Source organism: Heterocephalus glaber, unplaced genomic scaffold, assembly GCF_053883595.1.
Source record: "Heterocephalus glaber isolate CG9 unplaced genomic scaffold, H.glaber_assembly_v1.0 deba00000546, whole genome shotgun sequence".
In the NCBI taxonomy this organism is placed as follows: domain Eukaryota; kingdom Metazoa; phylum Chordata; class Mammalia; order Rodentia; family Bathyergidae; genus Heterocephalus; species Heterocephalus glaber.
Window position 1 is genome coordinate 18972017 of NW_028258147.1, and position 255416 is coordinate 19227432.

At 38.5% G+C, this 255416-nt stretch overlaps 2 protein-coding genes and 1 pseudogene across 4 annotated transcripts; 1 reads left to right on the top strand and 2 right to left on the bottom strand.

Moving 5' to 3' along the window:
* Window positions 1-1249: 1249 nt before the first annotated feature.
* Window positions 1250-135402, bottom strand: Met (MET proto-oncogene, receptor tyrosine kinase). 2 transcript variants are annotated; one of them, XM_004865263.3, is made up of 21 exons: window positions 135259-135402; window positions 86713-87929; window positions 60355-60546; window positions 48518-48652; window positions 47577-47750; window positions 42736-42896; window positions 40639-40741; window positions 40392-40528; window positions 38953-39114; window positions 38082-38181; window positions 34389-34607; window positions 27462-27608; window positions 25670-25826; window positions 25333-25473; window positions 21963-22193; window positions 19863-19943; window positions 15881-16062; window positions 12976-13085; window positions 11650-11815; window positions 3582-3718; window positions 1250-3478 (listed from the first exon to the last, which is right to left on the bottom strand). In XM_004865263.3, exons 2-21 carry the CDS (start codon window positions 87913-87915, stop codon window positions 3268-3270), a joined length of 4149 nt encoding a protein of 1382 aa, XP_004865320.1. In that variant the 5' UTR covers window positions 87916-87929; window positions 135259-135402; the 3' UTR covers window positions 1250-3267. The 2 variants fall into 2 exon arrangements, with proteins under 2 accessions (XP_004865320.1, XP_021100437.1); XM_021244778.2 differs by lacking the exons at window positions 60355-60546; window positions 135259-135402 and adding an exon at window positions 92056-92077.
* On the top strand, window positions 118832-121066 carry LOC110345902 (uncharacterized). 2 transcript variants are annotated; one of them, XM_087204611.1, is made up of 3 exons: window positions 118832-118956; window positions 119134-120226; window positions 120644-121066. In XM_087204611.1, the coding sequence occupies exons 2-3, from the start codon at window positions 119174-119176 to the stop codon at window positions 120950-120952; spliced, it is 1362 nt and encodes a 453-aa protein (XP_087060737.1). In that variant the 5' UTR covers window positions 118832-118956; window positions 119134-119173; the 3' UTR covers window positions 120953-121066. The 2 variants fall into 2 exon arrangements, with proteins under 2 accessions (XP_087060737.1, XP_087060738.1); XM_087204612.1 differs by having other exon boundaries at window positions 120647-121066.
* Window positions 135403-224297: 88895 nt separating the features above from the next.
* On the bottom strand, window positions 224298-241029 carry LOC147829636 (inhibitor of nuclear factor kappa-B kinase-interacting protein pseudogene; annotated as a pseudogene).
* Window positions 241030-255416: the final 14387 nt, after the last annotated feature.

Genomic DNA, 255416 nt, shown 5'->3' on the forward strand with positions numbered 1-255416 from the left:
CAATAAGTGTTTCTTCCTTTGAGAGTAATACTTGCATATCTTTCAATGTCCTGAGATTGTCCCAAGAATGAATTGTGTCTGTATAACTACTTGTGTGTCATCAGGATGGATGAGAATGTATACACAGCATGATCAACAATGCAAGATTTCAGCATTCAAACATGTATTTTTATAAGTTTTATATCATGTCTCTTATTTCTTTAAGATGAAATCTGTCCCGTAGACCAGAAAGTAAAAATATGTCTGCATCAGAAAGTGAAAAATTAATTTCCACAGGCAATTAAAAATTCAAAACATCAAGCAAAATTTTGCAGAAGAATATCTTTTTATTCCTCTTTTCCCAGGAGGTTCCCAATTCCCTGCCCTGGGTCAGTGCCTGCTATTATATTGGCAATAACCTTTTCCATGGCGGTTTAAAATGATTGAGGGTTTGAGACTGCTAATGAAGTTTTGCAATTATTTGAGAACTTGCCACATGTTAGATACTAGGGATATAAAGATGGCAGGTTCTTATCTTTATGAGGCACAGAGTGATTGAACTTTCTATGTAAATGCATCTGTTATCTGGGAAGGAGTGTGGTTGGGTACAGAGATAGAACTACCAGTATATCAGCCCCTACTGTATTTTTGTAGGCATCATTTAAAAATCAGATTTCCCCACAGTGCTATATAATTCTTAGATGGCTCAAATATCACCTTTATTTTCTTTACCATTTAAATGTAGAGATAACCTGAAAGTTGTTCCTCTGGTATCTGAGGGCTCAGAAGGGTGAACATGAGTGTTGATGGAAACGACAGCTTTGAGGAGGCAAGAAAGCCACCTCTTTCCATCCCCCGCTCCCAGTATCCACCTCTGTGGCCACAGTGGGCTTACAACACCATTGTCATATCTTTTGCTGCAAGCATCACTGTCCTATCTTCTGCACCACTCTCATCTTTTGCTTCTGTCACATCTTACTGGAGAACAGCACTATGCTAAAATAGGAACCAGGTGCTGTAGCAGTTGAAATATTGTCAGAACATTGCAGGTAATTCTGCAACTCAGTGAAACCACTCTTAGAAAGACAGAGACTCTGAAGAATTCAGGGAGCCAAGTTCCTTTAGCTGCAGTCCATGCATTAGCTTGACTAAGCCTCTCATCTATGGATGAGCTCAATGCAGCCAGGTGAAATCAATCTCCAGGCTTCCTTTGTCATTATGTAAATGAAGTAGGTAATCAAGCATGACTAGTAATAAACCGCTCTCGGTATACAAGATGTTACATCACTTTATTTTAACTGTATGATTTATCAGAACAACAACTATGAACATACAAAGTACCATTCAGCTGAACTGCAAGTATAGGCAGTGACAAGTATCTAATTTTCAGAAGAATCACTTATTCCCACAATGTTTTCAGGCACATTAACCTAAGGACAATTTCATAAATAGCAAACACGATTTTCACATTGCAGCTTTCTCAAGCATGTATATACAGGTGTGCAGTCCTGTTGGTGGGTTGTTTCCACAAGCTCTTTGTCTTGCTAACATTCATTGTCTTGACCTTATACAGAGTGTTACCTCTCTGCACAGCAGATTGTTTTTGGTCATTCATCACTTACAGTACTTTGTGAATTACTATTACTCTTCACATTAATGAAGTAGTACTGTCTGAATCAAAGTATCTTCATAGCACAATTCCTCTTGTCTTCTGGCAAGTCTTACCATTGTCAAAGGGCTTTCAGTTGCAATTATTTTCCTGAAACTGCAGCCAAACTCAACTATTGGGTTTCAGTGTAACACACCCTTGTTGTAGCTTGCTCTATGAACCTTTGGCTTCAAGTCCTGCTGATGTAATGAGGGTGGGGTGTACTGGCAATCAGTATGCTTCCTTATCACTATTTACAGCCATTTACAATCATGCTGTTATGAATCCGAGTCTGACATACCTTTTCTGAAATGTTCACAGTGCAGTATTTTTGTGGCCTAACAAAATTTTTCGTGTATCATTAAAAATAAACATTTTTATAAAAATATAATACTTTCAATGTTCACATCGACAAAACCAGCTAGAGTAACCTATGCCAATGCACTATACAGTAGTCAGCACAAATTCTATAGCACAAAACATCACAAAAGTCCTGCCCACAATAACTATTCATCCAAGTGAAATAGCCAGGATTTTCAATTGCCTTGTTTATTTTTTTACTGGTTTCTAGAATGTATTTTGCTGAACAGAAAACAAGTCATAACGTGAAACTGGACTCCCCAGAAGTCCTTTTTCCCAATAGTTTGTGAAGTGGGAAGCTGTCACCTGAGAAAGAGGTTAATATTTCCAGTCCATTAATCTCTTTGTTCTACATACTAGCCATGATTGGAACCAATGAACTTCTTAGTCAATTGTATTCTGCTTTAAAAACATACCGACTTATCTTTAAAAAATTTGTCATCACAAATTACTTGTCTATCTTCAGAACTATCATAAAAATACAGATAAAATTTCTAAATGTCCACATTCATAACATCAGAACAGTATCATTCTCAAACAGTTGGTTTTTCAATGACAACTAAATATTTCATTGTTACTAAGCTATTTTATGAAAATTTCTTAACATCCTCTACCTACAACATATAAATATCCCGGTTAATTTGTAAACACATCTTGTGTGCATGCTATTTTGAAACTTGACTGCATCACCTATGGATACTTTCCAACCAAAGGAATGTGTATATGACAATTTAAAAGGGAATGTTTGCCTATGGGCAAATGACGACATCAGTAATGAAAAATGTTTGTGACCAACATAGCACATAAAAGCTCTCTGAAAACACTGAAATTCTGAATGAGTGGCCTGGGCCTGGGGCTGCCATGCCTGTCCTGGACAAGACCATCTCTTTGGAATTTTCTGTGATTAAGGAGCCGTCAAAATTCACTGCATCAGTTCCTCATATGAAGTCAAGCGGGACTCTGATTTTTAAAACTTTCAACCCAGAATTCTGGTTTTGGACTCCAATGTTACAGGAGTGTTGTCATGGCTGCAGGGTTGTCCATGGTCACTGGCCTGTGGAAACAAGCCTCTGGTTCTCATGTTTTGTCAGAGGACAAATTCCTTAGAATCCAGCAATTTAAATAACAGTACAAAGTCCAGTACTGGTGTAATTTTGACAACCAAAAGGTATCTAATGGCCTTTTGGAAGCCAGGCAGTGAAAACTTTTGTAGAAAGGTGGATTGTTGTTTGGGCTAGTACTACGATGTTTCTCAGAAAGGACAGGTGGGGTTCCCATCATCACGTGTCCATGTTACCATCAATGTTTTCTTGTGAGGACAACAGAGAAGGATACGGAGCAACACATTTTACATTGACGTAAGTAGCATTTACATGGACGTAGTGCTCCCCAATGAAAGTGGAAAAGATGGCTGATATCCTGGAGACGAGCTCAGAAAAGGATGGGCGCATTTCAGCTTTGGGGTGCCAGCATTTTAGCATCACTTCGTACCTGTTTCAGAAAGAAATGGTATGAGAGGTTCCCTGAATGCAAATACTTCTGACAAAGAAATGAACATGAAAGACCAGAAGATCCTGTGGGGATTCCTACTTACAAGGGATCTGGGCAGTATTCTGGTTGTAAGAGCCTTCTGCCTTGCAACAAGTAAACTGTGATATCAAAAGTGTTCACATCAGGATAAGGGGGGGCTCCTCTTGTCATCAGCTCCCACAGAAGCACACCAAAGGACCACTAGTAAACAAGAAAAAGGAGAACCACGGTGAGAGAAGTGTGACCACACACATGTGAGAGGAAATCAGTAGGTCCTGGTAATTAAATTTGGCTTAACATATTCAATACTATTGCTGTTTGGGTGAAAATTTTCTTAAAGGTGATTATTAAGCTATACATTTCATGACCTATTTAAAACAGAATCAGATATTGTTTAGATTACAAGTAAATGTAGTTTTCAAGAAGAATATCTGAGGTTACACGATGATTAAAACTTCATCTGCAGTTTGCAGAGTATATTTTCTAAGCTCTCTCTTGAAGGATCAAAGCCCCAATATGTTTCTATCCCTCTCTCTTTCAGTATCTTCCCTATAATTTTAACTATTAGTAAAAGAGCAAGATAAAGCCTTCCAGAGTTTAAATTTTTGGGATTTCAAAATGAATGTAAACACTTTTAAAGAAACATAACCACATCTAAATGTTTATGTCAGTAGGGAAATTTTATATTAAATATCAGAAATAATAAAACTGCTGGGGAGCAAAGTTCCACAGTGAAAAGTCATTTCAATTAAACTGTAATTTGAAAATGTTAAATTATTAGACTAATATAAAACAGCTGTGTCAGTACTTTAACAGAGGATCACAAAGATGTAGAGGTTAAGTGACTTGCTAAAATTCCTCAGTATATCTGAATTCACATTGGAATAAATATTTAAGAATTCTTGACCCTTGGGTCTTGCTGGTTCTACTGAACTTCACTAAATATGCAGTCTCCTGATTTAAAGCATTGCTTAGAATAGATCAGATCATACATATCATCTCCCCCTGAACATATGCCAAAGACAGCAGGACGCAAGGAGAGTTAGCATGTACAAGTCACCCAGGCAGAGAACATGGGAAGTCAATTCTTGCTGGGTGACACCTTCCCAGTCACTCTCAGGCTAAGAAGCATATGGGGGAAGACATGAACCTCTGAAAATAATGAAACTTGGAGAGGAAAGAGAGTCCAGATCAGATAGGTGGACTAGGAAAACATAAAACGAGATGCAAATGTAACTTAAAATACTCAGCAAGAAGGAGAATAATGCATGCCTTTGAACACTGAGATGGAAAGAAAGAACGAGGTAAATATGGTTGTTGCTGACACATTATTGGCTCTTTCCCTTTGCCCAAGTGCATGAGCCCTTTAAGGCCACTGAATGTCTTGACCCAAATGACTATCTAATTTGGCCTTTCAAAATGGAATTTTTCATAGCCTAAAAGTCTTACAGGCCATTCTGTTAACTTTATTGTGTTAACTTTCAAGTTCCAGAATTTGCATTAAAATTTAAATCAACTTAACAGGTATCTATTTATCTTTGATCATGTATAATAAGTTACTATCCAAATTACCAGACAGGTCCCAGGGATGATTAAACAAGGTTAAGAGAATTGTGTAGATAACTTTCACACAGAACAATAAGATAATAACTACAATATAGATCAATAAAATAAAAGAGGTGGAAATGTGAAAAGTCAGAGATAACAGTGGCTTACTAAGAAAGGGTTCAGGAAGAATGACAGGAAAGCAGGTCCCGAGGAACAGGGAAAATTTGTTTTATAGGTATGTGAAGCATGAGGACAGAAAGCATTCCAGATGGAGGAAGTGGGCCTAGGGCACATATGTATTTTCCTTGAACCACAAGTACCGGAGGTCTGCTGCTCACGTGTGGAATATGTGAGGGATCTACAGGTAAGTAAGGTTGAAATGGAACCTCTTGGTGGAGTTTTCCAAACGTTGAAACTGGGCTAAACTGAAATTGATGGGACATGACAGAATTGTGCTGCTGGAGACTGCATCTGTGAACATCATGCTTAAGACAAAAAGGAAAAACTGGTTCACATTATGGAGACGAATTAGGGTATTTTTGAATTACAGGCAGAGAGTGTGACAGCGTACTGGCAACATGGAAGCCTGTGGAGCTTTACTGCTAAATTAGGGAGGTGGAAGAAAGTATTTGTCATGTGTTGAAGGATATGAGGACATCATATCCTTTATAAACCGTTATCTTATTTAATCCTTATCACGGATTTCAATCGGTTGGTTACACCCTTGTAACATAACTTCTTTTGCGGATGACAGGTTGAACAGCACTGTGATCAAGGCCCACCCCCTAACAGACAGCCTTAGGATATGTATAGGTTTGTCTAGGACAAATTTACTAAAAAGGGGAGCAGAGTTGGGTAAATCCCTGAGGAATTAGGACTGGGGCAATAATTGAGTATCAGTGGAGAGAGTTGGAAGACTCATGAATAGGAGCTGCTAGAGGGAGGAAGCTTCCAGGAAAAACATTGTGATGGGCTAGATTGATATATTTGCAAAACTCGTCTGACAAGACAGAACTGTATCTAGATAGTTAATTAATTGCTCATAATTTAAGAAAATACTAGCAAAACCATCCATTAAAATTAATTGTAAAATTTAACAACAAAAGAAGGCAAATGGTCTTAGTACACACTTCACAAAGAAGATATAAGGATGGCAAATAAGCACATAAAAAGGTGCTTAACATCATTAGTCTTTAGGGAAATAAAAATTAAAAAGAAAGTGAGATACCACCACAATCTATTAGCACAGCTAAAACCACCAAAAGCTGACAATGCCAAGAGCTGATGAGGATGTCAAATGACTGAGGCTCTAGCGTATTACTATAGGGACATTAAGATGATACAGCCACTTTGAAAACTTGCCAGTTTCTCATAAAGTTGAACATACACTTATTTTACAACCTCAAAATCTTAAGTATTTACCCAAAGGAATAAAAAACATGTTTACACAAAACTTTTAAGCAAATGTCTCAGCAGTTATAATTATGAGAAGTAGTTGCTTAAAAATGGAAAGAACCCAGTTATCCTTCAACTGGTGAATGAATAAAGTAAATGTAGTATATTTATACAATGGAATACTCAAAAAAAAAAAAAGGAAATGAATTAATCCATTAAGGAAAACAGTATTGCAGTTCCTCCAAAAAGCTGAAAATAGAACTACCATGGCATCCAGCAATCTCTTTTCTGAGTAGATATACAAAAAAATTGAAAACAGAATATCTCAAAGAATGTGCACATCCATGTTCAGTGCAGTACTACTCACAATAGATAACAGGTGGAAGAAACCTAAATGCCCATTATCAGAAGAGTGGATAAAGAAAATTTGGTTTATACATACAATACAATATTAGCCTTTAATAACAAGGAAATTTTGTCATGTGCTATAGCATGGGTAAACCTTGGCAACATTATGCTAAGAGAAACAAGTCAGCCACAAAAGAAATACTCCATTATGCACCTTATATGAGGTATCTACCATTCAACTCAGACAGAATGTAGAATGGTGACTGCCAGAGGGTGGAGGAAGAGGAAGAGGAGAATTGCTGGTCATTGTATATTGAGTTTCAGTTTTGCAAGAAGAAAAGAAAAAAGTTCTAGAGATCTATCGCATAAGATGCACACAGCTAATAACTGTACTGTAGACTTAAAATGCATACTACTGACATGGCAAGATGGGTGGCTCTCAAATCCATTATGGGAAGTGAAAGGAAAAAGATGTAAAAGGCTAGTATTGTATGACTCCATTTATATGACATTCTGAAAAAAAACTATAGAGACAAAACAAACCAGTGATTTCCAGGTTGTGAGCACAGGGTAGAGGTGGACTATGAAAGGACACAAGCAAGTGTTTTGGATAATAGAACTGCTTTACATCTGGATTGTGGTGGTGACATAATTGCATGCATTTGTAGAAACCTTAAGAACTGTACACTAAACGGGGTGACAGCTAGGTAAAATGCACAATGATGATGGCATTAAATAACTTGTAAAAATCAGGAGCTAAGGAGTTTCCAATTTAGTGGAAAAGACTTTGATTTTGAACATAGCAAATCTGTGATGCTGATGATGACTTCCAGAGAGAGAGGTCAAAGGTGACTTCTTGATGCCAATGGTTCTAATTGTTGAGGGAGTTTGACCCCTGAAGACAAACATCCTAGAGGATAGCCTCAGTTAGCAGGTAAGAGAATGAAGAGAACTGTCAGGATAAAGAAAACAACTGGGAAGCAGGAGGAAAATCAGATGGTACAGTGCCCAGAAACCCAAAAGAAGAGCAAATTTCAAGAAAGAAAGGATGGTCAACAATGTTAATGCTTCAGAGAGCTGAGGTAGCATGAATGCTGACAAAAGCCATCTGGATTGAACAACTGAAGTCAATATAGACTTCTGAGAAGTCACGTACTGAACGTGAAACACCACACAATGTTGGGTATTAGTAACTTCCAGTTTGGTTTGAATGTACCCGAAGAGTATCGAGCTTAGCTAAATGTCACTGGGCATTTGCTAGAAAAAAAACCTATCTAGAAGCAGGCACATTTTTGCTTGTAAGTCTCAATGTACATACGGTTCATTATATGCTTTTGAAAATGTTCCATGCTAACATTCAAAAGACTGTGCTGCCTTTGAAGTGAAACTTTGTGCAAAGTTATCCATGCAGTCAGTAATCACTTGCCAAAGCAGCACTGTACATGATTACTCAGGTCCAGCCAGTACAGTGTCTTGCAGTGAGAGGGAGAGAGAAACAGCACTGTCATATCTACAGTCAATTATCTGAGTATTGCATTGCTCCCCAGAGTGTGTGCATATGTGTGTGTTGAGGAGGTACTGGACGTGGTGTGTGTGAGTGTGTGTGTGTGTGTGTGTGTGTATCTACCTGTCTGTTAAGAATCCCAATTCCGGCCTTAAACACCCAAAATTTCATTAGGCTCTGTTTTTAAAACAGCTTTGCTACTGTACAACTTACAGAATATAAAATTTACCACTTAAAAGTGTATACATTTATGCTTAGTAAATATATATAGTTTGCATGTATCATTGCAATTTAGTTTTAGATTGATATTCCAGAAAGTTCTTTGATGCCCCTTTGTAGTAAATCCTCACTTCCATTCTTAGCCCCAGGCAATCACTGATTTGTTTTCTGTGTCTGTAGTTCTACTGCTTTCTAGAAATTTCATGTAAATGGAATCATTCAACATGTAATCACTTGAGTCTGACTTTTTTCACGTTTGTGAGGTTTATCCATGCTATAGCATGTGTCAGTAGTTCCTTTATGTTGTGGGATGGCATCATTCTATCTTACAGATACACCAAATTTTGATTGTCCATTCACCAGTTTATGGACATTAGGACTGTTCCTGTTTTTGGCTATTATGACTAACACTACTATGATTGCTCACATGCAAGTCTTCCTGTGGGCATGTTTTCATTTCACATGCTTATTAGCTGGCTATTCAAACATCTCTGTAAAATATCTATTCAAATCTCCTTTTGTTTTTAGTATTACTGGGAATTGAACCCAGGGCCTCCACACTGAGCTCATGCTCAGCCCTTTTTAATTCTGAGAAAGGGTCTCACTAAGCTGTGCAAGCTGGTCCCAAACTTGTAGTCCTCCTGTCTCAATGTGCAAAGTGTTGGGATTAAGGCATGTGTCACCAGGCCCAGCCGACTTCGAAATTAAGGACAGACTGGGAATCAGGAATCATGTCTGAATGAACAGGATTCCTTCTACCTTCTGCCTTTACCTGCCACCAGAGCTAACACATCCCCTTCTTCCTTCTGTAGTACTCACTTCCATCATCTCTTTCAGAATCTTTCTGTACCAAAATCCCAGGGACTAAACTCTACCACAGACTGCAACTTTTTTCATCAAATACATTTGGAAGTGCCATTCTTCTATGATGACCTGTGACGTGCTTGTTTATTGAAAAAAAAATCTGCCAGTCACCTCCATTTACTCTCTGATGTTTCCTCCACCTCCTTACAGGATCTGAAACTGTCTCACTAGAAGATCACAGTGTATTTGACTTACTGGTAGGGCCACTCCTCTTCCCCTGGCTGACTCAGCAGGAGGGGAGTGATGACTTCTCACTTCCCAATACCGCACTCAACTATCTGTCATCTCTCATTAGCTGTCACCCTTTCACTTTTGAAGTTCTTTTCTCTCCAAACATTATTAACTTACTTCCTGATATCATGGGTTTGCACTTTTTTATTTCTCAGTTGTCATCTTCAATGACTCAAACATCGAATGTTTCTGTACCTGCAGACCAAGTATAGTCTCCATTCCATCCAACACGCTTGATACGAAGACCTTCAAGTCACTGAAGTTCCTCAGCTTCCAAGACCCTGCACCAGAAGTGCAATGAGAGCAGTGGGCCTGCTGACCATCCTATTTCTTCCTGAAATTTTTTTTCCTCTGGCTTTCATGGCAGTCTCTTCTCCTGGGTCTGCTACAACTCTGCAATTCTCCCTCATTTTATATAGCAGATTCTTCCGAGTAATTATTTTGGGACCCTTAAGAGCACATCCCAGACTTGACTTCTGCTATGTCATTTAGTTTGGAGCTAAAGACCTTCGAAAGGTAATTAGGTTTAGATGAGGTCATGAGGGTGAAGCTCTCGTGATGGGTAAGTACCTTCATAAGAAGAGATATGGGAAAGTTTGTCTGTATTCTCTCTTGACCACATGGGGACATGGTGAGAAGGTGGCCATCTATAAACCAGGAAGAGGGCCTCAACAGAACTTGACCGTGCTGGCACCCCAATCTTGGATTCCTAGCCTCCAGAACTGTTAGAAATAAATTTCTGTTGTTGAGGCTACCCAGTTTTTTGTTTTGTTTTGTTTTGTTATGCCAGCATGGCATTCCATATCACAAGTGTTAGTCACATTAGCTGACTAATGCAATCTTTTTGAAAACAAAATAAAAAAAGTTGCATATCCTCTCTTCCAAGTGCCTGATAAATTTGGCAGGCTTACTCCCAACTCAAACTCATTGTGTTCAGAGCTCAACTTGTTTTTATTCTGACTCCAGGTTTTGCTTCTTTTTCACATATCTGTTGCTGCACCAGCTTATAACTTTGCTCATCTTTGACTTCTACTAATTCTTGCCAAATACTGTTGATTCTACCTCTGAAATGCCTTTCCTTCCACCTCTTCCTTTCCATTGTCATTGGTTCTCTATTATTTCACATTATATTTCTCATGTCATCTTCCTGCCTCCACATCTCTCAAGCCGTCTTACAGAATGAATAAAGACTACAATCTAATTTGATTACGTTTGTGTTTTCACATGGACAGACCCTCTGCTTTGGTTTTTAAGAAACTTCATGATCTAGTATGAAGACATTTTTCTCAATTTATTCTCATGGCTTCCCCATGTGGTCTCCATTCTCTCCAAATCTCTAATTAAGAACTATTTCCTTAGAATTTTTTTTTTTTCAGTACTGGGGATCAAACTCAGGACCTTGCACTTGCAAGGCAGGTGCTGTGTCACTGAGCTAAATCCCCAGCCCTAGAATTTTAAAGATATTTATACTTCCCTGTACTTTTGCCTCATCTGGACCCATATTTCCATTCACCCAGCTGCCCAGTTCCAAACCTGTTGTCCTTTAGGGCCCATTCTAGGTCCCACCACCTCCATTAGGTGTGAGGGGGATGTAGCAAAGCTGGGTGCCAGCTAAGCATCTTGTGCATGCTCAACACTCAGCGGCATGCCTTTTTAAGCTTGTTCTCTGACAGGTACATGGCCTCTGCACATAAAGAAGGGCATCTTTCAAGCCAGGTGCAAGGACCATGTCCTCAGTTCCAGCTTCAAGATGCCTCTAGGTGGAATTCTTAGCACCAAAGGGCTATGAGAGGCAGTGGTAATCCCAGACAACACTTCCTCATAAGGTGCCAGCATCATGTTCCATACTACAAGTGTTTCTGACTAGACAAGCGGATTTATAAAAATATACTATAGGACTAATGTCAGTCTTATATATAAAGATAACTGAATGAGTGGTGTTGAATCCTCTTACAAATCAAAATGCCATGAAATTATAGGTATGAATAAAAAAGAGAAATTCAAGAAATAATCAATATATTACCACATCTGATTTGGTGGTAAACTTCTGAGTTTGTAGACTTTCTAAAGCCATCCACTTCACTGGCAGCTTTGCACCTGTTTTGTTGTGTACACTGTAGTATTCTTTATCATACATGTCTCTGGCAAGACCAAAGTCAGCAACCTTGACAGTGAATTTTTCATCCAACCTACAGAAAGAACACAAATTATTACTGGTGACTGGAATAGAATAATTTACAATGGTGTTGTATATCTATAGATCAGAACAAGTGGCACCGATATTTGAAATCCCTAACTTCTGAAGGGAGTGTTTCCTCTGGCCTATTGACTAACACTAAATTACCACAGAATTCTTGAGTAAAAGTGCTTGACATTTACATTACTAATTCAACAGGCTAAGGAGTGAGATCTGAGTGATATGGCATACAAACGTCATTTTTGCTTTAATGTAGATCTGGAGAAGAAGTAAAGCTGGCTCCCTCTCAGCTTTCCTTGGTTGCTAAATACAGCATGTCAACCGACTACCCACTGCAGTCACCAGTATTTACTTGTCAATATGCAGTTTCATGGGAGAGACATGACACGGGACTATTGTTTTAGTTTTTATTTTCAAACAGGGTAGGTCAGGACATAAAACCCATATCCCACCACTGAGGTAACAGAGAAACAGGTTACACAGCAAAGCATCTCAGAAAACAATGAGGTTCTGTTACCTGGGCTATGTATTCTGTGCTTAAGTGGCTTTTATGGTGTTACACCGACCAAAACCAAGGTAGAAAATTAATAGCACAGTTCTTCCATTCACACATGTCATAAATCATGAATCTGTGTTGGTCAGGGAAAGCTCTGAATTACAAACTGTTGACTGTTGTGTTATACAGCCAAGGAGCCAGACACAAATAAAAGTTCTTTGTATATTCATTCCCAGATAACCATGTTTGGTAGGGCTTCTGCAGGCTGACTTCAAATGGACTCTTGGGAAGTTACATTATATTGGTATCTGTGTTACCAGCCCTCTCCTTTCCACTATAAAATGCTGAAGATCAAATTCTTCCTTCCAAACACTAATGCAGTGTGAAACCACAACACTGGGGGCTGCTGGTGGGAAGGACCAAGAAACACAAAAGTACACAACAGCTGTTTAAGACCCCCTAAAGAGCAACCTTTTAAATTCTGTTTGATAAAGGCTAAAAGCCAGCCTACATGCCCAGGGCTTACACATCCATTTAAAACAGTAAAGGAAATAAAGGATTTTTGCATAAGAAAAGAAAACATCCTGGCTTCAGCAGTGGGAAACAAACGCTTGTCAATTAATGTGAGTTGTGGGCACACAGATTCTCATACTTACATACAGTTTCTTGCAGCCAAGTCTCTGTGGACAAACTTTTTGCTTGCAAGATATTTCATGCCCTTGGCTACTTGAAGACCAAAGCCTATAAGATCTTTTACAGTCGGGTTCTGCAAACAAAGAGAGTTGGAAAAGTATAAACTAAGCTGCTTAAAACCCACTGTTCTAACTCTGATCTCAGAACCCCGAAATGTTTAAAAAAATCATCTCGTCTCAAATAATAACTAGTCCCCCGCTGATAGCAATAACTACTTGTTAAATATCCATTGTAAGTAAAGGACTAGGCTAGATGATTTTATGAACGATGGCTAATTCTTACATATGTGTCTATAAAGCAGGTGTTACAGCCTCCATATTCCATCTGAAAAATGGAAGTGTTTTAAAAATGTAGATTTTCATGCCCCCTACCCTGCAGAACCTAGGGCCTCATGCAAGTTAGGCAAGTGGTCTACCACTGAGCTACACCCCAGCTCCAAGGTCTTATTATTCTTTGGATATGATGAGGCCAACAGATCAGGAAACAACTGCCACTGAAGACGGTTAGGTACTCACAGTTTCCAAGAGGAGGGGGAATGCCATGTCATGCAGGGTCACATGGGAAAGCACAGGAGACAGTCAGAAGGCAGAGGGAACAGGAGAGGCAGGAGGGAGGAAGCCATTGGAATTTCCATAGGAAGGAAAGGTGAGGCAGGGCAAACAGGTTTAGGTTTGGCTACTTTGGCTACTTTCTGTGAGCTGTGGGGTGTAGGGCTCTCCCTGTTGCCTGGCTGTGGAATGATTAAGGTGGGTGCACAGTGGCCAGGGGAGTGTGGGTGCTAAGGTGGTTGGTTTGCATATGAAAGGTGCATTCTGAAGGCAAGCTGTTTAGGATCTCTAGGAATTAGCCCTGGGAGCAGCAGACCCTTCAGGGTTAGCAGACTCCAGATGTCAAAGCATCAGAAACACACACAGGAGACTCAGAGAGAAGTAAATCACTCCAAACCACTCAGGTGTAAATGGTACAGTTAGGATTTTATCCCAATCTGTTGACCAGGAAAGCTGTACTGTAGTGAAATCAATCAAGGAGAAGTCCTCCTCCTGGAACTCTGCTCATGAACAGCTCATGACTCCTGAAGTTCTGGGCTAGCACAGAGACTAGGACAGCCCAATAACTATAAACCCCATCCATAGAATTGGATGGACACTTTCAATAAAGATGACGTTGTGGCTGACAGCCCTAAGGCCTGACCATCAGGAAGAGGGTATCTTTTCCTCAACAACCACTGTGGAGTTGGTGAGCAGAAGGTGCTGCCAGAGGGGACTCAGCACTAGGGGCTGCAGCCCTCCTAATGCACAGTGTGCTGAGAGGCCAGCATCTTTGTGTTTCCAGCTTTTGAAGACATATCCGTGTTAGTGGATGTCATTAGTATGGACTCCTCGGGTTATAAAAGGCCAGAGTACTATTTTCTACTGGACAATAGAGCATCTCTCGTGCTTTAACCCTGGGGAACAATACTTTAGAGAAGATAGCACATCTGAGCAGATCAACTCATCAGGGTAATGACTTAAAGCGGGGTCCATCAGAGCCGCTGTGCACTGTGCAAGGTAATGTACATTATCTGTGAAAATTCATGGTGAGGGACTTGTTTTATTCTTTTGGTTGAACATAACTTATTTTTTTAATATCCTTGAGCTTATTTTCTCTGAGAACTTGACATCATGTTTATAAAGGTGCTTTGATCAAGACTAATGCTATTCCATTGACTTCCACAGTGATCTGGACTAAGGGAACCAAGAAGGAACCTGAAACCATCGGTGAATTCAGTTCTGGGGACTCCTCCTTCCCTTCACCTTCCCTGGCCCTGGCCTGGCCAACATTTGTTCACCCTTTTGGTCCTGGCATAAATGTCACAAAGGGAAGTCCCACTTGGAAGAGCTTATAATCCTCTTTTGTAACCCTGAGTTCATTTATTTAACAAATATTTACTGAGAGCCTATGTGTTAAAAACCATTTTAAGTGGTGGAGCTACAGGAATGAACAAAATACACAAAGATCCCCACTCTCGTGAGCATTCTAATGGTATGTGTGGATACATAGATGCAGGCACATACACTGTACAGTAAAAAAGGGTATATTTGATTTATTTATCAACCCAACATATCCAAAATATTATTTCAACCTGTAACCAATATAAACCATTACTAATGAGCTATTTTACTTTGTTATACTAAATATTCAACATGTGTGATATACTCCATACTTACAGCACATTTTAATTTGAACTCATCACAGTTCACATGTGGCTTTTTGTCATAGTACCGGACAGCCCAGGCCCAGTGCATCAGATGATGATAAGTGTGATGGAGAAAAATAAAACCAAGAGCAGGAGACAGACTGAAGGCAAGAGAATGGGGGTTGGTCAGTTGCAGTTTTAAACAGATTAGGGAAGCCTCATTTTGAAGGTGACATTAGGGCAAATTGCTGAGGGAGGCGAAAGAGTGAAATGTGTGGCTATCTGGAGGGAAGAGAGGTCCAGGCAGAAGAGCAGCAAATGAAAAGGTCCTGAGGTAGGAGAGTGATTGTCATTTGTGATTAACTCTTTATTGTCTCCTGGAGTTAAAACTCCATGTGGCTGTTCTTTTCTCTGCCTCACTATCCCTAGTTTCTTGCACATAGTAAAACAATCAAAGATGATTTCAATGGACCAGTTGGGATGGTACAGCAAGGCTATTTGCTGAGCAAGTGAGAGTTATTGTCCCAGGATACCCTTCCTTCCAGGCATCACATCATCCCACCAGGACAAAAGTTTTCAAGGTACATTTGAATGGTGCCAACATTTTACACAAATGTCTCTTGCTAATAGCTTTGTAAAAGACTCAACACAGGCATCTTTTGAAGGTATGTCTGACTCGAGAATGTACTTACATGAGTCTCATTTCGAATGAAATTGCGAAGGTCTCCATGCTTCATGTATGGAAGGACCACCAGTGGAGACCCTTCACTCCGAAGGCAGATGCCCAAGAGAGAGAGAACATTGGAATGGCTGAAGTCTTTCATAATGATTCCCTCGGTCAGAAACTGGGAAACTTCTCCTATGTCAGTGATTCCTGAAAAATCCAATGGGGGAGACATTAACTTCATTATGGAACAGGGACTGCTTTGTCCAATTTGCAAAAGAAAAGCAATGAAATGTAAAATCACAGGCCTCCACCTCAGAGTGCTCTTCCTGCAATATCATCTGAGCAATGGTGCCCTACGGGTGGAAAGGTGTGAGCGCTTTTCCTCACCTATTGCAAAGGTCACAGCCGAAACTTCTGTAACTGAAGACAGGTAAACAACAGAAAAGCCTAACAGATTTATTTAATCAGTTTTTTTATTAGTACATACATGTTTGCAGTACATACTGATTACATTTATCTTAGAAGTTGGCACAAGTACATAATATCTCTTAATTCTTTTTTTGTTCCCTACTCCTCCCATTCCTTCCTGCTCCTCCATCTCTTGGTGGCATTCCCAGTCACAAAAGCTCTATTTCCATTTTTTCTTTCAATTTTTTTGTTCATTCTCTTTTCCTCCTCTCCTTGCCACATCCTCCTTCTCTTGTCTCTGTTCCCATTTGAAAAAGATCTCCTTACTTCCTATTATATATCTTTTATTTTAATCTTTATTTATATGAGTTTCTCATTTAAGCAAAACCATGTTATATTTAAGCTTGTGTGTCTGATGTATTTCACTTAATATATGGTGTCAAGGTGCATCCATTTACCTCTGAATGCCTTAAGATTATCCTTCTTTATAGCTAAGTAGTATGTGATGGTGTCTAAATACCACATTTTCTTTATCCATTCATCTGTTGATGGGGATATGGGTTCTTTCCAAGATTTAGCTATTATAAATTGTGCTGCTATAGACATGGGTATGCATGTTATCACTGTAATATAATGACTTTAACTCTTTTGGGAAGATACCTGGAAGGGGAATAGCTGGGTCAAAAAAAAATCAAGACCTGGAAGCCTTCAGAAACAGAGATCTAATCATGCAGGGACATGATCCTTTTATGCTTGGATGTGATGAAGAATAGACAGGTATGTAGAAAGGTGACATGTGATCTAATGAAAACAGACTGAGAGGGAAACCCAGCAAGGCCCTGTGTTCTGATTCTTCTTGGCCTTCTGTGCAACATTCCTTCTTCCTGGATATTGGACAAGACTCCTTTTGCAGGAAGGGTCTTCTGAGTTACTGTCAGACAAGGTAGTTCAGAGAATTTCTTTTTGGCCAGCTCCAAAACAGAAAGACAGAGGATAGTTAGAGAAATATTTTTAGATGTTATGGCTGGCTTTTTGGGGGGAAGTGGCTATAGTTTCTATGACCTACCTGCCTTGGGGAAGAGGAATTCTAGTGGGGGGAAAAGGAGAGAAGGACAGGAAATGCAGGACAAGGTCAGGAAGTGATTTGTTTCTGAGGCCTCTGCACTGTCCTTTAGAGTTCAGAGTATATGGTATGCCCAAGCACTATACTTTGAGGCAGTGTTCTCTGGGCCCCAACAATGTCACCCTGCACTGTGCCTTCAAGTCACTACCTGCACTGTTTTTGTAAGACAGAGCTCAGTAACCAGTTTATCGAACAGACCCTCAGTCTGTCTCAAACAGAAATTCTATGGTAATTGTTTAAGACACAGGCAAGCAAATTTTCTACAATGGGTTAGATAGTAAATGTTTTGGCTTTGTAGGTCACATGGTCTCTGTGAAAATATTTAACTCTGTTACTGAATCATAACTCTGTTACTGTGAAAGAAGCTATACACAGACAATAAGAGGCTGTGACTCAATAAACTTTAAAGAAACAGATGGTGGGACATAGCTGACTGGTTCATGGGCTAGGAGAATTGGAAGACCAATCATCTTATGGTACGTGAGTAGCAATTTTTTGGTGCAGTAGTTTCTAATCACTTCCAGAGAGACGTACTGAGGGCTTGATACTCGTTAGCATTAATGAAGAGTTAACAACATTAATTTATTAATTTTACTAGAATCTGTTTGGTGTTCATGATGGTGTTGGTATTCTTTTACAAATGTGATACATTCTGAGACCTGGCAAAGATACCCAAAGTCACTATGGACTGAATAGGAATCAACATACACCAACAACAGAGAAAGACTTCTTGATATTAGGACTGTTTGGAGTACAACTGTCACGTGAGGCAAATTTATTGACAATCATATTTAGTCCATCACAGTTTGCTGTTATGTTTCATATACACTGTCCTTTAATTATTTTGTGACCAGACTTCCAACAAAACTAACCATATAGAATGGTGCTCAGCATGGAGATTTATATCAAAAGAGAATGAAATAGTTCTGGCAGTAGAGCATATCTTTTAGACAAACCTTCCACTGTACATTTAAAGCTCATTAATTCTAACATAAATCTGTACTATGGCTGGCTAACATTTTTCAGGCTGCTAAAAATATAGGCACAAACATTATTGATAGGAATGCAACCTAGTACAAGTACTATGAAAATCAATATGGAGATTCCTCAAAAAACAAAAACTAAAAATTCCACTGGACCCAGTTACTCTCCTGAGTATCTTCCTGAAATAGTTAAAGGCATCATATTACAGTTATCCATGTTTGTTACAGAACAACTCAAAATAGCTAAATCTTGAAAGTAACCTATATTCTCATCACCTGATGAATCATAAAGAAAATGTTGTATAAACATAATGGAGTACTAGTCAGCCATAAAGAAGCCATGAATGTGAGTTATTGGTAAGAAAATGGATGCATCTTTAGACTATAAGGCTAGTGAAATAAATTAGACACAGAAGGCTAACTATTGCATGGTTTCTCTTGTATGAGAAACTCAAAGTGTAAATAATTGAAAGAGCAAAATAAAAGATGATGGGAAACTGGGAGATCAACTTTGTGGAAATGAGAAAGGAATCTGGGGAAGGGAGGGATGACATGGGAGAGAGGAAAGGGGAAGTAAAAAGGATTAAAATGAGATGTGTATGTGTACTAATCCTCTGCAATGAATGTGTTTATCATGTATCACAAATACATATTAATAAAGAAAAACAAAATTAGATATGAGAATAGAAAAAGGAAACTTGGGAGTTCTGTAATCAAAGGTGGAGCCAGGAATACCTCACTACGTGGAATACATTGAGTTGTATGATCTAGTAATTTATGGCTATAATTATGCTTCCGGGTTATTAATCAAGATTTAGTTTATATGCAGAAACATTCTCTGTTTCTTAGAGTATGGGTTTCATCTTGAAAAGATTTTCTAAATAATAGCCAAAAATGTAAGAAATGTTCCAGAAGTAAAAGAGGGCAAGTTTCACTCCTTTAGGAAGTTCAATTATATGGACTAACTCATTCCCCAAACATGTGGATAAATGAGGTATTACCAGACTTACAATATTTCAATTTTCTGCCAGCATATTTCTCTCCTGTTTGAATTATTTCATTTTTTAATCTTTTTTAATGGAAGTTGTGGTTGAAAAATAATTACAATAATGCCTCTGGGTAAAATGAGTCATTACTATTGTATGTGCCAACATGCTTCCAATAGTTTCCATAAATGTCATTTGTAAAACAAATATTATAAGCCCAATATAGCTAAATGATACTCAGTTCATCCAAGAACTTCATTTCTCCTACATCCTTACTAAAGAGGGCTCCGAGGGATAATTTCAGAGGGAATACTTTGATAAGAATCTAGACCAATAAGAGTTTCTTTAGATCAAACAAATTTCAGATTTAGATCCATAATTTGAACAGTAGCTGATTTTTTTCCACAAGGGACAGTGTAAATCAACATTTTGTTAAAAGCTTTTTATTAGTTTGCAAACCACAAAATTATCCTCCACTGTGAAGCAACATAATAGTAAGTAACTTACTATTCAAGGATTTCACAGCACAGTGGATTTTCTTGCTATCACTGTCCAACAAAGTCCCATGATATACACAACCAAAATGTCCTATATGAAAGAGAAAACTGGGTTAGAACTATATAATATTTAATTATGCAGTAGTTACTTATTAAGGCCTTCCTGATCTCCATGTCTTTTTTTCCATATGGCAAAAAGTACACTGTTTTAGTGCTTGCTTCGGCAGCACATATACTAAAAAATGTACACTGTTTTGATACTGTGACAATACCATTATATGTACAGTATGTGTGTTTGTGTACATATGTAAATGTAATATATTTCTCTCTAGGATATAGGCAATATTATTATTTATATATGGTAAAAACCATAGGTGATATGACTGTTATTACGCTTGATCTTAGCCAAAAGGCTGAGAAGAAATTGATATGACTGTTATTAAAGGTTAATACAATAAAATATTCAATGATAGCTGAACCACTGAAAACAGGAATTAATCTGCATAAAAGAAATTTATTATTTTTAAGGATCAAATTTGAAAATGTAGTTTTGTCCACATGAAGAAGTATAATAAAGTAAGCTTCCTATATTCCAGTAAACGAAAATGAATAATAATGTTACCATTAATAAGAAGAGTAGTATTATAGAATAAGGATTTCCCCCATTAGTCACTGGTTAACATGTAAGCCAGATTGGCAGAAATTGAAAGGCAGTTGCCCAAATGAAGCAAATTCACTGTGACTCATTGCATGCATTTCCTTCTAGCTTTAACCACATCATTTCCCCAATGGCAGCCTTTCATCCAGGGGCAGTAATTTTTCTCTGAGGTGACAAAAGTCTGCTAGCTGTGTAAGTCACTCATTAATTAATTCATCTATCCAGCCAAGATGTCCTGAGTGTCTAGTCTGTGAGTGTCAGGCATTAGGGTCCCCCCTTATAACACACAGAGGAATAAAGTAAAATCAAGGCTCATGAGTTGATTATATTTTCCTAGAGAAAAACATGTAAACAAATAGCAGTTAATATTTATAGACTGTTGATAATTATTTCTTCAACAGAGAAATAATTGCCACTTTAGTACCTTTCATAATTAAAAACCCTCTAATTTTACAATGGGTAGAAATAGAGCCTAATTAGTGAGGCTACACACTCTAAAACTGGTGCAATTACTCAGATTTATAGGCTGATAACGGAACTATTTACTACTGTGATGTAAGACATGGAAACATATTTGTGAACAATGACCCGCTCTCAGGGAGTGGCAGCATACTCAGAATTAAACTCTGGTGTGTGTGATGCAGAAATGTATGGATACTACCATAGGAGAATGAGAAGGCCTCGTGTTCACGTAAGGCAAACAATCCCATTAGTTTTTCCTGCATTACAGTGGCAGATGCCTGTACAACCTCTTGTAGTACATACAGAATGAAAGAGATCTTAGGTCATTCAGTATTAAAAGTAAAAGCATTTCAGAATAAAAAGATTGGAGTTCACTTCCTGGCTTCTGGTTGTTTTCTTTTCCTGCTAAATATTTCTTTGGATACTGTTTATATTACTGTTACTGCTCCTCTGGCTAGCTTAGTACAAATACTCATTCCTCTCTCTATAAAGACATTGGAGTGTGTTGTGGAGATGATGTATGTTGCTTCAGATTGAGGTGAATGCTATAAATTTCTTGTCTTCTGATGGTGTCCAGCAGTGTATAAGCTGCTATAAACCAGGACGTCATGGAGTTTGTCACTGTTCTCAAGGTAAAGAATGGCTGGAGAGAGATATAAGTGAAAATTTTGGAACTCAAAGGAATGATTTTATAAAGGAAGTCAATGGCATGGTCCAAGAAACTACAGTTGCTAGTCTGAGAAAGATGAAGAAGTGTTCTTATTCCTAATATATATTTGGGAAGTTATCCAATTTCCTGCCTGCACAGGGACAGGTTCCCTGGATCTGATCTTCAGGGTTGCAGTTTTGCAGACCAGAAATCAAGTACATTCATTCTTAGTGCTCTGTCAGTTGCTCTCACCATTGTCTAAATTCCTAATCTGCAAAGGCAGAAGATAAAATGCTTACTGGAAAACCGTATTTAACACAAAGCTGAGTGGAAATACTTACCTCTTCCTATGACTTCATTGAAATGCACAATCAGGCTGCTGGGCCCAATCACTACATGCTGGACCGCTTGGACCAGCTCTGGATTTAGAGCACTGAGGTCAATGTGGACCATATTTTGCAGTAATGGACTAGATATATCAGAGTCTCCACTATTTAGGATGGGGGACAGATCTGTCAGAGGATACTGTACTTGTCTGCATGATCCATTCTGAGACGAGTTAGGAAACTGGTCTGCAAGATAAAGCAAAATTACAAGAACACAATGGTGAAACCTCACTTACTGGAGACTGCAACAGGGCAGCAAACTGAATTATCAGTGAAGCTAGGATTTTAAAATTAAAGAAATGGTGATTATAACATTCAATAAAGCTAAGGATCACCTTTCACAAAAATGGTATAGTAAGTCGGGAAGAAATACCGGCATATTTTATAAAATGTTTACGATTTTCTTTTATGTAGACTGTGTTAACTTTGAAGGCTGTTTACCTTCATTTCCATACATATTTTTCTTCTTGCTAATAGCAAAATGTCATGTTGAAGTTTATTTTTGATTATGTTATATCTTTAAGAATGGGAAGCTGCAAGTTGGTCTAAAAAAGTCCAGGTCAAATGTAAGAAAGTGAAAAAGGTTCCTTTTGAAAGACTAGTATTTATTAATGGCAATAATTAGTATTATACAAATTTATATGAATTCTCAACCAAGGAAAAATATATATTGAAATATATATAATTACACACAGATTGAGTGCCTTTATCTAAAATGCTTGGAATGAGAAGTACTGTATTTCAGATTTTCTTAGATTTTGGGATAGCTGCTGGGAATTTACCCGTTGAACATCCCTGATCGGAAATGTTCAAAAGGCCAAAACTTTTTGAGAATCATACCAGCGATCATAAGTTTTGTATTTTGGAGCGTTTGGGATTTCAGGTTTTCAGGTCAGTAATGCTCAATCCATATATATAATTATATATACATAATTAGAAATACTTAGTGGTGACATTTTCAGAAATGAAAGTTTTTCACATTAGTGATAAATTCTCCATCTTATGGTGATGGCTGCGAATTTAGTGTTACTGTCATTGAGAGCAAGCAGCTTGGACCTGGGTTAGTGTACCATCCCACTGCTTAGTTGAGGGCACTTGGACAGGAGCTCCTCGTAAGCTGATCTTTACAACAAAACTCTGGGAGAGCTTCAGGCAAGATGCTTTTTTTGCTAGGAGAAGCGATTTTCCATTTCAAGGCTAAGGAACTATGGTGCTGAGAAGCTGCTTTGGCTAATGACCTGGAATCCATACGTATCAGAGGGGCATCATAATCAGGCAGCGACCGAAGAGAAACCAAGCAGGCTACTGCAGCACAGTGTGTGACATGAAAGGGGGAAGTGTATGGGAGTGTCTACTGGCACCAATAGAGGATGCTGTCTGTATGCAAATAAACAAGAGAATCTGAATTTGGAAGAAAGTTCATGGTGCCTTGATTATTTTTAACCTCATTTAAATATTTTTAGAGTTTTCCATGGTGGATGTTTGGTTAATAATAAATACTTGGCCAGAGCAGTGAATCTCAAAAGAGGTTCCAGAAAAGTCTATGGGCCATATACAATCATAGTAATCACTAACTGGAAATGAGACAGATGCAACCTTAAAGGAAGGATGCTGAATGTTAGGGGAGCACCTGAAATGTTGGGTTGGTAAAGGAAGGAAGGAAGCTTACTTAGATGCCTGATCTTCAATCCCAAGGAGTCAGGTTCTCCAAGCCTTCCGCACGGGATTGGAAATGCAAATAAGCCTCTCTAAACTCCTACCTTCACCTTTACTTTCTAAACTTTTGCTCCTGGAGATCAGAGTTAAAAATCTTTGGGGCTGGAGGGACTGAGGGAAATCTGTAGTGAGATGTGGGACAAAAGTCCTCTGGCAGAGAAATTCTACTGACCCTTTAGCTAAGTTCAAATGTGTAGAAACCAATATAGACCATTAATATGTGACCACAGAGAATTCTGGGTCATCATAAATCTTGGGGTATCCCCACTAATTATAGGGAAAAGCTCTGTAGCTCTGTAGTTGCTGGCTGTGCATTTTCCTCAGTCTTCTCTATGGAAGGCTCTGTTTGCCAACGTTTACCTTTCCCTGTTTCCAAGGAAGGTTCAAAGTGGACAGGGAAAAGAAGCTCCTTGTTCTTAGCAATGGTGATGGAAGTTTGCTGAGGAAGGAGTTTGGAAGGCTAGGAAAGCTTTTATCTTTTTTTTTGGTACCGGGGATCGAACTCGGGTCCTTGTGCTTGTGCAGCAGGCTGCGAAACCATTAAGCTAAATCCCTGGGCTGGAAAGCTTTTATCTTATGTTATTGTGAGTTCTAAGTATTTCAGGTTAGTTATTAAATATCAACATAAAATACTAACTTGATCTAAATTTCTAAACTATAAACTAGGGTTTGATTTGTCCATATTGTTAAAGAATGGATTTCTAAAGGTGGGCAGTCACATGGGCAAAGACAATGTTTATAATGTGTATCTCTACAGAGATAACAAACTGCAAAAAATAAGAGGCAGCAAGTAGTAAAAAAGTTAACATGTTAAACTTCATTGCTCTTGTACTTGTTTGGATGAGCACCTTTTAACTTTCCAGTATCTGCCACTGTCTGTGACTCACTTTATTTGTCCAGTGGTAAATATTAAGCCAGGGAAATACTGGCCCTTGACTCACGTCCTGTAACTTCTAAAGATAATGAAGCTGATACAATACAGACATTTTGCTTTGACCAGGATATTTTTAAATAAAACAACGTGAAATGTTCTGGCTATCCTGATCATTATTATTAGGCTTAATGTTTTGCAAAGCAGATGATGTTGACCCTTCCTTGCTTAATAGCATAACTGAAGGTAATTCTTGGAAAAGGCTCAAAATATATTCAATTCCTACAACATAGTAGGTAAATAGCTGTGTTTATTGAGAATGCTTCAAAAGAGCACTAATGGTATAATTCAAATGTTTGGGATTCAACAAATGTAGCAGTTCCAACTTATGCTTAAATAAAAATATGTTTTGTAGCTTAACTGTTGGAGTTGTTAAAGAGTTCATAATTTCTAAGCATCATGCTCTGGTGATAAATAAGTTACCATTGCTCAAATTACTTTAAAATTAGCTTTTTTGTGAGATGAGAGCTCACAGACTCTAAAATTATAATATATACATGAATTCATTTAAAAGTAAGAGCCATGTAATTTTGTGTCAGGTTACATACTCATTTGGCAGAGGTGGTTCTTTTTTATTTTTATAAAAATATAAAAGCAAAAGCACAACAACAACAACAACAATGTCACAACCCACAGAGTTATATGTGTAGATTTCTAGAACAATAAACTGAAGTATACCTTCTGGAAAAGTAGCTCGGTAGTCTACAGATTCATTTGAAACCATTTCTGTAGTTGGACTTACACTCCGGGCACTTACAAGCCTATCCAAATGAGGAGTGTGTACTCTTGCATCATAGCGAACTAAGTCACTGCCCAGATCTTAAACAGAGAGAAAGAAAGACCTTGTTAAAGACTTGGCTATTATGGCTCCCTTTAGTACTTTGACTGAGTGCTAAGAACTCATGAATTTTATGGATTACATGTAAGACAGCACACAAGCTCTACAACAGTGTTAAGCTATTATGACTGCATTCTTAGGATAACTTCTTAAAACAAATAATAATGAAAAATGCACCTTTAATTTGTTTTCTCTTTTTCAGCCACAGGAAAAGCCCAAGTAATACTAAAAGTAGTATTGATATCGAGACAATGCCAACAATCAGTCCTGTGAAATTCTGATCTGGTTGAACTATTACTTTTCCAAGAACAGTTGAAGAGACTGCTTGCTTCCACTGAAAGTGATAAAGAAGAGTTAGAGTGTGGCCCTGATCGATACAAAATATTCTATACAGGCAGAATTACAATTTCTCTGTGTGCCAAACACCACCTGGCTGTTAACATTATGGAAGTGGCAAAGTTGCCTTCAGCATAATAAGAGATTCTTTAATTCTGTTTCCATGCTCAAATACTTAGGGAATATTGATTCCCCAAATACTTCTATAATATTTAGTGGTTTGTATTTGTGACTAGGTATTAGGGATAAAAAGATAAAAAAGTCTCTGATCTTGTGGAACTGGTGTATATTAGGGGAGATGTACATAAATAGTTATAGTATAATATGAAATGTACCATATAAGTAAGTAGCAAGAAATCAATTCTGTCCCATTACAGAGAATGGAGTGGATGGCAGAGAAGGCTTACCATAAGAGGGAAATAATCATATTATTATGGGACAATGAAGTCTCAGAATATATTTTATTTGTTTTGATATATAGAAGAAATCTTTGAGGCCCTTTTCAGCTCTATTTTAGCATTTTATGATTTTTAGGCTTTATGATCATTCTGAAATTCCAACTCTGATTTCATGATTTAGTCTTAGATTTTCTAATTCTTTTGTATGTTTTAATTTCATAAATTTTATTTTCCATAGCTTTTTAGAAGATTTCAGGAACCCTTAAAACCATTTATTCTTAGATAAACAAGTTGTGGAATATGCATAATGAAATATTATTCAGCCACAAAAAGGAACAAAGGAATAACACATGGCCACATATAGATGAACCCTGAAAACATTGGACAAAAGGACAAATGTTGCATGATTCCTCTTCCATGAAATATCTAGAACAGAAAGTAGCTTAGAGGTAACTAGGGGCTGATGGAGAGGGGGAATGTGAAATTACTGCTTAATGGGCACAGAGCTTCTGTTCTGGGTGATGAAAAAGTTTTGGAATTAGATACTGGATGGTTATACAACATCATGAATGCAATGCATGCTACTGAACTGTGTATTTAAAATGACAAGTTTTATGTTGTACATACTTTACCACAATTTAAAGAAGTGAGCGATGTAATACACCAAACTCACTGAATTGTATACTTTAAATGGGTAAACTGTATGACAGGTGAGTTACATTGTAATAATGCTGTTAAAAATAATAAAAAAAACCATTCTGGTTATCTGACTGAGCTGTCCACAGGAAAGAAGTTACTGTGAACAGTTTCATCCTTACTTTACTCTATCCAGGGCATACCTCTTCTTTTATTTATGGGGCCCTGTGCACTTGTGGTCACTGTGGTGGGCAATGGGACCTGGCTCTGGCCTCCTGGGGTGTGAGAGGTGGGGAAGGACACTCTTAGACCTGTCCTCATTTTTTCTGAGAATTACAGTAAAGTTTGGCAAGCGCGTGACATGATGGAGAGGCTTTGTGGGTAGAAAGAACTTTTGAGACCGACCCTCCAGAGCCTGGGGAAGGAGCCAGTGTGACAAAAAAACTTACTGTTTCTAAAATAACAACTAGGAATTGAGGTTGAGTTGATGAGCCACAGCCAACACACAAATGAGCTTTAATGATTTATTTTAAGCCTACGAGTGACATAATTACACTGGCATCCTTATTTACATCATGAGAGGAATGTAGGAACCCCACCTCTATATTTAGCTCACTGTTCAATTTCAGTAGGTCAATGGGGACCCTACATAAAACAGCTTCAGCATGTGGCTCTACATTCTCACAGCTCTTATTTCCAACTTTTAACACGTCACCTTTAACTGCTTCAGGGTCAATATCATTTCCCTGGAAGAAAAAAAAAAGAGAGAGGTTGTTAACACTTCCATTTTGCAGGAATGCTTACAATTGTGAAGGAGCACAAATACACTGCAAGCACAGGCCATGTTATTTGCCGAGGCACGTGATTTTATGGCGCTCATTTTCATGGAAACTGGGATGGCTGAAGGGAAGCACGACCATTTCAGGGCACTAATTAAGAATTACAGAATAGAGCTTTTTCATCAAATTGAATTTTAGAGAAAAGGAAAGGGAATCTTGTTTTATATCTTACATTGAATGGTGTCTTCACCATAATCACCTTATTAACGTCTTCAGAGGGTATTAGTGTTTGGCAGAAAGGAAGCGGTTTAGAGATTCAGTTGTTCTGCCTAACACTGCCTAATGCAATGATGTTCAACCCTGGCTTTGTTTTTAGAATCATATTGAGAGCTTTAAAAACACTCATGCTTGGGTCCCATACTTCCAGAGATCTGATGTAATTTCTCTATGCCAATACATTCCTTTTGTTTGAGTTGGGCAGTTTTTTCTCATCCTTCTTGCACACTTAAATCCTACACCTAAATAAATTCATTTTTCAAGAAATTCCCATAAAATATTAGATGTTCTTCATTAAGATTTAAGAGTATAATTATATTACAGTATTTCAAATAACTATATAGTTACAGGGAGATTTTAAAAAACTTACTCAACCGGACATATTTACTTAACTGAAGTTATCAGGAATTTAAAAAATAACAGCATTTTGTTGAAGAAACCAATCATTAACCTTGGGAAAGAACTACAAATATGAGTATAATTTCCCGTATCTACTCTTAATGAGTATAGTTATTTATTTAACAAGCCATTACTTTGAGGAATGATCTATCAAAACCTGTAACTATATTTCTTATGAAGAAAGAACAGCTAGTAATAACCACAGCCCTGATACTTTATTTTACATAATCTTTAATACTTGGCAAACTGCTTTCCCATACAATGCCTCAAATGAATCTCAAAAGATTTGTATGTCAGATGTTATTCTAGGAAAAGGAGCTGAAAGAAGATGCTTCTTATAGCATGAAGTTGGACTTTGAGATAAAATGACCATAGACAAAAATCCTTATGGTATTTCTAGAGGCAGTGTGAGCAATCCATTGATCCAGGTCAGCCACACAGGGCAATTCAGCATAGAAACACATAAATCTAATAGGGGGCTTGGGGCTTCAAATGACAACTTGTTGGTTAGGTCTGAGGAGGGCTAGGGATCTTACTAACATATTGGAGAGAATTCAGAGAATGACAGAGAAAAGAGATTAAAGAGCAGGAGGATTTGATTTATGAGGGAAGGACTACAATATGTCCTGCTTGCTAAGATAATAACCACAGTTGGGGGAAGGGATGCATTTACATTTTCAGTACTCCTTCTTTTAGGTTTAGGATATCCTAGGATGTTACATAAAAGGAAAACAAAAGCAGATCACATAGCTGAACAACTGCACGCTTTTTTACACAATCGTACCAAGAAACACATAATGAGCAATGCTGGATATAAGAAATTACTCTCAGCTTTGTACATGTAATTGTTTTAAAAGCTGAAAAGCCTAGATGTCACAGAAGTGACACCGGCAGCCATGCCTATATGAAAGCTGAGTTCAAATCAGGAAAATAAAAATACCTGTAGGGTTCTACAGTCATTTAAAATAAATAGCTACATTAAACTAATGAAAAATGTATACATTTAGAACTTTTTTATTATTGATTATTAACTATTACTAAATAGAACACATTTAGAAAATCATTTTAGTTCTTCATCACTAAAATGATAAAATATGGGCTTTTAAATAAAGCAACATTAGAAGCATTCTGATATTTAATCCCCTACACATGTAGAATAATTTAGAATAATAATTATCTCATTTTGTCCTGCAAAGACATCAGCATCTCCAGGTAGGTATTATTATCATTCCTGCTTTAAATATGGAGAACTAAGGTTTGAGGAAGGACTAGGTAATTGAAGCAAATCAAATTCTATTTGATGCAGAATCTACTAATCATCTACTTACTGTGTGTTGTACATAGGTTTAGTCACCGAGAATATGAAGATGAGCGAGAGTCTCTCCTCTCCCTGTAACGTTGAAATGGACACATTTCTAAAATAAACACTAGTGACTCCCAAGATATGTTACATCAGATGTACCTTGTCTGTTTCCTCTGTAACTCTGGTCAGACATGACATAATGTTTCTCCTCAGCATTCAGGCCTGGGGATGCTGCGAATTTGTGAAGGCTATAGAAAGGAGTGGAAGTGGTAGTACAATATTTGAAAAGTAGCTTTGTAATAGGAGGGATCTGGCACGTTTCCACACTTGGGTGGTCACAGGCAGGTCTAAGAGATTGGGCAACAGCAGAGAGGTGCAGGTTAGCAGCAGGGTCCATCGGGCAATGGTTCAGACCAAGGAGGTGAGCAGTTGAAAATCAGTGTTGTTCGTGGGGGTGACATTTATACTTCACCTAGAGGGTGTAAGTCCCTCAGCTCTGAAGCCAGGCCAAAGAACTGTCACAGCAAGCTTCAAAACTGTGTTTCACAGTATGTTAAAAGGCAACTGAGGGACAAATTCCCTGGACATTTGAGAAAAGTAGGGCAAACTAAAATTAAGTTGGTATCGTCACTGGCTACTTGAGAGGCCTTCACCATTTACTCACTTGAAGAACCTTTCCATGTAGAGCCGCAATGCTGTCAATGTGTCCTGAAATATATATATATATATATATATATTCACAGAATTCCTATTAATGTTTGCAGCAGAGGGAAATACTGTTAGAGAGTAAGGTATGCATGCTGTCAAATGAGAATAAATCTTGATGCTAGGTCAAATGATCTTGCAGAAAAGAATTCTTCCCTTCTGTCCTGCCTAGAGTTAGAACCGGCTGTGTGATAGTTGTGATCGGGATTAGGTCTATAATTCCAGGTAAGTGGTCGGAGGAAGGAAGAGATAACTTCTGGCTGCTTTTGGCCAGCAGATGGATTGGGCTGGCTCAGAATGATGTTCCTGTTTAGATCTTTTTGATGCTCAGTCATTGACGCCTAACCTTCATCTGAGCTTTCAACATTTGGTCTGGTGTTTTTTGTACCCGAATCCCTGATCTCTGCTTTAGTTCATCTTCCTGCCTACTTTCCTGCTTGAACTGAGTTTTCCAGACTGAAATTTTTAAGCATGTCTGTTACCAAATATTCCTATATGCTTCAGAATAAGAAGAACCCCCAGGGAAGTGTCAGAGAGTCAGCACTAAATATTCAACTTCTATACTTTCCATAAAATACATTCATGCACAGAAAGTCAGATAATAAGATAATTGGGGAAAATATCAGGTTTCTTTAAACAAAGTAAAAGTTTAGATATTTGTAGAAAGTTTAGCACTATTTCACTTAAAGAACTGTGTTCATATGTACATACCATAGCTTTTTTATTATGAAAAGCTTTTCTATTGTGAAAGCTATTTTTTAAAATATATATATTTATTGGTACATTTTAGGTATAAAATACATTTACATTTATCATTGGGTGTTTGTACCAGAACATGATGCATCTTAGTTTTTATTTTTCCTCCCATTACCTGTGCACCCTTCACCCCCTCCACCCTTCCCTATCTACACAGAGTTTGATTCCATTTTTTTTCTCATAATTTTTTTCTTTCCCTTCTTCCCTTTCACCATCCCCAAACCCTTGGACCTTTTCTTATTTCAAATTATCAATTATTCATTTTAATCATTTTCATCCTTATTTACACTTTCAATTTCTCACACTAGAGAAACTATTCGTGTCCTATTATGTGTCCTATTTATTTCACTTAAGAGCATGGCCTCAATATGCATCCATTTAGCTATAAATGTCTCTAGTTTCTCATTCGTTATGGCTGAGTAGTACTCCATTTTATAAAAAGACCACATCTTCTTTATCCAGTCTCCAGTTGATGGGCACTTGGGCTGTTTCCAAGCTTTAGCTATTACAAACTGTGCGACTATAAACATAGCTGTGCATATATCGCCGTGGTATGATTCTTTTAATTCTTTGGAGGAGATTCCCAGTAGGGGAATAGCTGGGTCAATATGAAAGCTATTGTGATACAGATTAAATGAAAGTTAATATGAGAAACATTATAATTTAGTAGAATTTGGACTCAAGAAGCTTGAACGGAAGTTCTAGTTTGCTCCCTGGGTAACCCTAAGACAAGTAAGCCATCTTTTTGTTAATTTACCTATAAATGCAGATAATCTTTACTGACCTCTCAACCTCATGGGTCCATGTAAGAGCCAAGTGAAATAATCTATGTAAGAGTACTCTATGAATTGTAAAATTCCTCATAATTGTAGACTGTTCTGATAGGAGCATTGTGTCCTGCTGTGTACTTCCAAAGAGATGTCTACATCAGATGCCCACTGTCCACAGCTGGTCCTGGTGGACTTGATGCCTTGACCATAATTACCTCCTACGTCTGTAGGGGTTCTGATTCGTGCTGAGGAATGACTGATCTTTGGGCCCTGTTGTGCTCTCTTGCCTCAAACTTGGCTGGCCCTTTTACTCATGGTTTAGTCACTGGGCCACCTGTTCATAGCCAACTCTCAAAACGGGGGGCTGGAGATTATTACCATCCCTTCTTGGCCAATGAATCTCCACCAGTGTGGCTGGGTGAGAAGCATGAACTCTTCCTGGGAGTAAAGAGTAAACCTCACTCTAAACACATGATTGCCTTCACAGCACTTTCACTAATGAAAGATAAACACACTTTACGGGCGGGCTTTGAATGGTACTTGAACAAGTGTCATTTTAATAAAAACACTCTACTGCTTGTGCAGAAGAGATCTTTTCTTTCTCTTTTCCTGTTTCATTTTCTTCTCTAATAGAAGCAGAGGTTTCAATGTGATCAACCCTAAAAACCCTAAAAATTGATAAAGGATTAAATTTCTGTCACAACAGCCCACCTGTAATCTCAGCACTCTGGTTGGTTGAGGCAGGAAGATTGCAAGTTAGAGCCCAGGCTGGGAAATTTAGCAATACCCTGTCTCAAAAGGCTGGGAACATAGCTCAGTATGAGGCTAGGGTTCAATCCCTAGAACTGAAAAAAAAATTCTTTTGTTTAAAAAAACTCTCATACACCTTAGATTTCCACTTATACTTAAGGAAAACGGAGTATGAGCAAATATTGAATCATCCTAAAACAACTACCCTAAACAGTCCCTTCTCCCATGAGATACTACTGTGTATTATGGCAGGTGCTATATACTTGTTAGAGAAAAAGGGTAAATCTTTATACCATCATGAAAAGGAAGGCTTTTGTGCCTGTCTCCAGAGACGCCCTTGGGCCATGTTAGAATAACAGTAATAGGCTGAGGATGATGTCTAATCACATTTTTCTTGGTCCAACAATTTTGTAGGATGTTGAATAATGGGTATTTAATTTAGGAAAAAGGAAGCTTTCTCTTCTGTACAATACTCTGTGTAGAAGGGCACTTATCTGTAATATGTCTATCATAGATATAGGAGCAGAAAAATGGAATTTCTCTGGGCATAAAATTATTTGCACATAAACCTTTGTTTTCAACATGAAAAACCAAATGGAGTCTTTCAAATGGCAAACATAGTAATTGTTGAAAGCAAAGGTCACATTAGATTAATTTTATTGAAATAAAGTGATAAAAGCTCTTTCTCCTTTTCTAAAACTAATTAAAGAGGCAGATGAAAGAACTTTGCTGTGGTAAACATGCTGCTCGTTGAAGCAGGCTTCTTTTTAATTTCATGCAGGGTTTGCTTAATTGCACAAAACACAACGGTGAGGTTAGTAAACTTATATGATTGTAAGTGTATGCGTGGGGGTAAGCTGTGGATAAAATCTTGTTAATAAAGCAGAAAAATTTCAGTAGATACATATTACATAGATGGAAATGACCCATGACAACCTCTATTACATCAAAATAAGGACTAGCCTATTGCTTTGTGTTTGAATTTGCATTCAGAGGACCTTTCAGGAAAACATTCTGAATGTCTAAAACAGTATATTGAAGGATAAATATTTTGCTCTTTTTAATGACTGATAACTAATGTCTTGATAATTTTGCCTGTTCTATTATCATTTGAAGTAAAAATGACTAAAGTTACATAAGAGAGCTGTGTTCTAGTCGGCTCTGTCACTATTTCATCACTTGTCAAGCTGTTTAACCTCTGTGGGTCTTATGGTTCTTCATTTGCAACAGGCTGGCTTAGAAAAGATGATCTATTGCTTTCTATTAAATTATATTTAGAGGCTAAAATATTTCTATGGTAGTGGGAATACAGTTCCATTTATAAATCAGTTTAGAAATGACCACACCCAGATATAAAATTCCAAATATCATGAAGAAGTAAAGAACTACGATTGACGCAATTGCTTTCATGGTCCTTACCTTTTACCTTATAATAAGAACATTTAGGTGAAATCTTCAAGGGGACTGTGTAACATCACCAGGATAAGGGATCACAGGGAGCCTTTTTAATAGATTTGTGTCCTGTATTTGCTACTTTTACATATGTACACAAGAAAGTGTTTTTAAATGTTTCATTAAAAAGCAATCCACAACTAAACTTACCTTTCAGTCTTATGCCAAAGAAATTTGTTTTTCAGACTTTAGTTATTTGCTGATGTAGCATAAGATATAATGGCCAAGAACAAGGATTCTATTCACATAGCTATGAATAAAGTTCACCCTTTTTTATAAAAAAAAAAAATTAAGTTCACCCTGATTACTTAAGGGAGCATTTTAAGCAATTCTTACCCTAATTTCCAGTACATTTTCATTGCCCATTGAGATCATCACTGGCTTTTCAAAATGTTTAAAGACTGGATTATGTACATAAACGAGATCAAAGTATTTGGAAAGGATCCCATCCAACATGAAAAAGGCTTTGGTCTTCAGGGGGAGTTGCAGATTCAGCTGTTGCAATGAAGGCGTGGTACAGCAGATTATCTCTGAATTAGAGCGATGCTGGCATGCCTATAGGAAGACAATTATCCACTGTCAACAGGATGTAGCCTGACAACACCCATAGCAACTTTCATATTTCACAACTTCAGACCATCAACTGAAAACACAGGATTGTCAAAAAAAATCTGCATTTAACTTCCTACTGTTGAAGAAAACATTTTTGGAAACATGAGAGATGCAATATTTTTCAAACAACCCAGTCTTCAAAGGACCACAGGGCTTCACTTTCCCAGAGTATGCTCTGTTGACCTATCTGCAGGTCGTCCTTACTCCACCATTTTATTTTCCTTAAGACAAAACAGTCATGTGGAGGGACTGCCTTCTAGGCTTGTGAAGCAGCTATGGCTGAATTGGATCTGCACTTGGTGGGGTTAGACGTCCTTGGGTCAGATCCTAGCTTTAACTCAACCTGTGAGAACTGAGTCAAAGCTCTTACTCAGTTTACCCATTTGGAAGTTAAGATTAAAATTTTTTTGTGTGTGTGTGTGCCGGGGATCGAACTCTGGACCTTACGCTTGCGAGGCAGGCACCAGAACCACTGAGCTAAATCCCCGGCCCCATTAAGATTAAAATTTTATTCATAACGTGGGATACTACCTAGTAAATTGCTTTGTCTATTGCCAGGCTCCATGTGGTTACCATTGTAACTAACTACGTAGTCAGAGAATCTTCTTATTGTGCTTTAAGGTTTAATTATTATCAGTTCTGTGCTAAATACTTCACAAAGTTGGTCTCATGATAATCCTACAGGCAGATGCCATGCTTATCCTGTTTACAGATGAAGAAACTGGAGCTTTTCAAATGTAGGTCACACATCTCTGAGAGGCAGAACAGGGTCCATATGTCCTAGGCCATTAACATCAACACTCACACCCCAGTGATCTACCTTGTGTTCATTATGTCGCCTATATGGGTAAAGCTTTTCCTGTGCTCTTTATTTTACAAAGGTTCTGCTATTGTTATTTCATGCCCTTTCATCTTTCATTTTAAACCTTCCCCTTTGAAATTCTGATTTATGGAATTTTGGAAAATGTGGTTTCCTCTTGATTATACTTAGGGTAAAACTAGCAACACAAAGTGATGTTTAAGGTTAAATGGTTGCTTTCCTCCAAGGAAAAGATAAACAAGCAACAACATCCCTTAGATTTCCTTTTCTTTAACAAGTTTAGTTGGAGATAAAACAATTACTTATGCTCACAATAGAAAAAGCCTCAGGATGTACATAAAAAGCACAAACAATTTGGTGTTTGATATTTTCTCTTAAAAGTAATTTATAAAATTATTCTACATTAAAATGTGTATGCTGTAAGCAGGTAAAAATAACAAGACAGAATGTGAGTAAAATTTATTATTTAGTTTTACATCAAATTAATATTATATGCTAAAAGTGATTTTCTTTCAGTGCTTGAGATCTACTCCAAGTCTTAAGCATGTTAGGCAAATGCTACCACTGAGCTATATCCTCAGCCCTATTCCAATCATCTTGAAAAATGGAAATGAACAATTTTACTGCCTGTTATCACAATACTTCCTTACATAACATCAACTTTGAAACTATACAATAAACTGTGGGCATCTGGATCATAATGTGCATGAACAAATTAATATACATTTTGTTAAGAAGTTAATTATTTGTATTCTAAAATATTTAAGTTTATTGGAATTAAAGTCATTGAGGTTGGATTTATATATCTAAATCAGGCCCAATCATGAGTTTTCATTTGTTAAGTAATAAATGAGTTCAATTTTTTATGGTTATCTTTAAATTCTGTAGTGTCAGGGAACATGGAACACATTTTTTATGAGTTTCCACAAACAACAGTAAAATACAACCACTGAATTTTCAATTCCATTCAACTCTAATGCATAGTTCTATTGTATCAACACGTTTGTGGCTAAAAACAATAGAAGTTTACTTGTCCAGATATGTAAATTATTAAAATTTTTATCTTCCACCATTGGTTGACTCTTTTTGGAAACATTCATCTCTTATGTCTGACACCTAGAAGGTGTTTTAAAAAAATATTTGATCATAAATAAATGAATGAAGCTGAGCTGTTCTTTGTGTCATCTTAATGCTGACAAAGGAGAAGAAAGTAAATTTAGTTACCGTTTTAATTACGTAGAGTTGATATTAATTAGATAAACTAATAATTCCTTAGATTTCTACTTTAAAAAGTCACATGCCAACACCAAAGAAGGTTACTGTTATTCTGGTTTGGTTAATGAAAAATTGCTAGGCTTGCTTGTGGAGAATTGACATCCTCTAAATTAATAGCAGTGGTATTTTAACTTTGTTTGTGGCCACGTGTGGGGACTGGCTTCAAAGCCCTTTACTTCATGCTGTGACTCCCTAGAGTATAATCTCTTAGGAATATGATAAAAATCTAATAGTACTCTTTAGAGGTGATGCAATGTGGCTGATTGAGAAGGTCAAGAAAAATCTCATTTGAGATGACCTTAGTGTTTGGTGATTTAGTTTGACATTTTTAGCCTCAGATTGGTTTTTGTAATTAAAGAACACAGTGGCTTTAGTCTTCAAGAAATACTGGATAGGGAATCTCAAAGAAAGTGCTGTAATTCAATCAATCACCTACACAGTCAAGACCACATTTGAGCTGGAGCACTCAGAACTTTCATTCTGAGTTGAGTGAACAAGTCCAACTAGATTATAGCATCTTATAATAGTCATCAACAAAAGGTATGCAATCTTTGGAAATAACTCCAACCTTCTTGAGTTTTAGACTTAAAACTGCCATTTGAATATGACCTGTTGAAATTGTTAGTGCATAAAATGGATTAATCATGTTTAAGGATGTATTTAGTCAAAGTCAAAATGACTTTGCAAATAAAATAAGGAAAGGTAGCGAAATGACAAAAGCAATATCCACATCCTAGGATATGTCATAGTCTAATGCTCTTTCTTAGCATTTGATAATGTGCTAACAAAGGGACAAGACTGATAAAAGAGTAGGGGGAAATGTAAGAAAACACTGGATATCTTTTGCTTAGAAAGACAAGGATGCTGCTGTAAGGCCATAGGGCTTATCTAAGAGTTTTCTTTTTTTTGGTATCAGGGATCGAACTCAGGACCGTGAGCTTGCGAGGCAGGAGCAGCATCACTGAGCTAAATCTCTGGCCCATCTAAGAGTTTTCTTAGAACAAGAGGGTCGATATTCCATGTGGAATTCCACAAAGATGCACGGAAGAATGTGATTTCTATTTATACAGACTGTCTTTAAAAAGTGTCTCCAGTTGGCAGTCTTCACTTGTGTCTATACATTGTATGTGTATGTTTATGTCGGCCCAAGATGATAGACAATCTTAGTTATTGAATAAAAACAACATGATTTGACCCATGCTGCAAAGATAATAAATAACAAACATTAAAGACAAAATCAAAATTTCCCATGTGCCCTGAAAGCCAGGTGGCAGAGACAGAGATGCAGAGCTCTGAGTAAAATTGTCACTCAAAGGACTCACCACCGTGTAGTTCTTTCCTGCTTCATGCACATTTATTACCAGCCTTGGGATGCTGATTGAATTCAGGTTTTTTCCAACACCTGTTATTGTGCTCCCACCACTGGCAAAATCAAATAGAAAAATGGTAAAATTAAGAGGTTCTTTCCACCAACTATTTTAAGAGAGAGGATCAATTTTATCACATGCAAAAGATTACATGAGGAACAAGCCAAAGTCAAATGGAAGCTAAGGGGTACTTCTTCTTTGGAAACAACTTATTGAACTTGAAAATATTTTTAAAAATTTGTATTTCATAAGCTAAAGAAAAGCCTTTGCATTTTTGTTCACCAAATATACAATAAAAATATTTCTTCTCTCTAAAAAAACAAAGAAAAAATGTACGCTAACTATTGTTGCTAGAATGATAGAATTAACGGAAACAGGGCAGATTGAACTGGCTCCAATGAGATACTGATTCAGAGAGTCTGTGATAGGGAAAAGCTGCATAGAAAACAGACTGGAAAAAAACATACATTGAATAATGGAAGAAAAAAAGTGATTCTACTTTGGCGTATTGTGGCTAGTGCAGAATTAACATGTCCATAAACGTAAGAGCATGCATGCAATCAGTGGTGGCACAATGAACTAGTTTATTGCAATCTATTTAAAATATAGCTTAATTCAAAATGCTTCATGGCATGAACTAGTATGGGTAAAGTCAAACTGTACCCAGAATCTGAACGTGATTTTCTCCACTGAACTGGGAAGAAAGCCTTCAAAAGAAATGCAATGGGGTCCAAGCCAGGAATAAAAATGCACTTCTTCTTGACTGTTCTAGTCAAATCACCCTTATGCCCATTACTTTGCATACCTACCAGAAATGGTTACTTACCTAATAAAAGATTTGGTAGGGTGAATTTCATAGACAATGGGGTCATCCTGATAACTGAAGCTGCCGGTCTCGCGGTTGGCTAAGTCAATTTGCAACTTAACAGGAAACTCAGCTGAAATGGTTTGGGAAGGTGTATAACATTCAAGAATACTATTTGATACACTGAAAAAAATAAGATAAATTTAGAAAGCTTTTCAAGGTACACATCATTTAGAATTACATCTATAAATCAAAGGATATAACTCAATGGTGCCTAAATGGGAATTTCCTGAGGTGGTGGAGAAAAAAAGCCCTTTATAGTGTAGGCTGTTTACATTTGACTTGATCCCAAGCTATGTTGTTGAAAGGTCATCCTTAACTTCAAAACATCTGGCATTTAAAGCACTGGCATTTAAAGTACTGTTGGTCCTTGAGTAAACTGATCTGTTTCGACTCTAAGAAGCAGAAACATAACCTCTTTCCAAGCCTAGTCTCTCTCATTTCTGCCCTCCCCAAAGTGACTTATAATTTTAAATCTTTTTTTATTCATTAAGTTTATTGGTACATTTTAGGTATACAATATGATGACATTCAACATTGGGAATTTGTACCTTGACATGATGTATCTTGGTTCTTATTTTTTCCCCTTCCCCTGCTCTCCCTTCAACCCCTCTATCCCTCCCTATTTACAAAGGCTTTGTTTCCCTTTTTTCCTTTTCTCATATTTTTTTCTGTCCGTTCTTTCCTTTCCCCTACTCCTCCCACTTCCCCTTTAGACCTTTTCTTCCTGTTTCACATTATCTATTATACATTTTGATCCTTATTTACACGTTCAGTTTCTCACACCAGAGAAACTATTCGGTATTTACACATGTCTGTCCTATTTATTTCACTTAAGAGTATGGCCTCAATGTGCATCCATTTAGCTATAAATGACACTAGTTTCTCATTCTTTATGGCTGAGTAGAACTCCATTTTATAAAAAACCCACATCTCCTTTATCCAGGCTCCAGTTGATGGACAATTGGGCTGTTTCCAGGTTTTAGCTATTGCAAACTGTGCTGCTATAAACATGGGTACGCATATATTGCTGTGGTGTGATATTTTAAATTCTTTTGGGAAGATACCCAGTAATTTTAAATCTTGATGGAAATGTTCATTTTAAGTTACTGTCAATTACCAGAACCTCAAGTTCATCATATAACTAGAATATTGAGAAATAACAATGCAGAGCATGGATGGAAAGACAAAACTCAAAAGTGGGATTAACAAATAAGAAGGAAAAGGTAGAAAACTGAGCAAAAGGGGAATAGGTGGATCTCTGAGTCTTGTAAGCAGGAAAGTAAACAATAAATAAACATCTTGACTTTTTTCACTTTAGAAAGAACAAACGAGTTGATTTCTTATGTACAAGAATTAATCCAACTTGGCAGATGCAACAAAAAATAAATTTATACCACCTTTTTAAAGTGCATGTTTTTCCACCAATTGAAATGTGTCTAGAATTTCCACTGTCCAGGTACTTTCCAGTTAAAGTAAGTAAAGTGCCACCAGCCTTAGGACCATGACTTGGAGAAATACTTGTTATTATAGGATCCTGAATGGGAGATAAAAATAAAACAACATAACTTGTTAATTGTATAAATCTAAAAAAATTAAGTAAAAACCAAACATTTTAGTTGTGAGAAAAGTAATACTTAGACTTACTACATAGGAAAAAGTACTGTATTGTGTTGTTCCACGACTGTTTGAAATAATTATGGACATATTGAAATGTTCACTCATGGCAGGACCAACTGTGCATTTCAACCTGGAAAAAAGCAGTTTGATATATTACAAATCCATAGGTATTCTCTGGGTTGGTTGATTTTTTATGATGAGACATTAACTTCAGATCGTGAGCTGACTGGGCTAAATAGCAAGCAGAGTTTTCTGTGGAATTAAGGCTGAAAATTATATAATTCTACTTCTTCAGTATTATGCTAAATTTTATATTGACTGTAGAACAGTGGTTATACAGACAACACAGGAAATGTTAGGTCTCATCAATGCAGATTTCACCAATTGAAAAGTGTATAATAAAAAAGTGCATAATAATTTAAGCCTATACAATTATAATGTTTAGTATATTTAAAATAAAGTAATGATATTTCAATAACCTATAAAAAACCAGATAGCCATAAATAGGCCAAATTTCTCTATCACAATATATCAACAGATGCATTTCTAATGGTTTTACTTGTCACACGTTTAAATCACTTAAAGAATAATAAAATTGTGATGGGCTTTATATGGAATAATTTTTTAATCAACAATATTAAATTCTGAAAAGTTTAAATATAATTTATTATATTAAATAGATTTTAAAAGAAGAGAACAGATTGTTTCATTTTTACAGATACTGATTTATAATGGAGTATTTAAGAGTTTTGGAGAACTTACAGGGGATTTCTAGAATTGATTTGTTTTGCCATTGAGCTAACAAGTATGACATTACTTGATATTTTTGTCTTAGTAAAATGAATAGATGAGATTTTTTATAACCCTTTATAAATTCTATTAGATATAAAATAGTCACTTAATAGAATAGGCTCAGACATAAAGATTAAACCAATAAAACTTTGTTTGATGTTGTTAGTATATAATAACTAATGATTTCAGGATTCTCTGTTCATTATGGAATTCAGAGTTTGTAGAGGGTGCATGTAGAACAAGGTAGAATAGGCAAAGGTTCTGGATCAGAAGATCTGCATTTGAAGGCCCATTGGGCTCTTACTGTCTGGATCACTTCTGCTTAAGCACACTCTATTTGTGGAATATCACGTATTTCCTTTGTAAAATAGGAATGGTATCACCACCTCCCAGGACTTTGGAGAGACCAAGTGAGTTACATGTCATACAGTACACTGCCAATATATATTAGTTGAATGTAAACTTAAGCGCATTCAAAATCAGTCTGAAAAATGTGATTGAGTGGTTTTATTATACTTTTAAGATTCAGCAGATGAATTTACAAGAGGATGTCTGTATTGAGCTGTTTATTGATTTTATAGAAATAGCTTATTGAGACTATATTTGAAGACTTAAAGACTACTTTTCTTTCAAATCTACCTAGAAACTTTCTGAAGGGTTGTGACAGTAATGGTTGAAAAACTCCCTACATGCTAGATTCTTCTTTTCTTCAGCTAGGCCATACCACCTTTCCCTTTCCCTAATCCTTGTAACAGGATTAAAAGAACAAAGCAAATCCACAAGTGTGGAGCTCCTTGTGACACCCAATGGGTTGATGTCTGCTTGAGTTGCCTCGGAAGGCAGAAGACTGCTAACTCCGAGGAGTCCAAATGTCTTGAAGACAGGGTGTTTTGCCGGCTCTGGCAGAGATGGACCTGGGTGGGAAAGACAAGGAAGCTCCCTAGGGGACAATTACATAAAATTAATTATTCAGCCAAACTGTCACCATGCCTTGCTTGCCTGCCTTGCTACCTAAAACAAACATCTGTGCTCAGCAGAACTCTTTGCCTTTGTTGTTCCTTGATAAATCTGGGGGTTTGAGTCAGTTCAGGGCTTTACTCCACTTCGGTGAAGACCCCTGGCCCCTCATCAAAGATATTTTCTGTCTCTGATGTCTTCATTTCTCTCTCTAACAGGTTTGCTGGACCGAACCTGGCAAACAAGGAATGTGACAGGCCGAAGACACTTTTTAATTCAAGAAATGAGCTTTTTGAGAAAATTTTAACAAGCATTTATTCAAAAACAAAACCTGTCTTCCAAGCACACCCCTGCAAAGCGTCTTAAGATCCTTACGTATTCATCGTGCTCTCATTTAAGGTCAAAGTGCAGTTCTCATTTCCAAGGAGAACTTTGGTTTTCTTTAAATCAAATTTATTATTCTTTCTGAATCCAAAGTCCCAGCCACATATGGTCAACGTTGTCCCTCCTTCAATGGGTGCACTAGTTGGGAAAACCTACAAGGAAAACATAGAACTAAAAAAAAATCCAATGTTATTTTTTTCATATGTGGGTAAAGCAAACAAAAACAAACTATGTACCCTAACAGTCTGAAGTTATCCCACATTCTAGTAAAACTTCAATTTTCACTAAAGGAGAAGGGCCACAAATTCAACAGCATCTGGAATAAACATTAAAATTATTTTACATGCTGATGAAACAAGCTCTTTTTGGATCCAGAAATGGGAACAAGAGTGAGTCAGCCTGGGTGGAATGAGGGGTCTTTTGGGGCACTTTGAAGTGGACTCATTTGGGGAGCAGTAAACACTTTGGGCCCAGACTCTTTCTTGCTTGTAACTGATTATACCACCTTCATGGGCCTCCAGTCAAATTCCCCATCCAAACTCCTTTCATGGACCCTGTCAGCCAACGTCGGTATTAACACCTTGCTCAGTGAATGAGCTTTGTGTGTGCCACATTCTTGTTTCTATGGCATTCCCCAGCCACAGAAGAAATTCACACGGTAAAAGTACATCTTTTGGTACCTTGCATTTACACAGTTGTATTCAGCAGCTATCATAATACCAAACACATAGATGGTATTCATTACATATGTGCCAACCATTCATCCATCATTTATTTATAAAGCATCTTCTATCTGCCAAATACCAATAAATAAATAAGTGAATCTACTTTTTTATTCTTATAAGTTGATCTATTTCTTTATACCTATTAATTCACATTTATTATTGACAGGATTTTTCATTGTTCTTTACATAGTCACTGTTTGATGTACAGCATGTACACGATGTAAAATCAAATACTGCATAACATTTAATACATACAATATGCTATTTCTATTAGAGATATAAAAAGAAACGTAGCTGGAGAGCACCCAAAATCAGTACTGTAGCAATCTTTCTAGTTATCTCCATTGGCATTATTTTACATCTCATTTTTAAGATTGATTTTTTCATCTCATGCTCAATGTTTAATAAAAGGTTCATTATATTGCAAGCTAACTTTTGGTGTGTTAAATGAGAAATGTGGGATTCTTAATACAGCTTTGGTAACCATGATATAAAGGTAGCATTAAGTATTTATGAAGTCTGTAAGACAACTGTTCTTAGGCTAAAACTATTTAAAAAAAACACATTTCCAAGTTAAAAATAAGCTTCTCTGGGCAGCTCTGTGACAATTGAGAAAGGAAATGTTCTTTTTTGGGGGGGTATATTGTAAATTGTGCTATAAAGTACAATGGTGGGAAAATAGCACTAAGACAGAGGCAACTCAAAAGCCAGCAAAGGTATTTGCTACAGCTCAGTTTGTGCAACTCTTACAATTAAGAAGGCTTTTTAGCAAAATTCAAATTTGCAAACATTCCGATCCTTCCTAAGTAAATAATCGCAAACTGAAGTCTTAACTTACCCTTGTTACCAAACCCGTTTAAAGTCTTAGCTTAATGCTTTTATGATAGCTATTTTACCCATAAAAATCCATTACACAGTTATGCCTTTCACGAAAATTTACCTCTTCCATGTCTAGCCAAATGAGAACTACTAGAAAAAATTTTATTTATTATTATGTTAGAAATCCAGCAGGAGAGAACAAGACATCCAACCCTCCCAGGTCTCTTCTCAGCCTGGGGCTCTCACACAGCTGCTGTTCCCTCTTCTAATGAGGAGCCTTCTCCATCGAAAACAGCTGCCCAATGCTGACATGGGCCTGTTCCCACTGCCTACATCCCACTTCCTATGTAAAAAATTAAAGTCTGTCACTCGATATACATCATCACTTTCTACAAAAGGCAAAGGGACTGGATGATGATTTGAGAGAAGACAATGAGTTGCTGAACTGGTGTTCTGGCCATAGGAATGAGTATTAGAAAACCTCTACTGTACACAGGATTCAAAAGGCCATATCCGGTCAGCTTTTCTCTCTGGGTCGAACATTTTTCTCTTAGATTAAGGGGTAACTTCCACTCTTCCAGGGGAAAAAGAAGGACATGGTCAAGCATCACACCATCTTCCCAGCTTTGGGAAGGCAAACTTCGTTATCCTGGAGTGTAGAGATATTTGTGGACAGAAAATGAGTCCAGCATGAAGCCATGGAGGCTGCTTCTCCTACTTGTCTGGATAGGGGAGATGTGTCCACACAAGTAGCTCTTATCCTTTCACAGGTGAAAGACTGTGCTCATGATGGGCCCATTCCACCAGTTTTTTATGCTTTTTTTGGTACTGGGGATAGAACTCAGGACCTTGCGCTTGCAAGGCAGGCGGTGGAACCACTGAGCTGAATCTTTGGCCCCTTCCACCAGTATTTTAAATGATCATGTTTTTTAAACCCTTCAGATAAAACATGAGAAAGCTGAAAGAAAAAATCCCTGAACGTTGAAATTTGCAATGGAAGCCTCCTTTCTGGTTTGGCAGGAAAAAGGTTGCAAATATATCCTGGCAATGTATTGCCTATAGCCCTTCTACCCCCTACAAGATATTGCTGTTGCTTCTTATCTGTCTTCTGATTAACTAAAAAATAGTTTATTGTCTCACTGGGATTGACTTCAATCCTATATGATATGACCATGTTATCCTGATAAATTCAGAATATATTAGGAAAGTCCTCTTCCTTTTCTGAAGCATTTTTCATTCCCCTTTAAGTATGAGATCAGATGACACTTATGAAACAAAATAATGGGCTTATAATCCTGCTATCTCTCCTATCTGAAGTTGTAAAGAATTTTATGCCCTGAACATGTTGTACCTTGAAAAGCAGGTTAACGCGCATGTATTGGTGAGTGAAACTATGCATTTGCTGGATTTTGTGCATGTAGAGTTTAAGACAGATAAGAAAAAGATGAATAATCTGTCTTACTCTTTGCAGTAAGAATGCTAAATGTCACGGTCTAGCACAGCATGAAATCTTCCTAACAACTATGAACCGAGAGGGATTTATGGACTCAGCTGCACTACTTTCCTTGTAACTGTACAGCCCATGCCTGAAAGACTTGTTCATGATACAATGCAACCTTTTAAAAATTGCCAAACGTAGAGTGCTGGAGTTAGAGGATGTGTGAGAGGAGGCAGATTCAAACTATGAGTTCCTCTGCTTCCAGAAAATTCTAAAATATTGTTCAGTTTCTGAGCATCTTAACATGACTTTCATGATTAGTAACAGGGAGCACAATGATCAAAATTAAATGTTTCTATAATGGTTATCAACTTTGCTCTTTACTTAAAATACCAACTTGGCTATTTTTGAAATAAAATTGTTGATTTAATTGTGTGTGAGTGCATTTACACACACTCTCTCTCATCTCTTTCATAGACTATGAAGAGTTCAAATTTCTGGTGTCTTAAATTGCCAAGTCTGTATGTTTATAAAAGTGTAAAAGTGCACGGAGATTTTAAAAGTATTGTGTTGGTTTTAAGTATTGTTTGGACAACAAAAATGTGCATAAATACTATAGAATAGACTTAAGTTTGTTTTATTCTCCCTCAGTTTATTTTCTGCCTGATTAAGCCAAAACTTGGTAATTGTCACACCTAACAGAAAATGATTTGGTTTAAAATCCAGTCACCCACTGCAAATCTTGCCTGAAACCATAACTAAATGAAAACAGACATGTGCTTGGGGGCAGTTCTTGTTCTGACTTGCACACTTTGTTTACCTGAGCATGAACCAGGTGACTAAGACCTTTAACTTACATCTTTCACAAGAACTGTTTACTAAAGTCCAACAGTTCTACATGCGTGCAGAGAAAAATACATACCGGGTCCTCAACGAGGAAGTATTTTAAAGCAAAATGTACAGCACTTGGACCAAGAAATTATGCAATAATTGCCAGGGAGACTTTCATAGTACCAGATATATGCTTAAACAAATAAGGCAATAGATTAGAGAGTGCGGTTGCAATGTTGTGGTCAATGTCCACTTCCGGAAACTAATTTCTTTAAGAGCAGGAGGCACGCTTGTCTTCTTTTGGACTACGTGTCCCAGTATTTAAAAGGTCTGCCATGTGGTGTGCTCTCAGTAAATGTTTTTGCAGGGAATTAAAGGATGAAAGGGCTTATAGCACTGCAGATGCCAGTATAGTCATCAGTTGAGCCTTTACTTCTCTTTTAGGTACATTGAGGTGAAACTCAGTCACCTATGAGTGTTGACCCTCAATTTGCCTCCCACATCTCCTGGGAAACAACCTCCAATCTATGTATGATGATACAGGGTTGCCTTCTGTGTCTCAGATAGGAAGAAACCTTTTGTCCTGTCTGCCCTAGTATGGCTGGAACTGTGGGCTTGCATGGTTCACCTTAGGGGTCCTGGTTATGCAATGAGAAGGTCTGTCTCAGTGGTGGAGACTCATGTCTGGGCAGCTGGCATAAAGTAAGTGATGAGGAATCAGAGAATGGTGAGTCAGGAGGGAACACGCTCCAGTATGAAGAAATGGGGAGCATTATCACTCATGAACCATACACATGGCACTAAGGGAAGGCAGCTGCCCAAAGAGAGTGAACAGGAAGCAAGCCCTTCAGCCGCAGAACTCAGAGGTGCCCTAAGGACACTCAGGGATAAATCCAGGAGTGACCCAATGCTTCCCCTGATGTCTTACAGCTAAATGAGAAAAAATAATTTCTGAATTGTTTTTTCAATAGTGAGGTTTGTGTTTACTGCAAATCATGCATGATAGCAGACATTCCTACCTTGTAGATTGCAGGCAGGCAGCTCTCTTGCGTCCATGTCCCACTGAGGCACTCATCTGACTGCACACACTGATTGTGGCACCAGCCACACTGCACAAAAGGTGGGGCAGAGAGACATTGACTACAGGACTGGAAATGTCCACAACCCAAGCCATTCAACGGGATCTTTGTAATCTGTGGAGAAAAGTGATATAAAGGGCTTCCAGAAGGGGTTTTGTTTGGTTTGGTGAGTAAAAACTGAATACACAGAAGCTACATATAAATATCAGCTTATGGAGTCTCTCAGAGAGAGCACCTATGAGCAAATCACGTAATAATGGTTAAGTGATTAAAATAAAAAAAATCAAATTTCTTCCTTCCCTCTATTGTTGGCATCTATGTGATAAAAACTGACATTACTGTTCAGGAATTTATAAGCATTGTCATGCAAAAGGTAGAGGGTATATACAGAAGGGACACTTGGCCCTGCCCAAGATGATCTTGAAATTACCAGAGAGTACAATTTAAGGAAGACACATTTGAATTCCTGGAAAATTTTAAGTGAGGTCTGATACTAAGATGCACATCTTTCTCTCAGAGAAAAGGGACTAATGGCTGAAGTCAGATTTCAACACACATTTCCAGGATTTATCTGCCTGCACTAGAGTTCTACCATAAGGACTATAATTCTCATTCTCTGTGTTTGCTTTTCTCACTGAAAAATATAGGACTAAAGGAAAAGTGTACATTAAGAAGAAAACCTCCCTTAAGCCTAATCATGCATGAATAAAAAGTTACATTAGTTTGGAACATTTCTGGAATACTGAGAAAAAACTTGGTGGAGGAGATGCCAAATGTAAGATGAAGAGAGAAGTTATAAGAAAAACCAAATGATACTGGCTGTAAATATCCATTTAGGAAGAACCATAACTATGGAAACTCCCTGTGAGAACAAGGCTTACCTTCTTCCCAGTGATAACCAGAGTGTAGCCATTTTGGTTTAATGGGTGCTCCACAATCACTTCTGGAGACACAGGATGGGAATCCAAGGGAAAATTCACATGAGGGGTAGATGATACTGTTCGAGAAACCACAACCTGAGAAATAAAAAAGGATACACCCTGTTCCAACAAGCTTTGTTTAAATGTAAGCAGAATATGTGGATAATAATGAAAATAACAGGTTAGAAGAGTTGGCGGGTGTTTGAACTACAGGCCCAACAGTTCATCTAGTTGTAAGTCAATACATCTTTTAGTCTCCTTCCTTGAAGCCAATTTATTTGAACCCCCAAGACAGACTTTTGCCTGATTTTTTTAATGGTTTCTAGGGAAGGAGATCTTCCAATTAATCAGCCAGCACATGCAGACAAATCCTCACAATTGTACTGGGAACTGGAGGAGCCAAAACTCTAGCCAGAAAGAAGATACCATGTATGCTACAAGAATTCTAGATTATTTTTAATCTATCCTCTTGACCCTCCCTATGGAGCAGTTTCCCTTGACTTAATGGTAAGAGTGTTGGATTGGGAATCTCGAAACCTGTAGCTAGTTCCAACTTCTTTACTCTTAAGCCATATTTATAGATCTTTTGAGGTCAAAATAGGCCCTTTGTTACTTTGAATTGATGTACTGTATTTTTTTATTTACTGCTGTCTCATGATATGTTTTTCCTTGCATTATAAATAAAGTTCTACTTCTTGTCCCAGTTTTAAAATAAACCCTGATGGTTTTAACAATGCCTGGGAAATGATGTTTTATGACTGGTGTTATTCTTGCTTTCAGGAATTTCTATTTTGGGATGTTTCCCACCTATATAATTTCTACTTGCCCTGTTCCTAGAACCCAGTGATAATGAAATTCAGACACTTTTATCAACAACTGAGATAAGATCAGTGTGATTATCTTAGATGAACACAGATTTTAAGAGGGTTTAGGAATTCTCAGGAGAGTCTGTCATTCTTGAGTAGGCCATCAGTTTGCATATACATGAGAGTGTAGGAGGCTGAGCACAGCTCTGTGTTTGAAATCTATCTGCTCTTTGAAATTGCCTGACATCTCCAATAATCTTTTACACTGCACTGAAAATGCATTTGCTTGCCATGAGTGTGAACTTGTGGGGCAAACATGGGCATCTGTGAGATTAGGATTAAAAAAACACTCTCTAGGGCTGGGGATTTAGCTCAGTGGTTCTGCTGCCTGCCTTGCAAGCACAAGGTCCTGAGTTCCATCCCTGGTACCAAAAAAAAAAAATCATAAAAAAAACACTCTCCTACAAATTTGTTAATCATAAAGTGGGAAAGAAAATAAGATTAATTAACTGCTTTGTACTGTAACGAATACATACAACATGGAAATGTTCTGGGGAACAGCAGTAAGTTTTTCTTTTTCCTTCTGCACAATGAAGGAGCCAAGTAACCGGAAACAATTCAGGAAGATCTCCAAAGTACCTGGTACGTTCCCAGAGAGCAGCCTGTTGACAGATGAACTAACCAAGCTTACACAGGGCCATGAAAGTTAAATATCACACAGTTTTGTTCTAACATTTGTTCTACCCCAAACACTCAGCACTGACAAAACATCTCCAGTAAGCAGGATGGCTGTATTTGCTCAGAAGTAAATCACGGCTCAAAGCTCACTTGGTCAAGATAAAAACTACTGTTATTTCCTAAATTAGGGCCTAATAGATATTTGTCACCCTTGCTGGCAAAGTGTAAAAAAGTTCAACTACCAGTCTCACCTTCCTCTGGGTTCTGATTACAAGCAGAATGTCAGATGTCAGACTTACCAAACCTTTCCCCCCAATTATCTAAATTTTGGTTTATCTGAATTTGCAATCCAGTGCTCACTGCTTCTCATTTTTTTCTACTCCCTTTCATTTCCCCACTCCACATTTATTTATTACTTCAGACTGGAAAGGTAAAAAAGAAAATCTCCTTTTCTCACACACAAGTCATAAACAATAACAACAACAACAAAAACACCAGCCTATTCTAATACCCTGCCTCTATTCTCCATTTCATTGTGTGCTTTCCACTTCACTGCAGATTATTCATTACTATGAAACTTCCTATAGATATTATCATTTTGTGTTTGCCTCCCCGGGTTTTTCCATACTACACAGAACTGCTATATAACAATCATCTCTAAGAATGCTTTGAAATGATATGCTGTAGTTTTTTGCCACTGTTAGAAGTGAAATTGTTGAGCTGTATGGTAACACAATATCTAACACTTTTGCTCCTGTACTCTTGCTCTTTTAAAAATAATTTCCCATATCGGTAATAAGCAATCTCTTCTTAATTACTGGGTCATCATATCTGACTTTATCAAATACCTGAAGCTCATCCAAATTCTCATTTTCCAGAAAGGATTAACCATTCTCTTTCTCTTCATAAAGAGGCTCTTTGCACCTTTGGACTCGGACTGACCGATTTGTTTTTACCCTGTCAAGACTTTGTCCGGAGAGCCCTGTACATTGCACTTTCATAATACATAATTGAGTCAGGCCCTATGCTAAGTGCTTTAAATAGAGATTTCACTGACTATTATCCCGTAAGGTAGGCATTATTATTCGCATTAAGGAAAACACAAGAGAGAATTCTAGCCAGAAAGTAAGAGTCAGGTTTCCAAGGAGCAGCTGTATCTAATGCCAGAATCTGTGTGCTTGAGCTCTTATTAAACACTCAACTGCCAGACTCTTGGAGCACCAGATTAAATACTAATAAAAAAAAAATTCAACTTGGGCTCCCAAGAACCCTGGTGAATCAAAGCACTAAAACAGCTTTCTCAATATGCTTGCCTTGCAGGTTTGTAATCCTGGTCGCACAAGTTGTGTGCTTAAGGAGAAAAGTCTTCTCATCTAAATAGTTTTCCATGGCACAGAGAAAATGAATGTTACCAGCTCAGCTAGCAGAGATCCACTCTTAATCATGATCTAGGATAAGCACTGCTTGGTGTGGAAAATGGGGTGAATAAGAGAAGGTGGGAAGGCCCTGTGGAAAACTGGGATGACTCTCAGAAAGGTTGAGCAGAGGTTGTTCCACAGATGCAAATACCTTGTTAGTTGATCATGAACCCATTCTCTCCAGTGACATCTATTACTGCAAAATGCCAAGAATGCTTTTCTATCATTGAGTCCTCATTTTCTCTTATTGCCAGAACTCTAAATCATTGAGTAACCACCTTGACTGTCAAAACACTGTGAAGCAAAGCTTACAAGAATTAGAGGAGTTCCTTGTTGTTGTCATGGAGATATTTTTAAGAAAAGAAAAGAATCTGGCATATAAATTTAATTCTTATGATAAATAGAAATTTAGAACAATATTTAGAGCAATCTTAGAACAATTAGTATGAAACAGAAGACCAGTAATTCTTTTTTAAAAAGTTTCTACTGAATGAATGACTAATCAACAGATTGCAGAATATTTTTCTTTAATGCTCTTGAAAATACAGGGCTAATACATTTTTTGGAGGAAGGGAGGAATCTGAATTTTCTTGATGGTTGTGGTAAGTTGTGGTGGTTGCTTGATTGAGTCAACCTGAGTAAGAACAGCTCAATTAAACTGGCTCAGCAATTCCACACCCTAGGGTGGGGAAGACCCACCCCAGGGAGGCTTGTCACCTGGATGGTACAAAGGGGAAATGAAGAAGACTGCTTCTGTTTCTTTGAAGGAGCTCCAGTCTTCGCCTTCACCTCGGATGTCATCTCCTGGCTTCCAGTGCAGACTCTTCAGCCTTCCATCACAGACCCATTGGCTTCCTGATACACCCGTGCATAGGACACTGCAGTGAGCTCCAGACCTTCAACCGGATCTTTCGGTCCCCAGTGTGCAGACAGACGTTCTCATCCCGCTCTGTGGGTGGCCTTTGTAAAACAATCTTGAAAATTCTTATGTATCTGTATATTTCGTGTTATATCTGTTTCTCTAGGAAACACTGATACATAAGTTATCTGGGAGGGGGTAGAAATATATGTACAGATAAAGAAAACTGTCGTGACAAGGCCCCCATATTTGTAAACCTTAACAAAATAATTTTGTGTGAATATATAAAGGGCAAATCTCTTTATCATATGCAGAATTAAAATGCTTTAGAATGTTCTTTAAGAATGATGAACACAATTTAACATAACACACGTGTTTGTATGTGGTGGACAATTCAATGTTTTTTAAGATAGTCCCATATTTGTGCAAGCATCACTGTAACCAACTTTGGAATACTTTCAGTACCTCAAAAAGAAATCACGCAGACCCCTTAGCCAGCATTCCTCAATCTCCCCTGACCCTGCAGCCCTGCACAACTCTAATCTATCTTCTATCTCTATAGATTTTCCAGTTCTAGGTATTTCACATAAATGGAACCCTACAATATGTGGTCTTTTGTGTCTGGCATCTTCCATCTTCCACTTAGCACAATGCTCCATGCTCCTTTTTATTGCCAAATAATATTTTATGGACATACCACATTTGATGTATCTATTCACCACTTGGTAGACATCTGGGTTATTTCTACTTTTTGGCTGTGTAAATAATGTGGCTAGGAACATTCATGTATGCCTTTTCCTGTGAACATATATTTCCATTTCTCTTGGATACGTACTTCTAGGAGTAGAACCGTTGAGCCTTGTAGTAATTCTATATTTGACCTTTAAGGCATTGCCAAACTAGTTCCCACAGAGGCTGCACTATTCTACTATTTTGTCAGCAGTGTTGTAAGGTTCCAATTCTCTATCCTCACTAACACTTGTAGTTTTCTATTTTGATTCTAACTTCCTAGTGGGTGTGAAGTGCTACTTCATTGTTGTATTGATTTATATTTCTCTGCCAAATGTTTTCTTAAATTAAGTAAGAGGAAGGTTTACTTCTGGAGGTTCACAGTCTCCTGCCTGAGACTGAGGCCCTTGGGCATCCCCTGCTCAGCACCTCAGTCGGTGTTCTGAGGAACCTGCCCTCATGGCCACACTGGACCTCTGTAAAACAGGGTTCCAGAGAGGTGGGAGATGGAGGAGAGGTGAAAGGAAACAAAAGTGGATTCTCACTGGGAACCACAGAGTGGGAGAAGAGGCCCACTCCCTGGGTTCTTATGCTTGGCAGAAGTGGTGATGGGTTGGAGGTACAGCCGGACATAGGGTGTGGTTCGTGGAGCTGGAGCTGGAGGTGGCAGCACAGATGTGATAAAGTGTGGATAGGGGGGGATCCCCTGAAGAAGAAGGAGGGGCCCCTGGAGGTTAGCAGAGGAAAACCAGACAGAGCTTTTTTGGGGGGTGCTTTAAACAAGTTATTTAACTGAAAGGCCATATACTGACTTCCATTTATTTTGATACATCTTGTCCCCAAGGTGATTTAGAAGATCTTCAGGCCAATATAAATATTTCATAAATATTTGGCCATTTGGGTATACATCTGCACAATAACTCACATCTTTCAGCAAGAAAAACACTGAAGAGTAAAGACCTGACACAATTAACTGGCTATAGTGAGAATCTGCTCCAAATATTTGTTTCTCTAATGTAAAGACATCACACACCTGTTCAATTAAGAAAACCATCCTTACAACACAGGATGATTTTTTATTTTGAAGTAGGGCTTAGGGCATTCAGCCACTAATTAGGTGCTGCATGGCAGAGCTACATCCTCAGCTTATGCCATGAATTCATAGGGAATAGGTTCCAACAACTCAGGCTCCTTCCCATTGGTTCTCACAAAGTGCTTCTCTGGGCGGGGCAGGCTGGTGCTTCAGTTGCACCCAGGTACCTTTCTCTTTGGCTTCCTTCTTTTTCTGATCATTTTCTTTGACATGTTTCAGGAAGCTATCTCGACTCTTTGGGTGTTTAATATGCTCAATTTGCACATTAATCCTCTTGGCAAGAATCTTGGCCTTAACTTGCTTGTTTACAACAATACCCATACTAGGTATTGGTAATATAGGTAACATTGTAGACTCAGTTTTGCCACGGTAACATTTGTGTGGCATTCCTTTTTGAACAGTACCTATTCCCTTGATGTCTACAATATCACCCCTTTTGCAGATTTGCATGTATGTGGACAAAGGAACAACCCCATATTTTCTAAAAGGCCTAGAGAACATATCCCAGGTTCCCCTCCTCTTTCCCTTTGTGTTCATCATTTTGACAAATTACTGGAAGATGGCAGTTCCGGCTGAAAGGCCAGAGCTTTAATCAGTTGCTGTGGACTAAGAATATTTTATACCCTTAAGTATTCTTGGAGAGATCTGAGTAATGATGGGAATTCCTATTGGCATTGCATTTCCAGAACGAGACACTGATCTGGGATTCAACTCTCTAGGTGTCAGTGGCATGTTGTCCCTCTTAGGAGGGTAGACTTTTGGAGAGGACTACTCGGCCCTTCACATGGTTCTCCTGGGACAGAGTAACCGCAGACCTTGTGGTAGATGCTTCAGTCTTATAGAAATGTAGATTAAAATGCAATCAAGATGTGTGCATAAAAGATCATAGTGAATTTTCCTTTTATAAGAACAAAAAATACACAGATCAATTTCAAGGCAAGTAAAAACTGAACAGGAGCTTTGATTCCATCTAAACTGATTTCTCATTTAAAAGTTAAGAAAAATAGTTTTCTGTTAAGGAATAAGGAAAATTTCATTCTTCATGAAGGATGATATAAATTATTCGAATTTGAGATGCAAAAAGAAAGAATGTGAATGAAGATGATGACATTATTAATAAATAGGCCAGGTTATGCCTGGATGTAATGGTATAGGTCCAGGGAGTGTGTCTGCTACCCTGTATTCCCCGTCTAGACCAGACTCTGGGACACAATAGGTCCTCAAGGCATAGCTATTACTTTATGAATATACTGCAATTAGAAGCCCACTTAATCTTTGATGAGGAAATGGGGTTTTCACATGTTTCTGAATTTAGCTAGCCTTCAAGAGTTCAACGTGTATTTTCAGGGTATGGCTTCCTGCATCTCACACTTCTGGCCTGCTTGAGGCTTATTCTCTTCTTCAGTATGTGATAGAAATTGCTGTGTATTTAGAAAAAATTAGAATTAAGAAGAGTAATTTGTTTCAATCAGATAAACATTTAGTTTTATTGTTGGCATTGTTAGCTCAGAACTAAAAGTGATAAAGTAAATTGCCAGGTGGCAAAAGTTGAATTAAATAAAGCTTTACTCTGTTCTTTCCTTTACTTTCTTTGATAGTGAACAACGCTTCTATACCAGACTGCCACTACAAAGGCCAGGTATATCCAAAAAGCAAAGTGCTTTTCCTCTATTACAAACTGATTTGTATATACGTTTCAGTTTTTTGAAATGAGTGAAAAGTGAGTCAAAACAAATTAATACCAGATTAAGACCTCATAAAAAATTCAAACACCTAAAAATGAAACAAGCTAGAAATGTGTAAAAATTTTAAAATAACCAATACTTTCAAATCAGTATTCCAAATATATTGTTTGGAGGATTAGCTACTCTACACACAGAATACATATTTCTGAAATTTAAAAGTGATCAAAGTTAAAAAACTATGGGTATACATATCTCATGTCTTACAGTATTTCTCTGTTCTTTCCAAAAAGTATCCATGCAAGAAATTCCAGTTACTCCCTGCTACCCCAAACCAAAACAAACAAAAGCTTTGCATTTTCCCATGGTTTCAAATATTTATGATGTCTCAAATTTCTATGTATATGATAGTATATGAAATAAATGTCCTTCAATAGCATGCATTAACTCATTTTAGAAGACTAAATAACCGGGCTTAATTTTTAGTTACGGATATAACCCTAAAATTATTATTTATGGAATAATTTTTTTTCTTTTGCAGTACTGAACCTAAGGCCTTCATACTTTTAAAAATTTTTAAATTTTGAGATAGAGTCTTGTTAAATTGCTAAATTGCCCATGCTGGGCTCAAACTTTCTATCTTCCTATCTTAGCCTTCCAGAGTGCTAGGATCTCAGATGTGTGCCACCATACCCGGCTAATAAGTTTCTTTTATAAATGAAGTTTTACTGGCATATTTTCTTCTAAAGCAATAAACTGAGGATCAATTAAGGTATATAACATTTTTTAAAAAGGTTGATGATATTTTTATCTGAGCATTTTATAAATGAAGTGGGTAAATTAATTCTTAAAGAAGAAATAGCATTTGAGTTTAGTTTTATTTGGCTGTGTCTCTGCATAATGCCCACGGCATTGCTGACTTAATGATCTTTGTCTACATATTCTAAAATAACAATTCCAAATGTGATGTATTCCACGGGCTTCCAGTGAAAGCACTGATATTCTATGATGGTGGTTCAGGAATCTGAAGTCAGGTGAACAGATGAATTGATTCTTCTCATTGGGTGTGAGTAATTATTCTCAAATTCACCAATTACTAGCATAACTCTTTGAGTAACGGCCACAAATAATGAGCATAAGTAAGGGACGTCTTTTTAGGTGATCCTTGCCTCTTTAAATTTCCTGTTTAAGACCCAACCAGTCTAGTTATGACCAGAGATAAAAAGGGTTAATGAGTGGTAACAGTAACGGGGGCAACAAAATTGGGGAGAAAGGAAAAGGGTGATGGAGGAAGAAAGAGCCAGGATGGTAGCAAAGTGCCTAATGGCAGCTGTGATGGAATCCTGGCAAGGGTCACTGTTAGCAGGCATGGTGCAGTTGCCCAGTGAAAGTTTGTGGAGCTGAACTTGAAAAAAATCTTGAAAGGGCCTCTCCACTCAACCCCGTCCTTGATCCACTCACTCTCCCTGGCCTGACAGTCATGCACAAATATTTTAATAGGAATGGTTTGCATTTAGAGATTAAAGGCCTTATACAAGTGCTGTAAAAAAAAATATCAAACAAGCATTGTTTTGGATGTAGATTAGATGAGGAGCTCAGAAGGGGAGACGTGGGCAATCCCTGTGATTAGTCCTATGATCTTCATGAGAATCCTTCTTCCCTCTCCCACACAGCCATGGACATTGTGCTAAGGTTCCTGTCTTGTTATTTTCTACATCTTCTCCCCCCGCCCAATTTATAAGAATGCATATTCTCACTGTTAACTTACACTATCTCAAACATCATTTTGTTCATCATATTATTTTATTTCAAAGCATCCCTAGAGAGTGATCATACAAATAAACACTGTTTTTGAAATCTATACTGACATGGCTCTACAGATATAGAGACTCAAATATTTGTGTACATCAAGGTACTTAGACACAGCTGCACCTGTATGAGATAAATTACACATGTTTAAATGTTAGGGACATGTAAAAACGGTCCTCGCTGCCATACACATACTATTGTTAACTAAACAATATAATTCTTTCTAATCAAATAACCACTGTGAAATACCTGATTCACTTTGCACCCAACAGCTGGGGATGTAGCTTGTGTTCCCAGCCAGAGCTGAACACAAGCACAATAGTAAGGGCAGAAACAGCTGCAAACCCTTGCTAGAAAAAATGTGCAAAGCAACTATGCCATCAGGCTGGGTAGGAAGGAAGTAAAATCATTTTTCTGTTTCTCTTCTTGTGTGGCAGCTGTCTTTGGAGAAAAAATATGTCTATTTTATTTTGTAACAGAAACTCCATAGTATTTATTAAAAATGTGAATTGTCGAAACAGGCTGGCTACAGAGTTAGCATTTTAGCTCAGTCAAAATGTTTACAGAACTTGGTAGGAGGTCACTGCTGGGACAGATCTAGCTGGATGGTCTCTAATCTTTGCTCCATGCCCAGTCCCTCCGACAACCATTATTTGTTATAAACAAACTGGATTTCAGAGATGTTGACTATCTGATTCTTCTAATGCTGTAGGTTTATTTACATAAAATTTAATGGAATTCTTTAGGCAAGTGTCAGAGAAATCAATCTGTGGGTCTCGAGAGCCCTTTGTCTGTACACACTATTGTTAAGTGTCTGCTTTTTTTCTTCTCCTAAAATTATAGCTCATAAAGGCAAGTTCTGCATCACTGTTTCCTTTGTGTCACTTATTTGCCTACTAAAGCAAATTTAGTAGGTTCTCAATACACATTTTATAAATTAAAAGTCACCTGGACTAGTACTTTCATGAAGTAAGTATCTATTTTCACCTTTTGTTTTGGATGCACAGTTAATGGTATAAGATAGCTTTTTTATACACATGCTAGGAGACAAGAATAAAATATCTGCTATAGCATTTCTATTATAATTAGATTGATACATTATATATCACGCAGATAGTGAGGACTTTGTTATTAAAGCAACCTATTTAAAAATGGGATTTTATTAAAACTTTTAACATCTGGAAATAGACCAGGAAATCTTTGATGTTAAAAGAAAACTGTCAGACTTAAAGTGGCCATAAAAGCTTATTAACATGAACCTGAATTGGCAAGATAATGGACAATTTAGAAAATAAAAAGAAAAGCAGAAATGAAGATAAAGGGATGTAAGCCATATCATGCATACATTAGGAATGCAATAGATGCAAGCTTCTCTCATGTTCCTTTGGAATTTTATAGAATATAATCAATGTACATTAAAAAGATATGAGCCCAAATTAATATTACAAGGAGAACAGATACAACCATACTCAAATACATTAGAGAGCTTGTCTCTGTGGGAGGACTGGGCTACTCTCCTTCAGCTTTTGAGAAGCTAAGGATGCTAATAAATGGTCAGGCTGGGTGAGGTGGGTAAATAAACATAATGAACTGGAAAGAAAAAGGAAGGGGAGAACTAGTGTAGTTGGCTGTGAGGCAACAGGAGCAGGGGATACTAGTACGGGAACATTTAGACCACAGGATCTGTATCATTAGTTTTGAGCTAGGAAGATTTTATTTTGCTTTATGACTTTAAAAAATTCCACCATGTCCACTAGTACAAGACAAACATGCTTTATAGTTCTCAAAATATGGCAATGACCAAAGTCTATACTACTATAAAGATAGTGGACATACAAATGGGCAAGTCATAGGAAAACATCATCATCCTCAATTGGTTTACTAGAAGCTGTTGTTTGATCAGGATGTTAACTGAATCAGACAATTATGAAATAGACATCTCACTTTACAAGAAATTTCTAGTGTTCATAGAAATTTAACATTTCCATGTATGTCCTTGTCATTCTGCAGTGATCAAGAATCTACTAATGAATTCATATTGAAAGCAGCAATAACTACTAAAGCAGTAAAACAAATCCAACACTAGAGCATGTTAGTTTCTGCAATGATTCCTGTAGCTAGGAAACATAGTAACTTCAGTCAAGTTTAAAATATGAATATTTATTTTATGGATATACTGCTGCTAGCCATTAAAGCACTTCTTGATACCCCTTCCCATGAGTATTTGAACTTCTTTGTGTCTGACCCCACCATTTTGTGGAAGAGCCCGAGTTACAGTGGGATTCTGACAGTAATGTCCCTTCCTAACTCCTGCCAATACTTCTCAATGATGTGAATGTTTCTTCTCATGGAGACACATGGTTCACACAATAGCTTTCCTTTGATCCCTAGCTTCCCTTGGAATAGGAAAACATCGCCTGGAAGTGCTTTAATTGTTTCATTTTTACTTTCCAGTCACGTGATAAAAGTTATGAATGGAAAAAAACCCCAAACCATTCCAAAAAAGAAAATTAAAGCAACCACTTCAAAAACTTAACAAAAATAGGCCCTACACTTCATAAAAAGTGGGGCAACCGTCACTGTTTGGCTTTTAGTCTGTGTCTCCAGCTTCTGCTGTCATTTATACATTACAGTGTTTATAGCAAATATTTTCCTGCAAAAACAAAACCATATTAACTACATAATACCAGACAGGACGGACACAGACACTCAGAAAGCAATTACCTGCATGAAACGACCCCCTGACGTCCCAAGATTAGCAATGGTGAGATCTCCTTTAATGAAGGTAGATATAGATGTTAGGAGCACTTGTTTGAATTGGCCTAAGAATAAGTCAACACGCTGCAAAGCCGTGGTAAATTCTGTTCGATACTCATCACTGCGTACTTCACAGCCTGATGAATTTCTCAGAAATGTCTGGAATAAAACATGACCATAGAGTTAATGTGAGTTCTGATGCAAAGAAGCTGCTAAGAAACTTTTCAGTGTATCTTTTCTGAGCTTGGCAGGGAATGGCCAGGACAACTGTGCAGTAAGACAGCCCCAAATAGGTATGGATAGTTCAAGTGACAGAAAAGACTCCTGTTTTATATGCATAGATTCAAAAACTGGAGGCAAACATTATTATCATAATTCACAGCACAGTTCAATATGTGTGTACATAAAGATGGAACTTAGCAGGTGATAGTAAAAGAAAAACAAAACCTTAAATATCTCAGCTCTTGACATAAAAGTTGTGCTTCTAGCAGGCAAGGCTATGAGATGAATTTCAGCTGGAATAACAAATGCTGGAGTCATATATTAATGTGTGCATTTTTGTGCACAGAAGTGGTGGGGAGTGGTGGTTAGTAGATAACTCATGGGGAGGAAGGAGAGAATAGGTGCAAGTGCCTACATCAAACCTGGTTTCCAATGCTTACTTGAAATCTTTCTATGTTCAGAAATTCACATGATCTGTGTTTCATTCCCCTCACCTATAAAATGGAGTATAGAAAATAGTACCTATTTTATAGAATTATTGCAAAGATTAAATGAACTAGTTTATATAAATCTCTTACAGTAGAACCCAACATATAAAGAATACCACTTCAGTGTCATTTCTGGATGAAAGGCTCAGAAAGTGAAAATCTGTACCTCAAATGTCTCAGTAACCAGCTTACCGAGAGGTCATTACCACTCAGTCTTGTAACTATCCTTTAGGTTCAACCTCAAATGGAAGGACTTCAAAAAATATTGTTCAGAAATATAGACAACTAAGCACTGAATATTCCTCCCTTCTACTGGACAGTTCAGTCTCCTGGTCTTCTCAGACAGCAGCATTTGTGTCTTCTTTGTACATTCATTCATGCATGACTGTCAGTGTTGGGGTTTCTCAAGTCTCTATCCATTTACCTTCACACTCTCTGCTGGTGACCTTGGCTTCTCCTGGGATGTCTACTGTTTAGTTGACACATGCATTTGTATCTCCACTCACATGTCTCAGAGATCCCAGACTCAATATGGCCAATCTTCTCCCTGTCTTATGATATTACCCACCCCAGAGAATGGCTGTACCATCCCTCCAGGTGCACTACTCAGAAACCTAGGTGTCATGTGTCATCCCTGATTGTCCTGCTCTCCCAATGCCCTGATACAGGTCTAGCTGCAATTCCTATCAGTTTCATGTTCTAAGTATCGCCTGGATCTACCTGATCCATTTCTGTCTCCATCACCATGAGCTTCATCCTACGAGCCCATCCCTTTCCTGGACTGCAACAGTGACTTCCTAACTAGACCCCCAAATCCACCATCACCCTTGTCAGGTGATCTGTTCCTCACACTCCAACAGGACTTTTATTTCAAGGCACAAATCCAATTGCTTCTCTCTTTATTTGAGTCATTTAATGCTTCCTCATTGCTCTTTGAATAAAGGAAAACATTTTTAACCTGGCCTGTTGGACTTCACATCATCTGGCCTCTACCCGACTTCTCCAAGTGTCTGTGCACCCATGAACAGAACTTTCAGCTCTCCAAATATGTCAGGTGTCCCCCCCCCCATTAAGAGCTGTGATACAGAGCTCCCCCACCGCCATCCCAGGCTCCTAGGGCAGTGAAGCTCAGCTGGTCCCAGCACCCGGAAGGAAGCTCCCCCACCGCCATCCCAAGCTCCTAGGGCAGAGAAGGTGAGCCACGTGGGCTCCAGAAGCACGCCCCCCCCCCCCCGTGGAAATGAGAAGACACATAAACAAGCCTCAAAAACAGACTTCCGGGTCACCTACAGCAATCCCAAAGGGAAATGAGATGGAACACTCTGATACTCAACCACCTGGACTCTGAACTGGCAACAAAAGAGGATCTGGGAAAAATGAAATCAGAAGTAATTACTCAGATAACAGCAAAGATTTTGCTCATGGTGCAAGACATGATTAATAAATATAGAGAGGACACAGATAAAAAAATAGAGGATCTGAGGAATATGATGGAATCCCAACATAGGAAACAAATGGAATCCATAAAACAGATACAAACAGATTTCCAAGAGATTAAAAACTCCATCAAAAGTCTGTGCAGCAGAATGAACCAATGTGAGGATAGAATTTCACATATAGAAGATAAGATTGCAATTAGTGACCAGGAAAAGAAAAATTGCTTTAAAATTGTAAAGGAACACGAGAAATCAATCCAGCAGCTGCTAGATGATGCAAAGAAGAATAACATAAGACTGATTGGAGTCCATGAAGAAAGAGGAGAGAGTGAAGATGACATAAAAAAAACTCTTCACAGAAGTGATGGCAGAAAACTTCCCAAAGAGGGGAAAAGAACTTGACATACAGATAAGTGAGGCATATAGGACTCCAGCTAGCCTGGATCAAAAAAAATCTACACATAGGCATATAACAGTTAGGATTCCAGAAATCCAACAGAAGAATAAAATTCTACAAGCAGTGAGAGAAAAAAAACAAATCACATACAAAGGAAAGCCCATCAGAATCACAGCAGACTTCTCAATGCAAACCCTCAAGGCAAGAAGAGCTTGGAGTGATGTATGTCAAGTACTAAAGAAAAACAGCCTCCAACTCAGATTGATGTACCCTGCAAAACTATCTTTCAAAATTGATGGAGAAATAAGATACTTTGATGATAAAGAGCACCTCAGGAACTTCATGAATACCAAACTGGCACCAAAAAATTTTAGACAATACCCTGGGAAAAGACAATGAGGATCACAACCCCAGGAAATCCAGCAGAATGAATCCATTGGGAGTGACAAATTAAATGCAAAGGGGGAGAATCCAACAAAAAGAAAAAGTCATGGCAAGGCTTTTAAAACTTTTGACTTCATCTCCCTAGTGAGTGTATAATTCAATCTTATTATTGTACTGATTAGTATTTTTCTGATTCTAGAGTTGCACACCATTCCTTGTGCTATACTGGCTATTTATCATCTTATGTCTACATTTTAATTGGGTTGTCTATTAATGAGCTCTAAGAATTCTTTATATATTCTGGTCATAGGTTATATGCATTGTAAATATGGTCTGTTTAAGGACTACTTTTCATTTTAATGATGTCATTTAAAGTTCTAAATTTTGATGGAATCTCATTTATCAATTTTTTTCTTTTATACATCATGTTTTTTGTATCCTAGGTAGTTCTTGCCTACCCTGAATTCATAAATATTTTCCCTTACAATTTCTTCTTAAAGTTTTATACTTTTAGGCTTTCTTATTTAGGTTCATAGATCCCTTCAAGTTATTTTCATGTGTGGAAAAAAAGGGTTGAGGTTAATTTTTTATATACGGATACCAGGTGTTCTAGTGCCATTTGCTGAAGACACTATCTCTTAATCGGCTCTTGAATTGAGTTTATATTCTATAAAATGCTAATGTTGAGTAATCTTTCAAAACTCAGTGGACCATATATGTGTGGTTCTATTTCTAGATTCTCTGTTTTATTCAAATGATCTATATGTCTTTCCTTACACCAACACTGCCTTGATTACTGTAGCTTTAGAGAAGTCTTAAAATTGGGTGCTAAACGTCTTCCAACACTGTTTTTGTTTTTGGCTTTTCTGGGTCCTTTGTACTCCTACATAACTTTTAAAATTCAATATCCAATTCTTCATTTATAGCAAGTATACACAGATCTGAATTTTTATATATACCTTGTGTTTTCTAATCCTGCTAAATTCAAGTACAAGTTCTAGGGGCTCCTAGAGATTTCGTAGTATTTTCTCTGTAGATGATCATTTCATCTACATATAAAGATTTTGCTTTTGCCATGCCAATCCTATCCTAGTTGTGTCATTTTATTGCCAGACTATTTTGGTGGGGACTAGGTTTCAAAGTTTAATGGACAGATAAAGAGTAAGCATATCTGCCCTTGTTCCCCACCTTAAGTTTGAGAAAGCATTGTATCTTCTCCATTCATACAAGGCGTTCTCGCTGGAAATATGGAATACATGTCTTTAATGTGTTGAGAAGATTCTGTTCTATTTCTAGTCTCCTGATAGCTTTTACCATGAACAGCTGTAGAATTTGGTGCAATACTTTTTCTCCCACTAGTAACAGGATCATATGGCTTTTTCCTTTCCTCTGTTAAAATGATGACTTTTGGGGGTGGATCTTCCAATGCTGAACCGATACTGCCATCCCTATAACAAAACCACTTTCTACATCCTGCCAGATCTGACTTCCAATAGTTTGTTTTGTTAAACAAATTTCTATCTATGTTCATACTTTTTTCTTCCATTATCTTTATCCAATTTTAGGATTAGCACACTGTTGAGTTCCTAAAATGAGGGGAGAAGTGTTGCTTCTTTTTTCTGCTTTAATTGTCTGATATAATTTATCAGTTAAAATGTTTATGAGCCTGCTGTTGTCATATAGGTAGGTTTTCAAGCTAGTAATGTACGTTCTTTAATAGGTGCTATTCAAATTTTATATTTCCTCCAGAGTTAGTTTCATTAATTTGTCTTCTAAGTTACTTCTTAGAAGTTGTCAAATTTATTTCAAAAAAGATTTTTGTAATATGCGTTCTATATCCTTTTAAATTCTGTAAAATCTGTGGTAATGTCTCCTAGAGCTTAATATTGCAATTTAAAAAATGTATAACTGATATTGTATAACAGGAAGAAAAGGTCTAAAAGAGCAGGGGAATCGGGAGGGGTAGGGGAAGGGAAAAAAGGGAAAGGAAAAAATATGAGAAGAGGAAAAAAATGGAAACAAGGTCTTTCCAAATAGGGAAAAGTGGAGGGGGTGAAGGGAGGGCAAGGGAAGGGGGAAAAAAAATAAGAACCAAGAGACTCATGTAATGGTACAAGATCCCAATGATGAATGTAACTGTATTGTATACCTAAAATGTACCAATAAAGTTAATGGGGGAAAAAAGCTGTGATACATGCTGTTTCCTCTGTCTGGAATGCTCCTTCCACATCTATTCACCTTGTTAACCACTTTCAGGCCTTAGCTCATCACCATTTCATCAGGAGGCCTGTCCTGATGCCAATGCTAAGGGCAAACACTTCTAGTATAGATTTTCATGGTTCCTTTTACCTACACATCATAAGATAGCACAGAATAGTTATAACACAGTCATACCTGCAACTTCACATTTGCCCATCAACTGTAATATATAACTTCTCCTGCATGGATCTGGGTAGTCAGGGACCCTGCTCTTTCACCACTATAATGCAAATAGTAAACTAAATATCAGACATAGAAGATAACTAATAAAAACAAGTAAGTTATAGGTAAACAATAAGTGTGGAGATATGAACCAATGTTATTTGAATTATTCTGGGGGTCAGGAGTGGATAAAGCATTTGTGGGGAACTGAGAAACTGCGAATTTGTAAGTTGGGGCAGATGACAGGGACAGGAGGATGTATTAAGGAAAATTAAGTCTATCTTGGAAGAAAAGGAGAGGAAAAAGTTCATTCTTACACATCTATGTAGCTACAAGTCCAGGAAAGATTGGGAAGTTATCAATTCTCTATTACTGTCCTATTATATTATAATAATCACAAGACTGTCATAGTATGTATCAAACCGTTACCTTTAAATTTTATAAATAAAAATGTTTACCCTTCTGTATAGTGATCTTAATCCTTAAGGTCAACTGTCTATCACACGGAATGCAAAGTTCTTACAACTTAACTTCATGACTGAAAGTCACCTAAAAAATGTTCTAAAGTCACCTAAAATGTTCTAATTCTATATATCAAAGAGTATTTCTTCATTGAAATGGCAATAGGTTAGCAAACTGAGAGTCTCAGAGATGCTAAACTCACTCTTGCAATTAGTAAAATGTTAATAAAATAAAATAGGATAAATTATTAAAATGTTAGTTCTAGACATTTATTTTGATGTATTAATGAATGCTATTTCACTATTTAATTAGAAGCTTTTCTTCTATAGATTACTCTGAGTAGTAGCAGAAAACTGGGATGTACCTGCAACTCAATAGTAATTGATTAATTGATAATTCAGTTTCTATTGGTGATCAATCATCCATTTTGCAGAGATATCCAGAGTCAAGGGAAGCTTACTTAAAGGATCAAAGACTTAATTTTAAATTGGAAGCCACCTCAAGTGTTCTATTACAGAGGTGGCTACTCTTCAGGGCCAGAGTTCTGTGGTTGTTTTGTTCTTTCTCTTGCTAGTGCTTATGCTTTTTCCCTGTTTAAGTATTATCCTGGGAACTCGAAAGCCTCAGACTTGCCCTGGGGTACATACAGTGCCACTTGAAAGATGCTGGGTTCCCTGGGATATAAAAACATTTTGCTGTGTGTGTGTGTAAAGTAGTCTTTGATCACGAACTACTAGCAGCCTATTATCAACAAGAGGACAGGAACTGTCTTACATCTTTTATACTCAGGGCCCTGTAGCGTGCCTTGTATACAGTAGGTACTTAATAACACTTGCTGAAAAACTAATGCATCTGCAAAGCCATCAGAAACCCATGTCCTCCTTGTCTTGTTGTGTGGTCTTCCCTGCTGAATGGGGCAGGGCAGGGGAATGTAGGAGAGATGGCCTTTAAGTGCTCCTCTGTGTCTGCCAACCTGCAGGAACCAGTGGAGCTTCTTTAAATGGTGAGAAAGCAATGCAAACAGGGTTTTTGCCTCTGTGCACCTGCTTCCACACATGGAAAGCATTAAATGTAGAACTCTGCATCCAAATTAGCATAATATTTACACTGTACACTTTAAGGCCTTTCCTTCAGGAAATAACGAGGTCCCTAAATAGTACCTCTTCAAGGACTAATTGGGTTGAGGTATGTCTCTCTTAACCTCCCCCCTCAAAATTCCCCAGAATAGATACATTGCACAATGTTGGAATAGGACCTTGATCTTGAAAAGTTGTGCAATTTGGAGCTAAAAAACAAATACCACATTAGGTTCAAGTGACATTCAAATTTCATGAGCCAGGGGAACCCATGGGAGATATCTGCAGGAGGGATGTGAAGGAACACTGGCTTCCAGGAAACAGGAATATTCCAACATTTGCTGCAGGAAAGGGGTTTCTCCTTGTCTTTGTCTGCTAAAAATCCTGATCAACTCAGCCACTGGGGTCAAGGGGCAGGAACTGGGTTACTGAGTTACATGCCGTCTTTGAGTGTTATTAGTAGAAATTTAGGGCCAGGGATTTAGCTCAGTGGTTCTGCAGCCTGCCTCACAAGCGCAAGGACCTGAGTTTGATCCCTGGTACCAAAACAAAAAAAAAAATAGTAGAACTTTAATAGAGAGCACTCTAAAAGCAAAGCAGTGTGCAAATAAGAGTCTGATCTTTTGTGTCTCTTAAAGACATGAAGGAGAAGTGTCTGCTGCTGATTTGTGCAGGGAAAATGGGATGGCTTAGTTTCAGCACTTTACCATCACTCCTGGGGCCCAGCCGGAAGAACCAATCACTTGTTGCCAGGGGTCTCCCTATTACTTGTGGTTTCTTCAGAGTCATTGTGCCTTAAATTACAACTGAGCATAGCTGGTAGAAAGCAGTTCTGTAGGGCAGTAGCTACCTTGGAAGTCTACAGAGAAGGTTTCACATCAGCAGCAGGAGAGAGCCAGAATAAACCTCTCCCTACAGTAACAAAGGGAAGAATCAAGGAAGAACAAAGGAAAGGAAGGAGGGAGGGCTGGAGGAAATCAGTTTTTATCCTGTACCCACAATGTGTCAGGCACTGAGTTGGGCATTTTTGTATAAATGACTCACAGCAGCCCTGAGAGGTTTTTATCACGGTTAGGGCAGCCAAAGGCTGGGTCACTGGGCCCAGTTCACATTTTCAAGTTCATGAACTTTTGTTACTATTTACTATTCTGGGCAATGTTCTAAGATTGAACAACTATAAAAATAGAAAAGGCTTTTAAGACAGTCTTATACTAGTGGCTAGGGGTGTAGCTCAGTGGCAGAATGCTTGCCTAGTATGCCTAAGGCCCTGAGTTCAGCTCCCAGCACTGCTATGAAAGAAAAACAAAACAACAATAAAGCCAACATCATCTCATATTGGTCCCTTGTGTTAAGGCTGATGCAGAGGATTGAAAGTTTGGGGCCAGCTTAGGCAATTTTGTGATACCCTGTCTCAAAATAAAAAATAAAAACCTTTCCCTACCTCAATTTCTTGACATCCTAGGCAGTTCTGAAACATTCTCAATGGTTTTGTTAGCTCAAAATAATGTTAAATGCCTTTGCATAGTAGATTATGGTTTTCAAAGTAGATGATCACATTTGATTCTCTGAACAAGTCTGTGATTTGGGTTTGTTAGGATCATGGTAATTGTAGAGATGAGGAAACTGAGGTTCGGAATGGTTAGTCAGTAAATATTAAAGTTTCAATCCTAGCTGTTCATTTCAGGTCCTACCTTCTCACACTGCATCATACGTCTCATTTACAGGCTTCTACAGTACAATGGGGCAAACTCACATTCTAGGAATGATATAGGGACCTGATAGAAAAGAATAATCAAGCCTATAGGACAGGATTGTATCTCCCCAGGCAAAGTTGTGATGTGCTGCATGACCTTAGGCAAGTCACTTGATTTCTCTGGGTCTATTTTAATTTACTGATTTAACAACTGATTTGCTCCTAGTGTTTACGATATGTCAGACGCAGTTCTAAGTACTTTACAACTAAAGTAATCACCTAATCTCATAAGAACAAACCTAAAACAAGGGACCCAGTGGTCCCATGGCTGTGGTATAGGGTCACAAATAAACCTAGGCAATCAGACCCCAGGGTCCTCCACCAAACTAGGTCACACATTCCTTATCTGCAAAGAGAGGTGCTGAGCAAACTGATTTCAAAGTTCTCTTCCAACTCTATTGGCTTCCCAAAGCTTCTCCTTTGGAATCACCAAAGGCCAGTCATTCTTTCGATGTTGAGGTTACCAAATGAGTAAACAATCACTGTCCTCCAGTCAGCATGGGCTGCTCCAAGGTCTAAGCAGATTTTGATTCGATTTTGAGTTTTTAAAAAGTATGAGGTTTTCAAGGTCTAGCCTCTTCAAAAATAATTATATGACTCTGAAAACCAGTAGTAAACACCATTTTTTTTTTTTTTTTTTTTTACAAAAAGCATAATATAAACTTGCTTCCTTAACCCAAAGACTTACATATTGTCAGAGTTAATAATAGGAATTACTTTACAATTTTCAAGCCATGATGCAATTAACTTGTATTTAGTTTTTACCTCTTCTTTTTTTTTTTCAGTACTGGGATTGAACCCAAGTCCTTCACACTGAGTTACATTCTGAGCCCTTTATTTTATTTTTTATTTTGGGTCAGCTTCTCACTATGTCACTAAATTGACCAAGTTGGACTCAAACTTTAGATCCTCTGGGCTCAGCCTCCCAGAGTGCTGGAATTACAGGCATATGCCACCATGCTGGGTCTGATATTTTTTGTCTGACTCAGACATACAGCTTTTTTTTTTATAAAAGAAAAAAAGTGCTATATACCTAATATATTTGATTCAAAATGTTTCCCCTAATTAACACTATGATGTATGCAGTGAATATGCAATTACATTTAATTCAGTATAATTAAGAATGTGATATATTTAAAATAGTGATTCTTTTAATTGATCTATAGGACAGATTTAGCTCATTTACAGATAATTAAATCAGTCTTACAGATATATTTTTTAGAAATCCTATCTTGCAAAATTATTGCCAGGTCACTCAGACCAGCTCTCTTCCTTTTTTGATCATGACTAAATTATCAGAGGTATTTTAATACAAATTTTATTCATAATCATACTTCATACAAATCTAGATACATATGGTAATGGTTTTCTTGGGAATGCATATTTCCAAATAGAAAGGCTCTCTCAGCCTAGTGCTATGACACAGCTGACTAAAACTCAACTGTTTTAATTTCAGGAATTTCACTTTATTTCCCTTCATGTCATTTATGTGCTCTCTTTAGGGAGGAGAATGGTGTGGAGCTGACTGTCAGCAGAGGGTAGAGTGCTAAACATCATGTCCAGCTATGTTTCTAGCAGGTATACTTTACCTCCTCTTCGCCCACTTGAACACTGTCAACATAGAAGCCTGGATTCTCTGTACAATGCAGAAGAGTCAGCTTTCAGGAAGAGCAGGCCATTCTCCTTGGAATCTTTAATGCAAGCCCAGGCTATTAATGTGTGATGAGATCCAGCCCTAAGAATCTGACTGCGCTGTTCTGTGCTATGAAGAAGACTTAATCTGATGGGCTCTGTGCAGTTCAAAGGAAGCCACTTTCTGAATTCTGCTTCCATTGACTCCCCTTGGTGATGTAACCCTGCCTATGGCTTCACCTGGAGTTCCTGCAGGACCGCAAAATTGGGGAGCAAGGAGGGAAGGTTGGTTAGTCTTAGGCAGGAACAAAGGGCATCCTCTCTGGCAGCGTGCACAGCCCGGGACAGCCACCAACACAGCAGAACCAGGCATCTGGTCAGCACAGGTGATTCATGAGATGGTGGAAACCATAGTGCTCTGCACTTGCAGCCTTGTGATGATGACTTAATTTCACACTCTTTGGCAGGGGCTGTCCTGAGGACCAGCCCCATCTCCATAACTGCCTGCAGGCTGTCTTTGACTATGCCACTGCTGATATTCAAACTCATTTTTCTTTCCAAATGGATTTCTTTTTCCAGCTTCTTCTTTCGATATGGCATCAACAGACACCTTCTCTCCAAGTTTGAGAGTTCATCCATCTTTGACTCTTCCTTTGCTTTATTGTTCATACGCATACATTGATTATTACACATTTTACTATCAAGTGAAAAGGGAATCTCATCCTTGGTCTCCCACAGCCCAATTTCCTTGATTCCAGAATCTTCTTCCCCAAGCCTACTTTTATAATTTCTTAGGGTAATGGTCCCCACATATCTTTCAGTAGAGCCAATGGTGATCATACTGGGCCAGCAGAGAACAGCAAGGGCTCAGGAATGGCCCTACCTCTGCTGGATGTGTGAAGTCAGAATCTTTAGATCTCTAAAGCTCAGCTCTTCACTTAAGAGTGGAAAGTGGAAAACATATACCTATATAATAGAATTGTTTTGAGGCTCAAGTTAAATGAATCTAGTTCCAGGAACATATTAAATGGTCACTTCATTCATTTAGTCATTCAAAGATATTTATGGAGACCCATAATACGCTGAACAGTGTTCACCTCAAATATACATCTACACTGAACACAGAATGTGACTGAAATGGGCTCTTTGAAAATCAGTTAAGGAGTTTCAAATGAAATCACTCTGGATGTGGTATGGTGCCTCAGTCTAATGACTGTTGACTGTTGTCCTTATTAGAAGAGAGGACACATGAAAAGACACATATGTCTCATGTCCTCATGTTCACGTGAGGATGACAATGGGAATGACACTGCCATTATCTAAGGACATGGCCCAAGATCCCCGAACTGCAAGAGACAAGGAAGGATTCTTCCTCAGAGCCTCTGGAGGGAGCAGGGCCCAGCTGACACCTTGCCTTTGGACTTCTGGCTTCCAGAACTGTCTGAGAATAAACCTCTACTGTCTGAAGCCACTGAATTTTGGTAATTTGCTATGATTTTTTTCTGGGAAACGAATACAGACTCATACCATGTGACAGACTATTCTAGGTGCTAGAAGGAAATGGTCCCAAGCAAACGAACAAAAAAGTAAATTCCTGCTCTTGGCTACTTAAACAGTTATATTGCTATTATTACTGCTGCTGATCTAATGACTCTTCATAATGCCTACAAGGATAAGGTCCAACTTTCTGATTACGTGTCAATAAACTTCAGTTTCTTCATCTGTAAAATGGAAACACTTATACCTATGGAATAGAATTAGGGCCTTTAAGTAATGTCATCTGTGGCTCTCCATAATGTGTGGGCCTGTTATCTACTATTCTTTTCCTATCTTCCTCCCTCCTTCCTTTCTTCCTTTCCTTCCTCCCTCCACCCTTCCTTCCTTCCTTCCCATGCTGGGGATTGAACCTAGGGCCTTGCACACACTAAGCATGTGCTCCAACAGTGAGCTACACCTCAAACCCTACTTTTCATTATTCTCAAAAGCAGGGGTTAGCACATTTAAAAAATTTTTTTAAATTTTTATTAGTACATATTTGTAGTACATAATGATCACATTGATCCTGGGGAGTTAGTACATATACATAACACATCTTAATTCTTTTTCTTCCCCTTCCTCCACCTCTCTTTTTAAAAAGATAGCAAATATATTAATCTTTGAGGGCCACTGGTCCTTGTAGCATATTTTAGTTTGTCTGTACATTAACACATTCCGGCTGGCTTGAACCACTGATGGTACATGCATGACTGTCTCATTGGGTGGCATGGGACAGTCATGCATGCACCATTGGTGGTACAAGCTGCCTCATGGGACAGTCATGCATGTATGGCTCCATCATAAATGTGTTAACCCTCTAAAAATGTAAAAACAGTCCATACTTTACCAAGCTTACTAAATCCTTCTACTATGGCTCATCCTGAAGGTGCTACCAACATAAAAAGACAAGAGACTGACACAAAAATTGCTCATAATGCAAAGTTCAAAGAAACCAGCTTAGAGGTCAGTTCTGTAAACACTGCCCAGGCAGTAAATGCTGTAAGAGGAGGAGAAGGGTAAGATCAATGCGGGCCTCAATAGGTGGAGAAGCCTCATGGCAGGGGTCTTTAGAGAAGCTGGGTTAGTGAAGAGGAAAGGGAAAAACACTTGGAGCAGAATACATTTTATGTGTATATAGGTTTATATACTCATGTGTACAAATACATTTATACATAAATATATAATCACTCTCTTCTCAAGGCAGCACTGGGATTAAAAGACTCAGGATTCTCAAGTGATATGGGATTTGAAGTGTTAAAACTTTTACTTCTTTATCATCATTTCCTAAGGTGAATCAGATGTAAAACAGACCGAGCTCATCTGGTTTCAGTTAGCAACTTTCATACTGTACTTCAATCACAGCCAGGAGTGACAGTGATTCATAAAGAAAATTGTTCCAAGTGAGGCAGATTTTAATGCTGAGTGCAAAGAGGTTTTCTGCCTTTCTCTATTTAGTTAACAGAAACCAAACTTTAATGGACTTACTCATAGAAATATAAGTTCTTCCTGAAGATGGTAAGAGACACGACCTGTTTATATGTTTAACAGTGTCACACCCAATAGAACCAAGCTGATGGAAGTCTTTAAGAGACGGCCAGGAGGGTAAAAGGTGAAACAAGAGCCCTTCAATTGTGTTCAATTGTTTAAGCCTTGACTGTATTCTACCTCACCATTAAACCAACTGCCATTAGCTCTTATCCCTTCTTTCCATCAAATCATTGTGGAGAGACTCTCTTTTTCTTTCTAAACATACTCCCCTTGTCTCTGACCACAACTGCTTATCAGAAACCTCTATCTGTGGGCAAGGTGTTCAAGGTCAAGGCCCTGAGATCTGTACCCAGTCTTCAATTCACGTCACTAACTAGACAAAGCTCAGGAAAGTTTGTGTACCACGCATGTCCTTGAGTGCCATTGTGAGTACAATCCTGAAGCTACTAAAGATAAAGATATTTGCTCCTAACTTCTTTCCTTGGTCTGTATGTCAACTTGAAACCACAGATTGGTGGCTAGTAGTGACATCTGTGGGTTCCAAATGCAAACTTCAAGGGAGGTCATCTCGGTTGGTATTTTGCTTGAGCAATGTCTGAAATAAAGTGTTGCTGTCTGAAGTCTTTCCTATGGAGAGTACCACCCACTCAAAAAGTCTGTGAAAAAGTTTGAGAAAGGCTTGAGGATCAGAGAAGTATTCTTTCTAAAGGCTTTAATTCTGTTTTTTCAATTTCAGCCAAGTACAAAACCCTAGGATTCCTATCTACCTATCCTCCCTACATTTTTTTCTTGTCCTTTCATTTTTCTCCTTCTTTGTTCTTTGATCCATCTTTGTTCCAAAGTGGTGGGTGGAGGACAGTGTGTGTGTGTATGTGTGTGTGTGTGTGTGAGTGTGTAAGGAAGAGGCATAGGTCATAGTAAATGGAATTTCCTACTTTTTAATTCAGTGTAAATTTAAATGTCAGAAACTCAATTCCAGAAATTAGTTTTTAGAGATTTGAGGGAGAGAATGGAAAACATTTATCTAAAATATTTTTGCTAATCAGTATTCTATAACACTATTTGAAATATGAGGCTCTGTTGTAATTATTTACTCATTTGATGAACATATATTTTGTTGAAGCTATTGTATTATATACTGGAGATATGGAGCTACAACCCATGATCTGTATCTTTAAAGGGCTAAGAATGGGAGTGGTGAACATATCACCACTGAGTGTGGTATGGGAAGTGAGTATAGAATGTCCCAGGAATACTCAGCAATGTGCAGAATGTGTGGGTGGGGGAGAAGGGATGAGGGAGAAGCTAGAGAATATTTCCTGTGGAAGGAAATGAGTAGAGTTTTAAAGAATAAGTAGAAAGTGTGAACTTGACAAAATGAGTGTTACAGGGAAGACCTGTAATGAGCACATCAAGGAGTAAGCTCTAGAAGTCAGGGCTGTGAGGGAGACTGATAGGTTCTGGGAGGTACAAGAGTGACAGGATGAGGGTGGGGCAGGTGGCAGCGGTGTCCATGAGCCTCCTTGTACTTGCCGATAGAAACATTTATGTACATCTCTTCCTGGTTTTTGTTCAGTGAGAAAACCTGCTTCACTGATAACTGGGCACTGGCTTGGTGGGATACCTTACACCCTAGAAACTGGGAACACTATAAATCAGGGACTTCTACCCTCTCCCAGAGTTAAACATTTACCAGCATACCACTGGGTTTGAGGGAGGACAGGGACCAGCAGGGCCAAGGTAAGAAAGACTACACCACACTAAGGAAAGTGGAGTTTATTCTGGGGAGGCCTCAAACTATTTTAAGGGATGCAGTTCTGCAAATGGGTTCGCTTTTAGAAAGTTTACTTATTCCAGCAGCACTTTGGAGACAAAGAGATTGGGTGGAGATGAGGCCAGAGGCATAGTGCTTTAAGCTTATCTTCTTGGCATCATTTTTAATGCACTAAAAAAAAACCCCGGTCAGGAATAATAATATCCAATTTTCTGTTTCTGCTTTGTGTTAATGTAGAAGGAAAGAAAAAGTGAAGATTTAAAAACTTTGTATTTACTGTGCATGAAACCAGATTTTATTCTGAAGAAGGAATAACAGAATGAGACTGTGCTAATGAAGAAGGCTGAGACAAACTAAATGATTTCTTGGAAATATTAAACTTCTTGATTAAATAGGTGTAGCTGGTTGCACTAACACCAGCATCTAGATAAGGTGCTTGGGAAAGTCTTAACTAAGGCTGGGGCACAGAATGTCAACATCAGTTAATGAATGAGAGGGGTTGTGTAAACTATTACTTAATCCCAACTGAGGGTTTCCTGAGCCACTGGGGAACTGGCTTGGGACTGATAGACATGAGTAGGTTAGAAGGAAACAGAGCGTTAAACAAACAATAGTTCAGTGTAATTTCTGATTTGCCCATAGTTCAGAGTATAAAATGAAAGCCTGGCTAATAGCAAGAAAGGTAAAACGAAGCTATGCTATCACTGTTAAAATAATTGCCCATCCAGTGCTGGAACAAAGATTTTATTACATACTGGCAGAAAAAAATATAAAAATCTACTGTTTGTTAACTACTTCTTGAAAGTCCAATATAAAGATCATTAAGCAAGGCTCTAGGAATTGTTGTAACAGCTGGTTTCAAGGGTTAAGAGAATGCAAGGAAAGCTGTAATACTCTAATACCGAAATAAGATTTATTTATAAAAATTTAGGTGTTCATTTTCCAAACAGTAAATAATCCTTCTTTTTTCATGAGTTCATCTGAATGCAACTAGATTGTTATCACAAGGGTCATAAGATACCTCATAGTATGTAGTTTATACCATGATCATAGTAGACCCCCATGATAAGTTGGGGGTTTTTGTTCGTTTTTATTTTTATTTTACTTATGTATTTATTTATTTTCATTTTGGTACAGGGGATCGAACTGAGGACCTTGCGCTTGTGAGGCAGGTGGCAGCACCACTGAGCTAAAACTCTGGCCCTTGTTTGTTTGTTTTTAAATGAACTTTGTTTTGTTAGGTGTGGTGAAGCCCTGATATACATTTTTTTCTGTGATCTATAACTGCACTTTACACAATGATCTCTAAATTTTCAATACTGAGGCAGACATGTTTTCCTGTGCAGAATTTATAAAACATAAGTGGGGTTAGGAGAAAACGCATGGGGACAATTATAGTACCATCATGTCATATACCCGGCCTAAAAGTATGTAAGAGATGCTCAGATTTTCAAAAGCATTTGATTCTAAAAAATGTAAAGGTAAAACATATCAAAATTATTGTTACAATTTATCATAATTTTGTAAAGCACACATATATTTTATTTCTCTTTGTACATTTTGACCTTGCAACAATAATTACAAATTTTACATAGTATTGTTAAACTACCAGTTATATCCTCATTTTGTGAATACTAACTAGTATTCTCAGTATTGGGTGAGTAACAGAATTGATTTTGCGTGTTATGTTTCCAGCTCTTCTTGGAGTCAGACTTCTCAAGTAACTCTTCTGAAAATGAGGGTGAGTTTAGTTGACAGTAAAAAATACGGTACTGCTCGTTTTTTTCCACATTTGCTCTAAATAAGCTCAATTTAATTGGTGTTTTTCCAACTAGAAATATTTCTCAATTACTTTTACTAATACATTTAGTGATTCTTGTTTACCATGATGTTGGAGCCACAATAAATTCAAATTTAATGAATCATCAGGTATCTTATATCTTATTATACATTTCTCTTCATTTAATTCAATTCGTTAAGCTTAGGATCAGCTAATTTGACCTCATATTCACCTCTATTATTGCACTTTAGAATATTTTCAGAGTTTTGGACCTTCTTATATAATTGAAAGTATGTAGAAAAAGTCTCAAGTTCCTATTGTCTTTCCTAAGGTTTTGAACACCTCCTACACACACTGTACTCTTATAAACAATGGTTTTGCTCAGGATTCTGGTCACTTTACTGGAAAATAAATAGTCCTTTGCCTGTAATTATAGCCCTTAGGAAGGGGCAAGCCAGTGACCTCTCCTACTTGTAGGCACAGGAGTAAGCTCTGAAGATTAAATGCCTCCTTTTCCTTTGCCAAACACTACTTTTTCCTTGGCCAAATGAAAGTGAATGAAATGAACACGAAAAGGTGAATGTTTCTTTTGATTCATCATATTTTTATCCCTACGTCTCAAATCTTCATGGTCTGTGGAGATAAAAATGTTCTTAATGATCCATTTATAAGAATATTCTCAAATTTTACCAAGACGTTTTATTCTCAGTGATTTAGACAATTTATTTTCTATGTAAATATGCAGATTTCTTTTGAAGGGCAAATTTTTTTTATCAAATAAAATCAACACTATTTTTTGTCTATGATCTACAAAGTATGTGCTTATGTACTAAGAAACATGACAAAAATGTCTGACCATGAGACCTTACTTACATATTTGCATGACTGAAAAAATATATATGTTATATAGATAGATATGAACATGCCTAACATGAAAGAGAAAGGCAAAATGCTTGGCAGCTACAGATGAAGGAACCTGTCTATAAATTACGGCAATATGAAGGTGGCACTTTGTTGGGAGCACACGCCTTGTACATTTGGTAGTGCTTATGAGACCCTCACGAGTCCCTGGAACACCTATCCCTCATCTGACCTCTGAGCCACATGACTCTCATGAGAAAGGAATGGACTAAAACCAGATGCGACTGTGCAGAGTACACCATGCAGATGAGGAGAGACAATGTGACTTGAGAGCACCTCAGCATTACACTCACTTGAATTCTATTAGTCTTTTTACTTTGTATAGATTCAAAAGGGCTTATTTTATGTGTTCTCAGATTTGTGTGATTTTTTTTGTCATAGGATTTACGGGTAATGGGACAATCCCCTCCATATCCAAGAGAAACATAGTCTGACAAATAGAGTCGCCGGTGTTGATACAGGAGAAAAGAAAGGGAGACAAGAATTAACTTGGCCTAACAGAAGAAATATCTATTTTCACAGGACCTGATCAAGGTGATAGGCTATCAGAGGTAGTAGGTGTGAGCATGACCTAAACTATGTTCTTAGTTTCTAGAAACTACACATTATCTTCTTAATAATAGCAATCAATTAAAAGTAGTTTAATAAAGTTAGAAATTGAAGACAAGCAATGTGTAGACACATTGACAACCTTTTTAAAACAGAAAATGTAAAAATTAAATCCTCCAGCATAATACTACTTCTTGTGATTTTTTAAAAAGTGTAAAATAGTATGTTTTAATGGGCATGATCCACTTAAAAAAGCAAAAGTTAAATGAAGCAGTTATTAGACGTAAGTTATGAAATTGGTAAAGCTTTTGGTGTATTAAATATTTGGTATGCATTTACCCATGTACTAAATCCATACTTCTTTTTCTAGAACTTTAAGCTTCATTTAAAAGTTATTTTTCATCTCCTTAACGTGCCCTTTTGTGACTAAACTACCAAATTTAGATATTCCTTCCATTTGTATCCATAGATGTTTCTTTCTTTCACAACATATTTCATAAATTATCATGATGTTTTGTTATTGGTGTGACTGATATATTGTCACCTCCACTAGTCTACCTGCTATATACAGATAGTTGGTTCATCATTGTAATACCAGCAGGGTGAAGCACTCAATAAATAGCTGCTCAATTTCTTGTTGAATCTTTGTTGCATAAATAAATCCTTTCCTCTGTTTCTTGCTGAAAACAATGATTATAAGTATTTAGCCATTTTACGCACAAAATAAGATGGCTAGGCTTCCAGCACTTAGCTTAAACTAATAAGAGGGAAGAACAAGCTCATAAATGTGATTAGCTTAAAATAAATGGAAAATATTGCACATTTTATTGTCAAGATAATTTTTAGAGATATTCATTTTTGCTATTGACTGCCACTGCATTAGTGCTTGTAATCTGCTTAGTGCATTAGCACTAAATACTATTGATTTACTCAGAGCTAACAGAGCAATTTAATCTTTACATTTTCCCCATTTCCTGAGCACCATTTTACCTATAGTTTAGTCAGTAGGCTATTGGCTAGATGACAAGTGTTAATCGCATATTTTAAATTTTAAAATGTCATTAGGAAATTTAATATACAGATATACACTTTTTTGGTAGACACACATTCTAGCTAATCAGTAATAATAATCTACATATTTAGAGATGACATCTCAGCAAATTTAGTTTTCATAAAATTGGCTCTAGAAGAGAGTATTTTACAAATTAAAACAGACATTAATTCACCCCTTTTACCTAGGGCACAGTTTGAAGCATCAACTACCATTTTATTTTATTTTAATTTTTTTGGTACCGGGGATCGAACTTGGGTCCTTGGGTTGCAAGGCAGGTGGCAGAACTACTGAGCTAAATTCCTGGCTCTTCAACTATCGTTTTAATATCTTCTGAATGAGGAACATTTTGGTGATTTACCCAAATAAGACACCTGAAATTGGACATTAGTCTGAATTCACAGTGTACCATTTGGATTTATAGTTATATTATTTATAAGCCATTTTCTCCCATATGTGAACATCAAGAATGGTTAAAACACTCTCTTATCCTATATTATCATGGATTTTTAGACATTTTTCTTTCCTTTTGTTGAAGGACTTGATAATGTTTTTGAAGTATCTATGCACTCTTCACCTGCTCCAACGTTACATTACCCTGGGTCGGGGCTGAAGTATCATAAGCTGAGTCTCTGAGGCAGAGCCTGGTTTTTCGAACAGGAAACCAACATTGCTTAGTCAGTAATTCATATGCAAACGAACATGCCTGGAACATTTTAGTTAGAAAAAATATATAATTAGCAGACTGGAATGAATCCAGGATCCTAGAATTACCACATTCACTATTTAAAAAATAAAAGCAAAGGAGTTTTAATGACTTCAAGAGTAGCTGAGCCTTCGGGTCCACTTCCCTGACAAAGGAGCATTTCATAGGTCTCTTTGAACATTGGCAATATGAGTTATGGCACACATCTGGGCACTTAGTCATCCTGGGCTTTGAGTTAGCACTGCATCAGTATCTGTGCCAATCCATGAACAAGCAACAGCTGAAATTCCTAGTGGGCCTTCTATCCAAATTCTGACAGATCCCCATTTTTCTCCATAGTGTGAGGAGATAAGAATACAGGGTGGATGGGTGCTGATAAGATAGAAGTCTGAAGTAAGGGTGTAGCACCCAAAGTCTGTAATATGCTGAGTAAAAACTACATTATTACTCAAGCAGGTTAATATCCTTATCAAAGAATTGTACATGCTTCCAGAAATCTGTAATGATGTAGCAGGACAAAGAAAATATGTATCAGTCCCATAGCTCAAATTTTTATTAATATTTGGGCTTTTCAAGAGTAGACTTTAGGATTTATTTCTTCTTGCAAGAACCTCTTTATTGTTTGCTCCATCAGTTTCACCAAATGATGAAATCATTTACCAAATGTAGAAATCAATAGCTTAAATAAAACACAGGTTGTAGCACCTACTTTAAAAAACACTAAGAAGAATAAAGATTCTAAAGTACAACTGGCACGTTAACTCTTAATTATCCACACAAGTGAGAGACACTATCAATAACATCATGAATCAGTATAATCCACAGGTCAAGCCTACCTATATTTTTGGAAAGAATTTTGGCTTAACTCTGTTCTCTTGCTTTTAGTTTATAAAAACATTGTGTCTTTTCCTTATCACCTTTCCTGGGGCGAATCTGTGAATGAATCATGTCATAATTTAAGGAGGGTGTTAGCAGAAGGAAGGGAAAAAGGTAAGAGGTACTAATGGCTCATTGTGTAATGTGTTTCCCAATACTCCTAGGGTGTGCTGGGTGATCTCAATGAGTGTTACAAAATCCTGGAAATAAACTACTGTGATCTTAAATTTCTCTTAATTAAGTAATGCAATATGCCACTGTTCATGAGATTCAAATAAATAAGTTAGGAAGCAGAGACTCCCTGATCCTGCAAGAGAATACAGTCTACAGAAGGAAAAGGAACCAAGTGAGAATAAATTTCTTAGATTTACTTTGTAAAGTATATTGTATCCTTATACCTCAAAGACTTTCTTGCAAAATTTTTCTTTGGTAGCAGTTACATTTGGCATATAGCCAAGATGTTTAGTGTTTACATTTGGAAGACTGTCTAGGATCAAGAATGAAGAATCCTCAATAACACTTTTCACATAGGATAACATTCTCTCATTTCTGAGCACAGAAAGCAAAAAAAGAAAACCAACCCTTTGTAATTTGATTTCACATTTTTCATCCTTAATATAAAATACATTCTCTTGAGAGTGCTAGATTGTTTAAATAAGGGATGCCAAACCAGTATGATTACATGGATGCTATGTGTAACACTGACTCCATATTCACAGTTCAAATGGTGCGGGGGATTATAGATATATGGTCTATAAAGAGTTATAAATCTTTGTTTATTTTATTAAATATTATGAGACATGCCCTGAAGATGACAGATCAATAATGGTTCTGTGGTTTCCTGATGGAAGGCTGCAATTATTTTCTTCCATTACAACTTAAATGTAACTCAATTTTATTCATCTATCATCTTTATAATAGTAATAAAGAAACATCACTGTATGTTTATTTTTCTACCTATTCCTATTATTCCTTGTTTGCATCTTGTTTTGATTTTTGTTCTCATTGAAAATTGTTCCAATCATTTTGGTTTTTTCCTTTGATGGCTCTGAACAGTGACCCTTTCACTTTGGCACTGTGAAACGGAGATGGAAAACTACCACCTTAAGCTTCCTTTATTTTGGGAAGCAGTTGGCTACTCTCTGAATTTGAGTATAAACGATATTTAAAAACAAGGAAGCTTGATACAATCTATGAGGCTGAATTTTTCTAAAGCTGCATTACCCCAAATTCTTTTTTTTTTTTTTTTTTGGTACCGGGGATTGAACTCCAGTCCTTGCACTTGCGACGCAGGCAGCGGAACCACTGAGCTAAATCCCCGGCTCTACCCCAAATTCTTTTACTTTTTGGTACCGGGGATCGAACTCGGGTCCTTGTGCTTGTGCAGCAGGCAGCGAAACCACTGAGCTAAATCCCCGGCCCACTACACCAAATTCTTAATGCAAAATATAGTACATAAACATAACGTAGTTGGGATTTTAACTCATGAAAAAAGCAGAACTTAACACCTTCTGTCGGACTACAGTACAAATTTGATTCAATTGTCTTTCTCTCTACCCTCTCCCCCCTTAAACTATCACCAATCCTTACTCCATCATTTAAAAAATATATTAAATCTTAAACGGTATTAATAAATTCAGCTTTATGGAGGTAGGTCACTCATAAAAGCTAGGGAGGAAAGCAAAAGAGCTTTATGAGTAACAGAACCAGAATATTCCTCTTCCATGAACGAATCCAACCATTTGAATTTACCATTCTTTAAACAAGCAGTCTTTACAATAGTAGCTGATATTTATTATGTGCCAAGAACTAAGTTAGGACTTTTTAGAGCTACTATTGCACTTGTGCACAGTTCTGTATGAAGGCAGAAGAGTTCTGCTAGTGTCAATAATGTTTTCATGCCCATTCTGGTAGAAAAGGGTGGGATGCAGAGATCTGAACCCAGATCTCTGACTTTAGTCTCCTTATTAGGCAATGCCGATTCCCAAAGAGCTAAATTTATGGTCATCTTTTTGTGCTAGGTACTTTATATACATTATCCTAAATTTTCACAAAACCCCGTGAAGTAATTACTGTTATCTGCATGTTGCACATGACACCTTGCCTCTGAGAGGTTGAGTAATGCTGCAGGATTCAGAATGCTGGTATGAGCAAAGCCAGAACCGACACCCAGGTGTGTCTAGCACCAAATGTCATGCTTTTCCCCTTCAACTGATCCATCATTGGTCATTTAAATGAATAAAATGTTGGTGAAAATGTTTGCTACAAATTTACTTTCATTCTTTCAAATGCTTATGTAAAGAGCAACACTTTGACAATGGGACTGCAAGAAAAACATTATAATGTATTAACTGTATTTTATTTCAAGAATCCTTTTTTATTTTAACTTTAATTTAAAATCTTTCCAAAATGTACCATTCCACTGCTCTTAGAAAATAATATTATAACTCAGGGAATAGAATCTGTGGTGGTTTGGGAAGTTAAAAAATTTCTCCTAATTAGTATTGATTCTCATTTTGTAGAAGACTGGGCCTATGTGCTCTGATTCTATTTTTTTCTTAGATACGTCATGTTAAAAAAGCCTGTATATTTGATTGTTGGATATTCCAGTTAATTTTAAGCAAATTAACTGAATTTTTAATAGTTTCTCCCCAAATAGAAGGTAAAGGTTTTTTTTCTCCCCAAATTTTGGTCTTTACAAGGTCTACATATTATGGAGCTATTTTTTCAGTTATTCTATTTGAATAATAATGTACTATGCAGAGAATATACATTAGCCCAAAACACTTCAATCAATATTAATTTAGGATATTCAGCCATGAATGGGTAAAAAGGATAATAAATATATTAAAGATGGTAATTATTGTGGGTGGTATAATCTCACAGTTTTCAGCGTTGGAAGTTATTGTAAATAAATCTTTTAAGAATCACTTTCAAAAGTAACATTCTTGATTTTACATTGTGAAAATCAGGAACATATTCTTGTACAATGACTGATATGACCAATAGTACTGGTATTCCAGGAATAGGAACTGGAGGTTCGGGGTGAGTTTCTAGAAACAGCATCACGGGTAGAGACTAAGTTCTGAAGCACAGATAATTTGTGGGTGAAGGTGATGTGTTCTGGGAATTATCAGATGACTCAAAAGAGTGTTTTCAAGAGACCATCAATATGAGAAGATACATATAAAGAGTTATGCAGACATATTTGTGAAATGTGAGGGTAGAAAAAGCAACATCTTATATGATCACTGATAAACAAGTCAGGCCTGACATATCTGCTAGGGCCCTAGAATATAAAAGGCCTTCTTTTCTGGCACTCTCACTGCCTGATCCTGGGTCAGAAACCCAGTTTGCACATGGCAGGGAGCTCAAAGAGGGCCAGAAAACCCCTCTAGTGGATATTCTCACACACTGAGGACAGGGTAGGAGCTTGCATGCATATGTACTCCACAGCATTCTGAAGCTTGTCCACAGACCACACAAGAGTCCCTCCAAATATGCATGAGAGATGTTACTAACAAAATATGCCCGTCTAGTCACCAAAATAAAAACTCAGTTCCAGAAAATTATTATGAGGGTCATCTGGTATTGAGCCAAGTTAATCTGCCAAGACAAAATGTAACCATCTTATTGTTGCGACTTTCTAAACAGGTTCAATCTTGTAAATCATTTTATTTTTGTGTGATGAATGGCTCTTGTTGCCTTCATTTTAAGATAGAGCTGGAAAATTATTACATGCTGATTATTGGATCACTAAGGTCTTTCTGTGGACTGGCTATATATAAAAAAAGAGAGAAGTGTGTAGTCTTGATCTCAGAAAAATTTTGATCTTTAGCAACCAAAGAAGATAAATGGGCAAATAAATAAAGGAGGTTTGAAGGTATTTGTTTTCATGGAATTTGGCCAGTGCAAAAGTTGGCTTTCCTTAGACTCTGTTGGCAAGTTCCATCTTGTTTCCCACAAGAATTTTTGTGATGGAAGTGATAATGGTTTCAGGTGTGGTCAGTGCATTTTGGGCATTCCTGATAGAACACTAAAAATGTCAAAGGGGTAGGGTAAAGTTCAGATAGAGTTTGAGAATTTCTAGACTCGGTAAGTACTTTTACATATGGGGCTGAAATGTAAAAAAATCAAATAATGAGATAAGATATCAATCTGTCCTGTGAAGTCAAGTCTTTTAATTAACAACAACAAATTTAAATAGCAACATCATGTTCTCCAGAAACCTTGGAGGAACCCCTAATAGGCTCTTTTAAAACTTGTATTTCTGAAGCCACTGACTGGATGCAAGAAAAGTGTTTTCTCAGAAACACTATTATTATTATATATTTTCATTTCCTAATCCTAAATTTCTAAAATCTCATTTCCTTTTATTCTTTTGTATTTTCTAGTAAAGGAAAGGGACAGCCTCATGAGGAAATCCATCCCTCCTTACAGAGTATGTAGAGTGTATTAGACAAATGCAGGGAAAATAAGTCTTAATTGGTATATATGTATATGTATGTTTTGAATGTTCTAAACTTGGGAGGGGAAAGGAGGGAAATTCTGTCTTTAGTTCACCAAACTCTGAACTGATTTTCTTAGGTGTATTTTCCTAAACTTCATAAAAAAAGCTAAACAGAGAGAGAGTTTCCATCTAGGGAAGTATCCTTGACATTGCAACAAAAGTCAACCAAGTGCTTCTGAGTTCATATGTTCTTGGTACCCTTTAGCAGAATTACATACTTTCTCTAATCAAGGATATTTAATGTTCTTCCTGCTTACAATTATAACCTTTCTTTCTTGGATTCAAAACTCCTAGGGCACATGAGACATACATATCCAAAGTTAAACTGTCTTTAGAAAAGCTATATTATTTGCTCAGTTATGATCTATAGTGGTCATTACGTTAGGAGATGTGGCCAGACCTACACATGCAAGTTTGGTTCACTGCAAGAATGCCCATGGCCACAATGGACTCCCAGACTGGTGTTCCTCCTCCTGCACTAAGTGACCAAAATGACTAGCAGGAAAAATCCTCTGGGTATACATCGCAGATTTTACTATATTTAAATCATAGCACAACGAATTTCCCTAACATTTCTTTTGAAAATATTTCATATAAGAAAAAATAATCATCAATAAAAAGCATTACAGTCATGCAAAACCAAATTATAAAAAGTTTTTTCTTTTAGTTTCTTTACCTTCTTAAGATAAGACTTCAATTATAAATGAACATTCAACTTCTTAGTTTTTCTAGACAGAACCTGCAGATATTTTGGATAGAGACCATTTGCCAAGCACAGAAAAGCCCTTGCTAGCCTTTTCTAAACTGATACTTATCCTGCTTTGTTCCTTGAAGTTTGTAAGTGAAGAACCTATGTGACTTACCCTATTAAAGCAGTGCTCATGATTTGGTCCATAGAAATGCTGGAGACATTTCACATTGTTTTTGTTGACGATCTTGTTGAAGAATTCATTGACATATTTGATAGGGAACGCACAGACAGCCGATCGATGCATTGGTTCAGCAGAATCTGGCTTGCTTTGTGCAAACACCCCGTAGAGAATGTCATCATTCACACTGACTCTGATTTGCTTAGCAAGATGGGCCCCAGGCTTACCAACATATGCAGCTTGAAGGATATTAAACACTTCCTGCCTCGTGGATCTCTTTCTTCTCTTTTCCGTGAGAATACACTCCAGAGGCATTTCCATGTAAGAATGCAGTCCAGAGTCTATGGAACAGAACCTGATTATTCTCGTGTGAAAAGTCTGAGCATCTAGAGTTTCCTTTTGGACTGTCAGAAAGTAAATGAAATGGCTGCTTTCAAAAGCATAGACATACTTAATGGGGTAAGAATCTCGGAACTCGGGTAAAACATCAATATAAGACTGGTCTGTCAAAAACTTAAAACCATCTTGTGTTTCCTTTAGCCTTCTCACCGATATTGAATGCAATGAGTGATTTGGCAGGTAAGAAGAATTTAGGGTATTGCCCACAAAGAAGTTGATGAAACGATCCTTTTCAGACAGGAGGACTTTGGCTCCCATCACGCTCACCACACAGTCAGGACACTGGCTGGGCTCTTCCTCCCCCTGTGGGGAGAACATGCAATGAACCCCTGACTGTATGTCAGCAGGATTACTGGGTGGAAGGATGTGTCGCTGGCAGGTCCCTCTGTTGACACTGCCACAACTAATGAGCTGGTCATCATAGTACGTGTCAACAAGCAGAGCCATGTTGATGTTATCTTTCCAAATGCTTCCTGATAAATTGGCTTTGCTGCTGCAGTCCTCACATGGAAGACAATCTGGGTGTTCCAGCACAGGTCCAGTCTTATACTCAGCTATTTTCTGAAGGTCTTTGTCATTTAAAACGTAAAGGTAGTTAGTAGCCCCCAGGTAAATGTGATGCCTGTGTAGAACGATGTGCTGTATGGGTGTTTCTGCAGTGAAGTTGGGAAGCTGATACTGCATATTCACGTTCATCTCAGACTTCACTAGTGCCTCTTTACACTCCCCATCGCTCCTCTGCACCAAGGTAAACAGCAGCACAAGGACACCAGGTGCAAGCGCAGCAGGGGCCTTCATTGTGAGCAGCTGATCTGCCAAAACATGTTCAAGGCAAGAGCACGTCAGTCGTCATTAGAAACAAACAAGAAAACACTGAAAGAGAACTATCCCAGTTGAACTCTCAGAAAGAATGCCTCCTAACTGGAATTTTTACATAGAATGGAAACAAAAAACTCTAGTTGATAGCACATAAAGATGCATTGTGTGGTAGGACATGACTCCACATGCTTTATTTTTAGAAGTCAAGCTATGAACAATTAATTTTAGAGAACCATTATGAGATGCAAACAAAGTTGTGTATTAATGGGATGCAGCAACTAAGTGAGACTCAGTCAGCAATGAAATAAGCAACATAGCACAGTTCTGTATTAACCCCTTGCTGGTTGTTTAATGTGGTTTCATAAATGTGGCTAATGATGAAGTTGATATTGATTTAAACTTTCTTAGTCAAGTAAAGGAACTGTGGTTCAGATTCATTTATTCTAAAATTCACAGCAGGCATTGTTTCCTTGGGAGCATGTAGAATTACTAGGCTAAATTTAGCTCCCTTTTGGAAGAAAACAATCATAACTTCTAGAGGCAAAATGATCACATGCTGTTTATAAGATTTTGTGTGCTGAGGAAAGGTATGGTTATAATTTGGCTATAGTTAACCTATTGTTTCAGGCAGACAAATGTTTAATGTAATGTCACTGGGACTTAAAAACAGCAGGCTGAACATGTATAAAATAAAATATAATCTTTAGAACTAAAGGCCTAAGACTATTTCTTAGGGAAAAATGACATATTGTTCATTACCAAGTCAAAAAGCTATTTAGTGAAAAGAACATTATTTCCATTGTAAGCACATGGACAATGTTCCTACCAGGAAGCATGCTTGGATTTGTTATTCCCTTTTTAAAAACTTAAGGCTCACAGGTTCTAAATATGTGAATTCTAATTATAATAGTTATAGGAAGGATAGTATGTTGGAAAAGAGAGGCCCTAGAATGAAAGAAACTAAACAGGTATTACTTTTTTAAAAGAGCATCATTCTGATAGCACAAAGGGAGTCTCTACAAGCACAGTTGGCATTATATGTCTGCCAAAGAACAACATGGTGATTACAATGCCACAAAAGAATTCACTGAGAGACTAGTATGTGTGTGGCTGTGCTTGCCCCATGAGAAATGGGACAGGGTTCTTGCCCTTTAGTGAACCTAAAAAGTAGGTAAGTGGTAACATACATACACTGACAACTATACTCCATTAGAACACAAACCAAAAGCTACCAGCATTGAGGAAGGGAGAAACGGCCTGCATTTATGGTAATAATTCTGAGAAACAGGGACAAGTTTATTATGTTGTGAAATCCAGGGCAGTAAGGACAATGTTTGGCTTATCCCTGCATCCCAACTACCTGGTATGGAGTCTGGAACACAGCTGGTGTTAAACAAATATACACTGAATGAGCAAATGAAAATTAAGCAATAAGTTCAAAATCACATAACAGGTTAGTGTTGGTAGCCAAAACTTGAAAATATTTTTCTGATTCCAAAATCAAAGATACTTTTATCTATGAAAGTTCTAAGAATTGGGGGCTTAATCAGAGGTAATGAAAAGTCACTGAGTGGGTCTAGGCTTCATAGAACCATGGTTTTGGTCTGTAAAGATTGATCTGGAGACAATGGGACTTTCAGCAGGGAGAATTTGATAATGAGCAGATCAGTTGATCAGCTATTGTTGCAGCCTATAATGAAGTAGTAAGGGCTAGAAGTAAGATTGTGACCCCAAGAACAGAGAGAAGAGAGACACACAGAAGTTAGATTTGATTCCAAATTGGGAAGAATACAAAAGAGAAGGCAAAGGTGTCTGGCAGTCATCTGGGCAAAAGTGGAACAAGTGACAAAACTAGGGTTGCTAGCAACAGGAAGAAAGGCTAAAGATACTGGTTGTAGACATAATGAGTTAGTGGGAAAGGAGTGAATGTTCTACAACAGGAATGACTAGTAGGTTTCACATTATTTACCAGGAAGCCAGTGTCTGGAATAAGTGAAGAATGAAAATTCTGAGCAGGAAGAGCACATGTGCCAAGGAATATAGATGAGTAATGAAAAGCATTCAAGAGAAGCTGCCCTGGCTGGGAAAGGGGCATGAGTGATCTAAGATGAGACAGCTGTTTTGGGAGACAGTGGCAGGTGGAAGCAGAGTGCCAGGTATTTGCCATTGCTACACTAGAAGGGGAAAAATTGAATATTGGTGGAGAAATTTGGACTCTAGTTGGAGTAGAAATAAATTTTGCACATATCTGCTTGTAGGTGATGGTTAAAACCAAGAGTAGGTATGTTCATGGAGGGATTAGAATGAATGGACTAAATCTTGGAAAAAACCCTCTCACATTAGTAAAAGTGTCAAGGAAGATTAAGGTCACAGAGACACTGAAAGCTAATATTGCACAGTGTCACAGAAGCCAGACAAGTGTCTTAAGAAACAGAATGCAGTTCTTGTGAAAGCTCTTTGTTGATGCTTGCCTGTGGTAATCCCAGTACTAGGGAGTCTGAGGCAGGAGGACTGCCATGAGTTGGAGGTCAGCTTGAGTAACATAGGAAGTTCAAGCCCAACCTGGAATACATGAGACCTTGTCTCAACAAACAAACAAACAACAAAAACCCCAAAAGAGAGTAGTTTTAATGGATTTAATAGTGGTGTCAGACATTAAAATCCAAAGTAATGTTGATGAGGAAGTAGAATGTTTGTAAGAAAGAAAAAGCACTAGGCAAATAACAGAGCTTAGGGAAGTTTATTCTTAAATTGTAGGAAAGACATGTTTATTGTAGGACTGCTCTTTCTTTTACTAACATTGATTCAGTGTCTACACAGACATGGCAGCTTTTCTGGGAAGCTCAGAGTCACTTGGTGGAGTCAATGGTTTAAACAGTTACAGTGACACATGCAGACCCATGTGTACAGCAGCACAATTCATAATAGCTACATACTGGAAGTAACTTATATGGCCATCAACAGATGAATGGATAAAGAAAATGTGATATTTACACACAATGTAGTACTACTCCGCCATAAAGAAAGATAAACTTGAGTCATTTGTAGGAAAATGGGTGTACCTTCAGACCATAAAGTTAAATAAAATAAATCAGACAATTGACAAGCTTCAAAATGAAGTTTCTCTTATACAAGAAACCCAAAGTATCAATAAAAAAATAATAGGAAACAGGGAGATAGCTTTTTTGCAGGAAGGAAGGGGATGAAGAGATGGGGGAAGAGAATAAACAAGAATTAGATGTGTTATGTACATGTAAAAAAAAGCATGTAATAAAAGCCTGTAAACATTATGTTCTGCAAACATGTACTAATAAAAAAAATTAACAAAAGATACAGTTATAGGAATGCAGATGAGGGGTGACCAATGAGATTGGAAATCATGCTAGAACTGAGTCCTCTCCTTAGAGGAGAATTAGGAATGGAAATTCCTAGCAGGCAAAGCAGTTGTACCAAGGCATAGAGGCAGTGTAGAGACATGGCATGGAGAAGAGAGTAATAAGTAGTTGACCCTGGAGAAGTGGGGAAATCAAAGAGGCAAAAGAGAGAGAAAATTGTTGGAGCAATATTCCAATGGAGAAAAAGAAGCATTTTCAAGATCCCTGGAACATAAGAGAGGTCACTCCCTCTGAGACAGCAGGAGGGGATAAGAAGTTACATGAAAATAGAAGGACACCTAGGGAATTCATGAATATGACGTCAATGTTCTAAAAATAAATTAGGTACATGATCATCTGCTGAAAGTGACAGATACAGAGGAAGGACTAGAGGCTTCAGGTGGAGGAAGTTTAGAATAACCACAGCAGGGCACACAAACTGAGATTAGCAGAAAATGGATGAAAAGATAGTTCTGAGGGTGCCTTTGAGTTCTAGGGCTTCTGTAGGATACCATGTGTTGGGACTTCCTCTTTACTTTCCTGAAAGATGAAGAAATACAGGGAAGACAGTCAAGGACACAATGATCTTCTGAGTCCAAGTAAACACAACAAGCTTTTAAGAAATAAGCAGAAGTAGAAAACTGTAGTTGGACCAGAGAGCAAAGTGAAGTTTTAGTAAGGCAAGGAACTGGAAGATATATACCATATATTAATAAAAATACAATAATACACATTGAGTCCTTACCACATGCCAGACATTCTGCTAAACCCTCTGATTTAGTCTTCATAAACGTCCTGTACACAAGGGAGTACCATTATCCTCCTCTTCTGGATCAGCACACTTGTCAAAATCCGACAGTTAGAACCAGGACTCAATTCTATGTCTAATAGGCAGGAGTTCATTCACACTTGTAAATACTTCTTTCACCCAGAAGCAGCTCCCTGAGAGCTGAGGGACCTTGCATTGGGATAGAAGTTAGGCAGTCAGACCGCTGATGCTGGCTTTTCCCTATCTAGCTCTGTGATTTCTGACCATTCATTCACCTATGCATCCCCAGGTCCAAAATTCTCACATGGCTGCTTTTCAGTATCTAAAAGGGCCAGGGATTTAGCTCAGTGGTTCTGCTGCCTGCCTTGCAAGCACAAGGTCCCAAGTTAGATCCCCGGTACAAAAACCAAAAAACAAAAAGAGTCTCATCTTTAGGAACACTTTATGACTGTTACAGGGCATATAATAAATGTAAGGAGTGTATCTGTCATTTTTATATATAATTCTCATTGTTTTGAAATGTACTAGAAAATTTTTGATGTCAGTAAGGAGAAACAAGGAATAGAAGAAAAGGATTAGTGACAAATTGTTTTATCAGTCCAGAGCATATGATGTAAAGAAATTAAATGGTCTTTTCGATATGGTGACAATTGGTGTATGTTCAAAATTGGGAACATTAGCCTGACAAATAATTTATTACTGTGTTTTCCCTAGAAAATATAATAGAGAAGGAAATAAAAGAACCATTGTTACTAATAGAAAGAAAAAAAATAACATTACATCCAGTTTACATCTTAGTGATTAAGATGGTACAGAATGTGAATGACTTTTCTTTTGTCTCTTCTAGGCTTTTTGAAGAAGTCTTCAAAATGATCTTGCTTGTTAAAAAAAACTGAGGTACTAAACACTACATTATGTTTCAAAAATAAGTTTCATATCTTAAAGTTGATACATAAATCTTTCACTGTACTAAATCTCAATTAGCTAGAATCTAGGAAATGTACAGATGAGCTTTTTGTTATCTTGCTAGATGAGATAGTAAATCATAAGAAAACCAGAAGGGAAGAAGAATTATTTTCTTCTATTTCAGGAAAAATCTTTCAAAACATATAATGGAATTAGTACCTTAGTCTCCTACACTTTCTTTTCATTCTCTGATAGCAAACTGTGATGCCATATTTCAGATTAAGAAAGCAAAGAAAGGTTAATTTGCCCATTAAAGAAAAAGACAGGATTAGGCCCTATTATCAACATTTTAAATTTAAAATGCAGCTTTCTATTTAAAGCCAAGACAATGAGAAAACTTAATTACCTAAAAGACTGCATTTTCTTGACCATTCCAATTATTTAAGGTCCCTCTCCCTTAACAAGGGTTTGTGTGGCTCAGACCAGATCTCCAGGAAATGTCTGTATCCTTCCTGAGGGATGAAGGGAGACTTTTTATAAGTTTTTCGCTAGGCTGGGTACTCTGATAACACTGTCAGTTAACTGAGTGACAGCTGAATAGTAAAGTCACATACTCTGGAGCCATGTTTCAAGGTTTGAATCTATCCTTGGGCAAGTATGACCTTGGGCAACTAACTCTTAAGTCTCTATGTTCTCATCTGATGTATGGGTGTGACCAGTGTACCTACTTAAGTTGTTGTGAGTTATTCTGTGGATTCAATGAGCTAATGCATGTATGCCACTAAGAACAATGTCTGGTACATAGCAGGTGAACAGATGTTCTCTATTATTGTTCATTCATTTCCTCAATAAACACTGAAGCATCTATACTGTCCAAAGTGTTGAAGATACAAAGATAAATTACTTTCCAATTGTTAGGGAGATCTCCGACAAGTAGGGTAGACAGGCAAAAAGGCCACAGTTTAAACTCAACATGGGAAGACCTATGAAGGAACCCTAAACTAGGCTAAGGGAGTTAGGTGGGTTTACCAGTCAATTGATCATGGTCCTTTGCTCATAACGCATTCGTAATCTTGAGGTGAAGAAATGGAAAGAACCTAGGTTAGTTGAGGCAGTGAAGCTAATTAATTCTATGACCCAAAGCAAGCCACTCAGTTTCTTTGGTCTCAACTGCTTTCTGCTTGATCAAATTACAGTGCTGACCCAGTCGCCTGCTGAAGTTTCCTGGTACTGGCTTAAGGCAATCTATTTTGTGAATGTCCTTCTAACTCACATTTCAGTAACCTCATCTTGCTAGTCTGCAATCAGCTACGGTAGGAGTATTTATACCCCAGAAATTGGCAACCACCACACATCAGAGTTGTTTTTCCTCCCCTGGAGGGAGGGCTGGTTAATACATATTTACCAGTGATTCTTGGGTTGAACTAATGAACTCCAAAGTATATTCCAACTCTAACAATTTTCATCTCTGAGATTGTTTTTCACAATTACACGTTACTCTAATGCCACTGGCTTGGCACATGTTATTTTCACTTCCTCATGTATGCTATATCTAGCTGTACAAGCAATTTTAATATTTATATTGGTAGTGACTCCAGAAATACTTTCACTTTTTGTATATTTTTGTCTTGATATTTATTCCTTCGAAGCGCCTGAATCAAGCTTTCAACATAGAGTATCTTTTAATTGCTTTTTTTTTCTTCCTGAAAGAGTGCTAGCCATTTTACCAATTCTGAATTCTTTACTAAATGGAACACGTAAAAATGATTCAAAGAGAATGACTAATTCATTCCCTTGAAATAATGTGCATGTATCGGTGAAACTGAATCATCCATAAAACATTTCTTTATTTCTTTTCAGTTGATAGTTAAGGTAATCTCACTGACAAAACACTTCCGGGGAGTGATCATCTCAACTGCACCTTGGCCATAAAATTTTTGGTATTTAGTAGTATTTCCTTTTAAAAAGACTGCTTTTAGCTATAAAATTGGCTCAGCCTAAACTTTAAACCAGCCACTCAATTCTGTGGGCTATCTACCTACCTCTAGTTTTACCACTGAACTAGCTTACACTGGTCTTTTTATTTCCCAGATGTCTAGCAATATATTTAATTTGTCAAGTATTTACTGAGTAGCCACCTGTGCCTACCAACACTTTCATCATCTTCCTCCTCCTCCTCAATGGAAACATGTTGCAAAGTATATTTTTGTTGTATGCAAGTACTGATTCCTCAGGAAAAACACAGAAATTGTAATGGAATAATTTTTTTAAGAGACAGACTTTCTAAACTTTGATCCAAGTAACTTTGTTTGCTTTAGGCATTGCTTTTCTTAGAAATCATAATAATTTATGACTGAAGAAAGTACTTTATAGTTTACAAGATAGTTACACCATCTCTCTTCTAATCATATAAGGTGAGAATTATTCAATGTTTTTAGCTGATAAAAATGAGGTTCAAAGAGGGTAAAATATTACCTAAAATGTAGTGAATATGCAATCTAGGTCTTCTCAGTATTTCTAATTCTTTTAGTACAAAGATATGATACTTATTTGAACTGTTTTGAATTATCTGCATTTCCTGGAAATGGCATTTCTTCAAAAGGCATGACATTTTAATCAGCACCTATGATCACCTTCACAGAACCTACTGTTTCTTCTAAGGTAACTCTTGAATATTCTCTTTCCCCTATGTACTGGAACTGTTAGTTAATTCCATGGCTCACCTATCACCTCAGAGTGAGCATGCAAACCATGTTGACCTTCTTTTGACCTATGCCTGGGCAGAGATGAGCATGAGCAAGGCAAGCCAATCGGAGTCTTTTCTGAGATTTAATATAGACACTGGGAGAGGACCTCTCTCTGTCAGAGATCACAAGTACTAAAGATATTATCTTGGAAGACCTTTGCCACTATGAAACTGACACAAAGGACAGGAGGGCCTGGTTCCTGATGCTACTGTATTTGAGCATCTGTATCCCAAACTAATGGGAACCAGTAATATTTCTTCTTCCATCTTTCTTTGTCATCAAAAGTTTCATAATGATTCTTTTATTCCTTGCTCCTCAAAAAGTCTGGAAGAAATAATTTCCAGTATTAAATACTACAAACTTGTGAGTTTAAACACAAGTGCATAAAAACAATTTCATATAAAAGATTCAAGTAAATGGGACAAAGGTGTTATCTCTATTTACTTAATAATTACTTTAAGTATTTTCCTTTGCACTGAGGAAATATCTATTAAGATTTCTGAGGTGATATACCAGTTTTTCCTATTATATAATTCTGAAATCTTTTGCAATATTTATATAACATAATCTTAAACTTTAAAAGATATATCCAAGTGAAGAGTACAAGACATAAAAACTAAAAAATATTTCAATACTGCTTTTAAACATATAAAAAGAATTTATGATGATAGAAAATGGCCAAGACTATGTAACAGGGAAAATATAATAATGGCTAAATATCCAGGAGGACTTGGTAGAGTAAAATCTCATCCTCTTTTTTTACAACTTTTTTCACCCCCCTCAATTTCTTGGTTCCCTTTTGCAAAAGATCTATCACCCATGTCCTATATCTTTTATTTTGCTCTTTATATTTTGGGTTTTTCATAAAAAAGAAACCATGCAATTATTGAAGCTTGTATGTCTAAATTATTTCACTTAGCATTACGGTCTCAAAGTGCCTCCATTTTCCTACAAATGAGTCAAGTTTATCCTTCTTTATGTCAGAGTACTACTGTAAATACCACATTTTTTTTATCTACTCATCTGTTGATGGACATATAGACCACATTCCAAGATTTAGCTCTTATGAGTCATGTTGCTATAAACATGAATATGCAGGTATCACTGTAAGATGATGTCTTGAACACTTTCAGGAAGACACCTAGAAGGAAAATATTTGGGTCAAGTGAAATTTCTAGTTTTAATTTTTTGAGGATTTCCATAGTGGTTGTACTAGGTGACATTCTCACCAACAATGTAAAGGATCCCTCCCCACCCACCGCAGCCTCACCAGCATTTGTCATTATTTGGTTTCTTGATGATAACTCTTTCTGGAATAAGGTGGAATTTCACTGTTGATTTAATTTGTATTTCTCTAAAGCCCAGAGATGTTAAACATTGTTTCAAGTATTTATTGGGCCAGGATAAAAACTTAAAGAAAATTCTTAGCCCTCTGTACATTTATATTATTTTCACTAACTTTAAACATAAGAATATAAAAACAGAGTTATAGAAAGAATATTCTTTTTTTTTAAATTAAATTCTTTTATTGGTACATTGTAGGTATATAACACAATTACATTTCTCATTGGGATCTTGTACCTTTACATAATGCATCTTGGTTCTTATTTTTTCCCTATTCCTAGCCCTCCCTTCAACCCCCTCCATCCTTCCCTATTTACAAAGACTTTATTTCCATTTTTTCCATTTCTCATCATTTTTCCTTCCCTTCTTTCCTTTCCGCTGCCCCTCCCACTACCCCTACCCTTTTGGACCTTTAGAAAGAATATTCTAATAGGAAATTCCTTATGCCATTTTAAATATTGTATTTACAAATACCCACTACTTGTGAAATTCACATTATATCACACAAAGTTATTCAGATATTTATGAGCAGCAATTACATCCCTGTATTTTTCTGGCTATGAAGAATTTCTGCTCATAAAGTGTGTACATAATCTGCTAGTATGAAGATGGCAGGATAAACTCTAAAGTTTAATGTACAGCCTAAATTGAAAAGTAAATGAATGCACCAGACTCTTGACAAAGTGAATTTTAAAACATGTTTTGCTGAAAATTTGATTCTCACGCATAAAGATTTAACCCTTAACAATTATAATCATCAAAAGAGCCTCAGTTGACTTTAGAAAGCTATCTCTTCTAATGCAGTCAAACACTAACCTGACAACTATTTCTAACAGGAAGTAAAGGAACAGAAGAACTCTTCAGGATTTTTTTTGTCTATCCAGTTGCTGTTTTGTATGATCACATTTAAATAATCCAAACACCTGTGAATCAATCTTATTTTTAATATTTTTGGACTAGTCTGCTTGACAGACATTTTATAATATTCTTCCCAGAGCTCATGGAATCTTCTGGAAAAGGGGAGGGGTATAGTGGAGAGATGGTGGGTTCTGGTTGTGCACAGATTTAGATGGGATGTACATCATTACTATTTATACACTTTCTGAGTCTGGGTCTCACTTTGGTCCACACCTTGTGGGTTGGGTTTGAGGGTTAGAGATAAATTGTGAGAGATACTGGCATTCAATTATGCAGCACAGTGTCATTCAGTAAATGTAGCTACTATGCTTATTATCCTAAGTTGTGTTTTAGCCAGTTTTTACCTGTCCTCAACAAAAATGAGGAAGTTGGCCAGGGTGTGAGTGAGACCACTCCAAATACCTGGTGACTGTGTCATCACTTTACTACTCTTATTTACAGTTTAAATGGTGTTTTATGTTCCCACTCTTTGGCCATCTTGTGGTTTTTCTCTAACCCTGTTTCAGGTTCTTGAAATTTTTCTTAAGTTGTCTTCCAAGACAGAGGCTACGGTAAGGACCTCCTATACTAAGGAAGGAAGGAAAACAAACAGGAACTGTTACTTTACTTCTTTAAAATAGAGTAATCCCATATTCCCAATGAGATTTAGGAAGTACAGAAGTAGGAGGGACAATTAAATTTGAACTTCAGAAAAACACTGAATTTTTTTTTGATGTAAGTTTCATAAACTTATTTAATTATTTACTTATTGGGTTTTGTTTTGAGACAGGGTTTCACTACGTAGTCCAGGTTGGTCTTGAACTCATGGTAATCCTCCTGCCTCAGACTTCCAAGAGAGGATCACAGGTGTGTGCTACCATGCCTGGCTAAACATATTTAAATGACAATTCTAGTTGTAAGTAAATGGAAAAAAAACTAATGAAATAATTACTTTTTTTCTTACCAAGAGAACTCTAAAAAGATTTTCAGTTGAATTTATTTATCTTTGGGGTAAAATGATTTTTTAAGGTTTGGCAGTATACGAATATTGAAAAAATGCTTACTTTTTTTTTGTTGCTGTGCATCTAAAACATGCTATTTTAAAAGTGATTAGCAGGGTAACCTGTTCCTGACAGGTGGCTTTAAATATCATGTCATGGTATAACTATGTGAAAGAGAATAAAGATTTTTTTAATAACTAAAAGTACTGTAGATAACTGTGTATACATGACATGAAATTTCCAAAACAGAAAACATATTCCTAGATTTGCATGATTTATCAAAAATTTCAAATGTAGCTAACTACAGAAGAAAACAAGTTAAATTTGGTACTAGAATAATTTGCATGTGTTATAATTAATGCTTCCTAGAGGCTGTTCTGAACATTCTTGATTATTATAAAATGTTTTTTTCTGTGATAGTGCTTTTATTCAGATTCTTACCTAATATTGCATCCCTTTTTCTAATAATCATTGTAAAAGTTAAAAATGACAGAGTCTTAGCATGAGAAAGAGCCAACTGTATTTTCTAGTTGTAAGAGAGGATTGAGATCACTGTTCAACCCTGATGGCAGGAGTAAAGTTAAGGGGAACAGAATGTACTACATTCTTAAGATTATCCATCACAAATTCATGGTCTGTTGGGAAACATTTCCGTCCTTTTAAGAATGGTTGAAAGTGCTCAAGTTCTGGGAAAGAAGAATACATGGATATTTGTCTTAACGTTGTGCATATTATAAAAAAATACTGTTCAGAAAATTCACTGAACTGCCAGAGCCTGGACTGATGGACAGGCACTTGCCCCCTGAATACATTGTAAGTCAAACAAGAATGTTTCATTGTCCTTGAAATTATGCAGGTTGAACCTCCTCATTGTTAAAATGCTTGAAACCGAAATTATTATTCATATTTTCAGCTTAATGGATGGATGTAATTTTATAATTCAGATTGTAAAGAAGTGTTACCAGATTTGGTCACTTAATCCAGGAATGCTGAATAACTTAAATCCATAAATCATATCTGAGAAATATCTCTCTCCATATGTAGTTAAAATAAATTAAGCCTGGGAACTTTTTCCTGCTGCATTTAAATACAGGGTTTGGATGGGATAAACCTGACTGAACACTCAGAATGTGAACTGCTGAGGGAAACAAACTGCAGAGGAAGCTGGCACACTACTTACTAATGAATCAGAGATTCTCTCTGTAGGGGTTGAAAATGTCCTCAGCATAACGCAAGCTACAATTCCAGACAGGGAAACTGTGCTCTGGATTGGAGTGATCAATCTCCTCTGAGATCACCTAAAGCCAAAATCAAATGGCTTTAGAGGAGTGTACTGAGAGGATCCCATTCTTGCCATGGTGGCCATCATATAAAGAAAGAGAAACAAGCATCCAGGGCAAGAGAGTCTGAGAAGACAGGCATGAGGAGTGCAACCTCAGGTGGCTGCATGAGGTGGGTGTTTATAATGCGATTTTGATGTAGTTCTGAATCTTATTTGCTCATACAGGTTGGCAACTGGACTCTAACAAAGGAATGAACTACAGTCTCTTTTTGAAGGGGCATTTGGTCATTACATGACATTTTCTTTTTCAAGCAAAGCAGAAGGAAACTGTCAGAAATCATGAGAATAAGGGCTAGAGATATAGTTCAGTGATAGAGTGCTGGCACAGCATGTACAAGGCCCTATGTTTGACCCCAAGCTTGGCAAATAAATGAATAAACAAATAACAATAGAAATCATGAAATACTGTGAATGGATGGAATTGCCATATCTGGCCATATTTTGTATTGATGAGGATTCCATAGGTGAACATAATGCAATTCTAACAGGCTTGGAAGAAAAATTAAAAGCATATAAACAACACTACGTTGAGATCACTATGTCAATAGAAAATAAGAAACTAAACAAAACTTTCTACAAAATTTTAAATACTTTTAAATAAATAGAGAAGGTCAAGAAAACTAATCCTAGTGAAAATAGGATAGAAAGAAAAAATACGTACAGAATCCAATTTCTAAAACTCAGTAAATGCTTGGATCCTTGGAAAAATCAATAAACCAAAAGGTTAGGACAACTTAAAAACAACTGTGCTCAGCATTACATTTATATAACTGATCAATTCAAGGAAAAATAATTCAGGGCAGTGTGTGTGTGTGTGTGTGTGTGTGTGTGTGTGTGTGTACACACAGATATGAAATACACATACCCACAAGGGGTGTATATATTTCAAAGAGAGAAACAGGAAAAGCAAAGAGAAGGCAAATCATTACAAAATCACCTTTTTTTCAATTATGTAAGTATAGCCCTTGACTGGGTATCTCTACTTTTTGCCCACTTCATCCAAGGCTCTGCTCTGAGGATATGTGCATGTCTCTGATGGGACACAGAGGGAGAAAACTAACTACACTCAGAGGGAAGTGAAGGAATATTTCAGACAGGAGAGAGGGCTTATTCTGGGACACTCAGGATAAATGAGTGGCCCAGGGCAGCCCAGACACTGTGGACTCACACATGTATCTCAGGGAGCATTGGTAGCACTGTTCAAGAAGCTATAACTTGCTAGAGGTTGTGTGGGCTGGGGTGGCAGAGGATGATGTCACTGAAAGGCTGGGCTGGGGCCGTATCACAGGCAGACCTACAGGTCTACTTGAAGAGTCTGAATTTCATCTGTAGGTGGGGAGTCCAAAGCAGGAGATGGAAAACTATATATATATGTATATATATATACACACACACACACACACACACACACACACACACATATATATATATATATATATATATATAATTTTGGTGACAATGTGGTGAGTGAATTGGAGCGAGAAAGAACAAAAGGCCAGAAGACACTGCAGAAGATCATTGCATTGGTCTAGGTATGAAGAATGAAAATGAGGATTAACAGCCAAATGAAGATTCCCAGATCTGTATCTTCATATCTTAATGTATCTTCATATTCCCAGATCTGTATCTTCCCAGATCTGTATCTTCATATCTTAATCTCCATATCATCCAGAGAGTCATCACTCCAACATCAATTTTGTCCATCCAACAGCTACTTAAGATTAAGTTTGATAAATATATGCTGAGGGCCTGCAATGTGCTAGGTGCTCAGGATGTGTCCGTAAACAAAAGAGCCACTCCTGCTCTGACAGAACACATCAGCAGTGGGACCCAGGCAACAGTGAATACAGGTAAACACGATGACTGAATACAGTATTAGAAGTTGGTAAATTTTATAGGGGAAAAAGAGCACGTTTAGGGGGTCAGAACTGTCTGGAGGGACGGTGGATAGGTCTGTAGCTTTGAAAACCTGGGAAGGTAGGTTTTAAGAGAAAAGTTGAGGATGAGGAAGATTTAGCCATCTGAGAAGTGAAAAAGATTTCTGGGCAGAAGTGAGAAGGAAAAAGGTGGGAGCATCTCTGATGTGTTTGAAGCACAATAAAGGGTTCAGTCAGCCTGGACCTTGGTGACCAAAACATGAGATCAGAGAAGACAAAGAATTGGAGCTTGTAGGCAGTCGATGCAGGGTGCTGAGTGAGGTAGTATGTGTGAATGGAATCATCTTGATCACATGAGAAGACTGCTGGTGGGAGGGGACAGGAAAGGGCAAGTGTGGAGGCTGTGAGGCCAGCTGACAGGCTGCTGAGACAGGCCAGGTGAGCGATAGTGATGTTCTGGCCTCGGAGGGAAAGAATGAGTGATAAGATGTAGCTGAATTATGGTTGTATTTTGTAGACACAGCTAATGGGATTTTCTGACGGAGTTTTATATGAGATGTGTGAGGAGAAAAAAGGGGTCAAAATTACCCCTAAGGATTTTAGAGTTTGTAACAGGGAAAATGGCTTTGCCAGTCCTGACATGAAGAAGCTGGTGGGTGAAACAATCACAGGGATTGAGAGCACCAGGAGTTTGGTGGGGATGTGGGAAGACCAATTTGATTCTGTTCACGGTTGAGGTATTGTTTACACATCCAAGTGGAGATGTTGGGCATGCAGTGGGATGTTCCAGTCCAATATATAGTTAAGGAGAAAGATCTGGGGGTAGAGATTTAAATTAAGAGGTTGTCAGCACAAAGATGGTATGAAAATCTATGAGACTGGATGACATCAGCAAGGAAGAGGATAGAGAACGAGGAAAGAGGAACTCAGTTCTGGGACCACCAAAGCTAACGGGCTCGACAAAGAAGGTGAACGTGACAAGATGAAGAAGTAGAACTTGGATATTCTTCTGGTAACTCTGTTCTCATGAAATCTGCTCTCTCACTTTGTGTCCTGAATGCTAACATTTCCCATTTCCAGGACATCAGCCTTGACTCCCACCAACACATGTTTTAGATATGTCCATCTGCCCATCTGCTTCCATTCTCATCACTGAAGGAAGGGTCATTTCTTGCCTGAATTATAACTGGTTCCTAGCTGGTCTTCCCTGTGCACTCTTTCCTTGTTAATCTGTTTCTCAGTGAACCAGAGATATTTTCTGAACTGACAATCTGATTATGTCACTTTCTTTACTGAACAAAAGTCAACTCATTAGCAAAGTTCAAAAGCCATGCGTGATTTGGCTTCTGCCTAACTTTCCTGCCTTACCTCTTGTCATTGCCCTACTAGCCACACTGCCCTCTTTGAGTTTTTGCAGCAAGCCATGTGGTCCCTCCCTCTATATGTCAGCACAAATGGATCCTTCTTTATGGAACCCTCTTGCTCTTGCCTTCACCTGGATAACCTTCACTCTCTTCTCAAGTTTCACCTTCAGTGACGTTTCTGGAAAGCCTCTATCACTTTCCAGTAAGTCAACAGGAACTCTCTCATGTGTTTAAACATCAAAGCTGTTCTCCCTTTATCCTTTATCCTGTTGTGTTGTAATACGTTAATCTTTTTTTTTTTTTTTTTTTAGAGACAAGCCAAATATATTATTTATTCATGTTACAGTAAGGGAAGTTCTGCTACAAAATGCCACAATTATTGATCATTGGATCATTACCTGCAGGGATCAAAAAGAAACAATTTCTTTTCTAAAAACTGCTGCCAAATATGCCTTCATGGTAAGGTCTCTGATGCCAGCTACAGTGAGCCCTCAATTATGACCAGTTCACATACAAACCTGGGTTATGACCAGAATTTTAGTTTTAACTTATGACCAAAGTCTTGAATTACAACCTGAAGGCTGGCTGCTTGAGCAGTTTTAAGCAAAGACTTGAGATGACAGAAAAGCATATGTAAGCATATGTAAGCATCAGTCTGAGCCCAGATTCACATGCTTGTGGATGTGCTTTCAGTCAGTGGGTTATATAATTGTTACAATTAGTGCTATCAAAATGTTCCCCCAAAAGCTAGAAAAGAAGCTAAGCTAAGGAAGGAAGAGAAGGTAAAGAAAGCAATAACAATCAAAAGAGAAGAGGGGCCAGGGAGTGATGCCACTGCCTGCCTTGCAAGAGCAAGGTCCTGAGTTCTATCCCTGTTTCGAAGAAGAAGAAGAGGGAAGAAGAAAGAAGAAGAAGGAGAAGGAGAAGGAGAAGGAGGAGAAGGAGGAGAGGAGAAGGAGAAGAAGGAGAAGAAGAAGGAGGAGGAGAAGGAGAAGAAGGAGAAGAAGGAGGGGAAGAAGAAGGAGGAGAAGAAGAGGAAGAAGGAGAAGAAGAGGAAGAAGAGGAAGAAGGAGAAGAAGAAGAGGAAGAAGAGGAAGAAGGAGAACAAGAAGAAGGAGGAGGAGGAGAAGAGTGAGGGGGGAGAGGAGGGACAGGGAGAGGGACAAGGAGCGGAAGGAGAAGGAGAAGAAGAAGGAGAAGAAGAAGAAGAGGAAGAAGAGGAAGAAGAAGAAGGAGAAGAAGAAGAAGAAGAAGAAAATTGTGGAGAAATACAAGAGCGGTGTTCATGTCACCAATCTCACTAATATGTACAGCATATCAAAATCTACCATCTTGAAAATCTTACAGAGAAAAGATTCGTAGAAGAAGCTAGTGTTGCTAATGGTGTTACTCAAATTAGTCACAATCAATAGTTTTATATGGGGAAAGGATATTATTAGTGTGGATAAATGCAAAGCAGATGGCAGGTTATAGCCAATCTGAGTCTATAATTTGTGAATAAGCTAGAGCTATAAATGCAGATCTCATAAAGGATAATCCATAAATGAGTGATAATGGTGAAACATTTCATTCCAGTAAGAGGTAGTTCCACAATTTTAAAGCAAGAACTTGTGTTTATAGCATAACTAGGCATGGTGAAGCAGCCAATGCTAATAAAAGGGCTGCTGAAAATTAAATACACCACTCCAAAATGATGACACAGAGAAACAGCTTTTGCTCTCATCAAGTTTTCAACTATGATGAAATGGCCTTTTCTGGAAGAAAATGCCTAGGAGAACATATATTGCCCAGGAAGAGAAGAAAACACTAAGCCACAAGCCTATGAAGGATAGGCTAACCTTACTGCTATGTGCCAATGAGAGTGGTGACCCCAAGACAAAGCCTCTCTTGGTTTATCACTCTGAGACAACTAGAGTGTTCAAGAAACAAAAAGTCATGAAGAATAGGCTATGGATCATGTGGAAACCTAATCCAAAAGTCTGGATAACAAGAGTATTTTTCCTGAGTGGATCAGGAAGACTTTCTGTCCTACTGTTAAGAAATATCTAGAGGACAAAGGTTTATCTCTCAACGCTCTCCTCATCATGGACGATGCTCTGCTCATCCATGGGATTTGGAAGAGGAATTGGCTGAAGAATTACCATGGCTCTCAGTTTAGTTCTTCCCATCTGATACAATTCCTCTACTGTAGCCTATGAACCAGTAGGTTATAGCTTCATTTAAGAAGCTATACACCAAGGAACTGTCCCTAAAGTGCTTCCATGATCTCAGATATAGATTTAACCCTTAAAGAGCTCTGGAAGGAACATTACAACATCCTTTCCTGTGGGAGGTTAACTGAGAAATCCTGTACTAATGTCTCTCTAAGGACACAGAGATCTGCCTAGAAGAAAGTGTGGCCTAAAATTACACAGGAGGAAGACTTTGAAAGCTGTGTAGAGGAGCCTGAGCTTCCACTGACCTTGTGGTTAATGACACTGTCATTATAGCAGAGTTCATAGGCTTGCATGTAGACAAGTGGTGATGTTGAGAAACCACTGGATGAACACTCAGAGGAACTGTCTACAGAGGAACTTCAGCAACTTCTGGCTGAGCAACAGAGAAGGGCAGATGAGGAGCTTTCAGAAGAGGAAGGGAAGTTTCTACAATCAGTGCAGCGAAGTTCCTCTGAAGCAAAGGAAACCCTGAAAAAATGGACAAAGCTACAAACATTTGTAGAGAAGACCAACCCAGACAGAGAAAAAGCCAATCACTGTATTCACTTGCTTAATGACAATGTCATGTCATACTACAGAGCAGTGTTAAAGAAAAGACAGAAACAGACAACCTTAGACCAGTTTTTAGTTCTGAAAGGTTAAGACCTCATGAGCCAGAAGCAGGTTCCAGTGGGCTACACACTCTCCCAAGGAAAGAAAGGACACCAGAGAGCTAGATTCCTGATGTTCTTATGGAAGGAGACTCTACTTCCAAACAATAATCACTTTCCATTTTATCCTCCCTTCCTACAAGCCAAAGGTGTGAACTTGAATGGTGAGTACAGTATGAATTTTTTGTTTTTGGTAAACTAGTCACATTTTATAACTTTTTGGTGAATACACAAGGAAAATTATTGGTGTTTCTGGTAAATTACACATATTATACAATCCTTTTTTATTATGAAAAGGTTAGTTAAGGAGTGCTCTGGGAGGTTGGGAATGCATTATAGGTATTCCATTATTTTTATAGGAAAAACAGTTTTGACACACAATCAACTTGAGTTACAACCATGAATGAATTGAGTTTGTAAGTCAAGGGTCCAATGTAACATGATATGAGTATGCCTCTACCTAACCCTGAGAAGTAATGAGGCCACCCAACTACCACATACATCATCTCTCAACAGGCTGAGCTCATTGCAATAATCAGGCCATGTACCTTGGCAAAAGACAGGACTATAAATATCTACATTGACTCAAAATATGCCTATAACACCATGTAATCCGAAGCATGCATCTGGCAGGAACAGGGCTTTCTAACAGCGAACGGGGCCCTGATTATAAGTGGAGAGCTAATCCATGCCCTAATACAGGTGGCTCTTCTCCTGGTCAAGGCAGCAGTAATATACTATAGGGGCCACCAAAGGAATAAGAGCTGTGCCACTGTAGGAAACAATGCAGCAGACTGCCTGGCTGGAGAAGCAGCCTTGGGCTTTCCACTACCTAATTTTTCCCTTGACAGCCACCCCAATTTATACCAAGAAGAGGAACAATTGTAAGAGAGCTGGTAGCTGTTTTCCAAAGGCCTTGATAGTATCTGTATGGAAAATTAGTCTTCCCTGAGGCTTCCTGAAGCCCTCTCTTTACTGAACTACAACTCCCATTTCCATATAGGATCTCTTCCTCTCACCTGCTTTCTATAGACTCATGAACATTTAACTACAGAAATGGTAAAAAGCAAACAAAAACACTACATCAGCTCTCAAAAGCTTGCTCTATCTGCCAATGAGCACCCCCCTATATCAATATCCACCCCTGTACATTTTCCTACACACCAGTCTAGGTGTCACCTACCAGCTGAAGACTAGCAGACAGAGTTACCCAGACTCCCCACATTAGAAGGGTCTTTATCTACTGCTCATAGTAGACACATTCACAAGATGGACTGAAGCTTTCCCTGTCACTAATAAAAGGGCCTCCGCTGTAGCTAACATCCTCCTAACTGTGATCATCCTGAGGTTCTGGCTCCCAGCTTCTCTTCAGTCAGATGATAGATCAGAATTTGCCTTTCATATATCTCAATGCCTGGCAAAATCCCTCACGTAATCTGGAATTTCCACATTTCTTATCACCCCTGGTCAGGAAAGGCAGAAAGGACCCACGACCCAAATACAACAACACTGGGTTCACCACCCCTAGCCCTCAAGCTAAGAGCTCTTCACTGTAAGCCCACCACACTATGTTCACTTCAGCTAGAGGTCCCTTACTATTATGCAACTCGACCCTGACCTCCCACCAGACCCAAACCCCACAGCTTTAAGCCCCATACTCTCCTCCTTGCTAACACAACCTGAACCTTATTGTGCTCATATGCCCAGTCTCACATTCCCAATGAGCCCCAATGCCCAAGGAAGTCAAATTCTCCTTTGCAACAGGAGATTCAGTCTACATGTGGCTCTCACTAGATCCCCCAGACCTCAAATAAGATGGACCCCTTCAAATAATTTTCACAACCCTGGTAGTGGCTCAACTCAAGAGCTCCCCACACTGGGTACACTTCTCTGCTCCACATCTGGCAAAGCATTTCATTCTCTGTTCGCCTACAGAACTGAATTCAATCAAGACCTCACACATGCCACTAATAATACAGGAAATTGACAACAGCATTGGGTGATGCCTTCTCCCTACCCTCCTTTAAGGTATTTTTCAATATTCTGCCCAAAAGCTACCCCTTTACTTCTCCCAAAATGATCTTTTAGATTTGGCTTTAAGGATCTCTTTCTGATTTCACTCTCACCCAAATAGAGCTTTACTCCTTTTGTTCCCTTATTCTGTTTTCTTCCACCTCATAACAGAATCATGTTGATCTCATTTATGTCCTACATTATTACCCTTTATGTCTCCTCTTCCTTCCTATCTTAACCAGACCCTCTATCACCCCAGGCTTACTTAAAGTTTGCAACTCATCCCTCTCCATAGCATGCTAGGTCTGTCTCCACCTGCCCTGACTCGCCAGCCAGGCAATCCCAGTCAGTCTCTCTGCCTAGCCTGGCTCACCAGCTTGTCTCCATTGCAAAAGAAAACAAAATCCTGAACTTGACTTCATAGATGGGAATACATGGGATGATGGAGATAATTAGGTACCAGCAAAAAGGGCCAATCTCCTCAAATTCCAAATGGCTATAGATAACTTACAGCTACCCACTCCCAGTCAAACAGGTGTAACTCTTGCCTTTCAGATTTCCCTGTTTCTCTAGATCCCATTTTTTATTTTCAGCTCCCATAGGAAATCATTCACCAACAACTGGAAATCTGACACTGATGGTCTATTCCCCCTTGGACCATGTCAATGCAAACACTACTACTATATTCAAACACCAGTAAAAAGATGGATTTAATTATAAAAATAGCCCATTTATTCACTTCAGTGGACTCTTTCACTTTAACTTATCCCAAACAGACCCCAGGACTCTGTTTTGTTGAGGACAAGGGACCCACCCTGTTGTCCCTTCCCATCCTTTGGGGACTCATGGCCAGCCATCGAGCCTCCCTTTTTCAATCTGATACTCCATCCTCTTATCATTGGCTACCTGTCTCCAACTCCATTGTCCATTTTCCCCTCAACACCAATGCCTTCAGTCTCACCATAGAAACACCCTATACCGATGATAACAAACCTATGGGATGCACACCCCAGTGGGATGTTTATTATCACTGAAAACTTAAAAGAGTGCTGGCAAACATTTTAGAGACTGAGTGTCCAACCTGCAATCCAAAACCCATTCATTTATCACAAAGTGCTAACACTGCAATTAAACCTGAATGCCAAGGTTTTAATTTTAAAAAAACTGTTATCTGATGCTTGGCTGCTGGAGTGACTTGGCATGAGGGCTGAAGAGAGGGCTGTATGTATCTGCTGAGGCATGCATGCCATAGGGTCCACCACCATTGCTTTAGAAGGTTTGCCACCACTGCCCTATACAGACAATTCCCCCAGGCCTGTATAGCCCCTCACTGCTATGGTTCTTGGACACTCAGTATTAATCTGGCACACCAGGGTCAACTTCAGGAGACCTGGACAAAAAACTTATCTCATATCTCAGTTCCATCACTTTTTTTGCCTTCTTACAAGACTTGCTTCTTTTGGGTCTGTGGGACCAACACATATCTCTGCCTCCCTTCTAATTGGACAGGAAGCTGCACTCTGGCTTTTCTCTCTCCCACCATCTCTGTAATTTCCAGATGTCCCTAGTTTCATTGAGGTGCCAACATCTCTAAGAGTCAGAACAGCAGAACAACTAATTCTTCACCTCAGGACCCTGGAAATCCTGCCTGGGGCCAGGACAAGCAATATCAGACTTGGTGTCCCTTACATTAGGTCTGCTTTCTATCTAAACAGCTCTTGGAGAGCCTTGAGGAACTCTCAGAACAGTTAATCACAATTTAGGACCAGCTAGATTCCCTGGCCTCTGTGATCCTCCAAAATCAGAGAGGTTAGGCCTTTTCATTGTTATACATGGTAGAATATGTGCCTCACTTCAAGAACAATGTTATGTGTACACTAGTTAATCCCAGTTGATCAGAGATGGGGTCCAGCACCTCAAAGAAAAGGTGCTTGCCCTCTAGTCCTCTCCTTCTGGCCATCATGAATGCCCCTCATGTCTTGGATTCTTTCCTTTTTAATGCCACCTCTCCTTTTAGGGCTTGTATGACTATTCTTACCCTGCCTAATTAAACTGTTTCAAATATTTCTCACAAATAGGAACATACACCAGGGACCATGTTAAGGCAGTTCTCCTTCAGTCCCAGTGATACCCTGATCACCACTGCTGATCAGCATGCAGCAGCCAGAAAGAACACAAATCCCATTTTCCTTTATCCAAATGCAGAGTTAAAAATGAAGGAACTGGACAACCACAGTCTTAACCAGATCACAAGTCTCAGTCATTTCAGCCCCTCCACTCCCTTAAGATTCATGCTCTTTAAATTCCCCTTTCTCAGAGTAGGCTGGCACAGGCCAACAAGGCCCAGTCAGCCCTGTCTTGGGAAAAGGAAACACAAACAGAACAGTCCACAGCCTGAAAAATACCCCTGTCTCAGAGACAGCTGCAACTTCCTCTTAGAACCCTACAGAATCCCATGGCCTGCAGGAAATGGCACCATTTTGGTCTACTTGTCAATGGTACTTCTTAGGTTTTACCTCCAATAAAACCCATCCTCGACATGGAACTCAATTTCTTTTTCTTGATTCTTCTATTTGTCATGCTTTTTCATAATAAGAAACATGACAAACATGAGATTGCATTTTAACTGAATCCATTGTGGGAGGTGAAAAGAGGAAAATGAAAATCTGAAGGAAAAAAATTCAAAACTTCCACACTTCTGAAATGACTCTATAAGGGAGTTTTACTATAATTTCTCAACGAGTTCTCTAACTCAGCATATCATTTATGCTAGGCAAGTGCTCCACCACTACAGTATATCCTTCCATCTAATCAGTTCTTTCTTTCCTTCTTTGTTTGTTTGTTTGTTTGTTTGTTTGAGACAGGGTCTCGCCATATAGTCCAGGCTGGCCTCAAACTTACTATGTAGCCCAGGCTGGCATCGAATACACAGGAATCCTCCTGCCTCAGCCTCCCAAGTACTGGAATTACAGGCATGCACCACCACACCCAGCTAATCCATTCTTTCTTAAACAGATGACATGTACACTGTTTCCAAACAAGCCCTGCTACAAATAATGCTGCAATGAATACCTTCACACTCCTGTATGCTGTGTATAGGAAAAGTATATTGTAGGGGACAGGGGAAGGGGACGTTACCAGAACCTGTGCAGTGAGTCCTGGTCTCCTGCGAGCCACGGCAGCACACGGCGAATGACAGGAAAGCTAGAAAATGAGACTGAGAAGAAGCTGAGCTTCGGGTCTGATCAGTGCTGCTCTGGGCAGCAAAGACAAAAGCCCCCAGCTTACCACACCTTTTCTTCAGTAGTCGGGAGAAACAAATGTAACAAATGACTTGCAGAGAGTTCAGTAGTTCACATTGGGATAAACAAGGTGTAACGCAAGGCTTGCAGAGAGTTCAGTACATCTCCGGCAAACAAGATGTTAATCAGTCCAAGAACAATGAGGAACTGAGCAGATGTTTGTTCTCCCAGGATGGTTCTTGTCCTGGAGAATCACAGCATCACTGGATCACTGAAGTCTCAGTTGGGACCGGAAGCCAAACTGGAGTTATTCTGTAGCTTGGCTGTAGGCAAGAGAACTACGCTAACCAAATGATTTTTCCCTAGAATTATGTAGCATTGCTCCCAGCAGTATATCTATTGAATAAATCTAAAAAGTGACTTGCTAGGATAATAGATATGTATATTCTAAATTTTGATAGACTTTACAAAATCATGCTTTAAAGAGGTAAAATCAATTTACATTCTAGGAAAAATGATCACACTGCCTGTTTTCCCACACTCTCTAGAACCACACATTATTAAAGTTCCTGGTCTTTACCAACTTGATATGTTTACAGTGGTATCTCATCTAGTCTTCATCTCTCCTCATAAGTGCAAGTGAGCATCTCTGCCCACATGGATACAACTCAGCTGTATTTCATTTTCCATAACAATTATGTCTGTGTCCTTTGCCAATTACCTATTGCGATGTTGTTACTCTGATAAAGTGCCTATCAGTACACGCACACACACACTTTTCACCGAATCACAATGAATCTGTGGTCTAGGTCTAGGACAGTGATTCCACCCTGTGGGCCTTGAACTCTGAGGTGGAGGTGAGGAAGCATCCCTGCCTACCTTGCACCTGAAGGGGTCCCGAGTCTATGAGTAGGTATCACTTACATGAGTAACTGCCGCTGCAGTTTCCAAATGTATAGAACACGACCTCCATAAAGTGTCAGCGTATTTTGAAACATCTCTATTCTCATAATAGCTTTTTATGACTTACGGAGTGTTCAGTGTTCTGGCAAATCTTTTACATTAAAAAAGGGGTTTTTTTCTATTCAAAGCAGACTAACAATCAGCCGAGAGGCTTCCACATTTTGATTTTGTTACTAAATCTAAGTATGCTTATATTTCCACCCCTCTACTACAGGAACTGGTTGAAATGACTTGTCTCTCTACAAATAAAGACAATGACAACACTAAGGAGCATTAAACAAGCGGTTCTTTCAAGTTGCGATTAGCATCTGCATGACAGCGTGCCTGCTATTCACCAGGTTTATGATCAGAGGTTTCCTTGGAGTCTTGTCAGGCCAAATTCAGTAAACACTGATGAGACCACGATGAGATGAGTGGTGGGGAAGAAGGCCACCAGGACCCTCCTATGGGAGAGCCTCCTGATCGGCGAGGTTGGCCTGGGGAAGTCACCAGACAGTCCCTGTGCAGAGCCCTCACTGGGTCACTGCACCTTCAACCACGTGGAGATTTGGAGCAAGCCACTGCCCTTCTCGGGCAGCACCTGCTCCTCTCCAAAGTCTTCACCTGCACACCTCTCAGCCCTCAGCTCTGTGGGTGTGAGAACCACTTCCTCAGACTGAAAAGACAAAGAGGACAACAAGACGGATTTCACACAGGATCTGAGACTATATCTCCTGTGATACCACACCAATTTCATTGTCAGGGAGTTTGGCATTAACTCATTGTCTTCCAAATTAGCCGTGCATAGGAAGGAACTCAAAACAAGCTTTTTGGATTGTGGAAAAGTGCATAAGGTCTGTGTGTGGCTGTCCCTGAGGATACTCCTCACCCTATAAATGATTCCTGAGTGCATATACCCTTGGAGAAATGCACAATGCCGCCCTAGGGGGATGGAAATCTCCATTTCCACCTCTTTGTGACTGTGTCATAGGCAATTTATAAAAGCAGAATTGGCAAAAGAAAAAAAGAAAGTCATTGGTACAGTAGAGATAACCCCAGAAATACCTAGACACAATCACTGTTAAGAGTCTGATAGACTGCTTTTGGTTCTTGAATTTCATATGTCTTTTACTCTCTTCCCACTGCTGACAAGCTGCTCATTTCTAACTCTTCACTGGTATAATAATACAGTAATGAGTATGCTTGCTTACACTTTGCAGCGCATCTATTTGCTCAGGATACCTCCTCAGCAGTGAGATTACTGAGCCAAAGGATCTACAGTACAGAATTATAGGAACTTAGGGAAATCACGCCATTGCTTAGGTAAGGTTTTCACCGATATGCACCACGACGGCTGTGTGCAAGGATGGGAATGTTCATTCCAACCAGGTGAGCAAGTCAGGTGCAGAGCAGAGAAGTAAACTGTTCACTCAAATAGTGAGGGAAATAATGAGGAAAGACACAGGAAAGGAGCTGGAGGGAGGGAGCCAGGCTCCAGAGAAATTCAGGAAAAGATGCTGGGGAAGGGCACATGGAAGGTAATTTCTAGATATCGGCAGAAATCAGAAAGATTCTACCTGAGTCAAACAGGAAGAAAACATCTCTGTGATAGCATGAACCTGGTCTGGACCTGCAGGAGGGCCTGGTCGCCAGGATCCTGAAAGAAAAATGGATGGCATGGAGCACTAAGAGGAAAGAGGAGCCATAGAAGGGCTCCTGGAAGGGGGATTTCAGGCTGAGATTATAAACCAAATGAAAGCAGTGGAGCTGGGGATCTTCCCCAAAGATTTAAAAGAATCATACCACAGTGATATATGTGCACCCATGTTCATAGCAGCACAGTTTGTAATAGCTAAAACTTGGAAACAGCCCAAATGCCCATCAACTGGAGACTGGATAAAGAAAATGTGGTTTTTTTATAAAATGGAGTACTACTCAGCCATAAAAAAGGAGAAATTAAAGACATTTATAGCTAAGTGGATGCACATTGAGGCAATACTCTTAAGTGAAATAAATAGGACACACATGTAGAAATACTGAATAGTTTCTCTGGTGTGAGAAACTAAAAGTGTAAATAAGGACTAAATGTATAATAGGTAATGTGAAATAGGAAGGAAAGGGCCAAAGGGAAGGAAGTGGGAGGGCTAGGGGAAAGGATAGAAGGGAATGGGATTAATATGAGAAAATGGAAAAATAGGGAGAAAATGGAAAAATAGGAACAAAATCTTTGTAAATAGGGAGAACTGGAGGGGTTGAAGGGAGGGCTGGGCAAGGGTGAAAAACAAGAGCCAAGAGAGACTATGTAAAGGTGCAAATTTCCAATGATGAATGTCGTTGTAGTGTATACCTAAAATGTACCAATGATTAGAATGAATAATCGATAATGTAAAATAGGAAGGAAAGGTCCAAAGGGGTAGGGGTAGTGGGAGGGGCAGGGGAAAGGAAAGAAGGGAAAGGAAAAATGCTGAGAAATGGAAAAAATGGAAATAAAGTCTTTGTAAATAGGGAAGGGTGGAGGGGGTGAAGGGAGGGCTAGGAATGGGGAAAAAATAAGAACCAAGATGCATTATGTAAAGGTCCAGTTCCCAATGAGAAATGTAATTGTGTTGTATACCTACAATGTACCAATAAAAGAATTTAATAAAAAAAAAAAAAGAAAGCAGTGGAAGAGGGAGGCACTGGAACCACAGAGACACGAGAACCATCTCGACAACCAAGGGACCAATGCCTGCTTCTGTGGCAAAACTGAGCTTTGTCCTTGTCCTTGATCATCCACAGTGGATGTGGTGCGAAGTTACCCTGGGAAGGAGAAGCATGAGGAGAGGGCTGGAACCCTGAAGGGTGGGTGCAGGAACTACTTCATGACACTCTTGCCCTCTGTACTCTCTCAGCCTTGAAGTTCCAAGGTGCAGCCAACACGCTGTCCCCTCTCCCCTAAATCCTTCTCGTACCCAGTGCAGCCTGGTTCTTTTGCTACAAACCCACAGACCCGACGCTCAGTGGAGCCAAGCAGTGAGGTCCATGTGCTTAAGGAAATTGGACTTGGGGTTTTCCATCATGTGAAACATTTCAGTGTATTCTGAAGTGTCTGTGAGGATGCTCGACACATGAATGTCACCCTCCTTGCTGGATGAGTGGCAAAAATCCATGTTCCTCAGCACAGGCAGAGAGAGGCCTACCGGGCCCTCACTGACCCCACATACCTCGCTCGCTGCACTTGATCACCCCACAAAACAGGTTTCTGACCTGAGCATTCTTGCTTCAACTACACCCACCCCCACATGCCTATATCACAGGAAGCTAAGTTGGGTGCAAAGAAATATACAGTCAGAGAGGAACAGGCCTCTGAAGAAAGTCAGGGAGGGTTGGGGGTTTAGCTCAGTGGTTCTGCCACTTGCCTCACAAGCACAAGGACCTGAGTTAGGTCCCCAGTACAAAAAAAAAAAAGAAAGGAAGGAAAGAAAGAAAGAAAGAAAGAAAGAAAGAAAGAACAAACAATGACATCAAAATTGTGGATGGAGGAACCTCTGAAAAAGGGCAGGCCTCAAGACAGAGGTGCAATGTCCAGGCCTGCAGGCCTCCCTAAGGCATAAACAGTACCTTGGAATTATTCTGTAATCAGTACTGAAGGACTCTAGTTAGCAAGACAGACTCCATGTTGCTGCTTGACCCACCTGCCTGTCCTTTAGATGAACTCAGAAGGAGGAAGCTTAGAAACCTCCTCCCCTTAGAAAGTCCCTTTAGAAATAACAATTAATCAACTATTGTTTTACAAATGTTCTAACAGCAGGACCTTCTGCTTCTGTACCTTTCCCTTGCTTTGCTAGTTCTATCCCATAGCGGGGCCTAGAAACTGTTGGCCTCAAAGGTGTATAAAATATGTTTGTCTCCCCAAGTTGGGGCTCGAGTCCGATGCTCAGCTTGGGTCCTGGCCGGTAATAAACTCCTGTGAGGATTTAATATTGGTCTCTGGTTGGTTCTGTCTCGCTGGGTCTAACAAGTACCACCTCATCCAGTGAGTCCAGATAGGTATCAGTTGATCAGATGGGTGACCAGAGCATCTGGACCCATCCCTCCCCAAACACGCTTTCTTCTTCTTTTTTTTTTTTCCTTTAAACAATTTTGTTTGGTTGGTTGGTTCGTTGGTGGGTTGGTTGGTTGTTTTTTGGCTTTTTGAGGCAGGGTCTCACTTTGTAGTTCAGGCTGGCCCTAAACTCACTATGTAGTTCAGTGTTGCCTGGAACTCACGGTGATCCTCCTGCCTCAGCCTCCCGAGTACAGTACTGGGATTACAAGCATGTGCCACAACACCCAGCGCTTTTATTCTTTCCATGTACCCTTTCTAGGTGACTCATTTTCCTATTACATCAATATTAGCTAAGCAGCTATATTTGTAATCATATAGGTTGAGTACAGTTTGACCCATGTTGTACCCACACTGTGACCTTGCTGTATAAATTTCCCATGACAAAGGGGCTCAATGGCCATTCATTTGAGACCCATCTTATCTCTCAATAGACCTTTCCTATTCTTAACCTCTGTTGTTCCTTGAAATTAATTCCTCGATTTCAGGGGACACAAACTCAGGACATCTGATATCTCACAGGTAGGGAGTTCTCTTTTTCCTATATCCCCTACAACCTCTGTTGTTTTCCCTTGAGGTCACGTCTTTCTGTGTAGACCAGGTCCGTCTGGAATTCACAATCCTCCCTCCTCAGCCTCCCAAGTAGGGAGATCATAGGCATGTGCCCCTGTGTCTGTATCTCTACCACTTCCTCCATAAGCTTTTGGGGTTTTTGTTTGCTTGGTTTTTGGCACCAGGGATCAAACTCAGGACCCTGCACTTGCAAGGCAGGTAGCAGAACCACTGAGCCACTTCCGGCCCTTCCTCCAAAAGCTTTCACATTGGAAGGCGTCTGTCTCCCAGGTTAGTCCTGCTCTCCTCTCCACTCCCAGGGTGGCTACTTGAAGTCCCCATCTACCTCCTCTCATGACATTATTTGTGAATTCTGCTATATTTACACCCTGTCCTCTACTAGTCAGTCCCTTGATTGCTAGCTCTTCAAAGAAGCTCTAAATTTGCCAGGACATGGATTGTCTTAGACTACACACCAAAAGGAAGCCACCCGCATGGCGTTCATGCTTCTGCCAACAGGAGAAACAGTCTTTGTCCTGCATGTCTGGGCACAGAGTGATTTGGAAACATGAGCATAGATCCTTCAGTCTTCTAACCCTTTTTCCCCTTTTCCATCTTCTGTTATAACTGGGTTCCCATGTTGCCATGTTAACCCATAGTCACAGAGCACATGCTTATGTTTTCTCTTGGCCACAGAGACTCAAAACCCTGAAGCATTTCTCAGTTCACCTGTTCAGGACTGAAGACTTTTTGAAATTATCTATCAGGTAAACAGCCATCAGGGCAGGGCACTCCAGTCTGTGTGCCCACACGCTCTCCCACACCCATTTAATAGCTATAGCATCATAGGAAAAGGTAGGCTATGTATGCCATTAGCTGGTAGGATGATGATCATGTAAATGGATATAACTTTCTGGAAATCAATTTAGCAGTCCTAAGACTCCAACATACTGTATGTCTGAACTTACATCCATAGGTCTGACATACAGAAATATAATGACAGACAGGCCTGAAATTAGTGGACACCAAAAAGGGTTCCCCCACATGCCTACTACCTCTTCTCTTCTGTGGTCTTTGGTTTTGTTTTGAGCCCAGGTCTCCCTACATGGCCTAGGCAGGCCTGAACTTACCATCCTCCTTCCTCATCCCCTGAAGAGCTGAGATGATAGGCCTGTGCCACCATGCCTGCCTCCCTTCTACTCCCTCATAACTTTGCCAATCCAAGGCCTCATCCCAGGAGGTTAGTCCTGGTCTCCTGCCTACTCAAAGCCTGCCTGCATGAGGTGCATTTTTAAGCCTTCTCATGATATTATTTGTGAGCTCTTCTGCTGCAAGTACACCCTGGCCTCTACCAGTCACTTGATTTGTATCTCCTCAAAAAGGCTGTGAATTCCCCGATACATGGATCATCTTAGACTCCACAATAAAAGAAGGAAGCTACCTGATGTCATTCATGCTTCTGCAACAAAAGAAGTGTTCTTTTGCCTGAACAGTGTGTGTACAGCATACTTTAGCAGAAAGTGGTCTGCTGCCCCTATTTCCTTTCTTTCCTATCTCGCCTCATGACTTGTTTATGATATTGCCATGGTAATAACAGCCACAGACCACAGAATTCTATTTTCTCTTGGCCACAGAGACTCAAACTGAAGCATTTCTCACATCTCCTTGTCAAGACTCAAGATTGAGAGCTTATCATTCAGGTGAGCAGCCACCAGGGCAGGGCTCTGAAGACTAGGAAAGAGAGTGTGTGTGTGTGTGTGTGTGTGTGTGTGTGTGTGTGCGTGCGTGCGCCTGACCACACATTCTTCTTTTATTACTTAAGTACATGACTCTGTTCTTCTCCCCCAACATCTTTTCTTCATTTTCTTCTTCTGAAGCCTCAGAACTTGACGGGAGACAGAATACAACTATAATTTCATGGCGAACCCAAACCCCAGAAGTGACTGCTCAGACTCAGAGAAGTCTCATATGAAAATAAATTCCCCAGAGAGCCTCTCAAGGGGTGATCTCCCTAATTCCCACACCTTTCACCAAAAGACCAAAACCCCCTTCAGAGGTTACATCTGTCGCCGGGAGACGACAACCTTCTATGAAGGATGTGTTGTGGGTTCTTCAATCAACAACCTCCCCCCTGTGGAAGAACCAGAGGACACACAAAGTCTAGGAAGATACATGGGCCACAACTCTCGCACTAAGGACAACCCCAACCTGGTGTGTGCACCAAATACTGGCGTTGAAGAGGATGAGGACACAGACTCAGACAGCAAAGGAGCAGGAGCTGATCAAATTGTTACTGACAATGACCAGCAGATAAACAAGAATTCAACATTCAGGGGGCAACGGATTGACCACGTGGCTGGCTGGCCAGTAATTCAGCCTGTCAGTCCTAAACTCACCCAGGAACAAGCAGCAGAAGAGAGGAACAAGGAGGAGAGAAAGGAGGAAAGCAAAAGCAGTGAGGATGAGGATAAGGAAGCTGATAAACAAATTGAAAATGGTGAAAACCAAGATGAAGGCTTGCTAATGGGATCAACTGAACAAGAAAAAAAGGACGTGGAGATCAAGAACAACAAAGACATGGAGAGTAATAAAAAAGAGTATGTGGAGCTTTATGCACAAATCCAGGTGTATGAAAGATCTGATGACACCAGGCTACCTGATTCCACTGAGGACAAGGGAAAACAGAACAGTGAGAGTCACAAGGAGAAGGAAGAAATACAAATCAATGAAGAACCTCAGGACGCTGATAAACAAAGCCATGGCTATGACAAAGACGATGCCCTCCAGCTCCGAGATCCACCTGAGGAAAACTTCCAGCTGGGCAGCAGATCCCCTCCTCATCCAGCTCAGGTCCTGTGTGAAGAACAGTGTACATGTGAGGACCTGCCTGCCTGTAAACCACCAGGAAATACAGAAGTCACCCAAGTCCCAGAGATGCCAGCGATGCTCCCAGAAGATGAACCTGCTGAGGTGAGCACAGAGCTGCCTCCCGGGAGAGGATGGGACAGGACCAGGATAGGTGCTAGGTTAGACAGTGTTGGGTCAACACGCCTTCCGTGAAGCAGGGCTGGACCCCAGGTGTCTGACAGGATCCGCAGGGGGAGGAAGACAGGAAAAAGAGGAGTCAGAGAGGAGATGTAGGGAAAACACCAAGGAGCACTGAAAGAGAGATGGAGGGTAGAAAGAAAGACAAAGGCAAATCATTATGCCGACTAACAAACAATAACAAAAAAAGTTTTTGGAGGGTCTCTGCTTCAGTGTTGACTTTGAAACTGGCCATTTACAGTTGGGCTACTTCTAGTAAAAGGAACTGAGTTCCATAAGTGAGTCAACACTGGCTGCACTGCTGGGAGGTTAGACTTGTCTAACTCATTGTCCTTTTCTCAGCAGATGCTGAAGATCAGCACTGAGTGGTCCTCCTCGGTCTCCTCTGGGGAGTCAGAGGAGGACGACACTGGATCTGACACACAAACCACAACCTGTGTGAATTGGAGGCAGGCCTTCTGCCGGCTCCGGAAAAGAGTCTTCACGTGCCTGGGGAGGAGAGTGATGGTCAGCAGCCCACCAGCAACCCCAACCAAGAAAAGTCTTCCCACCTCCAAGGAAACCCACCCCAAAAGAACCCTCAGAGATTTATTCCCCACACCCCGTCCACTAAGCACACTAAGTGGTGTGATGTTGGCCCCACTTCTATAGTTCTACAGTTTTATTGTTTTTAATAAAATAAAGATTCTTGTTCTCTGTATCTGCTTCCTCCAGCACATCTTCTCGATGCAGGCTGAAAGGAGCCATGCAGAGGACTGAAATGTATTCTCTGCAACTTGCAGGTAGCATGGTGCTTCTTGAAGAGAAAGTGTGCTGCTTCTCTCCTTTCTCTCCTGCTGCCCAGGTTTTCTTCAATCTCATTGACTTTATCTCTTTCAGGGATTTCATCCTGTTTTGTCACTGACTCACATCCCCAGGTTTAGAAAGCAGTAGCACAACCAGGGTGGTGTGCTTTGGGGTGATCTTCCAGGGCCTGAGCAAGCGGCAGTGAAGATCCAGTCGCTCAGGAAGATGACTCCAGTTGACAGTGTTTGGGGAGTGCAGAAAGCAATTCTCATGGTCCTGGGGCACCAGGCTGCTTCTGGCATTTTGGTGACTCCTTACACCAGGTGGGTCATGGTTTTTGTTGCCTTGGGTGACAATCACTGGATGGATGTAGAAGCATTTATTTTCACTGTTCTGGAGGTTGGAAGTCCACAAGTTGGCAGCCAACCTGGACTACATGGAGATACTCATGTACAGATGGGTACCTGCTGTATCCTTCCAGCCATTTTCAGTTCATGCACTCCTTTCTTGTGGGAGGGAAACTGGGTCCCAGCCTCCTGGAGCCAGTATGTGTATAGTCTGTCATTTCTGGCTCTAAGGCAGAAGGCAGAAATAGCATGGCAGAGGAAAGCTATTCATCACATGGGAACATGGGCCGGGGATTTAGCTCATTGGTGCCATGCTTGCCTCACAAGCTCAAGGTCCTGAGTTCAATCCTTCCCGCCCAGACCCCTTTGCAAAGGCGCCAGGCTTCCTCAGGAGACCAGTCACTGTGTTTGCATGAAGAAAGTGGAACTCTTCAAAACAAATCAAAACGAGCAGCTTTATTTTCTTGGTCTGTACTCGTTTCACCAGCACTGAGCAGTTAGCAGGTGGCGCTGCAGCTGAGTTCCTGGCTTCAGGGAGGGCTCCATTCCAAGGGCTCCCAGGTGGCCCCACAGACCTCTGCTCTCTTCAGGGAGCACCAAGGGCGGCATCTGGCTGGTCAGAGACACACGGTCAGTCACTCCTCCTGGCTTCTCAAAAGCCCGTAGTGCATGGGTGGTGGCTGGGCCTGGCAGAGGGTCACTGCAGTCAGTGGGGTGAGGTGAGGCCCCTGGGCGGGTTACCTCCCAGGGCAGGCAGAGCGAATGCTGCAGAAGACCAGTAAGCCCTCACAGAGAGGAAGACCAGGATTTCCTAAAAGTAAAAGCCAGGACTAGGACTTCAGAGACATTAAAGTGATGGTATGGGGTGCGGCTCGCCAGCCAGGTGCAGTGCCCAGCAGTGGAGTGGCGCCTTAGGCCTCTCCGAGGGCCGGAGCACCGAGGTCCACCGCAGGTCAGGTGTTTGCCAGCTGAGGAAGGCGGCGCTTCTCAAAGTCAGATTGTTTCCAGACTCTCTGAAGACAGAAGCGAATAAAGCAGTGGAAAATGGAAGGCTTTGTATTAGAAGACGGAGGAAGAAGGTTTGGTATTGAGGTGCACCCGCCAGATCGTTTTCTCGAGGACTTGCATGAGTGGAACGCATTTCCACCTGTCTTTGCTGTGTATCTAATGGAATGCCAGGGCGGTGTCTGAGATTAGAGCTATTTCTCCAGTTCTTCCTTACTCATTTAAGAAAAAGTCCTCCTTGCTGCTTCCTACTATTTCGCAGGCAGCTTCTCAGCTGGTGAATGACTGCTGGGTACAAGGCAGGCCAGGTTGGGCTCCTGAGATCCAGAGAGGTTGAGCACATAGCTTTTGAAGTCGAACTGCCCAATTTCGGTCCTTCCACTTATTAACAGATGAGTTTATACCCTAATCTCTCTTGGTTTACTTGTAAAAGGGAAGGTGATGGTGGCAGTGGCGCCACCTTCAATGCAATTATTCTAAGTGTTCAATGCGTAAATACAGGTAAAGGACTTCACCTTGCCATAAAGAAGGTCAACTTGAGTCATTTGCAGGAAGATGGATGCACCTTGAGGTCAGAATTTACAGCTAAGAACACCTCTGCTGGGATCATTGGTGGTGCTACATTTAGGTTGACTTGGAAAAATCTCAGCTTTTTCCTCAGTTTCTTTGTACTCACTGTTTCTTGTCTCCATGCAAAAAGTCCAGCAGAGAAGTCTGTTCTCCTTTAGGATGTTCTTCCTTTCTCCAGCTTCATTGTAGGAGTTCAGTTGGAGGAGAGAGGTAACGGGCCCCAGCGCCTCCTCCAGTTCAACATCACTAGGGAGCTCTAGGCTTTGAGAGCAACTGGAAATCCACTGGTAAAACTAATACCATATCTTACTTCCATTTGGCTCCCCAATTATTTCTTGGTGTGCTTAGCTCCATGTCAACACTTTCTTTAACTGTGATAAATTCTGTTCTCTCACTTGAAAAGGTGACATTTCATGGCAAATAAGTTTGGGAAATCTCCGAGGTCCTGAGTCGCACAGAACACGCCGAATCAGCCCGCTGCAGACAGGCAGGTCTGTGCATGCCCTACCGAGGTCCTGAGTTGCACAGCATAATACATTAATCTTGTCTTCCACTAGACTGTGAGCTCCAGTGTTAGCTCCCAGGTTAGTGTTACTGCATATATGTAAGCAATTTGTTAAATTAATGGATAACAGAATGAATTAATACCTGAAAGAATGGTTCTGAACAAAAATTCTGGTGGTACAGAGATAGCAGAATACATCAGAAAGATATTAGAGAAAGGCAATTTATGTGGTAATGGTTCAATATGGATTCTGATCACAGGAGAGACTGAGAAGTCAAGGATGGCTAAAAAGTGTCTATCTTGGATGATACAAATCAAGGGAAGGAAAACAGAAAGAGGAGAGTTTGGGGGCAAAAATGATTAGTTTAGGAAGAAAAGGTCCAAAGGGGAAGGGAAAGTGGGAGGGGTAGGGGAAAGAAAAGAAGGGAAAGGAATACATATGAGAAAAAAAATGGAAACAAAGTCTTTGTAAATAGGGAGGGGTGGAGGAGTTGAAGGGAGGGCAGGGGAAGGAAAAAAAATAAGAACCAAGATATATCATACAAAGGTACAAATTCCCAATGATGAATGTCATCATATTGTATACCTAAAATGTACCAATACACTTAATAAACAAAATGATTAGTTTAGTTAGTGACTCGGAGATACCTGTCCATGAATACCTAACAACCTAAGGGAAGAGAAAGTCAAAGAGCAGTTTAAAATTCATTGGTATATTTGAAGTCATCGAGGTAAGTGTGATCAACCATTGGTATGTTCAATAAGTAGAAAGGAGGAATTCAGATGGAAGCTCAGAAAGACTAGAATCTAAACTTTATATAGGTTGCACATCATCCTTAATCTGAAAGTCCAAGATCCACATGTTCTAAAATTTAAAACCTTTTGAGTGCAAAAAGTTTCAAATTTTGGAGCAATGTAGATTTTATATGCTTGGATTAGGAACGTTCAACTGGTAGACTCTACTCTACAGGTATTCCAATATCTGAAAAAGTCTGAAACATTTCTGGTTCCAAGCATTTAAGATAAGAGATACTCAACCTGTATTCTAAGAGATAAAAAGGAAAAACTGTAATCAGAGATAATGTGGAGTGCTAAGAGGCAAAGTTTGAATGGTTTCTCAAGCTAAAGGAGAACTTCCAATGATGGAGGAGTAAGACATATAGTGAGCAAAATAGTGTGTTCCACAGAGGGGTCGAGTGGCATAAGAAGCGTCCATTCGATTTGGTAAAAAGACATTACTGGTGATTAGGGTGAGGAGATTTTCTTGGGAGTCTGAAAGGGACTGTTTCAGCTGAATGAATTAAGGTCTGAATAGGAGTAAAGAAAGGAGAGAAAATAGGTTAGAATTTTATTTTCAATATTTATTTACTTAAAGGATAAGAGAAATAGGAGTGACCACTTGGGTAATTGTGTATTCATGATCCAATCAAAATGCCTTACATATGTGTTTGATTTCTTTCCTGAAATAGGAACAGCAATATTTAACTCACTCTTGAGTTAATGGTTGAGACTTTCAAGATGGGAGGGGCGAGTAGGAAGAACAGGAAAGATGAAGCAAGGTGATCAAAGATTCGGAGAAAAATGAGATCAGATTCACAGGTGGAAAAGACCATTTCATTCTCTGAGACAGAAGCAAGGAGGTCATAATGGGCACATGGAAACCATCTGCACTTCTGTTACTCTAAATACAAAAGAAGATCTTACATGGAAAGTAAGAGGAGCCAAAAAGTTTGAACAGTTTAGAAAAATGGCGAAAGTTTGCAACTGTTGCAATGGACATGGAAAAGAATGAGATTAGAGACAAGCAAACAGATTTGGCAGAAAGAGAAGTGGTTGCAATTCACTGGTCAAAATGGGAAATTAGCTGGGCGTGGTGGTGCACACCTGTAATTCCAGCTACTTGAGAGGCTGAGACAGGAAGACTGAAAAGTTTGAAGCCAATCTGGGAAATTTATCAAGACCCTGTTTCAAAATAAAAAGGCTGGGGGATGCAGGTCAGTGGTAAAACACTTGGCTACCAGGTATAAGGCCCTGGGATCAAAACAAGAATAAAAATTTGCTTGAAGTAATCCTTATTTTAATGCACAATACCCATTCTCATTGAAGGTCTACATGGTCAGCAGGCCAACTTGTGAACGAAATAGTTACATGACTATAACCTCTGTAGTAAATTCCTTGTAATGTTTATATAATTCATCAGCTCTATGGGCCTTTATTAAGAGAAAATGCCAACATTAGATTATTTTTATTTCAAAACCAGTCTTTTTGACATCTGCAAGGAATAACTTCAGGGAAAAGAAAACATATTAAAACAGACACTCTGCTCTCTTTTTAATAAACCCCACAGTTTAAAGATGTTTAAGAATGAATCAGATATAATCATCTCACTCTGAAAATTAAAACCCATTTAAGGATTGTGAGAGAGCCTTGATCCTGAATACTACTCTAGCTATTCATTTAGAATCTTTAATAACATTTGGAAAGTAATTAATCAACTTATGACAAAGATTCAAGGGCTGTCACCTTTCATTGTCATTAATGAAACTGTCTGGAGTTTTATCTGCACTTTTCTGGTGATTTAAAGAACACAATTTTTTGTAAGCTTTTTGAAGACAGAAGAATGTTTAAAATCACTGGGCCTTGATGTACAGATTTCAATGAACAATCCAAGTATGTGTTAGTGAGACTAAAATAAAATTTAGAAGTCTCTTAATTTTGACAAGATAGAAAGGGAATTTTGAAAAAGCCTCAAATACATATTCATTTCTGTCAGAAGGGAGCTTTTCTTCTGTCAACAATTCTGCTTTTGATGCTTCTTTATATAATTCAATAGAACTTAAAATATCATACTATTTGATACTCATTGAAAAAAAAACAATAGTGAAGGTAATATTTTAAATCCAACACTTCAATTAGGTGCTGAATGATTGTATTTGTTTATTGTCTTTGTCTTAACTAGACAGTGGTTAGACTATGGGTGCACTTCAGACAGGCTAGCCTCTGGCTGCAGAGAAGAATTCTGCCTAAACGTGAGGCTAGAGTCATATGACAGCTGTTCATGTAAGACTGTGGGGGAGTAAGAAGGACAGAAAGTAAAAGTAGGTTTTGATATGCGTTCTCTCAAATCTTTAGATCAGTGTTATGAGTTCATTTCAGACTATGAAAGTGCAGTTCCTATGGATGAACTTTGTAGAGCCAAGATCTAAAGAAATGGCCTCAAAATAAGAGCCTCAAGGAAAGCTAATTCATGCTCACAGCAGCTGACATATGCAGGAGAAACAATTGTTGATATGGTTTTTAGGGTTATAGCTTTTGGTACCAGCAATAATCTATACATTATAATGAGGAGATATGCTAGAAATTTTTAGTCTGATTTTTCTTTTAATATTCTTTAAACATTATGACTTTTAAAAAGATGGAATTTTACATAGTGTGAAAGTAGATAATAAAGTCCTGAGGACATAACCCTGACACTCAGAAAATAAAAGCTCCTTCTGCTTCTGCTTCATTTTCCTGCTATGCTTACTGGCAGCTAAGGGGAGGATGGACTAAGAGGCCCAACTTAGAACTGGATAGATGGCATTGGTCAGGTACGCATTATGACATACTACAGAATACTCAGGGCAGCTAACTTTATAGAAAGAGGGTTTATTTAGTTAACAGTTTTGGAGATTCAAGGGCATGGTCCTTGTATCAGCTCAGCTCTGGTGAGGATCTCATGGTGCACGGCAATGGAAATGATGCCACTCTCACATCTTGAACAAGGACCCAGAGACACTGGTGTCATCCAATCCCACATGAGAGCAGGCACCAAGGACCTAGAGACCTCTCACTAGAGCCCACATCTTAAAAGTTCCCATCAGTTCCCAGTACTACCACCCTGGAAACCATCTTCCCCATTCATGAACTTTGTGGGGAGCACAAACCATATTTAAGCCACAACACAGCCTACAGCTGATCTTCTCCAGAATCAGACCACATGTGACAGAAATAGAAGGGAAGTTTAGACTTTGTTCACCACCTACCTTACTATTTTTCTGTGAGCTTGTCATTATTTTCCATTTTGACTTGTTTTTCTCAGGCAGTTTGACCCCTCATAGGACACTCTCTTTATGATTTAAATGCCCTCATGCCCTTGACCCTTGACGTATCTACCAACCATTCTCCTTTTAGCTCACCGATCCAATACCTCGTCAAAGTCTCTATGTCTTATTATCTATGTTCTGTATGTATCTATTTCAATCTATTATCTATATCTATCGTATGAGTTAGACTTTTTCTTAAAACTACATTTTCGGAAATGTATAAGTACAGAAGCATTTGTTCATTTATTAAGGTGTGAGTCCTTTTAGCTGGATTTAAAAAGGATCTAAAGACAAAAGTCCGCAAACACACTGACATATGATTATTACTGATGATTTAGCCAGGCATTGAGATAAAATTTAGGCAAGTCTGACCTATATAAATAAGTTACTCCTTCTATGGTGTTATCTGTAGTAATTTTTTTTAAAGCTTAAATGATGATGCATATATTTGATAAGCACTCAAGGTCACCTGAAAAAAATCTTCTTTTCAAGATCATAATCCTCCCCACTAACAAAATAAAAGAAATTGCCAAATTCTGTCACCCGTACATGTCACACTATGACAATACGTTTTGATTAAGAAAGGTTTTCTGAGGACAAACTGGGATGAGTATTTAGATATCCACGACATGGTCTCCAAGAAAGAGCTCAACACTTATGTTTCAGCACCATATCTTCCTCTGTCACCCCAAGCAGCCATGTGCTCTAAATATGAGCATTTCAGCTCTAGTTAAAAGCTACTTATGTGTACTGAGTTTCTATGGGAAGTCCAGGTACCAGAAAATACACACTCACAAATAGGAAATGTAACTACAGTAAGATGGTATTTTTCTCCACACAATAGAGTTCAAAAGATGTGTCATCCACATAATTTGGAGCAAAACCCAAAACCACTTTCATTGTTGAGTACCCCCATTTCTCCCTTCTGGGCAATTTAAGATTATAGCATTATAGCGCCAGGTCCCGAGTTCGATCTCTGGTACCCCCCCCCCGCCCAAAAGATTATAGCATTATGTTTTCTAAGCCTGTTTGAATTTGCTGCTCTTGCTTATAGAGACAAGTGGCCTTCCCTTTTCTATGCATAGCTTTCAATCACTAAGAGTGTCAAGGTGGGAGGAAGGATGACAGGAATAGTGAAAGTGGAAAAAATCAATTTTCAGAAGGCATATGGTAACAACTGAATATTTAATCAAATTAGCCTAGAAATTCCTTCCTATTTTCAGCACTCTTTGCAAGGCAGTTGCTTCATGGTACAAAATGAATTTCAATAAATGTCATATATTTAGTTAGATGGCTTATTTTAAAAATTTGTTCAAGCAGGTCACCAACTCAGAATAGATTTCATTCCAAGATATGACAGATGGATATTGATACTGAATAGAAAGATTGACATTAGCCGGAAGGTTCTGGGCAGAAGAAAAAGTCATTCATTTAACACTCTACAAAATATTTACCAAGTACCTACTATGTGCCAAGAAAAAATGATAAATATTTGGGCTTCATATTTATATTACAATACAAAGAGGAGAGGTGTCAAAATCATTTTTTTGGCATTAGTAAGGATCTCAACTGAATACTATGGTAAACAAATCTTTAAAGATACTTATATTTTTCACATTGCATCAGAAAATGGATTAGTACTCATTCAAACATCTATTCTCTTGTGGCTGCAGAATTTTACACCTAATGGACTTTTGAAGATGCTGTTTACTGACCCTTAGCAAAAACGAACTTCCTATTTTTCAGGATCTAAAAGGGTCTTACATGGTTTCAAAGATTATAAACATCAAAGAGTTTAGAGGGACATACAGTTTATGGGTAATGGTTTAAGATTTGGTAAATCAAAAACACATGGATTATATTTCCCTTAAAAGACCCCTAGGTTTAAAGCTTAAGAGGGAAAATGCTGTGGTCCAGGCAAAGCCAAAATTTAGTTTTAAAGCTAGTTTGAGTTGTCTTATGGACCCAAAACTTGGCTGGGTTTTTCTTTTCCATATGAATAGGCCCCAAATGAGGCAAGCTACCTCTGCTAAACAAATTTACTCTGTCTCTCTCTCTCAGACTTGTGGAGACTACCTTACTTCAAAGGTCTCCAGCTCTGATTCCTCTTCTAAGTATTTTCAGTACAAATCAGAAATCTTCCATGGTCTCACTCAACAGCTGGAGCACTTTCTGAATTCCCAAGTCATCTTTTTCTTTTTAAACATACAACTTCAAAACTGAACCTGAGATTCTAGGTTCTGTCTCAGATATCAACTATTGGAGAGCACAGGACCATTTCAAAACAGGAAAAGGGCAATGATCTTAATATGTGCACTGTTTCTGATATATTATATATTTACATTAAAATAGTAGGAAGAAATACAGTACATAATCTTCCTTTCTAACACAATGGCCTTCCGGATGGCCATTAGTCTGGGCATTTCACAGAGTTTTTAGGATTAAAGGAAACAAGCTAGCACATAACCTGTGACCTTCTATACCTTTGGAGAAAAAAAATTGATTGTGACACTGATCGGAGTGCTTTTAAAAGGTGCTTGAAACCAGCTAGGCAGAGTACGTTCTGAATTTCAATGGCATGGGAGTAACAACATTGGGTGAGGCTGTCAGATGGGAGAGAGAGAGAGAGACAGAGAGAGAGAGAGACCCCAATATTTCAAAGGGAGAGTTTATTCTAAATGAGAGAACTTGAAAATTAAGTTTATGTATAAAGTTAAGATGGATTTAGGTGTCAGAGACTAACTGCTTCAGTCTAAGAATGAAATAACTACATTATCTTTTAGCTTAGACATATACATAGCTCTAGTTCAATGTAAAGTAGGTGAGTTGATGAGTTCAGAGAAGTTAAGTATGTTCCAATAGAAAATGAATTATAAAACATTTTCTTCTTTTTGGAATTGCTTAATTTTCCAGAGGGAAAAAATTTGACAATTGTAGAAAATAAAATATACTTTGAAGTGTTCCTGAGGTTCCTGGGCTGGGCACCGTGCTGAATTTGACAGTATCCAAAAGGGCCACAGGATACCACTCAGCACACATAGCCAGGGCCTAGAGTGTGACTGGGGCCCCCAGGGGCCGAATCTGGCCTGCAGACATTCTGCTCTGTAGGCTGCACAGCATTTTAAAGTTACCGAGTCAGCATTTTAAAATTCGAAGACGACTAGCTTCTCTCACAAATTTGAAAGATACCACTAATTGGCCCATACCACATAGTGGGCCTCAGGGTAACGCTGGTAACACTAAGTGGTGATTGTCTCCTCTTAGGTAGGGCTTTTTCTATCAATTTGTCAATCTCTAGTGAAATGGCTGGTTCCACTCATTTAAGGTACCTGTCTGCAAATCATACAGGGCATATAGGTAGGTCATAACAGGATGGCAGAGGAAGGAAATCCAGAGCAGTGTCTTAACACTGGAAAGGGAAAGGGAGGAGAGAGCGAAGGAAAGAAATAGGTGCACAGCAGATGGGCTACACATCATCACCAGTTGCCTCTTTTGCTGTCCCCAGATTTATATTCTGCAAGGGATTAGCAACAAAGGCCACTGGGGTTACTCTTAGCAAACCCCATGGGCCAGGCTTACAGTGTGGAAAGTAAGAAGAGATATCCAAGTGGACCAATATGGCGGCTCAAGGTGGACCAGGCAAATGCAGAAAAATGTTGTTGAGTCCTTTTCCATATCCCATTAACTAAGTAGTGTGGGCCATCCCCTCTCTCTTCCTCTTTAGACTAACATTCTAGATACCTCCCTTCAAACACCAGGGATTCTGTGGAAAGCTGTACAAACTGTGTACTGTACAATTCCAGGAAAGAACACAGTAAGAAGGGCACTGCAGATTTCCTCATGTCTCCCTCATCTCCTTCAGGTTTTAGTTCATGGGGCCACCCTGATATGAGGCCTTCCCTGACCTCAATCCTGAATTTTTCAATCGGTACCCTACCTCCTCTTATCTTTGAGTCACTATTCCATTCACTACTTTATTCTCCCTTGTAGCTCTTATCATTTACCTAACACAAAACACATTTTCATTCTCTCTCTCTTTCCCTCCTTCCCTCCTTCCCTCCCCTTCCTCCTTTCCTTCCTTCCTCTTTATTGTCTGTCTACATCAATGCCTAGAACTATGCCTACTAGGTACTCAACAGATTATCCTGAATGAATGACTAAATTTTCAACCACAGTCATAAAGTACAAGAACTGGGCTTCCATTCGAACCTGTGATTCTCAAACCATATTTCATAATTACTATCCTTTATTGTATTAGGACCAAAACAATTTCATGTTCCATTGCCCATCACACAATTTATATAGCCAATATGTCTTTATATAATTTCTAGGGGTCCTATAGCTGCATAATTTATAAGAAATTAAAATCAACAAAGGAACCTGCATAAACTCACTTGCACATGTTTACACAATCACATAAGGAAATGTGCATGCCTGGGTGGGTGTGATTACAAAGTTAACTGCATTTCATTTCACAGTGCTGACACCTCCTGCTACAAATGCCACACGTGTGATTTTTCTCTCAATTATGTTTTACAGCTTATAAAAACACTTTCTTCATTTTGTCCCTTGAAAAGCAAAGTAGTCAGATTTTACTGGATGTTTTTATTGAAACAAATCCCAAGGGGAATATATTAAACTGTTTAACAACAGTTGAAAAGCTATCTGAGAATGAGCTTTTATATTGGAGGACAGATTATTAAATTACTCACAGTAATTTTAATAAGATAAGAAGATATTACTCTTCCATGAATGAAGCTTTTTTATTCCTCCCTCCTCCCTCGTTGGTATCTTTTATTCGCCATTCATCACTAACATGGATCCCAACCTAACTCAGTGGAAAGTGCTTCCAAGAGTTAATCTTGGTTGATGGGTGAGGGATGAGGCAGTGTGGCACTACCGTCAGTGAGGGCAGGCTCAAGGCTACAACGTGGGACTGTGAAGATATTAGTATCAGCCATAACTGGCTTGTAACCTCAGCAAAATGATACACACATAAGGTATTTAGGTTCCAATTTTTCCATTTTAAAAAATTCTATTATTTAATAGCAAACGGGATGATTTCTAAGGTCTTTTTTTATATAACACCCTTTTAATTACTGTGTATTTGGGTTCCACTTATGTGTGACCTCTGTCTGTATAACCAAATTTATAAACTCTTCAAGAGCAGAGATTTCATTTCTTCTTCTTTAAAAAAAAATTATCCTAGTACCCAACACATATGATGCTCAAAGTACAGTTCTTAGCTATTTTTAGTGAGGCAAATGTGGGCCTGGCAGCAACTCAGCGTCTGTTAAGAACACAGAATCAAAGGGATCCTGAATTGACATTAGTCAGAGTACCTATCATTTATTACGGAGAGGTGAGTACTGTATTTACTTCGAACTGAGAAAACCCCATGAAAACTGCCCTGAGGGCCTAGTGTCGAAGACATGAGTTTCAACATTACCCAGCCAGGAAAAGGAAATGAATTCCCTAGCACTTGAATTTCTGCATGTATTTTCTCCCACTAAGGGAACACAACAAGGAAACTGGGTGTCCCAAGAACAAACACAGTACACCAAGGGAAATCTTAGGGACAGGTGAAGAAAGCATAGATGGCTCTGGTGAGAATCACTAAGCCCAATGACAGCAAAGAAGAAACTAGGAACCGGGCATGGAGAAGTGAGGACAAACAGGGGCTGGAAGCAACAGTGTGAGCAAGCCAAGGGACAAGGACGAGAAGGAAGAGGGCACAGAGATGGGAGGGGTCTGAGTGGGTGAGGGGTTGGGCCACACAGGACCAACGCTTTGGGTCAGCCACCAGAGTGTGTGTTCTGAAGAGTTCTCAGCCCTTCTGAGCTGTTCACTTTGTTGCCAGATGACATCTGAGAAAAAGTTTATCTGAGGCCATGATACAGAGAAAAACTAGACCAATTCTATTTTGAACTATTTTTTTTACCGACCTCTACAGAAATTGATTTTTAAAACATATTTCTTCGTCTAGATATCATTAAAACAAATCTTTAAAAAATTCAAGATTAATGTGGGGCATATACTTATAAGGTGGTCTTATAAGGAATTTATAAATTATGGGTATTTCTCCTGCTTAGAAATGTGTTATTTTTCTTTTATTACAGGTTTAGAAATAGTGAAAAGATTAGTTATAAACTACCATATTGACCTGCTGGGCTTAATTTGCCTCATTTTTCTCATTCAGAGAAATTCTATCCTCTAATTCTGAAAGCATGCAGTGTACATCTAATGTAAACCTCTATTGCAAATTACCAAGAACAAAGCAATCTTAGAAAAAGCAGTACTCGGGAAATCATCCTCTTTATGCCATAAATTCTGTCTTGTTAAAAGCAAAACATGTTTAAGTCAACAACTATAGGCTTTTGTAGTTAAGTTTGAAAACTGAACACAAATTTTAAAACACTGGTATGTTTTATAGGCAACCAGATACATTTTTGGCACTATGAATTTTCTCATGAATGATGTAAATTTTACCTGTTAATCATCAATCAGTTCATAAAGAATGAACACTGAATACACTTGAAATGATGGGGACCAAAGCACCTCATTTGAGTTCCATTGTGGAAGTTTACATATTCAGAACAAAGCCCAATAAGCTTCTAGCTGGAAAGGAAAGCCGTATACCTGTAAATAATCCAAGCACCACTTAACACTGCTCACATAAAAGCAAAATTTATGTCCCAGTAGCAAAGAGAAACATGATGTACATCATTTTCAGATCATCTTCATGCAGAAAAAATTCATTAGTCAGCTGTAATAGTTTAGCTGTAAAGGAAAACAATGTTTTTCTGAATCCATTTTCATGGCAATGTGCATGTGTCTGGCTGATGGAGGGACAGAATAAACCTCCACGCAACACTGCAAAATGTGAACAGTCTTCTTAACGTTCTATCTATAGTTCCTTCAGTGTCAGTTTTTACAATCTTCTTATACTCATGATCCATCTTAACTTGGCAATTAAAGCATCCTCATTATTTTGCCTAACAGTTGACAATATTTCATTCTGAACATGAAACTGATAAGGGAAAATCCACTGGGCAACTATTCATGCACGAGCCCCTGGAAACCTCTCTAACTGCCAAATTAGCAAATGGTTGCTTTAAAACATAAAAGGTAGGAAATGGAATAGCACACTTTGGAGTAAATTCTACATCGGGCTTTCATTGGTGTTTTCATTACTGAGTCAGCACCAGCGCTGGCCAGACTGCCCAACCTCTGGTTCGAATCTGTTGCACCTCTACAGAGCCTCAGCAGAGAGATAAGGTACGACTGAAAAATGATGGATCACGAACTCTGTAAATGAAGAATTCAGACCGTCCCAGAAACACCTGCCCAGTGGAAAGACCCTCAAATAATGCAAATAAAGCAGAGCTGGAAACAAGGAAATGACTGGGCTCAAACCTTGCCGCGGCATTACCCTGGACAGAGTTACCGGATCCCTTTGTAAAGGCGGAATCAGACCACAGCTTAAAACTTGCGGAGCCGAAAGAGTCCTAAGAGGACGCACTGCCCCAGTGCCCCTCTCGCCCTGGAGTCACACGGTGGCCGTCAGAAACAACCCCTTAGAGCCATCGGCCCAATTCTACTTTCCACTCCCCTAGAGCACCTCCCTCCAGTTTCCGAAGCCCCTCAGATCTCACTCACTTTCCGGATCAGCAGTCAGTTCTCCTGGGGGAACAAAGAAGGCAGAAGCTCTGGGGAGCGGGCTGCGGTGCGGGATCCGGAGAGGGCTGTCGTTTTGCCTCACGGTGCCCGGGGGACCGTGGCGGGGAAGTCAGCGGCGCGGGGGCTACCCGCGCTCCGCGCCCGTCTGCAGCAAGTCAGCTGTCGCCCCGCATCTGGGCTGCGCGCCGCGCCCGGCTCCGTATCTGGTCCGAAGAGCTCGGGACCTGGCCGGCGGCAAGGCCCTCGGGGTCACCTGCGGCCGGCACAGCAGCGTCCCGCCTGCCCGCCGCGCTTCCTCCGCCCCTGCGCTCCGCGCGCGGCCGTTGACTCAGCCCGGCATCGGCGCGCGGCCCGGGCGCGGCCACCGGAGCGGGCGCCCGCTTCAGCACGTGTCTCCGTCCCCGCGCTGCCGGGCGCCGGGCCACCCGTCCGCGGGGCGCTGAGGTGGGACTGGTACCACCAGGGGGAAAGCGGCCCCGCCCTTCCTGCCCCCCCCCCTCGCCCGCCTGGCGGGGTCGCCCTTCCTCCCGACCCGCCCGCCTGCCCTCGAGCGACAAGGTGAAACTTTCTAGGTGGAGAAGTTTTCTCCCCTGGCCCGCGCTCTCTCCTCCCCCGGGCGCTGGCAGTCTGCGGCGAGCGCGTTAGCCCAGCGGGAGATGAGCGGGAAGGAGTCTCCCCCTCCTGGTGCTCCCGCCGCGAGTGGGACCCGAGCGCAGCGCAGGGCGCGCACCCCGGCGGGCGGGCGGCCCGCGGGAAGAGAGCTGCCTCGGCCTCTTGGCCGCCTTAGCCTGAGAGCGCTCTCAAGGGTGGAGAGAGATGTGGGCACCGCGGAAACAAGGAATTCATTGTCGGGACTGCGGTAGGAGTGCATAGGCGGATTGTCCCAGTGATTTCATTATGCAACCATTATCCCCTACTATAATAACTCGGATTTTTGGAAGGAAGAACAGAGGAGTTTAACCCCGAGGAGGCTTCAGCTTCTTTAACTTTTTTTTATTTTCCCTGTCCGGAAACAAGGTGATTAAATAACTAGGCAAATAGCTGTGAACAGGCAAAACTGAGCAAAAGTTTAATTCTTGAAAGTTGAAGTCTTTTTTAAAGGGGTGGAGTCTTGGTGACTTGAATTAGGATTCACTCAGGATAATTTTTCTTTGTACTTCACCTATAAAAATTTATATTGACCTACAAGAGTAAAACACTTGAAGGTAATAGAATCTAAGGAACAACATTGCCCCTTAAAACTTCAAAGTTCTTTCCAGGTCTTGTAAGAGCAACGAGTGAGACATGTAGCTGTTTATTATTGAAAGTCATGGAACAAAATGACAGTAACCATGTAAGCTCAGGTACTATTTACTGGTGAATAAAGAATAGGAAAATATAGCTGGGGGTGGTGGCCCACTCCTGTAATCCCAGCACTCGGGAGGCAGAGGCAGGAGGATTGCTGCGAGTTCGAGGCCAGCCTGAACTACAAAGGGAGACCCTGTCTCCGAAAAAAGAAAAGAAAAGAATAGGAAAATACAGTAAAACTAGTTATCATTTTCTAAGAGCTTGCTATGTGCCAAGCACATTACTGGAGACCACAGAATAATTTCAGTCCTTGAAGTGAGTACTTCACCATCCCCAATGTTATGGAAAAGGAAAGTTCCTATTAAAATACTATAGTCCGGTATTGAACCATTTCGCAGATGGAGGAACACTCTCTGAGAGTTCTTAGGAGGGCCACAAAGCTGGTAGTAAGAGAGGCAAAGTTACAACCTAGCTCTCAAGTCGGGGTTGGTGTTCAGTGTTCCCAGGTGCCCAGGCCTTAGCTGAGGAAGCCTGGGCAGACATGGGCCTACAAAGAGCCCCTGATAACATATGGCAGAACTTAAAAACTACTGTTGATACTGAAATGCTAATTTACTCGTGATAGGATACTGGGCCTGTTTATGGATAGATCAATTGATTTTTGTTGTTGTTAAGTAACAGCTTTCAATAAAATGTGAATAAATGAATTTACACAGACACACACACACACACACACACACACACACACACACACCATAGGTGTCTGAATGCTTAGAGTGCTGTTTCTGTTTCCTGGTTTCCATAGCAATATGTTAACTGGATTTCTACATCGAAGTATGTGTCCGCCTTAACAGGTTTTCTGAGTCTGAGTACCATGATAAAAAAATACATTAAAAAACTACAATTAAAATTGTAGACAGAGCCGGAGAAGCCAGCACAAATAAAATAAAGTAGATTATAAGTGCAAATAATCTACAAGATATTTCTAGCACTGAGATTTTCTAGTTTATAGTCATGGACAAATATCAATTTGATTCTGAAACTGGATCGGAAATTGTCATTTTGATTTATTAACTGCAAATAAGGGGATAAGTTTGTAAAATGAGAATAGCTAACTAAAAGAATCTGAGTTTGCAAAAGTCAAGTAGTTGATTTTTCACATTTCCTGGACAGGTTTGATGAGGAAAAGCATTGGAGATAATGTTTTAGAAATGGACAAAAGCAGATACTAACAGGATAATTAGAGTTCTACAGTTCAACTTTGGTTTTGCAGGCAACTTTAATTGTTGCTGTTTAACTTTCCTAGAGCCTGTATCATGGGTGATACACCGATGAAGTTCTATTGGTATTATCCTAACCAAACCAAGCCAAACCACCAACAGTAAGCCAGCACCTGTTCCAAACCATATTTTCCCTTTCTTGTCTCTTTCAGCTGGAGAAAGATAAATATTTATTTTCCCAGACTTCTTTGCAGCCAGACATGGCCATGTATGTCATTTTGGTAGTAGTATAAGGTGAAATGTGATAGGGCCTTTAGGAATGGTTTAATTTCCTGATTGAAGAGACCTAAGAAAGCTGGAGTGCCATGCTGACTGCCTGTAATTCCAGCTATTCAGGAGGCTGAGGCAGGAGGATTGCAAATTAAGGCCCAGCCAGGACAATTTAGTGAGATGGACCCTATCTCTAAAGAAAGTTGATGGCATCTCTTTGTCCTTGCTTTCTTGATTTCATATTTGCTGTCTAGGGGAGGGCTTGGCACTTTGCCATCATGGAGAAGTTGGCACTGATTTTGCTGAGCGAACAGCACCAATGCCAGTAGACACCTGCTTCCAGATTTCTTGTGGAAAAATACTTGTTCCAGGCACTTAGGATTTTTGTCACCTGCTGCCAAAAACATTAAAAATGGATATATTCCTTGTGGTGGATTAACTAATGGTCAACTTGGAACACCCAGCTGAACTGAACCAGCATCATCCGGGCCTGGAAGACCCACTGGAATTGTTGCCAACAGTATAAAAAGAGAACTGGAGGGAAAGATTGTGTACTGTTGATTTTCTTGGAGAAGCTTGACAGCCATGGCTGGTTTTCCTGATGCAAACTTGGCTGTCCTTATCCTTGGAAGAGCTCAGGTTCTCACAGTTGCAGGGATGGCTGCTGTTCTCCTCAGGGGAGCTCTGTTCTTCACCTTGAGAATCACTTCCTGGCTCCAGTGTAGATCCCTCAGTCTGGGGGCATGGATCCTTCACTCTGCTGGTGCAGGGTTTCTAGCTTCCACCATTGGCCTTTGGGCCTTCCTGGGACAGATCCTCTATACAGACTTGCATAAGACATGCTGTGGGCTCCAGGCCTCTGCGTGGACTCATGGAGGATCTTGCCTTGGGCTCTAGGCCTTTGGCTGGACTTGTGCAGGACATTGCCGTGGGATCCAGGCCCTCAGCTGAATTCTTTGGGTCTCTAATGTGTGGACAGATCTCTTGCACTCCTCTGCATTTGACTTTTTTTTGGAGAATATTATAAAATAATTATGTATCCTGTATTAAATCTATTGTCTTGCAGACCCTAACTACAACACCCCTCAAATGGGAGAAAAGACATATCCAAGAATGAGATTGCACAGTAGCTAAGAGTCTGGGTTTTAGATCCAGACAATCTGGATGTCGGTCCCTTCTGTTTCTTGCTAGCTAACTCTGGACCAGAGGGTTAAACGCTCTGGGCCTCATCTGTAAAATGTGGATAATAATAAGGTTATTACTAGGATTAAATGAGGAGCTACAAATAAAGCATATGGGAACAGTGTCTTGCAGCAGACACCTCCACCTAGTATTAGCAGGCTATAGTGACACAAACTTCTTGCCCCTCCGTAATTCAGCTGTACTACATTAGAAGTAGCAGAGCCTTGCTGAGTTCACTTCCTGCCAAGGTCAACTGGACTCCAACTAAATTCTACCCCTCTGAATTAACTGTTTCTTTTCAGCAAAAGATATGCTAGTGCCTTCATTCTACAGTCCTGCTTATGATAACGGTTATCAGCAGGTGTTCCAAGGCCCAGTTCTTCTCCTTTCCTCGCTTGTAATGAATAAACACTGGATGTCCTTGGTGTCTGTCTTTGCTGCCCATAGCAGCTCAGATTGGCCCAAGACCCAGCCTCTCTCAAGTCTCTGTGTCTTTTGTTCTTTCTCTCTTTCCTATCTAGAGGACGTTGTATAGTCTTGTAGGAGACCAAGACTCACAGCTGGGGTTTTCAGTAGTGCCTGGTAAAATAGAAATGGTCAGAGGCATGAGCTGTCCTGATCCACATACTTGTGTGTAACACATAGTGCTGAACTGTAACAAGACTTCATTTCTCAACCTTGAGATGGGCCTAATGATAGCTCTGGTCAAGGGAGACAACAGATGCCTCCTGCTCTAAATATACCACATCCTTTCTCTTCTCCTTTCAATACATGAATATTTGGAGCTTTGAAGATATTTTTTAAGTTCTTTACATGGTACTCTTATTTTTGTTTTTAGTTTTTGAGACAAGATCCTTCTGTGTGGTCTCGATTGCCCTTGGACTCTCTGTGTAGCCCAGGCTAGCCTCAGACTGATTCTTCTACCTCAGCCTCCTGAGTGCTAGAGGTGCACTAGAACCCCTGGCTATAGTGCTCTTTTTGAAATAAAAATGAAAACATTTTCCTTGGGTTAGGGACTACATGCCCACAACCTGTGGTGAATAGTATGCATGGACATACATGGGCTCACGGGACTTTTTTACAAGTTTGAATCATGGTAGACAAAACACATATTCTGTAGTTTGCCACTGACCTGTCTTCTTCTTTAGCACTGCATCCAGCCCATCTTTGCTCTTGATGTCACTCTCTACTGTAGGCATTAGCATCCCTTGCATTCTTTCCCCTCTCTGCTCTCTACCTCCCCTGCCCTATCAGCCCTGTTAGTGTGCCTAGAAAAATGTCTTCATCAAAAAACAACAGAAGAACCCTCACACCCAAAATAGAACATTCAAATGATGGTTCCTCATGTTATTTCCGTGAGCAAATAAATTTTGGAAATGTAGGACTATTACCTTTTTAGAGATATAGCATGCACACTGGAATGTTGAAGGTTCTGAAAATTTATGTGGAAAAGTAAAACAGAACAAAAAATGTGGTGAATTAACTAATGGTCAAGTTGGAGGGCCCAGATGAACTGAGTCAGTGTGTTTCTGGGTGTGGAAGATCTACCTCAGGGTTGTTGGCAATGGCATAAAAGGAGAGCAGGAGGGGAAGATTATATGCTAATGATTTTCCTGGGAGGGCTTGCCTTGGCTGATTTTCCTGATGTGAACTTGGCTGTGCTTGTCCTTGGAGGAGCTTGTGTCCTCACTGTCACTGGAAATGGCTGCTGTTCTCCTCAGGGGAGCTCTGGTCTTCACCTTGAGCATTGCTTCCTGGCTCCAGTGTAGATCCCTCAGCCTGGTGGCACAGATCCTTTATCTTGCTGGTGCAGGCTTTCTAGCTTCCACCACTGGCCTTTGGGCCTTCCTGGGACAGACCATTGATAAGGATTTGCAGGAGACATTGCTGTGGGCTCTAGGCCTCTGGCTGGACTCGTGGAAGACATTGCCTTGGGCTCTAGGCCTTTAGCTGGACTTGTGCAGAACATTGCCATGGGATCCAGGCCATTGGCTGGATTCTTCAGGTCTCTAGTGTGTGGACAGATCTCTTGCACTCCTCTGCATTTGACTTTGTGGGTGAATATTATAAAATGATCCTATAAATTACATTTTCTGCATTAAATCTATTCCTTTGCAAACCCTGACTACAACAAAACCCTACTTAACTTCACTTACTCCACTATCTCCCAAACTTAATTGACCATGGGATACCTTTTCTTTCCTCTTAACATCTGCAGTAGCAATTTTATATAAAATTAGTTTTATAGATAACGTGTTGAGAAACCTTGCTTTAAAGAATGGCAATGCCAGTTACAGAAAGTTAGAACTGGAGGTTTTCAATATGAACTACTTTTATGTTGATTTGTATTGGTCATTTACATGTAGCTGGGCTCTCTAAAAATAAATATGCAATGTTAAGTCATTTAAAAATATGACTGAGCATATTCAATACTGAGGACAAGTACATGACTGCATGGCTATAAGCTACAAAGTACCACAATTTTAATCAGAAGACCTGGCAAACTGTAGGCAGAAAAAATTTTAAAAATATTATCTCCAACAGAGCGCTGCCATTTTGTTAGTTATTTGCTCCATTCATTTTCATGTCCAGCTTATTGCATCTTTCCTAAAGCCAGGCAATGGTGTAATGTGTTTAACTCTCTTTCTTAAGTGTCTACAATGAGTCTGTCGTGTGTTTGGAGTTTGTATGTTGTAACAAAACTCCAGACTAGGTATCATCCTTCCTGGTTTGCACTGAGGGAAATGAGGCTCAGAGAGATCATGTAACTAACCCAAGATTGCACAACTGGCCACTTCTGTCTCTTCCCAGAACAACTGCACTTCCCACTGTGATGATTATATATGGTTTCTGACCCAATGGTGAGTGATGCAGACATTTAACTTAGAACAGCAAAACTTAAAGTTGCCTGTTATTTTCCTTTCTTCTGTCAACAGGGTCAGCCTGAGAGAGGAGACCACCCCTTTGTATGGAATTGGCAATATGGGTTAACTGTGTTATTAGGTAATTATGGGTTAACTAGATAACTATGCTCTTTTCGAAATGTACCTGAGTAGCCATGACAATTTCTGTAATCTGTCACCAAAGAGACATAACAGACTCAGAAAGTCCTGCCAGAACTCCCCACCCCCAGCTGCTCTGCTTTGTATAAATCTTTTCTTAGGGAAACTCCAATGAAAGTAAACCTTGTAGATGTAAAAAGAGGTATATAAAGAACAAGCTTCTATTTGGTGCTCTCAAGACTGATAGGAGTCACTCGCTTAGCTGCTGGCATTAAAAGCCACTTTTGCTCCTATCTTTGTGTTAAGAGTGGCCTGTCTACCACCAACCCTAACCCTAACCCTAATCTGAACAGTCTACCAAGAAAGGCATGGCCACTTTCCTCTTTGCCTGATGAGTGGCTACTCTTGTTGCAGTGGAGAGTAAAGGTGCAGGCATCCTGATGGTGTTCATCTGTAAAGCACAACAGAGGTTGGAGCAAGTGTCCTGGGCAGTCAGGGTGGACCAGGTGGTGGCCTCTAGAGATAGGTCAGGTGCGAAAAGGAATGAGAATGTTTTTTCTCTAATGCCTCTGTTGCACAACTCCTGAGATCTCCTTTGGGAACTTTATTAGTACATCTTCTGTTGCTATAACAAAATATCTGAGGTTGAGTTCTTTATGAAGGAAAAGTTAATATAGCTTATTGTATTGGAGGATGAATTTTCAATATTGGATGGCTTTAGCTATTTGGCTTCTGGCCAGAACCTTCTAGATTGTGTCAAAACAGGTAGAGAAATGGTAAGAGGACAAGCTTCATGCTGAAGGGTCCAGTGCATGGAGTACTCTTGCTTTATAACAGCCCACTCCTATGTGAATTAACTCATGTTGTGAGATTAGCATTAATCCCTTCTAGTAGTACCACCCCCACTAACCTAATTACAGCTCACCCCACAAAGTTGCAATTCAGAGTTTGCAGCCTCAGTCATTGGTGGATTTTTCCTTAGAGCCTAACTAGCAAATGTTGATGGGAACCCTCACAATTTTTCAGAAGCCACAAATATCCTCTGCAATTGTTTTTTTGGCAGGAGGTTTGCAAGTAGCCAATCCAAGAGGGTTATTAACTTCTCCCTTGCTGCTGATTGGCAGCTCCCCTGTAACCCATCTCCAGCAGGTGCACCAGTTCCTGCATCATAACAGGCTACTGTACTGCCTGTTGGTATCTTGAGTGTTACTGGTGTTGTTCTTAAAGCCCTAAGATCCCTAAGATGCCACCAAAGCATCCTGTACCTTCTAAGGCTTTATTAATACAGTATTTTATTAAATTAAATTACATAACTGTGGGAGAAATAGCATAGTTAGGGTTTAAACTATAAACAGAGGCATCTGTAGGCATTTTTCTGACTATACCTGAAATTCGAGATTTTTCAGAATTCACAGGTGCTCTAACTAGCGGGAATTTTGGGTGTTCACTGTATCTTACATCTTCCTTCCTTCCTTCTTTCCTTCCTTCCTTCCTTCCTCCCTTCCTTTTCTTTTTTTTTTTTTTTTGGTACTGGGGATCAAACTCAGGACCTTGTGCTTGGGAGGCAGGCGGCACGCTTCCCTTCTTAAAGAGTCCACCAATTTAACATTACCATACTGAGGACCAAGCTTCCCGTGTGCGTGTGTGTGTGTGTGAATGTGTGTGAGTGTGAGTGTGTGAGTGTGTGTGTGTGTGTGTGTGTGTGTGTGTGTGTGTGTAGGGGGACACCACATCCCAACCACAGCAGGAACTTAGAGAATTTGTGAGAGAAAAAGAAGCACCAAATGGCAGAGTCAGGGCTTGTAAAAGAAGTTCTTTTGGAGAGTCTCTCTCCTTTTATAAGATGAAGAATGAAGCCAAGACTTGCATAAAGCCCTGGGAGGCTGCTCCCATAATTCTCTTATCAATAGCTCCCTCCTCAAAGCCATGCTCATTTATTTTTCTTTTGCTTTCTTTTTGTATCTTTTACCTTGTGGTAAATCGGTAAAAGGGATTTTAAGAAAGCAAATTTTTATTTTTTACACACCATGGTACTCTAGGGTATTATCTCTCGATTAGCTTATCCATTCCATCACTTAATTTAGACTTTGGCACTAATACAAATGCATTAGTCAGTCTTGGGAAAATAATGCATCAACAAAAATAAATATGCTCCATTTTGTTGATCAGCATTTCTTTATGGATAATCTTTTTTTTTTTGGTACTGGGGATCGAACTCAGGACCTTGTGCTTGTGAGGCAGGTGTGGTGCCACTGAGCTAAATCCTTGGCCCTATGGATAATCTTTTTAAAAAGTGTCTGTGAGTGTGTGATTTTTGTGTAATTGCTACAATTCTAGGCTTTACTGCTAGCTTGATGAATGCTTTGGCACATAATCCCAGAGGATCAGTTTCTTCACCTATAAAAGCAGTCTAAAGCCATATAAAAATGATTTTATAAATGTTAAGTATCAAAATTTTACAGAAACCAGTCTATTTGGAGCAAATAGACCAAACAACTTACCCGTTGCATTTTATGTTAAAGAGACATTGTATTAGAAAGAAATACTTCAGTGTGTGGTTTTTATTAACTATCCCAAATATGATAAAATTCTTTTTGCTATTCTAAATCAAATAATTTAATAATCAGTTTAGGGTTGATATATTTGATGAGTCCAAAAGTAAATTTAACCAAATCGAATATTTGAAGGGTTTGATTAGGATCATTGTAACTATTACACATGAATAATATATTCTGAAATATAATAAAGATAATTATATTAAAATGCTTTCCAATACTTTTGTGTTCGTCAGTTTGACCTTTAACAACTTTAGAGTCTAAACAGAATACTATTAATGTATGTTTAAACACATAGGACAAGTGGCAGTAACTCTGGATTAATTTTGGCTTGCCAATGATGAATTAAAAAAATAAGAGCGCTGACAAACTGTGACCAGGCAAGGATCATGCTTAGCAAGTTGGGGATGATGTAAACTCCTTTGGACTTCACATTCATCGGCCTGATATAAATATTTCTGCTATTACTTATAAAATCCAACTAAACTACCCCAAGAGGCAATTGCAAACTAACCTCTAGACAAAACTGTCAGATCTGCTAAAATCATCTGGTAACTTTCATGCTTATATTGAAGAAACTTTCAAGGAGTGTATAACCTGAATTAGAAAAGGCATCTTTTTAAAGCTTTCCCTGAAGTGTTTTGTCCATCTGTTTTGGTCTGAGCTCCCCACGCTAGAGCTGTTATCAAGGACTGTTGGCTTCTGTTAACAAATGGATTTGCTGCCCCAAAGTTAAGAAAAACTACATTTCTGTTCTGCATTTTGAGAATAGATCAAAAGTGTGTTCTGTTCTGTATTTCAAGAACAGATTAAAAGTGTGTTATCAACAGAACCAGTGAAATTGAGATTTAGATATTATTTTATTAACCAGATCAATGCGGTCATATGATTTAGGACCATTTCAAGAATTAAACTGAATTTCAATGTTTGACCATCTACACTTATCATATTATCCCCAAATTAATCATTTTTGTGGTAGTAGGGATTGGCATGCACCACCACACCTGGCTTTTAATCATGTTTTGTACATTTAATCTATATATATGGGAATCATAATTTGTATGAAAGCATATTATATATTCTATAAACACAGAATAAAATATTTAAACATCTATAAATCAATTTTTAACCAAATGTTTATTGAGCCTCTCCCATGTGCCAGGGCAGTGTTGTTGCCTGCACCTATAAAGATTATGGAGCAGTGGTCCCTAAAATTGAGGACCTCAGACTCTAGCCCTGAAGACTGACATGTAAACCAGCACACCTGGTACAGCATGGCATGGTTAGGAGGACATTATGGACTAATTTTGGGGATCTTGAGGAAATACAAAAGACATTTCAAGGAGGCCACATGTAAACCACAGCTTAAAGGATGAGCAGGAGTTTGCCAGGCTACTGTGTTTATAGGATGACGAAGGTGAGGAAATGAAAACTTAGTAGAGGGATCAGGCACACAACCTTGAAATAATTATATATTCAGAATTCTGCAAATGGCTCATAACCGTTAAGATACAATGTGTAGGGCCAGGAATTTAGCTCAGTGGTTTCGCCGTCTGCTGCACAAGCACAAGGACCCAAGTTCAATCCCTGGTACCAAAAAAAAAAAAAAAAAAGGAGATACAATGTGTACGTTGAGTTAAGGCAGAAAGGGAGACTAAAAAAATAGATGACAATCAAAATATATATATGAGTGGTCTTATATACCATACAAGTAAAGAGAATCTTATCATAGGTGATGAGTAAAATACTTTAGGTAAAATACAACTGGTCCCTCCACATCTGAGGGTTCTGTATTCTAAGAAATAATCACAGATTGAAAATCCTTGAAAAAATTGTATTTGTACTGTAAATATACAGACTTTTCTTGTTATTATTCCCTAAATAGGGAACAACAATTTACCTAGCATCTACATTGTACTGTATTACTAGTAACATTCTGGATGAGCTTTAAAGTGTGCGTGAGAATGTGGCTAGGTTAGATGCAAATACTATGCCTCTTTATATAAACGACTTGAGCACCTATGGATTTTGGCATTGGAGGGGGTAGGTCCTAAAATAAAACCCTACAGGTACTAAGGGATAAATGTTCTTAGAATTTCACGTTTTAGTGGAAACTTTCATTTTAATGGAATGTTTGGGGTAAAGTGGGATTGAGGAAGTAGAAAAGTATTATGTACATGTACCAGTTCCCCATAATGAATGTGATCATTTTGCACTGCAAACATGTACTAATAAAAATAAAATTTTTTTCAAAAGGAATTTTCTTTAAGCAGAAGAGCATTGATGAAAAGTTGCTTTAAGGTAGTGGCTGCTGGGATTCAGGGCTGGGTGTAAAGTTGCATAGATACTTAGGGTGTAGAATACAGAGGATTACTTACAGGCAACAGAAGCTGAACAATACTCAGAAAGGTAGTTTTTCCTATACATATATAAAAACATCATGTTGTATACCACATATCCAAAAATACATCAATTATACCTTAATAAAATTGGAGTTTATTATTTTATTTTTATTGTTACATGGTGCCTGGGGCCCAGTGAGGCATTCATTGTGGACCTTCTGAGTTTGAGGTGGATTATTTATGTGGACCTGCACAATGAGGTTTAATCAAAATACCAATGTACCAGGTTAGTCTATTGTCTACCTGGTTATGTTCAGAACTGTGCTTTTCTGTCTCTCCACTTCCACATAATTCCAGGTTGTAGCTGGCCAACAGAGAACCTGTGTGAGTTCTGGAAGGCAGGAGAGAAGTACCTTTCAATGTGTCCTGAGGCTTATCATTACCTGTACGTGGTAAGAGTCATGTGTGCAGAGAAGTTGAGAGGTTCCAGTTTGTCCTTGCTTTCCCTCCTTCTTGATGCCCACCTAAAGTGACCCCAGGCCCTGAACTAGAGCACTGCTGAGGACTCACAGAGGAGGTAGATGAGAAGAGACAACAACCGTCCATAGGTTCTGGGTCCCACCACAGCAGCACAGTAGGCCAGTTCTCAGAGCTCCCTACAAGTTCTGACCCATTTGATATTTTTCTGTGTTATGTCAACTCCATGTTTTAGGTCCTTACCTTCCCAGGTCTTCCCGTAACTGTGTAAGTCAGAATTGCTATTAGAAATACCTTCCTCCATATCACTCAGAGTGGTTTTGCTTCCGTGACTGAATCTTTTTAAAGCTACAAATGAATTGTCTCTTCAAATAGAACCTCTTAAGCACACTACATTTTATACTCAAAACTTTTTTGCCACTTGAAATTACTTAGATTTGGGGAGGTTGTTTTTTCCCCCTTTCTGATAGTGATTGCTAGTAAAGTGATGATCTTAATGTGTTCCAACAGGAGAAGTTGTAAGTATAGCTGAGGAATTTTGAGGAAATTCAACATTGAGTTCTGATATGATTCGGATCTAAAATATCCCCCCAAAGTCTTGTATACTCAGAGTTGAGGTGGAACTTTTGGAAGATGATTGGGTCATAAAGATATTAACATATATATCATAAAGATATAGCTGAGTGTGCTGTTAGGAGGTGGGCCATGTTGGAGGAGCTATACCTTTCTAATATGCCTTTTTGTCTTGGAGACAGCTTATTATGGACTGAACACTTGGAAACCATGAGCCAAATAAAACCTCTCCTCCTTTAATGTGCAAGTGTTGGGTATTTTGTCCCAGTAATGGAAAAGTGACAATACAGATTCATGCTGTTGAAAAAATCAGTTTACAGTGTTACAGTGTGTATTTATGTAAACATAAATATAAACCAGTGATCCAGAACATTGAGGGCCTTAGAGAGTCAGCCATGAAAGATTACAGGTGCACTGGAGATGAGGAGAGGGTGGGGAGGACCAGGGCAGATTGGGACAGGAAAAAAAATTCTTCGTTACGGGAAAATGAAGCCGTTCTGGGGGAAGAGGGTATGAGATGCAGTATCTTATTGAAAGAGTAATGTGGAACATGGATTCTGATGCTATTGCTTAATGAAAATCCCTCAGGAGCAAGTCAAGCACAGTAGTGAGTTGGAGGTACTGTCCAGAACCAAGAATAAGCAAGCGGGCTACTCATTGCTGTGATTTGGATAAGCATCTCCCAAAGGCTGATGTGGTAAGGGCTTAATCTACAGCCAATGGCACTATTGGGAGGTGATGGGAACTTTTAGAGAGAATGGGCTCAGTGAGAGGTGTTACGTCCTTAGAAACATGCCCTTGAAAGGGATCCTGGGCTCTTCCTTTTCTCTCTCTTTTGCCTCCCAGACATGAGCAGGGCACTTTTGGTCTGCCCCAGCACCCAGCCACAATGTCCTGAAACTCGCTGGGGCCAGAAGCAACAGGGTCATCAGATGCTGGGCTGAAATCTCTGAAAGTGTAGGCCAGCATCTCTTTGTAAGAGAAGTCAACTTTTTATAAGTTGATTTTCTTGGTTATTTGTTACAATAATGGAAAGCTGATTAACACACCCAACTTGGTCTGGTCCTGCTGTAGAAAGAGGATGGTGTTTAAGTCCAAGACTGATAATAGAAAAAGTAAGTACTGGAAAGTGAGGTTTGACCTGGAATGTTTTGTTTATTTGTTTGTTTTTAACTTTTTGCTTTTCTTTCAAAGGCAGCAAAGCAGAACATGCATGTTCCTTACCTCGAGAACGGAGGCTGTTTGCAGCTATAGTGGTGTTAGCATTGTCTATTCCCTTCAGTGGGAATGGTCTTCCTTCTTGTATTTGCATGGCAATCTGACTCATCCTTCAAGGTCCAAACCTAAAGTTGGAAGGCTTCCATGACTGTGCTCTCCCTGAGTAGGCTGACAGGTGGTGTCATATCTTTTCTAGCGACACTTCATACTCTTAATTTAGTATATCTCACACTGTATTAAAATTAGTAACTTTTGTGACAGCATATCCCAACAAATATTAATTTGTGTGGTTTTCTATGACTCCTGTTTTGTGTATCAGAAAGTGTTAAGGCAAAGAAACTGAGAAAAGCTGTCCCTTGGGGCAAGGAAAGCAAAAGGCCTTACATCTCTTTTAGAGTGCTACCTGTTCAAAGGAGCTGCCTCGTTGCAAATGCAGGCCAACCCATCTTTGTATCTGCTTGGTTAGCAAAGGCCCAGAAATAACACACTTTTAATCAGTTTTTTCTAAAAACCTTCACATCAATGTGTATGCAAAGTTTTAAAAATTCACTAACAAGTCTGGAAATTGGACTATGTCTTCAATAGGCATATGAAGAGATGGAGCTTTTGTCCTGGGAGCAGAACCTTCATGAGCAGGGTTTGAAGTTCTCAGCTCTAACTGGTTCGTGTCTGGAGGCAACCTTGGATAAACCCCCTTAATGGGCCTGATGACCCCCTGACCTGCACTGGATAATTAATAATCTTCCCCTTCTCCTGGGAGACAAATGAGAATAATAAACTGTGACAGTGCCGATTATTCTTAAGGAAGTCACTCTGAGATTGGTGTCTCCTTTCCACAGGTCACATTATACATACTACACAAAGGGAGAGTCACGCACTGTGTGTAAAACTCTTGTGACAAGTTTCTCTTTGTCTAAATAATATGATTGCTAGCTACTGTCTATTAGATAGTCAAAAAGTCACTACTTAATGCCTCAAATGAGGCAAAAAAAAAAAGTTGGGCCTGAATGTGTACATTAAACTTGTCACAAATGAGGAAGCACACGATTGGTACCAGTAGACCCATCTCAGGTCTGAGGGAAAAAAATTGGGTCCAATGACACCCTGGATTCAAGTATACCTCTCTTAGAAGCATTTGCTGATCATGCCCATGGCCCTTGGTGATAAGGTGAGAAGAATCCTTCTTGCCATCCTAAGACAGAGTTGACCACACCTGTTAGGATTTCTGGACTGCTCAGGCAGACAACCTCACATAAACCTGTGTTTGTCTCAGGAGTCCAGAATTACATTCCAATTATAGTAAAAACAATGGAAAATAAAACTGGACCTAGGAAATAGCCCTAATTTTGGCAATATTCTAAAACATGTAGCAAGGGCTTGATTGTTGAAAGACAACAGTCCTGGAGGGGGCCTTATACATAACTGCACAAAGTCATATAGTCATACGAGTCAACCCCCCTGGGTCTGGTCTGAGTCAACGTCATCTCAACAGAGGGCTAGTTACAACGTTTTGGTGCTAATTGTGAATTTACCCACAGGGTTTGGTGGCTAGTTGTGGATTTGTAAGGTCCTAAAGGTCAAGGCATCTCAAGCAGAAAATGTACTTATTCAGACATGATGGCTAGGACAACATATCTAGAGTATCTGAATTAAGGTTGAGGACAGAAGATAAAGGTCACAATGAAGAAGTAGAACTTTGTGTTAGGATTGCATGATAAAGCATGTCATGGGCAAGAACATGAACCAAGAGGTCAGAAGTGGGATGATTGGCATTCCATGTATTCCTAGGTCCTTGGGCTTCTTTCCTGATCCAATCTTTTTTGGTGGAACACCCCCTGCATATTTTAAAAAAAGAATGAAGTTGAAAAAATTTTTGGAGACCTTGTAAGTATGAAAATACTTTTATATTTCACCCTTATTATTGAAGAGTTTGTGTGGATGTAGAGTTCTAGATAGAATGAGAAAGATCCATTATCTTGAAGCCCCACTCTTGTTCTTGAAAAAGTTTTAATGCTATTTTAAATCATATTTCCCTTATTTTTCTCTTTTTTCTGATACTTCATAATGGGATTTCTAGATCTGCAGAAATTTTCTTCCAGTTTTTTCACCTATGTATGAGATATAAATATGTTCTCCCTTTCTTTTTCTCCCTTGTTTCCTTCCTCTATTCAATTTCTTGGTTTCTATACTTCAGGTAAGAAAATTTCCTCAAATATGTGGTAGCTCTTGGCTATCCATTTACATAAAGCATGAGAAAAATTGGTATGGGAAAAATTAGAACTAATGATTTGGGGTATTAATTGTGGATTTGAGGGCTACAAATTCTAAAGTCAATTCACTTAGATCACTGAATCATGATAATGTATGGCACATGCTATTAGAGTACATATACATGCCTGTAGCAGACAATAATTGTGCTGGAGTGTTTTCATTTGTTCCTCAGTGTATACTCCACATTGGCCACCTGGGTATGTGTTCTGGGAAGCTGAGCTCTATAGATGACATATATGTGTTTCCTTGTCCTCTGGCTTCAGGTTGGATTCAGCCAATGGAGGCATTAGCAGGTGACTAAAAGATGAAGCAAGTGAGTTTTGACCTTTATTCCCTCGATACCCTCCCTGTGGAGCCATTGGTAGCAATGGCTTTGGTTCTCTATGGAGGGTGAACCTACTGTCAGGTGGACCTCTTCTTTACCTGCAGCCACAACTGCAGCTCCTTAGGTTCAGTCACAGTTCCTTCTTTTCTCTTTGGATCTGCTTAGAAAGAGATTTCCACTTTTAGCTCAGGGAGGTTTTGCCATTCCTTATTGATGTACCCTAATCCTACCCATGCTTTTGTAATTATTTTCCATGGTAGGAGGATTCTAAGATGGCCCCTCAAGCTTTTCCACTCCTGATATCCACATTCTACCTTCTCCCAAAATTCAGTCAAATACAAATGTTGATACTTCAGTTAGTCTAAAGATAGGGACATCATCCAAGTGGGGCTGATCTAATCACATGAGGCCTTAAATTCTAGGTGTATAGATCACAGATAAAGGAAGTCAAAGATGAGAATCAGAAGGATTGGACAGGTGGCTGCTACCTTGAAGATGGAAGGAGCCCTGTGGCAAGGAACGCAGGTGACCCCTAGAAGCTGGATCAGCTTCTGGGGACCTAAGTCTGTTTTAACCTGCATAAGTTGCAGGAGATAACTTAGTCTGGCCACAGCCTGATTTCAGCCTTGTGATGCTCTCAATGGAAAACACAGTCACAGATTATGATCTAATGAATGTTTCTTTAAGCCACTATGTTGACTACAGTTTGTCTTATAGCAGTAAGAAACCAATGCAATACATTGAGCTTTTCTCACTTTTCCTTTGGGTGTGCCATTTGTTTCATGATGACATAAATTAATGAAATATCCTTCTCTTTACATTTGGACTTCTGGATCTCTTGATCTAGATAAGAGGTTCTGCCTTGGTTCTAAAGGAACAATCAAAGAATGTATCTTTTCACTTTGTGAATATATTTGCATTTCACAATTCTTACTTTCAGATAATTCATTCACTTACCATTTGTAGGTCACGGGGACACTGCAATTAACAAAAAAACTGACAATCTATCTGAAGAACATAAAAAGTAAACAAATAAATAAAATTTATTGGGGTTAGATGATGGTAAATGCCAAATGGGGAAAATATAGCTGGAAATAGCATAAGAATTGGCATGGCTGAGGGGAATATGATTTTATATAGGGTGTTCAGGGAAGGCCTCATTGGCAAGTTGGCAATGATCAAGAACTTGACGGTAGGGGGGCCAGGGCCTTAGCTCAGTGGCAATAAGCCTGCCTTGCAAGTGCAAGGTCCTGGTAACAGAAAAAAAAAAGAACTTGATGGTGGAAATGGAATATGTGGGGCAAGATGGTTTCAGGTAAAAGGAACAGCAACTATGAAGGCCTTGAGACAGGGCCTCTATACCTGACGCCTTTGAGGAGAAACAAAGACGCCAGTGTGGCGAAAGAAAAACAAGTGAAGGAACCAGTCTCAAACATATTTGTCCTAATTATTATAATAAATCAGGAGGTTTTAATCTAGGACATGGTCTTTGAAAGTAAAAGAGAGAAAGAAAAACATTTTGGTAAATTTTTTCTCCTTTGCTCTGAATGTGATCTATTTCACCTTTAACACTGATAATTTGTTAGGGTAATTTACTGGTAACTTTGTGCAAGTTACTTAACTCTATGGACTTCTGTTTTCTGGATGTAAAACAAATAATTAGGTGCATGTTATCTTTTCTATCTCATTTACCTGCAAAAGCTGATCTTGCATTGGATTATCTTAATAGTAATTAGTACTTCCATTAAAGGAAGGCCTAAGAAGTGAAACAAAATCAATTAATATTGATGCTTACTCAGTATCTCTTGGATAAGGGTTAGTTAGAAGAGATCCATACCTCTAAGTCCATTTATAGATTCTAAAATTCTTCTGTGTTTATTATATTCATAGATCACTGATGGATCCAAGAAATGTGCTATTCATTTGATGAGAATAAGTGAGGTTTTGATATAGCTCTGACCGTTTCAGGTGCACAATTATAAAACTTTTGGAGCCTTTAATGTACAGTGATATTGCATAGCTCACCATCACAAGCACTGAGTAAGTACTGGTAGCAACAAAGAACATATGGAACAAATTCTTAAATTTACTTTCAGAAGACTGTAGCCAATATCTGTAATGCAATATTACAAGTTGAAGCAAAGAATAATATTCACTCTGACCTATCTTTCCATCCTTATCTCCTAATACTACACTCTACTTTCTACTTACTAGCTCCTGTTTCTCTTACCTAAAATTCTTCTATCACTATTGTTGCTCCTTCCCATGTCATTGGATCTCAGTCACCAAAATCCTACCCATCTATCAAGGCCCAGTTCAAATATTTCCTTGCTCATTGTAGGCTTTCCTGATCCTCCCAGGAAAGCCATTTTTTTCTCCTTTAAAACTCTTAACACATTATTTGTACCTTTGTAACAATATTTATTTTATCTCTTTAGAAATATATCCCTCTATTTTCCTTTACATTGTAAACTTCTTGAAGGCAGGAAGCAGTCTGCTTATCTGCATATTTCCTACTGTACACAGTAACAGATTCTCCTCTGGTAGGAGACAAGTCTGAGCCCATTTGGGGGCAACTTAGTGACTTGAGGAGACCTAATCTCACAGTAAAAAATAAAAAAGGTTGAGGGTGTAATGCAGTGTGAAGGCTCTGGATTCAATCCTCAGCACCACACACACACCCATCCACACACACACACACACACACACACACACAGACACACAACTGTTGTTAAAATGCATTTTATGTAATAAATCTGCAGACAAGAGTCCAGAGTCTTATTGAAAAACAAAATCCATCTAATTATGTATAAAAGCATGTTTCTGTGTTCTTCTTAAAAGAGTTATGTAGATGAGTAAAACTAGTTCCCATACCATTATAAACAACTATCATCTTTTTTATTCCACCTTCATTACTTAGGAGACTTCCCATTTTTATCAGGTTTTGATGACCAAAATTTTTGGTTATTAAGTTGTTAAATTAAATTGATATCCTTTTAGAAAAGTACTCCCACATACACACCTCATACAACCAAACAAAAATAATCCTTAACGTTATACCATTAGCTTTAAAATGGCCTTGATCAGTTAGCTGACCTTAAACATGCTACTATTTTGAATGTCTCAGTCTACAAGTAAGAGCGAGCCAGGTGGAATGGGAGCCCAGTCCACCTCTTTATTAGCTAAGCCAGAATAAAGGTTCTAGGAAAAATTTTCCAAAAATTTATTAAGTTTCTTAAGATTTGAAAAGCCAGAAGTTTCAAAAGAGCTTTTAAACTATTACCCTGTGTTTAAATTTTAGGTTGCCCATATTTGAGTGATTTAAAAAATTCTATTTAAAAGGGATTTTTGGAAAGATTTCTGATGAAAATCTGAGTTAAAAGTCATTGGTTCATATTTCATTAGTTCTCGTGTTGGCTGTCACCAGTAAATCTTCCTCTGGACATTTGTCCATTCCAATGAAAATAACTCTTGCCTTTATTTCTGGTTTTCTATTTTTTTTTTTTAGCTTCCATTAAACTGAGGCTTAGGTTGCAGTCTTTTTCAGACATAGATCAGATTACTAGAAATAAGTGCAATGTTAAGACTCTCATTTAGCAATTGAAATAGGTTTATCTGCCACATAAAGAGCCACAGTTGTATCTCTTGTGTATTTGGAAAATTCCTATAAAAATATAAAATGAATTTCTCCAATGAATTACAATAATACAACCTTGAGGTTTTAAATATTATCAAGAGATATCTTTCACGTCATATCAAAGAAGTTAGTTCTTTGGATAGTGCATTCACAAATAATCTTGTATTTTGCCATCTTTTTATTATTTATTCATGGCAAAAACTTCAGGCTAAGATCAGAAAATACACATAATATACATTCATATATAATTTATTATTTGATTTGAAGAAATCTGATATGTGCTATCCTTTCCTAACACACAAATTGAATAGCTTTTATTTAGCATCTGTTTTTTTTCAAATTTAATCTAGAAACAAGTTACATCAAGCTTGGTGCTAAAAGTCTATCTGATAAAATCTTTCCAATTTTATTATTATCTTTAGATTTGTATAGATAGACTACACAACAGTCACTTTTAAGTTGAAATAGTATTTCAAAATAAGGGCTTTCTTTTTTTTTAGTTTTAGTAACATGGTTATGCTTATATTGAACATAGGATAATAACAATTTACTGGTGTAAGAGTAGCTAAATACTCAATTTCCAGAATAACATTGAATTTCAATACTGCCTGTTTGATGTCCTTACACAGCTAAAACTAAGTAAGCTCCATATTCCTTGATTGTAATGTTCTTCTGGCTTCCTGCCATGTAAATGGATATATTAATACACACTTCTCAAGAGTGTTGTGAAGTTTAGTTAATTAATGTTTATAAAAGCTTCTTGAGATTGTCTGCTGAAAGATATAGTATGAGTTAAAATTATATAAAAAGAAAGCATGTAGAGCACTCTAGAAATTGTTGCCTAGAAAAGATAAAAATGCCCTATTAGCGACGTCTGAATCAATGACTTCTGGTTTCTTTAATTTATTATGGTATTTAATGGTTAGTGCATAAAGATGACTTAAAGGTGCATCATCTCTTTTCATAGTGCAGAATTCTTTATGAAATTATGGTCAGAGAGGTTTACATAGAGCATTTGTCTGGTGTTCATTTGGGTGGAACATTCAAATCAAGGTTCTCATAAAAAGTAAAATATTAGTTGGAAGATTAATTTTTGCTCCCAAGTAAGTACTCCTCATGGCAAGCACTCTACTTCCCCAATATCTAATTTCCATTTCTCTCTTACAGCAGTAGAATGCCTAATATTTTTGCCGGGCACATGGCCATCCTGAATAAAATCTACATTGTCTACTTCTCTTACTGCTGGGTGTGGCCTGTGGTACTAAGGTATGGCCAATAGGATGTAAGCGGGATTTATTGGTGACACTTCTAGGTTATGTCTTTAAATAGAGAGTGTGATCTTCTTTCTTCTTTTTTCACCCTACAGTTTGGAATGTTGATGTGGTGACAAGCCATGTTGGATACATGGATAAAGAAAACAACTTAAAGCTGGAGGAAAAAACAAGTCACAAGGAGTTTAGGCTCCAAATAACTCACAGAATGGGACTGGCATAGCAGGCCTATACTGCCTACCTGTGAATGTGTTTAAGACACTATTATTTGGAATCTCAGTTATAAACAATTATTTCCCAATTTATGTCTATCTCTATGGAAAGCAAGGGTGAGAAAAGTGTTTCAATTTTCAGACCCTGCAGCCAAATTGTCCACTTATGAACTAAGCCGCGTTGAAAATCAACTATAAGTTTTATTTATTTGCTGGGCACATTAAAGTATTTTAATTTTGGAGTATAACCCTTCTTTCTAAAATGGATAAAGAAAATATTCTGTAGTTGTACCTCTAAACAGGATAGAGAGGTGTATTTTGAAACAACTTCATCCTCTAAAAGTCCTCAAACTATAAAAGAAGTAAAACATCAAAGAAAATATTTTAATTAAAATTATAAAATCCTAAAACAGACAAAGAATTCATATTTACCATTGTTTCCCACCCTGTTCTAACTCACGCTTCTGTTTTTCAGCTGAGTAGCATAATGGCAATGACTGATTTTTCTAAATTATAAAACCCAACAAAGCTAACTATACATTTTTTTTCTTGTTTTTAAAAGAGATCTCTATTTTATAGACACTCACCATCCAGAACTCAGAAAGGTGATATTATTATAATAAATTCCTTACGTGTATAGTTTTTTATTTGCTTCTTAAATATTTGTTGCTTTTTTGTAAAAGGAAGATGTGTTATGTACATTTACCAATTCCCACGATGGATGTAATCATTATGTACTGCAAATATGTACTGATGAAAATAAAAATTTAAAAAAAAAATGAGGAGCAGCCATCACTCTTTGCATGAAAAAGTGATAGAGCACCCCTAAAAAGAAGTAGTAGAATGAATCTATACATGCTTTAGAAATGTTTGGAATCTTGTATTCCCATGGTTTAAACCTTTTTGGACTCATGATTTTTTGTTTAGTAGCAGGATTTTTATTGACAGTGTATATAAAGGAGATAATGATGATTGCCTAACCAGTATTCATTCGATTCTCTCCTTCATCTTTACTTAGAGATCTCTGAATTTATTTATTAGCATTGTGCCCAGGTAAAAATTCTCATGCCCTTTGCATATACAGATTGTCATGGGACACAGTTCTGGACAATTCATTGCAATCAGAAGTTACGAGGTCTATAACTCTAGGGAAAAGCTTTCAGAGGACAGAAGTTTATTCTTATATTTTCCATTCTTCCTCCATCTACCTGCCTAGTTTATCATTGTGGTGTCCATGGTTTACAGCTTTGCATCAACAGGGTGTCACAAAGATCACAACATGCCAAGGACTGCTGAGAGGAAAGAGGGAAGGCTTGTTCTTGACAACCTTGTATAATCACCATAGCTTTCTAATACTGTCACTTTGGATTTCTTAAAACATGATAGAAATAATCCTGTATGTTATTAAACAACAGCACTGGGTTTCTGGGGGTATAAAGTAAAATACTGTTCCTCACTGAATTAGTGCACTTTAAAAGTCAGCAATAGTTATAACATAATCATTGCTAGAGATTAACAGGGTATCAGACTATCTACAAAAGCATTGGCAGCTTTCCCCTGTTCACTGTATTTCTGTTAGAGAGATGGTACCATTTTGTGTGACTGCTCTCTTTCCTGTATTCATGTAGCAAAATTTTGGCATGTTTAATAAGTCTTGGTGCCCTCATGAAATTACAACATGTTTCTTATCTCAGCATATTGAAATCTGCTCTATAAGGGACAGTATGGTCCATTCAACATTCCGTCTAATATTAAGACAACATGGAAAAATAAATTTGAAAAAATAAATAAATGGAGCAGTTTATCCATGAAGGGCTTGCAGTAAATCAGTGATGAAACCACTGTTGTAACCCATGAGTTTAATTTTGGCTAAGTTTGAAGTATTTTATACCACTAAACTTAAGGGCTACACCCAAAGAGTAGAGTCATATCAATAAATGATTATATATTCTAAGTCAAAGGATAGATTTGGCTACTTTACCAGAGATCACATAGCACTGGCTTAAATATGACAGAGTTTTTTTCTCATGTAAATATCTGAGTTTGGAAGTGTTTAGGGATCAAGTGGTGAGTGGATAGTCAGCTAGACAGCTGTAGATAACTAGGAAATTCAGTTTCTTTCCATGTGCTTGCTAGGCTATGGTCTAGACTGAACTGTTGTCCTTATCCACAAGGTCAAAGCTCACTCACTACTACCAGGTCTCCATTCTAGACTTCAGAAGTGGAGAAATAATTAAAGAGCAGTAGCTTTCTGTAAGAATGTGATCCAGCACTCTGGGAGGTTAAGACAGGAGAGTTGCAACCAGCTTAACCTGGACAACTTAGGTATTTAGTGAGACTCTGTCTCAAAGTAAAAATAAAAAAAATAAAAAAAGATTGGGGATGTAGCTCAGTGTAAAGGCCCTGGGTTCAACCCTTAGTACCACACACGTATAAATAATGTGATCCAAAAATTATCCACATCCTTTCCGTTCACATCGCATCAGCCTTTTGGTAACAAGCCATACCTGCTGAATGGTCTGCTGGGAAATGGCTGTAGTTGCAAGTCCGTGTGTCTAGCTGAAGGCAGAAAAAGTGGGGGAAATGGATGCAGGGTGACAGTTGTGTATCTCTTTCGCAAGGAGTATCTCATCTACCTTCCGAGAATTCCTCTGTCAGGCTGGTGCTATTGGGTTCCTTGGCTTTAAAGAGAGGGATGTCAAAGTGAACATTTGCTGAAAATCTGTGCATCTGTCCTCAACCTGCTGTGACTTTTGTTTTCCAGCTCTCCTGTACACCAGATAGCTTCCAACTCTTGACTTCCTCTTTTCCTTGGCTTCTGGTCTTCATGCTCAGTCCTCATCTCACCTCACTGCCACCTGGAGGTTATGCCAGCTTGTGGTTTTCAACATACATATTGAAATACCACAGAGAAATCACAAGCTCACAAAACTTTCCTGAAGGCCAAGGGTGGTGGCAGGTGACAAGACTGGCAGGTGGTAGGGAACCTTTGGCCTTCTTAGGGGCTTCTGCCCTTTCTTTTCTCCTTTCTCATCTCAATTCTTCACTCGCTCATATCCAAATTGGATTAAGGGCCTCCAGATTCTTTTTCCTCCATTAGGCAAAATTTTTTTCCTTTTCTTACGAGTCCTTTTCAGCCTTACCAAATCCTTAGAGGGTTCTGCTTCTACCCTGAGTGTTATTCTCAGCAAAAGTTGTTTACTCTCTAAAAGGAGTCCCAGTGCCAGCTGTTGAAATAATAAATGTTCCCACCTCATTATAACATGAAATCAACTCCTGCACTTGTGGTAAAAATGTTGTTGAGGACACTGCCCATTACATCACTCAGTTTCCTCTCTATAAAGCTCCACATCAGAAAGTTCTTTTGGATTTCAGTGCCAGAAAAAACTTTGCTTCTCCTAAAGCTCGCTTCCTCCTTTCTGATAGCAAGAGCTATATAACTTATCATGCTTTCTGAACCACATAACTCAGAGCCAAATTTGTAGTTCTATTACTGCAATTATGTTAACCATACCATTAGCGTATTAGTATTTTCCACATTTGCTTGGGCTCTTTTATATGTCTTTCATGTTGCTCTGCTTTTTGTTACAAGATATTTCAAGTCCTTTTGTAAAAAAGTCATGGTAGCTGGGTACAGTGGTGTGTTCCTTTAGTCTTAGCTACTTAAAAGGGTGAGGCAGGAGAAATGCTTGAGCCCAGGAGTTTTAGGTTAGCCTGGGCAATACAGTGAGACCTTGTCTCAAAACAAATAAACAAAAAAAGAAATAAAAATAAGTTCATAATAAGCAGCTTAGAGATAATCTAAAGTATTAGTATGCAATGTTTTTGCCCCTCCCCCAAAAGAAAAGATAAAAAATTTAGCTCTTACTAACTTACTTGCTGGGAGTAAAACACCTATATCATTTTGGATGTTTTTACTTGTCTCTAAGAGTCATTCCATCTGTCACTATAGTGACAATACTGGAGAGGCCTTCAGCTAACTTGAAGAGAGCACAACTGAGTGGTACTTCTCCTCGTGCTGGACCTTTTGTTACTCGCTATCTACCATGGGACTTCTTGTTGATGGTGAGGAAGATGATGCTATAGGATCTGTCCAACACCCAAATGTCTGCAACCCAGAAATAAGGAGTAGCTAGTTAACACCCTGTGGCGTAAACCTTCCCTAATGGTGGAAGGCAGTAGACAAAAATACTGCTCTCCTCCTCTGAAAGTCAGAGTTACTGTCTTGAGTTACAATCATTCATTTAGATTCTTGGAAGATAGTTCTAGGAGATCAAATGATCAGTTGCATCTGATGCCAAGTAGTGTTCGCATAGTATCCTGCCCTGCGATGGCTTTCCCATCTTCCATGACCCTTTTTTCTTTTCTTTCATTCTTGTTTTCCTGGGATTTACTATATGTTATATATGTTATCATAGTATTGTGATACTATATGTTATCATATCCTTTATAGAAGGTGGAGATAAACTTTTGCCTCAGGCTCTGCTTGAGAACCCAGGCTAGTGACATGACTGGTGACATGAGTGGCCTGGAAAACAGAACTTCAGGATAGGATTTTGGAGCTGGATTATTCCTGTATCAAAGCAATAGAGATCACATTTATGACAATGAGTGGGATGGTGATAATACTTGGTATGTAGGACATCACAATAAATATCTACTTGTGGTTAATTAAAGATGGAAGATGAGGTACTGGGATTTAATAAGCCTGTGGCTTAACTAATGCTAGAGCGATGACAGTGATAAAGATTGTGGAGTATGGTAACTTTTGTTAAAATCCTCAGCATGTCAACTTAAGATGTAGCGTGAAGGTTAGAAGTCTTCTCTGGAAGTTTTAAGTATTTTCATTTTCTCTAACTGTAATACAGACTATATTGAAAATCTTGAAAGATCAGGATCTGATTTTGAGTATCTAATCTCTTGGCATGTATTTCTCATGGGTTGCATTGTGTCCCTCCAAAAATGAGTTGAATTCCTAACCCCTGGTACCACAAAATGTGACCTTATTTGGAAAGAAGTTCATTGCAGATGTAATTAGTTAAGATAAGGTCATACAGGAGTATAGTGGGTCCTGAATATGATTGGTGTCCTTATAAGAAGAGAAGAGAAGACACAGAAAGACACAAAGAGAGAATACCAGTTAATGACAAAGGCAGAAATTGGAATGATGCAGCTACAAGCCAAGGAATGCCAAGGATTGCTGGCAAACACCAGCAGCCAGGAAGAGGCAGTGAAGGATTCCCTCACAGTTTTCAGAGGGAGAACAGAGGGAGCACAGCCCTACTAACATTTTGATTACACATTTGTGGGCTCCAGAAGTGTGAGACAATACATTGCTATTGCTTTAAACCACCTTGAATGTAGTTTGTGATACTTTGTTAAGGCAATTCTAGGCAACTAATACAGAATAACATTACAATATTACCTCACAGCAATGGTTTCACTTTATGGCAAAGGTTGTTGCATTAGTGAGCACATAGTAATGAGTTTCATTAGTGCAGTGCCATATATACTCTATCACCCAGAAACAGCTGGCCTAACAGAATAGCAGAAAAGCATATTAGAAGCTCAGCTAAGGGCAGACCTGGTACATCATCCTATGGATTACTGCCCTGGCCTGCAAGTTGTTGCATATGTGCCAAGTCAATAGTTGAGATATCATGTAAGTCCTCAATAGTCACAGTATACAGAAGCAGGGCCAAGGAGTGAAAGTAGGATTGATTTCTCTCACTATCATTTCCAGCAACACATTGGAATTTGTGTTTCCTGAACCCGTAATTCAGATTCTACCTTTTTAGAAGTTCAGGTTTCCAGGGAAAATTTTTGCCATCAGGCAACATAATAAACATTTAGTTCAACTTGGAGCTACACCTATCACCTGATCACTTTGGACAAAGAAATAAGTATATGATATTGATGAAGAGAGTCATTCTTGATTATCTTGAGGATCTCAGTGTCTGCCATTTAGCAGTGTCAAGAAGAAAAATATGTTTGGAAATAGTAGATTTTCTAGTCCATTTCTTTGTACTTTTGTGTCCAGTGATAATAGAAAATAGGTGACTGTGGCATTCATGAATAACTAAGAGCAAGGCAATATAAGAGCTTAGGGCCCTCAGTGATAAAGGTCTGTGTCATCCACTAGGCAAGAAAACCAAATCAGTCAAAATGGTATCCAAGCATGAGGGAATCTAGAATGGAGGGTGGAGAATAAGCAGATGAGCTGATGAATATCTAACATGGCCTTAATTACCTGTGTTTTCACTTTTTTTCCCCCTATCAGTCTCATGCTTTGTGGGATTGTACTCTAATTCTAGAATAACATAGTAAAGCATAATCTTTTGTCTCTGTCTCTTTTCTGTAGAACTTAGCTAAGATAGTAGGATTTAGAAATTGGCTCTTGTACACTCCTATACACAAGGGAAAATTTATGGAAGCTCACATCATTGTTTTGCAAGAGATTTAAGAAGGGAATTTTGTTCTTTCTTGATCCATGAGGGTAATCATTGCTCACCCACAGCGGCCACACACCGTTCTCTGAGAATCATTGATCCATAGGATTATATCAATTTTTGACTGCCTTATAGAGCTTGAGAGTCTCTAAAGCTGGAATTCTTTAGATAATTTACATACTTTAATTTTACTTTTTAAATTTCCAATACTGGTGTAAAACACAGGGCTTCACACATGCCAAGCAAGTGCTCCACCACTTAGGTATACTCCCAGCTATAACTTAATTTTACGACTACGTTTGTTAATGATGGGTGTTTGAAAAGTACTGCTGAAATATCTAAAATTATCAGAAATCCTTAGAAGGAAAGCAGCTCTGGGGAAAGAATTTTTATTATTAATTTTCTTTTTTTTTAATTACTACTTTTCTTGAGGAAAACATCACATTTGAGCTGGAGTTGAAAATAGACTGAAACAGGAGGGCTAGAATCCTAGATTGGGTTACTTAAGAGATTAAGGTTGAAATTTAAGGAAATGATAAGAATTAGGAAATAACAGAAATTTTGGTGAGAACATAACAGATGCTCTGAGATGACACAAGCAGTAAGGGGCCTGGAAGCTCAATAGGAGGCAGGAAAGAACTGGAAGACAGGAGTATACGAAAGCACTGGCTTAGTTGATGTACCTGGTTAGAGTCAGGGTGGCAGTAAGCTTGGGCTAGGATACTTGGAAATTGAGATCAAATCACCTAAGATAAGGCAACCTTGTATAGATACTTGGTGGGGCTCTCTAAATTTCCAGGAATTACTCAGAGGCTAAAGTAGAGCAGATTACAAAAAAAGAGAAGAAATTGGGATTTGTTTTGTACACATACCAACTCCACAGAATGAATGTAAACATTATAGACTGCAAATATGTACCAAAAAAAAGAAAAAAGGAAAGGGATCAAGGGTCATGTGGAAGGGGGAGGAAAAGGAGGGAAAGGGAATGAAAAAAGGAATTAAGTGTACACATGTGCTAGTAAAATAAAATAAATAAGCAAACAAAGACTCTGTTTCCATTTTTTTATTTTCTCATATTAATTCACAAAGTCTTTGTAAATAGGGAGGGGTGGAGGGGTTGAAGAGAGGGCAGGGGAAAGGGGAAAAAATAAGAACCAAGAGAGATTACGTAAAGGTGCAAATTTCCAATGATGAATGTCATTATATTATACACCTAAAAGGTACCAATAAAATTAATTAAAAAGTAAATAAGCAAACAAACACAGAACCCTTAAAAAAAGAATTTCTTTGTTTTCTGGAAAAATCTGACCTAGACTAATTTCCTGTCAAAGAGATGACAATGGAGTCAGAGCAGACTGGAGTTCTTCTGAGTCTTCTTTCCTTTTTTAGAGGGGTGGAGGCCTGGGTTTTATTTCCAGCTTGTTCTTTGAGGTTCAGACACCTCTTTGGGAGGTGCTGCATGGATCTGAGCAATTGCTTGGTACTTTGTTAGCTGAAATGAACTAATTTAAGGTGAGGCTCTTCAGGATCTGTTTTTTTTCTCTTGGTTTATATCGCAAACTGTCTCCATCTGCTCCTGACAATTCCTGTTGCTAAGAAGTAACTCGCCAGAATAAGTGGGAAGCATGCTACTGTTTTAGAAGACAGACGGATCACGTGTGGTGGTCCATTATTCTTGTCAGAAGCAAAAAATATGCACATCTTCAAATCTTAATAGAGATAAGAACTAGTGACAGTGCTGACCTCATCTTAGCTCCTTTAATTCTAAGAGCTCAGAATTGTCGTCACCATTTGAAGAAAATGAGTCTCAGAATTAAGCAACTCACATAGTTAGTATGGATTTGAAGCTAGGTCTATGTGGATCCAAAGGCGTGTCACTTTATCAAATGATTTTTTATTTTTCAGACTGTCTACTCACAAGTGACAAGAGAACCTTCATAGAGTCCATGCTTTATCTCCACTCTAGAATTAAAGCACATTTGATTTGAAAGTTCAGAAAACACTGAAAAATTAAATGGACAATTTCAGTACAATCTTTAAAGCTTACTACCATTTATTCAAATTCTGATTGCATTTAAAGAAAAAAGGAAGAGGACCTTTAAAAGGAAGTTAGTTTCAACAGAAAGTTACATTGTGAAATGCGAAGTCTAGATAAAGAAATGTCTTTTTATGTAGTGAGAACATTCATTAGAGCAGGAAAAAGAATGAGGGAGATAAATGTCCAATTTAAGAGAGGAATCATGCGTCTTGGCAACCAGCAGTCTGAAAAGCCTGAGAGACTGTGCTATTGGTGCAAGCAACTTAAACTCTTAGAAATTTAATCATAAACAGAAACTATGATTAACAGATGCTGCCATAATAAATTTCCTTCTAAGGGAAGAGCAAATCAACCTCTCTATTTTGCTAAGCAAATCTAATCCTATTTGAGTATTAGAAATGTCCCAGTTAAGAGCAAAGCCTATCTATACACTTTTTGCAGCAGTCTCTCTGGTCCATTAATGTAAAGGGTCTACAAACAGTCTATATAATCATTAAAGCAAATTATATTTCCAGTCCAGAGATGTTGGGAAAGAATAATTAGGTAGATGAATTTTAATGAACATAGGGATATTTTTACATATGCCTCATTAATTACCTATACAGTATTAAGAGAATACAGCATTTTCCTTTGTGTATCTTCAAGAGTAATATAGATCTCTATGACATAGACCTTATTTCATGGTTTAGTTGTGTCCTATATCAAATCCTATCTCCAGCCATCTTAAATTGTATATAGAAATACTTAACATTACACAAATCAGTGCTAAGAAATACACAGGGATTATATTTAATAGTGGAATTCTTTTGTTCAAATCATGGAAAATTTCCCCATTTAATGTTGGTAAAAATTAATTTAAAAAATTATCAAATAGGAAACATGGTATAGCATATACAAAGGACTTCTTTGTTAGAAAATACTTTAGGGGTTTTTCTTAAGAAAATTCCCAGAAAGAAAACAGCTGAAATGAATAGTAGGACACACAAGTAAACAGAAGTTTCTAAGGAATTCTGGGGGGAAGGACAGGGGGTGGGTTTGTTCATTTGTGTTAATTATTAGGTATGTAAGTTTCTTTTTTAAAAAATGGATACCATCCAATGAAGATAGTATTTGGAATTACTTACATTCTTCTTTCTTTTCTTACAATCAAAATAACATGTTTATTTTTCAGTGGTCCCTATCCCAATATTGATCACAATATTCTTAAAAATCAACTTAAAAATTGCATTATTGATTTTTTTGAAGCCATGTCAAAAGAAAATATTTACTGCAAAATTTCACATGGTGAATTAAATTTATAATCTAGCTTTAAAACATCTATGGGAAACAATTTCAGGAAACTGAAAAATTTCATTAAACAATACTATACCCTAACAGAGACATTAGCCAGAAATGCCTCAATTGATGAAAATACTTGGGTAACATTCTGTTTTGTTTAATTGGTTTTCTCTTTTTAAGTTAAGATAAAATATTTCATTTTAAATTCTTACTGAAAATCTTTTAAAAATATATTCAGAGTCCTTCCTGTCATTGTAAATACAAAACGTGCATTAATCTTGCTTCCGCCAATGAAAATTTCCAGTGTCTGAGAGATTGATCTTTCTGAATGTCAATAACCATTGTACAGTTAGAAATTGGGATGAATGTGTAATGACTTCAGCACATAACTAAGGAATTGATTATTTGAATAAATGTTTGATATAAACTTCCTTTCTCAAAATATGCTTCTTTTTTTGCTCTCAAAATAGAGTTTTTGAAATGGTTTGGCACTGGAAATGTTTATTCAGGGACTCTCATTTGTTTGATCTTGTATTCTTGATAGGATTTTTGTGAGTGCAAGAGTAGACTATGAGGCCTGGCCCATCCTCCAACAGTGATTCACTTGACAGGGTGTGGCTCACAGTTAAGATATAGATGAAGAGGTGGCCTTGAGTAATACCAGTCTGTTTGGCATCACAACACAGTCACAGTCTAGCTTGACTTTAGAAATGGGAGTTCACAGATGGTGAGGCTGCTAGGACCATGGAATCTAACCAGGTGGACAGTGGTTGGTTGATTTTGGAAGAGATTTGTATAATGGTGCTTGTAGCTGGAAGATTCAACCTGGGGGAGGGAGGAATTCTAGAAGGAAGTATTAGGGCTCATAGATTCTGGCTGGACTTAAAGTCCCAGTCCCAACTGGAAACTAAGTAAGATCCTGGAATGAGACCTACACAGTAGAATCGCGGCAAAGACTTTTGTCAACATAGTGCAAAAAGATGATGGGAGAAGCAACTATCTCTTGCTCCAAATAGAAATATTGGAAAATATGTCCATTTTTAAAAGCAGGTAGCCAGATTTCCCCCAAAGAGGGAAAGTAAAAATTTCCATTACCAAAAATGAAGAGGGGAACATGAAGTTAGATTTGCAAGTAGAACAGGAAGCCATGAAGCACTCAAAGGGATTTTCCACCAGATTGAGTTTTGAGGGCCTGGACTAGAGTCCAGATCAGACCTGCATGAGTCAAATGTTGGGACAGAGGCTGCCACATAAACCAAAGTCTTGTATGAAATGGGACTATAGAAACTGTACCTGGGTAGGTCGGATAAAGAAAGCTGCAAGGAATTGGAAACCTAAGTTGGCACAGAGCAGGTGTGAGTTCTGAATTTACACCACTCCTGGGGTGCAGGAATCCTACATTGAGAAATTAACACCGATAGCACAGTGGAGCTCACAAACCTCCCAGGCCTCTGGAAGGAAGAAACAAGAGTGGAACAGCTCAGTAAGGCTTGTCCCATGGCACAGAGAACAATGGAATTTAAAGAAAAGTAGAAAACAAAACTGAAGGTGAGGGAGCAGCTGCAGCAACCAAGATAATTTGTACCCCAAGATCTGCAGATTATAGAATAATCTGAAACACAATAAGCACATTGAAAAGCTTAAGAGGATAAAAGTGGAAAATAAAAACATAATAAAAATAAGCATAGTAGTATGGAAAGAGAAAAGGCATAGTTTAGCACATATAGTAAGTGAAATGAAGAGTCAATGAACATGTTAACCAGCAGATGAGACACAGACCCAGAGAGGATAAGTGAATTGGGGGCTATTCTGAAAAATATCAATCAAAATATAGCACATAAAGATAAAGAGATAGAAAAAGGGTGATGAAGAGAGATGAATAAAATAAGAAAGTCTAGCATAGGACCTTCCAGAATATTAAAGTGGAACAAGAACGGGGCGGGGGGGGGGGGCATGGTGACAATTTTCTAGACGTGAAGCAAGACAGAAGTCCTTAGTTTGACAACATATACTGATCTGAGTGAGATGAATCTAAACATATCCAAATCCAGGCTCCCCAAAACCAAACAGAAGACCCTAGCTATCATAGAGTCACAGAAGGTAATCTGAAAGAAATGACAGAATGAGAGCAGTTTTCTCATAAAAAAAATTAGATACCAGGAAATGGTGGAACCCAATTTTAAATGGTGAACTAAAATAACCATCATTTTAGGTTTCTCTAACAGATTAAAGTACCACTGAATAGACAGAAATTGTTAAAATTGTAGATTTTAAATGTTTTCATGACAAACAATAAGTGTATGAATTGAATTGTTAATTAGCCTGATTTAATCATTCCACAGTGTAGATATATAAAAACATCACATTGTATCCCATCGATATATACAGCTATTACTTGTCAATTAAAAATGAAATTTAAAAATGTAATGAAAAGATAGTACAAAAAAGATATTGTGGTCAATTGTGTTACTAAGCCCCAAATTCTCTACTTTTTTGGCGGGAGAATACAATGTCACATGCAGTAACTCCCACAAAAGTTCTTGGTACTGAATTCAGTCATGTGATTTATTGCAGCCCATGGAATAATGAGCCTGTTTCTAACATAGGCCATGATGATACGTTTTTGCATGTGTCTGTGTGTGGGTATCATTGCCATGAGGAGAACCTAGCCAGGCCACCTCACTGGTCCCACAGGTTGGTAAATGACATAAATTGCAGAGCTACTCTAAAGTGAGCCTGAAGATCAGCTAACCCACAGATCCCTGAGGCTAAGCTATTATTTTTCATTTAAAAATTTATTTTGTATCTTATACACAGTGACACTGACTTTTTGGTGTAAAGCTTTGAGTTCTGACAAAAGCATAGTACCATGATCAAGAAAAAGAATAGTTCTATTGGGCCGGGGATCTAGCTCAGTGGTTCTGCCTCACATGCACAAGGTCCTGAGTTCAATCCCTGGTACCAAAAAAAAAAAAAAAGAGAGAAGAAAGAATAGTTCTATTGATTCCCTAAAACACCCTTCCTGTTTCCCAGTTGTAGTCAACCCACTCCCCACTCCCCCAGCAGTACCTGGTATATTTATTTTTCTCAGTTTTAACTTTTTATTAGTACATATTTAAATTACATAATGGGTACATTCCTTATGAGGAGTTGGTACATGTACATAACACATCTCAATTCTTTCTTCATCCCCCTTTTCCTCCCCTCCCTACACCTTTTGATCCTCTTCCCATTTGAGAAAGATCTGTTTCCCTCTTCCTATCATCTGTCTTTTACTTTGGTGTTTATTTATGTTTTGGGTTTCTCATATAATTGGACCTGGGGTGTATAGGGGTGGGCTGGGGAGGAGTCACCTGCAAGAAAGGCAGCTCCTCTCAGCCAAGGATGTCTGGATGCAGGCTCAATTGCAGCTGTAGGAAGTTGACATTCAGTGCTGCTGGTAGTGGATACCCTACATGAGTAACAAAGATCTGGGCAGGACACTCCAACTCCCCTAAAAATACAGCACAACAAACCTAATGTTCATCAATGGGAGACTGAGTTAAAAATAGAGGTATAGGCATAAAATGAAATTCTATGTAGAAGTTAATATGAATGAGTTAGACTTACATTTATTACATGGATAAATTTTGAAAGTATAATGTTAAGTGAAAACAAGTCAAAGAATGGTATGCCTAAGTGGTATCATTTATTCATATTAATGCTACAAGAGAATACTTTGTGGTTTGTAGTGTTGCAAGATATTCACAAAGATACTAAAATGTAGATTCACACTGCCTTCATTTTTAAGAATGGTTGAACAGGAGGGATAAGAAAGAGGGCTTCAGGTACATCTATAATTTTTGTTCCATCGTGTTAACATTTTGTTAGGTCATGAATTGAATACATTTTAAAAAATCCTTTTAAAATTTCTAAAGTATTTGTAATATTTTATATGAAAGAAATGATGAAAATTCATGGAAGAGAACCAGATCTCTGGGCTGTGCCCATACAGAAGGGGACAGAGAATATAACTGACCTCATAATGCCTACTCAATTCTGAGTCCTGGCAATCAGCCCTTGTCTGTGAAGAATGTTTTGAGTAGTAGGAGGTTGTGTTTGGACCTCTTATTATATTTTGGCTCTGAGAAAATTAAATCAGGTACTAGAAAGGTCCAGACTTAAATATGAAGCAGTGGATCCAGTTTTAGGGAGCTTGAACAGGAGAAAAAAAAGAGGGGGTGACAAAAATGAGAATTTGCTTAATAGCAAAATCTCAAAGAGAGAAATTTAGGAAATACTGATTGAGTTCTTAATATGTAACAGCAATGTGCTAGGCTGGGGAGTCAAATATGAGTGACATTAACCCTATCTTTCAGGAGCAGAGCATCGAGTGGAAATCTGTGAGAGCAGGGACCTCAACAGCTTGGACACATCCTTGCACAGAAGCCAACAAATATATTTGTAGCAAGAATCTCTTGTTTCTGATTCAAAAATTCCTAAAGGATTTCTGTGGAACTTGAGCCTTCCAAGATGTTCTATGAACATGAGGTTTTATAGTCAAACATGCTAGGAAATGCTATATGTCATATTCCATTCTTGGAGATTCATAGACAATTAACATATGAAAATTACCAAGATGATTTTTAAAAAGTAAACTATAAGGAAACATTATGTCTCCCTAAATTATTTGATACCAAAATGAATTTTGGGATAGAGGTGGAGAAATGCCTACAACAGATCTTAAATGTTTTGTGGAATTCATTTTATTCCTTTGTATTTTATTTATACTATTACTCCTAACTACTTTAAAATACTGTATTTCTCAAAGTACTTTTTAAAAACTTAAATGATTCTAGTGTTTCTATCCCAACATTATGCCTACAATAACCAGAGATTTGGTACAGTGATTTTATTTGATTTTGTAGAGAGAATTAATATCATGAGGTTTTATGCAAAATATTTTAGCTTTTCAAAACAGTAGTAAGCCCAAAACTTTGTGAGGGCGATATCAACCATAGTAATTTTTGCAATCCAATTTTATGGAACCTCACCTTCTAAAATATCTAGCCTAACTCCCAATCTTTAGGCTTTTGAACCAATAGGTCAGTGGCCTTAAATCAAACTACCGTGTTAAAATACATTACGGTGTCACAACCTGTTGCAGCTATCCATTTAATTGCATCCTATAAAATGAACCAGGAGGTATAAGTTTACAAACATAACAACTGAGGTGGTAGTGAGATGAGAGCTAAATAACACATGTAGTTTAAATTCTCAATGTAAAGTCAGGAAGGGCTGTAATTTTAATATACTGCTGACAGGAGACATGGGAGCCTTAATGTGCATTCCCAATAAATATTTTCAGCATTAAAGAACATAATATAGCTTCATTTAATGTATGGTATTCACTCTCACACATACATTTTTCCAATTTTTGCTGGAGCATCAGGATATTCAACTAGAATTGTCTCAACTTAAGAAAATAATTAAAATATATTACTCATTAGGATAATTATGGGCATCAAATGCTTGTTCCATGAGTAATTATTCACTATGTGGTTAAATTTTCTTTTATCTGAATACTTCAACTACTCCCTCTTATAAGTTACAATGAGTGAATAAAATATAGGGTGATTAATTAAATATGAAGCCAATTCCCATTTAATGAAATATATTGTTACTTTTTTTTCAGCTGCACAATTATCTATTTTCATAACTCTTTCAAGTTAGTAAAAATTTCTTTTAAATATGTATGACCTTGGCTATACCAGTTATGAACTTGGTGACCTTGGACAAGTTATTTAACATTCTAATATCTCCTTTTACTCACCTGTAAAACAGAGATGTTAATACAGCTATTGTGACTATTAATTTAATATATACAAAGTGTTAGAATATATGAAAATACACAGAACATAGAAGCATACCAGCCAGGTGTTGGGGTGCACACCTGTAATCCCAGCACTTGGGAGTCTGAAGCAGTAAGATTGCCATGGGTTTGAGGCTAGCCTAGGGTACACAGTGAGTTCAAGGCCAGCCTGAACTACAGAGGGAGACCTTGTGTCAAAAACCCTCAAACAGAAAAATCCCACACCATACCATAGGTCAGCTATTATTGTTTGAATATGCATTGGAAATACTGTAAATTATTAACAATGCACATTTTTGGTCAGAATCTGCAATTACAATTAGGCATGATATTAGCCTAACATAAAAACAATCCAGGTTAGATTTTACAAATAATACAGGTTAGATCTTATTCATAGTTGCTTATTTGGTTCTTCTTTAATGGGAAAATTCGTGTAAAAGAAATTAAATAAGAGCTCAGATTTGTAGGGGAGAGAGAAGTTATTGTTGGGTGGGGGATAGAAGTGCTAAAAAATGTTCCCTTTTTTTGTGCGCTTCAAGCGTTTATGCTACTTTGCAGGTAGTATCACAAGAGCTCACCTGCTTAAACTCTTTACATCCACCTCATTTTGTGTTTTATCTTTGTTTCCACCTGTCCTTGATGGCCAATCCCTGATTCTCCTTTATTCCCTACTGGCAGATAGGCCAGTAGATAGAATCAAGAAGTGTAGGGAGATAGTCAAGGGTAATGATACAATTAAAGACTGTATGAGCTGTATGTTAGGTTGGGAGTAGAGCTGGGAGGAAAGAGATTGCTTTCTTTCCATCTTCTCATTTAAGTCTCTGAACTTATAAAAATATTTCATTATATATTATATTGGTATCATAAATACACTTAATTTTTCTTGTATTTTCAAGCTATACACTTAAAAAAGTGGAGAAATTATACAGAAAATTTTTTCATTAAAATTTGGCAAAATTAACAAAGTGGGGCTATCACTCAAAAAAGTGGAGAAGTAAATAGAAATATCAATAAATACTTTTTGGAAAATTATGGATTACAAAATTCATTTCAGTGTCCAAAAATATAAGCATAAGCATAAAAATATTTCTTACAAATATTAGAACACAAGCTCTTTAACTAAGCTGGGGTAGATAAACTGTAGATTCCCACAATAATGTATATTTGAATATACTGTACATCAAATTGTGTCTCTATAGTCATAAATATATACATCCTGATGTGCTAAGTTCAGACTACTATTCAAGATACTATAAAAACTTAGGGAAGAGCTTGAGACATGAGTTGAAAGGGTGAAATTTCACTGTTAATTAAACTGTTCTAATTTTTATATTTTTCCCCCTAACTTCCATTTTGAACTTAATGAGCAACAAGACTATGGAAGAACGTACAATCGCCACTCTGTATCCATGGAGAATTGGTTTAGGGTCCTTGAGAATATCAATCTATGGGTGCACAGGTCTCATAAAGTGGCACAGTATTTGCATTAATTGCTGCTCATCATCCCATGTACTTTAAATAATTTCTAGATTACTTACAATATCTAATCCAATGTAAACGCTATGCAAATAGTTGTTATAGTCCTGTTTAGGGAAAAATAAGTGTGTACATGTTCAGGGAAGACAAAACCTTTTTCTAAATAGTTTCTATCTGTGATCGGTTGAATCTACAGATACAGAACCTGTAAATATGGAGGACTGACTGTATGCCTATTAGTATAAAATCAAGCTGGCATTTGGAAGATCTGGCCCCAAACTGCTAATAAAATAAAATATATTGATATTTAACATCTTTTGTATTTTAATCAATTAACTAAGTAATTATAATGACATACATTGCCAGTTTTGAGCAGAGGACGGGAAAGTTATTAATGTGTGTACGTCTGTGTGAACAGTATTAGAGACATTTTTCGGATGAGGAGGAAGTGCGTACTAGCAAAACTATAAGTCTTAGTAGAATATACATGACAACAATTTTTAAAATTGGTTGTGCTGTTAGCACAATCAGTGCTGACATAGATTCTTATATTATTCTTTGTAACCAAACAGCTGACAAGAACATGAAGTCCCTTTTAAGGTCATTAGAAACTCAGAACTTGGACTGACTTTAAGACACTGGAAGGTAAAGTGATTGTCACTTTGAGTTCCACAAGTTTAATTAGATTCAAAACTGGTAAGTACTTTTTATAGAAACTCAATTTACTATATTCTACCACCGAGCTATTTCAAAATTCATTTTTTATAAACCAAAATTGTGAGATTACAATAAAATTATGGTATGAAAAGCCCATAAGTATGAATTTGCTCTCTCAAACCCTGACAGGCTAATTTCCATGTCCAAGATAATGTTTCAAAGAGATTTCTTTTCAACATGTTTTCTTAGAAGGGCAAGATTTCAAAGAGGAAAATTAGCAAAGCAAGGTAGCTGTGATGCTGCCATCTGGAGTTTTCAATTAGCATATCTGACTAATACTTTGGCAGAGTTACTCACAAATATTTCCAGACTTAAGAAATAATCTTGTGGCACTTGGTACTGTTATTTTACAGACATCAGGGCATGTAAAGTACTACAAAGAGGTTTACAAAATCCAGCTGAAGGGAATTGGAGTGTTCTGTTTTATACTATCATGCTTAGTTAGTGGTTCATGTTCCTTGTATGTAAAATAACATATTTAGAAATGGGAAGGGAAATGACTGGCTCAAACCTCTTGTGATTCAATGACCGAAGGATGATGAATGATATATAATTGTGTAAAAAATAGCCACATTAGACTAAAAGGTGATTTAACATGTATTATTAATTTTAAAAAATTAAACATGTTGACAAGCAAAATAAAAAAATTTTCAAAGCACAAATTTTAACTGGAAAGGGCCTTAAAGACTATCCATTACAATCTCACTTTACAAAAAGGAAATTTGAGGAGCAGGAAAATAATGTTACTTTCCTGGGGTCACATGGAAAGTCACCGGCAGAGCTGTGGTAGTGCTCAGGTCTCCTAACCTCCTGGCTTTGCTCATCTACTGAGAGTGCTTCAGAATGTGCTTACAGTACTTAGTCACAGTTTGTCTTCTGGATAATTCCACACTTACTCCCATTTTTTTGTGGGTGTAAAATTAACCAAGATGGACACGATTTGTTCCAGGTCAAGTGAATATTTTACAAAGTGGCAAAGCTTTCACTACTCACACTTCATATATGCAGTTATTTATTTGTGTGTGTGTGTTTGTGTGTGTCATGCCTTGCACAGGTACACAACCCTCCTTTACTCATTATTCTCAAATCCGAACAGCTCTGAAAATGAACTTTTTAAAAATAAATTTTTGACAAGCTCCATTGATGAAAAGTTTGGGATGAACTAATGTGATTATATTTAAAGATTTCATATTCACCAGCAAGTGTGACCTCTTCATTCATTTCATTTTAGAATAGGGCACTGTCTCAGGCTCTTGGAGATGGCACACAACAGATGTTGGGGTTCAGAAAATGATATCCCAAAGAGTAGGTCTCAGAAGCAGCCTCAGGGCTAAAAGTTTCTCTCTGATCTCCTCCTGTTCTCGTCTCCCTCCTCATCTTCCCTGACATAATCATTCCACAGAAACTAGAATTCCACTTGTGCAAGACAGCTCATGGAAACCGGAGCCCATTTTCCTCAAAGTAAGTCATAAAACCTAAAGACATTACTCTAACTTTCTGTGAAAGGGCTGGCCATAGAGAATTCTCTGAACTACCTTGTTTGATTGTGAGTCACGAGAACTCTCACTCCAGAAAGGAAGAAATGTAACAACTAAGGGTCCAAAAAGAACCTGAAAAGACAGGTCTTGCTGGTTTCCCTACTCAATCTGTATACTTTAGCTCATATCCTTTTTACCCAATCACAGGTCTACACATTTGTCCATGCTTCATTTGACGGAAAGAACAAATAGCTTGGCATGGTGGTGCATGCCTGTGATCCCAGCAGTAGTCTGGGAGGCCGAGGCAGGAGGATGACAAGTCCAAACTCTGCCTGGGCAATTTAGCAACTTAGTGAGAGCCTTTTAAAATAAAAAAGGGCTGGGGAATACAGCTCAGTGAGAAGGCCCTGAGTTCAACCACCAGTATCAAAAAAAAGTTAATCCTGAGTCTTTGGGTCATCAATCGGAAAGCTCTTATGTCATGTAAAATTATGATTGAAATTTTCTCTTGTCCACCAGTCTTTTGTTATAAGGGTATCAGTAGGGACTCTACGAGATGAGGAGGAAAAGCTCACCCCCTTCCTTCCTCACAAATGATACATAACATGCATTCTATATAACTGGTGAGGTCTTCAAATCCTGAGTACTTTTAAACTCTGTTCCCTATGGCTTTGGATAAGTGACTGTGGCCTTTAATGTGTCCATAATGCAATTTAATTACATTAGTTTAGACAGTTTGGGCTTATAACCAGGCAAGTCAGGAAACCCTTTACATATACAATTCTCTTTGGTTCAAAATATATGAACCAAAGGGAATTAAATGAGATAAACAAAGAACTATCTAGGCAGCAGTCAATGTACACAAATAAAGAACTGAGTTTCCTCACTGTTGTTTGTGCTCAAGAAGCCGGGGGTATGTTTTGTGTTCAGTTGTGGCAACTGCCTCATCCCAAGTTTCAGATAAAATCATCTGTCTGTCTTTCCTTTTTGTCTCAGTCTCTTTCTCATCACTGAGATACAGTAGTTGACATCCCCAATTTGGAGGAGGAAGGATTTATTTTTCCTTACAGTTTGTAGAGGTTTTAGTCCGTACTCCACCGCTCTAAAGGCAGAACAGAAGAGAAACTGCTCATGTTAGGGTAGCGGGAAGCAGAGAGAAGCCAAGGGAGGAGCCACGGAGGGAGGGAGATAAGCCTCACCAGGCCACGCCCCTGCTGAGCAGACCCCACCTCCTTACCGCAAGTCAGCTGTAAGCCTGCATCATCCAATCACTCTCTCAAAGTCCTATCTATCAGTGCCCTTGGGGGCCTTCTAGATATAAACCATAGCACTCTCTATCTCTCTTATTTTATGTGTTTCTTCTAAACTGTATCAAATGGTAGTAAATATGTAGGGGATGAATTAAAGATTTTCCAGTTCAAGCCTCATAGTAACTCTGTGTCCTATTATTTACTCAGTAGTGAAATTGAGGACTAATCAACCAACTAATGCTAGCAATTTACAGCTAAGAAACAGTATGCTGAATAGGTCGGAGTGTACAGGGATTGGACTAGATTGACATGATATATTCTTCCTTTTTATTATAACCTTTATATTTAACTGAAGTCTAGATAAATGCAATTTCCTGATAATCTGTTCTGAGATATAACAACATCTAAACAGAGCTCCTAGGATTGTATTTAGTTGCTGTAGAGTCCAGCTTGACCAATGGTAGATGGAGAGGGCAAGAATTCTTCACAGGGACAGCCCTTTTCTTGTTTGCAGGAAGTTAGCCAGTGAAAAACTGTGACCTGTTGTATTCTGTCAGGATAAACACATATACATACACACCCAAGATGGGTGAAAGCTGAACATCTTGGATTTTTCTCTTGTCCTTATTCAGGATCCTAAAAGTAAAATTTTTAGATAAAAAGTCATAGTTTTGGGTGTGCATTAGTCCCATCCTAATTTTGTATGTGTTTCTAGTTATATGAATTCAATTTCTTGACAAGCAGGGTAAATGTAAGGTGCTTGCTTGTTTCGGAAAGGGTAGATCTCAGTGGAGGAGGGTGTTCCTTCCTTTTGTCAACAGTCTGTGTACTATGGCACTTGCTTGGATCGTGTTATGTAAAGAAACAAGCTTGACATAGTCCTAAACTCTCTTCATCTCTGGGTCAAAAGGAAGAAAACAGTAGGAACTACTAGAAAGATACATGAGCAGGACTGAGGTCCCAGCTGCAATGGGACCTGGCTGTGTGACCTCAATGAAGCCATCAGCCTCCATGGTCCCCCATCTCCTCTTTAATGAAAGAAGGACTATACTAGACCACTTCTAAGTTCAGTCATAAAATATTATGATTCTGAGAGGTGACCATCAAGAAACTTATAGTCTGTTTAGAATTTCCACTGAGAGGAGATTTCAGAGGAAGCACATTTTTTTCAAGTATGAGACAAGTTTCCTTTGTCTTGGGAGAAGTTTTAAAGCATGAAACCGATAATGTGCTCAGTTCTCAGCAGCCTGTCTTCTCCCTCAGTGCACGTACTGTAGTCTTGTGACTGCTGAATGACTCAGGGAGAGCCTGTGACTCTGATTTGGCCAAGTGACTAGTTGGCTGCATGGGATACTGAGCCTGGGAAGAGTCCATGAGAGCAGTGAGGCTGAACTGAGGGAGTAGATGAGCAGGCAGAGTGGACACCAACCACCTCCTCAGTGTCAGAGCAAACCCAGGTCTAGGAGTGGCACCATGGGAGGTGACTGGTGAGACCTGGAAAAAGGGAGCCTTGTGAAGGAAGAGGATAATAAGCTTTGTGTAAGTGGTGAGTGGAAAATTGGGCTCCAAACAATAATAGCAGAGAGTAAATCCCTTTAAGGAAAAATCCATTTTATAGATGACATGCCATGTAATGGACATCCTCTAGATAATGAATGGATATGAACTGTCTGGTGCATTTATGTACTATAATAATAGTATCTAAAGTTTACTAAATACTATAGGTTGGACATCTCTCAAATATCAAAAATGTGTCAAAACCTAAAAGTTTTTGAGCACGGACATGATGGCCCAAGTGGATAAGTCCATTCCATGAAACACTGTTTCGTACATAAAATTATGAAAGTATCACATAAATTTACCTTCAGGATACACACACACACACACACACACACATCCACATGGAGTAAGAACCATCATCCCCATTTCACAGATAACGAGACTGATGTCTAGGGGACTCAAATAATGCCTAATTTCATACAGATAAATGATAGGACATGACCTGTGAACCTAGATAATTAACTTCTGCTCTATTTCTGTCCTATTCTTTGTTTTCAGAGTATGTGTGCTGTTGTTTCTTTCCCCTGACCTTCCCTCCCCTCTCTTCTCTTTCCATTTTAATATACTTCCTACTGACTGCCTCTTTCTACTGTTCTTTAATAGCACATCACAGAGAGGGCTGACTATTGTTACAGGGTAGCAAATTCTCACATTTATTGGAGATGATAATTATAGAAAGACTTTCCTGAATTTTTTTTTTTTTTGGTACTGAGGATCAAATTCAGGACCTTGTGCTTGTGAGGCAGGAGGCAGAACCACTGAGCTAAATCCCCGGCCCTTTCCTGCATATTTTTAATGTATGTTTCCAGTTTTCCTCTGGAAACCTATAATTGAGATGAAAAAGGATTGCTGAAATCAATTAATAGAAAGTTTATCTTTCACAAAGTACCCTCCACTGCACTTTAGTAAAGATTTTTTTTTATCATTATTATCCAAAAAGATTTTAAGAGCTACCAAACAATACTGGCTATAATCACAATTATAATATTTTTAAACTCATGCTCCCCAGGAACAAAAAACAAGATCTATACTGTCATTTATATAAATAAAAAATTCTGCTGTATTGTTTTTTTCTTTTTATAAGAGGAGAAAGAGAATAACAAAGCCATAAAGGCATTTTTCTCCTCCTATTGGAGAGACCCTGATGTCTTTATTGGCTTTATAAAAAAGGTACTTCTACCTTGAATTCCTGTCTTGCCTAGGGAAGAAGTATCCTCCTGAGATATCCGCTGGACACCTCCTGGCTTCATAATTGTGTCTGGGTTTGTTTTAGGAATTACCACTAATGATGAAGGATGCTACACTCCTCCTCCCCCTGCCCCGTGATCAGACTCTTAAGGCAAGGGCAAACACCTGAGGGCACAGCTGATAGAAATGAGGCAAGATCCTCAGAGACAGTCTTGTTTGAGATAATGGACTACAGCGCCACCTTCTTGATCTTTCCAGGATGTGGTTCTTCAATGTGCTGAGGGAAGATCCCTACTGTTCTGCTTCTTTTGCTTTCCACTGCAGCCCCTAAGATTCATTTACAGAGCTACTGCTTTGGGGCACAAACTTGACCCCAAGAGGTCAGGGTTGAGAAGTCTGCCTTTAGTCCTATCAAAAATCCAGAACCATTATTCCCATTTGACTCATAGCCTGGGCTATTTTTCTACCTCCACAGTAACTTTATTTTAGGGATCTGTTAAGATTTTCCTGTCACTGGGTCTTGGTTGAAGCCATGTTGGCCTGCCATGGTCTACTCCAGTAATTTGGAATTATTAGGAAACGAGGTTGGACATTGAATATTCTTCTCCAGGTATTCAGCTTTCAGGCTCTGTCCCTCCAGTGGCCCCCTCACAAGGATGGGATAAACTTCTGGATCCCTTAACACCTATAAGCAGGAACAGGACCCATTTCTCATGCAGATAGCCCTGTCCACCTTCCTTCACTGACGCTGCTCCAGTTTGGAGGTGGATCCAGGTCAAAGCGAGGCCTCTTCTCCAGCTTGTAGACCCCTGCAGTTGTAAGTGGCTAACTCGCTGCACTAGTCACATGTCTTCCATTCCTGTCTGAGTATTTCTGTAGCAAACCCTTTTCTGTCAAGATTTCAGGATAGGGGCTGGGGATTTAGCTCAGTGGTTCCGCTGTCTGCCTCACAAGCTCAAGGACCCGAGTTCAGTCCCTGGTACAAAAAAAAAAAAAAAAAAAAAAAAAAAAAAAAAAATTCAGGATAGAGAAGACCTGGGATGGAGTAGGGGTTGGCTTACTCAGCTTCCAGTCCCAAACTGCTCCTTTTGCTTTCTGCCCTGCTATGGATATGGGGGAACCAAATCCAAAGTCTCCCTAGTCATCTGTTTGTGTTGGCCATAGGATTCAGTCCTGGTAGAAAAAGAAAAAGATGCAGCATAAATTAAGAAAGAATTTCCTTTCTTGAAGCAACTATAATAAAACCTAAAGCCACAAGAGGAGAAGGTTTTTGACAACTTTACTTTTAATCCTGTCTTGAATATGGATAAGCTAAAATCTTTAAGATCATAAAAAAGAAGAAGAGAAAGAACAAAAGGAGAGGGGGAGAAAAGAGAAGAGAAAGAAAGAAAAAAAAGAAAGGAAAGAAGAGAAAGCCAAAAGACGGGAGAACAGAAAGACAGAAGGATAAAAGAATTCTGAATACTTGATGAGGTAGGAAGCTACGACAGCTTTCAGCTTCCCACTTCAAAGCTTGTTATTATGTGAGAAAAATAAATTCTATTTAATCACTGCAGAATTTTGTATCCTACACAGCTGGTCGTACAATGCTTTCCTGACTAATACAAAGGGAAGGTCAAGGAATGTGTCTACTTGACTGTTTCCTCCTTTCTCTTCATCTCCCTTCCATACATTATAAGCTTCTACAGATTTCTTTTTTTCTCTTATGGTGATGTTTTAAACTGTTATGCAGCATTTTTTACTCTTCCTATCCTGTTGGGGGCAGAGAGCACTTTCTGGTGGAGGACATGGGCAGAAGTCTTTAATATGCTTTTGCAATGTGGCTGGCCTCTTGCAGCCTGCTGAGCCACCAGAGAAGGACATTCTATGGTTAGCTGCACTCTAGTACCCTGTGGCTCAGAATGAGCAGACATGAGTGAACTTGAATGAACTTACAACCTGAGGTACAGACCTCAGCCTGAAGCATCATACCCAGCGAAGCCCAGGCTAGATCAGCTAAACCACAGTTAACCTATAGACTCTAAGAAGATTAGAGGAAGTTCTCCTTTTCATACTCTGAGATTTGATGTGATTTGTTACTCAGCATTAATGTGGCAATAGCTGACTAATATACCATATAACAGGGAGTTCCCTTGCTTAAGACATCCTGAATTCTCTTCCTTTTGCTTAGGCAAAAGTTAATAGTCAGGCCAACCTGGCTTTTGATATACAAATAAGAATTTAAGTAATGTTAAAATATTTAACTTTCTTAATTATGTTTAACTTCAATACTCTGATCTTGAAAACTAAGCAATTTATTTTGGTAGTCAATAACTAAACAGAATTTTTTCTATTTTCATTTCTGCAAAATAATTGTATTTCACATCCAAGGCAAATGGATTCCTTTGGCCAACCAAAGAGAACATTAAAAAAAAAAAAAGTAAAATAAGGAAGAACAGAAATGCATTTGAGAAAAAAACGTAATTACAATGTCAGGATTGCTGACCTTTATTTTCTTTGTTTTTTAACACTTCACAGTTGTCTTAGCTACTTTTTCTCTCATTGCTGAGACAAAATACCCGACACTCAACGTTAAAGGGGAAAGGATTTATTTAGCTCAGTTTGTGGAGGTTTCAGTCCATAATCTGGCTTCAAGGCAAGGTGACAGAGGGGCCACAGTTCATGGTGGAGGAAGACAACAAAAGCAACAAGAGACTTTACCAACATCTTTCTGCCCCTTTTATCTTATTCAGACTACTTAGGGTGGGTAGCACTCAACCCCTTAATCTAGTTCCCTCAGGCCTAGCCCCAACATGAGTCAATCACACATTCTAGATTCAGCCACCTCTGAAAAAGCATGAGGCTTTTGAAGGACATCTGAACACAAGCCATAACAACACCACCAGTAAGTCTCTTTGACATCAAATTGTGGTCTTCAGGCTAAATGTGGCATCAAATTTTGTATGGCCCTGGAGCTAAGGCTGGTTTTTACAGATTAATGTTTGTAATTAATCTGATGATGGGCAACTCTAATTTGGCACTTCCAATTAAGTGAGTTGTTTCCCACTGAAAAAGAATCTCATTCTTCTTATTAATAGATATGTATTCTAAAATGTTATACTCAATTATCACTATATTTTGAATGTTGCCAGTAAAATTTTTGTGGAAATACATTTTTCTTTCTTGTCATACAAGTATTCATGTGTTATCCTCAATTGTGCTTCTTGGTCTACAAAGCCTCAAATACTGTGTCCCTTTAAAGAAAGACTGAGCTTTGTCCTGGTAAATGTCCAAGTGCTATCCTAAAAGACACCTCTGTGGCCTGTGTCTTAAAAAGGCAAACTGTAAGGAGGGCAGAGGACACTTTCCTTCTCTTTCTGTCATTCGCAAGGAATGGTCATTGTTCCCAGGGAAATTTTAGGGAAACATCAGTGCTAAGCAGTTTTCATAAATTGTTACGCACTTTTTACTATCCTCATAATAGTTTTCTTCTAAAACCCTAAATAGAATTGGATAGGCATTCACTGGGTTGGTGCTCACAACGTCCCACGGAAGTTAATGGGTGCCCAGGTTAAGTCATGGAAGCAATACAGACAAACAAGTCAGGCATGAGTCATACCAGGTAAGTCCTAAGAGTTTAAAACGTGCCTGAGCTGATCTGCAAGTAACTGAACGTTTTACTTATATTTCTCATCCTCTTATAGCTCATATAGCTATATAGCTTTAGGTAAAGTCTTTTATGGCTGTGATTTTTTTTCTAATCACTATTAATATTTTTCACTTTAGATAACGATGATAATTAGTAGATGTGCTCCACTTTAATTTTTTCTTAGACTCATATTTTTTTCTGAGTAATCCAGTTGGTGAAATGTTTTTTGTTCTTACTTTTCACATCCTGTTATTGATTCTTTAATGAATGAATTAGGCTTTAATTGTAATAATGATTGATCTTTATTGAGAAGAAAGTAGGTTTTTTTTGCTTATTTCTCTTAAATAATATTAGAGTTATCACATGGCTAATATTGTATGAGTTGGATTTACTGATTTGATATATGAGTAACCATGGAATTCTTGCTCAGGTTTTTAAGATTTTTACTTAATAAATATTTTTTAAAAGTTGTATTTTTTCCCAGTGGAATCTTTCAAAATTACTTGAGATTTATATTTCATTTTTTGCTTTTTATTATTTTACTTACTGAACATCTTCTTGATAATAATATCATATACTTACACTAGTAATATTTCAGTTACCCCAAATTTTCCCAGAGCTCTGGAAAGCAAGTTGGGAACTCTACTAATGATGCAGTGAAATCTGTTAGAGAAGAGAGTTTGTGTATAAAGATTTTAAGCCTATACTGACATTTCTCAAGAGCTCCTGCAGGGTTCTGTGCTCTCAATCTACAGAGACAGCAGTTTTGAGCCTAGGGGAAAGTTGATTCAACTCCTTCATTTACATTTTTATGATTATGTCTTTAAAGCTTATTACCTTAATAATACTTCCCATATTCCCACTGTTTTGCAGAGCCAATGAAATATCTATATTTTGCAATCAAATTTGCAATTTCCTTCTTACATGGCCATCATTTTTCATGGACTTCTGAAGTATCCTGCATTAGGGAAAGATTATGCATGTAAATAGTTGAGCATGGAGCCTGACACATAATAAGTGATCAATAAATGATGGCAGTTATTATTGCTTTATTTTATTTTGCTTAAAATGTACTTTTACAGAAATTCATTGGGATTACTTTTACAATGAAATTCAAGAGTTTGGTTATGTGACTGAAGATCTGTGGTTGGAAAAATGCTATATTTTACAAAACGCTTAACAGGGGGAATCCATTAATATTACTCTAAACACAAAAGAGAATGGTTCTGTTAACTTTAATATAATTCCTTTGTGGAGATATTCTTGAGTAAATCTGTTCAATAAGTTGTTTTTCTGAAAGCTTCTTGATTAAAATACCTGTTTATCCAGTGGTTAGCTGATGTGTTACTATGTATTTATGAAGAGTGGGTAAGAATTAATTTTAGGAGCTGTCTATGCTGTTCCTAAAGGCTGCATAGAAAGGTAAAGAAGGTGGCTTGTGTATTATTTATACAACAGAAACTTTTCCGAAATATTTGCCAACTATTGTGAAGTCAGGACTGGAATCCCAGGAATCTGAATCTCAGTTTCCTTTTATAAACATGAGTTCATATGACCAATCATCAATACCCTTGTCTGTAGTTACAGTTTTTAAGGGTCATAATTAAAAATGTATCCTGAGTAATAACACCACTCCATTAATGAATTACAATTTTGAATAATAACTTTTCCCCAAGGTGTATGAAGAATTTGATGATCTCACTATTATCTTTGTGGTATCAAAATGCCTCAGCAATTCAAACCCAAAGAATACTTGCCAAATTATTCTATTTTGATAAATTACTGCCTCTCCTACTTGTCTGACATTCAGTGAGATGTGGCTGGATTTAAGTCCAGGAAGTATCCAATATGTGGCAAGGCAGGCTTCAGCAAGGGTATTCAGCAGGATCAGTCTTGTCTAAGTCCACAACAAATCAAATTCTTTACCAAGCAGAATGCTCTGCATGAGGATGAATAGAAACAAATGTCTGTAAGCTTCACTGGAAATTCCCTGCTAGATAAAATTTTCTTTAGACAAATAATGATCCTTGTGAGAGAGCAATTGATTCTCGGGTCCATTTTGGCCCCTAATTATTTGGTGCAAGGAAAGCTAAGACATGGGTTGATTTGGCACTCACCTCTGCCACATCATTGAATAAAAACATGCTCAAATTTCATGAATTACTCACATTTTGTTGCCTCTGTGAAGCAATTTTATTTATTGAGTCTAACACAAGGCATTGCATAGTCACTTGACAGCAATTTAAAATTTGCTCTGTGTCAGGCATCATAGTGAGGTTAGGAATAAAGCAGAAGAACAAAAATCCTCGCACTTATAGAGCTTACAGCCTAATTTCGAAGACAGGCCACAATGTGATAAAGACTGGTTATCCTATGACCACATTGGTAATTTAAAAAAATTGGTTCTTCTCTGGTTGACGACTGAGTTTAGGGGTTACATGGCCAGAGTGCTGGCCTTCTGGCTCTTGTGAGCATTGAATTTTACTAGGGTTATGATTCTGAGTGATGGAGATAATGTGCCCAAGATTGGTGAAAAGGAAAAGTGAGTGACATTGGTAGATGACTGGAAACCAGTAGAGGTAGAAAAATGCTACCAGCCTCGGAGGAGCAGGAGAGTTATCCAAGAGAGGTATCTCAGCTGAAGAGGCCAGGAGGTGGAAGGACTTTTAGGGAAGAGGCTGGTGACTGTTTGCTGACCATGGGAAGAAGTTCCAGGAGGCACCCACTGAGGGAGTAAGAGGGAGAAAAGCCATGGACATTTAGGTTAGTGGGGAGGAAGCAAAGAGTACTGTGGGGTAAGGGTTGTAGAGGGGCAGGTGGGTGAAGGGGTGAATGTCTTGGAGTAGAACTAAAGTTTGCAAGAACGTAAGGCACAAGGACACTCAGACACTTTTGGATCCACTGGGAATTTAGTTGTATTGCATTTCTGAGGGTTACCTTGAGTCATGTGGGAGACACCCATTTTTTTTAAAGGATGTGCAAAGTCTGAATAAATTGTGTTGGCAGAGTGGACAGTAGTGGCCTCTTCCATGGCCTTGTGAACCAAAGAGCTTGGAAACAATGAGGTTCCTTCATGAGGAGGTGCAGGGTGAGACAGAGCCCACCAAATATGTCTAACTCTTGCTGACATAGTAATGTTCAATCTGAAAAGAACAGTATAGCTTTGGTTTGCATAATTGTTCCTTTCTTCAAAAAGATTTGGAAGAATCTTACAATATCACTTAAATAAAGTTGTCCAAAATTATGTTCTATTAAGAAGTAATTAAGGGCTTCTCCGGGAGACTGGGCAAAATAAGCATTGAGGAGGAGGAAGAGACATAAAAACTGTGAAGGAAAAGACAGAAATGCTGGCAAAACCAGCACAAAGCAAGAAAGCAAGCAAACTGCAGGGTTCTGGTATCAGTCCTTCTCTGTGAAAAACAGCTTCCTGTGATGCTCAAATGGGTATCCTGGTCTGGTGGAACCGTAGAATTAGGGCATATCTGTGCAGCCCCAAGGCTACCACACCTTTCCTAACCTGGCCTTTCAGGTTTATAAACCATGCATTGCTTAGAACATTCCTGGAAGTGCTGTTGGCAAAAGTAAAATCTCTCAGGATTGGTTCGCTTTCTGTGCTCCAAATTGATGTTTTTTTATGTTTCTACCCTTTCTTCCTTATGCTTCTATGAGAGAGAAAAGCACATCCTATGATACTCACTCGCTAGTATTAATACTAATACCGAGCATCCTGAGGTAGATGAAATCTTCCCCGTTCCCTCTGTCCATCCACTTCCAGGACCCCAGTTGGTCTCGAAGGGGTCTGCAACCCTTCCCTCCAACAGCCTTGGCATGGGAGGCTGCAGAGAAGTGACTTGAGTTCCTGGACAATTTCTTAAGAATTGTGTATCTTTACCAGTCATATTTTCTGATCACAGTATTAATAATGGTAGTAAAAACAGATAATAGCTTACTGCGTGCTTCATACATAAGTCACTGTTCTAAGCATTTTAACAACAATCTAAACTCTATTAAGGACTAAACATTTGCCTGCTTTACATTGTTGTATCCCGAGTACCCAGAACTGTGCAAAGTACACAGAAAGCAATCAAGAGTAAGTTATTTATTAAAGTAAAGTTCAACCATCTATGGTGGGTGTTATTGCTTCGATTTTATGATTTTACAGATGGTAAAACTGAGGCACAGTGTGGGTAAGTAATTTGCTGATATTTCACAGCTAAAAAGTGACAGAGCCAAGTTTTGAACTTGGCAAAATTGTTGTTTTTCAAAAAGATGAAAGCAGTTTGCACAATAATAATAAAAGGAATTTGGCTATATGCAAAATGGAACATACTTGGATAACTTTGCTTTTGAATAACCAAGCACTGAGTCCTTTACCATATTCTTGCCACATGCGGAGTTGACTTAATAGCCTTAGTTGTTTCTTTTTAAGTAACTTACATTTTCTACACTAACATTTTATGAATTGTGAGCTATTTTTTGGCCCTTAAGAATACACTGCATTTTGTTAATCCAGATGGCATTTCTGAGACTGCCAAAATACACAAAAACCATAATATTAACGTCTTGTTTTAAAGAGAAAAATATCTCTCCCTTCTAAAGATTCAGTAATTCAAATTCTGGAAGCCTAAAAAATGTAAGTCTTTAGCAAATTTCCCTACTGGTCATCAGATAGACCTATCCCTTTTAAAGTGTATTCTAAAACATACACCTGATTTCCAAAAATGTGAAAAATGAAACTTCTTTGCTTTTCTACATTTGGAGGATTCCAAAGAGTATATCACAGCAGTGTTATAAGTAGTGTTTAAGTGATAAAGTAATTAAATACCCTCCTTCATAGCTGAAATTAAAGAAAAGTTTAGTGTGTTCTTAGAAGAATGGAAGAGTACTTGACAACTCAGTTCTGGCACCTTAGCAACAATATGCCTTCCAGGGCACTCCTGTCATCAGATTTATTTGTAGCAACTCAAAGGAATTAGTAATGTCGATGACCATGAAAATATTTAAGAACAATCTGTGTTCCTTAACTCTGAGATACAGGGAGGGATAAGAGAGTGTCCCTATGCCCTCAAATAATTTATAATGTAGAGAAGGAAATAGAAGAGTGAAAATAAATGTAAAACCCAAAGCACAGTAAGACTCAGTTAAAGTGTTGTGGCTGTGGCCTGTGTAGTATGTGTTGAAGGACAGTAAAGGCGTGGTTGGCTCAGTGTGGGACATGCTTAAGGGTTTGTGGGCAGAGCTGTCACTGGAACTGAATTTACAAAGACAAATCTAGGTGTTTCCTAGATGGAACATTTAGAACAAAGGTTAAAGAAAGGAAAATGACATCGGGAAATGGTAAGTACTGAGGTGTGCCTGGAGCAAAGATGTTTTATTTTCTTCCTGCCTCCTCTCTCTCTACTGCTTTCCTGCCTTGACTCACCAAATTCAGACTGCCAGGCCTGTGCTTGTTGTCTTAGAGTTGCAGAAAAACAACCAAAGCATCAAAAGACTGAGAGATTGTATTTCTGAGAGCTAAATACTTTGTTGAGAGTTTTAGATGATTGGTGGAAAAATAAAAGAAGGCTCTTAGGAGGATATAACTTATATTCAAAATGTTGTGGACAGAGACAGAAAGGATATATGTTTTCCAAACTAAAAAGATTTTGATTTTGTGTGAGATAGTAATTTCTTTTTCTCCATGTATTTTTCATTGCTTTCCCCTTCTAAAAAGTGGCCAAGATTTTGCATTTCTTTGCTGGGGTTTTTGGTTTTTAGTTTCTAAAAACCATTTAGTTTCTAAAGTATCATTGCCGGAAGACACACATTTTACTGGGAGGAAACTCAACCTTGTTAAGGAAAGGGAGTGGGGAAGAGTCAAGTGATCTTCCAGCCTGAGAAACGTGTGGAGGTCTTCAGGCCGAGTGCACACGTGCATCTCATTCCCCTTATGGTTTCCTAGGAAGCTGGCACGATGGAGAAGCGGGCAGGGCAGAGTGACCTTAGAAGGTCAAACTCATGCTTCTGGGTCTGCCAACCTCAGCAAAGATTCTTAAGCTTAGGGAGAATGAAAAGGGGACATGACTAAATTGAAACATGAGAATACCAATATTGTAAGAGTAGGTAAAATATTCCTATGAAAGACACCTAGAAGATGAGTGCTATAGGTAAAATTAGTAGGCAGTAATATAGATGCCAATAAAAGAGAGATTTAAAGAAATAAAACAGTGGTAAATATTGCCAAGTGCTGCAGAGGGAAAGTAGTAGTAAGATCTGAAATATGAAAACAGGATTTAGGAGCTGGAACCTCTTGTGTAGAATTTTATCACCTACACTGTAACTGTAAAGGGGATAAATGACTAAGGAGATTGGACAGTGTGGGTTGTACACTTTGTTGTTCTAGAGTTTTGTAAGATATATAGTTGTATAAAATGCTATGGATATTTTCAGAGGATTTACTTTAAAATTGGGGTTAGGACATGTACAAGTAACTCTAATACTGCAGGGAACATTTTATGAAACTATAAGTATCATTGGAGGACAAAGGACGGAGCACTTATCTCATTTTGAGAGCATCATGGGAAAGCTTGATGCAGGAAGATGCATTTTACTTGGGGTTTGCAGAATAGGCCAAGTTTCCTGCTTTTCAATACCTATCCTCCATTATGCTTCTCAATTCCTCTTTGGGTTTTTCACACAAGAGAAACAATGAGATATTTAAACTTGCGGTATCCAATTTATTTCACTTGAGATTATGGACTCAAGGTAGATCTATTTTCCTACAAATGATTCAAATTTATCCTTCTTTATGGCAGAGTGGTATGCCATTGTGTATGGAACAAATGAAGCCAGGTGCATAGTGGCTGGGAAGTTTGTGAGACTTGAGCTCTGTGTGATACCTAATGGAAAAGATTGAGAGTACTGATGGAAATGGAGGTAGAAAGAGAGGAGTTTTATAAATCTGTTGACTATTTAACAAGTACTCTGTAGGTAATGAAAATCCAGTGAACACTAAGTTAGGACTTGACCAGCACTGTGTGTGTATATATATATATATATATATGTGTATGTATATATGTGTATATATGTGTATATATATGTATATATATGTTTGTGTATATATATATGTGTGTATATATATATATTTATGGAGCTAATCCAGCTCAGGAATCAAGAACTTTAATTGATGTGAAACTCAGAAGATGGCTCAGAGGGAGACTAAAGTGGTTCTACAAAACAAGTGACAAGAAATGTTGTTGAAATGTTTGAATATAGTGGACAGGGAAATGAAACAAAAGAGCACTAGTGTTTACAGAGATTGTTTTAGGGATAGTGACATCATTCGTAGAAATGGAGAAGAAAAATATGGGTCACTTGGGTCGGTTGGAACTTTAGTTTTGGACAAATAGTATAATTGTAGAAGATTAGAAAATGTCCATTTTTATCTTTCAGTTTCTAATATAGTAGCTACAACTAAATGGGTGCTTCATATATGCAGACCACTGAATAGAAGGATTTAAGAATGTGCTCTCATCCAGGTTCTGGTCAGCCCTGATAATAGGCTTTCTGTTAAGGAAGTGCAGGGTTAACAAAGAACAGGCATCCTATGACCAGCAAGTAGTGGAACCATGCTCTGGGGACAGGTTTTCCTGTCCCCAGGCCCAAGCTCTTAACTATTACATGAGATTGTTGTTCTTGTGTCTATGCCATCTTCCCTCATTTAACTAACTTGCAATTTCTGGTGACAAGCAGCTATGTCTTGTACTGCTTGTTAGCTCTCCACTCACAACGGGACAAGACTTACTTTAATTGTTCAATTAGAATATGTTGAATGAATTAACACTGAAGTCTACTTAATAGTCCTCAAGAGGTTTGAGAAAGTTAAAACATCCATATTTACCAAATAAACACGTACTTGGACTTAAGAAAATACAGCTGGTCAACTTAGTGAATTTGAGCATGTTACTAATGAGGTCAAGGTCATACATATAATTCCCTTATGGCCTAGTTCACTTTGCACTATTTTCATACTCTCAATCTTAGACATTCTGACAAATGCAAATACATACACTTGTCCCACGGGAATGGGTGAAAGAAAGGTGAAAGAATGATTTAGTGCAAATCTATCACCACTGTTGCAAAAACCCCTTGAGTAGTATTACCTACTTCTAGGTCACTGGTGTTTATGCTTGCATATCAGGAATTGCTCATAATTACGGTATATCTTGCTTGAATTTGTTATGCTGTGGTCCATATTATAAAATGTATCCAAATATAAGAACAAAATGTTAAAATTGTTTTCCAAAACATTTAAATTTTTTGTCAAAAGAGTTTTCACTGTTTAAGTGAACACCCTTGGCTCACTTAATTTGATTTATGCATAAGAACACCTTTACTGAATTAGTAATATATTTCTGAATAGTTCCCTGGTCTTGTGATATAAGAAGTTCGCTTTTGGAAGAAAAGAGAAATGAGTACAAGGTATTGTGGTGGAAAGGTGATAATATTTTTTTAGGGTAGATGTTCCAGAATATACATTTTGCTTTTTCTGTAAGCTAAGGGAAAAAGTCTCTCCGAAAGTCATTTTTCACCTTTAAAATCCTATGCACCCTATAGGGCTTGTTTTGAGGATCTAGGAAAGTGATATTCACTTCACTCTTTATGCTCAAAGCATCTCTGAGTTTATTCTTCTGAAATGCAAGTTGGATGAATAATTCAAGCAATTATTGTGAGAAAAGGTAGAATTTAAAAAAGACATGCTTTTATATTAGCATCAAATACATCTTTTTATTTAAGTGATTGATTATTTTTTCTGAGAAATCTTTATTTTAGTTGGTTCATGTTCTCAGTGTAGGCAATATTAGTTTTACAAATAAGGAAGGACATTTCTTGTATGGATATTTGCCTTTCCTTTTCGCAGAAGTGAATTTTTTGATGTAGTATACATGGCACTGTAATTAAAATAATGTAAATGATGTCTTCTCAAAAGGAACTTTTGTATACCTAGGTTCCATGATGCCAGCTGCTGGAAGAATCATCATAAATAAGTCTATAATGCAGAATTTAGTTTAGTCAATGCTTGTAAAGAACAGACTTCAGGCACTATGTCTGCTTGGATCAGTTATGTGTTTTTGTAGTACCAATATCATGTTCTTCAACAAATGGGCAGGTGGTTGGCATCGTTGTAAAATCAGGTTAGTCACAAACTCTAAAGAAAAGCACGCTGCCAAACATTAGACCCAGTGCTTGCGGAATAAAGAATGTGGGCAAAGTCATAGAAAAGAAGGAATCAGCCTCAGCCACCCATGGGAGCTCCTGTCTGTTTCCAATGTGCTTCCATTCTTCAGCACAGAGCACTCACTAGACTGAGCCCTGAGGCTCTAAGTGCTATCTATTAATCTCTGTTATTCATATTCTCATTTTTCTGACTGATGTTGCTCTAGGAACATTTAGCAGCAGAAAGAATAAAAATGTAGTCTGGGGGGGGAGGGATGGCACAAATATATAAAATAGATGGAAGAATCAGATAAAAAAAATAAAAAGGAAAGCATTAAGATGAAGAATTTATGTAGTACAATTTGTCATGAGTTGTATTGACCAATAAAGAAAATGAAAAGTTTGTGGATTAATATTTTAAACTCGTACCCTGAATTAGAAGCCAGCAAATCAATGCCAGGAACCAGCAAATGTACTCAGCAATTAGCAGGAAGAAAAAAAAAAGTGAGCTAGTTAATCAGCTTTAGACCCTACCTTGGTTCAATTTAGCATTCTGACCAAACAATTTCAAACTAGTTGTCATTTACTTTTAAATTGCTGGTACCGGGGGTTTGCTGTAAATAGAAGTACTAATTGCACAGACTGGAGCCAAGCACACATATTGCATGCTGTTGTATTTTTGTTTTTTTCTGTACAGTTCTGCCAACCAACCTGCTCCTGCTGTTCCTACCCTTTCCTTTCTTGGATACAGCATACCCATTTACTAAGCTCTTGGTGTGTACATAGGTGTGGATGTGTGCATGGATGTGTTTGTGTATGCATGTACATTCATGTGTGGTATGTGTGCATAGTTTCTTATAAATGAATAATAGCATGAGCCTTCAAAACAATTCTTTTTCATTTATTCTTGGGGCCTCAAATCCCATTTCTCCAAATGGAGAAGCCTACTGTGGTAGCCTAATGAGCCACTTAAGTCCTGTCCCGTTAGCATTTTCATTCCTTCATAGATGGCTTTTGTTTCTTTTCAGTTTCATGATTTTCTACAAAAAGCACAAATGAATTAGCATTACACTACATTCTTTGAATTCCCACCTTTCTCAAGCTGCTGCTTATCATTGAACCACCAAGCTACAGCTGAGAACCTTTATGCTGATTTGATGGAATTGCTGATAATTAGAGGCTGATACATCAGGTCTCAGGTTGGGGCAAGACTGAAGGTTGGGCCAAAACTGAAAAGGGCATAATCATCTCCATCTAATTAAATACATCCTTCCAGGAAATTACTGGAAAGTGAGTTTGGTAAGTTATGAAAAGAGTTGCAAAGGAATGGTGTACACGCACCGTGTACCAACTGGCAAGGTGTGTGTGTGTGTGGGGGCAGTGTTCTTTTCTTTCTTTTAAAAATCCAGTGCTGAAAATATTTTCATGATATGGACTAATTGCACCCAATAAACATGATCGAGGATGTGAATGAATGAATGCTCTGTTCTAATGATTGCTGAGGAAGACATTCTTGCCCCTATTCTTCCATCAGGGTAAAGGTGAAACCTACAAAGCCAGTGCATTAATTACTGCTTATTTTAAAAGTGCTTTATTTTATTATGATGTGCAGCATTCATCAGTTAAACAACCAGTTCCTTGGAAAGGCCAGACCAACAAAAGAGTCAAGATAAAGCTTAAAAGCCAATATTGAAGGTACAGCATTCAAATCAAATTAAAGAAACTACTGAGATTGCCAACTATTTTACTTGACTATTGTGTATCTCAGACATCAGGGACCATGACATCACAGAGATTTCTTCTTGATATATACATACATCCCCCTTAAATGAACTGAGTCCAGAATTAAACTCTCCTTGAGTTGTTAATAAACTCAAACCTTTGACACTACCTTCATCTTTTAAATGTATTTTTTTCTCTTAGTCCACTCTGGGATCACAGAACAGACTCTTAACAAAGTGATTCTGTCTGGGCACAAAGGAAAAATTGCAATCCTAAAATGCTCTCTTGCTTTTCTCATCTCTGGTGGTTGTTGGTGAGCATCCTGTGCACCTGCAAACTTCAGAGAGAGAAAGGAGCACAGCATTTCCCACCCAATTGGTTACTAGCTGGCAATGGAGAGTTCAGCTAACGCTGGCCATCAAGCCAGTGATCATTGAAGCCACATGTTTAGGCAAATGCAACATGGCTTTCTACACTTTTCTCATTTAGTTGGGATGTTTAGGTTCACATTTCCCACATTCCTGCCTCCATCCGAAATAAAGATCATCTCAGAGAATCAGAAGTACAGGAGAAAGGAAATTAGGGCTGAAAATTTAACTCTTCCACCCAAACATCACATATAACTTGGGCATGAATGTAGTCACTGGGTAAGGAAGGAACAGATGGCATCTGTCCCATCAGGAACATCACCAGTTATTAAGGATCTCTTTGTTTACTCTTTCAGTTGCATTTGAAATGTCAGCATTGTGAAAAATTTGAAGCTGAAAAGGAGAAGAGCATTTAAGATGTAGGTATTTAGGGATACACTATGTTTTGTGACTCTGAAGTTATAAGTTAATTTCAAAAGAAAAATTATTTTTTCCTAGTCATTCACAGCTGTGATCAATGTGTACAGTTTTATAAGAATTATTAAGTCTTAAAATAAAGGACATTTGTATAGAAATACAATCAAAAGAGTGTCTCGCTCCCTCTCCATTGTGTATGGCTGGTTTCACTATGTTCTAAAGTGTGCAAACTCAGACTGTGTATAATGGAATGAATTAATAGCCCATACTTTTAAGAAGCCAAAGCACTCAACTTCATACCTTTTTACTCTTTCTTTAAAAGATTATTAATATTTATAATTACCTACTATGTTTAGCCCACATTTAACTTTCTCAATGGCTTTTAAATATAATATATCTTTTGGTCACCTCAATGTACTTACATTTACAAAATAGAAAATAATTAGTCTTTTCTCCTTGTTCAGATTCTACCACCCCAGTAGCATTTGACACAGGATACCATCCTCTGCTCATTTAGCTGCTATGTTGTGTCTCTTGTGGTCATGAACACTTTGGCTCTTTGTTTTTGCTTTGTAAATCACTTTTCCATCTGTAGTGCTTCCTCACTCAACACTGATGATGTCCAGAGCAAAGGTTGATAGTGGAGCCAAAGGCACCAAATGGCCACAAAACGTTACCAATGTCCTTGGAGTTCACGCCATTGCTTGTCTTGTGGGATTAGAAATCTGATATCAGCTTCCAAAACTGATTGTGCAGTCTTTACTCCCATGGAAAATTGCACCAGAAACTGATGAATATAAGCTGGATTAAATTAAACTGAAGTTTGATGTGGAAGAGTTAGAGGGGACTGGCTACTCCCAATGCATTTATTCTCTCTTTGAGGCAAAGTGTACGGAAGCCAAGCTGACCCCAGCAGGTTGCATGGTGAGCATGGGCCAGGAAACCAAAGAGCAGGATATGCAATGTATCTTCACAGTGAGGATGCATACTCTCTTTTTTTTTTTTCTTTGGTACTGGGGATCGAACTCGGGACCTGGCACTTGCAAGGCAGGCGCTGGAACCACTGAGCTAAATCCCCAGCCCTGCATAGTCTTGGTATGGATTTGAAAATTGTGAATTCTTAGGCCAGTGTTCCTTCTCTCCTAGGTAGTGCGTGGAGCTTGAGTGAACACTGCCACTATTTTTCTCTGAATCTTTTTCATCTTTTCTCCATTAGCTGATTCCTATCAGATCATTTCCCATTTTATGTCCCTCTCACACCTTGCTCATGTCTTCACACCTTCATTGTTTCTTATGAATGGTCTTTCTTTAGGAAACAGTCATATCTTAACAGACACCAGAACCCTCTATTCTCTGAGTTATGAGAAGCAGATTGTCTAAAGGATAATTAATTCAGTTTATGTAACTCTCACTTGCAATCTTAAATCCATGATTCCCAAAAGAAATTATTCTTGCTTTAGGTGCCCCTTACTCTTCTTTCTTTGTGCTATCCCTCCCTCATATGACATTGTCATATGGTCACAGAATTTTGTAGTCACAAAATTTCAGAGACAGATTTCCTCTGTGCCTCTGACTAACCATGAGATCTTGGGTGAATTATTTATACCAAGTGAGCTTCAGATTTTTCACCCATAAAATGAGTATAGTAATATTTATCTTTAAGTGACTTTGGCAATATGACCATTTTTCAAGGTCTAATTTGTAGCCCCCATTGTTTTCTTAAGGTCCAAATTCTGTTACCAGTTGCTTACTTGAAAATCACATCTGATATCTCACCAGCAATGCAAAATCAAGGTGTTTTGAAAGTGAATCTTCTTTTCTTTCAACCTAATGCTTCTCTTTGATGAGACGATGTAGGTGTTGAGTGGGATAATTTCAAAATTGTGATCAATGTCTGAAGCTGGAAGTGAGATTCTAATTAGCACCCATTCTACAGGTATAGGGGGATATTATTAGGAGTTGGGCAGTTTCCCTTGGGGCTTGATGAACCATTTCAACAGGAACTCCTGGATTCCAAGCCACGTCACACCTGCCTTCATCTCTCTACATATTTGTCCATTTTCTGTTAATATTACAAAATACTTGAGACTGGGCAAGTATTTAAAAAAGAGATGTGTTTGGCTTATTGATTTGAAGGTTCAAGGGCATGGTTCTGGCATTGGCTCAGCTCTGGTGAGGACCTCATGGAAGATGACATCACCATAGCATGAGCACATACGAAGAGAGCATATGGTCAGCCAGGAATCCAGGAGCAAATGAGGTCCCAGCAGAATTACATTGATCTCTTCTGAGGGAAGTACCCTTAATGACCTAGGGACTTTCCATCAGGCTCTACCTTTCAAAGATCCCACCACTTCTTAACACTGCTACATTGAGGAACAAGATTTCAACACATGAACACTTTGTGGACAAATCACACCTAAAGCAAAAACATTCTCCAACCTTTTTCCATCCTTGTCCTAGAAGCAATGGGAAATTGTAAAATATTGTCTGGAGCCACCCAATATGGATACTTCTGTCTCCTCTGATCCTCATCCCCACCCTAAAAAGGTAAGCATGTGTAATGAGAGTGGGGGTCATATATAAAAGATCTCTGTCCTTGTCCTCCCTGTCAAACTGTTAGAGCAGCAGGTCTTAAGTAGGATGGTGAAGAGGAGACGTTTGCAAGAGAGCCTTATATCCATACGATATGAACGTTTCTAAATTTCCATGACTAAACTTGAAGAAATAGAATCAAATTGTTCTGTAGTAAAAGGCATTGGACAGAAGTCAGATACCAAGTATATTAAGCAACAATATCTCTAATACCTAGCTAGAGGAAGGTAAATCGATAAATCTCTTTGAAATTGTCTCGTAATGTTGAAGATACTCAAATCTTCTAATTAAACAATTCTGTTCCTGGGTGTGTACCAAGATAAAGTCACAAATATGTATGTGTACCAGAATACAGGTACAAAACTGTTTGTAACAACAACTTGGTAGCTGTTGCAAAATAAAAAAAGAATCTGGGAATAAACAAAATGTTCATAGCAGAAAAGGATAAATAAATATTACTGACTCACACAATAGAAAATTATGGAGCAATGAAAATGAACTGCAGCTTGATCAAAAGAGGATGATAAATAGTAATAAAATTTTGAGTTTTTAGAAAGCTGGCCTTATTAGCTTATAAATCTTAATCACTGTTTTAAAACAACTCTTGTGGTAATTTTTTTTGTTGGTTTTTTGTTTGTTTGTTTTTTCGGTACCAGGGATCAAACTCAGGACCTTGTGGTTGGGAGGCAGGTGTGGTGCCACTGAGCTAAATCTCCAGCTCTGTGATAAATTGTTTTAAAGGAAGGGAGTGATAAACATAATTTATAATAATCATTGTGTAAGTGGTGACCTGAGATAGGATGGGGAGGGGAACATAATTGTAATATTTATCCCTATTCTAATTCTTTAGTTTGGTTGATATGTTTATGAGTCGATTACATTACTAATAAAGAAATAACAATTCTTAAAAGGCCATAGGTGATGACAGCATGTAATAAAGAGGTATTCTTTATTCAATGTTGTTCTCCTACAATCCATTAAAAAATACAAAGAAAAGTTATAAAGTTGGTTGGGGATGAGGTGGTTGATAGAACATACTTGAAAGCATTTACTGGAAAAGATAAAGCTGCCATAGGTTCATTCTCCAAAAAGTTGAGACTTCTCAATGAAATCTTTTTAAATACACAAAACCAATATTCTCCCAATTGTTCAGTTTTGAAACTGAATCATCTTCTTTGTTACCATTATTCAGTCCAGTGTTTTAAAACCACAGGTCATGACCTGTCAGATTATGAAATAAGTTTAGTGGTTTGCCCTTAGTTTTTAAACAATAACAAAAAGGAATCAAAAAAAGAAAATATTGTACTAGTGTGGATCACACATAGCATTAGTGGTGCCATCAGATATCCATCAATAGAAGAATGTATGCACAAACTGTGACACACTTGTACAACGCAATCCTTCTCAATAGCAAAACAATATAAATCACTGATACATATAACAATGAGGATTTCTATTTAGACTGAAAGACACAAAAGAGCAGATACTCTATAATCTCACATTTATGAACTTCTGAAATAAGCAAAACTAATCTATGGAAGAACAGAAATCAACTCAGTTGTTGCTTCTGTGGGGCAAGACAAGGACTGACTGGCAAGGAGTATGGGAGACCCCTGGGGTGATGTCAGTGTCCTGCAGATAAACGTGAGGTCACTCAGGTGAATGCATTTGCCAAAATTCATTGAGTGCTGTACTTAAAGTTTGGATAGTTCACTGCATGAAATTTCCCTTAGAAAGAGTTATAAGCAAATATTAAATTCTAATTAGTTATTATACATTCTGAAGTACTTAAGGAGAAAGGTATTGATGTTTGGAATTTATTTTGAAATACATAAAAATGGGGCCGGGGATTTAGCTCAGTGGTTCTGGCGCCTGCCTCGCAAGCGCAAGGTCCCGAGTTCAATCCCTGGTACCAAAAATAAAAAAAGAAATACATAAAAATGGCATGGATTAATGTATGAGTAGAGTGATACATGGATTGATAGCAGATGAATTAAGTGTAATAATATGTTAATGGTAGAATCTAGGTTATAGGAGTGTTTAGCATAACATTTTCAAATTATCTGTAGTTTGAAAATGTTTATAATGAAATATTTTTAAAACAATGGAATATATAATTTGGGGAGGTATTTGAACTTCTTTCTATTTCTTATCTATCTTTCTTCTATTTTGTTGTTTGTGTTTTTCATATAAGAGAAACCATGTGATATTTGAGCTTGTGTGTCTGACTTATTTCACTTAGCATTATGTTATCAAGCTGCATCCATTTACCTCAGAATGCCTCAACTTTATCTTTTTTATAGCAGTATATGTTTCAATATATAGGATAATTGGCTTCATTTATACTACTAATTCACCTTTGTTGAAAAGAAAGATGTGTGTTTTTTCTTGTTTTGGTTTATGTCTTGTATTCTGAGTAGCTATTTTGAAAATAATGATACACAGTGTAATATCTATTGTTGTACTCTTATTATTTGGTTATGACTTTTAGTTTTACTTTTTTATAAAATAAAAAAATTTAAAATAAAATATTTTTAATGAAATGTTGGATGGGAGGAAGACAGGAAGCACTCTAAAGTCTCCTCATTTATAATTCTTTATTAGTAATTGATTTTATCTATGATGTGTCTGCCTTTATGGCTTCAGGGAAGATTGGAAGATTGGATGCAAGGAAAGACCTTTCCAAGAGAAATGGGAGGTGGTGTTTGAACAGGAAAAGGAGAAAGAAGGGGAAATAGCTGGAGGCAGATGGTGAGGGTGTTGAAGAGTGTATCAGCTGGGTCTCACCCAGAGAAATGGAGCCAATAGGAGACCGATAACAGGTTAACCACAAGGAATTGACTTAAGTAGTTGCTGGCTGGGCAGTTATGATGCTATGTTAGGGCAGGTGCGATGGTCTGAATGTGTCCCCAAAAGTACAAATGTTGGAGACTTAATTCCCAAATTCATATGTCAATGGTATTTGAAGATGGGATCTTTGACAGGTAATTAGGATTAGATGAGGTTATGAGGGTAAGGTCCCTGTGATGTCTTTGGTGGCTTTATAAGAAGAGGAAAAGACCTGAAGCTAGTCCATCTTGCCATGTGATGCCCATGTCATGTTATGATTCAGCAAGAAAGCCCTCTCCAGATGCTGAGAAGATGCCAGTAACATGCTCTTGGACTTCTCAGCCTCTAGAAATGTGAGCTAAATAAGCTTCTACTCTTTATAAATTACTTGGTCTCAGGTTTATTGCTATAGCAGTGGAAAATGGACCAAGCCAGCTAGTCTTCAGAAAAGGCAGGGAAACTCTTAGATATTCATGCTATAATCCATGGATGGAATTTCTTTTTCAGTCTCACAGTTCTTCATGTCTAAAATTTGAGTTATTCAATTACAGGGAGCTGTGGGAAAACTTTAAATGAATTTACCCAGTTATAGTTTCTCAAATTTGATCTTTACACACTTATATTAAGTGTCTTGAATGCAAATATCATCCAACTTTTTCAGTTATTGATAATTTATAGCACATAATATAAAAGTTATTAAAATTAGAAAAAGCATAACAATTATTTTACACTGCAGGTTGAATTTGCATAGGTAAAATAGAACATAGAACTATGACAAAATTTAAAAAAAACAAGCACTAGAATATTTTAAATGTAGTAGGAATTGTACTGATAAACTGGTTTCTCTTAAACTTATACTGATTGACTATTTGATTAAGACATTTGAAAATCACTTTCCTTCACTTTACCCAAGCAGGAAAATAGCTATGATTCTCTATTGCAAAACTGTAACAAATAATTCCAACTTTTGTATTTTCTTAGCAAATTGTAATAGAACTGCAGAATCATAGAGAATATAGAGCATCTGGAAACCCATGTTAGATCATGGGTAGCAATTTTTCAACCAAGTATTTAAGAAATTAAATGCTAAAGACTGAATAGAAGAGCTTGAGCTACATCTTCTCTTGCATGCTTTGCCCAAACCCAGTGGTTGAGACCAAAAGCAGTAAAATGGCTAAAATACAGCCAAGGAAAGAAGACTCCTGAAAAACAAGGTCCTGAAAAAACCTATGACTTGGATTATTAATTGCTAAATCCTAAGAACCGGCTGTATTTAAATCCTGTGAATTGTGAGCTTAAAATTAAGCTCTACAGTTTTTCCATTTGTTTTTATAAATTCATTTTAGTTATGTTAAGTAAGGTTTTGTAGTTTATGTGGTAATGTTTCAAGAGATTTTTACTTTGATTTATATGAAAAATTTTTCTATGGTTTCTAGGCACCAGGGTTTTCATTTAGATAAGAAATTATTTAGCCACCCAGTCTTCATTGTGTTTTTTAAAAAGAAGAATAAATATTATTGAGGTCTTTGGCAGGTATTTTTATACAGACATTAATTTTTTTTTGCAATTCTATTTTATGGGCCAGCTATAAGTCAAGCTATTTCAGCTAATGAAATTTGCTTTGATCAGAGGGGACCAATCATCCTTCAAAGCATTGTTGTGTTTTGAAATGTGAGCAAGTGCCTAATAAATTGAGGGTGCTGCAGCAGCAACAGATCAAAATAGAAGCTGATGTTTCATTAGATCACATTAATACCTGACAGAACAATGACTGCAAATCAATGGGGAAGCGTCCTTACCATGGGAGTGAGTGTAATGGGAGGGCCTGTTGTCCTCCACACCTCCTTCCCTCCCTGCCTCCTTTCCTCTGCCTCCTTTTCCCATCTCCTTCATCTAAGTCTCAGTTTTGCCAAAGCATTTAGACTACAGAAGTAGTGATTGAAGGTGAAATATTTTTTCTCCTTTTTATGGGAATTATAGTGCTAAATATTGTAGACAGTGATACAATAATGGTAAATAGAACATTTAAAAAAGAAAATATCATAATAGATACTATGTTTATGTAAAATATTTATAACAACCCCACTTAACACATGTATTTATACTATATATATATATATATATATTTTTTTTCTCTTTTAAGAGAAAAAAATAACCTTTTCCTAAAGATGCAGATTCTTCATGGAAAGCTTCAAATATGGCTTATATAACAAGCTATGCATCTTTTCATTCAAAGTAGGGTCAGATGGTTGGTGAAAATTCCCATACCATGTCCTAAATAAGAACTTTCTGTTTCTTTTTTTCTATTACATGTTACCTCACAAATTGCAGAGCAAACTATACAATTCCTTTTTAAGGTTACCCTTCTTAGCTGTGAGTTTAATTTAGTCATTTAATTAGCCATTGGGGATATCACTTATTTTTTCCTCAACAACTGATTTTCCAATTCTCTGACACCAATGGGCTGTCCTCTGTTTCAGTTCAATTCTGACTCTACCTGGGGTTAGCATAGAGCCCACAAAAATAAGACTCAGTCCTTCAGTGAAATTGCCCTTCCTCCCAGCAGTAGCTTCAGATGGGGCTCTCAGATTTCTCACACTTCTGCCCAGTGAATTACAAATCTGAGTGTTCCCATGATTCCCCGAACCCCCCAGAGTTTAATAGTTCTCTAGAATGACTCACAGATTCAGGAAGTTTGGTACTTATGATTCTAGATTTATTCTAAAGGATGCACCTTAGGAGCAACTGAATGGAAGAGGTATATGTAAGGTAGAAGTGGAGATAGGGTGGTGGTGGTAGAGAGTTTCCATTCCCTCTCTTGCTTGGACCACCCTCCCACTACATTGGTGTGTCCACCAACCTGGAAGATCCCCAAATCTTGTAGTTTAAGAGGGTTTTTTGGTTTTTTAAAAATTTGGTTTCATAATGTAGGCACAGTTGATTACACCATTGGTAATAGTGATTCAACTCAGTCTCCAATCCCTTCCCTTTCCTGGAGATCAAGTACAGGGGTGAAGTTCCCACCTCTAATTCCATGCTTAGCAGTGAGCTTTTTCTGGTGACTGCCTCCTATGCTGAAGGTACCTAAGGATCCCATTGTGAGTCATTTCATTATTATAGTCAGGTATTGCAGGAAAGAAATGGTTGTGAGTGACACAAAACCTTTCTATCACTTAGAAATTTGCAAAGGTTTTAGGAACTTTGTGCCAGGAACCAAAGCAAAGACCACACACACACACACACACACACACACACACACACTGATGCACGCACACTCACATACACTTTACTTCAAACATGCACCCTATTTTGTTGGGTCCTATCTTAGATTTAAAGGCTGTTTCTTTAGTTGGCACCGCTGGAAATCAACCCCCTATACTAACAAGAGATGAGGTTAACTTATTTTTCTGTATACACCCGAGGGCCCTGACAATTGAGGAATTGAATCTATGTCTGATTCACCAGTCTGCTGAGTATTCATGTGTTGTATGTGTGGATTGCTCTGAACAGGGCCTCACGGACAGTGACTACTAGCTATTATCTTTGTTCTTATCGCTACTGGTATTCTTCATTCCGTACAAGACTGAAGCTCAGGGAGGTAAGGTGATTTGTGCAAGGCCTCACAGGTCCCTACACACCTGAAACAGGTATAAACTCTATTTTTAGGTAGGAGTTGGGTGTGGCATTTTTAAGAACTGGATTTGATTTGGGGACTTGGTTTTGGTCATGTTCTGTGCAGCCGCAGAAACCTACAGAGCAGAGCACTTATTAGGTACCACATGCAGAGAGCTGGATAATAAATATCTCTTGATGATAATCACGATGGGGTTTTATGGCTGCTCTCAGCCTGTACGATGCGTTGAAGTAGTGTAATCACCATGTTTGGAGCTCTGTAATGAAACAAGATTTTTCTTGCATTGCCTATTAGCCTCTCACAGTAAAAGCCGGTAACTTGGACTGTGATGAAAATGAGTCTGTGATGATAGCAATTTAATGAGAAAGTTACTCTGGAAGCCAAGTTCTCTCTCACATGCCTTAAATTTTACCTTTATTGTCTCATTGCTTTTTGCATCTGAGCTTGGCAGTTAATGGTATCTGTAATAAATTCAAAGCAGAGTTGAAAACAATGGAGGCTGCTTTTCCTTTTCTGTTTCTATATAAGACCATCATGCCATTATTACTTGGGTCCTGCCCTAGCAATTTTCACCGAATTGATCCTTTTATCTGGCTATATAAATAATTATTAATTGAAATTGGGATTGGGTGTTGATAGCACATTGCAATTTATACTTTAATAACATGACGTGAAGTTCTTTAGCTTTATTTCCTGTTTTGTGGCTACTTAGTTTTACAAACTTCTAAAATGTCAGAAAAATATAAATTCAAGTAAATTAGGTCCATATCTACAACTCCCTTCTTTGCTAAGAGTAAACCTAACTTCAAGTCAAAGTAGGGAACTACCTTGGAAATATTTTTGCCTGATTAGGAATGGTTTATGCTTTAAAACTACTGCTTTTTTCAAGAGGAATTGAAGAGTATGTCTTCAGTATAAATATGCTAAATATCACATGGTAGCTGGGTTCAGCCTAGAAACCTCTACCACCTTCATCAATCCTTTACCTGATTTCTTTCATGCACAGCAAAGCATGAAGTGGGAGAGAAAAGGGTGATATACACAGTCATCTTCTGGAGGCTTTGATCCTGTCTCTCTCTTGACCTTCTAAACACATAGCTTCAAATTTCCCTCCCATTTTCCTCCCTCTCCCCCTTCCCTTTATCTTTGCTTTGTTAGCCAGGGATATGTGGGTAGACATGCTAGTCTCCTTTTTATCTTCCCCTCAGATACTAACAAATGGAGAGTCCCATTAAAAAGAACAAAAATCACACAATTTGCTGAAAATAAAGACAGCTGTATTCTTTTTTTCAGATTATCTTTAACTGACTCTGTCCTTGAAAAAAAATCACTGCAACATTTTGTCTTTATTGGACTTCTATTTGTAAATAATTGTCAAGAAATTACCTTTCAAGCATGAAACAATACATCAATATATTTACAATGCTTAGAGTTCTTTGGAAAAAAGATGCTTCCATACATCAGTTTCTCCTACAACCACAGGTAACATAATTCTCAGACTGGAAGTTGGTCCAATCACTGGAGGTGGACTGAACCTCTACTACCTCAAGAGGCCATGAGACCATGACTGAGCAGCCATCAGTGCGGGGACCTGGAAGAGCAGCTGTGGGTAGCATGAGAGAATGGAAAACATGATCTCAGCTCCAGAGGTCCTTGCTGGACAGAGCTGGGCAAGTTTTAGTCATAACACATAAATCAAACAAAAATTAATGTGAGAATGTGAAGAATGTTCTGAGTAGGTACATGATTTACTAGAGGCAAGCAGAGACTGGAAAATATCTTAAGCAAAAGATATTAGAGAGATTATCAGTTTCAAAAGCTATAATCTTTTGGTATTAGCTGAGGTACACGGTTGCAGACATCTCTGTTCACATAAACAGAAGCAAGTTCACTGGCCTGATGTTTGGGTCAAGAGAGGTTGAGGTGAAATTTAGATTGTGATTTTGTGGGTACTAGTCTGTGTGGTCAGTAGCTTTTACCTTTTGTCAGTATTTGAGGGATATATGTAGCAACCTGTAGGACAACACAGGACAACAGAGTAGGTTTGGGAAAGGAAGAAACATAGGAGTATAGAGGCCCAGGTGGAAAAACCATGGTATATTAGGATTCTCCAGAGAAACTGACTCATTGTGATATCCATCCTTTCTCTATCTACCGTCTCTCTTAAGAAATTATTATATGATATGGACACTGGTAATTCTGAAATTTGTGGGATAGGCAGGCTGAAAGCCTGGAGACTCACAGAAGATTTGATACTGCCACTGAGTCTGAGGCTGCCTGCTAGAAGAATTCCTTCTTCCTCAGGGAAGGTCAGTCTTCTCTCTATTAAGGCCATCCACTTTATGGAAGACCATCTGCTTTATTCAAAGTCTATTAGCTTAATGTTAACATCATCTAAGATATCTCTGCAGAAACATCTAGATTCATGCTTGCCCAAATATTTGGTACCCTGACCTACCCAAGTTGACAGGTACAATTACCATTATCGACAGCAAAATTCTTTGTAGGCATGGACTAGTTCACCGAGTACAATTGAAACCTGTGAGAAATCTGTCAATCAGAAATCAAGATCCCACTGGCCACATCTCAGTCATATGGCCCCTTGCCCTCTGCAGCAGGGTGAGGCAAGGAAGGCTCTGGTCCCTTCATCTCCAGAGTAGGAACCAGTAGTACCTCTATCAAGGAAGGAGTTTCCTTTAAAAGGCGACCAGGCAGCCTAGGAGAAGAAACATTTGGGACAGCAGAACAAAAATATCTGCTCTACTTTTTTCTATGTGACCTCATATTTCTTGTTCACTATGTTTATTGTTGGCTTCCATAGGTGATTTTTTTCTCCAATACTGGGAATCAAACTCAGGACCTTGTGCTTGCCAGGTAGGCATGGCACTGTTGAGCTATATCCCCATCATATGACCTCATGTTTCAAAACCCCTTGCGTGCAACCTGTTTTTTCATTGAATCCTTGGAAGTTGTAGATCTTGTTATTTACTTTTTTATTAGCTTAACTTTTTCCACTAGAATATAAACTTAATGAAGACAGGAATCTTGTTTCTTTTGCCCACCACTGTTATCTGCGGTACTCAGAATAATGGCCAACACAGAGTGGGTGTTTCATGTATGCTTTTAAATAAATACAGTACATACATAAATAAATGTTTGACTATGAGAATGCGAAGCCTATAAAAAATATGTAGGTTAATGTCCTGCCTGACTTTATCTGTTTGCTACTATGATAGAAAAAATACAGCTTTCAAATTTTTTGTTTTTATATTTTAACTCCATATAGCTAAGAAATCTAACAGAAGGACTTCATCCATGGCTATACATACACACATAGAAACTGTAGCTGTGATATATGACACACAGACATAGATGTCAAGTAAACAAGAATTTTCTGGTTTTACTTTTAAAATATAAGTATAAAATAAAAGTAGATTCTGTATTTATGGGGCTTTATCTTATACTTTATAGACCTATCTAATCTCTTCTACTGTTCCATTTCACTTCTCTCCTGTACTATTAGCTGCATACTGGAGAAAATTTATTAAAATTTCCAAGTGTAATTCAGACCTAGGTGAAAGCCGTTTTTTGTCTCATAAAAGAATGAAAAGACTCAGTAAGATACTGATAAAGCTTTTTCCAGATGACCAGTTTTTCACTAGAGAATTTGAAAAATATTTTTCCTAGGCAGAGAATTCCACATCTAAATACTCTACTGTTGGTAGTAAAGGTTCTCCCAGTCCCTGCATGAACAATACTCAGCTAATAATAACCTAATAACGTGCACACTGAGTTTCCTTGGCCAAAATTTTAATGTGAATATCTCTTATGTGACAAAATGTACTTCTTAGAATTTTAATGCTGTTTACCAGGATGACCAAAACCTTTGTTTTTTAGGGTTGTTGATCTCCTGGCCCTCCTGATGAATTTCCTCAGATTATCAATTGCTGCCTGACAAATGACTCCAAAACTTACTGAGGGTGAAACAGCAACAATCCTACTGTGCACAATGACTCTGTGGGTTAAGAGTTCAGATAAGAGGGCCAGGGAATTAGCTCAGTGGTGCAGCACCTGCCCGGCAAGTGCAAGGTCCTGAGTTTGATTCCTGGTACTGAAAAAATAGAATTCAGACAAGAGCATGGGTAGGAGGGTGTGTCTGTTCTTTAATGTCTGGAACCTCAGCTGGAAAAAATCAACCAGCAGAAGGTAGCTGGAAAGGTCAGGTCTGGAATTGTCTGTAGGATCAATGTCTGGGGACTGGAATCATCTGGAGGTCTTGTGTCTGGCATCTAGGCTCAACTGAGGGAATGACCAAGAGACCAGGCTTAACAGGACTGTGAACTACTGTACCTACCAGTGGCCTTTTCAAGTGGCTTCAGTTTCTCATAGCATGAGAGCTGGGTTCCCAGGGGGAGCACCCCAAGAATGAATGTTCAATTATTTTGAATCTCAAATAATTCTTTTCTTTGAGGCATGAGAAATAGTGTAATCAAATATGGGTTTGAATCTCTGCTTAAAGAACTTAGGTAAGTTTTCTCTTTTCTCCTTTCTTCTTTCTTTCTTTATTAATAGCTTCTCTGAGGTTCAGAATTTTCATCTGTGTAGGGAGAATCTGGCAAAAGACAAGGTAAATTTTATTTCCCACTGTGAAATGAACTATAGTCATCCTTCAATATCTGGGCCAGGAATTAATTCCAGAAGCCCCAAGGATACTAAAATCTGTGGATACTTAAGTCCCTTATGAAAAATGTTGTAGTCGTTTTGTATATCCTGTGGAACACTCCTGTGTACTTTAAACCACGTTAGACTACTTATAAAATGTAAAAACTATGGAGATAGTTGTTATGTTCTATTGTTTAGAGAATAATGCCAAGAAAAAATGTCCATATATATTCAGTACAGATGCATTTTTGGTTGCTGTTTAATATTTTCTATTTATGATTGATTGAATCTACAGATGAAGAACCCATAGACATGGAGGGCTGACTATTTGGGAATAATGTATGTTATTTTCATAATTTTGCATAAGGAGTTCAGAAGACTTCTGCGATGAAAGGAATCACAACCACCCATTATTCCCTAAGTTAGCAAACTTATCAGAGTGAACCTATCAAAACTCAGTGACCAGTAGTGCTGATATGACTTCCTAAAATAGAGTACTGATGTGTATGCAGAGTGTACCTGTGGGCTGGTAGAAGGATGCATGTTTTTGCCTTGGAAGAATTTTTGTGTGAATCACTGGGAAGGGCTTTGAGGTGGAGCTGGGATTCTTGGGCTCAGAGTTCCTTTTGCTGAACTTTGCACTAGGAAAGAGGAGGGCATTTGACAGAGCATGAGGATGGAGAGGTTGGTGACAGAAATACTAGCCTGGATTAAGCAGGGTTGATGCCCTCTGGCCATAGAGGAGAATCCCTTCCAGGTGCCCATTCTGATTGATGAGTTGCCCCCACTTCTAAAGTACCACTAGGAGCTCTGGTTAACTCTGGAGTAAGTACTTCCAGTGTCAGTTATGAAATTCCTCAGGCTTAAAATGGCACTTCTGAGTCATAGCTCCAGAGAAATCAAAGGCCTTGGCCTTTGAACATTAGATACCAGCAGAAAACCCTGATAGGCAATGGTATAGAAAGTGACAAGTGGAGGTTGGACTCATGTGCTGTGGGGCCCTCGGACTTCCACAAGGAACCATGGTTTTCCAGCAAAACAAAAATAACCTCATTTGTTGTTGTAAAGAATATATCATAAAAATGAATATATATGTAAAGTGCCTAGCATAGAACTTGGCCTATATTAAGAACTCAGTTAACTAGGTTTCCTCCCTACCTTTTACAACTTCTGACCTTTCTCTTCCTTACAGGGGAAAGCATGAATTCGGGGGGGGTCAGACATACTTAATTTTTTTTGAACTCTTGCTTCTTTATCTGCTATTTGTGACCTTGAACAAGTCTCTTAACCTTTCTGAGACTTTTTGTTATTAGTTAAGTGGTTTAAAAAGATTTTTTTCACTAGTTTAGTAAAACTGAAGTTATAAGAGCCGAATAAAACTGTATTTGAGCCTCTTTTCTAAATCTTTTTCTTAGCTTCTCATTTCTATTAAAAAAAATCACAGGACCAATTTATAGTTCCAACTTCCAGGGGAATTTCAGATACATTCCTGTATGATTTTCCTGATTGGCACATGACTTAACAAGTACTTCTTTGGGACCACCCATATTTCCTAGACTGAAATTCCCCAAATCTCCTTCAATAAACACCCAAGAGGCCATAATTGTTTCCTTTCTTTACCTAGGGACAAGATTACTGTCTGTTAATTTTGGAATATGTCCATTTGAGGCCCATTCTGCATTTATGTTCATCATTCAACTTCTAACTGAGGCTGCATGGATAAGCTTGGGGTTTTCCATCTTGATGGCAAAAGCAGATATTATCTTCTAAGATTTAAGACAAGTAGGTATCCCACAGGGGACCTGTAAGTTCTCATCATGTCACTGTTAGCTTTAGCTGGATGACAAAGAGCTGAAAGCCCAAGGGCTCAGTCTAGTCTCAGTGAGTCTCTGGCCCCAACCTCTGTCCCCAAGAGCCTCTTTAGAACTCTACTCCAGATCAGTGCCCCATGATGGTAGGAAATCCACTCCTACTTCTGAATTCTCTGTCTGAAACCCTTGGGTAGTTTTAGGGCTTTCCATAGCGACCCTATCACTGGACAAGATTCATTATTTAGCATGCAGTTGGTATAGATGGGAATTCAATCTCCCTCTTTTGTTCCAGCTCCTATCCAAATGCAATTCCCCTGAGATAGTGCAAATTACTGACTTAGGCAAGAAGAAACTGTTTTTATTTTGTTGTTGGCTTTAAAGGAGAATTTTCTAAGTATTCAAAGAAAAAGTGGCACATGCAAGGTGTTAGAATGACATTGGCATGAAAGATACTGCCTCCCTGCTTTGTATTGTGAATAATTTCATTATCTAGGATTATTATCTAGATTCCTTTTGTACTCGTAGAGCTCAAGTATATTGGAAAGAAGGACAGTTTACATACACATAGAGAAAGAAATCAAGAAAAAACCCTACTTTCCTTAATCTCTTCTTATTCTGACAGAAATTAAAGAAGGTTATCCTGCTAATACAATGGCATATGATCTAAGGTCAGTCCCCTTTACAAGTTGTTCTAGAATACTCATGTGTTAGTAACAATCAGCTGAAGTTCACTTAGGAGCTCATGGAGAGAATCAAATGGATCTGTAATTTTCCACTTTTCAAAGGGGATTTGGAACAATGATACCCAAATATTGCTGATTAATAGACCCCCTAGTGTACCAGGAGATTTTGTCTTTTGCCTGGCTCTCAGGAAAGCAAATAGGGATCACTGGATGAGAGAATCAGTAAGTAAAAAGATTCCAGTGGGCATAAGGAATGAGCTAAATCTCACTAGATTGAAGGAGATCGTGATTAATATAAATATCTATATTTGGGTTCAGGAATTCATTCTAATGGAGTTGGACTGGGCAGATATATCTGTGTATATGACAAAAATCTTTTGGCTTCAAAAGATGACAATGTGGGAGCCATACAGAAAGTAACTAAACAGAAGAGTTAGGCCTGATTATTCTGACTTGGTCACATGAAAATATCTTAGGATATTGATCACCAACCTGGGAAGCACAGGGTTAACTATACTAACCTCATGTTAATGAACTCAGACTGACTAGAATAGTGATAGGGCCTAATAGCGTGTCATGAAAACAGTTGAGGGAGCTAAGCTTGCTTGGGTGGGAAACAGAAGACTCTTGGACATGTTAATTCCCTAGCTGAGAGGCAGTTAACACAGACATTCATTTGGGCTTGTCCTACTTGGCAACTTGTGTGTGATGATGAACAAGAGGTAGAGTATTTAGACACTTTAAGGAAAAGTGTTTAATAAAGATGTAATGGATGGTATAAGAGGCAGTAAACTTTCCTTCACTGAGAGTATTTATTCATAAGCTGAAAAATTAGAGTAGGGATTTAGGCATAGGATACTTGGTTGGACTAACAATTTCTATGCTCCCATGGAAGGAAGCTGCATATCCTGAATATATTATTCTAAATTTACATGTCTGATTGAACATTTGTTTTTTAGTTGTGAAACATTTGAATCATCATAACAAGAAAAGCCCAAACCCAAATTTTTGGATAGGAAAGTTAAATATTGATTTGGATAATTTAGGCTGAGTATTGGTAGTTTGGTACATGTAATGGGATTGTATTTTTCTATGGTGGTTCTGAGTTCTAGTTCTGGTCCATCCACTAAGGAAATATGGGAAAGTGTGCTGGAATTGGGTCCCACCAGCACAAGAGAGTTGACTGTGAGCCTCTCTTCCACCTTTTGTTTTGTTTTTGAAAACAGGTCTCACTTTGTAGTTCATGTTGGCCTTGAACTGACTATGTAGCCAAGGCCGGCCTCAAACTCATGGCACCCCTTCTACCTCAGTCTCCTGAGTGCTGAGATTACAGGTGTGTGCTCTGGCTTCTCCCCCAAACTTTGCATTCAGAGAGTTCATGCTGGAATCTTGAAATTGGCCAGAATAGAAGTATTTACATCTTAGGAGATAGTAAATATTACAGTAAGTGGCAAACACTATTAGAGGGCTTTTATTCCCTCTGGAGAGCCAGCGGTTAAACTTTTACCAGTAGATCCATTTCAAAAAATGTATTCTTTTATGGGAACCCCAATATATACAAGAGACAAAAGGGACATCTGACATTCTCACTTTGATTTCCCTCCACCACTGCATGTCCTGCCCCCACAAAAGGCTCTGAAGGCAACCCTGCAGTACGCTACCACATCATGGGATTTGAAAACCTCTGGAAAAATAATACTTTTAGCTCACACTATGATTGTACTCTTTTTTAACTATGATTGTACTCTTTTAAAGATTGTACTCTTTTTAAAATTATTTCCTTTTCCCAGATCCAGAAATACAGACCCAAAACAGCAGGGTTTCCCTATTTCATGAGATTGTTTTCCAATGAAATGTCAGAGGGATCAGTTTGAGAACACTGGAAATCTGATTCCTATGAATACAAGAAGAAATGTACATAGCACACAGCCAGTGTCCTCACTTTGTAAATAACTCTGAATGGAATTGTGCTTTCTCTTGTTGAGACACAGAGCCAGTTGTACCTTAGTCATAAGTTTATAGGTTGGGAATATGCTCTAAGCCTTTCATTAACATATTACTTTTCTTTTCCTTTGTTAGACTAAAAACTTGATGCTCTGAGGAAATAAGATTGGGTGGAATATTTTAATGTATAGAGGGCAGTAGCTATGGGAAGGACCTTTGGATGGGATCCTAAAAAAGGTGGGGCCATTAATAGGGTTCTCCACAAAGGGATACTCTATCCACTTGCTTTGGGTGCTGTGTGGCCTATTTGCTTAAGTTTCTAGCAATGTCCCTGGGAGGATCTCATAGGCTGTGGCAGCTGAACAGTGGTCTAGCCATCGTGTATGAAATGCTTCTATGGGCCTTGATGTTTCCAGGATTTCTGAGTGTCCATAAGGCAGAGAATAAGGAACACAAGCAATGTGATTGCTGCAAACTTGTCAAGTCCAATTGGCTTTTTATCATGGACTGTGGAATTCCTTTTCTTCTCAAAAATTAAAATGATTTCTTGTTCATATATTTTTGATTTGACTAGTTTGATTGGAATTCTTCTGTGCTGTGAACTTTGATTTCTGTTCATCTCACCCGTCCTATTTCCCCCAGAATTATAATGGGTTCTTTGTCTTTCTAGAGGCTTCTAATTCTACCACCTCTTTTCTTGACTTTGTCCCTCGATTTCCCTTCTGTGAAGTTTCCATCTTCAGAGGGAGGGGCAGAGTCCTGGCTGGCTGGGTCACTGTCCTTATCTCTCCCCACACTCCTTCCTGTTCCCTTCCCTTGCCAAGCTTCCCTCCTTACTCCGTCTTTCACCCCTGGAGCTGGCTTTGGACTCAGGCTGTTCTGCTTTGTGCCTCTTGGCTCTCCTAATCAGCACTGCCACAGACTCTCTCTTTCCTCTGCCTAATTCCTTTCCCTGTCTCCCACTTTTTAACATGCTACATTGTCTTACTCTAACAGGAATTAGATATCTATTTCTTGCCTTTCATTTGTGTCTTCTCCCTTATATTATGCCAAGTAAAGATTTTTTAAAAATATATTTGCATTGGAACTATGTCACCCTGCAGACACTAAGCACATGTCACAAGATGAAGTATAATGCCACGTTAGGTCTCTTTATAATAAGAAGCAATGAATACTGTATCTGGCTTCTTCTCAGATCCAAAGACAAACAATTTTAAGAAGTCCTCAAATAATTGACAAAAATCAACTAAGACTTAATACAAGTAAATATTATTCACTTCTTAAAACTGTATTGGAAGAAATTTTGTAGGCAGTTAGACAGGGCTGCCCTCAAGGCCTTAGTCCTCAAGGTGCCAGCCCTCCGGGAGCCAACACAGCCAGGAGCCAACATGGAGAGCAATTGAAGCACAGTCACTGGTTACCATTATAAAAAGAAAAGAGACACTACTTCCACAGCAGTGATTGATATTCTAAATGGGAAATTCCTTGTATGTGACTTGTTTTCCCATTTGATCCCCATTTAATCAACATTACCTGGGTGACTGTACTTGTAATCTTATTGGTTGGTCATGGTTTTGTCCCACCTCATGCCCGCCTTATAAATTTCCATTGGGTCTTATAGTTTTGTCCCACTTTGTACCTACCTCACCTTATGGCCTGAAAAGCAGGGTGGGTGGGCAACCCAATTTCCGGTCCCCCTTCTCTCTCTTAGGCAGAAGCTATCTTTGTTTCATAAATTTTCCCACTCTTAACCTCCATTGTTCCTAGAATTCATTCTTCGATTTTAGAGAATATGAACTCAAGTTTCGAATATCTAGTAGGTTTGGGAGTTACATATATTCCCCCTATATCAAAGGGACCTGAACAGATTGTTTTCTAAGGAGACAGAGAGAGGGGAGGGGGGAGGGAGAGGCAGAGGGAGAGGAAGAAGGAGAGAGGGAGAAAGGGAGGTAGGGAGGAAGTTAGGGCAAATTGGAGCTGTCTTTAAACTAAAATGTTCAGGGCTTGTAAAATATGCATATTTTGGAGATAGCTTTCCCTGGTGTCAACCAGAGAGTGCTTCTCTTCACAGTGTCTCAGGATGAAGATTTTTCCTACAGGTTCCAAAAAAGACCTTTGCTCTAGACACTGGGCAGGCCACACCCTTATATGTGTCTTCCTGGACGAGCATGATTTCTGAGTCCCTTCTAACCCAGGTGGGGGTGTGTGGTCTAAAAGGAATGCCTGTCTTTGATGCCTTTATGGATGAGTGCTCTTTTTCAAAGGTTCAGGAGCTTCCAATTGGAAAGGAAAACTATTCTCAGGATTGCCAAGAGAAAAGCAAAACATGTTTACCTCTTCCTGATGCTGATAACAACCATCCCTACAGTGGTGAACTGTCAAAACCTGACCCATAGCCTCCAGCTGAATCCTTAGACACATACAAAAGTGTAAGCTGCAAGCCAAACAAAACAAAATCCCCCAAACCTGTCTACAGTGAGAGATCAAGCCATTTTAAAACGGCCAACCAAGTCAAGAAAGGAATACAAGGCCGTGTTTGCAAACTAAAAGATGTTCCGTCAAAGAAACCCCAAATATAAAGGCATCACAATCTTTGCATGCTCTCAACTTAAACCTATTATTTTGACAAAAAGAAAAAAGAAAAAAACCAGAAGGCATAAGTGACCAACAAACAAGAGGTGACAATTTTCAATTACCTAAAGACACAATCCAGAATCCAGTCAAAATATTTTAGGGGTGCCCTGAAACAAAGGAAATTCTTAGCTCCTTCCAGTGATCTCATTGGGGCCTCCATTATGATATGGAAAAATACAACTCCCAACCTGTTAGATGTCAGATGTGTCAGGTGCACAGTCTTAAAACATTGAGGAATGAAGTTTCAAGCCAAAAGAGGAAGTTAGATGAGTTTTACTGAGAATAAGAAGAAGGAAAATAGCTCTTGGTTTTCGAGGAGGGGTACCAAGTAGGGTGGTAAGGCTCTGTGTCAGGAGTAATTTATATAGCAAAAATCACAACATGGGCACAATTTGGGTCAAACTACAGTCAACTCATAGGATTATAATAGTTGCTCAGCTAATATTGATCCAATAGGGAAATGAGTCACATAGCAAGAGTAGATGCAAAGAACGAAAGCATTCTTGGAAAGGGAGGAGAATATGGGTCCAGATGTTCTGGTCATCTACTTATGTGTCTGATGCCTATCTTGGCCCACTGGACCAGGTGGTACTAACTACAGTACAATCTCAAGCTGCTGTTTAACTCAAAGGCCTGCCTATTGTGACTATCCTGAGGCCTGGCTCTCTTCAGCCATAATTCAGATGTATTTATATTTTTTGTGCTGACTTCCTCAATCCCTCTGTGACTGCATATTAATCTCTACCTAAGTTAGCTGTCTATTATATTTTTACCTACCAGGTCATTTTGTAGTGTATTTGGGAAAATCCATGACTTCCACTCAAATATAAAAATCCTGGATTCATCAGATTTAACTTTTCAAATCTGACGATCTGACACCTAGTGTTAATTTTCAGTACTGCTAGTTCACATACGTAACCTACATATTGAGTCTCCATTTTTTTATTCCACTGAGTTATTTTGCATAACTTATGACATATATTCAGTCTACAATATGATCTCAGGATAGATTTAGCTTACCTATTTATGTTTAAAATGCAAAGGGGACTTGACATCAGGAAGCTGTGTTCTAGTTGTGGTCCAATTTAAGGTCCTATGACCCTCTGTAAATTATTTTCTTCTGCAAGTCTGAGTGCTTTCATTAGTAAAATGGGAGCGATGGAATATTTAATCTATCATTAGGACGTTTCAACTCTATTTCACAATGAGCTTTTAAAGCAATAATTATATATGCTAATTCTATTTTTGAAGTTTGGAATATGTTTACCCAATAAACTAGAATATAAAGCACATGTTCAGTAGGGCTGCATTGGCTATCCCTTCACTAAGATAAACTTACATCACAAGCTATGACAGAGAACCTAAATAAGATTTTGATGATTTAGAGTAACACAGTCTGATACAGCAGTGATGGTGAAACTTTTAGAGACCAAGTGCCCAAACTGCAACCCCAAACCCCATTTATTTATTCCAAAGTGCCAACACTGCAATTAAACCTGAACACTGAAGTATTAGTTCAGAAAAAACAATGCATACACTTGGCTTGTGTGCTGACAGAGAGAACTCTGCGTGCCCACTGTGGCATGCATACCATATATTGGCCACCCCACTGTGATAGAGCATCTGCTATAATGAAAATCTTGTGACTAGCCACTACTCACATGTGGCTACATAGCACTTGAAATGTGGCTATTGAGACTGACAAGCCAAATCTTAATTTTACCTAATGTAAGATTAATTTAAACTTATATAGGCCAGGGATTTAGCTCAGTGGTTCCGTCGCCTGTCTCGCAAGTGTAAGGACCCGAGTTCGATCCCGGTACCAAAAAAAAAAAAACAACCAAAAAACTTATATAGTAACATATGACTAGTGGCTTCAGTCTTAGAATATGAAAGTATGGGAATTTCTTGATGAACTAGGGCTTGTATTCACTAATATACTTAATTTATGTTCTATACTTATTGACTTTATATTAGTATTTTCTTTCACATTCACCAACTCCATTTTTTTCCTGAATTCATCTAAAGTGCTTTAGGACTTAATTTATAGTTGTGTTTTCTTTCATGGTTTCAACAATGTAGGTCTGGTTTAATTGGATTTAAAAAAAGTAAAGATGAATTTTCTGGTTCACAAACAGGGATTTAAACATGAGAACATTTTGAGAACATGTTGTCATTGTTAGTCAAGGTGAATTTCAAAGCCTAACCTATGCAGTTACTTTCCTAAATTAATCCTCTGCATTTGAGAGTTTAGATTTTTTTAAAAAGCCAAGTCTCAAAAAAATATAAATAAATAAAATCTAAGTCTCTTGAGATATAGAGACATATTTTTCTTTATTTATTATGGTGTCTAAAAAGATAAGATAATTTTATTATATATTATTTAATTTAAAATTTAGCTTTCATAAAATCCAGACTCTTAAAATCTACCCTGAAAACACTCAAGGATTCTGAATACTAGAAACCTCATCCCATCTTATTCTTTACAAATTATTTATTATCAAGTAGATGTTTTTGTGCTCTTGCAGTTGAAATTAGCCCCTCCCATCAAGCTCTGCATTAGCAAATAACCTGTAGTGACTTCTACCGGCTTTGTCAAAGAGACTTTAACTGCTACTACCAGGTAAACAATTGCTTCTTACAATAATATACATGGAATACATGTAACACACATTCACACACACAAGCACACAATCCTCTAAAACATAAGGTGACTGGGATTGATTTATTACATTGTTGTTGAAAGCATCTCTCTTGGTAAGGTGCATACACATGGCAGGACTGGCCCCAAATAAGCAAATGTGATTTATAATACCTGTAATTAATGTTATCTTTTCTTTTTTACAACTAACCTACTGTACTCTCAGCCTTCTCTCTAATTATAAAATCACTGTCTCCCCCCAAAAGATTATCATTATTTTGTGACATTTGTATACAAAATGTTCTTAATTTGTTACTTTATGTATTTTTTTATTTTGGTTCCGGGGATTGAACTCGGGTCCTTACACTTGCGAGGCAGGCGATGGAACCACTGAGCTAAATCCCTGGCACTTTATGTATTTTGATGTAAACTCCATATGCTTTTTGCCATCCAGTCAAAAAATAACTGTTGTATATCCAGAGGAACAACACATAGAAAGCTTAACTAATTTGGCTTTTTACAATATTATACACAAAAATAATATTTAATATTTATAATAATGACCAAAAGCACTATAAAACTCTGCATTTTCTTCTGAAATGAAGAAATGAGAAAATTGTGGATTGATTGGGTTTAGCTCCTTGAAAATTAGTTCCTGTCATTGTATGTAATTGTACACTTATTTATAATATAAGTAGTCAGAATATGTGATTAGAGGCAATGCTGTTATCATTTTGGAAGCTCCATGTACCTACTTTGATTCTACTGCTTGAAGTTATAGGTTTTCTCCACTTCTTGGTTATATCAAAGAATCACACTTTGAAAATCATTTTATTAGCCATAAAGCAGTGATTCTGCATTCAGCAGAGCTACAAACCTCCCTCTGCTAGGGAAATGTATGCACCTTAGAAGAAATATTCCCAGACCATAATATTTTTGCATTTATATATTCTACTAGTTTGTTCCTTAATCCATTCAGATACTTATCTTTCTTTTTAAAAATTGACATTTGTGATTTGCTTTTTCTCCTAGGTCTTGCTTCAATTATTAAGTGTTCTTGGTGCTGAAGTGGCTTAGTTATTTTTATATTATAAATGTCCAGTAGATGGCAGTCTCTGCACTGAAATTCACGGAATTTACTCCAGTCCTAACGGTATTTGCATGAAGTTGACCTGGCGGGCAATATAAAGCTACTGCTTTATTTTCAACTTTAGACATAAATGGAACATACATCTGCTTTTTGTTTCATTATTTTTCAACAAGATTTTGGCACGTAAAACAAAGGAAATAATTTATTTAAAACATCTACAAATATGGGAAGGATAAAGGCGATAAACCAGTTTTCTGTAAGTTTTCTTGACTGGTCAGAGGGGAGCAGACTGGAAGATGTGATTTGCAGCCAGGATTCTGCCCTTTAAATGTAACTAAAACATACTATTCCGGAAAACTTCCTTTTACATTGAAAACATAGTTTATGGGCAATATAGGAAGCATTATTGCTATAGTTTGGATCTGGTGTGTCCCCCAGAGGCCCATATGCTAAAGGGTTGGTCCAGCCTGACATTACTGGGAGATGTAGAAACTTTAGGAGGTGGGGCCTCGTGGGAAGTCATCAGTTCACGGAGGGTGTGTCCTCAGAGGACCCCAGCCTATTCCTCTTCCTTTCTTGTGCTTCCTGGCCGTGAAGTGGTTTTGCTTTGCCATGTGCTTCCACCATGATGGGCCGCCACAGGTACAAACCAATGGGCCCGACCTATAATGGAGTGAAAATTCCAAATTTCGGAGTCAAAATAGTTATTGTTGTTAAATATTGCAAAGTGGTTTTTATCCAGTGTCCCAGGATAATTTGTCAAAATGAAAAATTTGGCAAGAAAGGACAGAGAGAGATAGACAATGAGAGTGAATGATAACAGAATGTTTCCCCTAAGAGCTCGGAAGTTGAGGGGGCACTTTTGCCTTTGCTGGTGTTCATGTGCACCTCAAAAGACTTGAGCCAGGTAACAAACTTATCTCACCCTACTTAAGATCAGAGAGGAAAAAAAATCATTGTTTTTAAGAGTCTGCATTCAGAGCAGCCATGGAGGTTTGTCAGGCCAGAAATAAGCAAGTGTGAGGAGACCAGAGGGGTAAGACCACAGTTAGGGGAAGGTCAAGAAGAGACTTTTCCTGATCAGAGGACTAGTAAGGGACCAGGTGAAGTCACTAACTGTTTGAAACCGAGAAACATGTAGCATGATGCAGATGAGCCAGTTGCATGAAAACAGGAAAGGTGCGAGGAGATTAACTAAGAGTTTTCACATATGTCATCTGTTCAACTCCAAACACTCTTCTCCCCTCTACTGTTTATTAGGTCGTCATCTTCTTGATCATCAGGTCCCAATCTCATAGTAAATATTTCTTCAATAAATAAATAAATGGCCAATACTGCAGACAGAGTTAGTGCTCCAAGCCCAAGAATTTGAAGACACACAATAAGCAGTAATTACAGCCACAGTAGTGGCAGAATGAGAAGAGCTCTTCCTTGGGAAGTTAACAAACCCATGTCACTCTGAGAAATTCCACGGAGTCACTGTGGCCCACTGCAAGGAAGCAGGGAAGTCAGGATGAGAATTTAAGAAGAGGTTAGGACAATCTGAAATCTTGAATCACAAATCTTGAAACCAGGAACTCCAAGAGATGGATATTTGTACTCTCATGTTGATAGCAGTGTTATTCGTGATAGACAAAAGCAATGCAAATGTCCATGGATGGATGGATGCGTGGATGGATAGATGGAAAAACAACATGCAGTAAATATAGCCCGTGGAATACCTAGCTTCAAAAAGGAACGATATTTTGACACATGCTACAACATGGATGAAACTTGAGGACGTCATGCTAAGTTAAAAAAAAAAGCCACTCACAAAAAAGACAAATACTGAATGAATCCACTTAGCTAGGGTGCCCAGATTAAACAAATTTGTAGAAACAGAAAATAGAATGGTGGTTGCTAGGGAACGGGGAGGGAGAAATGCAGAGTTGTTTAGTGAGTACAGAGTTTAAAGAGCAGGTAAAAAGAGCTCACAAGGTAAAAAGGTTTTAGAGACCAAGTGTTCAACAATATGAATGTACCGAACACTACTGAAATGTATACTTAAAATAATTAAGAAGGTAAATTTGATGTTAGTGTATTTTACCACAATTAGAAAAAAATATTACAAAGACAGGTGGAGAAAAAAGAGTTCAAGAATGGGTCAAGCAGGAGAGCGTGCTTCATTTTACAGCTGTATCTTTTTTCTCCTGAAGGTTGACAGCTCCGCCTTTATTTCAGTTTTGTTTTAATCTTAGAGTTTGAAGCAGTTTTAACTTGATCCTTATACTTCCTACCTAGTTTGGCCTTAATCTTACAAGCGGCCATCTTGCATTTCTGTTTTGTAAACAGGACGTTGCATCTTTGAAAAGGAATCTGCTTGATGTCTCTAGGGCAGGGTCCCTCCTAGCCCTTGCAGTTGCTTCTCTTTTACTTTATCCTTGGCTGCCCCTGAGTGGTGCTGAAACTTGATACTCCAACTTGCTGCCCTTTGAAATCTCTAAAGGTAACTCCTGCCTGCATTGATTTCCTGGACTATCTAATCCAGTTAGGGTGACCAAAATGTCTCAGATTACCCGAGACTGTCCCAGTTTTAGGACTTAGAGCCAGAAACTGCCTCAACAGTCCTGGACCAATAGGGACAGTGGATCACCTTAACTGTTACTACTCTCTATTCCTTGGTGTTGGACCTTCCAGGGACTGTCCCATGGGCCTTGGAAGAGGTGGGGGATAGCCAGGCCAGGGTGCCAACCACACAGCTGGAGTTTGAGGCAGTGCCAGAGACATCCCTCAGCAACCTGGAGCTGGTGGATGCAGAGGGTGAGGAAAAGTGAAGTATCTGGAGGGCACTGAAGATCAAAACCGGGAAGCTAAGATGGGAAACTTGGTGCTTTGAGCTAACATTTAGAAACTGTGCTGAGATTTTTTACATGAACCAACTCATTTCATTCTTATACTCTCATAAATTAAACACTATGATCATCTTTTTTTTATTAGTCAGCTTTCCTGTTGCTGGATATAATACCTGACACAACTTAAAGAAGGAAAAGTTTGATTAAGCTCACAGTTTGGGGCAAACCAGTCCAATTCAGCTGCCTCCTAGGCAGCACCATCGTGGTGGTGGTGGAAGGGTGTGTGGCAGAGCAGAGCTGCTTAGTTGGAGTGGCCCAGGAAACAGAGCAGGGGAAGAGTGCCAGAGCGGAGTGGGAGAGAGCCCACGTAGAGGACCTAAGGCCACGCCTCCTGACCCACCCAAGGCCCAGGAGGGAGTGTGCTCTACCAATCTGCTAGGTGCTGCTTCCCTCCCTCCTTCCCTCCCTCCCTTCTCTTTATTTTCCCTCTTCCTTCCTTCATTCCTTCCTTCTCTTTCTTCTCGCTTTCTCCTTCCTTCCTTCTCATTCTCTTTCTTTCTTCTTCCTTCCATCCTTTCTTGTTTTCCCTGAGAGCAAAACTCTTTAATGGCAAGAAAGAACAAAAAACTTAGGAGCAGTCATTCGTGTGAGGAGAGACACCAGTAATGCTAACAATGACAAATGTTTGCTTTTCAATCTCAGGCTAATTTGTGAAATTTAAGTCCAAGTACAGTAATCATGCCCTAATATATGTGTCTCTAACACACAATCACGTTTCTACTATAAAAACTCTTCATGAACTTGGCTTAATAATAAATCCTCACAGGGTAATTTAGTAATAACTACCAAATGTTTAGTAAAATTAAAAGTACTTACCAAAAAACAGTGAAATTTAAAATATTTACCAAACTTACTTGTTCTTGTTCTTTGACTCAGGAAAGTAGGTAGAATTTTAACACACACACACACACACACACACACACGTATACATGAAAGATATTTACATATGTGCAAAATCGTAGGCATAAAAGATTATTTGTTGTTGAAACATTTGTAAGGACAAAATATTGTGTACTAGCTAACAACCACAGATCCAGTAAAATAGTTCATTCAGTGGAAAGCTATACAGCTGCTAAAAGGAGCACATTCTTGCACAATGATGTGAAGGAATCTCTAAGACACATTGTTTTTATTTTTTCTTTCCAGCTTTAATTTTTTATCAGTGCATGTTTACAATACATGATTATTTCCCTTATGGGAGGGAAGTTGGTACATGTAAATAAAACATCTCAATTCTTTTTTCATCCCTTTCCTTTCCACTCCTTCCCTACTCCATCCATCTCTTGACCTCTTTCCAACTTGAAAAAAAGATCTACCTCTGTACTTCCTATTTATTTATTTATTTATTTTTGGTACCGGGGATCGAACTCAGGTCTTTGCGCTTGCGCAGCAGGCGGTGAAACCACTGAGCTAAATCCCTGGTTCCTATTTATCTTTTATTTTGCTCTTTATTTATATGTAAGAGGAACCATGCAACACTTAAATATGTGTGTCTGACTTATTTCACTTAACATTATAATTGAAGGTGCATCAATTTTCCTACAAATGACTTACATTTATCCTTCTTTATGGCAGAGTATTACTCCAGTGTGTCTAGATGCTATATTTTCTTTACCTAGTCATCTGTTGATAGTAAAATAGGCTGCTTCCAGGATTTAGCTATTTGAATTGTGTTGCTATAAACATGGATATGCATGTATCACTTTAACTCTTTTGAGAAGATATCCCAAAGAAGAACAGCTGAATTCAATGCAATTTCTAGTTTTAGATTTTTGAGGAGTTTCCATAATTATTTCCATAGTAGTTATATAGTTTACATTCCCACCAACAATGTAAAATGTTCCTTTTACCCTGCAGCCTCATCAGCATTTATTGTCATTTGATTTTTTTTCATATTCAACATCTTTATTTTGAAAATTCAAATGTTCAACATGTTGAAATTATTTATTTTCACTGTACAAAATACAGTCAAATACAAAATGGCATTAACTCCAAAATATTATTATTTTTGATTATCAGTCTTTTCGTAACGGAGGTCCCATTAAAAAAAAAAAGTTATTGGGGCTGGGGATTTAGCTCAGTGGTTCTGCCACCTGCCTTGCAAGCGCAAGGACCTGAGTTTGATCCCTGGTACCAAAAAAAAAAAAAGTTACTGCCAGGTGCGGTGGCACATGCCTGTAATCCCAGTACTTGAGAGGCTGAGACAGGAGGATTGCTGTGAGTTCAAGGACAGCCTGAACTACACAGTGAGACCCTGTCTGAAAAAAACCAAAATAGTTACCTCAGTCTAATCTAAATAATGTCAAACTCATCCATATTTGGAAATATGTGTTATTTTTATCTTTAATATCCTTAATGTCAGCTTGGACTACTGTTAAATTATATATTTTTTCACTGAAGACAGCAATTTCTTTCTCTCTTTGTAGCAAGTCAGTGCCCAATCTCCCAATGCGTAGTGTTAAATCATTTACCAATGGTTCCAAAAGGGAAAAGTCCTTCTTTAGATTATATACTTTTGGTTTTAGATCATTTGCAAAAGTCACTGTCTTCAGAACTTTAGCCCTTAGCTTAAAAACCTAGCTGTGTGCTTGTTGAAATCGTTCTTTAGCTCAGTCAGTGTCTTCTTAACTGAGTTAATTCTTTGCGAATTTTCAGACGCTGTCTTTCCGAGCGTTGCTGTTTGGTCAGTGCTACTCGAGAGAAGATCACCTGTGTTTTTTACTGCATTTTTTCTACATTTTCTATTTTATTTTCTAGTTCTTGCACAGAGTCTGTCAAAGACGTTACTTCAATTACTAACTCTGAAACCCGTCGTATATCTATTTTTACAGTTGTAATCTTGAGGCCAACATCTTTTGCCGTGGAAGTGGAAGTGGCGCTTTGGTCTGCTTTTGTCATGTCTTGAGAAAGACTTGTCAAATTGTCCTTGAACATATCCTGTTTTTCAGTTATCCTGCTGGACCAAGATTTTACCTTATAAATTTCCTCCTGTAGTTGCTTTAGATGTACAATGATTTGAAAAGCCTTCAACTGTTCCATGAGAGCTTCATATTTCTGACCCAGGCCAGCCCAGGCACATCCCCAGCGACAGCAGGCTCAGCCCGTGCGGGGGTCCGCCCAGCCCCCGCGCGCCGCCTGAGGCCTCCGGGCTCTTCCCTGCTGCGCTCCGCTTTCCGGGCTCCACAGGGGCTGCCTTGGGTCCCAGCCTCTTCCGGTTCTTCACCTCGGCCAGGACTGGAGGCCCTGTGGGAGGACCAAGATCTCGGGGCAGCAGCCCAAGAGGGGATGCAGGACGTGGCCACCCGAGCCTCTTCGGGAAGCCTCGCCCCTCACAGACTTGGTGCCGCCCATACACCAGCCCTTTTCCTCTCCAGGTCAGCGTCGCCGCTTCCCAGCCTCCGGGTTCCTCTAGCAGAGCTCAGCTCACTCCTCCTCTTCAAGGTTGGCGGCGCGCAGCGGCCTGGACTAAGGGGTGCGGGCGGGGTCACGCACACCACGCGCCTGTCATTTGATTTCTTGTTGGTAGTCATTCTTTCTGTAATAGAATGGAATCTCAGTGCTGTTTTAGTTTTAATTTCTGTAATGGTCAGTGCTGTTGAACATTTTTTCCATGTATTTATTGGCCATTTGTACTTCTAAGGAATGTCTATTCATTTCAGTTTCCTATTTTTTGGATCTTTTATCGTGATGGGGGTCTATTTTTTTTTTTTTTGGTTTTTCATATATTCTAGATATTAGTCTTTTGTCTGAGGAACAGCTAGCAATTTTTTTTCCATTCTTTAGGTCATCTCTTCACTCTGTTGCTTGTTTCCTTTGCTGTGCAGAAGCTTTTTAATTTGATATAATCCCATTTGTTGATTCTTGGTACTACTTCTTTTGCCATTGGGGTTCTGTTCAAAAAAGTCCTTGCCCATGCCTATGTCTTCATGAATTTTACCAATTTTATCTTCCAGCAAAAACAGTTTCTGTTTTAACATGTAGATCTTTGATCATTTTGATTTTCGTTTAGTACATGATGACAGATCTGGGTCTAGATTCAGTCTTCTGCATTTGGATAGCAAATTTTCCCATTATCATTTTTAAAAGAGTCTATCTTTCCTCCAGCATATATTTTTGGCCTGTTTATCAAAAATCAGATGGCTGAAAGTACATGGGGGTTGTTTCCGCACCCTCTATTTTGTTCCATTGGTCCACATACAGAATTTGTGCCAGAACCATGCTGTTTTTATTACTGTGTCGTTGTAATATAATTTGAAATCACAGACTGTGATGTCTCTGGCTTTGCTCTTGTTACTTGGAATTGCTTTTCGTATTCTAGGTCTCTTCTGGTTCCATATGAATTTTACGATTGTTTTCTCTAGTTCTGTGAGGAATGCTGTTGATATTTTGATTGGTATTGGATTAAAGCTGTATATAATTTTTGAAAGCATGGGCAATTTGAATATATTAGTTCTGCCTATCTGGGAACAGAGGATATCTTTCCATTTTCAGATGTCCTCTCTGATTTCCTTTTTCAGAATACTATAGTTTTTTAAAAAATTAATTTTATTGGTACATTTAAGGTATACAATATAATGACATTCAGTATTGGAAATTTGCATCTTTACAGAATCCATCTTGGTTCTTATTTTTTCCCCATTCCCCTGCCCTCCATTCAACCCCTCCACCCCTCCCTACCTACAAAGACTTTGTTTCCATTTTTTATTTTTCTCATATTAATTCCATTCCCTTCTTTCTTTTCATCTACCCCTCCCACTTCCCCCTCCCCTTTGCACCTTTTCTTCCTATTTCACATTATCCATTATATCTTTTAGCCCTTATTTACACTTTCAGTTTCTCACACTAGAGAAACTATTCAGTATTTACACATGTGTGTCCTATTTATTTCACTTAAAAGTATCACCTCAATGTGCATCCATTTAACTATAAATGTCTCTAGTTTCTCATTCTTTATGGTTAATACTCCATTTTATTAAAAAAACCCCACATTTTCTTTATCCATTCTCCAGTTGATGGGCAGTTGGTTGTTTCCAAATTTTAGCTATCATGAATTGTCCTGCTATGAACATGGGTGCACATATATCACTGTGGTATGATTCTTTTAATTCTTTGGGGAAGATCCCCAGCAGGGGAATAGCAGGGTCAAATGGGACTTCCAGTCCTAGTTCTCTGAGGTATCTCCATACTGATTTCCACAGTGGTTGCACCAGTCTACACTCCCACCAGGAGTGGAGCAGGGTTCCTCTTTCCCCACAGCCCTGCCAGCATTTGTTATTGGTTGATTTCATGATAGCAGCCCTTCTTTCTGGGATGAGGTAGAATCTCAGCATTGTTTTCATTTTGATCTCTTGAATGACTAGTGATGTTGAACATTTTTGCATGTATTTATTTGCTATTTCTACTTCTTTGTGTGAGAAATGTCTGTTCATTTCAGATGCCCATTTTTGGACTGGGTCTTTAAATTTGGGAGGTCTGATTTTTTTAAAGTTCTTTATAGATTCTAGATAGTAGATCTTTGACTGAGGAACAGCAGGTGAAAATTTTTTCCCACATTGTGGGTTGTCTCTTCCCACTGCTGGTGGTTTCTCTTGCTATGCAGAAGCTTTTTAATAAGAAGAGATCCCACTTGTTGATTGCTTGTGCTAGTTCATGGGCAACTGAGATTTTGTTCATAAAATCTTTTCCTACACCAATGTCTTCAAGAGTTCTACCTAACCTCTGTTCCAACCGGTTTAGTGTTTCTGTTTGAATATTTAGATCTTTAATCCATTTCAATTTTAGTTTAATGCACAGTGAGAGATATAGGTCTAGTTTTAATTTTTGGCAAGTTGAAACCCAATTTTTCCAGCACCATTTATTAAAGAGGCTATCTTTCTTCCACTGAGGGTGTTTGGCTCTTTTGTTGAAGATGAGGTGGCTGAGTGTGTCTGGAGTTGTTTCTGCATCTTCTAATCTGTTGCACTGGTCCTCAAGTCTGTTTCTTTGCCAGTACCATGCTGTTTTTTATCACAGTAGCTTTGCAGTATAGTTTCAAGTTGGAGATTGTGAAACCCCCTACCGTGTCTTTATTGCCTAGAGTTGCTTTTGCTATTCTAGGTCTCTTCTTGTTTCAAATGAATTTTTGGATTGGTTTCTCCAGGTCTGTGAAGTTTGCTTCTGGGATGTCAATTGGGATTGCATTGAATCTATATAGCAGTTTTGGAAGTATGGCCATTTTCACTATGTTGATTCTTTCTACCCAGGAGCAAGGGATGTCTTTCCATTTTCTGATATCCTCTTCAATCTGTTTTTTCAGAGTGCTATAGTTTTCATAGTAGAGGTCTTTGATTTCTTTTGTTAGGTTGATTCCTAGGTATTTAAATTTTTTGGATGCTATTGTGAAAAGAATTGATTACCCCATTTGTCTCTCAGTGAGTCTATTTTTTGTGTACAGAAATGCTACTGATTTTTGTGTGTTGACCTTGTATCCAGCTACTTTACTGAATTTGGTTATTAAGTCTAGAAGACTTTTGGGGGAGTTCTTGGGGTCTTTTATATAGAGTATCATGTTATCTGCAAATAATGACAATTTGACTTGTTCGTTTGCTGTCTTTATTCCTTTTATTTCTTTCTCCTTTCTAATTGCTGTGGCTAATGTTTCCAAAACTATTTTGAACAGGAGTGGTGATAGTGGACATCCTTGTATTGTTCCTGATTATAGTGTGAAGGATTTCAGTTTTTGACCATTTAGTATGATATTGGCTGTTGGTTTTTCATAGATCGCTTTTATCAGGTTGAGGTAGAGACCATCTGTTCCAATTTTTTGTAGGGTTTTTATAATAAATGCATATTGGATTTTGTCAAATGCTTTTTCTGCATCTATTGAGATGATCATATGGTTTTTGTCCATGGCTCTGTTGATACAGTGTATTACATTGATTGATTTGCATATGTTGAACCATCCCTGCATCCCTGGGATGAATCCCACTTGATCAGGGTGTATGATCTTCTTGATGATCTTCTGAATTCTATTTGCCAGTATCTTATTAAGGTTTTTTGCATTTATGTTCATTAGTGAGATTGGCCTATAGTTGTCTTTTTCGGTTGGGTCTTTCTCTGCTTTGGGGATCAAGGTGATGCTTGCTTCCAGAATGAATTCAGGAGTATTGCTTCCCTTTCAATTTCATTATAGAGTTTAAACAGTAGTGGCAGTAGTCCCTCTCTAAATGTCTTGTAGAATTTGGCAGTGAAGCCATCAGTATCGGGGCTTTTCTTAGTTGGTAAGTATTTAATTACATTTTCAATTTCATTGATTGATATTGGGTCATTTAGAATTTTTAGGTCATCTTTGTTCAATTTTGGTAAATCACACATATCTAGGAATCTGTCCATTTCTTTTGTATTTTCCATCTTATTCGTGTATAGGTTTTTGAAGTAGGTATTGATGATCCTCTGGATTTCTGCTAGGTCTGTTGTAATTTCACCTTTTTCATTCCTAATTGCATGGATTTGGATATTTTCTTTCCTCTTTTTGATAAGGTTGGCTAAGGGTTTGTCAATTTTGTTTATTCTTTTGAAGAACCAACTCCTGGCTTCATTGATTTTTTTGTATTGTTCTCTTAGTCTCCATTGCATTGATTTCTGTCCTGATCTTTATAATTTCCTCCCTTCTATGGGCTTTAGGCTTGTCCTGCTCTTCTTTTTCTAGATGCTTGAGGTTTAGCATCAGGTTGTGTAGTTGAGCTCGTTCTGTTTTCCTAATGTGAATATTCACCGCTATGAATATCCCTCATAGAACTGCTTTTATTGTGTCCCATAGATTCTGATATGTTGTATTGGCATTGTCATTTCATTGTAGGAACTGTCTGATTTCTTCTTTAATTTCTTAAATTGGTTAGTCAGAAGTGTGTTGTTCATTTTCACTGTGTTTATGTAATTCTTGTTGTTTCTTTTGCTTTGATCTCCAATTTCATCACACTGTGGTCTGATAATATACAGGGGACAACTTCAGTTCCTTTGCACTTAGTTAAACATGTTCTATGAGTGAGTATGTGGTCTATTTTGGAGAACGACCCATGTGCAGCTGAAAAGAATGTGTATTCTGATTTTGTGGGGTGGAACACTCTGTAAACATCTGTTAAGTTCATTTGTTCAAGGGTTTGATTGAGTTCTAGTATTTCATGCTTATTTTTTGTCTGGTTGATCTATTTATTTGTGACAGTGGGGTATTGAGCTCCCCCACTACTATTGTATTAGTGCTTATATGATTTTTCATGTCCATTAGTATTTGTTTTATATAGTTGGGTGTACTAGTGTTTGGTGTATATATATTAATGATGGTCATCTCTTCCCCTTGGATTGTTCCCTTTATAAGGATGTAGTATCCTTCTTTCTCTCTCTTAATCAGTGTTGGTTTGAAATCCACTTGATCTGCAAAGACGATAGCTACTCCTGCTTTTTTTTTTTTTTTTTGGTTCCTGTCACATGGAGTATTGTTTTCCATCCTTTCACTTTCAGTCTATGAGTTTCTTTTTGAATTGTGTTTCTTGTATGCAGTATATTGCTGGATCTTGCTACTTGACCCATTCTGCCAGTCTATTTCTTTTGATTGGTGAATTGAGACCATTAACATTGATGGTTATAACTGATATGTATTGACTTATCCTTGTCATGACTTTCTCTTTTTGTTGGATTCTCCCCCTTTACATTTAATTTCTTTTCATGCCTGAAGGATTCATTCTGCAGGGCTTCCTGGGGTGTGGTCCTCTTTGCCTTTTCCTAGAATATTGCCTAAAATTTTTTGGAGTGCTAGTTTGGTATTCATGAAGTTCCTCAGGTGCTCTTTGTCATGGAAGTATCTTATTTCTCCATCAATTTTTAAAAGATAGTTTTGTAGGGTACATCAATCTGGGTTGGAGGCTGTTTTCCTTTAGGGCTTGAAATATGTCACTCCACACTCTTCTTTTTTTTTTTTGTACCGGGATTGAACTCTGGTCCTTGTGCTTGTGAAGCAGGCAGCAAAACCACTGAGCTAAATCCTTGGCCCAAACTCCACACTCTTCTTGCCTTGAGGATTTGCATTGAGAAGTCTGCTGTGATTCTGATGAGCTTTCCTTTGTATGTGATTTGTTCCTTTTCTCTAACTGCTTGTAGAATTTTGTTCTTCTGTTGGGTTTCTGGAATCTTAACTATTATATGCTTATGTGTAAATATTTTTTGATCACGGCTAGTTGGAGTCTTATATGCCTCACTTATCTCTATATCAAGTTCTTTTCCCCAATTTGGGAAGTTTTCTGCCATTACTTCTGTGAACAGTTCTTTTTTATGTCATCTGCACTCTCTCCCATTTCTTCCTTGACTCTGATCAGTCTTGTGTTATTCTTCTTCACATTGTCTAGCAGCTGCTGGATTGATTTCTCATGGTCCCTTACTATTTTTAAGAAATTTTTTTCTGGTTCACTAATTGAAATCCTATCTTCTATATCTGAAATTCTATTCTTGCATTGGCTCATTGTGCTGTGTAAACTTTCAATGGCGTTTTTAATCTTCTGGAAATCTGTTTGCATCTGTTTTATGGATTCCATTTCTTTACTATGTTGGGATTCCATCATGTTCTTCAGCTCTTCTAATTTTTTTTTATCTGTGTCCGCTCTAGATTTATTAATCATGTCTTGCACTATGGGCACAATCTCTGCTGTTATTTCAGAAATTATTTCTGATTTCATTTATTCCAGGTCCTCTTTTGTTGCTCGTTCAAGGAGTCCAGGTGTTTGAGTATCAGATTGCTCCACCTTGTTTTGTTGCCCTTTGGTGTTGCCTTAGGTGATCTGCAAGTCTGGTTTTGAGACTTATTTATGTGACTTCTCATTTCAACAGATGCAGCCTGCTGTCCTTTTGTTGAGTGGACTTTGCTCACCCGGTGGTCTTGAATTCTCAGCAAGCCACTGAGCAGCCTTTACTCTGCAGTTCACTAGTACACCAATTCCTGGGTTCAGAGTGGTGGCCTTCTGGATTCCTGAGCTGACTTATTGTGTGGGTGGTCTTCTGGCTGGGTCCTGTGCACACTTGGGATGGTGTATCTAGGTGTGCCTTTTGCTAGGGTCCCTATGTAGCTGTTGTCTGGTAGGGCCTTTGGCTGGGAACTGTGCAACCCAGTTCCTGTTGTCTGTGCAGGCTTCTGGCTAGGGTCTCCAAGCACTTATTAATGGTATCAGGGTGAGCCTCTGGCTGTTGCTTGTGCGCCTGTGTAGCTCTTTTCTGCGTGGACCTTTGGGTTGGGTGGGTGTGCCCAAGCCTCTGGGGTGGGATGGAGCCCTGGCTAGGATCCGTATGCAGCTGCACCCATCTGGGCCACAGAGCTACTCCCCAGGATCTGTGGGCACTTATGGATCATACTGTAGTTTTTATTTTAGAAGACTTGTACTTCCTCAATTAGGTTAATTACTAAGTATTTAATTTTTCTTGATGCTATTGTGAATGATATTGTTTTCCTAATTTCTTTCTTGATAAGTTCATTATTTGTGTACAGGAACACTATTTTTCTGTGTTAATTTTGTATCCTGCTACATTGCTGAGTTTGGTTTTTACTTCTGGGAGTTTTTAGGTGGAATTTTTGGTCTTCAATATAGAGGACTGTATTGTCTGCAAATACTGATAATTTGCTTTCTTCCTTTCCTAAACATTTTATTTATTTTTTTTCTCTTGCTTGATTCCTCTGGCTAATGTTTTGAATAATATATTGAACAGGAGTGGTGATAGTAGACATTCTTGTCTTATTCCTGATATTACAGGGAAAGCTTTCAGTTTTTCTCCATTTAATATGATGTTGTCAGTAGGCTTGCCATAAATAGCTCTTATAAGAGAAGGTAGTTCTACACCTATTTTCTTCTGGGTTTTTATGATGAATGTATATTAGATTTTGTCAAGTGCTTCTTCTGTGTCTATTGAGATGATCACGTGATTTTTGTCTTTGCTTCTGTTTATGTGATGTAATACAGTTATTTGTTTGCATGTGTTGAATCATCATTGCATCCCTGGGATGAAGCCTACTTGATCATGATGTATGATCTTTTTGATGATTTATTGCTTTCTGTTTGCCAGTATCTTGTTGAGAATTTTTGCATCTATGTTTATTAAAGAGATTGCCCTGTAGTTCTTTTTCTTGGTTGGACTCTTATCTAGCTTTGGAATGAAAGTAATGTTAGCTTCTAATTTTTTTCACTAATGCCAATTAATATGAGATTAGTCTTCTTTGTGTGATCTAGCAGCTGTTGGATCCATTTTTCTTATTACTTGTTGTTTTTAGTGTATCTCTCAATAACTTCTATTTCTGACACTCTTTCCTCACATTGGTTGCTTCTGCTGCCCATACTTTCAATATAATATTAAATCTCCTGAATTTCTGTTTGACACCTTTTCATGGACTCTAATTCTTTTCTATACTGGACATTCATGTTTTGTATTTTTTTTGTTGTTGTTTAGCTCAGCTAGGTTTTACTAGTGTCTTCTGCAGATTCACTGATCATTTTGTTTGGTAGATCCATTATCTGTTTGATTATCAAACTCTGTTTATAGCATTCTAGAGCTTTTCTAATCTGGTTCTCCAAACCTTTCCAAACTCCACCTATGAACCAGTTCCAATAGCTTGCAAAATCACATAGTCAGGTATAATTATAGAAATCACTTTACTTCTCTGGTATCACTTTTCTGTATTATTCAGTTTTCCCATTGTTGGACATGCTACCTGACACAACTTAATGTAGGAAAGGCTTAATTTAGCTCACAGTTTGGGAGGATTCAGTACAGAGTCAGCTGGCTGCTAGGCAGGAACATTATGGAAGAAGGGTGTAGCACAGCAAAACTGCTTAGATCATGGTAACGTAGGGAACATGCTAAATGCAAGAGTTGTGGGGTCAGGAAAGCTTCCACCCAGATTTTAGAAGAAGGCCTGGGTGGCCAGGCAGTGTGCCTCTGAGAAGGCAGTGTGTGAAGCTATGAGTGTGAAGCTGAAGGTCCAGTAGAGACTCCAGAAGGTTGGAGAAACCAGGAATATGGACTGTCTGAGGAAAGCTGTTAGCAGTGAGCAGAGCTGGTCCAAGAGAGGAGGCATGGGAGCTACAACCACCAGCAGTGCCATAGAGGTGGAGCCACCCAAAGCCCTTTGGAGTTTACACCTTCCCACAGATCACACCAGATGCTGGATGTGAAACTATGAGGTTTAATGTTTGTCCTTCTAGATTTTGGTCTTGCCTTGGTCTCGTTCCTTTATACTTTCCTATTTGTATCTTTTGCAATGGGAATGTTTATTTGTGCCATTGTATATTGGAAATATTTAACTTTCTTTTCATTTGTACAGGGGCTCATAACTAAGAGTTTGCCTTAAATCTCAGAGGAGACTTTAGACTTGGACTTTCAGCAATTCTGAAACTGTTAGGACTTTGGCAACTCTTGGAGATGGACTGCATGGCTTTTGCATAAGGGATGTGCATGAGCCTTTGTGAGGGATAGTGATAGAATGTTATAGCTTGGTGACTAGATGTCCTCCTAAAGCCTCATGTGGTCATAGATGGGGATTTTCAGAGGTGGATGGGTCTAGAGTTCATGATACTGGGGTTAAGTGTGTGACACTGGGATTAGATTAAGGGTGTGTGATTACTAAATTAGTCCACTGGTTGTTTGGGCAAAGTTCTGGGTGTGGATAATGGGAAGGGCCCCCCTAAGTGTGAGTGCTACCTGGCCTAATGGCATGTAGTCTAGGTAGAATATAAGGGAGAGAAAGAGGGCTGCCACAGTCATTGCTTGTCACTTGCTACTTTGCTGCCTTCTGCCTGCCATGAACTGTTTCTCCCCTGTGATGCCCCTCTGCCATGCTATCCTGCCTTGGAGCCAGCCAGCGATGAACTGAAACCTGTACAAACTGTGAGCTACAATAAACTTTTCCTCCTTTAATTTTGGGTATTGAGTACTTTGTCTCAGCAACTAGAAAAGTAACTAAGACAGATGGTAAACATTTATTATCCTTAGGGAAGTATATATTAGTAATACATACCTATATGAGTTATTTATTAAACCTGTGTATTATAATTGGGCAGGGTAATATGTACATGTAACTGCTCCCTAAGATGATTGTGAACTGCATGAATTACAAGCATGTACTAATAAAATAAAATAAATACAAAAGACAAAAGGTAAATGGGGCAGGAAATTCTTATCATCATCACAAGGAACTGTAACCAGGTTGTATGACAGTACAGACATCCACACTTGAAGAGGACTGTTCAACTATCATTAACAATGGTGTTTAAGCAAGAATAATTGAGACTACCAGGACCCCACCTCCAAGAATGCTACCAAGAGATCTGTTTGAGTGCTTCCTGGGAGCAAAATCTTGTATAATGGCCTGGAAATGAACTATCTCTAATCCAGAAAACCAGATCTTTGAAAGTTTCACTTTAGCTAAGTGGACTAAGATTCCAGTTGCTGTCAGTTGGTGCAGGAATTTCAAGAAACTTCATTCTTCCTTCATATTCAAACTTTAAAATACATATAATTGAGGCAGGAGATTAGGGATGGCAGACTGGCTGGAAAAAAAGGATGTAACCTGTCAATCATGAAGATCTGCAGTGGAGGCTAAAAATGGGATGTAACAAGATACGGAACAGAGACTGAACAACAGAATGTGACCTGTCAGTCATGGCAGAGAGTGTGTAGGTGGAGCAACTTCCAATGGACCAGATCTGAGAGGATATAAAAGAGGGCAGCCATTGACTTCTCTGCCACTGTGATCTTCCTGCTCTGCTGTCTTCCTGTTTCTGCAGTGGCCTGTCCTGTGTGTGGGACTTATCTTCACTGTTCTGGTTTTTTTTTTTGCCTCATTTGCTCTTCTTTTTTCTTCACTTTTTCCCTTTTCTTCCTTTACTTTAAATATGTTACACTTACCTGTTCATCAGTTGTTCAGGCCAGTTCTTTGGGAGGGACAAAAAGAGCCTCAAAACATCAGACACCATGCCATCCAGCAACATAATTAGTTTTAGATTTCCAGTAACTTTCTTTTGTCTGCAGTTAGACTTTGAGTTGATAATCCTGTGGAGCTCATAAGAATACAGATATGGATTCACCTTCTCTTTCTCTGTGTTTGTTAGCCAGGAGAGGGTTTTAGAGACTACCTTGAGGGAAGAGTGAATGGGAGTGGCTCTGACCAGAGGACAGGGTGAAGTCCAGGTGATATTGGTGAGCATGGTATTGTCAACATTGGCTCTGACCAGGATAAGCAAACTATGGCCACGGGCTAAATTTGGCCTACCTTCTATCTTTTATTCCAGTAAAATAGAGTTTTATTGGAACACATCTCTGCCTGTTCATTTACCTACTGTCTCTGGTTGCTTTAGCTAAGATGGCAAAGTTCACAAGTTGTAACAAAGACTATATGCCCTACAAAACCTAAAGATGTTTAATATTTGGCTCACAAAAAGAAAAGTTTACTAAGCTCTTCAGTGAGTTATTTACAGAATTACAAGAGTTGGTTGAAAAATAGCCACTATGTCTCTAACACCTTTTGGGAGACAAAATCTGAGGTCAGATTGTTCACTACTTGGCTTTAAGGTCATTTCCTCTAAAACTACTGAAAGTGAGACCCAGTGATGGTCTGGTTGACACTGGAGAGCTTTTCATTTGTCAAACACATGTGATAAAAATAGGCTTATGTTTTTCAGAACACAATGAAAATTACAAACTAGTATCCGATGCAGTTTAGATTTGTATTATAATAAAACAGAGCTTATTGGTGACCTCCTAAAAAAACTTTTCCAGGGTCGTTGGTTGTCTTTTTATTCAGCCCACAGGAATGCTCAACTATTTCTTTTTTGGAACTTTCTTATTCCCTTGGGTCTTATTGTTCTCATGTATTTTTTAAAAAAAATTAGTGAGTCAGAGCCCGACTACAATGAGGAAAATGTTCAGTCTCACAGGCCCTTGCTATCCTAAGAGATGGTGGTGAGGTGCAAAGTGCAAGAACTAAATATAGGCCCAAAGTGCAGTCATTCCGAGGCCCCCCATTTCTCTGGATGAGGCTTGCCACATGATATAAGCCTCCTCCTCCTTCTTTGCCCTGTGCCTTTTACCAAGCTCTGAGGAATCTTTCCCCTCAGGGTAGGGCTGATGAAGCATTCCTGAATTCCCTGAGGGCATGCAAAGCTGAGCTGAATACTTTCCTGGAGGAAATAGGCTGTTGCTGGTGACCAAGCACAGAGTTGAGAGCCTTGAGATAACTTTGTTAGAGCATGTTTTCTTTCCCAGGTTTTAAACTACTTTGCTGTATGTTGGGGTGGCAGCACTTAGCTGTTAACTATGGTGACACCACGGGGTGGAACTTTTTAATTTGCCTTTTCCCTCATAGAAATGAGGTTGCCAATATGGTTTACAGATTAAATAATGGAAATGTGTGTTTTTAATGATTTGATCATACTGGTGGGATTAAATCATAATACTATATTTAAACCAAAAGGGGAGTGTCCAGCTTATTTTAAGTTTCCTCACTTGTCAGAGGCTGATGTGCATGGTTTTCCTAATGATCTCCATCATAGGTAGGAACCTGAGCTCATGACCTTTCTCATTATTGGGGCCCATAACCCTGGGAATGGAGCTTATGCCCTGCCCTGCAGGGGAAAGAGCCTCAGAAGAGAGAGGACAAAAATTTTGGCTTTGCTCTGACTCACTATTGACCATGGAAAATCTTTATTACAAAACTTGGAAAAGTCAATGTCTTTTCCATGAGACACATCTGACTGAGCCTTCCACTCACCTAGTTACTCTATATGTCTCCGACTGCCTCCGTGGGCATTAAGGAACTCTGGATTGCCACCTTCCACGAGTGAGGTGGGGAGCAAGCAATGGACAGCTAGGGTAACTCACTTGGCTGTGAGCCTTGCCTTTGTCACGGGTGACTGTGCTCAATTAAAGTAAGTCCAGATGCTGTAACAGATATACTCTGAAATCTTAGAAGATCAGTTCAGTGGAAATTTCTTACTCGTGAAAAAACCCACGAGTGCTGGAGAGTGGAGTGGGGTGGAAGATAGTGCTATTCTCTTAACATTCCTTTGAGGACTCAAATTGACAGATGCTTTGCCACCTCAACACATGGTTTTCACGAATGCCCTTGATCTAGATACCAAGCCCATAGATACAGGAAGAGTGGAGGATCATATGTGAGGTTTTCATTGTTCAGGTCTGGAAATAGAGCATATAATTTCTACCTCAGTTACACTGCCATATCTAAGGCACAATGCCAGTGTAAGGAAGGCTAGGACAGGTAATCTAATGTGTGCCCAGAAGGAAAAGTAAAAGAGCTCCACAGGCAAACTAGTCAGTTTCTACCACAGTGGCCATAGTCCACTTCCAGCTCAGCTAGTATTAATGGTAGGTCCATTACAGGTGCTAGTCTTCAAACAATTGAGTTTTGAAATTGGACGATGAATTGTCCTGCTTCTTAAAGAGTCCAGTCTTTTGAAGAGGCCAGTAGCAAAGGTATGGAGAATGACATTCAAACCCCTAGAAATAACTTAGAAGAACTAGGGAGGGTTGCAACACAGGAAGGTCATAACAAGATGATCTTGATTTAAACAGTGTGTAATCCCAGGAGAAGCCAGAGTGATCTCAGGAACTCCAAGGTGGAAACTCAGTTGAATTTGTATTCTTTGGTCAACATGACTAAATGGGACTGGGACAGATGTTTTAGATATGGTATGTAAAGTCAAGTTTTAGGCCAAATCACTTGATAAAGAGGGAGCTCTTTGCTCTGTCATCTACCAGACTTCAAGGAATGACCCTTAGAGCTCAGAAAGGTTAAGGTTTCCAGTTTCTTCAACTGATTGGGGTTTAGATGTACAGAGATCCATAAACCATTTTTTCTCTTGTCTTGAATCTAGTTGGCATAGTGGTAGAGTCCCTAACGTCTATTTTAGCAAATATCTAAACCTGCCTTGGTAATTCCATCCCATTTTCTTGGCTAGGCAACTTGGCAACCAGTGAACCCCCCTATGAATCTGCAGTAGTGTGATTAATGAGGAAGTGTGGAATTACCAGTTCCAATTGGTAGTCCTTTGGAATTACTCCACACCTGATAAGTAATATCTATCTTCTGCAAGTGTGCTATTTCCTATCACAGAACATGGAGATAGATTGAATTTGACCATTTCAGCTTGGGAATCCAAATAATCACGGGACCTTACCAAATTCTCCTCCCTTTGATTGTGGTAGGAGCCAGAGGAGACTGTAGTTGGATACCTCTTTCCTTCCATCTAGCAGGGGAAGCTGAGGCTAAAAGAATGGGCTAATTCAGAAATTAGCAGGAGATCACAGCCTAGAATTTCATGCTCAAATCTGAGAGAAACAGAAGCAGGCAAAGTTGGAGGATGTGGTTGATGGTTCAGACAATGTCATTACCATGAGGGGGTTAATATCTGGCCAAACTAGGGTTCTCCTTTTAGGTCTATGCAGACTCATCTCATCACAAAGTGGTGGAAATTTTATTTTATTTTTGTGTTTTGAAACAGAGTCTTGCTATGTAGTTCAGGCCAGGCTTGAACTCACTAAGTACATCAGTGGCCTCGAACACACAGGATCCTTCTGGCTCAGCCTCCCAAGCGCTGGTATTACCAGCATGGGCCACAATGCTCAGCAAAGGGAGTTCATCCACTTTTCATTTGCTACAAATGGTAGCACCTACGTAATACTTGATGTTACTCATGCTGCTTTCTACTCTCAGTCTTACCTGGACCTCGGCCCAGAGAAGAATTGACTTTGGGGTGAGTGTGCATAGGCAGGACGTAGACAAACCCTTGCCTATAAGGTGAGTCTCTGTAGACTGTGGCCAACTGAGCAGAGGCAGTAAGCACTGTATCCATAACACCTGGACTTTTCGGTATTTGGATCTTGGAGCCCAGCCCCCCTACCCCCAGAGCAGTGGAAACGTCTCTGTCTCACTATGCCCAACAGCAGGCAGGCCAGAAGTGCCAGGGTATTGGCAACCACTACCTCCCTAGCCCCAGGACCAATTTGAGAGGTAGATATAAATGCTTGTCCTCTTGCGGGATAATTTTGTAACATATGTTTTTCCTTTGAGTTTTCCCATACCTGTAAGCTGACTGTGGTAGCTGACTAAATAACTACTCTATAGCTTCCTTCCCCCCTGTATCATTTTTCCTAGTTCCCAACTAATGGTCCTTTGTCTTTTCAAATCAATCACTTGCTTGTTAATCCTTACTGTCGGCTTGGCTTCTGGGAGAATGCAAACTAAGAATCCACTTTTCTAGAAAGTGGCTTGGGCTGTGTAAGGGGGTCATTCTGACACTTTAAACATAATGTTTCCCCAGGCAGATGTATTGGAATCATGATAAAATTTACTCCCAACCTTCCTCTCTTGCTAATCTCGATAGATACATGGCATTTCCCATGATAATTTTCTTTTACTTTATTTGAGAACCAAAGAAAATTTATTTCCAAGTAAATTATGGTAGTGCTTTAAATATTTTTTATGTTATCTTTAGTAAGAAATATATTTTGTATTACAACTCACTAAACACACTCTCATAAAAGTGAAACTGATTTTTATTAAAAATCAACTTATTACTCCTGTTATCTGCGATCTACTCAGATGTCCCTCCCCTCCCCTCCCCTCCCCTCCCCTCTCCTCTCCTCTCTTCTCCTCCCCTCCCTTCCCCTCCCTTCCCCTTCTCTTTTCTCATTTTCATTAATAGAGGAAAGTCTTTATCTGATCAATTTCACAATTCTATAATCCTCCCCAAATTTATATGTTGAAATTTTACCCCCCAAGATGGTAATATTAGGAGATGGGGATTTTGGAGGCTGATTAGGTCATGCAAACAGAGCCCTCAAGAATGGGATCAGAGTACTCTGATAAAAATGACCTGCAAAAGTTCCCTCGTGCCCTCTTCTGCATTCGAGGGCTTAGAAAATTGAGTAGGTTCTTTGAAGAAGTCCATTACCAGACATCCAGTCTGCTGGTGACTTATGTTGGCCTTACCAGCTTCGAGACCCATGAGAAATAAGTGTCTGTTGCTTATAAAACACCCAGTCTCTGATATTTTTCTTATAACAGTCTGAACAGACTGACACAATAGGTCACTGCTACACAATGACAGCTATGCCATGATCTTTGTTACTAGAAATACAACTTGTTACCATGCTCTGCTCATAGAAGTAAGAAAAAAAATCAAAATACTAGAAAAAAAATCAATATACTAGGACCTGTGTGTGGATTTTAATATGTATTCCCATTCCAGGAAGAAGAAATGATGGGGTGTGTCAAATGAACAAACAGGCAACTAGATTATGAGAGGATTCTGAAGACTTGGCAAACTACTCCAGGGTCTGCACTTGCTCTTAGGGATGGTTCATATGTGTTCTGCCTTCCCGGGTGTGTGTGTGTGTGTGTGTGTGTGTGTGTGTGTGTGTGTTATGTGTTCACAATGATTTCACACACACGTGGTTCTCTATAGTCAGCTCCATAGATGGCTTGTATGGAAGAACTAGAGGAAAGACAATGAGAGGAATCACTCTCATTGCACTCCATGGTTAAGCCTTGTATCCAGCAAAAAGCAAGAGTTCAAACCTGTCACCCACTTTGAGGGAGAACTGTTTTGAAGGGAAAGCAGTATGATGATTTTCTCTGTAAACTATTTTATAGTCCTTTAGCACTAACAGAGGTCTGTGTGTGTGTGTGTGTGTGTTAGACTTTAGAGAACGCTTAGTAATGGACATTTAACTTTTGTGATCGCTGATTAAGGAATATACACCCCAAAGATCCTCACTCAGCATTTGAAGAATCCTAAGTAGCCCTCCTATTATAACCTTATCTACAACACACATGTGAAAGTTTGACAGACAACATAAAGGATGCTGGAAATAAATGTTTATTGGTGAAGTGAAGGTGATCCAGTTACGTGGATTAGCAGGAAATATTCTATGGGCATTTCTGCTCTTGAATGAACAGCAGTGAGTAAGAATCTAGAGAGAGCACCACAGGCTGTCATCTTCACAGGGGCATTCTTGGATTAAGGTTTTAGTCAATAAACAGAGGAACTTGCACCTTGACCTCTGAGCAGAAGTTTAGCTGCACTCTTCGTTAAGAAATTAATGCCTTGGCCTCGAGTGATATATTCCTGTGTGGTGTTATGTGGGACTCCACTGCACTTTCTGTGTCAGGGCACATAGTTGTTTTGCAGACTGATTTTATAAGTATTTGAACATTTGGTTTCAAACGTGCACTCACTATAGTATATCACCTGGTAGTGGAATTGCAGGGAAGGAGAATTTTAATTTTCACCAGTTCCTGGGAGCTGGAAATGATCAATATCTTCCAGAGGAACCTAAAACTTGTATACAACACAATTTTTTTACTCTTCCATGATCTAAGAAAACTGGAGAGAAACACTGTTGTCTGAAGACAGCCTAGTCTACTTACAACCAGACTGGTCTCCTGCTCAGCCCTCCCAGTGCTATGGAGATGGGGCCTGAGACAAAGGGTGACTCCACCTCATTATGGTCTCTAAAAAATGTGGAGTGGAAGGCAGCTCTGCTTTGCATTACAGTCATAAAGTGCAAAGCAATATAATTTTTCTTTAAAACACAGGCTGTGAGTAATATTACATTTTTTTTCTTTTTCTAAATAAATTGAATATGTTCCAAGTGCTCATTGGGCCTAACTAGTGGAAAGGTCAAGCTTTATCATGATGGAGTCCTTTACAGTGCCATGTGAAAGCATGTATTTGGCCTCCAAAGACCACAGTTGAAATGCTGTCTTCAGACCGGTACTATTCTTTAAGGATGGAGGATCTGGTGGGGCTGCCATCCTGGAGCACGGGCTCATTGCCAAAGTTCCTTAGCAACTCTGGGGGCTATTTCCTGTGAGATCCTGTCACATCCTGGGGTAATGCAAGGGGTCGGGGTGTGGACTGCCAGTGGCTGTGGAGCCCACACACTTTTGCTGTTTTCCCAGTCTTGGAGGATGCTGCCCAAATTGCTTTCTGGTCTTGTCTTTTCCATTTCTTCCATTTTTGAGAGGATTTCTTATAATGACTGCACAGGCGCCTTTAGAAACACAATGTGAACTCTTCCCCTTAGGGGAGTGGCTGGGAAAAACACAAGGTCAGCACTAGCACAAACAAGGTCCTTACAATGTAATCCATTTGTGTTGACAGAACCAAGTGAATAAGTACATATCATATGCCCCCAGCTCTCTCCACCTGAGAGCTGTTTGATGGATGGAAGTTTATGGAGGGATAAGACGTGTGTATTCATTCATTCATTCATTCATTCATTCAGAAACATTCCATTAGCAAGAATAGAGCCATCCTAGCCTCTTGCAGCTCTGACAGGAAGGTAATCATGTGTCACAGGGGTTAGTGGTTATTGGATAGCCCATTTACAGATTCTTGAAGAAACTTTTTAAAGAACACTTTCTATTTCTGATAATGAGGCATTTCCATTATCACAAGGAGTTCTGTTGGACAACACTGCTTCGGAGTTACAAAGATGTAAAGGGACTAGACTTGGTCCTTTCACTTAAAAAACTGGTAATTTTCATGTGCCTGTAGTAGAAGTTAGTGTGATAACAGGGTACGTTCTATATAATGGTGAATTCTGTAACAGAGTATCAGTTTAGTTTAGCAAGTATGTATTGTGACAGTCATTATGATAAATTATATGCATACACTAATACCTAAAATTTACAGTTTAACAGGATAAGGATAAAATTGGGGATCAGAGCAACTCTCTCTGCCTGAGAAAGTTGCAAGAGGAAAACGTAATTATGTCCAAGTCTTCTCTATCAGTGTATATGCCTGTTTCTTGAACACACAGAAAATACTTTAATAACTGTATTATGTAATAAGCAATGATAATCACATTGACATTCTCAAAGCGCTGGGCTCCCTTTGCTCTATTTTTGAAATGAGCTTGGACCGGGTGGGAACCATGACAACTCCCAAATTTGCTTAGCAGCATTAATCATAGGCAATTAAACTTCCTGCCAATGATGCTTCTCACGGCACTCTGCTGCTTAAAGCTGAGAGGACCTCCCTTCTGGCACCCAGCCCCCAGCCTGGGTCAGGGGGTGGAGATATTTAGGCTTCATAATGGCCCCACAGTTCTGAGGGTTCCCAGCAGCAATCTTTTATTGAAACTTCTGGCAGCAGTTGTTGTGTGTCTCTTCTCCCTTCGCATGTTTCATGTAAATTACACAGATAATGAAATAGTTATGTCCATTACAGTAAGATAGTTCATTTAATTGTGGGTAAAGCCTTTTTTTCTGAGCCTTGTATGAAAGAAACATCTATTTATTGACTGAGGCGCAGTTTGCTGTTGCCACTGGGGCCAAGGATTTAACCCTCAGGTCCCTTCTTTTCTGGCATTAGTATTATTGTAAGGGAGGAAGTTGCCTAGGAGTGAAACCATGACTCTGTTGAAGCCAAAGTCTATTTTAAGATGGTTTATTCTCTTCCTTTAGTGACCTTGGATAGTTACTTCTCTCTCTGTGCCTGTAGCTTTGCCCCTACAATCGATACAGATACAGCATTTATTATACTTTCTGTATGTTTGAAAATTTTCCAGTCTTAATAGTTTGGTTGGTTTTTTTTTTTTTTTTGGTCCTTGGGATTGAACTCGGGACCTTGTGCTTGCGAGGCAGGTGGTGGCGCCACTGAGCTTCATCCCTGGCCCACCAGTCTTAATTGTTAGAGAGGGATCAGGCAGTGTAAGTTCTCAACCTGGAGTTGTTTCTTGTTCTACTAGTGACTCAGCAAGTGACCCTGGGTAGATCATTAATCCTTCACGCTTCATTCCTCCCGTCTGTAAAATGGGATTATGAGTAGCCTCCCTTTCTGTCTCATGGGGTTATAGGAGAACATGAATGTAGGAGAGGTTGGACAACTAGAGTGTTGTGGATATTTAGGCCGAATAGACATGTTTGCCACTTTGCCTGTCGCATCCCTTTTCCTAATTAACTTCTCTATCCTCTCACACCACCTTGAATGGCTGTCCCATCAAGCCAGGTGACTTGGCTCCCATATCTGTCACCGACGCGAATCAGGATGGACAATACATGGAGAAGGAGTCAATTTATAGTGTAGTCTGAACAAATCAGATGTCCCTTGGATTTCCTGGATACAAACACAGAAATGGAAGCCAATCAATGATGTCTTTGAGGTAAAAGTTCAGGTAGATTTGAGGATTTTTATTTTGTTTGTTTTTGGTAATACTGGGGAATGAATCCAGGGGCACTCTATTGAGCTACATTCCCAACTCCTTATTTTGAGACAAGGTCTCATTAAGTTGCTGAGGTGGGATTTGAACTTGCAATCCTGCTGCCTCAGTCTCCCTAAGTGCTGGAAGTACAGGGATGCACCACTGCATTCAGCTTGATTTGAGGAATTTTAAACTTGATTCATATTGATGAGCACAAGAAGAAATCTAGTCCACAAAGAGAGGCAAGAGAAAGACTTGGATGTGTAAAGAAAAGCAGGTAAATGGCTCTGGGCCATTAGAAAGAGTGAGATAAAGTCATGGATCGAGGAGCTGCCTAAAACTTTCTTGTTCCCATGAAGTCTGGTTCAGTTTTAGGCATTTTCACATTTTCAATCCCACCACAGTCTAATGAGGTAGGAGGCATTTTGCCTGCTGATATAGAGAATAGAGTCAGTTATATGATTTATTCAAGGTCATACAACTGGTTTTTAAATTGGCTGAGGATTTGATCATAGGCTCCTGCTTCTAAACTCAAAGTTTTTTCTGCTAAACAGTGGCTTGTTCCTGCTTTTACTATTGTTTGACATTGAAATTTCAAAATGAAGTAAGTTCTAAAGAAATTGTTCTAGTTTAGTGTAGAGACTAAAGGCCACTATTTCATTTGTAATGTGCCTGAGAAATACTTGACAGTATCCCAGATATTTTTCTGAATGCCAATAACATCACTGTTAAATTTATTTCTTCCTCAGGAATGTAAATGACACCGCTACGTTTTTCCTACTCTTCCTATTCAAGCCATTACTCATTTCAGTTAGAACAAGAATGTGAGAGTTTGCAAGACTATCATATATTTTAATTGGCATTTTCTCATGGTTTTGATAGATATTTCCTGTGTTTGGTCATCTAGTTCATTAAGCCTGGATCTTTCAAAAAATACTATCAGGACAAATTTGAGTGGTAATCACAAAAGCAAGCACCATCATATTTATGATCTAAATTGGTATAAAATATGTTTATTTCATTAAGCCAATCAATGGTTTTTCAATTTTCTTGATGATGAAACTATTTAGTCAAACAGAATGTAATGCTAAAAGTTAATATTAAAATAAATTAAACCAAAATTTGTCTGTTTGAGGGAAAGTGCTAGACACCATTCCTTTGATCTTCACCTTACTCCACATCTGCCATTTTAGGGTATTGTGGAGGGCACAATTTTAAAGCCAGTGCATTAATCTATAAAATGTGTTGTCAATTATTCCTGTTTTATAAGATGTCATTTCTTCAGTAGAAAATATCGAACTATTAATCTCATCTTGAAGTTGTCTTTGTGGTTGCCCTACTGACCATGAAGACAGCAGCCTACTTACTGATTTTCATCTTATTTTCCTATTCCATGTAATGCCAAATAGTTGCTCCATAAATCCCTGTTAAGCAAAAATGGTGAACAACTTCACTGAAAGAATATTAGACTAAATGATACATTATTTACATGACTTTAACCTATTTCTTCTTTTTTCTCAACTGATGACTCACAATGTTATAATATTGGTACCACATTTTGCACCTTTTAAGCAGATAGCGTGTTTCTCTATAAGGAAGACCTGGAAAGCTAAAAATTATGCTTGTTCACTTCATTAGGACTTTCAGCAAGTAATCTAACTTCTATGTGCTTCTATTTCCTGACCTCTGAAACAGAACAATGGTATTTACTTGACCTATATAATAGCATATAGGACACAGGGCTGTGAGAAATAGTTGTAAAATGCTGAGCATATTGTCTGGTTTACTATATGTACTCAACAAATGGAAGATAATAGCATTTTGAAGTAATTCATGGAAGGCAATAAGACAAAGAGAAAATTCATTGTAAAAATGCATAGTGTCTGTCAAGGAGTTACACCCATTAGTGTATGTGATGTGCTATGCACATCACAAAGTGCTTGCTTGTGTTACATAGTCAGCACACCTTTCTGTTTTAGAGTTGGCAAGTAATTAAGTCCCACTTTCTCCAAGAGGTTGTAAAATATGTTAGGGGATTTAAGAAATAGCCTCTCAAAAAGAATATTGACTAGTGTCTGGCATAGTTATCTCCTTACTAGTTGGCCTCATGGTAATTCAACCAAAGGAGAGAAATAGGCTTCTTTATTGACCATTTATAGAGTAGCTCAAACTGGCAGCTGTTGCATTTTTTCTTTTTGAAAAAAGGTGACTGACTTCTTCCTGTTGTGAAAACCCTATCCTTTATGCCAGTTTCCACAAACTTTTCAGTTGTCCTGTTAAAGCACTAGGTACACTGTACAGTCTTTTCCTCCTTCGACATATACATTACTCAGCTTTCTATAGTATCAGATCTCTACTTCAAGCTGATTTTATTTTTAACTTTCTCCATGTCTAACTCTTCCTATTCCTTCCTCACCACAATAAAAAATTCCCTACTTTCTTAAGTATAACTTTCTAGCTCTGTGGAAGTTAGAATGACTCACTGCATAGTGAAATTGATGAAGTCAACAGCTGCTGGGAAAACATCTTTTTCCTTAATAGCTGTTCAACATGTGTTTGCTATTATTCAAGTAAGAAAAATATCTATATGAAACATCCATGGTAGTCCTTGTTAAAATTTTCATGAGAGAAACTCATGCTTTGATATAACACAATGTTGAAATGGGTACAATAGAGAAAATGTTGATGGAGAATAGAATCAGGGAGAAACAAAGTGAAGTGGAAGGAAAACACAAATTGCACCATGTTGTTGGCAGTGCTGTAATTTATTTCAAAATTGGTTGGGCAACTTTCTTCATGACAGTATTAGGGGTAAGTCAGAAATTTTGGAAGCTCACACTTTCATGGTCCCAAGGATGATCTGACCATCCATCCATGCATCCATCCAACAATCATTAATTAACTATTATGATACAATTTCTGCTTCATGGAATTTAAATCCTAAAGGGGGAGAAAGACAAAAAATTGCACACAGTCAAATAAAATAATTGACGTATGCTATAAAGGAAAAAGTCAAGAAGCTAAGATAGAGGTTAAGAAGGAAGGACATGTTTCCTTTTCCATGTCATGAAAGACATAGAAGACTTCTTTGAGGGGTGACATTGAGTCTGAGACCTATGGGATGAGAAGGAAGTAGAGAGGAAGTAGACAGGAAGGTGAAGAGCATCTCAGTCAGAGGGAACAGCTGCACAAAGTCCTGTGACCACAGATGTCAGAGCCTGCTCTTGGGAGTGTGAGAAAGTCAGCGTCTGGAGCACACAGGGAGGTGGTGGGATGACAAGATGGGACAAGGTGAGGCCACAGAGACAGGCAGGCCTGGGTCATGTCAGGTTTTCTAGGCCTTGGGAAGGGGATTCTATTTTATACTGAGTGCATAGAAGTCATAGGAGGTAAGTGTTCAACTTTAGTGTGCGTGCGTGAGTGTGTGTGTGACAATTTGTATTCTGTATAGTAAATTGGCCAGTTGAATTGGATGGGGCAAGAGTGAACACAGAATGACTAGGATTTAGATGATGATTGCTCACACTGATGAAGTGGCAGTAGAAGTGAGGCATGATTGCTAAAGCAAGATATGAGAAAGGAACTGACAGAATCTGCTCAAGGATGGCTATAGGGATTGAAGAAAGAGAAGGTTCTAGGGGGATTCCTATGTTTTGGGCTTGGTTAACTGTATAGATGGTTGATCAGTTTCAAATGATATAGAGTACTTTGCAAGTGGGAGGAATCATCTACAGTATAGTTTTGAATGGAATATGTCAGAGATATCTTAGAAACTAAAAAGGAGATGAGATAGTCTAGAAATCAGATGTACAGAAAGAGAAGAAGGGGGCTTAGAGCTGTCTACTTGAGTGGCACTCTGGGTTAGATAGTGGGTAGTCGAATGGTGTATTGCTCACTGCTCTGCATGGCAGCTCTGGGAGAAAAGCTTGGGGAAAAACACACCAGGCAAGTGCTGACCTTAAGTAAGCTGGTACAGCAACATAGATATCTAGCAAAATAAACTTTTAGACAAAACCATTCATTACAGATAGAAAGACTCACCACATAACCATAAAAAGATTCATCAGAACGATATTTTTCTAAGCAAGGATGCACTGAATAGCGTTAATACATATTATATAGAGCATGCACTCTCTCTCTATATATATGTATGTGTCTTTATATATAAATAAGGATTATATATATTCATATATAAACAAATATATGTTTCTGTTCTAGTTCTTTGATTGGTGATGAATTCATAGGTATTAGTGGTAACCTAACTAAATATATAAAATAAAAAATAGCCCTACATGGACCAATGATGATACTGATTAATGACTATACCTATGTCTAGCATCTGAAGTGAAAAATTATTTTAAAAACCTATTTGTCTTAAAAAATATAATGATACCCAAGCAAATTTGATGATGTTTAGGTAATTTCTTCAGATAATTTTGAGAAGTTTGAGTATAAAAGAAAGAGAAAGAAGTTAATGATTGGAGGATGATCTGAGGTCAAACGAGAATTTTAAATTTATTTTTATTTTTTATTATTGGTATATGCTTGTGACACATAATGATTGGATTCATTGTAGAGAACTGGAATATATGCATATCACATATTGTTTTTTTTTAACCTTCCTTTCCCCCCTCCATTTTACCCTCTTCCCCTTTCCCAAGACTCCTTCCCATCTTTGCAAAGTTTGCCTCCCTGTTTCCTGTCATCCTTTATTTTGCTCTTTAAATTATTTATATTTTGTGTTTCTCATGTAAGAGAAACCATGTGATAACTAACCTTTTATGCCTGATTTATTTCACTTAGCATCGTGATTTCAAGATCCATCTATTTTCCTACAAATTACTTAAATTTATCCTTCTTTATGATTGAGTGGTACTCCACTGTGTGTATATATATGCCATATTCTCTATCCATTCATCTATTGATGGGTGTATAGGCTGCTACGGAGTTCAGCTCCTATGAGTTGTGTTATTATAAGCATGACTATGCATGCATCACTATAATATGTTGCCTTTAACTCTTTTGGGACGATACCCAGAAGAGGTATAGTTGGGTAAAATGGAATTATTTTTAGTGTTTTGAAGAATCTTCACGTGATTTTCATAGTGGTTGTACCAGTTTACGTTCCCACCAACAATGTAGAAAGGTTCCTTTTCCCCCACATCCTTGCCAGCATTTTTTTGAGTCCTTTATGATAACCATTTCTACTGTAGTATGATGGAATCTCAGTGCTATTTTAATTTCTAATGGCCAAAGATGCTGAACATTTTTTCATGTACTTATTGGCTATTTGTACTTCTTCCGTAGAGAAGTGTCTATTCATTTCAATTGCTCATTTTTCATTGGTTCTTTTAGCATTTTGGAGGGAGGTCTAACTTTTTTGGCTAGTCCTCTCTCCAAGGACTAGCTGGCAATATTTTCCTATTGTGTAAGTTGTCTCTTCACTCTGTTGGCTGTTTTCTTTGCTGTGCAGAAGTTTTTAATTTGATATAATCCCATTTGTTGATTGTTGGTGTTATTTCTTGTGCAATTGGGATTCTGTTCAGAAAGTTCTTGCTTAAGCCTATGTTTTCAAGAGTTTTACCAATTTTATCTTCCAGCAGATTCATTGTTTCTGTTTTCATATCTAAGTCTTTGATCTATTTTGATTTTATTTTAGTACAAGGTGAGAGGTGTGGGTTTAGACTCATTCTTCTGTATGTGGATAACTAGATTCTCCTGTACCATTTTTTAAAGAGGCCAACTTTTCTTCAGTGTATTTGTAGGGGGCCCCTTTTTAAAAATTCAGACAGCCAAAGATGCATGCGGTTGTTTTTGCATCTTCAATTCTATTCCATTGGTCAATATGTCTATTTTTGTGTCAGTACAATGCTGTTTTTATTATTGTAACTTTGTAGTATAATGAAAGCTGGGATGGCAGTGCCTCCTGCTTTGCTCTTTTTGCTTAGGATGGCTTTGCCTTTTCTGGGTCTCTTCTGCTTCCATTTAAATTTTGAGATTGTGTTTTCTAGTTCTCTGAAGAATGCTATTGATACGTTGATTGGGACTGCATTAAACTTATATATCAGTTTTGGTAATGTGGCCATTTTGGAAATATTGTTTCTGCCTATCCCGGAACAGGTAATGTCTTTCCATAAAGGAGGAAAAGGTTTAAATGAGAAAGAGATATATCTGATATTTGCAGGCTGATGGGAACGATCCCAGCAAATAGGGAGGAGTTATTAGTGAAGGAATTAAAGGAAATAACCAGGAAAGCAGAGATCTTGGGAAAACAAGGGATGAGACACAGAACATGCATGAACAGGATGGTTATTGGTGGGAATGGGAATCATTCATTTTAACAGAAGAAGGGAAGATGGAAGAACATATAAGTAGATTGTTGTACATTGTGGGAAGAGAAGAGAGTTCTCCTCCTTGAAAAGAGAATCTACCATTGGCTCCTGTAAATTGGATAATGAATAATCCCTAGAGTAATTTGTTATTGTTCAAGCAATTAGAAGATTTGAGAGTGGATATGAAAGACAAATAAAGAATAGATTCCTAGAGGAAAAAAATAGTTTCGAATCTTAATGGTAAAATAGTTCTATCAGTGTCTGTACACAATCTGATTCTATTAGAATTTAAAATTGTTTTACTAAATAAATAAAAATATTATGGTTCATTTAAAAAAGTGCATGTTTCTCTCCATCACTGAAATAATCTGACCTGGAGTTTGTACATTTTACCACTGAGTAATTTTATACTCTTGAAAGCCATTAAACTGTGTGACAGAATATACCCTATTATGAAACTTTTTATGTTATAAAAACTTAAACCTGTAAGTCAGCTGTGTCCAATGGCAGCCCAGGACCCTTATAATGTGGCTGCACAAGATAGTAAACTTTTAGCTTTATTATATCATTTTTAGCGATTTTTTTCCATGACTTGACCTTGTGATGCTTGATCTTGGACTATGGAAGTGACAACAGAGGGCATAGAGCAGCAGTAACTCTGCCGCCTGTGTCCACCACACATAGTCAGATTAAAAGTTGGATGAGTCAGATGTTACACGCACTTGTGCAACTTGGCAAGTAAAATGCAGCAATTACCAATAATAGTATCTCAACTCTACCTATCTGTGTGAGCCTCTGAAGACAGGTGTTTATTGTTACTAAAGATATGGAAGTTTTATTAGTTTATTAAACTTGGGCTTGCTTGTTGTTTGGTTTCATAAAATAATTTAATAAGTTAACAGAAGTTAATGTTTCTTAGCAGCTGTAGTACAAAAATTACAAAAATATACCAAATGTTTTTTTGCTTATGATATTGTTCTAATTACATATATAAGATTGCTAATACTAGAAAAATAAATGAGTGCTTATTGTTAATTTTTAGAATTGCAGTCAGACATTCAACTCACTGAAAAATTTGATCATGTCTCTATTAGACCTTTTTTTTTTGGTACTGGGGATCAAATTCAGGTCTTTGCGCTTGCGGGGCAGGCAGCAGCGCCACTGAACTAAATCCCAGCCCCCTATTAGACTTTTTAAAAGACCTATCTTCCTAGAGAAGATTTTCCCTTGCTTCACAGTCATGCCTTATTTGTGTCATGATTTTTTGGCAGTACGTATCTTTGTGAACAACTATTTTCAAGCATGAAGCATGTAAGAGTAAAATTAGATAAAATAGTTCTCACCAGCATCTTGAGAACTCACTAAGAATTGCAAATACTTCCATTAAACCAGATACTGATGCATTCATTTCACAAAAAGGCCAACTATGCCACTAGTTTTTATGTTACCCTTTTAAATGTTATAATAAAAACATAATAATATAAAGGAAATTTTATACATATTAAGTATATTAGATATTTTGTATGTGGCTCAAGACATCTCTTCTTCTCTAGTGTGGCCTAGGTAAGCCACATTAAACTTCAGCAATAGTTAAGTAATGGGAGTTAAAACTTGTAATATTCTTTGGGTCTCAAGTCCATACATTTCAAATATGCTAGAATATGCAACCCTCTCAATAACCTCATATTGTGTGCACCATCATTGTCATCCCAACTTCACAGATTTGGAAACTGAGCCTCAGAGGAGTCACACAATTTCCCCAGAGTTACCCAGCCAGTAATTTACAAAGCCAAGGTTATGAATCCATGGAGTCCAGACCCTGGATCTGGGAGCTGAAAACACCAAAAACATGAAGTTAGTGGTAATGCTGACAAAAAGAAAGCAAAGTGAGTTTCAACTGAGAATAAGTAATGGTCAGCAATATTGACGGCAATTACAATATGAATGAAAACATTCTACCTTTAAAATTAATATTGCTCTTATAAACTGATGAAAATCACTGATTTATAGGAAGGGTGTCCAACCTCACAATGCTATGTCTGCCTATATCTAACAAATGCTTTCTTTTAACACTTTTATCACTTGTTTTTGTTTTTCCTGTTTTGAGACATAGAAGTCTACCATCTTTAATATATTCATAAATATTAATCTTTTATGATTCTATTCTTTTGTGTTGTGTAAAGGGTGTCTTTTTCTTCTCCTCCTATTCTAATTTTATAAATATGGATAATTTAAAAACCAGAATATTTGAATATCAACACTCATATCAGGGAAGGTGTGAGTCAGCTCTTCAGAGAGAGCCCCAGCCCACGGGGTGAATGCATATTACTATGTGAGTAGCATTTGCTCAGTGTATGATGTATGAAGCTGTTTAATGGTAATATGGAGTCAAAGTCCTCCAATGCCACATATGTATCCATTTGTATGTCCAGAGATGGAACGGTTTCATGTGTATAGCTGAACCAAAATTCAAATAAAGCCCTGATTTTGTTAATATGCACTCATTTAGAAATTCAAATAATAAAACCAAAAGAAAGGCAATCTTTGTCTAAAGGCACTTCACTTATTCTGCTTGAATTGGTGGTGCAACTTCAGCCAGGATCTCAAATGCTGCCGTGATTAGAGGTGCTCTCCACGTGCACACTGGAAGCAGATTTGCAGGGGGAAAACCCCAGAGTTGCTAGCTAAGTAGTTTT

Coding starts and splice junctions, on each gene's coding strand:
- Met (XM_004865263.3), bottom strand. CDS start 87,915: ATGAAGGCCCCTGCTGCGCTTGCACCTGGTGTCCTTGTGCTGCTGTTT. Junction 16,063..19,862: donor TGCTGTGAAATCCTTGAATA/GTAAGTTACTTA, acceptor TGGATTTTTCAG/GAATCACTGACATAGGAGAA. Junction 3,719..11,649: donor TTACCACCAAATCAGATGTG/GTAATATATTGA, acceptor CTTGTTTACTAG/TGGTCCTTTGGTGTGCTTCT.
- LOC110345902 (XM_087204611.1), top strand. CDS start 119,174: ATGGCGAACCCAAACCCCAGAAGTGACTGCTCAGACTCAGAGAAGTCT. Junction 120,227..120,643: donor CAGAAGATGAACCTGCTGAG/GTGAGCACAGAG, acceptor TCCTTTTCTCAG/CAGATGCTGAAGATCAGCAC.